The sequence below is a fragment of the Sorex araneus genome, chromosome 1 (assembly GCF_027595985.1).
Source record: "Sorex araneus isolate mSorAra2 chromosome 1, mSorAra2.pri, whole genome shotgun sequence".
NCBI lineage: Eukaryota > Metazoa > Chordata > Mammalia > Eulipotyphla > Soricidae > Sorex > Sorex araneus.
In genome coordinates, this window is record NC_073302.1 from 33,342,932 (window position 1) to 33,586,724 (window position 243,793).

At 41.8% G+C, this 243,793-nt stretch overlaps 2 protein-coding genes, 1 non-coding gene and 1 pseudogene across 3 annotated transcripts; 1 reads left to right on the plus strand and 3 right to left on the minus strand.

The window, feature by feature from the left end:
• The first annotated feature begins 102,053 nt into the window (after positions 1-102,053).
• LOC101539380 (AP-1 complex subunit sigma-1A-like) lies at positions 102,054-102,560 on the plus strand (annotated as a pseudogene).
• Positions 102,561-124,564: 22,004 nt separating this feature from the next.
• LOC129401504 (small nucleolar RNA SNORA72) lies at positions 124,565-124,700 on the minus strand. Its single transcript, XR_008628391.1, has one exon. It is a non-coding gene; the product is annotated as a small nucleolar RNA SNORA72 (small nucleolar RNA).
• Positions 124,701-133,129: 8,429 nt separating this feature from the next.
• CAVIN4 (caveolae associated protein 4) lies at positions 133,130-142,542 on the minus strand. Its single transcript, XM_055123569.1, has 2 exons — positions 141,983-142,542; positions 133,130-134,821 (listed from the first exon to the last, which is right to left on the minus strand). The coding sequence occupies exons 1-2, from the start codon at positions 142,388-142,390 to the stop codon at positions 134,054-134,056; spliced, it is 1,176 nt and encodes a 391-aa protein (XP_054979544.1). The 5' UTR covers positions 142,391-142,542; the 3' UTR covers positions 133,130-134,053.
• Positions 142,543-142,888: 346 nt separating this feature from the next.
• TMEFF1 (transmembrane protein with EGF like and two follistatin like domains 1) lies at positions 142,889-241,248 on the minus strand. The gene is made up of 10 exons (XM_055123570.1): positions 240,897-241,248; positions 213,393-213,502; positions 204,909-205,038; positions 198,953-198,979; positions 196,053-196,149; positions 173,209-173,357; positions 171,142-171,207; positions 160,949-161,072; positions 148,021-148,179; positions 142,889-144,004 (listed from the first exon to the last, which is right to left on the minus strand). The coding sequence occupies exons 1-10, from the start codon at positions 241,099-241,101 to the stop codon at positions 143,920-143,922; spliced, it is 1,152 nt and encodes a 383-aa protein (XP_054979545.1). The 5' UTR covers positions 241,102-241,248; the 3' UTR covers positions 142,889-143,919.
• Positions 241,249-243,793: the final 2,545 nt, after the last annotated feature.

The window sequence follows — 243,793 nt, forward strand, 5'->3', positions numbered from 1 at the left end:
AAATGATGCATTTTTTTTTAAAAAAGCAAACATTTGTCATTAATAAAAAGTCAAAATAACAACATGAATAAGTTGGAGGGTTTTAACACTTTAGTTAAAAGTGTTAGATATAGAGAAAATATCGAGAGATTAGAATAAAATAGAAGACTTTTAAAAATGTGCTCATCATCACTATCAAGAAATGAAGACTTAAACAACAATTAGATATCATCTCACATCAGTGAGAACAGCGTATATTAAAAAGACTGTAAACAACCAATATTGGCAAGGATGTGGTGAAAAATGAACCCTCATTCACAGTTGATAAAAATACTCTCTCGCAAAACCTCTGTGGAAAGCAGCATGGCAATGTCTCAAGAAAAGAGAAAAAGAAAGTAAAAATAGAGCATCCATATGACCACTTATTGGCACCTATCTCCAAAACATAAAACATTCATTTGAAAAGATGCATCCACATCTATGTTCATTGCAGTGCTTAGTATAAAAGCCAGTATATGAAAACAGACCCAAATATCCAAATACAGATGAATAGATAAAGAAATGATGGTATATAAATCAATGGAATATTATACACTCGTAGATTCGAGAAAATTATGTTAAAGATTAGCCAACTTGGGTGGAACTGAAGAATATATTATTAAGTGAGATAAGTCATAGGGAGACAGATAAACACTGGATTATTTCACCCCATGAGATATGCATGGAATATAGAGAGACAAAACAAGGAAATAGACAGCACTCAACAATGACAAACTTTGGACTTGAATCACAAAACCAAGCAGGGAGGAAAGGGGGGTGGGAGAATAAAGATTGAGAAGGCATTTATATTCCTATTGTTCTTTGTAGTACTATTCAAAATAGTGCTGATTGTTGGAAACAACCCAAGTGTCAAAGAACAGATATGTGACTAAAGAAACTGAGCTATGTAAACACAATGAAATACTATTCAGACATAAGAAAATAGGAAACTAGCAGTTCAGTGCAAAATGGATGGAACTAGGAGGTATAAAGCTATGAAGACAAAAGGAAACAGATACAAAATAATTTCTATTTTATGTGAAATATAAAGAAGCCTAGGAAATAACAAATAGCCAAGGCATTTTGTTATAGAAATCAGAATTAAAGGTTACCTTTTGCAAATGTTACCTGTTGCAAAACAATAGAGTTGGCCTACAGAACTGAGTGTGCTAAGAGGATGGGTTGAGGAATGGGTGGGACCTTGGTCATAGGTAGGGAGATGTGGTATTGGAGCACTGTACTCATGAAGCTCTAATATTAACAGTATTGAAAATCTGTAGCACTGTAGCACTGTCCTCCCATTGTTCATCGATTTGCTCCAGCGGGCACTAGTAACGTCTCCATTGTGAGACTTGTTACTGTTTTTGACATATCGAATATGCCACAGGGAGCTTGCCAGGCTCTGCCGTGCGGGCGGAATACTCTCGGTAGCTTGCTGGGCTCTCCGAGAGGGATGGAGGAATCGAACTTGGGTCAGCCACATGCAAGGCAAATGTCCTACCCGCTGTGCTATCACTCCAGCCCATTGCAAATCAGGGTGCTTAAATAAAAATTAAAATAATAAAATAGAAACAGTACAAAGGTATACTAGAAAACTCTTAAGGATTATGGATATGTTATCTTGGCTGGTTTTATGATTAGAATGTTTATATCTAAGTGTATAAAAAACTTTATCAGTGGGGCTGGAGCAATAGCACAGCGGGTAGGGCGTGTGTCTTGCACACGGCCGACCCAGGTTCGATTCCCAGCATCCCATATGGTCCCCTGAGCACCGCCAGGGGTAATTCCTGAGTGCAGAGCCAGGAATAACCCCTGTGCATCGCCGGGTGTGATCCAAAAAGAAAAAAAAAAAAAAAAAAAACTTTTATCAGTCTGTACAAATGAAACACTGCAATTGCAATTGTATGTCAGTGATATTTCAGTAAAGCTGTTTTTTTTTTTAAGGATAGGTCAAAGATACCATTTTTGTCTTGATTCAGATAAGACTTCATTTTTCTTCCTTCTTTCTTCCTTCCTTCCTTCAATACTTCCTTCCTTTCTTTCTTTCTTTCTTTCTTTCTTTCTTTCTTTCTTTCTTTCTTTCTTTCTCTTTCTCTTTTTTCTTCTAATGACCCTAAGCACACCTTAAATAATACAGTCTTGTCTACCGCATGCTATAATGAGAAAATTACTGGGTTAGAATTCAGAATTAAATATTACCTTTGCACTAAAAATTCATGTAACTGTACACATTTCTTAGATCAAGGACTTTTTTTTTGTCCCCCAAATGGAGGGTGCGTTGAATAATCTTAAATTTCTTCAGCATCTATGATTTCCTATGAATCAGTTTAAAGAAAGACTCCTGCCCCAAAAACGGATTCCAGAGTAGCAGCAGGACTTGCATCTGGGCACAATTAAATCTCTCATTATTTAAATGGATACAGAGGCAATGAAGGCAGGAGATTTGGCAATCCATAACTTTCCATCTGCCATACGTTCAAAGATTCTCCGGAAAGGGAATGGGCTAACTTATGCATGAGACATCAACTCAGGGTAGCTGATAAGGTGACAATAGCAGAGAAGGCAGCTCTGTCCTGTTGTCCTGGATTGAAACTGACTCCACCCCTTTGGGTTGGCACACAGAGCCCATTTTGAATCACAAATGAGAGCTTTGGATTAAACGGTCTGTGAAGGCCCTCCTCCTTGCTCCAACATTCTGTGATTTGCATTTTTATTGTAGAATGAGAAATAAAATGGGAACAGATGAACATTTTTCACACCCAGTCCCAGATTTATGTGAAATGTTTCTGCACAAAAATGTTTAATTGCTTTACAGAAGTCACAAAGATGATTTAATGCCTCTTTCCCCTCCAAATGTGTATACAATTAACTATGCTTATACAACATGATACTTTTGAATAATTTGGCAATGAACATGGGAAATATTCTCTGAAATAGTTTTCAGACATCGAAGTCAGCAGGTGCTTGCTTAATCTTGCTGCTATGTACATTTATTTGGCCTTAGTCTTTAGGAATATTTGTATGTTTTTGCAATGCAGGCAAAAATAAAAAAGACATACTACTGTTTGGGAGAAAACATCTGCATACAGTAGATCATATAAAGGTCTAATATTCAAGATCTATAAAGTACTCACAAAACTCAACAACAACAATAAAAAAGTAGCACCACCAAACAAAATAGGAAGAATGAGCAGACATTTTCCCCTAAGGGGATATACACAAATCAGTAGGCATATGAAAAAGTACCCATCATCACTAATTAATAAAGGAATGCAATCAAATCAAGAATGAGATATTTCATACCAGTGGAAATGGAATATATAACAAAGACTAGAAACCGCCAGTTGTTGGTGGGGAATATAATGAAACCCTTATTCACTATTGGGAATGCTCACTGATGCAGTCCACTGTTGAAAAGAGTACAGAGAATTCTCAAAAAAGAATAGAGCTTCCATCTGACCCAGTGATTCTACTGTTGGCATCTACCTCAATAACACAAAAATACTTTTTAAAATGTGTCAGAGAGATAGTACAGAGGATAAAATCACTTTCTTTTTAGGCAGCTGACCTAGATTTTATTATTGGCACCCTACGTGGTCATCCAAGTCTTCCAGGAGTGATCTCTGAGCATAGATCCAAAGGTAAACCCTGAGTACAACTAGGTGCTGCCCCCAATTAATATATATATACTATATATATGTATATATATCTACACACATGTAAACACACATACATATATACATATACATATGATACAGATTTATGTATTTTCTTGCAGTGCTTAGTACAATAGCCAGGATATAGAAACAATCCAAATGTAAAGCAGATGAATGTAAAAAGTTTTGTTATACTATGCAGCTATGAAAAAGGATAAAATCATACAGTTGGCTGCATCTCAGATGGAACTGGGTTTCACCTTAACTGAAATAACTAAGAGGAATAAAAACAAATCCTGGGTGATCTTACCTCTCTGTAATTCGTAGAAAAACAAAACAAGAAAATAGACAGTAGCTAATGATAAAAATCCTTGGCCTTTAATAAGAACCGAGAATAATAAGTGGTGGGGTGGCCACAGGAGTGGGGGGAAGTCTGTGTTGGCAGGTAGTAATAAATAAAGGAAATGGGGATGTGTAGTAGAAGTGGTAGAGGGTACTGAAAACCTCAGTGGTGATGAGATATAGTAACTGCATATGAAACCCATAAACTGAGGGCTGGAGAGATGGTATAGCAGGTGGGGCATTTGCTTTGCATGTGGCCACCCCGTGCTTAATCACCAGGACCACATATGGTCCTCCAAACCCTACCAGAAGTGGTCCCAAGTGAAGAGCCAGAAGTAAGCCTGAGCACAGCTAAGTTTGGGAAAAAAAAGAAAGAAAAAGAAAAAAAACACATAAGCATTAACACTATTATAAACATGTGGTATAATCTGTAATAATTAAAAACACATTTTTGAAATATTTTAAAATAATATTTTTAGCTATACTAAAATGTAAAAATAAAATCATCTTTAGTGTTGGGCCATACTAAAGAAGAAAAACAAAATGCAGCAAACCTGATTTGACTTGAAACCACATTTACTTATGGTTCTTTATTTATGCTATTTACTATGGTCCTTATTTATGTTCCCTTTCCCTGGATGTTTCAAACACCTGATCATATCTTATCACTTGTATCACTTGTAGTCCCATTGATCATCGATTTACTCGAGCGGGCACCAGTAACGTCTCCATTTGTCCCTGTCGCATGCCAGTGCAGTCCAATGATATCTGGAACATTGCTCCAGTAACAGGAAGAGCCTCAAATCATTCATTCAGGGATTTGATGAAAAAATCTGACCATTTTTTTGGTCAGCAGCCACAAGGTCTTCTGACATCCCGTGGAATCCAGTTGGTAACAGCTCTAGTGCAGCGGTCGTCTCTGAATCACATTACATGACCGGCCCATCTTATTTTTGATGCCTTGGCAAACGAGACAGCATCCTGATTTTTGACCATCAACGGAGGTCAGAACTTCTTCTCTCACTTGAGTGAGACATGATATTCCCAGCATCGCTCTTTCGATTCCTCTTTGGGATACCCTAATAGTGGTCTCATCCTGTTTGCGTAGGGCCCAGGTCTCTGAGGCATATGTTAGTGCAGGAAGAACGGTGGATCAAAAAGATGTGCCCGGAGTCAGAGGTTCTTTGTTCTCTTAACCACTTCTTCGATGCTCTTGAATGCATTCCACGCTGCTTTCTTCTTCCTGCGCAGTTCTGGCGCCAAGTCATTCCTCATGTTGATTTCTCAACCCAGGTACACATAGCTGCTGCATTCAGAGATGTTCATTCCATTGACAGCAAATGGAGCTTCAGGGACCAGTTCTTTTTTCATGAATATCGTCTTGTTGAGTGAGATTCAGCTGCAATCCGACCTTTCCACACTTGTGGTCGAAGACGGCCAGCATTTGTGCCGCTTGGCTAATGTTTGGTGTTATGAGAATGATGTCATCAGCGAAGCAAAGGTGGCGCAATTGCCGACTATCTATCTTCACTCCCATTCCTTCCCATTCCAGTCATCGCATGATGTTCTCGAGGGTGGCACTGAAGATTTTCGGTGAAATGGTATCACCTTGCCGCACCCCTCTCTTTACATCAATGATCACTTCCTTGTAGAATGGTGAGATCCTGGTGGTGAATCCACAACACAGCTCTCGGAGGATTTTGATATACTGAGTTTGAACACCCTGTTTGGCCAGGGCTTTGATGACCACCTCAGTCTCAACAGAATCGAAGGCCTTCTTTAAGTCGATGAACATTAGACAGAGTGGCATCTTGAACTCTCTCGAAACTTCAATGAGTTTGGTCACTGTGTGGATATGGTCGATTGTGCTGAATCACCTTCGGAACCCGGCTTGCTCGCATAGTTGTCCTTTGTCTAGTGTTCTGCCTATTCTATTCAGGATGACTCGAGTGAACAACTTGTAGACAACAGACAGCAGGCAGATTGGGCGATAGTTGCCGTTGTTGTGGATGTCTCCCTTCTTGTACAACAGAATGGTCCTACTGGTTTTCCACTGAGACGGAACCTTGCATTCAGACAGGAAGCATTCAGACAGGAAGAGCGAGCCAGTGTATTGATGAGTACTGGCGGCAGATTCTTCAGGTGTTTGGGTCTGACCTTGTCCGGACCAGGTGCTATTCTCGTCTTTACCAATGAAATGGCGTGTTGTATTTCAGAAGGGAGAATGTTGGGAATGACATATCCATCCTGCGGAATTTGGTATGTGGGCAGGTGGACATGGTTGTCAAAGAGATCAAGCAAATTAGAACCCTCATAGCCTCATGGTTTTTCCTGTATATTCTTTTGAATGCAGTGGTTAGCAGAATCTCCAATATTCACTGCTTTACAAATTAGTGACTCTAGATTTCTAAATTCCTGCTCTTGTTTCTATGAAGGAATCAACATTTCATGAATACATTTGACCTAAAATCACACTCCCACTGACAAATGACAATCCCCATGGAAGCTGCCTCCATGGCACTGGGGCACACCTCATTCATCCTGTGCTCATCCCTGTTATCTTTCCCCAGAGGTGGCTCAGCAGCCACTGTTTTTCTCATGTCATACAGCACCCTGGCAGATTAACAAAGAAAAGCATTCTTTGGTTGGTACATGATATAAAATGTCTTTCCTGAGTTGAGTCTGGCCATAAGAAATTTTCAGAGCATTCTCTTTCATACAGAAGTTAATGGAGCATGAAGTTATTAAAAATAATACTAATAGTATTAAAAGGAAAAAATCGCTTGCTTCAGCATTACTGGCAAAACGTATAAGACAACATCATATAGAGGTTGTAAAAAATGATGGTTCTTGCTATTCTACGGCTTAGAAACATAACCTCAAAAATGACTTGGTCGTTTTTTACAAAGGATTTTCATTAAGATTATCTCCCATGTACATTCCATATTGATAAATCACATGAATTGTCTCTTTATGATCAAATATTTTCTGATCCCTTCATTTCGCTTGCCAGAAAGAGAAGCCAGTACATTATGAAAGCCTTAGGCAGCTGTGGCCCACCCACTTCTGTCCCATTCACTCTGAGTTATTATCCTTTCTGTGACTGCCGCCCTTCTTCGAGGACTGGAGCTCTGCCCACATTTCCATTACTTTTGGCTGGAATTCGATTAAGCAAAGGTGACTCTGATTTCTGGGCTCAGTGAGATTTGGTAATGGCAAGTCAGTATAGATATTGAAGGCTTAACTGAGAACATTCAAAAATAGTAAGACACTATTCGAAATTTTTTTTTTGCTTTTGGGGTCACACCCAGTGATGCTCATGGGTTACTCCTGGCTCTGCATTCAAGAATTACTCCTGGTGATGCTTGGAGGACCATATAGGACGCCAGGAGTTGAACCCACATCGGCCGCGTGCAAGGCAAATGCCCTACCCACTGTGCTATTGCTCCAGTCCCATATGCAAAATTCTTTATAGCTTTCGTGTCTTACTTTATCTTAGTCCTTGGTTCTCTAAGGTGCCAAGACTATGACCACAAATTAGGTGCCATTATTACTATCTAGTAACCTAAAAAACAAACAAACACCTCTAACACTTGAGGAGTTAAGACACCTGTTCGAAGTCATACTTTGAAGGCTGGAGGGGCTTTTATGTCCTGGATTGTAGCTCTTCTCAGCCTCTTCCACTAGACTCTGAATTTTTTCCATTTTCTCCATACAGATATAGGAGGATTTCAAAAAACAATGATCACTTGGTTGTACATAACCTGCTTTGATTTTGGATTATTTAGAGCCATGCCCACCTCTCCCAGAATTAACTTGCAGCTATTAACACAGGAGAGGTACATGATCCAAGCCAGGTCTCTATCACTGGATAATATATTTTCAGCTCCTATCCTGTGTCCTAGGGAACAGATCCCACACCCTGTGTATGAAGCCAGTATTTCTGGATATGAGGTGTATCCAAATCCTGTCTATTCAAGTCATATTACTTTAATGTAAATCTTTTTTTTAATTTTTTATTAGTGAATCACCATGAGGTACAGTTACAGACTTGCAAACTTTTGTGCTTGCATTTCAGTCATACAGTGGTCGAGTGCCCATCCCTCCACCAGTGCCCATTTTCCACTACCAGTGGTCCCAGCATCCCTCCCACCATCCCCAACCTGTCCTCCCCTCACCCCACCCCATCTCTGTGGCAAGGCATTCCCTTTTGCTCTCTCTCTCTTCTTTTGGGTGCTGCAGTTTGCAGTACAGGTATTAAGTGACCATCATGTTCAGTCTAGAGTCTACTTTCAGCCCACATCTCCCATCCTGAACAGCCCTCCTAGCACCCTTTACTTGGTGGTCCCTTCTCTATCTGAGCTGCCTTTCCCCCAGCATGCAAGGCCTGCTTCTAAGCTGTGAGGTACTCCTCCTGGTACTTATCTCTACTCTTCTTGGGTGTTAGTCTCCCATTCTGTTGCTTTATATTCCACAAATGAGTGCAATCTTTCTATGTCTATCCCTCTCTTTCTGACTCATTTCACTTAACATGATACTTTCCATGTTGCTCTACCTATATGAAAATTTCATTACTTCATCTTTTCTAACAACTGTATAGTATTCCATTGTGTAGATGTACCAAAGTTTTTAAACATTCAACGATAATATAAATCTTTGAATGTTTAATCCTCTCCATGAGAAAAGGGCATTGTCCCACTTTAAATAAAGTAAATTTTATGATTTAAACTTAGGTGATTAAGTTGGAGCATTTCAATGAAATTTTTACTGAAGCAATATTGATTTACAAGAGTTCTAATATTTATAATTTTTAGTGGTACAATGTGCCCATACCATGCCTAGCAAGGTGCTAATATCTCTCCATCACTGTTAATTGGACCCTTTGGCCCACACCCCACTATAGCCCTTGATGACCCCAATTCTGTGGTCTCAGTATAAAGCTTCATTTTCATAGGATAATATTTGTTCCCTTGTTTTGTTTAGTTATTCATCACATTAGAGTGAGATCATCTGGTACTTCTCCATCTAAATTATTTAGCTTATCTTGGCCCCCTTTGATTTCATTTTATTACAGCAAAAGGCAATATTTCATCTATTCTTACAGCTGAATTGTATGCCAGTGTATGCCACAACTTCCTTATTCACTCATGTTGCTGAGTAGTTGACTTTTTTAAATCCTGGTTACTGCAAAGAGTGCTAACAATAACCTTAGGCAAGCATGTATCTTTTTAAATTAACGCATTCTATGGATAGATACCAATGAGTGGAATTTCTAGATCATATTAACATTATCTTTAAATTTTGGGGGGCATCTCCATACTCTTTTCCACAGGTATTGAACCAAATTACATTCCCACCAATAAGATTCCTTTTACTCCACATCCCTGTCAGCACTTGTTGTGTCTAGCCCTGTACATAGGCTATTCTCTCTTGGTGTAAGGTAATATTTCATGGTTATTTTTATTTGTGTTTCCCCATTAATTAGTGATGATGAACATTTTCTTGTGTGTCTGTTGATATCAGTATGTCTTCTTTTGGAAAGCATACTTTCAGCACTTCTCCCCATTTTTCATGGGGTTGTTCATTTTGTTATGCACTTTTATGAGTTCTTTAAAAGTCATACGGCCTTTGGTTGTATGTATTTTCCACACATATTTTCTCCAACTCAATAGGATTTTTAAGTGATCATTTATTTTATAGAAGAGGCTTATTAGTTTGATACAGTATCTTAATTGATAAAATATCAATATCAAAAATATATTAATGACTCATAAAGCTCAACAATAGAATCCATCATCATATCCCAAAACTGGGGTGAAGAAATGAATAAACACTTCCCCAAAGGAAATAGTAGGCATGTGAAAAGTGTTCATCGTTTATTTTCAGTGAAATACAAAACAAAACAATAAGCACACCAGTCACTATGGCATATATAACAAAACCTGGGGGGAGGAAGAAAAACTGGAAACAACCAGTATTGGCAGGGATGTTGTGAAAGATGATCGCTATTTCACAGTCGATAAAAATGTCATTTGGTTCAACTTTTATGAAAAATAATATGGATATTTCTCAAAAAAATAAAAAGAGTGCCTCCAAATGACCTAGAAATTTTACTTCTTTGTCTCCTCAAGAACACAAAAACATTGACTTGAAAAGACATATGCTTACCTATGTTCAATGTAGTACTAAGTATAACAGCCAGGATATAAGAACAACAACACATATTTCCAATGACAGATGAAAGAATAAAGAAATTATGATATACATACACAACAAAATATTACACATTTATAAGAAAAATGACGGGCTGGAGCAATAACACAGCGGGTAGGGCGTTTGCCTTGCACTCAGCCAACCCAGGTTTGATTCTCAGCATCCCATATGGTCCTCTAAGCACCACCAGAAGTGATTCCTGAGTGCAGAGCCAGGAGTAACCCCTGAGCATCACCGGGTGTGACCCAAAAAAGAAAAAAAAAAAAGAAATTTTGTAGCTTGGTACAACTTGGATGGAACTGGAGTATGTCATGTTAAGTGAAATTAGTCACAAAGAGAAAGGCAAATACTAGATAGTCTCATTCATTTGTATCATACAGATAAATAAAACATGGCAATAGAAAATATTGACAATAATGACAAAGCTCTGGTCTTTGATATCAGAACTAAAATTACCAAGCACTCAGTAAAAGGAAGAGGAAGACTAAAAAGAATTTAAAGGCACTGGCACTGTCTTTGACACATAGTGGTGGTGAAAGTACAGTAATTTAGTATATCAAAACCATAAAATCAACACTATTGTAACTATATTATCTAAACTATAATTTTTTTTAAATCATTGCCCTTTCTTTCTCTCCTCTCTCTGGAATCCCTAAGATGCAAATATGAATCTATTTAGTGTTATCCCATCTCTTGCATTTTCATTATCTTCTTAAAATTTTTATTATGGTTTCCTCTACCTTATCCTCAAACTTGCTGATTCAATCTCTACCTTCTGCTATTCTTCTATTACGCCTCTGTATCGTGCTTTTAGTTTAACTTCAGCTCAATGATTTGTTTATATTTCACTTTTTACTATCTCTTTCCTCATAAGAGTTCACTCCCATTTATCTCATTTCAATGATCTTCATTAGAGTTATTGCTTTGAAGTCTTTATCAGGGAGATTAAAATAATTGATATACTCAGGATCCTTCTCAGGCTTTCGTCTGCATCCTTCACTGCAGGTGAATTCTTACTTTTTCATTATTCCTGGTGTTAAGACTGGAGATAAGGGTCCAGGTTTAAGCAGGCCTAGGTGGTGATTGGAGATTCACAACCATAAATTGGAGGTTCACAACCACAAATTCCAGTGACTGTGGCCCTGAGTTTGTGTTGACATGAATTACCATATTTATGGTGATGAGTGTCCTGCAGCAGTTATAATACCAAAGGCTAGCAGGCATTAACTGCAGTCAGATTGTACAGGGCTATTTATGACTATGTTGTCAAAGTTCAGGAGGCCTGGGCAGCTAGTGAGGGTTGTGGCCATAAGTGTCCAGTAGTTTAGTACTTAGAAGGCTGCCAGAGCTAACAGGGTATTTTCATTGGTCAGTGTCTGCCAGTAATTGTGGTGTCAAGGTCAAATGAACTTGAATATCATCTGATGGTGGAATATTGCCTGTGTTTGGAAAAGTCTGTGGCATCAAGTTTGAGCAGACCTGGACTCCTAAAAATTTTCAAACTCACAGATTCTTTGGTACCCTTGTGCATTATATTTGAACAGAGATGGATGATGACCACAGATGCAGAGTCACAGTTGTCCAGTGGTAGATATGTGCCATGTTCAGATAGCTCTGTGGTAGTAACCTGAAATAAATGTTTTCAAATGCCTGGGTCACTAGTGCACCAAATTCCAAGGATGCATACAATGAAAACTGGGAATTCAGGCTGATAAATTCCCAAAGGCACTTGCATAAAGTCTTGGGAGATTTCTTGAAGGGGGTGATGATATGTACAAAGGCATACATAAAGTTATTTGTTATGAATTTAAATTATTTTATTTTATTTCATCCCAGAATAGAAATTTTGATGAACTTCTAGTAAATTTATAGCTACGACAACTGTGAGAGCTTTGATTTATATCCTATAATTTATATCTAAATATGTATCAAATACTGAGATAATTGAAGATGATTTCAATGTCTTTTCACCCATTTTATGGCACCACTATGTAGCATAGTATCTACTACTGTCATTTCACACCCAGATCTGCACACATAGAACTAATTTCTGTTCTTATGAAAATTATCAATCCGTGGATCTTACTATTTCAATTCTATTCCCTATTTTCAACCAAAAACTAAAGCTTGATATATTTCAACTATAAATGCCTCAAATAAGTGCCTATTTAAATATATATACATATTTATACCTACATTTATATGTATACATACGTATATTTTCTCAAAGAAAGAAATCATTGTGTCACAAAACTGAGAAGACAGAGATTAGTAGAAAGAACAAAGAGGATCAAGGAAAAGGACATCAAATGAGCCCAGAAGCCCAAAAGATTGGACAGTTTGACAAGTAGCCAAAGGATATGGCAGGTACAGATGCTTGCAATGGACAGGAGAAAATAATCAGTACCTGCTCTCCACCCAGATGAGATCCGGAGCAGCCGAACGTGCGAAACCGGCCACTCTGCTCCTTAAAGACTATGATCCGGGAGATCTACTAACCCATTTTGGCACCCAGTGGCTTCTTATTGAAATTCATCTAGACTGTGAACTGAGCTAAAATATCAGAAATCCAAAACCGCGCACTCGAGCTCATATTATCTTCATTCTCAGCAATGGAAAACAAATTATCAAATGATGCCTTTTCAGCAGGTTTGATTGTTGGGGGAAAATTCCAAATAATAATAGTGAGTTCTCTGTTGAAATATTGAAAGCATTCAAAGTATAGAGAGAATAAATTGAATATTATTAGCCACTCAGGTGGGGGGGTGTGGGGGAGGGAGGGTATATTGGGGTTCTTGGTGGTGGAACATGTGCACTGGAGAAGGGATGGGGGTTTGATCATTATATGACTGAGACTTAAACCAGAAAGCTTTATCACTTTTTTCACGGTGATTCAGTAAAATAAAAAATTTTTTAAAAAGGAAAAAAAATAATCAGTACCCATGGATTCAGGTGGCAGCTAATGGTAATGGACAAGAGAAAGTAACCAGGCAGGTGGCTGACAACACAAGCTCAGGTATTGGAAGTTAGGACAAGATACACACATATACACTCATACATATACATAAACATGAATATAAATATATGAATGTATGTATTTGTATGGTTGTTGAACTTTAACCAGGTTGTGAAAGCCTTTGTTTATAACTCTTGACCAATGAAAATATTAACATGAACACAAGATACAATTTTAATCAAACAGATACACATAATTAGTTTTGAAAAATAACAGAGATGCAGAAAATAGGTCAAAAGATAGAACCAAGGTAAGGCACTTGCCTTGCAAGTGGCTAGACCCAGTTGCAGTCCCTGGCAATGCATACAGTCCCCTGAGCACATACCAGGCATCACTCTGAGCACCAATTTGACTGACATGTCGGTACAGTCACTAGGTATGACCCAACCTCTACTCCATCTACATCAAATATAAGAAGTACTCCATTAGGGGCTAGAGCAATAGCACAGCAGATAGGGCGTTTGCCTTGCACGCGGCTGACCCGGGTTTGATTCCCAGCATCCCATATGGTCCCCTGAGCACTGCCAGGGGTAATTCCTGAGTGCAGAGCCAGGAATAACCCCTGTGCATTGCCAGGTATGACCCAAAAAGGAAAAAAAAAAAAGAAGTACTCCATTAGGTGACATCGTTTTGCTTACAAAATCTAAGACTTTTCATGGACTGATAATGTCACCACCTAAAACACATCTGAGTGCATGGTCACCAAGATTACATTAAAATTATGCCACAAGCCTGATTGACAAGTTTCTAGAAGCACATTAGCACTATTGTGACCAAAATATCCCATACAACTTAAGTCTTTTTAGTCATCCTTATTTCCTTGTAGAAACAATTCAGATGTGATTTTTCATCATTATATTAAATGATCATTCAGCAGCATAAAGTAAAAGACCTCTTATACTGATGAGAAACAAACACTCAGATTGATTAACCTATTTGTTGTCCTCATTTCACAGAGTATGTATATAAAACTACCATGGTGCACATTTTAAATGTTTTATTATATACAATGTTTTTATTACTCCTCAGAGATCAAAAGTAAAGGAGAAAAAATCAAACATACAATTTGGTACATTGTATGTACTCAGAAATCTCAATATTCTCCATAGTACAGTAGGATAGCAAATGGATCTTACAGAATTGTAAGAATCATATATCTGTGAAGTGTTTTTATTAACTTTCTATCACTGTATAATTGAATGTTGTTATTGGTAACAACATGCCTATAGACCTTAATGTATAGCTAATGTTACAAAGTATTAAATAACAAAATGATTTTCCTTATCTCCTAATTACAGTGCATAAAAATAGTAAATGATTAAGACATTAATCCAAAAACTGACATTTTAACAGATAAAATTTGTAGTCCGATGAGAAAGCTAAAAATATTCATAAAATTATACACATTCAATTCAGCGACTACATAAATATAGACAGAAACTTTTATCCTTTCATTGTGAATAACAAAATATAGTAAACTAGGCTGCCAATAAGATTCGAAACAGATGTGTTTCATCAAATCAGTAACATTGTATGAATGGTAAGATACTGAACACCAGAGAATCCAAAAGTCATCAATTTTATTGTTACATTCTTGGTGTAATACTGTATGGACATTATTTAAAAAAAAATTCTAAAACTATTCATTACAGCTTGAAAAAGTACCAAAGCTATACTGTTCCAGAAACAAATTTTACTAAAGAATTCGTTTATCCAAAAGAAATAGATTTTTGTTTTCACCTCTGTCTATAATACTTTACCTCTATCCTCAAGAAAAAAAAAGACATGACTTTTTGGCTCAACGTAACTGAAAATTCCTTAACTCATAATAGAATTATGATGAATTATGATAATACTGGTTGCAATAAACAAAGTAAGTGCAAACTCCCATGTTTTACAGGAATATACATTTTTGAATCAGTTTTTAAAAATTGTATGTTGTCAATGAAGTCAGCTCTGGTTTTTTTTTTAGTGCATCAGGAAAAATAATTTCCTGAAAGAAAAATTCTGCTCCAGGTATAAGTATATATAGATGGAAACTTTAGCACTGTCTGTCATCTCGTTGTTCATTGATTTGCTCAAGAGGGCACCAATAACGTCTCCATTGTGAGACTTGTTACTGCTTTTGGCATACTGAATACGCCATGGGTAGTTTGCCAGGCTCTGCCATGCGGGCGGGATGCTCTTGGTAGCTTGCTGGGCTCTCCGAGAGGGATGGAGGAATCGAACCCGGGTCATCTGTGTGCAAGGCAATCACCCTACCCATTTGCCTTTCCACCCAGATGGAAACTTTGTTAGGAAAAATTAAAACTAAGAGACACATTGGGAAAGACACAGGTTCTTAGTAGTGATCTGCAAATATAGACCTATTTTGCTCACAGTGCTAAATGCCTTCAGGAATTTCCAGACATTTTCTTTTGGAAATGCCCTGGTATGATAACATATGCTGAGTGGGATGGCCATTAACAAGGAAGTTTGGGCCCAGAACAAGAATCAATCCTATCTGTCATCTCATGTGATCATAAGGAATTTTTAAGATCTGAGCATTTTTTTTTATTTTGGTGTTACAGCAACTGAGCTCATTTTTCAGAAGCAGCAAGTGCATGCTATGGATTTACGCCCCCCTCCCCGAACACTTAGAAGGAAAACAGAGGGACATATTTCTCAAGAATTGCAGACTCGGCTTGCCTGCATCATAGATCATCTTAAGGAGGCCAATGAGTCCAGATTTAAGATTTGTTAATCCAGCTGATGGATTTGGATCCACGCGATTTGGTTACTAACTTCACCAAAAATAGGATCTGGGTTCCATGTAAGAACTAAATTATGAAGCCTTAAAATAATTACATTACAATAAACTACCAAACTCCTAAAGGATTCTGCAAGGAAAAAAATGCATTCAACTGAATTAGGTGTATAACTGTTACTCTTTTATTACAATGATTTAACAGTCCTGCAAATGTCATGATATTAGCATTTTATACAAAGCTATAAAAATGGTAACAAGGAAAAAAACCTGTCTTTAAGTCAGCACTTTTGGACTATGTTTATGAGACTTCATGGTGACTTCGTGATATTGAAGTGACAACATCATGAGATAAATACTGCATACTGGCCAGTTTTATTTTGGGCAAAAGGCCAAAAAAGGAATAAAGCTGCAGAATTCATCTTTCACTTGGATGGGCTTCAACAACGCATTTATGCTGGCTAATTCAATTTAAGATGACTCTAAGCAGAAGAGCAGCTTCCAGGAGTATTTCCTCAAGAAATTAATGAATTATTATTGGAGGAGAAGGGCTTGGCCACTCGGTGGTACTCAGGGGCTAGCCCTGATTCTGTGATCAAGAACGTCTGACATTGCCCAAGGAATCGTATGTGGTGCCAGTATTCAAACTGGGATCGACTTTATGCAAGGTAATTAATTATTTTTATCATTCCTAAACTGCTCATTTGAGAGCAATCTAAAAATGTATCTGCTGGCAGGTGATAGTTAGACATGAATAACAAAACCTTAATAAATGACTGACTTCCAGAGAACAGATACAGATACTAACTCTGTTGACAAGTCATCCTGATCAACAAAATCTCTAAACATTAGATGCTCAGTAGAATATGATGAACTATATTAAAACTTTTCACTGTTTTTATTCAAAACTATTCTTTAAATTTTTCATAATAATAGGCAACATGGACTGGAGAGATAGCACAGAGGGTAGGGCATTTGCCTTGCATGCGGAAGACCCGGGTTTGATTCCTCCATGTCTCGAGGAGAGCCTGGCAAGCTACCCGTGGTGTATTCGATATGCCAAAAACAGTAACAAGTCTCACAATGAAGACATTACTGGTGCCCGCTTGAGCAAATCGATGAGCAATGGGAACATAGTGCTACAGTGCAGTGTTAATAGGCAACACACTTAGGCAGGAGAGTAACCAACCAAGTTCACAAGATTGAAATTTGTATTATTTTTTTGTTTCTGGAGGCCATGTGGTACTCAAGGTTTACTTCTGGCCCAGTGATCATGTATCACTCTTGGTAAGGGATCACATATGATGCCAGTTAACAAACCCAAGTTGGTCACATAAAACGCTTGTGCCCTACCTACTATAATATTGTCCTAGCTCAAGACTGAAAGTATACTTAGATATTTGTCTACTGTTAAGCTTGAATGGTAATAAGTGCCTAGTGATGGGATTTTATTCCTTTTCAATAATTAACATTTCATTCATCTTAAAATGTTCTACATCCAGATATTTTTATGTGCATAAAGATTTTACTGCAATATTATACCTATTAATGCAGATGCATAAGCATTATCTACAATATTTTCTGACATAAATTCAATGTTCCCTTTTAAGGATAAAGCATGATTTTATACTTTTTTTTTAGTTTTATTGAATCACTGTGATATAGTTACAAGCTTTCATGTTTGGGTTACAATCACACAATGATCAAACACCCATCCCTCCACCAGTGCACATTCCCCACTCCAATTATCCCCGGTATACCTCCCCTTTCCCATCCTCCCTCTGCCTCCATGCTTTTATACTTTTTTAAGCCTATTCATATTTTTCCCTTAAATTTTTCATAATTCTCCTCACTCTTACTAAATTGTATATGTGTAGGATTTACCTAGATTATGTACATTTCAAATGTATTAGCAAAGCACTATGCTATCAATTTTAAATCATGTTATCAATTTTTTAAATCTGCAAGCCTATAAAAATAGAAAGTGTTGGGGCAAAATGTTTTTAATCAACTTATTGATTTACAAATTAGTGAAATTTAAGGATGTTAGCTTTATTTATATGCATGTGTTTAGGTGTCATCACCTCCACAATAAGTTTTCTAAATAAATAAAGCTTTAGATTTTATCATTTTGAATACTTTATAATATTTAAGTGGCCTAAAGTCCTTGATGAGATTAGTAAACAAAAGTAAATGGAAATAAGTTAAGTCTACTCTTTTTTGTGTTATTGGCTTTATTGGATATTAGCTGGGCTATTCTTTGACACATATATTCAATAACTGCAATCAAAGGAGGTCACATGATACAGTGGGAAAGCACATAAGAAAAATTTTGAAACAAAAAAAAATTTTTTAATAATTTGTCACATAAAAGCCTGAGTAGAAACTCTGTTTTGAAGTCTAAAAAATTAAATAGTTCATATTGAGAATAGGGAGGATGGAATGGATATCTAAGGTGGTAGATAATATGAGCAAATAAATCATTCTCTTACCACATAAGAAAGAGAGGCCTTGGGGCCGGAGCGATAGCACAGCGGGTAGGGCGTTTGCCTTGCACGCGGCCGACCCGGGTTCGATCCCCGGCATCCCATATGGTCCCCCAAGCTCTGCCAGGAGTAATTCCTGAGTGCAAAGCCAGGAGTAACCCCTGAGCATCACTGGGTGTGACCCATAAAGCAAAAAAAAAAAAAAAGAGAGGCCTTTTGTTGCTTCCCTGTAGGATTACATAGCTTCAGGTAGTTTAGGTTTATTGGGTTGCTCCTGTCACAGTGCTCCCATTCCTCTGTGTTTATTTGTACCTTCTTTCTTAGTATTCTGTTAACTTGTAAATAATGTTTTTCTCTTCTCCTTGAATCCTTTGCATAGTTTATTCAGAGCAAGTCCTTTTTGTATGGACAAAGAAAGACATTTAATTGGCCTTGAATATTATTAATTCCCGGGCATCTGCTTTCTTGACTGTAGCCTCAGTTGCCCTAACTTCCTAGCATCCCCAAAGCAGGGTCCCGACGTGGGACAAGACGGACCCAGGGCAAGCGGTAAGTTATGTGCTACCCTGGCATCGAGATGGGCCTGGCCAAAGTGCCTCATTCTTAACTGTAAATTAAGAGTCTGATCATGGACAAGTGCTGTCATGATCTTAAAGTAATGATGAGACTAGGACCCTGCTAGGGATAGGAAAGACTAATCTGGCCTGGGCACTGTAGTCTGAGATTGAGATGACCCCAGGAGAGCAATTCTAAAAGTTTAATACGTCTCTTGCTATGCCCATGCAAAACTCATATGTTTGTTGGACAAGGAGAAGAGAAACACAACCATGGGATTTCATCATTGATGGGTCCTGCTGAAAGCTTGAATTGTTACATTGTAGATTCCAGGCTCTGGCCCAGCCTAGTCTTTGGGATGTAGATTTCAGGTGCTGCCTAGTTTGTAACTGACAATGTAGATTTCATGTGGCAGCCCAGCCCAGTCTTTGGTGTGTAAATCCAAGTGCTTTTCAGCCCAAGGAAGGCTTAGGTTTTGGTTTTATATCTTCTTTCCGGAGGCCTAGATTACTGGCCTGCAGATACAAGAGAATAATGTCGCCTCAGTGTTCTTCTTGTAAGATCTTTTAGTTCCTTTGGTGACTGTCAATGTATTGCACCATGAGCAAAAAGGGGTTCCGAGAGACAGACATGGGGAAGGAGAGATTAGAGAAAGGAGCGGAGTAGATCCAGAGAGGCTGGAGCTGGGAGTGCGGGAGAAATTTAAAGATTGCATAAACAGAAACAAATCAGCAACCAGCTGGGTCCTCGTCCTTTTGACCACAGCGAGGCAAGCCTTTAGTTTTTTCCACTTCCCCGACAATTGTCAAGAACATGCAAAATTGGGGCCAGAGGGACAGTACAGCAGATAGGGTGTTTACCTTGGACTTCGACAACAGAACTGAGGTTACCAAGGTAGAGCAGAAGACTGGGCAATGCTGAAGCAAGTAGGGGACTAGAAATGACTCAAGGACAGTGGTGGAGAGTCTTGGGCACTTTGGTGACAGTGGAAGTGCTGTAATTTTGTACACCAAAATCATCAAACACTAATATAATTGCAATAATGCTACTTCAATAACCAAAAAAGTAATAATTTGGTTTGGGGACGCACTCAGCCTTCCTCTGGGGCTATTCCTGGCTCTGTGTTCATAACGCCTCCTCGTGGTATGCTGGAGACCACGTGTTGTGCCAGGGATCTGAATCAATGTCAGCAGGATGCAAGGCAAGCACCTTAGGATTTTTAGTGTAAAGCCAGAACACTGTGTGCACTGATTCTCAAATTATAGTTTTGTAAATTGCTAAAGAAGCCTGTTGGGATTGATGCACTCAGGTTAACACACAGTGTGTGACCCCAGTAAACAGCTCAGTTTCAGGCTCAAAACCAGATGGTTTGACTTCCAGCTCCATCGCTTTGCAGTGGTTCCCTTGATTATGTTCCTAAAATCCTCTAGGCTTCAATGTTCTCATTCAAAGGGCCAGAGAGATAGGGCAAAGTGATATAAGGCTTGTTTTGAATACAGAAGGGTCTAATTTCAATCCCCACATTGCCACAACTGCCATAGCAGTGCTGATACAGTCCTGGTGGCCACCAGAGCATCTTTGGGGGGCCTCCCCTCAAAAAAAAAACTCCATCTCATCTATAAAACAAGAAAGAGAAGGATACAATAGTACCTAATTGAGAATTTGTAACGCTAGGCTGTTGCAATACTGATAGCCAAAAAACACTCAGTAAAAGTTGTTCTTGGTTTTGTTTTTGTTTTATTTCTTTTGCTATAGTTAGTATAATTAAAACAATAGAGACCAACTAAAGGTTTCCCAGAATTGGACATAGCTCCCAGAATTCAATGAATAAAAGGAGAACCTAGAAAAGGATGTGAAAAAAATTTAAAGGAAGAGAAAATTGAGCAAAATCTTAAAAAGCAATGTATTTAAATTTTAAAATTTTAAATTTAAACTTTAAATTTTAATTTTAAAAATTCTGGGTGAAATAATTAATGAGCTTGGGGCCTTCCAAAATCTGGATAATGGTGTCAACAGTTGCCCAAATCACCTGGAATTGTTTGGGGATTTGAATATGTTCTTTAAATGCCCTATAAACATCTTTAACCTTTTTCCAAATCTTGATCTCTAAAATACCCTTATTGGGAAACCAAAGATTTAGTTTGTAGACAATCTTAAGATAAGACTAGAGTTAGTCTGGGAAATGTGATCTCCAGTTTCACATGAGAAATGGTCAATTAAGTCAATAAAGGGCTTGGCGTGTTCAGACCACAGTACTGATTCTGTCCCATTTTAACAGCAAGGAATATGGCTGAGATTCTAAGTCCTCAGTACCCCCAGAAAATCTGTTATTCCGCTCATCTCCTTGAGTGTGTGGCAAAGGAAAAGAAACAGAAGATGAAGGAGGAGGAAGAAAAGAAAGAGGAAGAGCAAAAAGAGGAGGAGGAAGAGATCTTAAAAATCTTTCATTTTCAAAAATAATTCTGGAGCTGGAGCAATAGTGCAGAGAGTAGGGCATTTGCCTTGCACATGGTTGATCCAGGTTCGATTCCCAGCATCCCATATGGTTCCCCAAGCACCGCCAGGAGTAATTCCTGAATGCAAAGCCAGGAGTAATCCCTGTGCATAGCCAGGTGTGACCCAAAAAGCAAAAAAAAAAAAAAAAAATTCTGTGAGGGCCAGAGTGATAGAACAGCAGGCAGGACTTTTGACTTGCATGCAGCCAACCAGGGCTTGATCCCCAGCATCCCACCCAGCATCCCATATGGTCACCCAAGCACAGCCAATAGTAATTCCTGAGGGCAGAGCCAGAAGTAACCCCTGAGCATCACTGGGTATAATTAAGAAAACAATAAATTAAATAATTAACTTTTTAATCCTTTATTTTCCAAATAAAGAATTTACATTATATATCCTTAATTCAATGGCTTCTTAAATAGTTTTTCAATTTACTGAATATAAATCAGTCAATTTTTCAATAAAGAATCATGAGCTTTTTTGAAAGCAAGCGTGAGCCCAGGCACAAGGTCAGGAACATGACACTAAGCACAAACAGTTTGCTCAACTCCTTCCGTGTATAATACTAAGACGTGAACAGTTGTCCATGAGAAGAAAGTTTCTTTCCTTTTGGAAGCTACCACATCCATTTATTGCTCATAATCCCGGGTTATGGGGGCCTCATTTTATGCTCCCTTCCGGGAGAAGCAGCCATGAGTTCTAAAGGGTGGCCGGTGAGGAGATTATCTGGAGCCTGCAGGAGGTGGCTTAGGGGTGTGACCCCTGGGTGGCTGGAGATTGGGGGAAGCCCAGGCAGAGGATCTCTGCTCCCGGGTCCCATTGAGCCCAGAGTACAAGATCACAAAGTTTCGCATTACCTGGCTTCCGTGGGACTTCACTCATGCGTGACACTCGTCTCGAGCATGTAGAAAGCGGCCTTGAGCATATACTCTGGAAGGGAGCATAAAATGAGGCCCTCATAACCATGCCACTGGAATCCGAATCAGAGGTGCCCCAGAGGGGGGCAATTGAGAGCCCTCCCTGGCCCAAGGGACCCAGCCCCAGCAGCCGACCTCTACTACCCACTGCCGCCATGCTCCAGGCCAGTTTCCACACACCACTTTCCACATATATATATGTACATATACATATGTACATATATATGTACATATACATATACCTCTCGGAGAGCCCGGCAAGCTACCGCAAGTATCCTGCCTGAATGGCAGAGCTTGGCAAGCTCCCCGTGGTGTATTCGATATGCCAAATACAGTAACAATAGTAAGTCTCATTCCCCTGACCCTGAAAGAGCCTCCAATCATTGGAAAAAATGAGTAAGGAGAGGCTGCTAAAATCTCAGGGCTGGGACGAATGGAAATGTTGCTGGCGCCTACTCAAGTAAATCAATGAACAATGGGATGACAGTGATACAGTGATTCCCAGGTTGAGGCCATTGCTTTGAAAAGGCAACCAAATCCACTGTTTCTGTACACTGTACCCAGAATTATGTAATCAGCAACAAATTAAATTTAATAAATGTCAATAGTTGAGCTGGATAATTTAATATAAAATTTATTTGACTTTATATGTACCTAAGTAACTTCATTAAATTTGTAATTTAGTGGATGATGAAAACAACATAGTGCACAGGGAATAAAAGGCACTCTTAGTTCTCTTCTCAAACCTCTGCGTGTATGAATTCTTAGAAATTCACAAATGGGACCAGAGTTATAGAACAGCAGGGAGGGTGTTTGCCTTGTATGCGCCCACTTTGGTTTAATTCCCAAGATCCCAAGATACCCAGGAATATGGTCCTCAGAGTACTTCCAGAAGTAATTCCTGAATGTAGAGCCAGAAGTAATCAGTGAGCATTGCTGGGTGGCCCAAAACCAAATAAAAATAAAAGCAATTCACTAATAGTTGCATCTTTCCGCTAGGAAACAGAAGCCTCAAACAACTCTATACTCAGAATGGAACTATCTCCAAGCTGATTTTCCAGTGTCTATTAATTTCTCAGTTGATTTAGAATACTTCAACTTTTCTTTCTCTATCTGGAAAAATAATATTAAAGTAATGTGTGGGGTAGTTCCTTTTTAGTTTCTTTCACTCAAATGAAGTCTTAAAATTGTCTTAACTATAACAGACCAGTTCCTGAGTAACACACTTTGCTCAAGTGTGAAAACACATTATTTTTATAGAGGCTATCCTTGTCTTATAGTCAGGGCTGCTATACTTATAATTCACAAACTAAATGTAGATAATGGCACTGTGTCAATGAGAAGTCAGTAGCTCTGGCAAGAGTAATTATCTGTGTTCGTTATAAAGATGGTCATTACAGTAAAAGGGCCAAAAATATATCCTACAGCCGATGCTGATTATACATGCAATTGACCTGGGCTTGATCTCTGGCACCACAGTAAGCCCTGCTAGGGGTGATCCCTGAGCACAGAGCCAGGAGTAAGCCCTGAGCACTGCTGGGTATGGCCAAATGTCCCCACAAACCACCCCAAAAAAGTCATTACAATAAATAGATTTGCCTTCAGAGAACTAAAGCAGAAAGGTGGTAATTTATCTGTAAATTATATTATATCACGTCCACTGAGTAATTACTATAATGAAAATACTGCACTGATAGAATCTGTAGTAGTTGGTGAACCAGGAATGTCCTTGCTCCCTACCACTCTCTGGTTTTGTCAGCAGGGAATAAAATGACCAACTTTATCCTTACTCCACTAATTTGATTCCTGTTAATGCCCCAAAGGGAGCTATCAGCATGTCTCTTCCAATTGCCTCCCAGGGAACAAGAGAGAAATATTTGGCCTATTAAAAACAATGGACACATTCACTTTGTACTAGCCTGATGGGGAGCCTGTGCTTCTATTTACCACTGCAGTTTCACTCAGCTCTTTGATTACTGTCTATCAGCTTGGTCACAATCAATTTATGCCGATACAAGGGGACAATTAAATCCACTAAAACAGAAGCAGTTTTTATGATCATACCTGTCTAATGTTCCCTAGACTATTTTTAGCAAGAATAACTAACAGTGTACTGCACCAACAATTTAAACTTCCTGCAACATAGTTTCTGGAAACATAGTTTGACAATAAGAACTCTGTTGATGGCCTTGGAATAAACCAGGACCTGGTTAGAATTTCAACTGACACTGTATGACTTTTGGTACATCTAATTTGGTACATTTGTATGACTTTTGGTACATTTAGTCTCTAAGTCTCTATTTCACTAACTATACAAAAAAAACTGTTTTATTTTATAAATCATGCTACCTCATGAGAACATTAACATAGAGTATAATACGTATCAGGTAATGAGTATTAGTTCATTTATGAAGCTTACTCAACTGTATACTAAAATAGCTAGAGCTTTGATCACATGAACTTAAAGAATGGAAATTAAAGCCAGACAATAATGAATTCAGGATTGTTGGAATTTAATTTTACACAAATTAACTTGTCCAATAAGTTCAAATGCAATCAGTTACAACAAATTGATTCCCATTAAATATAAAATGCCTTATAAAGAAAGCACTTAAAATAATCAAACTCACAGAAGTAGACATGGTGGTTGAGGGATGGAGGAAGTGGAGGAAATGAGATGCTATTAAACAGGGCAAAAGCTAAATTATACAAGATTTTAAAACCCTAGTGACCTGCTCTATAACACAATTTCTACAAAGTAACAATTGTCCTTAAAAATAAAGGGTTTGAGGGGGCTGGAGCGATAGCACAGCGGGTAGGGTGTTTGCCTTGCACGCAGCAGACCCGGGTTTGAATCCCAGCATCCCATATGGTCCCCTGAGCACCGCCAGGAGTAATTCCTGAGTGTAGAACCAGGAGTAAGCCCTGTGCATCGCCAGGTGTGACCCAAAAAGCAAAATAAATAAATAAATAAAAATAAAGGGTTTGAGAGCTATAATACAGCAAGTGGAGAGTTTGCTTTGCATGCAACAGACCTGGGTTCAATTCCTGGAGCCCCATACAATATCCTAGACCCCACCAGGAATAATCCCTTAGTACAGAGCCAGGAATAAGTCCTGAGCACCACCAGGTTTGGTCCCAAAATCAAAAATTTACAATTAAAAAATTTAAATGAAGTGGGATTGGGGATGAGACTCAGTGGTAAAATACATGCCCTTCCCTTCCCCATTCTCTATTTTACTCTTCCAGATTCAGCATGGATATCTCCAGGAAATGAGCACTCTGGTGCCCTCCTTGACATGCTGTTCCTACCACCAACTCATATCTCTAAGGTTTCTCTTAAAATTTGTTATTGTTTAACTCTCTTACTAAGATCAGATCTTACCTATCTTTGTATACCCAAACATAGTAGCTGGGATTAATCCCAATCCTGAGAGAATAAGCACTGACCTCAGAGCCAGGGAAATGGAATCAAGTTCTAACTTTACCAATGACCTCTTTGTATATTCTAATACTTAATTCTTCTATACATCTCCATAAATCATGCCCCCCAAAGAATAAACAGGATGATGAAATAATCCCAAGAAAGACAGGAACTATATTTGCTTTTGTGTGGACAGTGACTATTGTGGAAGCACTGTTCTTGAAGGTCACTGCTTTTTTGATCAGCACTTTGAACTAGATGCTTGTTCTTCAAAGAATCATTTGAGTAGTCTCTCTTATATAGAATCAGCATGCACCTGGGTAGAACTGTGCAACAGAAACATCAGGCCTCCACGGCTTAGAAGCCAATCTCATGTGCTGGGGGAAAAGGCAGGTGGGATGGAGAAGAGACCACTAAGCAAATGATGGCTGGAGGGATCACTCAGGGTGGTACATGTGTACCGAGAGTAGGATATAGACCAAACATGATGGCTGCTAAGTTCCTATGTTGCAAAAAATAACACCAAAAAAGGAGAGAGAGAGTAAGAGGGAATGTGTCTGCCATAGAGGCAGGGGATGGGAAGGGGTGGAAGTGGCGGGAGGGACACTGGGAACATTAATGGTGGAGAATGGGCACTGGTGGAGGGATGGGTACTTGAATATTGTTTGATTGAAATGTAATCACAAAGCTGGGGGGAAAGGCAGCACAGATAGAGAAGGGAACAGCAAATAAAGGATGTTGGGAGGACCTATTCAGGTTGGACGATGTGAACTGAAAGTAGACTATAGACCAAACATGAAGGCCACTCAATACCTCTATTGCAAACTACAACACCTAAAAGGAGAGAGAACAAAAGGGAATGTCCTGCCAAAAAGGCAGGGTGGGGTGGTGGGGGGTGAGGTGGGGGTGGCAAGAGGGATACTGGGATCATTGGTGGAGGTGAATAGCCACTAGTGGAGGGATGGGTAAACGATCACTGTATGAGTGAAATGCAAACACAAAAGTTCATAAGTTTGTAACTGTACATCACAGTGATTCTCTAATAAAAAATTTTTAAATAAAAATAAATAAATAAATAAAATTTGTAAGCCTATAACTGTATCTCACAATGATTCATTAAAATAAATTTTTTTAAAAAGAAAGAAACATACAGGCCTTTACAAGTCAGGACCCTCATAATACCCCATTGGCAAATAGGGCTGGTTTCTGTAAAGAAGACGAACTTCTCTGTATGGTCCAAGACAAAAGGGTCTTCCCTCCAAAGCATGATCCCTAATTCAATGTTAATGAGACCCATGAGGTGGTTCACATAAGGTCCATATGTGAAAGATGAGAAATCCAAGTGCAAGGAAAAGGATTACTGTGGAATTCCACAGGTTAGAAACTGAGATCAATTTGATGTTTGGAAGTTATGACTGGTAATAGCACATTATGGCATTAAAAAAGGCTCAGAACCATGCTGTCCTAGGAAAACACTGTTTGCATGTGAAGCAATGAAACAATGACTATGGGGCACAACTGTGAGGTATGTATAAGAAGAGTGGTTTATACTTCTGGGAATATATCCCAGAGAAACAGAAAAGTATAGTCAAAATGACATCTGCACTTATATGTTCATCTAGACACTGTTTACAATAGCCAGAATCTGGAAAAAATTCTAGTGCCCGAGAACAGATGACTGGTTAAAGAAACTTTGGTATATCTATACAATGGAATACTATGCAGCTGTTAGAAAAGATGAAGTCATGAACTTTGCATATAAGTGGATTAACATGGAAAGTATCATGCTAAGTGAAATGAGCCAGAAAGAAAGGGACAGGCATAGAAAGATTGCACTCATCTGTGGAATATAAAACAACAGAGTAGGAGACTAATACCCAAGAAAAGTAGTATATAATACCAGGAGGTTGGCTCCATAGCTTGGAAGCTGGCTGGCCTCACACACTGGGGGAAAGTCATCCCAGATAGAGAAGGGAGCACCAAGTAAAATGTGATTGGAGATACTGCGCGGGGAGGGAGATGCGTGTTGAAAGTAGACTAGAGACTGAACATGATGGCCACTCAGTGCCCCTATTGCAAACCACAACACGCAAAAGGAGAGAGAGAGAACAAATTGGAATGCCCCGCCACAGAGGCGGGGTGGGGGTGGGGGGTTGGATGGGGGGGCGGGTGGGAGGGATACTGGGTTCATTGGTGGTGGAGAATGGACACTGGTGGAGGGATGGGCTCTTGAACATTGCATGAGGGAAAAACAAGCACGAAAAGGTGTGAATCTGTAACTGTATCCTCACTGTGACTCACTACAAAAAAGTAAAAAAAAAAAAAAAAATTTAAAAAGAGTAGTTTATAACAAGAACCTGGACCACTATCGCACTGCACAGAACAATAGCACCCACTCAGCTTCCACAGCAGTGAGTACCATGAGTTAATCTGAAGCAAGACCAGCCTTCTCATTTCCCTCAGATTCTATCTTCAGAAGGAGAAATAAACTTTCCCTCAGTTTAAACAAAGTAGCAAGCCTTTTTGGGGGTTCTTATAATTTTTTTTTTGCTTTTTGGGTCACACCCAGCGATGCTCAGAGGAACCTGGCTCTGCACCCAGGAATTACTCCTGGCAGTGCTTGGGGGACCATATGGGACACCAGAAATCGAACCCAGGTTGGCCACATGCAACGCAAACGCCCTACCTGCTGTACTATTGCTTTGGCCCCTCTTATAAATTTTTAAGTGGGTAAAGGTGCATAAATAATTCAACATAAATACTGAACATCTTCTTACTAGAGCATGTGGAGTCTTAAACAATTAATACAACAAAATGAAGGTTATACAATTATTGTTTTATCCTGAAGTTTTGGGTAGGGTTGAGGTTAACAACTGGTGGTTTTTAGATATTACTCCAAATTATGTTCTTGAGGATCACTCTTGGCAATGCTCAGAGCACCATGCTGCCTAAGGATTGAATCCAAACCTCCTGCATGCAAAGCATGTGCTCAGTATTTTGAGCTATCAAACTAGCCCCAGTACCCTGAAATAACAAGGTAAATTGTTGGTTATAATTTATTTGTATTATTGGTTACACTGATATTGGTTGCACTGGTAATACTGATATAAAAGCAGGATGCACACAGCCCAAACTGGGAACAAGATATGACAGAAAAAAGATATCCAGGTACACTGACGGTGAGAATGAAAGTTGTGCAGTCATTATGGGAAAGAATATGAAAATACCATTTTTAAAAAATGCCATCTGCTCCAGCTATACACTCCTAGGCAATTATCCAAACTACATCAAAATACACACACAAAAGGATATTTTCCCCTATGTTCCTAGTAGTATTATTCACTATTCAGAGTCAAACATGGTACAACTTAAATGCTCATCCAGAGATGCCTGCAAAAGGTAGCCATGATACGCATGCTCGGTGGAGCAGCGCTCTTCCCTGAAAAAGATGAAACTATGCCTTTGTGGACAATAATGGAAGGAACTTGAGGTGATTGAGCAAAGTAAAATATATAAAGAAATGAAAGGCAATTATTAGAGTGTTTCACTCACAAGTGGAAAGTGTATTCCTGGAGCAAACAACTAACAAGAAACAACACAATAACCCTGAGATTCAGTGGAAAGTGGAGGCCAGAGGGAAGGAGGAGGGAAGCTGTGAGCAATGCTCATAGGGGTTTTCTTTACTCTGGAAATTTAGCCTTAAGAGCGGCCACACCCCAAGCCAGGCTGTCTTCACCGGGGCAACTCGGAGGGAAGCGGGTTGAGTTTCCCTCCCAACTCCAGCATATCCCCAGCAGCCGAAAACCTCCAGAACTCAACTGCAGTCATGCTCAAGGCCACTGTCCACAGGCCTGGACGAGCCTCACCCATAAGGGAACCTACATAAAAACCCAGGTATTCAGGACCCATGACTGAAATCTTCAATTTGCTGGGAGCAAGACTGGGCTTCCTTCCCCCAGCTCCCTAGTTTTCCAGTAGCTTGGCAGTTACACCCACAAACTGCCCCGAGTGCCATGTAATTTCATCAACGGCCAAGATCCAGAGACTCTGAAATAAAGCTCCCAGAAGAGAACAATATTTGCCTTGCCCATGAGTGAATCTGCTCTATAATCATATTCTAAATTTCAGAATTATTGTAGCTCTCATACTCTAGCCTTCTGATGAACCAAAAGTAGCACACATTTGTTTGGTTTAACATACAATCTTGTAATCTCTTATACAAAGGCTTAAATGGCTCCAGGACAAAACACAACAATCTTCCCACACTTTGCTCTTATGGTGGTGGAAAGGTACATGGTGGTGGGATTGGTCTTTGAATATTAAATGCAATGATTTATTGTTAACAATTTCATAAAAAATAAAGCTAAATCTGAAAAAAGGACTGGAACGATAACAAGCGGATAGGGCATTGCCTTGCATGCAGCCGACCCAGATTCGATTCCTCAGTTTCTCTCAGAGAGCACAGCAAGCTACCAAGAGTATCCCGCCTGCACGGCAGAGCCTGGCAAGCTCCCCTTGGCGTATTCGATATGCCCAAAACAGTAACAAGTCTCATAATGGAGACGTTACTGGTGCCCGCTTAAGCAGATCAATGAACAACAGGAGGACAGTGCAGATCAATGAACAACGGGAGGACAGTGCTAAAGTGCTACAAATCTGAAAAAAAAGAAGGAGTGGTCACAGTTACACACACACACAGGATGAAGCTAAATACCTGAAATACTGTAACATTTTAACTAATGATAAACAGTTTCAATGGTTTGTTTCTTCCCTCCTATGGGTTCCAGATGGTGGCACTGTCAAGATCACCACAGTTTATACAGGTAACACTGTAGTTTTGACTTGAGACACTGCCAGACAAGCTCCTTAATCCGCAAAACCATCTTCCAAACCCTCTTTACGAATAATTGTTTTAATTTTTTATTCTATGTGCATTCTCTGAACCAACACAAAGTAATTAATATTTAACTTTTTCAATGATACAAATGAACTGGCTTCCCCTTTAACTGATTTAGTCTATGTTGGACAACAAATGAATGTGTTTGTGCGTGTGCGTGTGTGTGTGTGTGTGTGTGTGTGTGTGTATAAAAATCTATGCTTGGGGCTGGACAGATAGTACAGTAGGTGGGGTACTTGCCTTGCACATAAATAACCTGGGTTTAATCCCCAGGATCCCGTATGTCCCCCTGAGTTCTCCATGAGCCGAGTCTGGAGTAAGGCTGGGTGCAAAGCAAGTAGTAAGCCCTGAGCACCACCAGGTATGACCTAAAAACTAAGAGAAAGAAACCAAACCTTCTCTGTTTTCACAGAAAGTTTCCAGGGGGTTGTTGATGGAAACAAAAACAGAGTTTCAAGCACTTTCAGCAAACTCCGGGCATTCCTATCCAATTCACAGCAAACCAAGGGAAGCAAACAATTGTTTTTGCTTTCCAGATCAAGAAAGAGGCTTAATAAAGTAGTCAAGTGACTTGCCAGCCAAGTCAAAAGGGCATGAATGAAGTAGAAAGCAATTTCAGTGAGACTTTAAAACTTGATGTCTATGAAATTAATCTGCCAGATGGACTCAAAGCTGGCAATAAGCAATTATTTTGAGCCACATAGTTTGTTATGGCCATAGCCAAAGTTGGTAGTTGGAGTGGGATTTATTTTTGCCTCCTGAATGTACCTAGCTCAGGATGTGAGTTGTTTAGGGAAAGATGTGACCTCAATAGATTGAAACAGACTTTAAGCTCCAAGGAGTCTTCTACTTTTGTCCTTTTCTTTAACTTTTTTATTGAATCAATGTGAGACAGACCCTTACAAAGCTGTTCATGGTTGGATTTTAGTCATACAGTATTCCAAAGCCCATCCCTCCACCAGTGTACATTGTACACTACTTTTGTTCTTTTGTCTTTCAAATCAAAGCCAGGAGGTATTAGACCGTGGTCCCAATATTGCCCCTATATTAGAATGAACAGATCAGTTCTTAAATAGCACTAATGCCCAGACCAACTGTCACTGTCACTGTCATCCCGTTGCTCATCAATTTGCTCGAGCGGGCACCAATAACGTCTCCATTGTGAGACTTGCTGTTACTGTTTTTGGCATATCGAATATGCCACGGGTAGCTTGCCAGGCTCTGCTATTCAGGCAAGATACTCTTGGTAGCTTGCTGGGCTCTCCAAGAGGGGTGGAGGAACCTAACCCGGGTCAGCCGAGTACAAGGCAAACGGCCTACCCGCTGTGCTATCACTCCAGCCCACCCAGACCAACATAGCAGAATATATAAGTATAGCTAAAACTGACAAGCATAGGATGTAGCCACAACTTTCAGTAAAAACCCACAAAAATGTGTGTCTATATCTGCTAAGACAAAAAAGACCCTTTTTCCACCACTACTAAGGATTTCTCCTGACCAAAGCTCCTGAGATTAAGAGGCCAGAGGAAATTAATTTAAAAAGCAAAGGACACACGGATAGTTCATAAAATGGAACATCTGTAAGCAAAGGAAGGCAATACAGGAAACTCCAAAAACACCACTACAGTCAAAGATTCAAATCTACAGAAATTCAAATCTAACATGGAAATTGGTTAAATTCTCCACAGGTTTCATTTCTTCCATTCAACTCTTTCAGCTGCTTTTGACTTTTCTTTTTCCTTCCTAGATGTGATCCCCATGGATTGTACCAAGCAAGCATATTCTGATTGATTCACAGCAATTAAGATACTTTCTAAGATTACTGCGCTGCAGTGGAATGTTTTTTTCAGAAGGTTTTCAGTCTGTTAGGGATAGCAAACCAATAAGGTGTTGAAGTATATTATCAAGTGGCTGCTGTAACATTACAGTTAATAAAACATCCTCCTCCTGAGCGTGGACGGTACAGATGCAAGCCCAGAATAGATCAGGATATTACTGAATTTGATTTCAGCTGGGTGCCAGTGCTGGTTCACCTGGGTAATTCCTTTTTCTTCTAAAAATAAATGTGCATCCTCAGTTCACTTGAAGGATAGAACATAAGAAATCAATTATCCAGGCGGGACCGTTAAAGGGCGTTTTTGCCCTGTACACAACTGACCTGGCTTCACATTCTGGCACCCGCACTTGGTTCCCCAAGCACAGAGCCAGAAGTAAGTTCTTACACCACTAGGTGTGCTCCCCCTCCCCCTCCCCCGCCAAAAGAGAAATCAATTCTAATCTGAGCTCTATTTTCTCATGGAAGAGGAAGGAAAAGAAAATTAGCTAGCACATAGGAGAGATAATACAGATGGCAAGCATTTGCTTTGCATGTGGCCAACCCCAGCTTCATCCCTAGTGCCACACCAAGAGTGACGCTTGAGTAAAACTAATTTTACTTTTATTTTACTTTTAATTTTGAGTAAAAATAATTTTATTTTATTTTTACAATGTTGTTCACAATATTTGATTACATTTAATATTCAAACACCAACCCCACCACCATTAAGCCTTCCCACCACCATATTTCAGATGTTTCCATCCTGAACCCCAAACCCTGCCCCCAAAGCAGAACCGAAATAATTTATTTTGTGTTGCTTGTTATGAATAATCCGCTAAAAATGATCCAAGAAATGTTTCTTAGAGGAAAGTGTGTGAAGATTGTTGTATTTCACCCAGGAGCTATTAACCCCTTAAGCCCTTCTGTAAAAGATTAGTAACATGTTGTTAAAGGTTTAGCCTTGTGTGTGTGTGTGTGTGTGTGTGTGTGTGTGTGTGTGTGTGTGAATCACTGTCATCCCATTGCTCATCGATTTGCTCGAGCGGGCACCAGTAACATCTCCACTGTGAGACTTGTTACTGTTTTTGGCATATCAAATACTCCACGGGTAGCTTGCCAGGCTCTACCTTGTGTGCGAGATTCTCTCAGTAGCTTGCCAGGCTCTCCGAGAGGGACAGAGGAATCGAACTCTGGTCGGCCGTGTGCAAGGCAAGGCAAATATATTACCCCCTAAAATTGGTTGCCTTCCCAATCAAATGTGGTGTGCTACTCTTGGTATATTAGTGTAAAATATGAGTTGTCCAGAAATAGGTTCCCTCATGGGTGAGGCTCAGCCAAAGCGTGTGGAGAGTGGCTGTGAGCATGGTGGCGGTTGAGTTCTAGAGGTTTTCAGCCATTGGAGCTTGCTCCCTTGGAGCGGGGAGGGGTCTCACCGCCACCCCCGCCCCCCACCGCCAGGTTGCCCTAAATGGAACAGTCTGGCACAGGGTCTGGAGGCATGTCTATGGCGTATTCTCCAAAATAATTTTAAAAGTTGACTAGCAATAGATAAGCTGCTATGAGAAGTATTTGTCGAACCTAAACCAACAGTCAGAGTGACACTATTTACACTTGAAGTCATACCAGGTGAGGTCTCCATTGTGAGTAATTCAGTCCTATACTTAGTTCCTCCCCGTGCAGGGAGTTTCTTTCCCTTTCCCCTATATTTTCCAAAAAAAAAAAAAAAAAATTTCACTTTAAAAAAAATCCTAGTTCCCAGTATCTGGGAATGTGACTTTAGTTGGGAATAGGATGTTTGCAAAGGATCAAGTTAAACTAAAATCATTAGGTAAAGCCTTAACCCAATACAATACAAAGAGTATCTTTTAGAAAGAGAGTGGGGGAAGACTTTGGGCAAAGAAACAGGCATTAACAAGGGGAAGATTCTATCATCATCACAATGAGAATTCCACCCAAGGGATGCTTAAGACTCCAGAGCTGGAGGACCAGCAAAAATAATAAAATATACTCCTCAGTACACCTCTACTAACATCTTGATTTATGACTTCTAGCCTCTAGAATTATGAGATAACTATTTTTTCATTTTGTTTTGTTTTGGTTTTTTGGTTGGTTCGCTGGGTCTTATTTTAGTGCTTTACCCACTGAACTGAACATACAGGATATCAGTAAAGTGTCCAAAGAAGTGGTTTAAAATCAGATGGCCTGCTGAAAACCAGACCACAAATTCAGTGGCCTGGGTAAAATTAGGCATTCAATAATACAATGTAAAAAAAAAGTAGGCACCAGACAGAGTTGATTTTCTACCAAAAGGGGTGGACAAAACAAGACCATGAAGAAGCTCAAAACTGAAGAGATTAGGTTCAGTTTATGAATAGAGATTTGCAGCATGAGGGGCCAAGCATGGGATGCTACACATACAAAAGCAAGTCCCAGATCCTGCCCCCAGGAGTTACATGTCATCTGTCCCACTAGACTTCTCTCAAAGCACAGGGTGCTTTATCAACAAAGAGATAGGAGGTGAGGTCACAGCAACCTCAAGACTTTGGGAAGAGCTCCTGAAGAGTAGGACATGTAAACTTAATCCTTTAGATGAGATTAGAAACACAAAAGGATGAGAAAGGAACACAAACGATCAAAGACATTCGTTTTCATCACTGTCACTGTCATCCCATTGTTCATCAATTTGTTCAAGCGGGCACCAATAATGTCTACATTGTGAGACTTGTTACTGTTTTTGGCATATCGAATATGCCACAGGTAGCTTGCCAGGCTCTGCCATGCGGGCAAGATACTCTCGGTATCTTACTCTGAGAGGGGTGGAGGAATTGAACCTGGGTCAGTACAAGGCAAACACCCTACCCGCTGTGCTATCGATCCATTAAAAAAAAAACAGGGGGGTGGGGGGCTTTTGGTCAAAATACTAAGTCAAATATTAAATATTAGGTATTAATTATCAGGTATATTCCATATGCCTATGGAATTTGATTTTTCTTAAAGGAAATAGACATTAACTGCACTCACACACACCATAAATTTGGCACCTCCAAAGATGAAAGGCACCACAAAAAAATAACTAATACAAGCAGTAGTCACGTTACAGAGCAAAGGAACTATGACTAGTGGGAGTAAATTACTCCAACACTTGAGGACATGAAAGAAAAGGGGAATAAAACTGCACATATACTCTGGAATTAGTTGTATGTGTTCATGATCCCTGTGAAAGCACATAACCGCCTCTGAGAAATAACCAAGAAGCCTAAAGGACTTTCTAGAGGCTGAAGACACCAAGGGAAAGCAAAATTAGGACAACCAATACAAAAATTAAATTTTTTTCTATTTTTAGGGGAAGGACCCACACCTCGTGGGGCTCAGGGAACCGTGACTCCCCAACTGTAGAGCATGCATCTCAGTCTCCTGAGCCAGCTCCCAGCCCCTCTCCATATGCTTTCATTCATATTTATTTTTCATTATCACTTTCATAGGTTTTTTGTTTTTTTGTTTTTTTTCTTTTGGGGTCATATCCAGCGTTGCACAGGCATTACTCCTGGGTCATGCACTCAGGAATTACTCCTGGCGGTATTCGGGGAACCAAATGGGATGCTGGGATTCGAACCCGGGTTGGCTGCGTGCAAGGCAAATGCCCTCTCCCTGCTGTGCTATCACTTCAGCCCCTCACTTTCACAGTTTAACAATGTCTTAGGTTTCCTTTTTCATAAATATCTTGTTATTTACGGTAGCATGTTTATAATAGTGTCAATGATTATACTTTTGACATACAAAGTCACTAAAACTCACCACCACCAGGTGTCAAAAACCCTCCACCATTGTCCTTAAATTATTTCTAATCTATTGCTGCTCCTTCCTCGTCCCCTTCCCCTTCCCCACTCTTCACCTGGTGACCTCAGTTCTTAATGTCAAAGTCCAAGCGTTTGGTTAGTGGTGTCTGTCCATTCCCTTGCTTTATTTCTTTATATTCCACATACCAAGAAATAGTAAAACCACTAGGATAGCATAGGGTTGACGTGAGAAGCAAAGATAAAAGAAACAGTTCTACAAAGCAGCTAGATTACACCACCCCCACGCCGTCTATCAGTGTCTGGTCTAATCTGTGTTTGAGTTTACTTTATCACCTTGTGTTAATTTGTCATCATTATCACTTATGGGTATTCATGCCTTGAAAGCAACCTATTCTGGAGTACTGGCTTCAGACCACAAATGAGGCTGAGCTAATGACTCCAGTCAGTAGCCATCTAATGGGGCTCGCAGTGGCGGCAAGCTTGAGCAGACAGACGTGGCATGGACCTCCTTCCTGCTGCAACACTTGTTAATTGGGCCTCAGGGAGGAGTTGGAGGTATTCTCCTTCTGTTCTCCAAATGATATTAATGTCTTCATGAGGTTAATGGAACCATTAGCAGGGGCCAACTGCGCATAACATGAAACCACCTATCTGAGTCTTACACAAACACTAGTGATCACTACTGCTGTGGTAGCTCTGTTAGCTATTGTGTATAAAGGAGTTGGGCTTCTTCTTTTCCTCTAGGGATTGAATCAGGACCACCAAGGACCTGATCAGATTCAGAGATTCCATGACAGGGATAGTGATTAACCATGTAGCTCTGGTTAAGTCACATCCTTTATGGTCTCTACTGCCCCTTGCTGGTCAGAAGAGGAAGTAGCAGACCTATAACATGCGCCCCTCCCCCTCCCCACCACCACCACCACCATCCATCCCTACTTCTCTTGGGAAATAGAATGCAGCAGAAGGAATGAAAACAGTTATTATTTACCATCACTTATTTATTATTCCCTTGAGGTAAGTCTTTTTATTTCCATTTAACAGATGAAAAGACCTAGATCCAAGTTATTTAAGGAAAGAGAGCTTGTAAGAGATTCAGAAGAAGGAATAAGTCTGACTCACAACTATTGTTACCCTCCCACGGGGGCAGAGAGGAGAGGAGGGGAGGCAAGTAGGTGTCATATAGAGATATTTTTGTGTATAAAACCAAATAAATTCGTCTTAAAAAGAGCAGTGTAACCTAAAATAAGATTCTGAACCTATTTAAATTTGCCAAGCTCCATTTCTGCAGCTATAGAATATAAATCATTATAGTTCGCTTGCAGAATTGTTCGAAAGATCAATAATAAAGCAAGCAAAGCACAGGGTCTAGAGTTCAGTGACTGCCCAATTAGATGGTAGGTGCCATCTGGAAAAGGAATCTGCCTAAATGTGGCTCAAGACTTGTTTCATTCAGAAACAATTACCAGATGTCTTCACTCACATCTGAAATATAAAGAGCTAGACGAAACTGACAAACTCCTAGACTTGGTAGAAACTCAAGTGGCTTCCTGAGGAAGGGAAAATGGGTAGAGGAATAGGTTGAGGGGTCATTTTGGTGGTGGGTTGGTGCTGCTGACACTGAGTCTCATGTATATAGAACGAGAGACATTAAGCCACAGCTCTAAAATTCTGTAATGGGTTAACTAATTATATAATTTTTAAAAAGTTATTAGGAAAGAATTACTTTAGTAAAAATTTCCAAAAGGCTTATAACTGAACATTCAAGCTTGAAAAAAACACTGAAGTGCCTAAATGATTATGACACTACATCTGAATAGATACTTAAAACACACACATACGTGTTCCTTTGGTCTTCGCAATCTGTACATAAAAATATAAAAACAAATTTACAATCAATGAAAAAGCAATATGCCTGTATTACATTAAGCACATACAATACATAAATTTCATCTTCACAGAAACCATAGGCTAAAAACCTGTTATAGTAACAGACTAACCCAATCAATCATAGGGTTATATAATGGATGAGGAGAAAAATCGCAAAAATAATCTTACTTTGGGGGCGGAGAGAGGACCATATTCGCAGTGCTCAGGGCTTACTCCTGGTTCTTTCCTTACTTGTGGTAGGCTTAGAGGACCATATGAGGTGTCAGGGATGGAACTTGGGTCAGCCCAGGGGAAGGCAAGAACACTACCTCTGTACTATCTCCCTGGTCCCTAAAATCTTTACTTTTAAAAACAAATTTATTTAAGATTTATTAGTAGTAAAAAATTAATTTTAGATTACATAAAAATTTTCTCAGGTGAAAGATACAAGGAATGGGAAAGGTGTAAGAAGCCTGGTCTAGCTGAGGAAACTGAGGAATGACACTATGCGGGTTGGCAGAGCTAAAACCTGAGCAGTGACCCATCGAACCATGGCATTTGTTTCTCTCACCAGATGGCTATAATGCCATTTCAGAATAGGCAGAACTCAGGTAAGATGTGTTCACTATGGGGGTATGGGGCCGCCAGCAGATAAACGTATACCTGTGGGGTCTGGCCAAAAAATTAAACGGCCAAAAGTTAGGTATGTGGGAGACACATCCACAAACCACCTCCGGCTCAGCTATATAAGCTCATTTATTGGCCTTATTTCAGAGACCCATAAATCTTGGAAGAGATCAAAAGATGCAGTTAAGGCTGTTAGTGCAGAGGTAGGTGGGAACCCATGACTGAGAGCTCCAGGCTCGCTTGGATTGCGACTGGGCCTTCTCCCCACAGGTCCCCAGTTTTCCAGTAGCTTGGCAGTCACAACCACAAACTGCCCCTGGCGCCATGTAATCTCATCAATGGCCAAGACCCAGAGACTATAAACTAAAGCTCCCAGAAGAGAGTGCCGCAGAATGGCCTGACCCAGCACCAGGCTGTCTTCAATGGGACACCTCTGAGGGGAAGCAGGTTGAGTTTCCCTCCCTGCCCCAAGCAGAACCCTGGCAGCCGAAAACCTGCAGAACCCAACCACTGCCATGCCACTTCTTCTCATGCTCAGACGAGCCTCACCCAAGACGAGATGAACCTCACCAGAGAGCGGACCGGCAGGAAAACCCAGATAAGCTGGAACCTGTGACTGAGATCTCCAAGCCCACTTGAATCAGGACTGGGCCTCCTCCCCACAGGTCCCTAGTTTTCCAGCTTGGCAGTCACACCCACAAATTGCCCCTGGAGCCATGTAATTTCATCAATGACCAAGACCCAAAGACTACAAAAAAAAAAAAAAAAGCTCCTGGAAGAGAATGACACAGAATTTTCTGGACATTATATTCTATCCATAACAAGCAATACAAAACAAATCATCTAGCATTGCCTTTTTGGCAGGTTTGAGTAGTGGTAAGACTGGTGTCAAACTATTGAATGTAACCAAAGTATAGAGAGAGCATGGGGGAAATTGTCTGCCACACAGGCAGGGGAAGGGTTGGAACGGGGGTGGGGGGAATACTGGGGATTTTGGTGGTGGGAAATGTGCACTGGTGAAGGAATGGGTGTTTGATGATTGTATTACCGAAGCTCAAACATGAAAGCATTGTAACTGTATCTCACAGTGAATAAAATAAAGGGAGGAAATAATAAAATAATAAAATAAAATTTACATTCAGAATAAAATTTTTAAAAAGTAATGTGGAGTTCATGCCCAATTCAATCAGCTTGGTCAATGGTTGAATAAAAAGCAGTACTCCTACATTATTTTTAAAAAAAGAAAAAAAAGATGTTTTCATTATAAACGCGAGGGTATTGATTCATATAAGGGTCAATCACTTGCTCAAAGACTCACAAGTTGTATTTGGCAAAATTAGACTTTAAAGGTCACCAGAGGTGTTGGAATTATGTGCATAAAAATCATCAACGTTAATTTTAATGTCAAAAATATAAAATTGGAAATTAAAAAATTAAAATAAGGGTCATCAAAAGATATTTTGGTGACTACAACCAAGGAGCAAATTATTTGCTTCTGACATCATAGTGAGATAAATTATCACCTTCCAGATAAATATAGATGATATTTACAAGTCAAATTCCCTTTAAGTTTCATTTTGAACCTTTGATTCTATCATTTCATTGCTACTATAAATGAATTCAAAGTTTTAGGACCAGAATAATTTTTAATTAAGGTAAATAGGAAATATTTTAATTAAGATAAATAAAAAGCAACAATGGCCAAAAACCCAGGTGTCTAGGTTTTCAGTGTGACAGCTGGAGAAGAACCATGAAACTAATCACTGTCCAAAAGTATTAACATCCAAAGATAAATTAATAATAAAGGGAAAACCCAATTATTCATTGAAATTGGAACAAGGTAAGAAAAAATATTATCTCTTTGCAAGTCTGGCCCAGCACTTTCATCATAAATTAAAATCTATGATAAATCACAAGTAAATTGGATGGACATCTGCAGCAGAAATTGAATTACCAAAGAAAAACTGCACAATTGGGGACTTTCATGAACATGGAAACCAATAAGAGAGATAGCTTTCCTTAGAGACTGTTTAGTGGATTGATTGCTCATTTAAAATCTTTTAAAGACAACAGCAATGCCTCCACTCATTAGTTCCTTTTGAATATTTTTTTTCTAAGAACTGGATTTATGTCTCATGCAATCTCACATATCTTAAGCAATCAGTTCAGAATATATCCTTATGTATGATCACATAATAAGCATATTGCCAAGAGGAAGATAAAAATGTATAATTCTAATGTGCAACTATGGTCAAGTTGTGTATAAATGCTGAAACTTGTAACCATGGAGCATTAACAACTTGCAGTTTAATTAGGAAAATCACCAAATCAGAATGGAAGTCCTTTAAAATTTGAACTTTCTTATCCATAAAGACAACTTAGGTTTTATATATTTCAGTATCTTCATATATAAATTAAAGTATTTTTATGTTGTTGAAAATGTCCATGCTTAAAACAAACCTATGGTTTGTCTTTTAAAGTGAAAAAATAATTTACTGATCCTGTGTATCTGTTTTGTTCTGTTTGTTTTGTCTTGTTTTTTTTTGCAGCCATACCCAGCAGTGCTCAGGGGTTACTCCTGGCTCTGGACTCAGGAATTACTCCTAGTGGTGCTCAGAAGGCCATATGAGGTGCCAGAGATATAACCTGGTTTCACCACGTGCAAGGCAAGAGCCTTACCTTCTGTAACTATCTCTCCAGTCCCCTATGTTTTTAATTTATATTTTCCTTCTTATTGCAAATACTTGCATTTCTTCAATCTGATCTTTCAGAAGTGAAAAGGAGCACTACTTAAGTAAAATGTCTTAACCACAGATTCACCTGCTTTGCAAGGACAGTTTCCCTTTATCTGTGACCAGAGTTTGAAATAGACATACTTAACATTCAACAACGCTGGATCAAGATATGGACTGCATCTCACAAACCATTCTAGGTTGCACCACAAACAGACAGGGCAGAGAGACATCAAATATCTAGAAGCTAAAAAGAAAAATTTCCATCTATTGTCAGATACTTTTCTTGTAGGGGGTAATCTTGATGATGGACATTCCTTAACTCCCAGCCTCTGTTCTCCAAACCTCTGAGCATTCTTCAACCATTTGAGAGTCATGATTTTATTCTCCACACCATAATTTCTTCACAGATTATTTTTTCTATCTTCTTCTACTGATTGCATGATATGTAAAAGACTTTGCTCTATCCACAACAGTAAGTCTCTTAATAAAGAAGCAAATGTGCTATTTTTTTTTCAATTTTTGTTTTCTTTTCCGACATACAGAAGAAGCCTGGATTTAGAAAAAAATTTTCCTTGGAAGAACCAAAAGAGACCCATGCTCTGTCCACAGATTAGGTCCATGAGCTCTGGAACAGGCAACTCTACCTAGAGTGTCCACAGATCAGAGCCAAGCCAAAGCTACGAGCAAAGACAATGATCAGAACTCAAGCCAAAGAAAAAAGTTCCGTTTCAATCTTTTCCACTGGGGAGAATAATTTTGGCATTTCTATATATACTTCTTTCTGGATGAATAAACACCTTTCTTCTAGAAAGAAAAGACAGGGGTGACATTTTTATTTTCAGAATCCTTACGGGATAAAATCAACTCAGGCAGACTGGAGTGGAAAAATATCAATAAATCAGGCACAGAGCTAATAATTCACGTCACAGGGACCCAGAGCTGGGAGGAAGCAGGGCAAAGATTCCCCGCCCCCTCCCTGGTCTCAGGCGAGAATATCACTGACGCTAAAACTTTGATCCATGCGGGACACTTCAGGACACTTTGCTCTCTGCATCCTCAGACAGAAAGTCTATACCAGGAAGCAAGAGACATCGTCCTGGGGCACCTTCTTGACCTGCCGTTTATAAAATGGAGTTGACGCATATCTTCCTAGCACATTGTGGATAAATATTAATGAGTATTATCATCTAGAATCAGTGCAGGAAAACTTGAAAGGGAAATGTGCTAAAACGTTATGATGTCCTGAAGAAAGATCAGATCTATATTCGGAAGACCTGAGCTCTAACACAGCCTTGCACTCCCACACTCAAGACATCCCCACCCCTCTCCATTATTTATTGTAAAATACTCTGTTTGCAAGGATGATAAACTGGCAGCCTCTGGGCTGACTGGTCTGTTTCTTGAAAAGCTTAGTCACCTTTAAAGGGAGCATGTACTCCCCAGAATTACCATTGCAGGAGGGTTTTAGACACTAAGCTGGAGGTGAAATGCAGTAACTTTACATTAAAACTTTAAGTGACATGTTAAAAATAATTTTTTAATTAGTTCACCAAAGAGGTTGGAGAGTTAAAAGCATGCTGTGAAACGTTGGTGAAAGAATGCCAATATTGGTGGTAAGTTTGGGGCTTGGGGTTGGAAATTTGTTTGATTAAAACCATTATGACAATATTATAAATCACAGTCTAAATAAAAATTGAGGGTAAAATATAAGTTGGTGTAGATAAAGGACACCTAATGCTGGTTGCACATTTGACTCACTGGAGAATTTTAAAGGGCTGATTACCAAGACTCACACCTAGAGTTTTATTAATTGGGAGGGGAAGAAGCAGGGAAGGAACAGATAAGGTGTTTTTTTAAAGCACAAAATCAAAGACTCTACTCGGAAATTGTGTCAACTATACCAATGGGAGATCCAACCATCGTTGACATGAAAGGTCATCAAATGTATTTAAATCCATTTCCTTCACACTTTCAAGCCCCCATATCTGAAACAAGGTTTGGAAGACATTCCCAAACATTTCGTGTCACTCTTCTTTAAATTGGTTTTATTTGGGCCGTGTATAGATTTTTCCCTGAGAAAGCATAGGATTATTTCTTAGAACAATTTCAAACCTCTATTTAGGAATTTTGTATTGTCATGCATTCCCATGACGTGTCATGTTATTTCATGGGAACAAATGCCAATTCTCAAAATAAATTTTTTCATGAGATGATTCTCACACCTTATAAAGATTGCTTGTGATTATTTAAGAGGCATACATATATCAAGTCTTTGACTGTACAACATTTTCCAGAATGATTGATTCCAACCTGACAAAGGAGTCAGCTTCCTGTGCATTTTTTCTATTTCTCCTCTCTCTCTTTCTCTCTCTCTCTCTTTCCTCTGTGTGTCTCTCCTCTCTCTCTCTCTCTCTCTCTCTCTCTCTCTCTCTCTCTCTCTCTCTCTCTCTCTCTCTCTCTCTCTCTCTCTCTCTCTCTCCCTCCCTCTCTCTCTCTCTCTCTCTCCTGCTTGCATGTACCTCAGGGCATTTGTTTGTTTTATTGCTTGTTTGTTTTAAGAATGAATATTTACTGAGCATTCCTATGAGCCAGGCATTTTGCCAAGAACTTTACAAATAAATTAGTATTTATTGCCATTTTACTAATGAGGAAACTGCAAAGTGGAAAAATAACTTGCTCAAGGACTTGGGGTTCTAAGAAGCGCAGAGATTTGAATCCAAGTCTGTATGGCTCATAACTACACCTACACACAACCCACACCCCCGGACTCTGATCTTCCACTTTGAGTTCTCTGAAGGTCAGTGAAGAGGTAAAATGACAGTAGCACAATTTTAACACACTGGAGCCATCCCCCTCTCTCTGCTGCTTGGAGGGCGCCCTCTGCTGTTCAATAACAAGGGAGCAGGAAAGTCGTGGAGTGCCTCAGGTCTGAACTGAGAGCTAATACTCAATTAAACGTGTCCCTCATTATTAAACAATATCATCTCCAATATTCAGAAGACACCCCTACTCCCTAAGTCAATCCAAAAGATGCTTAAAGCATAAATAAAGAGGCACTGTCTATTTTCAAAAGGATGTTCTGTTTTAGCCACAGAAGCATCATGAGTGACCTAGAAATTAGTCTCCATGCCTAAGTAGATGTCGCTATTTTCCTGTACTTTTGGAGTTCATGTGGAACTGAAGCTTTGTCTTTGCTGGCTCTCGTCTTCTTTTAGAGGTGCGAGTGTGGAAGGGAGAAATGTCTCCTACCGTGGCTAGTAGGAAGACGCTGAACTGGCTGCTGAGAGCCCACAGCCCCGGATGCTTTCTCTACCCAGAAATGATAAAACATTTAGAGACCCCTGGGGCAAGTTCATCATAAAATATTCAGCAACATCTGTGCCATATAACTTACTGACAGACAAGACCTAGGAAATATGGCGCCTGTATTCCAGACTGCCTGCTGATCACAAGGGCCATTAGATACTGGCTGGAATACGCTGATTTTCCATCCCTTAGTCCCTGGCTTCCATGCACCTTGTTTTGTATATGGTGGTGCCTCAGGGTGAGGAAGATGTTAACGGGGTAGGGCAAACTAAAACCCAGGGCACTGTGCATGCTAAGAAGGTGCTCAACCTCTAATTCACAGCCCTCTACCTTCTTTTCAGAGCATTTCTCCCCAGAATTCCTGCCTTATGAGGCTACCAGCCCCAACAAAACTAGGTTTGTGCAGAGACCCTGCAAGCACAAATTGTCAACAAAATTGTTTGTTCCCTGAGAACTCACACAGGTGAACCAGAGAGATAAGGTCACACACAGCCCAAGGCAGGGAGCCTAGAGGATGGGGAGGATGGACCCTATCTTGGATTCTGAACGTGTGCACACTCAAGTTATACAAAGGCCCTGGGAAGCTTCTCATGCCCTTGCCTCAGAAACTGGCAATTCACAAAGGAAGGCTAACAGACTGGAAGCTAATACTTATGAGTTCTGTCAGTCAGTAAATGCAGTCAGCTCCTTCTCTGTGCCAGGCACAGTGCTGGCTTCTTCTTAGTGGGTTCCAGTCCTGCCTCTGTCACCAGTGCTTCGAAAACTTCTGAGATCTTCAGTGTGGTTTCCAGACAGATGAATGGAAGGATGGATGGATGGATGGATGGATGGATGGATGGATGGATGGATGGATGGATGGATGGATGGATGGATGGATGGATGGATGGATGGATGGACGGACGGACGGGTGGGTGGGTGGATGGATGGATGGATGGATGGATGGATGGATGGATAGAAGATGGGTGGATGGATGAAAGAATAGATGGATGGATCGATGGAAGGATGGATGGATAGATAGACAGATGGGTGGATGGATGGGGAAGGAGTTAAGCAAACAAGGGAGCTGTTGCAGACTGTAGTCCTTCCCTGTCATTCTGTCGTTGTGAACAATTTGCCCTTCGACCCACTCCCTGTATTCTAATTGCATTTTTATTTTGGAAAAAGTGTAGATGCTACTGGGTTAAATTAATTTTTATTATTTCATTAGTATTGAGGGGCAAAGGTGTTGGGCCACAGTCCAGGTGCCAGGATCCAGCCAGAGTTGGTGGAATGTAAGGAAAGAGCCTTGCTTTCTGCACTGCCTCTCTCTCCCTGGATTAGACAAGAAAGGAACTATGTGCCAAGTTTGTTTGCTGTCGTTCCAGTATTGCCCGAGTCTCATAGGAGCACCAACCACTTGCACCCTTTAAAGTGTTCCAAGTTGGATTGTGAGTTAAATGGTCACCCTATTTCAGTGAGTGTGCAGGTGGAGGGAGCATACCTTTGAGGTACTCAAGGGCTTACTCCTGGCGCTGTGCTCAGAGCTCACTCCTGTAGGTGCTCTGGGAAGCATATGTAATGTCAGGGAACAAACCCAGGTAAGCACCTTAACTGAGCCCTGTGCTGTGGAGACAGCGCCTACATCAGTGACTCTAAACTGCGGGACCTAGTCTGCAGAAATGTCTAGCCTGTATGTAAAAATGTTATTGCCATTTAACCCAGGGATTAAATTTTCATTTCATAATATTAGATTTTAAAAACTAATGAGCAAAATGCTATTCTACACAATAGGGTTTTTTTTAATTTCTGCCTGGGCAGACTGCAAAATATTTCACCATCTTCTCCAATGCACCTGCATAGCAAGATTGAAAATGACTGTGCTATAGAAGCCCCCGACCCCCACACACTCGCCCAAAATTTCAGGATTTCTTGAGTCTTCCACAAAGAAACCTCCCCAACAGTTTTGACACCGCCCTGTTGGGATGTCTCAAGACATCACAGACGTGATGCAGCAGTTTCCATTTTCCCTTCTCTCTGTTTGTGCCTCCCCACTGGATCTCCAGGAGAAACTGCATGACCCTTTGCCAGGACTCTTGACAGTTCCCTGAAGGAACTGCTGCTAGCACAGGTTGCCCTGGCAACCCAAACTACCGGCTCCCCCGTTCTGCCTATTGGCCATGCACCTGCTGGTGCCTCACTCAGGCAGGAGGCCTGGGAAGCAAGAGGAAGGCCCACACCCAGCATCTCTCAAGGGTCTTTCTCCCACATCACCTGTGCTCACTGCTTATTCGTACTTTACAGAGATTATAGAATCACAGCCTAGCAGCTAACTTAGGATACAGATGTGTCGCTTTAGGCCCATGTTTTGTTTCTGCGTCCAACCAACATTTTAACACTCCATTCCTCAAGCAAAACGTGCTAAAGAATCACTGACGAGGGCTGAACTTTTAATTTCTAATAATTTTGCAAGCAGTTGTTAAAACCGGCTATTACTAAAATATAAATTATATTAACATACACCTAAATAACATTAAAGATAAAGGTAATAATTAGATTGCAAACTAGAATTCGTTGAACTTAAAAAGTGTGAAGGATGAATTTACGGCATGCCAATTTTCTCAATAAAGTTGTTAAAATTTTTTAATTAAAGGTATTACTCCAAGCTCATCCCTTCTTAATTGTATTTTATCAATTATTACAATCTGTGCTTCTGGGGCTATTACATCTACACATGGAAGATGGAAATATTATCTAATGAAATATTGTTGCACTTTTTTTTGTTGTGGGGTCCACACCCAGATGCTCTGAAGGGTGAATGGCAAAGGTGGGAGGGGGTCCTTGCAGTGCTAGGGAATGAATTCAAGGCTTCACACATGCAAGGCATGTGTCACTAACAGTCCATATCCCTACTCCCTCCTCTTGCACATCTTTTCCTAACCCCAAATTCTGTGATTTTCCTTGATAATAGGAAATAAGCCACGCTGAGGTCACTTAATATCACGGAAATAAGCAAATATTGCCATCAGTACCAGGTTCATTGTTTCTGAAATGTCTAGACTTAAGAAAGTAACAGAGAAATAGTTAATTCATACCAAACTTTAAAGTATGTTTGCCTGTAGTCTTTGTGAACAACACCAACATTCAAGGAAAATCAATGTTTGTCTTTTGGACCACACCCAGCAGTACTTAGGGGTTTGATTTTTTTTTCAGCCAATGAAATTATGGCCCCTAGGCATGACATTATATAGTCAAACTTATTCTCTCCTAGCAACAAGAGTAAAGCAATTTCAAAGAGGTTCCAAACTACCAGCCCTTTTCTATATTCCTCTAAACTCATTCTCCTATTTGTGAACGTAGAAGTTTGGTAATCACAGGCCAACATTGTTGGGAGAGAAGAAATAGAAATGTATTAAATGTGAGTATAACTAAATTTTAAAACAAACTTTAAAACAGTGTCTGAGGGATAGTACATGGGTTAAGGTGCTTATTTGGCACCAGGCCAACCCCATTTCAATCCCTAGAACATGTGGTCCCCTGAGAACCTCCAGGAGTGATCTCTGAGCACAGAGCCAGGAGTCAGCCCAGTCAAATCTCAGTCCCTAAATATAGGTAGAACCTAGCGCCACTGACACCTTTTAAAAACTCCCCAGGTGAATCTAATATGCAACCAGTTGTCTGCACATTAGAGAATTACTAACAATAGCCTAAATGTCAATGACAAAGTGTTAAGGAAGAGCGAAATGTTAATGAGCCAATACATAATTATCTGTGAAAGACACAAATGATGAAAGTGTTTTTATAAAGACATTTCTTATAGTGGAACAGAGGATGTGACAAAACACAATTTTAAAACATCCAGCTTTACTGGGGGAGGGTAGCTTGAAGCAAGCAGGAAGAAATAGACTATCAAAATTTGCTTTCCTGCTTCATTTTCTGGTTTTACATGGAGATGTCTCAGCAACAGCAACTGCCAAGACCTGCCTCCTAGTTTCAACCTTGCTGAAACCAGCTGTGGTTTGAGTAAATCCATGGACCCTGTGCTTCCCTGACCATAAAATATAGGATTTGGCAGCTAACCTTTCCCCACTATAAAAGCGAAGCTGTGGCCCTATGGAGAAAACATTTCTTAACACTGACAAGTGGAGTGTGACAAAATACCATCTCTCACGCTCTGTTTAACAGCAGAAACTCTCTCTGTCTCTGTCTCTCTGTCTCTCGTCTCTCTGTCTCTATCTCTGTCTCTATCTGTCTCTGTCTCACTATCTCTCTCTCTCGCTCTCGGCCTTATATCTTCAAAAATAGTGGAAAGAATCAAACATCTGTTTTTAAGGAGAAAAAGCACAGAAAACATATCAATATTACCACCCTGTTTGTCCTAAGATATCCTGGTTTTCTTTAAGACCTTTCATCCACTTCTTGGTTTTTAAAAAAATAGGCAAGACAGAAGTTTCAAGCCCCTGCTTGGGGCTGGAGCAATAGCACAGCGGGTAGGGCATTTGCCTTGCACACGGCCAACCTGGGTTCGATTCCCAGTATCCTGTATGGTCCCCCTGCACTGCCAGGAGTAATCCCTGAATGCAAAGCCAGGAAGTAACCCTTGTGCATTGCCAGGTGTGACCCAATAAGCAAAATAAATAAATAAATAAATAAAAATTTTAAAAAAGAATCTGTATAAAACAATTCTCTGAAACAGGGAGACAGGAAAGTAAAGCTCAGCCTTGCTCTCATCTTCCTTGCGCTCAGGTCTACAGCAAGAGCCTATCTTTCCCTCTCTAGCCAATGCCATGGTGACAGTGCTTGATTCTCTTACTTACCAGGCAGTGGGCCTTAGTTTAACTTCAAATATTTTTGTTTTTTGATTTTCAGTTTGGGAATCATGAGCTTTCATAAATATTTCAAGATTTTTCTGTTTGGCAGAAGCAGTGGGAACTGTGTCAATAGAATCCAGACAAGAGTAAAGGTGGCTAATTATGATAAACAATATATAATAAAGACAAATATGGTTCCCTCCAAGTCTGGGTAATATCCAAACAGAGGCAGGAGGCTGTTGAGTGAAATCCAAAACTCACCAAGGAGGACTAGCCCTGGGCACGTTCACAGTCCAAGCTTTGTAGACCTATTTGCTGGGGGTGAGGGAATAAAATCATGCTAATAAGTCAAAAACTAACTAGATTTGAACTTCAGTTACTCCATGACAACACTCCACCAATCAGAACTGCACTAAGAGGAGCCCCATTTTAATGACCTAAGCTAGGGGCTGGAGAGACAGCACAGGGCGTTATGCCCTAGGTTAGGGCATTTGCCTTGCACTCGGCCAACCCAGGTTCGATTCCCAGCATCCCATATGGTCCGCCCCCCCACCCAGCACCGCCAGGAGTAATTCCTGAGTGCAGAGCCAGGAGTAACCCCTGAGCATCGCCAGGTGTGACCCAAAGAAGATAAATAAATAAATAACCTAAAGTCACTGCCCTTTTGACCCAGATGAGCGTTTTCCTGCTGGGATAGTTTCAGCACACAGGTCAAGTCCTCTTGAAGTTGAATCTTCCAAAGTACAGTTCTGGAGCCCCAGTAAAAATCCAGCTCTATTACTTTTATTGCAAGGCTTGATGAAACTTGACCAAACTTTCTCTGTCAACCTATATGTAATTCTTTATTTTCATATTATAGCAAATCCTCAGGTCTGGTGCAGCAGGTAAGGCGTTCGCCTTGCTCCTGGCCAACCTGGGTTCGATTCCTCCGCCCCTCTCAGAAAGCCCGGAAAGCTACCGAGAGTACGGCAGAGCCTGGCAAGCTACCCGTGGCGTGTTCAATATGCCAAAAACAGTAACAAGTCTCACAATGGAGACGTTACTGGTGCCCTGCTCGAGCAAATCGATGAGCAATGGGATGACAGTGACAGCGATACAGCAAATCCTCAGAAACCATGCAGTTTGCCCAATTGGTGGATCACCACAAAAAACAAACTTACGGACAAGGTCATTACCAGGTGGGGACTTCAGGTGCTATGCCAAGCTCTCGAGTTTGTCAGAAATCTGACATAAGATGATGAGAATGGATATTCTCAACTATGGACAAAGAATAAAAACAAATTCCTAGCATAAAGGATGCTTTATTCTTGGAATAAGCAAGAACAGAACAGTTCCAGGAGAAATCAAATATCTCATCATTAGTATAAGCCTGCCTGTCAAATGAGAAATGACAATTGCTACTATAGTATAAGAGGGAATAGGGACTCTCCTGTGAACCACGGGAAAATAGATTAGAAAGAGAACAATAAGCCTAAATGACTCTCTGCATCCATATTTCAGGTTTAACTTACTAAAATATGGTGGAAATTCCCTTAGAAAGACAAATAAATTCAGAATAATGATATCAGTTATAATTCTTTGGGAACAAAGGGTCCCTTATCACTTAGCAGACAGATTTTGGACACTAGGAGTTATCATTTCTATATGGGTCTTTAGGGAAAACATTTTTAAGCTTACTATTTGCTATTTGTACAGAATTATTGTTTTCTTACATTTTTTTTAACATTCCATGATCCCACGGAATTTTTTTCCAGTTATACATTGATCCTTTACAATTCTAATCACAAATAAGAAATTCATTAAATGTAGTATAGAAGCAAGTGGAATAATCATGACTGGCAAACTGCTAATTTGATCTTTTATCAATAAAGTGAGTTAGTATAAGCTAAGTCAATCTTTCTTTCCTAGAAGTTTTGCATATACTCACAAAGTAGATCACTTACACCAACCCATCTTTCCCCTTGAGAAATTCCATCAACAATTCTACCCTCTTGCTCTTCTGAGGAGAGGAACAAGTAATCTGGTTCTTCAAATTGGGGTAAAATGTATAATTCACACATGTCTGAATTTCCAAGAATCAAAATGAAACTAAAATCTGAAAAGGTATGGATTTGAATATATTATTACTAACCATTCCCATTACTAAGATGGCAGGGAGGAAATTTGGGGAAAGTGCACGCTTTCAAGCTCAGAGACCATTTCTTTCTTAACCTTTGTTGAGAATTTTTTATATTGTATTTTAGGTAACACAATTGCAGAAGTGATAACTTTTGTGGTTTTGTTATACAAGATTATTACATCTTTACCATCACCGAAGTGCCCATGTCTTCACCACCATTATTACGTTACTTCTAATTTACCTCTTCCTTTTCTCTCCGTCCCCTGGTTCTGTGCTCAATAACCAAGACTTTGTCAAAAATAATATTCAATTTTTAATAAAAAATTTATTGTTTGAAGAAAACAGGCGCATGACATGCTTAATTCCCTGATTTGTGTTTTCATTTTTCTTTTAAATCTGAAATGGGACAATACCTCATGATTAGTCCCCAAATAGTTATTTTTCACATAGCAATGCATTTTGGGATTTCCCCAAATTTGGTATATGTAAATTTGAATGTAAATTTTGGAATAACAATTTGTAGTAAAATTATTGAAGTTTATCCAAGTATTTCCCTACCAATGTTCATTCAGATTGTTTCCAACATATTGGTTTACCACTACAGCTTTCAATAACATTCCTATTCATAATGTTTTAAATATTTGTCTTTTTGTTCCATTATGAAGATTACACATAGGAGATTATAGAATTAAATGTGGAATATTTTAAACCTTGATAGATATTTACCCCAAACCTTTTAGCAACTCAAAATTCCTATCATAATGCCTGGCTGCCCATTTTCCATTGTCATCAACTGCATTTCTAAAATTTCCTATTTTTACTACACTAATGTAATTTTATTTACCTGGATACTAGTTAAATTGAGTATGCAGTTATTAACTTTGGCTCGGAGAGCCCAGAAAGCTATCAAGAGTATCTCGCCCGCACAGTAGAGCCTGGCAAACTACCCATGGCATATTCGATATGCCAGAAACAGTAACAACAAGTCTCACAATGGAGACGTTATTGGTGCCCGCTCAAGCAAATCGATGAGCAACAGGATGACAGTGTTACAGTGCTACAGTGCTACATATTACAAATATACACATATGCACAGAGGTGGGGATGTATATGTAATACATATGATATAACTCTAGGTGATATAGATATAATTCCAAGATCAAAGAGAGATACAGTGGGAAAGGTCCTTGCCTTGCATGTGGCCAACCCAGGTTCAATTTCCAGCATCCTATATGGACCACTGAACCCATCAAGAGGAGTGACCCCTAAATATAGAGTCAGGAGTAATCTCTGAAGACCACCAGATATAAATCAACAACATACAAGGAAAAACATTTTTCTTTTTTTTACAGTACAGTTTATGGGCCATGAAGGGGGTGGAATACATGCTTTCATGCTCACTTGTATCACTTGTCATCCCCTTGATCTTCGATTTGCTCAAGCAGGCACCAGTAACGTTTCCATTTGTCCCTGTCACGTGCTAGTGTAGCCCAATGATATATGCTCGAGCCAGGAACAGGAAGAGCCTCAAATCATTCATTCAGGGTTCAGACGAAGAAGTCTGACCATCTCATTGGTGGGCGGACACGAGGTCTTCTGATGTCCTGTGGAATCCAATCGGTAATAGCTCTAGTCCAGCGGTCGTCTCTGAATCGCATTACGTGTCCAGCCCATCTGATTTTTGATGCCTTGGCAAATGAGACAGCGTCCCTGATTCTTGACCATTGACGGAGGTCAGAACTCTGGATTCCTTCTCTCATTTGAGTGAGACATGATACTCCAAGCATAGCTCTTTCGATTCCTCTTTGGGATACCGGAATAGCATTTTCATCTTGTTTTCATAGGGCCCAGGTCTCTGAGGCTTATGTTAGTGCAGGAAGAATGGTGGAGTCAAAAAGACGTGCCTGGAGCTGGAAGTTCTTCATCCTCTTAATCACTTATTCGACACTCTTGAAGGCGTTCCATACTGCTCTCTTTCTCCTGTGCAGTTCTGGTGCCAAGTCGTTCCTCATGTTGAGTTCTCGACCCAGGTACATATAGCTGCTGTATTCAGAGATGTTTGCTCCGTTGAGAGCAAATGGAATGTCAGGGATTTGTTTGCTTTTCTTGAACATCATTTTGCTGAGATTCAGCTGCAGTCCGACCTTTCCACACCCACGATCGAAGTCAGCCAGCATTTGTGCCTCTTGGCTAATGTATGGTGTTATGAGAACAATGTCATCAGTGAAGTGAAGGTGATGTAGTTGCCGACGTCTATCTTCACTCCCATTCCTTCCCATTCCAGTCATCACGAGTTCTCAAGGGTGGCACTGAAGAGTTTTAGTGAAATGATATCACCCTGCCAAATCCCCCTCTTTACGTCAATGATCACTTCCTTGTAGAATGGTGAGATCCAGATGGTGAATCCGTAATAGAGCTCATGGAAGATCTTGATGTACTGAGTTTGAACACCCTGTTTGACTAGGGCTTCAATGACCGCTTCAGTCTCAACAGAATCGAAGGCTTTCTTTAAATCAATGAACATTAGACAGAGTGGCATCTTGAATCCTCACGAAACTTCAATGTGCTTGGTCACTGTGTGGATATGGTCAATTGTGCAGAATCCTCTTCAGAACTCGGCTTGCTCACATGTTTGTCCTTCGTCTAGTGTTCTGCATATTCTATTCAGGATAACTCAAGTGAACAACTTGTAGATGACAGAAAACAGGCAGCTCAGACAATAGTTGCCGATGTCGTGGATGTCTCCCTTCTTGTACAACAGAACGGTCCTACTGGTTTTCCACTGAGATGAAAACTTGCATTCAGACAGGTAGCATGTGAAGAACCGAGCCAGTGTATTGATGAGTACTGGTGGCAGATTCTTCAGGTGTTCGCGTCTGACCTTGTCTGAACCGGGTGCTGTATGTGTCTTTACCAATGAAATGGTGTGTTGGATTTTGGAAGGAAGAACATTGGGAATGACATATCCATCCTGCAGAATTTGGTATGTGGGCAGGTGGGCGTGGCTGTCGAAGAGTAGAAGTCATGAATAATCCTCTCCATTCCCCTTCTGGAAGATGTGATAGGTCCATCAGGACGTCAGAGGGCAGTCATCTTGGTCTTGTAGTTGGCGAAAGAGAGGCGAGCATTGCGAATACTTTTCCCGGCTTCTGCCGAATTGGCCAATACTGCTGCTCTTCTCTCTTTGAGGTCTTCCTTTATCGCATCTCTGCACAGCTTTGTGAGCTCAGACGTTAGCTTGTGGTTGCCTGAGGCTCGTGCCAAACCACGTTGGCGAATGAGCTCGAGAGTTTCCGAAGACAGGCATCAGTTTGTGGCTTTCCCACTCTTTTCCTACCGAAGCCAGATAAATACCTCACCAGCAGACCTCCACTACCTCCACTACCCAGCCACCACCATGCTCCTGGCCACTTTCCGGACACTCCGGCCAAACCTCATGCATGAGTGAAGACCACAGAACCAGGTAAAGCAGAACTTTGCTTTCATACTCAGTTGTCCTAATTCAAATTCCAGCAGTACATGGTCCCCAAACCTCCCTGGAAAAGTACCCCCCCACTTCAAAAAAGTGTAACTTGCTCCTTTTACCCATTAATTTGCTAATAGCCAATAAAAATGAAAGTTATGAGTATTATAGTAATTTTTTGAAGTTTCTATACAAGTAGCATTTGTTGCATTAGTTCTAAGAAAACAATTTTAAGAGTTGAAAAAAGAGACTCAAAACCCTCTCTAAAGAAAAAACAACCTGCTCTGTATTTAGGCCATATGTTTCTTCCCAATCAACTTCATAAAATATCTGTATTTCAGTCAATTACTTCTCTTTTCCTTGGCAGTGATATGTAAATTCCTGGAGAATCTATAATTATGGTCTTTCCTCAAGTACATCTATTATTTTCTTCCTAGCTCTGGTAAGAATATGTTGTGTCAAAAACCAAGAAAAAAATAATAGCAGATCAGCAGCATTGCCACAGAGTCAAACAGGAAAGAAAAAGAAAAACAACGAGCCACATCCCTGTCCCTTCTTTTGTCTCTTTCTGTCGACGCTACCTAAAGGAAAAATTGCTCACTTGATCCAAATTTGGGGAGCACAACCTTTTTTCCTCAAAATTCTGCAAATGTCGTTTTATTGCAGAAAAACTCTGAGGCCAGTGTTTTGCTTTCTTTCTTTGTTCTGTCTTCTCTTTCTTTATGAATCCTTGAGGCAACATTTGAGAATTCATTTTTCTTCAATTCCAAAACTGTTGTTGGTATCTATTTAAGTACAGATTTAATTTTAGTTCCTGTCTGAAATACTAAAACTCTTTTTATTTACAAAGACATTTTTATAGAAGAGAAACATTATTACCAATTATACCATTTATAATGGTGTCTGCAGAATCTCCTGCCCCCTTGCCAGGCTGTCTTCATTGGGGGCCCCTTAAGAGGGGACAGGTTGAATTTCCCTCCCCGCCCCAAGCAGAGCCCTGGCAGCTGAAAACCTCCAGAACCCAGCCACTGCCATGCTCAAGGCCACTCTCCACAAAAAGTCTCCATCACTCGAGGAGAGCCCAGCAAGCTACCAAGGATATCCCACCCACATGGCAGAGCCTGGCAAGCTACCTATGGCGTATTCGATATGCCAAAAACAGTAAGAATAATGGACCTCATTCCCCTGACCCTGAAGGAGTCTCCAATATGGCAGCATTGGGAAGAACAGGGATGAGTGGAGTCCTTACTGGCACCCGCTTGAACAAATTGATGAACAAAGGGAGGACAAGTGATAATTGTGTCTGTTCTATTTGTTTCCCCTCAATAGGTCTAAATGACTCTCTGCATCCATATTTCAGGTTTAACTCACTAAAAAATGGTCCAAATTCTTCCCTCTAAGAACAACCATGTTGTTGTAATAACAGGATTGCATCTCTTAAAAAAAAAAGTCTGAAGGGAATGGATAGATCATATAGGGCCAGCCTTCACTTGATCCCTATTAAATCCCCAGCACCACAAATGGTCCCCTGAGCACTGCCAGGAGAGATCCCTGAAATCAGGGCAGATGTAAACCCTGGACAATCGTGGATGTGCCTCCATTCTAACCTCCTTATCACATGCCTCCCAGGAAATAAACAAAAGAAGTCCGGGTGGCATTCCATTGCATATTTGTTACAAATTTTTTTCTCCTGTTTTCTATTCTTTCCTCTTTATTTCTTTAATCTCTTCCCTCTTTTCTCTATATTCTCAGTGTTCCTAACTTTATCATCTCATACCTATTTTAATTTTTAATAGTATTGGGGCTGGAGTGATAGCAAAGTGGGTAGGGCATTTGCCTTGCAAGCAGCTAACCCAGGTTCGATTCCCAGCATCCTGTATGGTCCCCTGAGCACTGCCAGGAGTAATTCCTGAGTGCAGAGCCAGGAGTAACCCCTAAGCATTGCCAGATATGACCCAAAAAGCAAAAAAAAAAGTGTCACAGTACCTTTGCTCTACACTCACAGTGCTCCTTTGTGGCATTCTTTGATAGGTTCACTGGCCATTGATCACTTATTATTGGTTTAGGACATTATGGGTTAGATAAAGTAATATTATAGTCTAATGTTAGCAGGCAGAGTCTCTTGCCCCTGCGCCTGGCTGCCTTCACTGGGGCCCCCTCCAAGGGGGATGGGTTGAGTTTCTCTCCCCACCCCAAGCAGAGCCCTGGCAGCCGAAGACCTCCTGAACCCAGCCACAACCATGTTCAAGGCCACTCTCCACATGCTCAGGTGAACATCACGCGTGAAAGAACTGGCAGAGGAACCCAGGTGTACGGGACCCGGGGCTGAGATCTCCAAACCTGCTCGCATCGAGACTGGGCCTCCTCCACCCAGATCCCCTTTTCCAGTAACTAGGCAGTCACACCCACAAACTGCCCTTGGCGCCGTGTAATTCCATCAATGGCTAAGATCCAGAGACTATAAAACAAAGCTCCTGGAAGAGAGAGACGCAGAGTGTCCTACCTCCACGCCAGGCTGTTTTCACCAGGCTCCTCGGAGGGAGGCGGATTGAGTTTCCCTCCCTGCCCTGAGCAGGGCCACAACAGCCAAAGACCTCCAGAACCCAACCACAACCATGCTCAAGACCACTCTCCACACACTCAGATGAGCCTCAAGCATGAAGGAATCAGCAGAGGAACCCAGGTGTGCAGGATTCAGGGCTGAGATCTCCAAGCCTGCTCAGATCAGGACTAGGCCTCCTCCACCCAGATCCCCCATTTTCCAGTAGCTAGGCAGTCACAGCCACAAACTACTCCCAGCACCGTGTAATCCTATCAACGGCCAATATCCAGAGACTATAAAACAAAGTTCCTGGAAGCAAGCGGCCACATTTGCTGCCGTGCAACCTCTTATTGTCTAGTTCTTCCTCTTGGAGAACCCAGCAAGCTACTGAAAGCATCCTGCCCATACAGCAAACCCTGGCAAGCTTTCCGTGGCATATTCAATATGCTGAAAACAGTAACAATAATGGGTCTCATTCCCCTCACCCTGAAAGAGCCTCCAATTGCGGCGCCATTGGGAAGGACGAATAAAGAGAGGCTGCTAAAATCTCAGGGCTAGGATGAATGGAGACGTTACTGGAGCCTGCTCGAGCAAATCGATAAACAATGGGATGACAGTGATACAGTGATACAGTATTAATTCTACTTTAATTTTTACCAGGCAGATTATGCCACTAGTTTTGAGCATTGCCTCTGAACCTTCTCAATTCAAACTTTGGACTCTTGACTTAACCAACTCTGTGAACTTGGGTGAATTCTGAGCTCCTCATACTTTAGTTTCTGAACTGTAAAATACAATATAATAATCTATACTATTTTATAAAAATAAATCTATGATTTGATATATAAAGCACATAGCAAACATTCAGAAATAATTAGCTTATCAGTAATGCCAATGCATTTTATCTTTTAATTAAAGCTCTTTTCCTCTATTTTATTTTCTTCAACTCAGTCTATTCTCTCATTATTACTTATTTTGATTCACAAGTCAACTATAAATTCTTAAATTTAACAGAATTTATAAAATAACAACTTAAAATCTCAACACTTAGGTATTTCATTTTCTGACCTGTGTTCATCTTCCAAGTCTTCAAGATAGTATTTACATTTTTATTTTATAGTTTTTCCTAAATGTCCCGTGTTGACCTTTGAACTTTTATCTTTAAATGTAGTGAGATTTTATCAGTGAAATATTAGACTTAAATTACGTGTGTGTTTCCCTTAGGCATTCTTACTTGTATAAGATCTTTCATATTTAAATGTACAGTTGGTATAGATAAGATTGCTGGTCAGCAAACATAATAACCTCTCAGTATCTGTATTGCAAACCACAATGCCCAAATGTAGAGAGAGAGTATGGGGAATATTGTCTGCCATGGAGGCAGGGGGAGGGGGGAAGGGTGGGTATACCAGGGATATTGGTGGTGGAGAGTGTGCATTGGTGGAGGGATGGGTGTTTAATTATTGTGTGATTGTAACCCAAACATGAAAGCTTGTAACTATTTCATGGTGATTCAATAAAATTTAAAAAAAAAAGATTGCTGGTCAGTGGTAAGTAACATCATCTTAAACCTGGATTCTAATAGATAGCCCTATTATTCTGAGGGAGGCATTTTCCTTTCCTTCCTTCCTGGGTCTCTGACATACTAAACCAATCCAATGAACGAAAAACCACTTCCCACTTGCATTACAAGAAGCGTCTATCTTTCAGTCTCATCCCCTAACCATAATGCTTCATAAAAGACTTTAGATAGGGATGTCAACAACCACCATCTTGAACTCCAATTACATACCAACACCTTATTAGACAACTTAAATCTCAAAGTCATGCAAGATAATTGTTACTGTCTCCATATTACATGAGTAATATATAATATTTTTCTGAGCAAACCGAGGCTCAGGAAAAAAAAAAAACTTCCCCTGAGCATTGCAGTTATTAAGTGAAATAATAATGCTAAGCCAGATCCATCTGTTCATAGTTTCCTCTACCAGGCAATGTGCCTCTGCCATTTAAGTATATTTTAATATAAAAACGATAAGGTGGTAGATTTGTCTTCTTATAAATCTTAAAAATCATCAGTTGTTAAGGAAGACCAGAGTCACTAGAGCAGGCTGATGGTGAGTGGGAGAAACCGTAGTATTTCTGTCTTTTATTTTTCTCAAGTGGGATTTGTTTCACAAAATAAAGCTTGGGTGTACCTTAAAGGGAAAATAAGGAAGTACTTCTTTTTTTTTCTTTTTGGGTCACACCCAGCGATGCACAGGGGTTACTCCTGGCTCTGCACTCAGGAATTACCCCTGGAGGTGCTCAGGGGACCATATGGGATGCTGGAAATCGAACCCGGGTCGGCCGAGTGCAAGGCAAATGCCCTACCTGCTGTACTATGGCTCCAGCCCAGAAGTACTTCTTAATCCACCTTCTATCAATAAATTCATTTGGTTTTATTTTCCTTGGTCTTCTGGTGGTGGAATGCAATATTATATTTTCTTGGCACCATCAAAGACATTTTCAAGCAGAATTGGGAGAGGAAATGTCAGATACTGATAATCTAACGCTATTTGAACCACTGCAATTTGCTGTCATTAGGCCTAATGAGGCCTTCATGAGAGCCAGTAAGCTAAATGGCACATTCTGCCCTTCCCAACCCTCTCCTGCAATTGCACCAAATCTACGCAATTATAGACACGCTAACCCTAGAGCTCACCAAGGTCAAATTGGAAATCATGGTTATGAGCACTCAGTCACAATTTTGAAAATAATCCGTGCATTAGTTCGAGCTAAATTAAAGCCTCTAACTGGAAAGAATAAACAGGGTGACATTCAGAGCATGTCATTCAAGGTGACAGAGTTGACCGAGTGGTCATTTAGTTCTTTCCATAGTTGGTGGTTTTAATTATTTTTAATTTATTTTATAACTTTCTATTTGAATCAAAAAATTTTGAAAAATAGGGGCTGGAGAGATAGCACAGTGGGTAGGGCGTTTGCCTTGCATGCGGCCGACCCGGGTTCAAATCCCAGCATCCCATATGGTCCCCCGAGCACCACCAGGGGTAATTCCTGAGTGCAGAGCCAGGAGTAACCCCTGTGCATTGCCGGGTGTGACCCAAAAATTTAAAAAAATTTTGAAAAATAACTAGTATCCATATTGAGTATTCCTTGTTTATATGTCAAAGATCCCTGGATACTTTCCCTAAAGAAAACTATTCATTTAATAAAAAGGAATGCTGATAGAGCAGGATATGATCTGGATATGATCTGTAAAAAAAAAAAAAAAAAGCTCCTACTATTAGGTGATGAGGATAGTAGTGAGCTAACTGCAATTGACAAAATCACGCATTATTACTTCCAAAGTCAGTAATATATTAAAATTTAAGTATGACTGAGCAGGGCGAGGGTGGGGGAGTTGAGGAGAATACCATCCCAAAATTTTGACTTGGTTCTTCAAAAACCACTGCACACAATTCAATTTTGTACTTGCATCTGTATGTTATTGAAAATGCTGAAATTCTATGCCCAGAAATCTGCTGTTGGTTTTTGAAATCACCCATCATCCCTATGTTGTTGTTCGTGTGCATGTTCTGCTGAGGAGCAGTAACCGTTGGGTGCCAAATTTGGCAGGTGCTGTCCTCATATTCCAAATCTAAAAAGCTCTCTAAAAATATCTCTCTTTTTTTTTTGTTACACAAGCACCATATTATTCTGGGAATGAATGCATTGCTACCAATAATAGAGTGTGCGCATGTGAGTGTTCGTTTATCTTTTGTACCATTCCTGATTCCAGGACAATATCTGGGTGAAGCCCAAAGCCTGATGCCTGGGGCACAGTGCTCAGCAGACGCTGAAGGAATGCATGACTCAGCAAAGCAGCTAGGCATCTCTTTCCAGGGAATTTGTACATTATAAAACGTACAAAGCTCAAAGCAAATAGTTTATTTTTAAATGTCAGCACATTTCTATTTGTCTTCATAGTTCTAACCCTTATCTAGATACTTGGCAGTAGTTGTGAAAGTCCAACTCTGTCAAGACAGCCCTTCAGCTTCTGTCTTTCTGAGCTTTTCCTGACATACCTCCTTGCAGGACAGCAGGTAGGGCGTTTGCCTTGCACGCGCATCCGACCCAGGTTCGATTCCTCCATCCCTCTTGGAGAGCCTGGCAAGCTACCAAGAGTATCCTGCCTGCATGGCAGAGCCTGGCAAGCTACCGGTGGCGTATTCAATAGCCAAAAACAGTAACAAGAAGACTCAATGAGAGACATTACTGGTGCCCGCTCGAGCAAATCGATGAACAATGGGATGACAGTGCTACAGAGCAGTGCTACCTCCTTGCGGTCCTTCTCACAATCTTTGCTCACACCATTCCCTCCTCCTTAGATGACCTCATTATCCTTTTACAACAATATGAATCATTTAAATCTGAACTCAAAAGTCCCTCTTGTGAGAACCTTTCTCCAGCCTGCAGTTCCTTCCTCTGTCTATACTTCAGCATACAAAGTCTGTACTAGGTGCCCTGATATTCCCAGCCTCTGATCCTTATAGTTGTTCTCAAAGTACTTTCAGTGCACACATATTTTATCTCTCCTTCACTGCCAATTACTTCAGGGAGCCCTTGTCTTTAATCCACTTACTTCTACTTCCTCATAAGTCTGGTATCTCTGGGTCAGATGTATTCAAAACTCAATGAATGCTTTACTTCTTAAGATCACACTTCACATTGTATCAGTTAAAACACATTTCTTTATGAGCAATCTATGCTCTGATTTTCAACCATTACATCTGGCACTTCATACACACCAAGGAACACTTGATATTATATTTCAAACATGGAACGTCAGGCTCTTCAAGGAAAAGGTGTAACTTCACAACTCATCTTTTCTCTGCACACAAACCTTTGTGTTTTATTCTTGTACAGAGAAGAAAGTTAGCCTGCTCCAGGTTCTCCAGAGGTAATGCTACAAGAGTTCAATTCAGTGAGATCTTTTTGTAAGGTAGGTTGGAGTGCTGCAATTTTCTTCAGGTGCCTGGGAGGCTGCTGGAATGCTTTAGGCAGGTGGGACTTGCTCAAAAATTACTTAAGTTGCAGTGTGGAGAGCAGAGGGCACCTAGACCATATCAACCATGTTATTGTAAAATCTCTGTAAAAAAATATTGGTAGGAAGAGCCACGGAGATGGCTCAAAGGGCTGGAGCATATGCTTTGCAGGGTTCCTGGCACTGTATAGGTTACTGAGTGATCACCAGGAGTGAATTTGCTGCGCCAAACCAAAAGTAGCCCATGAACACTGCCAATGTGTCTGTCCTGAAATAAAACAAGATAAAGAGAGATAATAACAAATAGGAAGTCAGGTGTATCTTTTGTTAATGCAGGGTTGAGAAAAGATAATAAAAATGGAATTAATTTTAAAAATCTGAGGCTGTTCCTGATTGCTTCTGGATGAGAAAGTTGAGAGATATGCATGAAGATCTAAGAGAGAAAGTAAGAGTGTCATGCTGTGCCCTGATTTTTGTCATACGCCTTTGCATGGGGTTCAGGTAAATTCCTATATGGAACAAAGCACTGTCACACTGCTGTCCCATTGTTCATCAATTTGCTCGAGCAGGCACCAGTAACATCTTCATTGTGAGACTTGTTGTTACTGTTTTTGGCATATAGAATACGCCACAGGTAGCTTCCAGGCTCTGCTGTGCAGACGGGATACTCTCAGTAGCTTGCCGGGCTCTCCGAGAGGGATGGAGGAATCGAACCCGGGTTGGTCGCATACAAGACAAACACCCTACCTGCTATGCTATTGCTCCAGTCCAAATTCCCATATACTGGGAAAAACTACTGAGGAGCACTCCTGACTGTATGTCAAGATTTCCCTGTGAGCTATGCCAAGCTGAGAAGGCTAATTAAAATCTACCTAAGATATTTTCATCTCAATCACCTGTTTGCTGCCCATCCTAAAACCACAGAAGCTGAGCATTTGGAAGGAGAAGTTCATCTGTGGCCATGAAAGTGGACTCTCAGCCATCTTTAGCCTCCAATTAACTGCCCAGGATTTAAATCACTATCTGTGTAAAATCTATTTTACAAAAGTAGGGCTTAGTAAGTAATATCTATTGATTCTGTGAAGCACAGTTATTTTATATTCTATATTAATTCTGTTCAGTTTTTGAAATCAGGCCAGCAAGATAACCCTAACCATGCCTATTTTATAGAAAAGAAAACAGTAACTCAGAAAAGACAGAGGCACATACTGGTGAGTGGCAAAGCCTAGATTTGATTGCAAAGCTTACATTTTAAGAAAGACAAATACAGAGGTTTAGAGTGCCTTTTTTGCAAGTATATGGTCATGAGTTTAAATCCCTGGTGTCACAGGATTTGCTGAGCATGATCTTGGAGACTTTGCTATTCGGATCTTCCAACTCTGCTACCTGCAACGCCAGCATCACAGGCAAATTCAAGCTGCACCACAGCCAGGAATATGTGAACACTACAATAGGTATGCAAACCCTAGCAATAGACCACCCCACGACCACCGAAACAAAATATTTGTACTAAAGGTAGACATTATTCAAGTCTTATACTCATGTTGTCATATGTTACTCGAGAGAAAAAAATACAGCTCAAACTCAGAATCGTTAGCTTAAAAAAACTAATTTTTCCTCCAATAATTTTCTCCAAGAACAGTTAGAGAATATGGACAATCAATATTGTTTCCTTGGTAAAAACAAGAGCTTGGTAAAAACAAGAGCTTGGTAGCTGGAGTTGATTTTAGAGATCACTAAAAGCAACTATCTCATTTTACAGATGCAAATCCAGAGTGAAGTGGTTTTTCAGAGGGCACAGGGTTTATCCATGAGACTCATCCACGTGGTTCAGCCCTTGCTTTGCTAACTCAGGGCTCTTACCACATATTTTAAAGATGACACCAGAAAGCTGTGTGTTGTTAAAATTAATTGGGATGGGGGGAAGTCTTTATAAAGTGCAGGTCAATGCTAAGTCACTGTTCTTATGCAAAACAGACCTCATTATTTCCAGACCAAAGTTGCATTCTACTCCTCATGAACTGTCCTGAACTTCCACTTGAAGAAAATAATGATAAATTTCACTGAGGGGTAAAAAGTAAAATAAGACTCCAAATTCTTAATAAGTGGCAGAAGAAATCACAGATTGATAAATGGCCTTTTGAGTCTTTTGGGTCTTTCCAGTGGGAAATTCTTTTGAGTATTTCCAGTGGGAAATTGTCAGTGGTACAATAAATTTGGGACTGTTCCAGTACATAGCCCACCCGGGTTCGATTCCTCTGCCCCTATTGGAGAGGCTGCCAAGCTACCAAGAGTATCTAGCCTGCACGGCAGAGCCTGGCAAGCTACCCATGTCGTATTCCATATGCCAAAACTAGTAACAAGTCTCACAATGGAGATGTTACTCACAATGGTGCCCACTCAAGCAAATCAATGAGCAAGGGGATGACAGTGACAGTGACAATGACCAGGACACAGTGCAATGTGCAAGTGTTTGGTGTTGAAGGGGAAAGGGCTATAGCAAAGAAATCTCCCATTTCTGAGGATGATGCAGACTATGGCTCTCTCCTCTGGGGATGAAGTTTGCACTCCTTTGATGAGACAGTTTGAGTTGCAGTCAACCTTTTGACACATCAGATTATTTAGTGGGAATGTGCACCCAAAAATGCCTGAAAAATATGTAAGTATCTAAGTCTACCTGAGAACATTGGAAAGGTTTCCTAGAAGTTGAGGTCTTCCTAAATAACTGGGAATAGATCATCCTACTTGAAAATGATAGCATTGCTATATATTATGCAGAAGCTAGAGTCCCATTTTATACAGCTTTCATTTCTTTGATAGATATTTTGATAGTGCTATTTTAAATAAGCAGCTCAGTAAGGTTTCTTCAATGCGTTTTTATTTAAAAATGGACAACTGACTTTGTGTTCTTTTAATTTTTTTACTTTTCTAAGGTAATTCATAATATTTGGTTCGAACACCATCATTACATCTTCGCATCACAATATTTTGGATGTTTCCATCTATACCCCAACCCCTGCCCCAAAACAGAACTGAAATAATTTATTTTGTATTGTTTGTTATGAATAAACCACTGAAAATACTCCAAAAAACTCTACTTAGAGGAGATTGTGTAAATATTGTTGTATTTCACCGAGGGGTCATTAAGCCCTTCTATAAGAGATTATTAATATGTTGTTAAGGATGGAGCCTTGTGTGCATACATATATATGCATGTAAAGATATATTTCCCTCTAAAAATATCTTCTACTTTAAATCCCATCAAATATGATGTGTTACTCGGTGTATGAGTGGTGTGAGGTATGAAATGTCATGTGGCCCCATTCGGTCCAGGGATAGGTTTACTTGTGGATGAGGCTCAGCCTGACCACGTGGAGAGTGGCTGTGAGCATGGAATTGGTTGAGTTCTGGAGGTTTTAGGCTGCTAGGGCTATGTCCTTTGGGGCAGGGAGCGGCCTCACCTGGCCCCCTCCGGGGTGCACCGAATGAAACAGTCTGGCAAGGGGTCCTGCAGTTTGACTGTGGCAGTGTCATTTTATGCTCTCCTCCAAGAGAGGACAATGAGTCTCTGGAGAGAGTCCATTGATGAGATTATCTGGTACCAGCCAGAGGTGGCTTGTGGGTGTGACTGCCAAGTTGCCGGAAACAAAAGGACATGGTGTAAGGTCACCCATGCCTGGTTCCATTGAACCTGGAGTTTTCAGTCACAAGTCCCGCATACCTGGGTTTTGTGTGGATTCACTCGTGGATGAGGCTTGTTTCGGGTGGAAGTTTAATTCTGGAAGGCAGCTGACTTTGTAAGTGACTAACTTTTAAGCAAAAGAAATTCTTTTTGATTCGAACATTTTCTTCTAATATATCCAAAAGTGACACCCATTTTTTATAGCTTTATCAAATCTATTGCCATCATATTAATGTTCTTAGCTAATAGAGATGTGTCCAAAGTAAGAAATCAAGCTCATCTACAAATATAAAAGAATCACTGTGTCTGGGAGCATTTAGCACAAACTGGGGTTACAAAACCAAATAAGACACTGGCTGAACCCCGATTAGGCACACCTGTAGTAATTCCAATTATCTTGTCCAATGCTGTTTTTCTTTTTCTTCTTTTAATAGAACCTCTTCTTTCAAGTTCTAATTATGGAAATGAAACTGAAGCACCCTGCTTCTGTACACAATGACAGGCTTCAGAATTAGCATGTGACCCAACTACAGTTAATCGAAGACCACAGTTTAGGGGCTGAAATACATACACTGAGAATCATTATCTCCCCTCACAAGCTCTGACACTAAGAACCAAACATGACAATGGAGTAGCTATATATGAGCACCAGGCCACAAGCTTCCTTCCTGTTATAAAAATATGCTGCAGGCTGGAGTGATAGCACAACAGGTAGGGTGTGCTTGCCTTGCACACGGCCGACCGAGTTTGATTCCCAGGATTCCATATGGTCCCCTGAGCACTGCCAGGAGTAATTTCTGCGTGCAGAGCCAAGAGTAACCCCTGTGCATCGCTGGGTGTGACCCCCAAAAATATATATATCGGAAGCTTGTTTTTCAACTCTAAATAAAGCTGACAGAGATGGTCACCTCAATTACAATAGCTGATGTGAGAATGCCCAGTGTGCCATGGAGTGCTCACAGGTTCCCTTACCTGAGTGCCAGGTATGATTTTTCTCGAGATCACCATTGGGAATGGGCTATATCTGATCGGCTCTCTAAAAGGGTATGATTGGGGTTGGAGAGATGGTACAGCAGGTAGGGTATTTGCCTTCTACATGACTAACCTGGGTTCAATCCCCTGCATCCCATATGATCCCCCAGAGAACTGCCAGAAGTAGTTCCTGGGTACAGAGCCAGGAGTAATCCCTACACATTGCCAGGTGTGACCCAAAGGCCAAATAAATAAATAAAAGGGTGATATTTCTTTTTGTCTTATCAACTTATTCACAGATTTACTGCACATTACACTCTGGTTTAACGTTTATTCAATAATCAAACACTTTCTCCTATCTTTGTACAAGAATAGGATTTTCTTGGTTTGGAGAAGATTTGGGTTATAATTATAGTTGCATACTAGTATAAAGAAGCCCCCCAAAATTCTGGATCTATACTTGATATTTATTTTGATGTTTTCTTCCAAGTTTTTTTTCAATTATTTTGAGTATAGGCATTTAAACCATCTTAAAGTTTTGCAGTTGTGAAGCTGTTCCACCCATCACCCCACCAGTGTTTCAAGGTCTCTTCACCACTGTCCCAAAGTCCCTCCCCCCCACCCCTCAGCCTCCTCAGTCCCCAGTTCTACTGATCATGTCTCAGAATTTGTCTTCATTGTGATTGTCTAATACCTTGCTTTGTTCTATACTTCACATATGAGAGCATCTGATAATTCTTTCTGATTCCTTTCACTTAGCACTCAGCATGACACCTTCCAATTTTATCCAAGTAACAACAAACTGGAGAATTTCATTCTTTGTCATAGTTACTATTCCAATTTTTCACATGCATTTAAATCCAGTTCCATATTTTTACATATATTGAGCCATATAGAGAATACAGGGATTGCAGCACTTGTGTTGAATGCAGACCTCAAGCTTTGTATATGGCCCCAAGTGTGGCCAGGGCTCACTCCACACAGAGCCATAGTAGCACCTCAGCACCTTCAAGTGTGGCCCAGCACCCTTGGAAAGATGGGAACAATTTTTAAATACATTATTTCCTAAGAGTAATAGGGGGAGTCCTGGGAGCAGCTAAGTAATAAGTAAAGTATAATGCTTTGATGTGTGAAGTTCTGGATTAAATCCCCAGCACAGTCCCCATCCCGCCCCCCCCACACACACACAGACACACATACAGATACACACACAGACACACATAAACAAACACACATCAGCATTTGTCTTCCACACATGCTTAGTCTGCTTACTGTGTAACACAGCCCAGTAATATGCAAGAAAAACAGAACAGAGAGAAAGGTCACTGGGCTGAGCACATGCATTGCCTGAGGTGGCTTGGGTTCATTTCTGGCACCCCATGATGCCACTGGGAGTGACTCCTAAGCACAGAGACAAGAGTAGCCCTCAAGTCCCACAGGATGTGAACTGCCTCCCCAAAAGAGATACATCAGAAAATTGACATTTAAAAAAAAGCAAGTAAACCCAAATCTGAGAGAAGATAGTAACCACAGATAAGGCCCAGGTGTGGATCATGGGGTGCTATTCACTAACAAACAAACCCAGGCATTTCATTCTAAAGATCTAAGCAGGGGGTATGGTGCCGCCAGCAGGTCAACCTGTACCTGCGGGGCAAGTGCATCAGCAGTCTGATGGTGCCTTCAGGCTTCCTGATATCCCAAAATTGTCACTGTGCCTTTGGCTGGACCCCAACAACTTGGGACCAAGTTTTCCAAGAAATTAAATAGCCAAAAGTTAGGTATATGGGAGCCACGCCTACAAATCACCTCCGGCTCAGCTATACAAGCTCACTTATAGGCCTTATTTCAAAGACCTATAGATAAATCTCGAAAGATCAAAAGCCAAGTAAATCTTGAACTCATACATGGCTGAACAGACTGGGGTAAATCAGAGGGAAGGCAGCTTGGCCTGGAGGCCCACCCAAGCAGAGCTCCTATCAGCTGCTTGCTTCCACAATCCAAAATCACTGCCATATCCCTGGCCTGACTTCACCGTCTCATGTGCTGAAAATTCTAGTATGTGGGTTTTGTGACTGAAACCTCTAGGCTTTCTCAGAGTTAGGGTGGGCTACCTCACCCCATTTCCCAATACACATGGAAGCACTGGCAGTCACCCCATGAACCAATTCCAGTGCCACCCTGTAAACTCTGCTGCCAGCCTTTCAGAGACCCCTAAAATAAATCTCCAAAGAGATCAAAAGCCACAAAAAATCTCAGACCCATGCATGGCTGAACAGACTGGGGTAAATTGAAGGGGGTGGTTTGACCTTTGCCTGTCCAAGCAGAGCCCCCAACAGCCAAAGGGGATTTGCTTCCACAATCCAAAACCGCTACCACAACCGAGACTGACTCCACTGTCTTAGGATGGACCTCACCAAGATATAATCTGCTGAAAAATTTGTAATGTAGATCTTAGCACACCAACAACCCTGACCCAGAGACACAGCAGCAAGTCCTGGAAGACACCAAAGTGCCAAAGATCACTGAAGGCCCCATACTGAGCCAGTTTCACTGGGACACCCTAGATGGAGCAGGTGTGCACTTTCTACCTACTCCAGATAGAATCCCAGTGACCAAGAGCTTTCACAAGCAAGGCCCAGGTACGCGGGTTCCAGGACTGAATCTCCAGGCAGTATGGTGGCAAAGGACCTGGGCTGTCCCTCCCCGGGTCCCCACCCACCCAGCAGACTGGTTGTCATGCCCAAAATTTGCCTTCAGGTGCTATCTTAGCGCACCAATAGCCCTGGACCAGTGACTCCCAATTGAATTCCAAAATGGATTAGTACCATACAGAGATGTCTCTGGAATCCAACCATTTACAATCTAGAAATTTACATTTACAATCACAGCTATCCAAGCTCTCATGATATTCAAAATGAGCAATGGAAACTAAATTATCTAGTGTCTGCCCCTGGCACATAAGCTTGAATGGTGGTGGGAAATTTTGAGCAAAACATAATGCCCAAAATTAAAGTATTGGGGAAATTGTCTGCAATAGAGGCAGAGTGAGGACTGGGATGTGAGTGGTGGAAAATGTGCACTAGTGGAGAGATGGGTGTTTCATCATTGTATGGCTGACTATCAAATGTGAAAGCTTTGTTACTCTACCTCACAGTGATACAATTTAAAAAAGAAAAAGTAATGTGGAGTTCATGCCCAATTCAATCAGCTTAATCAATGGTTGACAAAATAGTAGTACTCCTACATTATTAAAAAATAAATAAATAGAGTGAAGAATCCGGGCCGGTGGGCACCGCAAGCCAGAGAATGCTCCAGATCTGAGACGGGGCCAACAACACCGGGTTGCCAGACAGAGAAGGTGCAGCCAACCTGCCTTCTCCAGACGGAGTCCTGGCTACACTGAGCTTCTACTAACAAGGCTCTGGTATGTGGGACTGGGATATCTCTCCAAATCGCGCGGCCACTTACTGATATACAAAAATAAATAAATTAATTAAAACGCTCAGGAACAGCTCCACCACCCCTGAGTGGCCACTATCCCGGAGGCACAGGAACCAATCTTGGAATGCAGCAGCTGCTGGCAGATATACTCATGGACTGTGAACTAAGCTACGGCCCCGTGCAGCTCCGGGAGGGGAAGGGTTTCCGTCCCTCGGCCTTTCCTCTTTGTGGCAGCATGGCAACTGCCACCATTCAGAACCAACTGGACAGATAGGAGCTTGCAGTGATGCGACGCATGGGGAATCTCACAATGTGGGGACGGGGGCAGAACCGGCCCTGCCTCCTGTCCGAATGAGACCCCGAGTGGTCGCCCACGAACAGCTCCTCTGCTACTGAACAGCCATGATCCCAGAGGCACACAAACCAATCTCAGAATGCAGCGGCTGCTGGCAGAAATACCTCTGGACCTAATATCAGAATCCCAAAAGTGGGTGGCCACTTTCGGGACCATGCAACATCATATGCTCTTTGTTATCGACAACAGAAAACATACGATCTAATGACGCCATTCCGACAGGTCTGACTGTTGGGAGAAAAACTCCAAATAATGATAGTGAGTTTTCTGCCGAAAATTGAATGTAATCAAAGTAAGGAGAGAGTAAAGTGAAAATCATCTGCCACACAGACAGAGGGGGAGTGGGAGGGGGTGTATGCTGGAGTTCTCGGTAGTGGAACATGTGCACTGGTGAAGGGATGGGTGTTTGATCATAGTATGACTGAGACTTGATCCTAAAAGCCCTGTAACTATTCTCACGGTGACTCAATTAAAAAATAAATGAATTATTAAAAATAAATAAATAAATAAATAAATGAGATATCATCTCACACCACAGTGATTGACCCACATCCAAAAGAACAAAAGAAAACAGTGTTGGTGTGGATGCGGGGAGAAAATGTCCTTCAAAAAGCACAGTAGAAATGACATTTATACCTGTATGTTCATTGCAGCACTATTCACAAGAACCAGAATCTGGAAACAACCCAAGTGCCCTAGAACAGATGACTGGTTAAAGAAACTTTGGTACATCTACACAGTGGAATACTATGCAGCTTTTAGGAAAGATGAAGTCGTGAACTTTGCTTATAGATGGATAGACATGGAGAGCACTATGCTAAGTGAAATGAGTCATAAAGAGAGGGACAGACATTGAAAGGTTGCACTCATTTGTGAAATGCAAAGTAACAGAATGAGAGACTAACATACTTAACTTAGAGATAAGTACCAGGAGGTTTGCTCCACGGCTTGGAAGCCAGCTTTACATGCTGGGGGAAAAGGCAGCTCAGATAGAGAAGGGACAACCAAGTAAAAGGTGTTTAGAGGGCCGCTCAGGGATGGGAGATGCGTGCTGAAAGTAGACTGTAGACCAAACATGATGGCCATTCAATACTTGCATTGCAGACCACAACACCCTAAAGGAGAGAGAGAGTAAAAGGGAATGCACCTGCCACAGAGGCAAAGGAAGGAAGGGAAGGGGCATGGGGGGATGAGAGGAATAGTAGGAACATTGGTGGTGGAGAATAGGCACTGGTGGAGGAATGGGTTCTCGATCATTGTATGACTGAAGCATAGGCACAAAAGTTTGTAAGTCTGTAACTGTACCTCACGGTGATTGATTAAAAATAAAAAATTTAAAAATAAATAAATAATAATTTTTTAAAAAAAGATTTAAGCAAACAAAATTAGAATGAGTGCAGCCTCTCTGGGAAGATGAGTCCTGCCTTTTTGCCTTTTTCCTTCTGCCAAACATCGTGAGCAACAGGGACAGAGCCATTTTCATAAATGTTTCATTCCCCCTCCTCCAGGCAGAGCATCCCTGGAGCATGAATTATGAGTGAGCTGCTGGTGAGTCTCTTGCAGCGAATACATCCTTTTTCATTTGCTGTATTTTCTCTGGTACCTCCCCACGAGACATCAACTGGGTGAAAAGAGTTCAATGTCAGAAAATCCCAGTTTGTCTGTGCTGCTGACCAATCCCTTTGCCTGAGACTACCAGGCAATTTCCGTCAGTTCTTTGCTTACAGCCAAGATTAATATGGTTTTCTTTCCTTCTGCTTGGTTGCAAACAGAGAGGTCTCCTCCTTCTCACCAATCCCATCAAGTACTCTCTGTCTGCCACACTTCTCAAGAAATTAGTGTTAAGCCATTTATAAATGGAGAATACCTCCTGTGGTTGGTGAGTGATGACATCTCCATAATGGTTGCCACGTAGGAGAATCTGTTTGTGGGCATTTCCTATTGTAGCTGTAACCACACCACAGCAGGAGAAGGGGACATTCAAGAAGAAAAGAGCATGATGTAGCCCCAAATAGAGCATCTGACAACCTCCTTCATCTTTGGGAATTTCTCTCCCTTGTATATTCATACTTGGTGACCTAAAATCATCCAAAGAAGTCACTTAACTGACCAAAAGGAACTCATAAAACAATTCCATCATACAGAGGAAGGGAGAGATTGCTGCTTTGGGGAGATGGAGTCATCTTTAAAAGAGGAAGCCCTCAGTGTGAGGTGTGAGCAAAATGCATGAACCCTGCAAGTATTGCACTTTGGAGCATTCTGCTTCTTCCCCCTGGGTCTTCTCTCAGTGAGGACTCCTTCACCCACTGAGTCAGCCGCCTCTAAACCTTCCACTTTCTTAATTCCCATCATAAATCCTGGAGAAAGCTCTGTTTTTGTGAATTTCTTCTCCCCACTTTGTGCAGTGTTTATCCTTAATATCAATGTTGCCTTTGTCCCATACCCTATTCCTGACCCTAGAGTCCATCTCTACCATTCCAACCATCCTTATTTCTTTATATTTGAGTTCTTAAGGTTCTCAAGTGAGATTCAAGACCAGTAATGTCCACGACACATTGAGAAATGTTTGGAAATACACTATCCCAGGCTCCACCCCAGACCCTCTGCATCATACATGGGGTAAGTTCCAAGAGTGCGCTTTTTTCTAATGACTTTTCTGAATGATTTGAATGTCTATCTATATGAGAACAAAAACTTCATTATGAGAGCTTCATTATTGATGTCCCTGTCTCCTGTCTTCTCTTCTCAACTAATGAATCTGTCTCCTATTGATATTCCTGAATGCAAATATGTTTATTTCCTTTCTTTGCTAAAAGCTCATCAGTGAGCATTCAAGAGATAGTACAATAGAAAAGGCACTCTTTTTTTGCACATGACTGACCCAGATTCCATCCCCAGCACTACATATGGTTCCCTAAGTACTGCCAAGAGTGATTGCTGAGCACTGAGTCCAGAGAGATCCCCAAACCCAGTCAGGAGTGATCCCTGAGCACAGGGTCAGGAATAAGCCCTGAGCACCTCCAGGTATGGTCCCTCCCCCCCCAAAAAAAAAGTGCTTATCTGTGGTTCCCTCTTGTACATAAAATCCTGACTCTTAAAGGAACATACAAAAAGTCTTAGAAAACCACAATTAACACTGTTTCCCCCACCCCTTGCAGCTGCTGCCCCAAGAGCTCTATGATGCAGTTATACCAGACAGCTGCCTAGAAAGTGCCTGTCAAAATGCCTGCTGCCAACTTAGCTAGGGGAGGGGTGAATGGTGGGGGCGGGGGGTCAGTGCAGTGGTCATGAGAGTTTCTCAGAGGGAAAGTTCTTTTTCTGACTCTTCTAAGAAATGAGATGAAGCCACTCTTGGTCCTGGTAGGTACAAAGGTCACTGAGGCACTCTTGGGCAGAGATGCGTATCTACTACTGCAGCATCCAATAACTTGTGGGATCTGCAACCAGAGATGCCCTTGCAGGAACCAAAGCTCCTGTCAACTGCCACTCTTGGCTCACAGGTGACCTGGTGCCAATATACTAATGCTATGGATATTCTCCACAAACCATTGCTAGTGATCCCTATATGACACCATGAAAGCAAAGACAGACTATGTTTATTAAAAGTCTCTTGAGTGCCTAGAAACCATACAAAGCATGATTGTTTTTCAGGAGATTTTTAAGGGACAATTGTGGCTAAGAAATGGGGTAATGCACCATTAATAGCTTGTCAACACCAGATATTATTGCCAATTAGGGCAATGAGTAACCACACTCTGGGATTGAGGACACAGCTTGGGGGTCAGAGGTGCAGCTTTTCATGTCCAAAGCTGTGGGTTTGATGCCCAGCAGCAACTGATACCACCCCAGCCCCCAAGAACAAGTCGATGTAGGCCTGATAGCCTTCTGCACCACTAAGTCTGAGCCCTAACTCAATGGGCCTGGTTGGCTGAGTCACTCCAGTAGCTCTAAACCCCCTGAGAACTGCATGAGAGCCTCCCAGCCCCCAAAATTCACTCCTATGCAAACAGCAAATGTTAAGAACAAATGCTAGTACTGTAGCAATTTTGAATTTCTCCCAAGATCTCCAAATTAATGCTATTCACAAGAAGGAGGCATTGGGAACCTTGAGGGAAGGAGATGGTATACTGGTGATGGATGTGGCATTGTAATGAGGGAAACCATCATTGACAGGATTGTAAATCACAGCATCTCAATCCCCAAAAAGCATTAAAATAAATAATGCCAGGGGTATCGAAATAAAAACTGGTCTGCAGAACCACTAACAGAATAGAGTTGACTATCCAGACAGAGACCCTCAAATATGGGATCATTTAATCTTTGATAAAAGAGCAAGAAATATTAAGTAGAGCAAGGAAAGCCTCAACAAGTGGTCCTGGGAAAACTGGACAGTTATATTCAAAAATAAATAAAAAATAAACTCAGACCTCTTTCTAACACCATGGACAAAAATCAGATAAAAATGGATTTAAAAAAAGAATCCAGTTTTTGTATATTATTATTGCAGCACTAATAAACTTATATACAATAAAGAATCTTACTTTTCCCTTCTAGACTTTATATATATTATATTAAATATAATATATTACCATGGGATAATGGGAGAATATCAGGATCATGCTAATTTTGCTATAATTATAAAAAATGGATTAAAGACTTCAATATCAGACCTAAATCCATAACATATATAGAGTAAAATGGGGCCATAACTTTCCATGACACTGAAGCATCTCCAAGGACATACACCAGTGACCAAGCAAGTGGAAGAAATAAACAAATGGGACTACATTAAACTTAGATGCTTCTGCACATCAAAAGAAATGATGACAGGGACTGGAACGATAGCACAGCAGGTAGGGCGTTTGCCTTGCATGCGGCCAACACGGGTTCGATTCCCAGCATCCCATATGGTCCCCCAAGCACCGTCAGGAGTAATTCCTGAGTGCATTAGCCAGGAATAACCCCTGTGCATCACTGGGTGTGACCCAAAAAGCAAAAAAAAAATGATAACAAGGACATAAAGACAGCCCACGGAATGAAAAAAAATTATATACCCAACACCTGTCTGATAAGTGCTTAATATCAAAGATAGTATCTTGCCTGCATGGCAGAGCCTGGCAAGCTACCCGTGGTGTATTCGATATGCCAAAAACAGTAACAATAAGTCTCACAATGAGAGACATTACGGTACCCACTCGAACAAATCGATGAGCAACAGGGTGACAGTGACAGTGATATAAGGCACTGGTAGAACTTTACAAGAAAAAGATCCAATCTCATTGGAATAAAAATGGGGAGGAGAAATGAATAGAAACCTCCTCAAAAGATAAATACAAAGGCCAAAGGCACACAAAAAATGTTCTACATCATTAATCATCAGGGAAATTCAAATCAAAGCAATAGTAAGATATCATCTCATGCCACAGATACTGGCACACATCAAAAAGAACAATAACAACCAGTGCTGACATGGATGCGGGGAGAAAGGGACTCATTCATTGCTTGTGGGAATGCCAACTGGTCCAGCCTTTTTGGAAAATAATATTGGAACTCCTCACAAAACTAGAAATTGAGTTTCCATATGACCCAGCAACACTGCTCCTAGGAATATATCCTAAGGTCCCAATAACACAATGCAGAAAAACCATCTGTCCTTCTATGTTCATTGCAGCACTGGTCACAATAGCCAGAATCTGGAAACAACCCAAGTGCCCAAGAATAGACGACTGGATAAAAAAAAATAATGATACATCAACACAGTGAAATACTATGCAGCCACTAGGAAAAGTTGAGCTATAACATTCACTCATATGTGGATGAACAAGGAGAGTATCATGCTGAGTGAAATAAGTCAGAGGGAGAGCAACACACCTAGATTTATTGCACACATTTTTGGGATATTAAAAAACAAACATAGGATGAGACTAATACTCAAAGACATTTAGAAGTGAGGGCCAGGAGGACAGGTCCATAGTTGGAAGCTTGCCACAAGTGGGGAGGGGAATGCAATTAGAACAGAGAAGGGACCACTGTGATAATGACAGTCGAAAAGATCACTCTGGACGAGAACTGAGTGTTGAAAGGGTGTAAAGTGATATACATGATAACCTCTCAGTATGTGTTGCAAACAACAATGCCTAAAATGAGAGAGAGGGGTGGAGAGAGAGAGAGAGAAGAGAGAGAAGTGCCTGCTATAGAGGCATGGAGGGACAGCAGGGCAGGAGTGACCAGAGAGAAGCTGGCAACATTGATGGGAACTGTGCTCTGGTGAAGTGTTGGGTGTTGGGACATGAAAAATTTTGTAACTGTGTATCTCAAGATGATTCAATAAAATAGTAAATAATAATAATGTTGATAATGCCATTCATTCCATTGAGTTTGGAATCTTACAATCTATGACTTGATGATTATGAGATCCAGATAAAGGAAACTGAATTAGAATCACTAATACACATAGCTGGTGCCATCTACAGGAGAAGTCTTTATTGCTTATTGTGGCACTTTCACCCTCGAGTCCCCACTATGACGGGGATGAGACGCACAAGCAAGGAGCTTTAAATGCACTGCAAGGAATCTGGTTCTTGAAAGCAGTTCTTATGGCACATAGGCTCAAAGGCAAGCTCAAGCAAGCATTAATCTTCAATGTTAAGGCAATATAAAGGTCCGAGCATTTCGGGAATAGGTCCATTCTCTTGTTCTCATAACTATAAAGAAACATGTAGTTACTGGGCTGACTGGCAGTTTTCCAATCAAATAAGATTTCCACTTAACTCTTTCCTTGTGGCTCTTTTAGTTTCTACTCAGACACAAGAGATTATGACATAAAAGCAATTTTGTCACCTCATCTCATTGACTACTTTAGGAGACTGAGATGTCCAACTACTTAGACCTTATCATCTCAGAAACTGAAATTATTTATTATACATTTTCATTTTAGTCCTAAATGACTCAAATAACACTTTTGGCTTCTTGGAGTGGTTTCCATAAATGAACAAAGCAAAAACGTTAGTTATAGCTGAAGGGGGTTAGTTCTGAATGAAGGAATTCATACAACTTCTCTGTGCCAGGACAGCTAACATTTGTGGAATGCTGCATCTATTCTCGATACAATGATGGATACTGTGGACTAAAAAAAAGACCTCAACTTGATCTTATTTTTAAACCATAGTTTAAAAATAACTCCCTTACTCTGAAAATATTTCAGGGCCACTTTTTTTTAATTCTATTGAATCACCATGAGATAGTAACAGGCATTCATGTTTGGGTTACAATCACACAATGATCAAACACCCATCCCTCCACCAGTGCACATTCCCCACCACCAATATCCCCATATACCCCCCTTTCCCACCCTCCCCCTGCCTCCGTGGCAGACAATATTCCCCATACTCTATCTCTACTTTTGGGCATTATGGCTTGCAACACAGACACTGAGAGGTCATCATGTTTGGCCCATTATCTACTTTCGGCACACATCTCCCATCCCGACTGATTCCTCCAGCAATCATTTTCTTAGTGATCCATTCTCTATTCCATCTGCCTTCTCTCATCTGCTCATGAAGCAGGCTTCCAGCTATGGGGCAATCCTCCTGGCCCTTGTATCTATCTACTGTCCTTGGGTGTCAACCTCATGTGATGTTATTCTATACTCCACAAGTAAATGCAGTCCTTCTATGTCTGTCCCTCTCTTTTTTAATCATTTCACTTAGCATGATTCTCTCCATGTTTATCCATTTATAAGCAAATTTCATGATTTTATCTCTCCTAACAGCTGCATAGTATTCCCATTGTGTAGATGTACCAAAGTTTCTTTAACCAGTCATCTGTTCTAGGGCACTTGGGTTGTTTCCAGATTTTGGCTATTGTGAACAGTGCTGCAATGAACATATCGGTACAGATGTCATTTCTACTGTGCTTTTTTGAATCCTTGGGATATATTCCCAGAAGTGGTATTGTGGAGTCCTATGGAAGCTCAATTTTTAGTTTTTGAAGGACTGTCCATATTGTTTTCCAGAACGGGTGGACCTGTTGTCATTCTTAGGGCCATTTTTAAGGCTAGAGTTAGCAAAGTATAAGTTTCTATTTACTGTGAGGAAACCCTGAGGCTAAAAGCAAGAAAACATTAGGAGTGTCCTCTTTATTCATTGCAGTACTACATACAGTAGTCAAGATCTGAAAACAATCCACATCTCCAATAACTGACAAGTGCATGGAGATGTGGAATTTATGCACAGTGGAACACAACTCAGCTAAAGGAAAGATAAATTCATGGATTGGGGAGATAGCTCAACGGGCGGGAGTGCATATCTGACTTGCAGAAGCTCTGGGTTTGAGTCCCAAAATTGCTTGTCTTTGCAACATGAGATCAAATATCATCACCCTGGAGTTCCAGAACACTGCTTGGGAAACCTCCAGAAATTATAGAAGAAAAATGAGGTCTTGACTTTTGCTACAAGATGGATAAACTTAAGAGTGTTATGTTAGTTGAAATAAGTCAGAAGGAGGGGCTGGAAAGATAGAACAACAGGTAGGGCATTTGCCCCACACACAATTAACCCAGGTTAAATTCTCAGCAACCTGTCTGGTTCCCCAAGCACTGCCATGAGAAATTCCTGAGTGCAGAGTGGGGAGTAATCAACCTGAGCATCACCAAGTGTGGCCCCAAAACCCCCTTATTTAAATAAATAAGTCAGAATGGAAATGACAAATACTCTAAAGAAATAGAGTAAGGGAATTAATAGTGCCCATTGAAGAAAAGCCCTTAGATCTGGATCACAGAACAGAGGTTATGGAAGGTGGAAAGGGCTGAAAAGATCCTATCAACTTTGGAGGAGAATGTTTAGCACTTTGGTGGTGGATGCAATGAAACATGGTATCCCTAAAATATACAAATACTTATACTCTGACAAAACCAATGTGGTATCCATTTTTAAAATATAGAAAACAAGAACCAGAGAGATGATACAGTGGGTGAGGCACTCCATAGTCGACCTGGGTTCAATCCCCAGTACTACATATGGCCCCACAAACCCCGCCAGGAGTGATACCTGGGCCCAGAACCAGGAGTCAGCCCTGATCATAGCTGAGTGTAGTTGGTGGTGGAAGATGGAAGAAACAGAGACAACAAAAGAAAAATAAGAAGTCTCTGTGCCAAGATGCAATCCAGGTGGCCACACACATGTGCGGCCACTCCACTGCTGATCAACCACAATCCAGAGGCCAGCTAGACTACTTTTGGTACCAGCAGCTTCTTTCAGAAATGTCTCTAGACTGTGAACTAAGCCATAGCCCCATGCTGCCCCAGGAATGGAAGTGATGCAATTTCTAATATAAATCTCTCTGGACTTAGTTACTAAAATACTAAAATACAGAAATCCCAAACCACACCTGACCATGATAGCAGCCACGCGAGTCCATATCTCTTCATTCTCAACAATGGAAAACTAATTATCAAATGCTTCCTTTTCAGCAGGGCTGTTTTTTGGGGGGAAACTCCAACAACAATAGTGAGTTTTGTGTTGAAATATGGAATGTAATCAAGGTAAAGAGAAAGTGAAGTAAAATTTATCAGCTACACAGGCAGGGGTTGGGGAATGGGGCATGGGAGGTATACTGGGGTTTTTGGTGGTGGAATATGGGCACTGGTGAAGGGACGGGTGTTCGTGCATTGTATAACTGAGACATAAGCCTGAAAGCTTCGTAACTTTCCACGTGGTGATTCAATAAAAAAATTAATTCAAAAAACAGAAGCAAAGTGAGTTATAGAAGTAAATAATTCAAAATTATATATTAAGAAAATAGTGTTAGCATAAAAATATAATTGTTTACTATAATTTTCTTTATCTTTCTTCGTTGTTTAAAGTAATGAAATGTTACTTTTTGAATTAGTTTCAATGGATCTTGCAATTTAACCTTATACTCACATTAAAAAAAAGAAAAATAAGAAGACAAAAAACCTGGGAACATCTATATTCCAATTCAGCCTTGGCGTGCTCAAGAATTGCAGGAATTGCTGCTATACACAGGGCTCTCCTGGCTGTTGAGATCTTCTCTGAAAAAAGTGATCTGAGCAGCGTTCAGTTCTTTTTTTTTCTCTTTTGGGTCACACCTGCCAATGCACAGGGGTCACTCCTGGCTCTGCACTCAGGAGTTACCCCTGGCCGCTGCTCAAGGGAGCATATGGGATGCTGGGAATCGAACCTGGGTCGGCCGTGTGCAAGGCAAACACCCTACCTGCTGTGGTATATATAGCTCCAGCCCCAGCGTTGAGTTCTTACATTTCCTGCAGACAAATAGTTCTGGCTGATCTTTGCAAGATCAAAGGGTCACTTTGAAGTTATGAACTGTCCTACTTTTCATCATAACCAAGAATGCTAGAAATCACTCCCCGCTAGGCCAGCATTTCTCAACTGAGGTATTCCAAATACTTCAAATACCCCAATATCCTCAAGAAGGATATTTCAAAGGGTCCATAATGGAAAATTTCAAACATGTGGGACCATGGCATGAAAATAGGGGCCAAGCTGATAGAATGGGTTGCCCCACAGAAGGAAATAAGGTTGCAAGGGAGACACATCAGAAAAAAGTTGAGAAAAACTGCTCTAGTTAACTGCAAATGTTAAAAATTAAACTGTCATCTTCTTCTCAACAATTTTGTCTTGTTTGTTTGTGAACTACTCCCAGGTGTGTTAAGGGCTTACCCCTGACTCTGTGCTCAGAGATCACTCCTGACGGTACTCAGGGGGTCACTTATGTTGCCAGGGATCCAACCCAAAGGAACTTCATGCAAGGAAAGTTGCCTTATCTGCTCTATTATCTCTTCGTCCTATGCCATTCTCTCTGTGCATGTCATTTACCTATATGAACTGAGACCAAATCTCTGTAGTGAGGTACCTGTCACTCAGAAAAATCTGATAACAATCTTCATGGCTCTGAATAACTTCTTTAATCAACTTTTTAATTAAAATTTGTACTCACTTAACCAAGGTAATTACTTCACTCAACTATTTGATAGATTCTCTCTTCTAATCTTTATAGGAAACCAACAAGGAAACTATTATAAACATTAGCACTGTACAAGGAGGAAAGTGATTGCGGTGGCTTTCAATCTTTTACATCACAAGCTACAGTGGGTCCTCAGACCAGTGGTTAACCACTGGAGAGTTTCAATTGCTTAAGGTGCAACAGCCAGTCAGCGTAGGCTTAACACTGAACAGCATCATTCTTAGAGCTCATGAACTCTTGAAACCCATGTTCTAAAGCCCAGTACTCTACCTTACCAAGAGGGGTTCTGAACAATATCTAATCTATCCATCTTTCTCTCCTGTTTTTAAGTTGCTAAGGAAATCTTTAGGTCTGTGTAGAAAAAAAAAAGCCACTTAGTAGAGATGAGCACTAATCTGTAATCTACATGCCAGTATCTCAGCTCCTCCAAGTGTGACTTGAATGTGGACCAGTGAATTCAAACTTTAGAGCTGTTTTCTTTTTCTATTTTTTCTTTATAGGATCACCGTGAGATAAAGTTACAAACTTACATGATTATGTTTCAGTCATACAATGCTCGAGCACCCACCCCTCCACCAGTGCACATTTTCCACCACCATTGATCCCCGTGTCCCTCCCAGAGCTGTGTTTTCTTATCTAGGAAATAGAACAGATTCCTAGTTAGGGGGATTCTGAGAATGAATTGATGAATATTCAAATTAGTACATTCTAAATCTCTTACTGTGTTTATTCAGTGATTCATCATTTGGACATTATCCTATCTGGCATATAGAAAAAGTTCTGAAGAGCTGTACACAACTACACTTTTTTAAAAAAAAAATTGTTTATTGAATCACCGTGAGAGCAGTTACAAAGCTTTTGGGTTTAAGACTCGGTCATACAATGATGAAACACTCATCCCTTCACCAGTGCACATTTTCCACCTCCAAAAACCCCAGTATACTCCCCATCTCACACTTCCCCCTACCTGTGTGGCAGATGATGTCCACATTACTCTCTCTCTCTACTTTGACTACATTCAATATTTCGACACTGGCCCCACTATTGTTATTTGAGATTTTCCCTCAACACTTAGATCTGCCGAAAAGGCAACATTAGACACTTTGTTTTCTATTGCTGATTATGAATAGCATATGATGTCACCCAGCCACTCTCATTCGACATCATATGCTATTTTGGAATTCTAGAATTCTGGAATTTTAATAATTAAATCTGGAGGGATTTCTGCCAAGAGACGCTGGGTTCCGAGATTTGTTTCTGAGTCTCTGGGATCATGGCTATTCAGCAACTTGGTCAGGAACCAGAGAGGCTGTCCGTGGGCAATGACTCCGAGTCTCGTTCAAGCGGAGGGGAGGAAAGGGTCAGCCCCATCCCCACCCCATGAGGGTCCAAGTGCCTCCTCACTACGGGCCCAAACCTGTCTGTCCATTGGCCTCTGGAAGATGGCAGCCCCTGAGTCTCCAGAGAGAAAAGGCAGTGGATAGGCACCTTTTCCCACCTGGAGGCCCAGGGCCAAAAACCTAATTCAAAGTCTGGATTCATTTCTGCCAAAAGCCGCTGGGTTCCGAGATTTGTTTCTGAGTCTCTGGGATCATGGCCATTCAGCAACTCGATCAGGAGCCAGAGAGCACAATTATACTTTTTTTCTGCAACATTTTAAAGTTAGCATTGTAGGTCTGGTAACATGTTTACAATTGTGTTAATGTTGATGGTTTCATTTGTTTTTAATTTTATGGCTGGAGCAATAGCACAGCAGGTAGGGCATTTGTCTTGAATGCGGCCGACCCGGGTTCGATTCCCCCACCCCTCTCGGAGAACCTGGCAAACTACTGAGAGTATTTCACCTGCACAGCAGAGACTGGCAAGCTACCCATGGCATATTCAAGATGCAAAAAATACTAACAAGTCTCACAGTGGAGATGTTACTGGTGCCCACTCGAGCAAATCGATGAGCAATGGGATTACAGTGATTTTTATAAAGTTATTCACAATAATTACATTTAATATTCCAACACTAATCCCACCACCATTATACCTTTCCACCATCATATCTCGAATGTGTCCATCCCAATCCCAAAAGCCTACCCCCAAAGCAGAAACTAGATAATTTATTTTGTATTGCTTGTTATGAATAGCACTGAGCACTGTCATCCCGTTGTTCATCAATTTGCTCAAGCATGCATCAGTAATGTCTCCATTGTGAGATTTTTTTTTTTGCTTTTTTGGGGGGTCACACCCAGTGATGCTCAGGAGTTATTCCTGGCTCTGCACTCAGGAATTACTCCTGGTGGTGCTCGGGGGACCATCTGGAATGCTGGGAATCAAACCCAGGTTGGCCTCGAGCAAGGCAAACACCCTCCCTGCTGTGTTATCACTCCAGCCCCATGTGAGACTTGTTACTGTTTTGTTACAGGACTCACCTGCCCACTCCAGGTTGCCCTGGATGAGATAGCCTGGCTTGGCGTCTGGAGGCATGTCTGCAGCTTGTCGTTCATGCTTATGGTTTTAATGTACAAAGTAACCACACCTCATCACCAACAAAATGTCCAAGACTTTCCACCAATGTCCTTATGTTACAAGGCAGGATATTTTATAAGCAGAAGGGAACAGGACAAGGAAGTTGTACTAGACAAAATGCAGAGTGGTTATCTCAAGATCACTAAAGATGGCAGGGCTCAGATTACTGATACTGATTAAGTGATTTCTGGTTGACTAGTTTAAGATTCCATTTCTGAAAAAGCCAAACTGTAATTAAGTCTCTGGTGACATGGAGCGAGGGACGTAAATTAAATGCAAACATGAAAGTTCATAAGTATGTAACTGTACCTCATGGTGATTCATAAATTTAAAAAATGAGGAAAAAATAAAAATAAAAATAAACAACAACTCCATTTAGGGCCTCTTGTCTTGATTTTAATAGTTGTTGGTGATACATTTGATGAGAATCATTGTTTCATAATGTGTTTGTCTGATTTTATATATTTGTCTACATGCAAGCACATGCACACACACACAGGGTCACCATGTAAAATGTATGCTACTGTGAACTGATTGGGCGATTGGAGGCTGCCCTAAAATCCTCCATCCCTCTCAGAGAGCCCTACAAGCTACCGAGAGTACCCCGCCCGCATGGAAGAGCCTGGAAAGCTACCCATGGCGTATTCGATATGCCAAAAAACAGTAACAACAATGGGCCTCATTTGCCTGACACCGAAAGAGCCCCCAATACAGCAGCGTTAAGAAGGATGAGCAAGGAAAGGCTCGGGATGAACTAAACTGCCAAAACAAAGAAAGACTAAATGACTGTACTTTCAGCACACATATACTGGCATCAGAAGCATCCATCAAGGACCTGATGGTGCAAGCGCAGAAGATCAAGTACGACATCATCGGTCTGACCTAAACGAGAAGGCATCAATAACATCATGCCATTTTCGACACTGGAGAAGAACTGTTCCTCAGAACATGCAACAACAGAGGCATTGGTGGCATCGGTGTCCTTGTCAACACGAACTTGGCCATGAGCATTGATTGATTCATTCGAATGCCTAACAACCTGAATCAGACGATTACACTTGAATAGATGTGGCTCACTGCCTGCAGTTTCTATCTTCATCGTCTATGCACCAACATCCAACTACAATGAAGAAGAAATGGACAAGTTCTACATGGCGCTGGAGAAGTTCTATAAAGAAGACCACACCTTCTACAAGATCATTGTTGGTGATTTTAATGCCAAGATAGGACCAAGAAGGTCACCCAAAGAACTCCACATTGGGTCCCATGTCCTAGAATGGAACAATCAGGGTGAGAGACTGAGTTCATCGTGTTGACCAAGACCATCTATGGTAACTCACAGTTCCAGAAGGCTGAATCTAAACGTTGGACATGGGTGTCTCCCGGTGCACTGTTTTACAACAAAATTGACCACATCATGTTCAATCGAAGGTTTTGCCTGACTGATGTCACTGTTATCCAAAAATTCCAAACGGAATCAGACCACCATCTCCTTCATGCAAAATTCTACTTCACAGTCAGGGGAGAAAGGACTGCAAAGTTTAAGTTTAAGAAGAGAACTCCCAGAATGCCCGCCAACTGGGAGCTCTTTGGCACTATTGTGGCAACATGCGTGGGAAGATGCCGTCGTTGACAACATTGATGAGGAATACTATCGGCTGGTTCAGCACCTCCATGATTGTGCGAAAAATGCCGAGAGTGGGAAAGCCATAAACAGACGCCTGTCTTCGGAAACTCTCAAACTCATTTGCCAACGTGATTGGCACTAGCCTCAGGCAACCACAAGCTAATGTCCAAGCTCACAAAACTGTGCAGAGAAGCAATAAAGGAAGGCCTCAAAGAGAGAAGAGCAGCAGTGTTGGCCGATGCGGCAGAAGCCAGGAGAAGTATTCGCAACATCGCCTGTCCTTCGCCAACTACAAGACCAAGATGACTGCCCTCTGACATCCTGATGGATCTATCACATCTTCCAGAAGGGCAATGGAGAGGATTATTCACAACTTCTACTCGGATCTCTTCGACAGCCATGTCCACCTGCCCACATACTAAATTCCGCAGGATGGATATGTCATTTCCAACGTCCTCCCTTCCGAAATCTGACATGCCATTTCATCTGTAAAGAAGCGTACAGCACCCAGTCCTGACAAGGTCAGACCCGAACACCTGAAGAATCTGCCGCCAGTACTCATCAATACCCTGACTCAGCTCTTCACATGCTCCCTGTCTGAATGCAAGGTTCTGTCCCAATGGAAAACCAGCAGGACCGTTATGTTGTACAAGAAGGGAGACATCCACGACATCGGCAACTATCGCCCAATCTGCTGTTATCCGTCGTCTACAAGTTGTTCACTCGAGTCATCCTGAATAGAATATGCAGAACACTAGACAACAGACAACCATGCGAGCAAGCCGGGTTCTGAAAAGGATTCAGCACCATCAACTATATCCACACAGTGACCAAACTCATTGAAGTTTCTTGAGAGTTCAAGATGCCGCTCTGTCTAATGTTCATCGATTTAAAGAAGGCCTTCGATTCTGTTGAGACTGAAGCAGTCATTGAAGCCCTGGCCTGCAGAATTGCATTATGTGTCCAGCCCATTTGATTTTTGATGCCTTGGCAAGCAAAACAGCATCCCTAATGATACCATTTCATCTAAACTCTTCAGTGCCACCCTCGAGAATGTCATGCGACAACTGAAATGGGAAGGAATGGGAGTGAAGATAGATGGTCGGCAACTACACTACCTCCGCTTCGCTGATTACATCATTCTCATAACACCAAACATTAGCCAAGCGCATAAATGCTGGCCAACTTTGACCATGAGTGTGGAAATGTCGGACTGCAGTTGAATCTCAGCAAAATGATGTCCATGAAAAACAAACTAGTCCCTGATGTTCCATTTGCTCTCAATGGAACGAACATCTTCGAATGCAGCAGCTATGTGTACCTGGGTCAAGAACTCAACATGAGGAATGACTTGGCACCAGAACTGCACAGGAGGAAAAGAGCAGTGTGGAACATATTCAAGAGTGTTGAAGAAGTGGTTAAGAGGACGAAGAAATTCTGACTCTGGGCACATCTTTTCGACTCCACTGTTCTTCCTGCACTAACATATGCCTCAGAGACCTGGGCCCTACGCAAACAGGATGAGAACGCTATTTGGGTATCCCAAAAAGGAATCGAAAGAGCCATGCTAGGAGTATCACGTTTCACTCAAGTGAGAGAAGGAATCCGGAGTCCCGATCTCCATCAATGGTCAAGAATTAGGGGCGCTGTCTCGTTTGCCAAGGCGTCAAAAATCAAATGGGCTGGACACATAATGCAATTCAGAGAGGACCGCTGGACTAGAGCTGTTACTGACTGGATTCCGTGGAATGTCAAAAGACTGCGTGGCCGCCCACCAACGAGATGGTCAGACTTCTTCATCAAAACCCTGAATGAATGATTTGATGCTCTTCCTGTTCCTGGAGCAAGCAGATATTATTGGGCTACACTAGCACGCGACAGGGACAAATGGAGACGTTACTGGTGCCCACTCGAGCAAATTGAAGATCAACGGGATGACAAGTGATACAAGTGATACTGTGAACTGAAGCCAAAGTTTAAAAGTTGCGGCTCTAACCTTTATTTTCAACTTTTTTTTTTGAGGTCTGTTCCACCTTCTTTTAGATTTTTTTTTTAATTTTTGGGTCACACTTGGGAGATGCACAGGGGTCACTTCTGGCTCTGCACTCATGAATTATTCCTGGTGGTGCTCAGGGGACCATATGGGATGCTGGGAATCGAACCTGGGTCGGCCACATGCAAGGCAAACGCCCTGCCCTACCCACTGTGCTATCAATCCAGCCTCCTCCACCTCTTTTTTTTTAACCTCTTGCAATAAGAGAGATCCTCTTTGTCTCAATATTTGGGCCTTCTGACAAAGACATTGTCAGATATGCCTTCTGACAAAGACATAACTTCCTTACAAGAAAATATTGCTTTTCTTTCCTGGCCCTTTATGTCTTTGAGAAAAGAATCAAAACCTTTTTACTTTGGGACTGGAGTGATAATACAGCAGGTAGACTGTTTGCCTTGCACGCGGCCGACCTGTGTTCAATTCCCAGCATCCCATATGGTCCCCCAAGCACTGCCAGGAGTAACTCCTGAGTGCAGAGCCAGGAGTAACCCATGAGCATCACCAGGTATGACCTAAAAAAAATAAAAAACAAAAAGCCAAAACCTTTTTAATTTCAAAGTTAAAAATTTAAGTATCAAAAATGTAGCCTGTTTCTCAATGGCTGTCTCAAATATACCTCAAGATATAAAAGAAAGATCCACACAGTTCTACCAAACAATTTACTGAATACAAATTCAAGAGTTGTAAGGTGAGTTTTTCTGATGATTTGAATGAGTTACTGTCCTATTTCTATGTTGCTGTCCTTGTGCCCATGTGGAGAAAGCCCATTCTCCAAATCCAATCTTGCTTATTTTATCATCCCCTCAAATTCATCTCTTCTTCCTTCTGGTCAAATAACATATTCGAATGCAAAAATGCTAATGTACATGTATTTTTAATGACAACTATCCAAAACCAATATCCTTGAGTCAATTTGAATTAGCACAACACTTCAGTAATTAAATGGTCATCAAAACAGTCCGGTTTTGTAGCAATTGCTTTGAATTTCCATCTGTCGTTAATTCCATCATCAGGATAATTAAGTTTGCTTTAAGTTTCCTGAGTACAAGCAGCACAAGCACACAGTGAGTTATAGAACTGACCTTTAAGTTGCTAAACAGGCAGCCTGATGATAGGAGAGCCATACATTCAGAAGGCATTGTCCTAAAAGCAAACAGCACCATCCACAACCCAAAACACTGACACAGACGTTCCAGCCAGTGGCAACATTCTGAACACAAAACAAAATGAATGTTAGGTGCAGTACTGAAACCAAGCAGAATCCCTACCAGTGCAGGATGAAAAGACTCCTGATTTACTGTGAATGCCAGACACAATTATCATCCTGAGAGGGAGAGTTACTTTTCTTTGCTGAAGACTATGAGGGAATGTTTCAATAATGTTAGCGGGGGTTTTTACTGTTGCCATAATAATTATTATTGACAGATTCATTTGGAATAAGAAATGGTCTTTCAGAAAAGCACTGAGGGATTACAGCAGAGCCTGGGGTCTGGGAGCAGATGTGCATTACAAAGCAATATATGGCATAATGAGAAAAGCATTCTTCCCTATCTTTTAATTGTTGGCACTACCTAATAATCAAGAATTCCTGACCCCATCCCACCCTTCAGCTAGCAGATATTTGTGTATTGTAATGCATCACAACCCAAACACAGGTTCAACTCTATGTAATGTTGAGGGCCAGCATTGCAGTAACATTAATCTAAATTCTGCCCATTCTCTCTGCATTGCCTAGAACACAATATGTAAATAATACACCTATTCTAGTAAGTGAATACTTGAGTAAATGATACAATGCAACTGACGAACCATTGTGCAGAATTTTCCATCGATATTATGAATATGATTTTAAAATATAGAAAATTCTTGGAGAGGTTAATTTAGAAAAGCAGTATACAAAACTGCTAGAATGTTAATATTACAGATGTAAAACTGCAGTTGGGTGTAGAGAAGAGTAGAAGAGGCAAGCTGTTGTATTGACAAGGAAAATGATAAGCAATTTCTTTGTTTTCATTAGAAAATCACCTTTAATCTTCCTATGGTATTCTTATAACACACATTATTTTTAAAATCAGAATCGGCTCTAAGAAAAAGTTCGTTATACCTTAGCATGAAATCTACAGAATAAAAACCTGCATGTCATAGGATGAAGCCCTTTTTCAGGTTAAAAATAAGTGTTGGAATCTGCCAAGGAATTGTCTCACATTATTCAATGTCAGGCACATTTACACTCATATGTATTAGTAATTCCTTTGGTTGACTTTTCTTTGTCGTTGTCATAGCAACCGTTTCCACTGTCATTAGTACCTCTAGGGCCCAGCCTCATTCACATATTTTTAGACCATTTCTTTTCTAACAAAGCAATTAAGACGACTTGTGGCATATCTGTATGGAAACCCTGGTGACCTGTTCTATCTCTCAGAACTGCTGAGCATTTGGTTTCCTTCCTTTTTGCTTTGATATGCTTCAGTCTCTTTTCTTAGTGACTTTCTTTTCACTAACTCTTATAACCTCTTAACTGTTTCTAATTGTGTCCTATTTGGATTATTTCGGGCTTCTTTTCTTCCACACATATTCCATGTTTCCCTTTCAAGTGGCCCTCTCTCCATATTAAATTAGTAAATGTTCATTAGTGATCATGGTAGGTCACCATAATAAAAACAACTCAAAATACCTTAGAAATAATCATGACTTGAGTCATTTTAGATTGATAATCATATGGTTACATAGTCTGCACATACAGGCACAAGTACTTAGAAAAAGCACGAGGACTCAAAAGCACAACCAGAGGTGATTGAAAAGTCCATTCTATCTAATGAAGATTAAGGATATTGACCAATTTTTTCACACATCAAATTAATATTTTATAGTAATGGCCAATGTGGTAAGGTTATTATGGACTTATACTGCTGACTAGAGCATGACCTTATATATTTTTGTTAAGTAATCACTACTATAAAGATCTTTTAAAATGTTTATTTTTAAAGTTGGAATTTTTGATTCTACAATTTTTGTAGGAATCTTTTCTAAGTTAGGAATTTAAGATGTAAGACAAAAATATTGTTTATTGCAAAGTTGTTTATAATAGCAAAACATTGCGATCCATTTAAATGTCTAGCAATAGAAAAAGTATTTGGTGTGCAAAAGGTAAGATATTATACAAATGAAGCATCTATAATGGTATTAAAAGTACATAAGATGTAATAGTCATTTAAAGTGTTAATTTTAAAGTGATATGTGACTATAATGTAATCACAATTTTGTATGTAATACAATTTTATAATGTAATAAAAAAGAAAGAGAAAATAAATTGAACAATGAGTCCTCATAAGAACAGTAATCATGTTTGTCTTATTCATCTGGTACATAATGAGGCTCTCATAGTATCTGTAAATAGTTATTGTATAACTGAGTGAATGGATAGATGAATGTGGATGTCAAACTTAACAGAAAGGATGCCAGAGAGAAAATTCAGTGGGAGGGCACTTGCCTTGCATATAGTTAACCCGGGTTCGGTCCCAGAATGTCCCATATGGTCCACAGAGCCTACCAGGATTGATCCCAGAGTGCAGAACCAGGAGTAAGCAGTCCAGGTGTAGCTTAAACACCAAAAAAAGTAATAATAACAGAAAGGAGTACCTCAAAACTTTAAGGATGTAGTCTGTGAGATAACTCTTAGTGTTTTCTAGGAGCTAATTAATTATATTTTTCTTTAATTAATTGTGTTTGACATCTGATTGACTTTTAAAGACCTTCTGGAGGAGTTAAATTAATTTTTCTAAGTCTATGCCTTTCTTGTGGGAACAATACAGAGCAAAATTATACCATTTCATTTTAGAACACTTCAAGTAGATGGGTCAGTTTCAGTAATTTCAAACAGACTCTTTATGACAAAATTCCCAATCCAATATGGAAATTACGTATTTCCTTCTATAGTATCAAATATTTTTAAAGTAGACAAGATCTTTAAATTCTAGAACTCTATACAAATATGAGAGTTCTGTAAATTAAAATTACTATTATTATGTTGTAAATGTTCTTGCCAATCAGATCATTTCCATCTTCCATCTTTAAAAAAAAAAAGCCTGACTAAATAAAATTTAACTCCTTAGTCTGGAATCCAAGGTCTTCCAAAATTTGGTTTCAAAATATATCTTCAATTCCACATCCCAACACAAGGTTACCAAAACCTGTGCACTAGTCTCACCACATTATTTGCCATTTATTGCCTTTCTTCCTATGCTCACCCCATGCTCTTAGTTTAAAATGCTTTTTACCCTCCCCACCTGTCAAAATTCTTTAATACAAACTTAAATACCACCTTCACTGAGCCACTTAAACATTATCAGTGATGAAAATAAGACTGTAGATGGCTGAAGATCTCATATTGCCAAACAGTCTGGCATTTTAGTTTCTGATATCAAATCAATTGAAAACCAAGGTATGTTTTATTCATTCACCTTATTAATCATCTAATTAAGATATACTGTGAGCAAGTCTCATTAACAAGAGACAGCCTTTTTACTTAAAATGCTCTCAAATTTCTCCTGACAAGAAAATTTGTATGTGTTAGAGAGACAGACAGAGACAAAGACATGGTGGTGTAGATTCAGAATTAATGTAATCGTAAAGCTTCTGCTCACAAACTTAAAGAAACACATTGATGTAAACACAATAGTAGTGGGAGATTTCAACACACCATTTTCCCTACTAGACAGATCAACTGGACGGAATATCAGTAAAGAGCTGTGAGAGCCCTAAACGAGGAGCTGAAGAACTGGGGTTTTGAATATATATAAGGGCTCTACATCCAAAAATAATTAATATAATCAGTACTCTCTGACATGTGTCCATGTAGAGAGGACCAGAAGAGTAACACATACTGATTGGAAGAAATTTCTAGGAGAGTATTCTGACTGCAAGGCAGAGCCTGGCAAGCTCCCCATGGCATATTCGATATGCCAAAAACAGTAACAACATGTCTCACATTGGAGACACTGCTGGTGCCCGCTCAAGCAAATTGATGAACAACGGGATGACAGTGCTACAGTGCAGTGGAACTATTTGATAACATTTTATAAGTTCCAAAACCAAAACTTGGATTTCTGGTGGTGACGGATGAAGAAGTTACACTGTTTAAGCTAGGCAGATGGGCCAAGAACAGCGTTGTGAAAGGAAAAAATGAATTTCAAAGGACATTTGTTTCCACCTTTTAAAGCATACTTGGAAAATTCACCAGAGAGTGACATTTTTAAGTGTTTCTTTTTTATAAGGTTGCCCAATACCAGCCATTACCCTGCCAATGAGCACACACAGGAGATAAAACCACCAACCCAGAAAAACACCAACTGTCAGAAAAGGCTGACACATGGCAACCTCAGCTAACTTAGGCACAGAAACGCCTCTACTGCAGTGCACACTCTCTTCTCCCATTTGCTGTGTGTGGATGACACTTCACAGCTAAACTCTGTCCTCTTGCCTGACAATCCTATTCTGGCAGTCCTTTAGCGTATTTATTAGAATTCCATTTTTTGCTAAGCATTCAAATTTTCTTTTTTTTTAATTAATGAATCACTGTGAGGATACAGATACAGATTTACATATTCTAGTGCTTGTGTTTCAGTCATACACAGCTTGAGTACCCATCCTTCCACCAGTGCAGGCATTCAAATTTTCACGCTCCTCCATGAAGACTACAGATAACAGTCTCTCAATTTATAGAAAAATTTGCTCACTCACTGCATTGTTTCCCAAAAGAAGCAGAGTGCACTTTTTCTCACTTTTTATTTCACTAATTCCCTCCATAAGCTATAAGTGAATTACACCTATATTTCTTCTCTCAATGCCTTCTCCCACTAATTCATTGGAGGATTGCCAGTTCAAACTCTTTTAAGGGTTCAACTCATTGATTGATGCTGACTGGTGTTACTCCATCTCTCCAGAACAAAAGAGAAATGGAATTAAATCACTTCTGAGAGAAAATTCTGAGACAGGGGAAAGCATCTTCAGCATATAAATCAAACATTACAAAGAATTCTATGAAAGTTATAAAACACACATATCAGAGTTCCTTTAAAAAATAATAAAAAGAACAATCTTCACACACTTTCCTCTAAGGACACTTTTTTGGATTATTTTTAGTGGATTATTTATAACAAGCAATACAAAAATAAATTAGTTAGGTTCTGCTTTGGGGGCAGGGCTTGGGTGTTGGGGTGAAAAAATTTGAAATATGGTGGTGGGAAGATGTAATGGTGGTAGGATTGGTGTTGGAATATTGAATGTAATAAATTATTGTGAGCAACTTTATAAAAATAAAATTTTTTAAATAAATAAAATTTAAAAATAAAGAGTAGCCCCATTTGTTTATTTTTTATTCTGCTGCCTTTGCCAGTGACATTATATCACTGAGTATGTCTTTGAGGTCCAAACCTTAGAGTGTTCTGCTTATATTTTATCAATGTACTTTATTGTTTCCATCTGGAACCCAAGGTCTTTGACCTACTTTAAATTAATTTTTATGTAAGATGTGGATCCAGCTTTGTTTTTTTACACATAATTATCTAGTTTTCTTAACACCATTTGTTTATGAAGCTATCTTTACTCCATTTCATGGTCTCAGTTTCTGAAAATTAGCTGTTCATAAATATGGAGTTTTGTCCTCGGATATTCAATTCTAACCCACTGATGAGAGAGCCTGTCTTTATTTCAGTACCATGCCATTTTGCTCACTATATCTTTATAGTACAGGCTGGGGGGTGAAGATAGAGGGAACATGGGAACACTGACAGAGGGAAGTTGATAGTGGTGGGGACATTAGTGTTAAAACATTATATGCCTAAAACTTAACTATCGAATAACTTGTAAATTACGGTTCTTTGAATAAAAAAAATTTAGGACTGGAGCGATATCACAGCAGATAGGGGGTTTGCCTTGCACGAGGCCAACCCAGGTTCAATTCCTCCGTCCCTCTCAGAGAGCCCGGCAAGCTACCGAGAGTATCCCACCCACAGGGCAGAGCCTGGCAAGCTACCCGTGGCGTATTCAATATGCCAAAAACAGTAACAACAAGTCTCACATTGGAGATGTGACTGGTACCTGCTCAAACAAATTGATAAACAATGGCATGACAGTGCTACAGTGCTAGTAAAAATAAAAAGAGTTAAGACTACTTTAAAAGCCCTAACCTCCTTGGAAGAAGTCATGTTCAATAAAAGACCTCTTGATGCCTTTTCCTTCACAAAAAATCTCATGACCAACAGATATTTCAGCAACAGACACTGTTGACTGCCAACCCTAGAGATGTTCTTTCCCCTTCCAGGCTAAAAATTCCTAATGAACTGATAAGAATGGCCATAACACACTGGTCATGAAGATGCAAGCAGAAATGATTTGGAGAAACTTTTCAGAAAGAAACCAATTTTGGCATGTTTCATTTACCCTTTGCCCTTTGCCCTTTACCCTTTTCATTATTACTAAAAGACAAACTCAAAATCCAGAAATGCAACTTTAAATTTTCTAGTAAATGTAGAAAATATAAGAAGCCACATGTCCAGTACAATGGAGAAGGAAGACAGAAACACCCAACATGGCAAAAATTCTATATTTTGTTACAGGAGAAACACAAATTACTTTTTTATTTAAACCATGTAACAGAGTTTTTATTATTGAACTAAACCATAGAATTAATGATATAATTACCCTTTTTTGAGGTGTTCTGAATCAAATCTAGGGCCCCATAGAAGCAAGGCAAGTACTCAACCATGATTAACATCCCCAGCCCTATATTTCTTTTTTTCTTCAAACTGACTGTCTTTGGCTAGTCTAACACTAAGTTCTCCCACTTTTCTTCCTTTCTCACTAGACTCACCTTCATCTCCTTTGGTACATCTTCTCTGTTGAGCCTTCTATGAACACTGAGCCTAGCCCGCAGGGTGCAGTCTCGGTCCAATAATAGCAGAATAACAGCCCCAGAAGTTGTTAAGAACCTCGTCCACAAAACATGTGGATATTTTATCTTTATAAATAGGAATATAAATGTTTACACTTTATCTGCGAAATGTATTTTGCAGGTATGACTAGGGATCTTAAGATGGGAAGACTATCCTGAATTCTTATAATGAAAAGACAATCAGTTAAGAAAAGTTGTAACATTAGAAAGTGGCGGGAATAGTGTACTTTAAACATGGGGGAAAAGGCCACAACGCAATGAAAGCAGGTAGCCTAGAATCTAGAAAAAGTGAAGAAACACAGTCACCATAGAGAGCTTCTTTGATCTTGATCTCCTTGATCTCCTTCCCATGATCTTGTTATCAGCTTTGTGAAATTGTTTGCAAGTTTTCTATAATTACAAAATTATAAGTTTGTGTTGTTTTAAATGACTGTGTTTGTAATAACTTGCTTCATTTGAAATAAGACACAAATACAAGTCTCTTTTCTTTCCTTATATATCATTCTCGAGGGAACTCAAGGCATCCTGTGACTTTTTTTTGCTATTTTTAAATTAATTTATTTTTAATTAGTGAATCACCGTGAGGGTACAGTTACAGATTTATACATTTTTGTCTCATGTTTCCCTCATACAAAGTTCGAGAACCCATCCCTTCACCAGTGCCCATTCTCCACCACCAGTAAACCCAGCATCCCTCCCATCTCCCCAGTCCCATCTCCCCCAACCCCACCCTGCCACTGTGGCAGGGTATTCCCTTTTGTTCTCTCTAATTAGGTGTTGTGGTTTGCAGTAAAGGTGTTGAGTGGCCATTGTGTTCAGTCTCTAGTCTACATTTGGCAAGCATCACCCTTCCCCCACATGGCCTCCAACCACATTTTACTTGGTGTTCCCTTCTCTGAGTTGCCCTCTCCCCAGAATGTGAGGCCAGCCTCCAAGCCATGGAGCCAACCTCCTGGTACTTATTTCTACCATTCTTGGGTGTTAGTCTCCTACTCTGTTATTCTATATTCCACAGATGAGTGCAATCTTTCTATGTCTGTCTCTCTCTTTCTGACTCATTTCACTTAGCATGATACTTTCCATGCTGATCCACTTATATGCAAAATTCATGACCTCATTTTTCCTAACAGCTGCATAGTATTCCATTGTATAGATGTACCAAAGTTTCTTCAACCAGTCATCTGTTCTCGGGCACTCAGGTTTTTTCCAGATTCTGGCTATTGTAAACAGTGCTGCGATGAACATATAAGTGCAGATGTCATTTCTACTATACTCTTTTGCTTCTCTGGGATATATTCCCAGAAGTGGCATTGCTGGGTCAAATGGGAGCTCAACTTCTAATTTCTTGAGAATCGTCCATATTGTTTTCCAAAAGGGCCGAACCAGTCGGCATTCCCACCAGCAGTGTAGAAGGGTCCCTTTCTCCCCACATCCTCTCCAGCAGTGGTTGCTTTTGTTCTTTTGGATGTGTGCTAGTCTCTGTGGTGTGAGGTGGCATCCTGTGACTTTTAAAACCATCTCTGTTGAAAGACTACCCAAACTTCTCAAATCCTCAAATTCTCTCCCTCAAGATTTCATATTTGTACATACAAATTACCACTTTCGGACCTTTCCGCTGCTGCTGCTGCTGCATGAGCATGATCACGAAGGCCAAATGAACTACTTTGGACACCAGCAGCCCACAGAAATGCCTCCAGACTGTGAACTGAGTCTCTACACTATGCAGTGGGGCAGGGTATTTCTCTTTCTTTCTCAACCCTTCTCTCCTGAGCACAGCATGGCAACCACCGCTTTTTGAGCACAAAATGGAGGTACCAGCCCAGCTGCTGCGGGACGCGCGAGAGATCCCAGGGGACGGGGGGTACTTAAGCCCTCTGCCGATACTTAAGCCCAGCAGACACATGTGCGCGACCTTTCCACTGCTGCTGCTGCACGAGCATGATTGAGGAGGCTAAATGATCTACTTTGGACACCAGCAGCCCACAGAAATGCCTCCAGACTGTGAACTGAGCCTCTACCCTGTGCGGCGACAGCAGGGAAGGGATTCTCTCTTCAGGTTTTTACATCTTATGAGCACCACAAAAGGGAAGTAAAAGCTTGCAGTGATGCAATTTCTGGCAGAATTTTCCCTGGACTTTATACAGAAATTCAATGCCTAATTGTTAGCAATGTGAAATGGTTCCTTTTTAGCAGGTTGGACTTTGGGGGGAAACTCCAAACAATAATGGTGAGTTTTTTGTTGAAATATTGAAGGTAATCAAAGTAGCAGCCATTTCTCTAGACTGTGAACTAAGCCATAGCCCCACGCCGGCCGAGGAGAGGAAATATCCTTCTTTCTTGGTTCTCTCCTTTTTCAGGGAGAAATGCGGCGTGGCATCAGCCATATTATGATGTCTATTTAGCAGGCACAAACTTGGTGGCACGGGAACGGGAAAAAAGGGAAAAAAAAGTTATGTACTTGGAACAGCGGGACACTTGAGCAGTCTCGGGCTGGGGCCGATACCAGCGCACGCTACACCAAAATTCCACCCGGACAGCCACACTTTTGTATGGTCACTTAGCTGCCGATCTACCAGAATCTGGAAAACAACTAGACTACTTTTGGTCCCAGAAACTGCTTGCAGACATGTTGCTAGACTATCAACTAAGCCATAGCCCCACGCTGGCTGAGGACAGGAAATATCCCTCTTTTTTGGTTTTTTTTTCCTTTGTCTGGCGGCATGGCGTCAGTCATATTATGAGGATTATTAAGCAGGCACGAACTTGGTGGCACGGAAAGGAGGGGTAAAAAAAGTTATGTATTTGTAACAGCGGGACTTAATATCTCTTCACTCTCAGCAATGGAAAACTAATTATCAAATGCTTCCTTGGCAGAAAGTAGGCCTTTCTTTTTTGGGGGGAAACTCCAACAACAATAGTGAGTTTTATGTTGAAATATGGAATGTAATCAAGGTAAAGAGAAAATGAAGTGAAATTTATCAGTTATGCAGGCGGGAGCAGGGTGGTGGGGGGAACGGGGGGTGGTATACTGGGGTTTTTGGTGGTGGAATATGGGCACTGGTGAAGGGATGGATGTTTGAGTATTGTATAACTGAGACATAAGCCTGAGAACTTTGTAACCTTCCACATGGTGATTCAATAAAATAAATTTAAAAAAAAGAAAATGAATAAAGGTATATTTTGAATAGAAAAAAAAATTACCACTTTCATGTCAGTTGGGGGGTGGGTTTGGGAGACAGCAAAGTATCTACAAAATGCAAATTTATGTAAGTGAAATTGAAGGGGGGACACATCCAGCAACACTCAGGAGTTACTGCTGACTCTGCACTTGGGAATTAGTCCTGACTGTGATTGGGGGACAATATGGGGTGCTGGGGATATACCATCAGTCAGACACAAGCAAGGCAATGCCCAACTTGCTTTACTACTGCTCTGGCCCGTCTAAGTCAAATCTTTGTCAGAATGTGTTAACTATTAGTCTACATCTTTCTGCTTTCCTTACATGAGATGAGACAGCATCTGACATTAATAAAATGATGATAGAGCAAGACACCATCCATTTCATTAATTCTTTCATCTAAATACATTTATTGGGCTTTCTCCTCTCTGGAGAAGCTCCTGTTCTCTCTTAAACTCATTTCTATCTTTCTCTCCCTTCATATTTATCTAAGTAAATTTCTTTCTCTATTTCTTTCTTCTTTTTATTCTTTCTTTTATTCTCTCTTGCTTGCTGGCCCTACACACTTAGGGCTAATTCTTGGCTCTGAGTTCAGGGATCCCACTTGGCAGGCTCAGGGGATCAGATGTGTTGCCCAGGGGATTGAATCCGGGATGGCTACATGCAAGGCAAATGCCCTGCCAGATGTACTATCCAGTCTCCATCTTTAAATAAAACTATTTTGCTTTCCTAAAAAATAAATACATTTATTGATCCAATCTAGAATCTGTCAGTTACTCTGTAGTTCCAAACATGGAAAAAACAAGTCCTATTTTATTCATATAACTGAAACTCTCAAGCTTATTCGCCAAGGTGGTCTGGCGCAAACCTCAGGCAATCACAAGCTAACGTCCAAGCTCGCAAAGCTGTGCAGAGAAGCGATGAAGGAAGACTTCAAAGAGAGAAGAGCAGCAGTGGTGGCTGATGTGGCAGAAGCTGGGAAAAGTATTTACAATACCTGCCTGTCCTTCACCAACTATAAGACCAAGATGACTACCCTCTGATGTCCTGATGGATCTATCACATCTTCCAGAAGGGCAATAAAAAAGGTTATCCATGACTTCTACTCGGATCTCTTTGATAGCTATGTCTACCTGCCCACATACCAAATTCCGAAGGATGGATATGTTGTTCCCAGCATTCTCCCTCTCGAAATCTGACACGCAGTTTCGTAGGTAAAGACGTGTACAGCACCCGGTCCAGACAAGGTCAGACCCGAACACCTGAAGAATCTGCCACCAGTACTCATCAATACACTGGCTCGGCTCTTCACACACTTCCTGTCTGAATGCAAGTTTCCATCCCAGTGGAAAACCAGCAGGACCGTTCTGTTGTACAAGAAGGGAGACATCCACGACATCAGCAACTATTGCCTGATTTGCCTGTTATCCATTGTCTACAAGTTGTTCACTCAAGTTATCCTGAGTAGAATAGACAGAACATAAGATGAAAGACAAGCTGGGTTCTGAAAAAGATTCAGCACAACCGACCATATCCACACGGTGACCAAGCTCATTGAGGTTTCTTGAGAGTTCAAGATGCCACTCTGTCTAATATTCATCGATTTAAAGAAGGCCTTTGATTCTGTTGAGACTGGGGTGGTCATCGAAGCCCTAGCCAAACAGGGTGATCAAGCTCAGTACATCAGGATCCTCCGTGAGCTGTATAACGGATTCACCACCAGGATCTCACCATTCCACAAAGAAGTAATAATCAACATAAAGAGAGGGGTTCGGCAGGGTGATACCATCTCACCGGAACTCTTCAGTGCCACCCTCGAGAACATCATGTGATGACTGGAATGAGAAGGAATGGGAGTGAAGATAGACGATCAGCAACTAAACCACCTCTGCTTCACTTATGACATCATTCTAATAACACCAAATATTAGCCAAGCAGCACAAATGCTGGCCAACTTCAACCATGAGTGTGGAAATGTCAGACTGCAGCCTAATCTCACGAAGACAATATTCATGAGAAATGGACTAGTTCCTGATGTTCCATTTTCCCTCAATGGAATGAACATCTCTGAATGCAGCAGTTACGTGCACCTAAGTCGAGACTCAACATGACAAACGACCTGGCACCTGAACTGCATAGAAGGAAGAGAGCGGTGCAGAATGCCTTCAAGAGTGTCGAAGAAATGGTTAAGAGGAGGAAGAACCTCCGGTTCTATGCACATCTTTTTGACTCCTCCGTTTTTCCTGCACTAACATAAGCCTCAGAGACCCGGGCCCTACAAAAACAGAATGAGAACGCTATTTGGGTCTCCCAAAGAGAAATCGAAAGAGCTATGCTTGGAGTATCACATTTCACTCAAGTGAGAGAAGGAATCCAGAGTTCCAACCTCCATCGACGATCAAGAACCAAAAGGAGGAGAGGGACGCGCCGGGCCAGAGGCTGCAGGATGATGCGATTTATGCTGCTGTTCAGCCGCCAGGGGAAACTGAGGCTGCAGAAGTGGTACCTGGCCACATCAGACAAGGAGCACAAGAAGATGGTTCGAGAACTGATACAGGTGGTTCTGGCTTGCAAGCCCAAGATGTGCAGCTTCCTGGAGTGGAGGGACCTCAAAGTGGTCTATAAGAGGTATGCCAGCCTCTACTTCTGCTGCACCATTGAGGGCCAAGACAATGAGCTCATCACGCTGGAGCTGATCCAACAATACGTGGAACTCCTGGACAAATACTTTGGCAACGTGTGTGAGCTGGACATCATTTTTAACTTCGAGAAGGCCTACTTCATCCTGAATGAGTTTCTGTTGGGGGGGGGCCAACGTGCAGGACACCTCCAAGAAGAGTGTGCTGAAGGCCATCAAGCAGGCTGACCTTCTGCAGGAGGAGGATGAATCCCCCCGCAGTGTATTGGAGGAGATGGGTCTGGCCTAGCCCCCGGCCCCGTGTAAAGTCGGGGAGGCCCCCAGCAGGGGTGGCCCCGTCTTGGAAGGGACTCTTTCCAGCACCCAATCTTCCTCTGGAGTTAGCTGGGGACTCAGCACCCTCGAAGTTGATTCCCTCCCACCACCCTGTCGTGTCCTCCTGCCCACCTGTCTGTGTCCAAGCTCAGGGGGAGGGAGATGAGACCAAGACGGGGGTGCCTTTGAGGAACTAGTTCCCCCACCCTACCCCGTCTGTAAATATATAAATATGTCAGGTTGAAAGAAGTAGGTTTTCTGGGCCATGCTTGCTGCCCACCCACCCTTCCTACAGCCTGCCCTAGAGGGGCCCCCATGGAGCCAGGGAGGCCTTTCCCCCCTGCAGTACCCTCCCCGTAGGGCCAGGGTTGGACCGAGTTAGTTTTTGTCTAACCTCTCTACTTGGAGGGGAGGGAGGGCTGGGGCCAAGTGGACATGTTGGGGCTAGTCCCTGCCCCTTCACTCCCCGTGGGGCGAGGCGGGCACCTGGGGGGGGGGGGGCAGGGTTGGAAGCGTCTACCCTGGTGTCTTTCCCTGTGAAATAAAAGGGAAAGCATTTCTGGACTTCGCCAGAAAAAAAAAAAAGAGAACCAAAAGGAAAGAGAACAAAAGGGAACATTCTGCCGCAGAGGCAGGGTGGGGTGGTGGGGGTGGGGTGGGGGTGATGAGAGGAATACTGGGATCATTGGTGGAGGAGAATGGGCATTGGTGGCGGGATGGGTAAATGATTACTGTATGAGTGAAATGCAAACACAAAAGTTCATAAGTTTGTAACTGTACATCACCGTGATTCTCTAATAAAAAGCTAAAAAAAAAAAGAAGAATCAGGAAGGCCTTGCAGATGGCACAGTGGAGAGGGCACTTGCCTTGCACACTGCAGACTCAGGTTTGATCCCTGGTGTCCAATATAGTCCTCTGAGCACTACCAGGAATGACCCTTGGGTGCAAAGCCAGGTGTAACTCCCGAGCACTGCCTAGTGTGGCCCCCATACCAAAAAACTTTTCCGGAGGCCAGTTAGACTACTTTTGGTACCAGCAACTGCTTCCAGCAGTGTCTCTAGACTGTGAAATAAGCCATAGCCCCATGCTGCCCCAGGAAGGGAAATGATGCAATTTCTAACATAAATCTCCCTGGACTTAATTACTAAAATACTAAAATACAGAAATCCTAAACTGCGCGGCCACAATAGCTGGGGCAATAGCACAGCGGGTAGGGCTTGCATGCGCCGACCATGGTTCAATTCCCAGTGTCCCATATGGTTCCCCCAAGCACCACCAGGAGTAATTCCTGCGTGCAGAGCCAGGAGTAACGCCTGTGCATCGCTGGGTGTGATCCAAAAAGCAAACAAAAAAAATTTTAAATGAATGTGGGGCCACACCTGGTAATGCTCAAGGCTTATTCCTGGCTTTGCATTCAGAGATCACTCCTATTATACTCAGGGGACCATATAAAGTGCTGAGAATCAAACCCATGTCAGCAGCGTGCAAAAAAAAAAAAAACAGTATCTCTATTTTAACTTTAAAGCCAGAGAACAGAGAGATAGTAGTGTGGTTAAGGTGACTGTTTTTCTTACAGCTCACCCAGGTTTGATCCTGGCTCTGTATATAGTCCCCAAAACTCTGCCAAGAGTGGCCCCTGAACAGAGAGCCCGGAAGTCCCTGAGTACCACAGGCTGTGGCCCGACCTTCTCCCCTCTAAAATAACCAACTGCTTTTCCACACAGCAGATAAACTTCCAAATGGGGAGCCACTTAGCTGTAAGAAAATGAAGGCGCTAACCAGAGTAGATGCAGAGCCATTCACAATTCTCAAAAATAATGTCTGTCCTATCTTCTTGGTGCACAAGACATTGTTCATACCCCAAAAGAATTATTAGGGTTTCGTGGCATGGCAGCTGCTCACTGCCGTCATCAGCCATTTTCCCTCTCAGTCCAGCAGGAGTGTAATTAAAGACAATAGCCCTAGCAGCTGTGGAGAAGGAAAGAGTCATTTGTCTTCCCCACCCCCAGTCCCCAATTCCCGCTCCCGGAGCTCAGCATCAGCTCCCTTGGCTAGGCGTCTTCAAGAGGCAGAGTGACAGCATCGACCCAGTCGCCTCTGTGGATTGTGAAGGTTGAAGAAATGCTTTGCTCTCCTCTTGCTGTTACATGATAGAAAATACAAGTCATTTAGGCCTGTAAACACAGAAGCTTCTGAGGGGGGGCCAAGTTTTTAGAGAACAAGAAAAATTATCTTTAGGGATGGAGCTGTGCAAAGTGGCTTATCCTTAGCAGTGTTCTCGAAGATGTTCAACTGGTCTGAGTCGTTCAGACATTTTTCTGGTTGAAATCCCTGATTTCTACCATTTCTTGTTTCTGAAGTGTAGCTACTCCCCCTGGCTGATTTTGAGCTCCCAGTGTGACATCTTTGGGAAGAGACTCATGGGTGAATGTTGGTATTGGGAAAGTCTTGGGCGAAAGAAGCAGCACCTCATCATATTATTACTGTTGTGCTTCTTTGTTTGTTTGTAATATTCCTTGTGTTTTGTCGAGATCAGCAGTGACAATTGTACAGTGTTTGCTGCCTTTTCTTTGAATGCAATTTACTGAACTTGTATATATTTAAATTTCTTATAGTGGCACACCCAATGGTGCTGAGGACCTGGGGTCACTCCAAGTGATGCTTAGCTTCACCATGAGGGATTTGTTACTTGGATTCAGCAATGTGGTGCTGCTCAAATGGTGCTGGAGGCTCTAATACCCAGTGGTGCTGAGAAAGCCAGGCAGAGGCAGGGATCAAAGTTAGAGTCTCCAACATACAGGATGCAGGCTTCCTGCTGAGCTTTCTCCCCAGCCCCTAAAGTTTAACTTTTAACAGTGACTGTGTTTATCACAACTGCCAAGTTCCTGTAAAGTTTTTATCTTTTGCAAAGCAATCATCTTTCAGAAACAATCTTTTACAAAACAATCACCCATAAACCAATACAGGGTTGACTTCAGTCTACCACTATACTATATATGTTTGTGTATGTGTGCACGTGCACATGTATATACATACACACACACATATATACACACTATACTCTGACACCGTACTAGAAGTAAAAATAGCCCTCTGTTTATAAGAGGGAGAAAATGCGTAATAATCTTTTTTCCCAATGATTGAAAAAAAAGTGGTCACTTTTTAAGTAATTTTCCCAAGACCAACCGTTCCAGTATGTTCTCCCTGTACTCCCCCCGAAAAAGGTGATTAAATAATATATGGGTTGCAACACGGACACTGATATATGTGTGTTGCTGCTTTTAGGAGAAATAAAGTAATGAAATTTGCTTATAAATGGATAGGCATGGAGAGTGTCATGCTAAGTGAAATGAGTCAGAAAGGGAGGAACAGATATAGAAGGACTGCACTCATTTGTGGAGTATAGAATAACATAACATGAGGCTGACACCCAAGGACAATAGATAGATACAAGGGCCAGGAGGATTGTCCCATAGCTAGAAGCCTGCTTCATTAGTGGACGGGAGAGGGCAGATGGAATAGAGAAGGGATAACTAAGAAAATGGTGACTGGAGGAATCAGTTGGGATGGGAGATGTGTGTCGAAAGTAGATAATGGACCAAACATGATTACCTCTCAGTGTCTGTGTTGCAACCCATAATGCCCAACAGTAGAGAGTAGGGGGAATATTGTTTGTCATGGAGGCAGGGGGAGGGTGGGAAAGAGGAGGGCATACCAGGGATATTGGTGGTAGGGAATGTGCACTGGTGGAGGGATGGGTGTTTGATCATTGTATGATTATAACCCAAACATGAAAGGTTGTAACAATCTCACGGTGATTCAATAAAATTTTTAAAAATGATATATGTGTGATTACTAAAAAATGAAAACCCAGGCACCATTCATAATCATAATTGTTTGAAAATGCATTATGATATCCTCTTCATACCCATGGCACTAAAGGCTAATAGGAAAATTTGTCCAAAGCACCAAGATAATGACACATTTTAAGTAGAGTGAAAAGCACTGCTGAGAGCTTACAGAAGAAGTGATAAGAATAGTTTAATAGAGTTCCTATGAGAAGAGGGAGCTGACATCTTTTTTCCCATGCTTCTTAGCATAGCTAAAACCCCTGGACATAAGAGAAAATAAATGAAAGAAGACTGAAAAACAGAGAAAACCACACTGACATTATTCCTAGCTTTTCTTTGTGCTGTATGATTCTCAGAAGCTAATTATCCTGAAAAACCAGTGGGTGCAAATTGAAAAAAAAAAACCCTGCTCTTTCTCACCACAGGACCTCATGAGGATGCAGCTTTTTTGGTACCCTGACTTACTATGTCAGTACCCTGGTAATGCTACGACTCCGTAGCTCTATAGAATGTCACCACTGGGAAAATTGATGGAGAGCACATGGGATCTTACTGTTATTTTACATAAACTGTTATTTCACAATAATAGTAATTCATGTGAATTATAACAGTGTTCAAATAAAATGTTGATTTAAAGATAAATAATATAGGGTGCTGGAGTGATAGCATAGTAGGAAGTACTATCTTGCACGTGGCCGACCCAGGTTCATTCCCTGACATCCTATATGGTCGCCCAAGCACAGCCAGGAGTAATTCCTGAGTTGCAGAGCCAGGAGTTAACCCTAAGCATCACTGGGTGTGTCCCCCCCAAAAATTAATTAAATAAGATAAATAACATGGGGTTGGATTGGAAGCAGGGAGGGCGATTCCTTGCACACAGCCCACCCACATTTGATTCCGGCATTCCATATGGTTCCAAAGCCCACCAAGACTTAATTCCTGAGTGCAGAGCCAGGACTAACCCCCGAGCACTGTCAGGTATACCCCCCAAAAAAATTTAATGTAAAAAATAAGTAACATGTCTCCCACTCCCTTTACTCTGTCAGGACATAAAATATCAGAAGTCAGAGATCAGGAAATTGTGGAGAAAGTGGTTGGTGGGCCAAGGAGTTCTGACCTTCTTCCCAAGGTGGGAAATATCCCAAAGAGGAGCTCCAGCATCCCCACAACCAAACTAGATGGACTTTAGGAAGAACACTTTGGCTTTTGGCCTCTAGAGAGAACAAACTCTTCCCACCTGAAAAGTCTAATGGGCAAGAAACTGGCTAGTTAGCAGCTTAGATAGGAAGCAAAGGAGAGACAGCTGCTTGGAGAAGTCTACATTACTGGTATTTATTGAGACATAGGATATGTAACTATATATGCACAAGAGACCTAGCATAGAGTCACCTGGAAGGCAAGAAAGACCTCTTCAGGATACTTCTGAGCACCTAAAGGATGAGGGAGAAGTCCTAAGCTGCCAATCAAGATTTAAATGCCCACTTTGCTTCAGAAGAGTCAAAACACAAATCAGCAACACAGGAGGATGAGCGAAAGCCCTAGAGGGAAAAAGAACCCGCAGCTGCCAATGCTGTGTAATGTTCGCACATGGAGTTTTCTCCTGTTGCCACAAGATGGCAAACATTCATTACTGGTTCTCAAACGGAACATTACTGAGGACTTCTGCAAACGGGAGCTAATAGATAATTTCATTTTTAATCATCACATAAACAGGTCGGGGTGTTCATTGCTGAAATCTGCCTTGATATGGCTTTTTAATTAACATAATTACAATATAAACAGCAGGAGTAAATTCATTAAAATTAAACTCTTCGACAGAATCATTTTTTCCCCTAAACATCGTCTCTGATCTCGCAGTCTTCCATAGGGAGACAGCCTCTTCCAGGCTTTCTTTACATAGTTTACCCTCTTTCACCAATGCCTGAACCCCATCCCACCCCATTCTCCTCCCTCAAGTTACAACTGAAATTTCCAGAGCAAAGACAGGCAAGGCACCGAAAGTTACCCCTCTAAGTGTGTTGTCTCTTTTCTTTCTCTTTGGTTATGGGATGCTGCAGGAATGAGTTAAACCGCTTCCTGGCCAGGTACTCTCTCTCGGGATAACACATGGATCTCAAACAATTGGAAAGAGAAACAAAGGGAGGGGAATGAAAATGACCATTGCATAATTGCTCGTTTCTCATCTTTTTCAGTTCATCCTTTTTTAAAAGCATTTCAAAATACGTTTTAATTTTTTGAAGATTCCATAATGCAAGATTATTGAATTTATCAGTCTGGTACTTGTTTCCAGTGACTTTTCTTCAGGTGGATAGTTCCCTGTGTGTTTTGTATTTTCAGATGAAGAGGTCATGTTTTAGAGGAGCTATGAGTACGTTTGTGTGTTTCTTCTTTCTAATGCCTCAGGGCTCATTTTAAATCCTACAGAAGGAAGTTGAGGGGCAAAAGGAGATGGGTAACCTGTGGTGGTTGTATCAGGGGAGCCAGATGGCTACAGTGAAACTCACTGAGATGCTGGAACCCACCAGAATCACATGTTTTTATTAGGATGAAGGAATCCGGATTTTTACAAAGGGCCAAAACATTAGAATATGCCACTGGTGGTTCTGGAGGACAAAGTTCTGGGAAAAAAAGTGTATACTTGGAGAATTAAAAAAATTCAGAAGGGGGATGGAGCGATAGCACAGCGCGAAGGGTGTTTGCCTTGCACACGGCCGACCTGGGTTCGATTCCCAGCATCCCATATGGTCCCCCAAGCACTGCCAGGTGTAATTCCTGAGTGCATGAGCCAGAAATAACCCCTGTGCATCACCGGGTGTGACCCAAAAAGAAAAAATAATTCAGAAGATTTATTAAATTGGAAATGTGAGAAGTTAGAGACAGTAAGAGTTTGTGGAATGAGCTTCCTGAATGGTAGGTTTAAGTTGTTATATTTACATTTTAATAGATTAGGTTATGTGATTTTAAAATCTCATTTCAACTGTTTATTCCACAGTTTGTTATCAATAAAAAGTTCTGGAGAACTTGACTGCAGAGAAAACTACTGCATATACTCTCTAGTATTGCTTTCTTAAAAATTCCCCTAAATAAATTTAGAGCTGTCCCTGGATTTAGTTAGCGATTCATGCATTGGGTAGCAGAAAGGCTGTGCAAGGGCTGGCGCAGAATGGAAGAATTTTATAGTGAGAAAGGGGGTGAAACAAAGCTACACGCAGAAGTAAAGGATATTTTAGGGCTGAAGATTTAACTCAGAGTTTCCCAGCAACTCCTGCTGAGCACTGTCCAGAGGAAACCTCAAATACAGAACAGAGAGTAGCCCATGAACATCATAGGATATGGAAAAGAAAGGAAGAGAAAAGGAGGGATGAAGTGAGTGAACATAAAAGAGAGTAATCCCTGAGCACTGCAGCGTGTGGACCCCAAACAAAAGCAAACTAAAAACTAAAACAGTAAACCAATAAAGTAGTAGGTTAAAAATTCAATACACAGGGGCTCGAGCGATAGCACAGCGGGTAGGGAGTTTGCCTTACCCGTGGCTGACCCAGGTTCGATTCCCAGCATCCCATATGGTCCCCTGAGCACCGCCAGGAACAATTCCTGAGTGAAGAGCCAGGAGTAATCCCTGTGCAATGCCAGGTGTGACCCAAAAAGAAAAAAAAGTACACAAAAATTTATTACATTACTATTTGCAAACAATTAGAAGAGCATTTTTTTAAATAAAAATTTTATTTTATTAAATCAAAATGTGGAAGATTACAATGCTTTCAGGCTTAGGTCTCAGTTATACAATGCAGAAACAACCATCCCTTCACCAGCACCCATATACCACCACCAAAAAAAGAAAAAACCACAGTACACCTCCCATCCCGCCCCCCACCCCCCGCCTTGTAACTGATAAATTTCATTTTACTTTCTGTTTACTTTGGCTAAATTCAATATTTCAACACAAACAACACTATTGTTGTTAGGAGTACCCCACTAGATTCAGACCTACTGTGAAGACAAAAGAGGTTTTGAATTTCCGTACTTTAACAACTAAGTCCAGGGAGATTTCTTCCAGATATTGGATCATTGCAGGCTTGAAAATCCAATCTGTGGTCGTCATAATATGGCGGACACCGCGCCCTTCATACCCAGAGAGAAAGAGGGAGAGAGAGAGAAATACCTTTCCCCTCCTGGGCGGGCACGGGGCTGAGGCTTAGTTCTCAGGCTGGAGACATTCTGCGAGGAGTTGCCCAGAGCATCCATTTTTTAAAACATTTTAAATTGTATCCTAAAATATCAAGTACCTAGCACCTAGGAATCAACAAAACATAAAAAAACTAGTTAGCAGATTAGATTGAAAGCAAAGGAGAGAGAGCTGCTTGGATAAGTCTACATTACTGGTATTTGTTGGGACATAGGATATGTAACATATGGACATAGGCTATGCACGAGAGACCTAGCATAGTCACCAGGAAGGAAATAAAGATCCTCTGCAGGATACTTCTGAGCATTTAGTGTATACCAGTCATAATGCAACTGCAACAGAGTTCCTAGCCTCAAGCATAAGGGTGAGTGAGAAAAAAATTCTTAAACTCATTCTCTGAGTGCAGAGCCAGGAATGACCCCTGTGCATTGTCGGGTGTGACCGAAAAAGAAAAGAAAAGAAAAGAAAAGAAAAGAAAAGAAAAGAAAAGAAAAGAAAAGAAAAGAAAAGAAAAGAAAAGAAAAGAAAAGAAAAGAAAAGAAAAGAAAAGAAAAGAAAAGAAAAGAAAAGAAAAGAAAAGAAAAGAAAAGAAAAGAAAAGAAGGAAAAAAAGCTATTACTTAGGGTGAGAGCAATGGCCAAGTGTTTAAGGCATTGGATTTAAGATCCAATGGATATATGTCTGCGTGGGTTCAAATCCCACTCCCAGTACTTAACACTCCACGGCTCATTTGGACTGGAGCAATAGCACAGCAGGTGGGGAGCCAAGAAGAAAAAAAAATAATATGTCCCAATTTTAATAAATAGAAGAGGACATAGGGAAATGGAAAAATATTACACATTCATGATTTAGAATTAATATTAAATTAAATATTAAATGTTAAAATGACCAACCTACCCCAACTGCTATACATATTCATTATAATCCCTACCAAAATTCCAATGACATGCTGAGTGAAATGAGTCAGGAAAGGGACAAACATAGAATGATTGCACTCATTTGCGGGATATGAAAAGAACATAGTATGAGACTAATACCCAAGGACACTAGAAACAAGGGGCGAGAAAGTTGGTACACAGTTGGAAGGCTGCCTCAAGTTAAGTGAGGAGGGAGAAGGCAGTTAGGCTAGAGAAGGGACCACTACGACAATGATAGTTGGAAATGATCACTCTGGATAAGAACTGTGTGCTGAAAGGAGATAAAGGAGCAACTATTATAACCTCTCAGTACCTGTATTGAAAACCATAATGTCCAAAAGGAGAGAAAAAGAAAAAAAAAGAACAGTGCCTGCCATAAAGGGGGTGAGAGGCCCAGGAGGGGATGGCAGGAGGGAAACTGGGGGGGGGGGACATTGGTGGTGGGAAATGTATACTTGCGGAGGGATGGGTGTTGGAGCACTGTATGACTGAAACCCAACTATGAACAGCTTCCTAACTATATCTCATAGTGATTCAATAAGAATACATGTTTTTCCAATGACACTTCAAGGTCATAGCCAATCATTATTAAAATTTGTATGAGCCCCTAAAATTCCCTGAATAATCAAAGCAATTCTGAGAACAAAGAAGAAATCAGCATAATGAAGTATAAAACAACATTCAGATTTCTAAAAAGAGGACCCGGGATGGCTCAGTGGTGGAGCAGAGGCCCGCCGGCATGAGGCCTGAGAGGCCTGAGGCTAGCGTCACCTTCAGCACCACCCACAGCCCCTGCAATCCCCAGGCTGACTTCTGAGCTGTGTGTGCTCCCCCTCCTCCCCACAGTGTGTGATCTCTGGCTTACCACAACCAACCCAATGGGGGGCATCCCTGCACCTTGAAAAAATAAAGAGAAGGTGCCTTTTTCCCCCAGCAGATGAAGCCTCAGATAGAGAAGAGAGCACCATGTGAAGGGTGCTTGGAGGGCCCGCTCGGGATGGAGATGCGAGCTGAAAGTAGACTATAGACCAAACATGATGGACACTCAATACCTCTATTGCAAACCACAACACCCAAAAGGAGAGAGAGAGCAAAAGGGAATGTCCTGCCACAGAGGTGGGGTGGGGATGGTGGGAGGGATACTGGGCTCATTGGTGGTGGAGAATGGGCACTGGATGGGTCCTCAATCAGTGTATGACTGAAACGTAAGCACGAAAGTTTGTAGTCTGTAACTGTACCTCATGGTGATTCATGTAAAATTTTTTTTAAAAATTTAAAATAGTAATTTTTAAAAACAAATAAATAAAAGAAAGAGAGAAAGGAAAAAAATAAAGAGAAGGGAAGGAGGGAGAAGGTAACAATAAACTCCTTTTCTAATGTCCTCATCACAAAAAAATCAATGTTTTTAATCAAGACTCTAAAATCTAGGGGGTTACCTCTGGGGTCAAAAGCACATGCTTTACACACACAGCAATGTGACCAAGTTTCAACCCTGGCACCAAGGGGTGGTCCCAGCACCACGAAGAGCAGCCCTGGTGTCTCCAAGCACTGCCAGGTTCAAGCTCTGAACAGTGCAGTCGGGTTGGCCAAATATTGCTGGGAGTGGCTCCTGGACCCGCTGAGCTCCCGCTGAAAATCCCCACTCTCACCCCTAAAGAAAGAAAGTGAAAAGAACTCTAGGTACCTGGTTTTGAATTTGCCCGAATACGGCCGACCCGGGTTCGATTCCTTCGTCCCTCTTGGAGAGCCTGACAAACTACCGAGAGTATCCCGCCTGCACAGCAGAGCCTGGCAAGCTATCCTTGGTGTATTCGATATGCCAAAAACAGTAACAACAAGTCTCACAATGGAGCCTTTACTGGTGCCCGCTTGAGTAAATCAATGAACAACGGGATGACAGGGACAGTGCTACAGTGCTACAAATAATTGTGGCTAGAAGTTGCAAGTAGGAAAAAGATGTTGTGGTTTTATTTGGGGACCATACCCAGCAGAGCCCAGGGCTTATTCCTGGCTATGTACTCAGGGATCACTCCTGGCAGGCATGAGGAACTGTACAGGCTGCCAAGGACCAAACCCGGGTGGGCTGCAGGCAAAATAAAGCATCCTCTCCGCTGTACTATCACTCTAGCCCCTAAACAACATCTGTTTTTAAACTATTTCCACAACTAGAGTCTGGAAAAGAAGTGCAAAGGATATAGACACAAGCAATAACTTACAGGTCCCCACAACTCAGCCCATTTAGGCAGATAGAAAATCCTGCTTCCTCGTGACATTGGAATGGAACAGATTTCCCCTCACCCCCCGCAACATGTCTGAAAAACTTTCCACAAAAACAGGTACATTTGAAAGAGGAGTGGACAACCTATCTGTTCTGTTCTCCACCAGTGCTCAGAAGCCAAGAATCCTTTCCTAACAGTTTCTTTTTACAGAGCATGAACACCTGGCCACAGTCATCACGGGCCTGAACTAACACAAACACAGGACTTAACTGGCCAGCTAATTATCTCCTGCCTGTGTCTGTGCAAGATCAACTAGCTCAGTGCTGATTACCTCTTGTGGTAAGTGTAACAAGCACGAAGGGTGGGCTTGAGACACAGCTCAGGAGGCTGAATCCATGCTTTTCAGGGAGGAGGCCCCAGATTCTATCCTGGCACCACCTGGTTCCCTGAGCACCGCTAGGAGCAACCTCAAAGACCAGAAGTGGGGGTAGTTCCTGAACTACTAGCAAGTCCAGCCCTTTAATCAAAGATAAACACTAAGGAACTGACTTTATCCAAACTCTGTGTTTTCAATAGATTTTAGTGTTTAAAACTTGCAGAATGAAGTCATATGATGCAGCAGCGTTGGGTTATGTTCCAAAATCTTGCTTAAATAAAAGTAAATAGCTGCAAGGCCTCTGGTTGGCTTATTGACCCATGAAATCATCAGAATCGTCAAGACTTACTAGTCCTGCTGTGGAAAGCGTACTAAGAAAGCACAAGGAATTTACATCACATATGCCCATATTTTCTGCTTACAAAAAGCAAAGCTATAGCACACTTAAATGTGTATTTCCTGGAGTGGTATGAGACGTGGGTCATATGGCAGAACGTGGGCTTGTATGTGAAAGGACCTGAGTTTGTTATCTGGCACCACATAATCTCTTGCCACCTCACTAGGTGAGGCCCTGGTGATTCCCGGAACTTCAGACCCTAGCACTGAACTGCTGGACCAAATAGCCAAGAATCCCTGGGAAAGGACTTGGGGTTCCCTGAGCACTGCTTGGGAGGCAAAAAAATGTGAGGAAAGAGGAAATACATTTTCTAATTATTCTTACCCTTACATCCTCTTTCCCACGTTAAATCAGAGCTCAGAGTTCTTGTGTGGTCCCTAGAATCAGCTTCAAAATTGTACAAGAATGTCTCTCAGGCGAGCAGAAGACAATCTCCCCTTTGTCCGGCTTGTTAGTATTCTAGATCATTCCTCAGTCAGACAAGAAGTGATGCTACAGAGGATGTTTTCAGAGAAACCAGCTGTAATAGGAGGTTCAATCTCTACAAAAGGATCCTCTCTGGGCTCAGAGAAAAGCATTTTAACCTGAAGCATCATGTCTTTCTCACAGGAAAGCCATTGAGCATCTTTGCCTGCCACCTTGTGGCAAACTGGAGTATGAACAGGAAGCTCCACCACGCCTGGGACCAGAGCAGCACCTGCTCCCTCAAAGGCTGGGGGGGGCGGGGGGGGCCCTGGGTCAACGAAAAAAGCCAAAAGCCCAGGCCCCTGCTCTCAGACTTCCAACTGGGAGAAAGATTGTCATCCCCTAAATTACACACACAGATCATAGTAGAGCCCCAAAAGCTAGTCTCAAGGAGATCTTCTTAGTACTCAGAAAAGCACAGCAGGTAGGGCATTTGCCTTGCACACAGCCGACCCGGGTTCGATTCCTCCATCCCTCTCGGAGAGCCTGACAAGCTACCGAGAGTATCCCTCCCGCACGGCAGAGCCTGGCAAGCTATCTGTGGCATATTGGATATACCAAAAACAGTAACAAGTCTCACAATGGAGACATTACTGGTGCCCGCTCGAGCTAATCAATGAATAGGACAACAGTGCTACAATGCTACTCAGAGAATAAAAAGATCTGACCTAAGATGAAGCAGTGATGAAAATGCTCTTAAAGATGAGATGACTCAACTAGGCCTAGAGGTGAGGGAGGACTTAGCAGGTGAGAGAGAGAGAGAGAGAGGGAGAGAGGAAACTGTTTCAAAGTCTGCCACAGGAGGAAAGCAGGAGGCACTGTGTTGAGAGATGAAGTCAGGAATGAAGATATGCCAGATTGTACCCCTCTTCAGAATCCAGGGTGACCAGCGGGGGTCCTTTGTCTGACAAGTAGAATAGAGCTGTAAACCAGAAGAGCTCAGATTTACATTTCAAAAAGATCATGCTGTGTTTCAGCCAGTATCCAAATGGGGCCAGAGTGGCTCTCCAAGTTGTGCACAGGCCTGTGGGTTCAGAGGGTTCCTAGAAGGAATCCCTCACTCTTTGTCAGGAGACTGCAGCCATGATGGGCTTGGCTGTGAGAGAATTCCACAGGCTGCAGAGGATAGAAGGAAGCTCCACTAGCCGTGGGAAGCAGCGGCTCTCAGAGCTGCAGGTCAGCCACAGAATGAGCTGCAGAGCTGAGATAGAGAAGGGACCACCAAGCAAAGGATGCGTGGAGGCCTTGCTGGGGATGGGAGATGCGTGCTGAAAGTAGACTATGGACCGAACACGATGGCCACCTATTACCTGAATTGCAAACCATAACACCCAAAAGAAGAGAGAGAGAGAGTAAAAGGGAATGTGCCTACCACAGAGGCAGGGGTGGGGTGGGGTGGGGTGGGGATGGTGGGAGGGATGCTGGGAACATTGGGGGTGGAGAATGGGCACTGATGTAGGGGCGGGTACTCGACTATTTTATGACTGAAATGTAATCCTGAAAATGTATGTCTGTAATTCTATCTCACGGTGTTTCATTTAAAACAATTTTTTTAATTAAAGCTTAAAAAAAAAGAAGAATTAGCTGCAGAGGGACCTGCCGAGGTTCTCACAGAGAGTAGAGAAGTCAACAGGGTGAGATTTGCTGGACACCCCTGTCTAGGGTTCCAGAGGAGAGCTGCTCGCAGGGAGGTGATTGGGGAGCTGGAAAGATAGCGCAGAGGGCTGGAGAGCAAACCTGGCTTGTGCAGGGTCCCAGGTTCTAGCCCAGCACTGTGCAGCCTCCTAGATATGGCCAGGGTAGCCCTGACGGTCCCCCAGCACCACTGGGAATACCCTATAGCTGTGTTGTAAACTTTGTTTTCTAACAGAGGTAACACTTGAAAGGCACTCCCCTCGGGAGCCACCCATTGATGTCGGTGGGCCCCACGGGTGGCTCATGTGAAGTGGGGAGAAGAAAGACAGTCACTTTCTCCCGAACTGCCTCTGCCACTTGGAACCCAGGGTTACTGGGTTCTTCTCTCACCTCATAGAAAAGAATTTCAGGAGTAGATGAACAGTGAAAGTACAGTTTTTATTTGGAGGTTTGAAGGGAAGGAGGGAGAGAAAATGGGAGAGTGGAGAGCAATGTGCTCAAGAGAGAACTCGGGCTTCTCCAAAGGTGCAGAGAGCCTGTACACATATGCCAGCATTAGACACGAAAGCATGAAAGTCCAATATGCCAAGAGGGGAGAGGCTGGTGACACATGTGCTGCGTCAACACATAAGGTCAGGCAGCATATACGCACATTTCCTTTGTTCAAGGTAGCCTTTATAGGGCTTCTCCAACCTGCCCCAACATGGGGCTTCTACTTAGGTCAAAGTCTGTTGCTGGGGCTGGAGGGATAGCACAGCGGGTAGGCCGTTTGCCTTGCATGCGGCGGACCCAGGTCTGATTCCCAACATCCCATATGGTCCTCCAAGCACCGCCAGGAGTAATCCTGCGTGCAAATCCAGGAGTAACCCCTGTGCATCGCCAGGAGTGACCCAAAAAGAAAAAAAAAAATCCCTTGCTAAGGAAGTCGCCTAGGGGGTAGGGTTGGGAGTGGTGATGGTCTTCTTTGAAATTTCTTTTCTGGCATTTTATCCTGCTGGAACTTTTCTGTTGGAGGGGGGTACACCTCCTCAGGGCCCATTGCTGAAGCCAGGTGAGGGTCTTATCAGGCCTTAGTGCCTGTTTTCTGCAAGGCTGGCCTTTTGCAACTTCAGAGCTGTTACTTCCTAAGTTACTGCCATCGCCTGGAGAGGGGCCTTCCCAATCTGCCTGCCTGCCTACATCACCATGAAAGGCACCGAAGGGAATGAGTACTGCCGAGTGCTCTGGCTGTGGTGCATGGGGCTGGGCTCGGCACTGTGAAAGAGGAAGCCTCAGTTTACCCCTGCAGCTGTTGGAAGCAATCCCATTTTTGTGTTGCCTATCCTCCTTTTTTTTTTTTATCACCTCCTGCAAATTTCTGGGCTTTTCTTATAAACAGGGAGTTAATAATTGTCCATCATAAAATTCTGTCCTAGAGCTTAGGCTCACAGGGAGATTAAAATAATGGACACTACCTGAGGCAGATGGCTAGGAAGATTCAAACCAGCCAAACTACCCTGCTAATTCCCGGTATTCTCTGTAATACTTGTCAACTGATGCGAAATGCAAAGGGTCTTTGAGAAGACCGACACAAAACTTTTACTCTTACTTTTATTGTTTTCATTTTTGTTTAATTTTTTTAGTTTTTTATTTTTTTTTTTACTCTTACTTTTAGTAACAGTCCTATCCTAAGTTCCTCCCCACATGCGGAGCTCCTTTTCCTTTCTCTTCTACTTAACAATAAACTTTTTACTTTCCAATCACTCTGAGTCTGAGCATATTTATTACTCAATATTTTCATTTTTAAAAATGTTGAAGACATCTTGCTGCACTCAGCAGTGAAGAAAGCCGGCGGGCACCACAACACTAGAGAATTCTCCAGGCTCCACACCGAGCTGATATCTCTGGGACGCCCCAGATGGAGCAGGTACAGTCCTTTCTCCCTGCTCCCCCCAGCCCCGAGCCTTCTCCAGGTGAAATCCCGGCGACCATGAGCTTCTACAAGCATGGCTCTGGTATGTGGGAACCAGGACTATTTCTCTGACCTTTCCTATATACAAAGTGAACAATGAAAAAGAAGTGATCTACCGTCTGCCCCTGCCCAAAACTAGAGAGAGAGCGGCGATACACGGGGCCTCTCAGGATGGAGGGTGGAACCAGCTCCACTCCCCGCCCCTACGAGGCCTGGAGTTGCCACCCACGAATGGCTCCTGGCTCCTGAACGGCCATGATCCCAGAGACACACAGACCAACTTTGGAACCCAGCGGCTTCTGGCAGAAATGCATCTGGACTGAGCACTAAACTACGGCGCTGTGCCACCCCAGGAGAGGGGAAGATGTTTGTCCCTTCCTCCTTTTCCCCCCAGTGGCACGGTGGCTGCCACCTTTTCAGAGTCTATTGCACAGCCAGGTATGAGACTGCAGTGACGTGACACGCTGGGCCTCACTGGATGGGGGGTGGAACCGGCCTCTTTCCCCGCCCCAATGAGGCCCGGAGTTGCCACCCACAAGCAGCTCCTGGCTCCTGAATGGCCATGATCTCAGAGGCACATAAACCAATCTTGAAACCCAGCAGCTTTTGGCAGAAATCTCTCCAGAGTTATTACTAAAATATTAGAAATTCTGGGGGCTGAAGCAATAGCACAGCAGGTAGGGCATTTGCCTTGCACGAGGCCGACCCAGGTTCGATTCCCAGCATCCCATATGGTCCCCTGAACACTGCCAGGGGTGATTTCTGAGTGCAGAGCCAGGAGTAACTCCTGTGCATCACCAGGTGTGACCCAAAAAGCAATATATATATATATATATATATATGCAATAGAAAACAAATTATCTAATGATGACTTTTTGGCAGGTCTGATTGTTGGGGAAAATTCCAAATAATGGTGGATCTTTTGTCGAAATCTTGAATGTGATCAAAGTGGAGAGAGAGTAAGGTGGAAATCATCTACCACATAGGTGGGGGGAAGGGTGGGATAGGAGGTTTACTGGGGTTCTTGGTGGTGGAGGTTGTGCACTGGTGAGGGGATGGGCGTTTGATTATTGTATGTCCAAGAATTAGACTGGAAAGCTTTGTAACTGTTCTGTGATTCAATAAAAAAAAATTTAAATATCGAAGACAATGGAGGTTGTGAACAGAGACCTGCCATCAGTCCTCCAGCATCACCTGCATCCACTAGAAAAGCCTTGCCCACATTAGGAGCTGGGAGAGGAATTCCCTTCTTGTCCAGGGACCCGCAGAGCTTTCTATGGACCAAGCACAGCATCTCACAGGGGGCATGGAAAAGTGCTCAATGTATCCATGGGAGGACTCAGAGATAGCACAGAGAGTAAGGCACTTGCCTTGCATGCTGCCAACCTAGCTTTGATCCCCAGCACCCCAGAGGGCCTCCCAGCACCACCAGAAGAGATCCCTGAGCACAGAGCCAGAATTAGACCTGAGCATCACTGGGTGTGGGGTCCCCAAACAGAAAAACGGGAAGGGGAAAAAAAAGAACCCATGGAGCAGGGAATGCACAGGCAGATCTAAGGTGAGAGCCCAGAAAGTGTTGCTGAGTGGCATCCCCTGGCCAGTCAGTGGAGAGAATGGAGCTGGACAGCTGGATCGGCCAGGAGCGTTAGCAACCAGGAGAGGAGACAAGGAAGAGCCCCGAGCTTCGGGGGGTGGGGGGGCAACTAGTAGGTTGGTGAAAGAATTCATCGGGGGCCTGAGTAATAGGAACAGCGGGAGGGCACTTGCCAGGTTTAATTCCCAGCACCCCATATGGTGCCCTCAGCACCGCCAAGAGCGATCCCTGAGTGCAGAGCCAGGGGTAAGTCCTGGGCACAGCCAGGTGTGATCCCCAAAGATGTAATAATAATAAATGATTACAGGAGGAGGAAGAGTCTAACTTATGACAAACCATCATTCTTCCTTTTAAAACTCAAATGAATGTCCTTTTAAAAAGAAAAATCATGTAAGCCTGGCTTCCTGGTGAAATGCTCTGTCTTCAGTTGACACGCTCTGTCCAGAACATCAGGGAACAGAGCCCTTCCACAGGAGGAGGAATCACCCCCAATTTCTCCAAACTATTATTATCAGGACAGCAGTAAACTAACCTTACCGAGGGCCAGGGATGTGGTCAGGGCTAGAGCAGGTGTCTCACAGGTGGGAAGACCCCAGGCTCAATCCCCATCACTACAAATATTAATGTCAATAAATACATTACCTAACCAGAAAAGTAAAGAACAATGGTTCCCCCACTGCAGCGGGCCAGAGAATAGGGACAGCAGGGGGCAGGCAACCAGGGTATTTAGACTAAGCCCTTGGACACACTGGTGATTTAAAAAGCATCGAGTAAAAGTGGAGACTTGCTTCCCGGCAGGAAGAGAACATTGTTCCAACACCACAGCACTGGACTGGAAATCTAAACACAGGTTTGGGGGAATTGAAGGGTACCCAAGAAATTTTTTTCCTTGGAAAGTGACAAGAGAATATGCCTTACAGGGGAAGAAGGGTTTCCTGCCATTGGCACCCATTCAAATCAGCCTCTGAACAGAGACAGCAGCACCCCCAGGAAAAGCACTGGGGTCGAACCACCTTAAATCGACCTTGGCTTGTTCACTGAGCTGAGACTGGGACAAGTCTCAACCTCCGGGTAACTCTGATGCCCCTGACAGAATGAGAAATGTTGATTCCATCGAGGTTTCGTTGGCTTCTTCCAGGTGGGTCTAGATGGTGCTACAGCTTCCAAATGGTTCTTTGGAAGATATGAATCCGTTTTCAAAGAAACGACGTAGGTAGTGTGTGTGTATGTGTGTGTGTGTATGTGGTGGGGGGAGGGGGTGAAGCAGGGTGTTGACAAAGCAGAGAGCTTGGTTACTTTGCACTGTGGAGATGCACCATCCGGCCCATACACGGTGAGCGGGGTAAGAATAGAAACATCAGGTGAGATGAAGAATTTTAATCACAACTTGTTCAAAACTAATTCAACCCATGTGTACCGTGTTTTAATTGAATAGGCAATTCAAGCATACTGCTAGTTCAACTCTTAAACAGAAAAGACCTCAAAAAAAAAGGGGAGGGGCCGGAGCAATAGCACAGCGGGTAGGGCGTTTACCTTGCACTCGGCCGACCCGGGTTCGATCCCCGGATCCCCGGCATCCCATATGGTCCCCAAGCACCGCCAGGAGTAATTCCTGAGTGCAGAGCCAGGAGTAACCCCTGAGCATCGCTGGGTGTGACCCAAAAAGCAAAAAAAAAAAAGAAAGAAAGAAAAAGAAAAAAATGCACTTTAAATTTCTGATTGCCATGGGTGGGGTTGCAGAAATACCCCACGTTATGAACATACCTACATTTGACTTAAAGAAGCCTGGTTAGTTGATGGTTACTTTGCAAACTATTTCTTCCCTTAAATAAAAGTGTTTTAAATCACATCATGGTAGGGCCGGAGAGAGAGTACAGCGGGTATGGGTTGGCCTTCCACGAAGCCATATGGTCCCTCAAGCCCGCCAAGAGTGATTCCTGAGTGCAGAGCCAGGGATAACCCCTGAGCACTGCCAGATGTGATCCAAGAACCAATAAAAAAGGGGGAGGTGGGAGAGAAATCACATGGGACTAAATCATTAAATCACATGGGACTATAGTCCAGCATCGGCCTGAGATTCTAAGGGTCTGAGGAAAGGGAACCAGGATCCGGTAGGATCCAGCACCAGCCCTCCGGAGCTCACTTGTCATCAGCCCAAGTGCAATGCATGCTGAGTCAGCACTTTCCCCACCACCTTCCGAAGTGCTATTAGCCTCCTAGGGATTCAGAGTCATCACACGGAGTCCTGAGGAAATGGTCTCAAGGTGATGCAGGGGCAGTCTGTAGAATCGCCATGGTGTGCACTCTGCCTGTCTGATCTGAAGTTTGTGCTCACCTGCCTTACGTGGGTGCTCCGGAGGGAGGGACCTATCAGAGTCAGACTCTGTCTCCATCACATCTCCTGTATCAGACAGGTGGACATTCGACTTGGACAGTTCAAGAGAGTGCCGAAAGAATAACTTGTGTGTAATAAAAGGGTGCAAGAAATATCAGCTGATTACGGTCAGTCGCTTTCACTCCTGGTTGATCTTCCTCATTGTATAAACATTGGCAGGTTGTGTGCACATATGTGGGGGAGGGAGTCCAACTCATAAAGAACAGATTGGTGTCTAGCAATAAAAACAAGTTTCTGATATTTCAAGAGCAGATGATTGTAGCTATTGAGACTTGCCCACATGGCTACACATCTTCCCTCTGCCATCAGGAGGAGTTTGGCTCCGCCTCTTCAGGATTCATCCTGTGTACTCTGTCACTGTGCATTGGCCCGAGACAACTGTCACTCCTGGAGCCTCCACTTATCCTCCCCTCACGAGCCACTCCTTAGCCAGCTACCCCAGCATTTATACACAAGCATCCTTTTCTGTCTCTCTCTCCCTACCGAGGGCCCTTTCTTATGGAAACCACAAACGCAGATCACATCATCTTGGGCTCCAGCAGGTTCTGCCCACTCCACTAATGGCCGTGTCATTCAGGCCAAGGATTGTTTACCTGTGCTGCTTAGTTAATAGCAGTGGCTCTCTTCTGTGGTCCTGCTGTCCTACTTGTTGGCCCCTACTTAGTGCTGTGGCCCCTTTGGACAGTCCCGCATTGAGCAGTGCTCCTGCAGCATCTGACACAGATAGAAGCCTGGGAGCTCTTTAAAAACTCTTCCACGCCCTGCTCTGACAGCTCTCTCCCACGAATGTGACTTCTTTCTCCGCTCCCCTCTGTCAGCATCCTTTGCAACATGTCGACTTTAGCTCTCTATCTCTCTCCCTCTCCCTATCTCTCTCCCTCTCTCCCTCCCTATCTCTCTCCCTCTCTTCCTCCCTCTCTCTCTCTCTTTCTCTCTTTCTCTCCTCCACCCCCTCTCTCTCCCTCCTTCCCTCCCCTCCGTTCATCTCCACGGATTACAGCATGGGTGACTCTACCTCTACACTTGACTGATGCTGAGTGCTTGCTAAAAGCTATCAGGGTAAGTGCTTTGCATTAATCACATGACTTAAAACATCTTGATGGATTGGGTACTATTAATATACTGAGGTGGAATGCAAGTTGTCCAGGTTCTGGAAGCCAGTAAATGACAGGATAAGATGTGATGATGCCAGCTGTCCAATTATAAGACTAAAATATATTCACGCTACCCTGAGGTATCTAACACTTTGGGAAGCCAACAAACTTATCTGACTCCAAGTCACACTGCCTTGAACTTCCCATCACACCTACTCCAGAGATCAACCTCTTTTTGTAAATCAGAGCCTGATTCAAAACCAAGTTTGGAATTCGTGCCTTTAGGTACCATACCACAAACCAGGGGCTAGATTTCGAAATCTCCTCCCTAGAACCAGAGCATTTTCTCCTGCTGGATCCCATCTGTCTTTTTTTAATTTAATTTTATAAAGTCATTCACAATAATTCATTACATTTAATATTTGAACAATCCTACCACCATTGCACCTTCCCACCAAATTTCGAATGTTTTGACCTCAAATCTCAAACTGTGGCCCCCCAAAGCAGAACTGAAACAATTAATTTGGTATTGCTTGTTATAAATAATCTGCTAAAATGGTCCAATAAAGTTTCATTAGAGAAAAGTGTAAAGATTGTTGTATTTTGTATTTTATCCTGGAGATTATTATCATATTTGTTAAACCCCATCAAATGTTGTGTGTTATGCTTGGTATAACAGTGATGTAGACTATGAGAGGTCGCACGGCCATAAAGGGACCATGCACTCCAGGAATTCTAAAATTTAGAATATGAGCCTGTTTTTTTTGTTTGTTTTTTTCTAGAAAATAAAACACAATAATTTTACATGTAGTGGCAACCGGTTAACACTCAAATTGGCGGCGGTTATCTCCAAAAGCATTCTAATCGTTGTGCCAGATACCCACAGTTCCCAGACTTGATTTATCACCAGCATTTCTAAGACCAGACTGAGGTAGGTAAAGAACCAGGCCTGGGGACACATGCATGGTCTTATTATAGCAAATGTTTAGCCTATCTTGATTACTACAAAATCAGAACAGTGAGAATATTCGCAGTATGAGCCTGTTTTATTCTCAATCCAGTCCATGATTTTGATGTCCCCAATTTCCAGTGAAACCCCACCCGTTTTAATGGAAAACTTACCTAAATATGAGCTACAGAACGAGACCAACACGCTTAATATCCAATTACAATTATTTTACCGCCCTATTTTCCTATTTAAACTTTCCCTTATTTCTAATCAAGAGTGAGATGTTCCTGGGGCTGGAGCAATAACACAGCGGGTAGAGCGTTTGCCTTGCATGAGGCCGTTGCAGGTTCGATTACCAGTATCCCATATGGTCCCCTGAGCACCGCCAGGAGTGATTCCTGAGTGCAGAGCCAGGAGTAACCCCTGTGCATCGCCGGGTGTGACCCAAAACAGCAAAAAAAAAAAAAAAAAGTGAGATGTTCCATGGCAGTTTATCAACAATTATGAAAAGTGTCCACAGGATGTCAGCCTTGAGCTATCATAGGGTTTCTTGCACCGTTTCTTACCTTAAGGAAAGCTTGAAATGGGAAGAAAACATTCTGACCTCGGATCATTTCCTTTAGTGGAAATGAAGATAAAACCTATACTAAGCTTTCTGGATGGAGACTGTGATCTGGCTTTATAATGAATGTACATTATTCCATCAGTGTAGATGACCTCAAACCTCTGCTCAACAACACACAAGGCCGAACGTTCTGACACTCCAGCTCTTCCCAGCCACACCCCACCTCCAGCCAAACTGTCCTCCGAATGCACCTGAAGTATATTCCCAGAAATATTTGTCTTGTGAACTCTCATTAGATTTAGGATATTATGGCCACCTTGTCAGAGAGGCTCTCCTGGGCTGTAAGTGGCACCCAACCTCCACGCCACCCAAAATACCCTTCCCACTTTACCCTGACACTTGTTTCACAGCCACATGCGCAGTTCTCAGGGGCTACTCCTGGCTCTACACTTAGGGACCACTCCTGGCAGTACTCAGGGGATAATATGGGATGCCAAGGATTGAAGCCACGTCAGCCACATGCAAGGCCAATGCCCTGCCCACTGTACTATTGCTCTGACCGGTCTTATCTTGATAGTACTAATCACCACCTGGCATACTTGTTGACAGTGTCCATGTGTCTCTTATAGCAGACAGTTTGTCTTGCTGACTGGTAGGTTTATACCAGGTTTATAGGAGGGGCCTAATAAGTAGCAAATCGACCACTTGAATTAAGACACTGATAAATTAGAGTTCAAAGAGCCATTTGTTTCCATTCAGTAAATATTATAAATAGCTACTATTCAGAAAATACCTATTATAAAGCAAGTATTGAATTATAGAAGGTTACACATCCTGCAACTGTAAGAAATACAGTAAGCCCCTTGCACTTAACTCATAGAATCTCAAAGGGGATGCACACAAATATTATTAAAAGTTTTACAAAACGAACTATATGAACACCACCAGTGAGGCAACCAATAGTGAAAATCTTGTCTATGGGCACTTCTTTTGCTACCATACCTCCAAAGAAGAATTTGCTGATTCTTAAATCCTCTGGAAAGGGGTCTTCCTCAGAGAAGGAAACTTTTTCTTTTTTGTTTTTTAATTAATGAATTACCATGAGGGTACAGATACAGATTTACACATTCTCATGCTTGTGTTTCAGTCATACACAGCTTGAGTACCCATCCCTCCACCAGTGTCCGTTCTCCACTGATGACCCCATCACCCCCACCCCATTCCCCCACCCCGTCTCTGGGGCAGGGCATTCCCCCCGTTCTCTCTCTCCTTTTGGGTGTTGTGGTAAGCAGTGGAGTTATTGGGTGGCCATCGTGTTCAGTCTATACTCTGCTTTGAGCACACCTCTCCCATCTCGAGCAGGTCCTCCCACCACATTTTACTTGGTGTTCAGAGAAAGAAACTTTTTTTTTTTAGCACAGGGGTCACTCCTGGCTCTGCACTCAGGAATTACCCCTGGCGGTGCTCAGGGTACCATATGGGATGCTGGGAATCAAACCCGGGTCGGCCGAGTGCAAGGCAAACTCCCTACCCGCTGTGCTATTGCTCCAGCCCCGAAAGAAACTTTCTTGCTGGATAATTCAGCCCTGTCCTCTATATTTGAAATCTATCACCTTTTGCTTTATTCACAATGAGAAGAGACATCCAGTTCCCTTTTTCAGGGTCTTCAGTATGCGCTACTTTAAGGTGTCCCTGGCTTTGATCTTTAATTCCATTTTTCCCTAGAATGCTCATGGCTGTTTTATGACTTCCATGTCCATTTGCCCTATCCCTATAACCATATTACCCCCAGGCAGAATGACACAGTAACTATCATCCTTTCAACATTAGATTTCAAAGTCAAAATGTTAACCAGATATGCAAAACTAAAGTTTCATACTTCTCTGGATCCTAACCAACTATTCAGCCTCTTCTCAATCATTCTAGCCCAAAAGGTGCTGTCATTCTGGAGATGAGAATCGATTGAAAATGATGCTTAAGATTACTACTGTGTGTGTTGCGGGGGGTGGGGGAATGGAGGGTGAGGTGCGAGGGCGGGCGCCGGAGTAGGGTGTTTGCCTTGCACACAGTGGACCCCATCCCCAGCATCCCATATGGTCCTCCCCGCCCAGCACCGCCAGGAGTAATTCCTGAATGCAGAGCCAGGACTATCCCTGAGCATCAAAGGGTGTGACTCCCCCACCCCTCAAAAAACCTGCCCACATCCGGTGTGGCTCCAGTGGTGCAATAGGTTAGCGAGGTACTTATAAGATTACCACTGGTGGGCCAGAGAAACAGTAGTGTGTAAGGCACTTCCTTGCATGTCGTCAATCTGGGCACTGCCAGAAGTGATCCCTGAGCACAAAAGCCAAGAGTAAGCCTCGAGCACAGCTCTGCGTGGCCAAAAAATAAAAATAATTACCACTGAAACATAAATTTTAGTATGCAAATGGCTAACAGATTTCAGCACGCTCCACCACAGGCTCAGCTGTATGCTAATGATTTTATAAAACATGACTGAATTCCAAATAGAAAACATTCTAGTACACTTTCCTCCTGGATCTGCAAGGTAGAGATTATTTGGACAGTTTCTCTTCTAGAGAAAAAAACACAGCATGCATAATTCTGATCTTTCCTTATGGAAACAGCCTAAATAAATCTGACTCATTTAAGTGACTAATATAAGTGTAAATTCATTTCAATTAAATTTAAACCAATATATCTACATAACCAAATCTGTTGAGAAATTAAAGCTTATTCATATGAAGACCAATAAGACTGCCAAGCTACATATATGAGCCCATGAAATTATCAGGATAAATCAGGTGCTTTATATTATGCTGTGGCCAAACTTCAGTCAGGAGTAATACTAAATTCACAGCAAACTCTCCAGACTGTGGCGATCACTGCAACCACATTTCAGGTTAGAACAAGTGTTTCTCTGGTATATTCACTCTAAGAATTCATCTTAGAGTGAATTCTACCAAGGAGATTTGAAGTTTATTTTTTTCTTTTTGGGTCACACCCGGCGATGCACAGGGGTCACTCCTGGCTCTGCACTCAGGAATTACCCCTGGTGGTGCTCAGGGGACCATATGGGATGCTGGGAACCGAACCCGGGTCAGCCACGTGCAAGGCAAACGCCCTACCCACTATGCTATTGCTCCAGCCCCAGTTTGAGGTTTATTTTGCAGTGTCAAAAAAAGTGCTGATATATGGGGGGAGGTTCACTGTGGTTCTTGGTGGTGGAATATATGCACTGGTGAAGGGATGGGTGTTCGAGCATTATGTAACTGAGACTTAAGCCTGAAAACTTTGTAACTTTCCACATGGTGATTCAATAAAAAATAAATTAGGAAAAAAAAAGTGCTGATAGGCACAGCCACATTAGAAAATGCTCGGATTAAGAGTTGTTCAGAAGTTTAATTTAGAAATCATCCTACCTTTTCAGGGGAGATGGGTACATCCAATGGTACAAGGGAAACTATCCAGTCCTGGGAACTGAACCCAGTTCGTGGTGCAAAGCCTGTGTCCCAGTCCACTGGGCTACCTCTGAACATGCTCCATTCACTCCTTTCTTGGTCAAGCCTGCATTTTCTCACACAGGCAATGAGAATTCCCTCATCTGTGCTATCCAACAAGTGCATTTTTTATGGTCCTTTCCTCTGGGCCGTGCTACCCAACATTCAACCGGTCAGGTCCTACTGGAGATCAGCTCCTTAGTACATTATGCTCTTCTCTCCCTGTCAGCCTCAACACCACAAACCAGGCCGTGGCTTCACACTCAGGGAGGGTGGGTGCTCTAGCGCACAGGCCCAGCTTCTCTGCCTCCCATCTCCTTGCTCCCTGTTCACTTGAGCTGGTTTAATTGGAAGGGAAGCTCTGCATTCAACGAGGAATTATTCTCCCAAAGCTATTACTCTACAGGTCTGTCTAGACCTGTGGTTCTCACCCATCGAAGAAAAACCTAATTGAAGAAATCCTTCTTGGCCCTAGCAAGTGACCTACTCTCTCCATGGCACTAACAAAGTCCTTGAGAAGCAAAATTGCCTTTCAGGTCTAAAGGCATTGTGAGTACTTCTCTCTCATCTTTATCTCTGCTCAAGGCCAGATTTTGCTTGCTTGCTCGTTGTGTGATCAGATTCTTAAAAGTGGATTATTTTTAAGGTGCTATATTCCAACAGCCTGGAGCACAACATGCTCTACATGCAGGAGGCCTGGGTAAAAGTTAGACCCTGGCATCACATGGTCCTCCAGCACTGGCAGGATTAACTGCTGGGGCAGCCCCACCCAAAAAAAACAAAAATAATAAGGTGCACATACATTGAATAGAAAGACTAACTTAATCATGCCCTTTTGAGGGGGGGTGGAAGGTGGCCAAGGAAAGCTAAAAAAAGGAAACTAACATTATCACTGTACTTGAAGTCATCCCTTTCAATTATAAAAGGGAGCATAGTGAACAAAAGCAGTAAGTGACAGACTCATCTAGGGAGACCCATTATAGGAAAACTGATTTTTAGGAAGATGCCCAAAGTCCCAAATCCAAGAATGTTCTGCTACTGAAATCTATGTTCCTGGGGACATGTGAGTGTCTTGAAAGACTCCACGAGAAGGTAATTATCCTCGATCTCCTACCCACTTAGGAAACACAATGAAGGATGGCTATCTGGTAAGGATATGTAGCTCAGAGGTGCCTTTTAGAAGAAAGACAAAATGTCAGCACTGAGGGCCAGGGAGTCAGCTCAAAGGGCTAGTACACATGCACTGCTTTGCATGCAGGAGGCACAGTGTTCCCTAAGTCACATGGCAGGAGAAGCCCTGAGCATGGCTCCCTTACCTCCAAGTTAGCACTGGAGCTGCTATGTTTTTCATTCATTACAGACCAGGCACTAGCATTACACATATTCAAATAGAATGAAGGATAAAATCACATAAAAGTCACTCCCCCAATCAATCCAAATATACAGCTTCATTTATTTAGCAATATTAATCCATGCATTTGTATGGAGAGTATCAAGCTAAGCGAAACGAGTCAGAAGAAGAGAGACAGATATAGAATGTGACTGCATTCATTTGTGGGATATAAAAAAAATAGTATGAAACTAATATCCAAGACAAGGAGGAACAGGCCAGGAGGACTAGTCAATGGTTGGAAATTACAAGAGTGTGGGGTTGGAAAGTAGTTACAATAGAGGAGGGTCCATTATGACAACATTAGTGGAAATGATCACTTTGGACAGGAACTGAGTGTTGAAAGTAGGTAAAGGGATTTACATAGTAACCTTTCAGCATTTGTATTGCAAACTATAATGACTGAAATGAGAAAGAGAGAGAGAGAGAGAGAGAGAGAGAGAGAGAGAGGAGAGGTACCTGCCATAGAGGCAGGCTGGGGTGGGGGGTGGTTTAGTGGGGTGGGAGGGAAACTGCAGACAATGGTTCTGGGAAATTAAACTGGTGGAGGAATGGAAGTTGGAAAATTGTGTGACTGAAACCCAATCATGAACAGCTTTGTAATGTTCTAGCTCATGGTGATTCAGATAAAAATAAAAAAAATTAAAATACATGCATTTAAAAAGCAGGTTAACAATAAAAAGCAGTTATAGAAGCATGTTTTAAAAATCAGTAATTTCATGTAACAAACCTGCACAGTGATATGAATATTTCATGTAACATGAACTACACTTTTTAGCTGATAGAATCCCATGGAGCTGTGGACCTTGATCCAAAATAGACTCTTAAATGTGCATAAGAAGCAAAGAATGAAGTCAAATGAAAGTACTTTAATTTGTGAAAACTTGTTCCAGTGAGTTTGACATACCATAAATATACTCAGCAAGCTAAGTTCTCATGTGTCTCCTACTGTATCTTTGTAGTTGACCCGTTTCTCTGACTGACAGATCAGAGTCAGGCCACCACAAACTCTAAGGCCCCTGACGAATCTGTTCAGGACCTGGGGCAGCTCTTCCCCGTCTTCTCTGCCTTCTCTGGAAGAGCAGAGTGGGTGCCATGACCTCATTCTCCATGGAAGGCTGCACCGTCATTCTGTCTCGGAGAGGAAAGGGAACAGGGCCATTAATGATTTTCTTTGAACAATTTATTAAAATCTGACATGTATCATTTCAAAAACACAGAGGAAAATAAGCACAATATCTGTTCCAGTTGCTTGAAAGGACTGATGATTCATCTATTTCTTTTTTTTTTCTTTTTTTTTTTCTTTTTGGGTCACACCCGGCGATGCACAGGGGTCACTCCTGGCTCATGCACTCAGGAATCACCCCTGGCGGTGCTCAGGGGACCATATGGGATGCTGGGATTCGAACCCAGGTTGGCCGCGTGCAAGGCAAACGCCCTACCCGCTGTGCTATCACTCCAGCCCCTGATTCATCTATTTCTTGCATTAAATGGGGATGAATGATTTTGCTGCCTTCTTTTGGGGGGGGAACAAAGGGGAGGGGAAGGATCCATGCCCAACTGTGTTCAGGGCTTACTCCTGGCTCTGTGCTCAGAGGACCACATGAGGTACTGGGGATCGAACATGGGTCAGCTCTGTGCAATGCAAGAGCACTGTACTATCTCGTTGACCCCAAAGAAAGCTATTTCTTACATCAAGAAAAGGGGGTGAAAATATTTCTTAAAATATGAATGTAAAAAGGAGGAAACCATAGATATAGGAAGAAATGTCAAGGGACAGAAGCAATATGGTGAAAAATAACCTAGTATTAAAGAAAATCCTTTAATTAACTTCTGGGAACATGGAAGAGTTGACAAGTTTGATGAGAAGTCTTTCCTCATCAAAATTCTGTATGAGAAATGTTACATATTTGTCTTATTAATGAACGATACAATAATTCCTTGGCAGTAATATTTGCAGAAAAATATTGTAGCCCAATTGATATTTACTCTGACTAGGGCTAGACAGAAAGAAAACATTACTTCTTTACAGTCTTTTAACCTAGAAATATCCCTATTAACAAAAAAGACCACTAGATCAAATTCATGTTATTGGCGATTTATTGCAGTAATAATTCTTAGGAATAGGACACTGACATCAAGCTTCGTAATGTCTTTTTAATTCAAATTTATTATAGCATTAAAGAAATATCTGATTTGGCATCCAAACTCTTTCTAAACTATATTTTTAATTCTTCTTTTCAGAGTATTGATCAATGCTGTGTTCACTTTCATCTTCCGTGCAAAAAAGTCAATAAGATGAACAATTTATGATTCTATGTACTCATGCAGAATAAAGAGGAAATGGTACTGAATTAAAATCATAAATCTAAATATGAGTAACTAAATTCAGTATTTTAAAACCAGAATGCATATGTCTGTGTGTGCAAGTTACTGTCCTTTCCAGTGGCAAGACGATCCAAAACTGATCTGAAAGCTATTGTTCAAATGTTTAAATTCTCCAATTCCATCATTTCTTACAAACCCGAAGATTGAAACATAGCAGAAGTACAGAATCGGTATAATCTTTCCTTTCTTTCCTTACTAACAATAATTACTTCCAGATTGGCTAGATCTACAGCTAACAGATAAGTGGAACCTGGCTTTGTCCCAAAGGAGCAATGATGAACTCTTCTGAACACTGTTCTGAACAGTGGGGACCTGAGGGAATCGTTCTGGGAAAGAGAAATCTGAGATCATTTCCAACCCCACTGCACCAGGGCTGCCTTTTAGAAAGGCATCTTGAAGACAAGAGTTTTATGCTCCATGTTGTTCAAACAATGTAGTTATAGTCCACCGCATATCTGAACAAAAATTAGGAAAGGATTTTCCAGGAAACATTCTAAGACCTAAATCAAATCCAAGGTCTGGTTTGCTCTTTGACCAAAAAAAGGAAGAGGAGGAAGAGGAAAGAAGGGGAGGAGGAAGAAGGAGGGAGGAGAAGGAGGAGGAAGGGGGGGGAGTGGAAGGAGGAGGAAGAGGGAGAGGCAAAGGAGGGGTGGAGAAGAGAGAGGGAGGGGAAGGTGGAGGAGGAGGAGGAGGAGGAGGAGGAGGAGGAGGAGGAGGAGGAGGAGGAGGAGGAGGAGGAGGAGGAGGAGGAGGAGGAGGAGGAGGAGGAGGAGGAGGAGAGAAAAGTCACCCAAGAATTTAATTTGCTTTTCTGATTCTGAGAAAAGGTTTCTAAAAGCCAATTTTAGTTTCTGTTTAACAGTGGTCCTCACTGCTTGGCATTCAGGGCTTTTGCAGAAGGGACAATTCTGCTTTTTGAGGAAACAGTAGGACTTATTTCTTACTATGTGCTTCCTATTCCCCAGAAGGTAAAAAGCTTTCTCAGATCTTCACAAAAGTCTTCTGAGTTAGGCAGAGCAGGAGGACACTCTCTGTTTTACTGGTGACTTTGCCAGCAGGTGACATGCTATGTAGCTCCCCACAGGTAAAGCTTCGGTCCACTGTTCACATAAAAACATCTGAAGGGACGTGACCACTAGTGTACTAAATGGAAATGTTCCTTCATTTTTGTAATGGACAGATTCTATAATCCACGTGAATTAGTCTCATTAATCTAGACCAAAATGGATTTCACATATACATGAAGGCATGTATTTGCTCTTCATTTGTGTTAGACTAGTATATTCCTCATGGGCCCTTTCTAGGAATCATTGTCCTAGTGGGTCAGAAAAAGGAATTCAAAAACCCACAAGTGACATAGTAACATATATATTAAAATATTTTTTAAAAAAGTTAGCAAGCTACTAGAGCACTAAAAACCCAGGGAAGGAGAAAAAAAATTCCCAAGGAAGCACAACAGAATGTTTCTGTTTGTGAAGTCACTAGACCATTTATGTTTTCCTATTGGCATATAAATGTACATGTCCATGCTACGGAACCTTGAACTACAATAGTTAAGGAGCCCTTGTGGTTATATCATTATACTCAATGCTTCTCTATGACGACTGCTTTAAATCTAGCAAAAGAGATTCGTCATCCTCTACTTGCACCTGAGGCTTGAAAGTCACTTTTAAGGGCTCTGGGGTGGGGATTTCCCCTCCTTCCTGGCGGGGGCGCTCTGCCCCGGTCTCCTCTCCACCTGTCTCCCCGTCTGTCTCCCTGAGCTGCTGCTCCTTGGGGAAGTCACCCATGGGGCCCAGAGACTCGCCCCCGCCCATGATGTCCACACCCATCTCCCCGACCTCCACCGGCCCTTCTGCCACTGTGTGCTCTTTAGCTTTTCGACGGCTGCGCATCTTAAAGGTGTCCCTTGAGGGAGCCGCACTGGAAATAGACTTCTTAAACCTTTCGCCCGACTGCTTCAGCCTCTCCCCGGACTGCTTCAGCCTCTGCCCCGACTGCTTCAGCCTCTCCTCCCCAGACTGCCTCAGCCGCTCCCCGGACTGGCGCAGCCTCTCCCCGGACTGGCGCAGCCGCTCCCGCCTCTCTGGGGTCACTATTCTAGTTCTGATCCGGCTCACTCTCTTGTCGAAATCCTGCCGTGTCTTTTGCATGCTTTCCTTGGAAAATGCCTTTTTGATATTGTCGATGTGCTCCTTGCCTGACTTTCTAAGCTTGTCAGATCTGCTTTCCTCAACATAATATTCTTCATCTGAAGACAGCTCTATTGGAGGCACATAGATCTCCTCCTCCTCCTCCTCGTGCTCTTCAGCAGCGCTTCTATCTTTTACAACAGACAAGGATGTCGGGCATGGGATCTTCTCCTGAAGGAAGAGCAAGAAAGCATGTTAGAGACCCGTTTTTCACTTTCTGCCCGGGTCTTTTAACCACGCCCCCCTCCACCACTACCCATGGGCTATTTATTTTCTGCCTGCTTCTTAGATGTTGGTATAACTCAGAACTTTACTCTTTGGCCTTTTTTCTCCCCTTCTTCAACTCCACTCCTAAGCCTTTGGATTAAACTTTAAATGTATTAAATTTAAGGGCTGTGTATCTACATATGTTTCATCATCATCATCATCATCATCATCATCATCATCATCATCATCATCCCGTTGATCATCAAATTTCTCGAGCAGTCTCAGTAACATCCCCATTCGTCCTAACCCTGAGATTTTAGAAGCCTCTTTTTACTTCTACATATGTTTAAGTACATATATTTTATTCCCACATATTTTATCTCCAATCCCTTCTCCTACAATGAAAAGACACATTTCTAAATGACAACAGACTTATCCAACTCGGCATAATGTAGGCATCTCAAACCCAAACCCAAGGTCCATCCATAATTCTCTCCACTGCTCCTTCTTTTCCTGGACCCTTTCCTAAGCACCTCTAAGTATTCAGGCACCAATCAGACAGAAACCTCAGAAGGACACATCCAAATAGCTCCTTCTCCTCTTCATCCCATTACCAACTGGTTATTCATGTTGTCAATAATACTTGTTCCTTTTCTTTCCTCCTTGTCACCTCAGGCCTGAATTTATGTAATAGTGCTACCTCCAATCAGCACCTAATAAGTGATAACTGCTGATAAGTGTTTTTAAAGTAAAGTGCTGTCCACAACCTTGATTTATTTCCAGACTTTTAGATGTTCATCGCTACTAAAAGGTTAGAGTTCAAATTTATTAATATGATTAGGAGGCCCTTCAATTTGAGTTAAACCTACTTTCCCTTTCCTCCAGCCCCACAAAACAAGCCACCACCCTCCTCAGTTCCTTTAATACAGTAAGATTTTGTCCCTCCTGCTTTTGGCAAATGGAATTCCTGCTCTCTAAAATATCCCTCCGCCTCTTTTCATCCATGATCAAAATTCTTCAGGAGGGAATTCAAATATCCTCAACTTTGCTGAGAGATGGCTTTGGTCTCCAGTTTATAGCAAAACGGCTCTCACCTCTCTTAACATTTACCATTTTATGAATTGAATGAAAACTCTACCTATTTATATGTCTCCCCGGAGCTTTTCCTAGATGACAGGTTGCATGATAACAGAGATGTCTCACTTCTTGTGTCTTACATCCGCATCTATCAGCGTGAGCTGTACATAAGCCAGTGACTATTGGATCAAGTAAGAGGCATATGTTTTCTCTCAGCAGAGTTACTAAGCACCTACCAGGCCTCAGCCAATGTTCTAGGAACTGAGACTCTCCTGCGAAGAAAAATGAGTAAAGGAACTTATGTCCTTAGAGATAAACGAGTTAAATATATACCATGTTCAAGGATGATAAGTGCCAGGTTGAAAAAAAGGTGTGTGGGGGGAATATACTGCATCTGGGAAGGGAAGACACTTGGGAAGGCTTCACTAATAGGTAAAACCCTAGTGTAGACTACTCATCTGGAAGAGAAACAAAACTAGTGGGAGGGCGAGGTTAGCATGGCCATCGAGAGTGATCACAGGAGAATGAGAAGGAGCAGAAGGGCCAAATGTCATAGGGTTCTGGATCCATGAATTAGGGTAGTGGTTCTTATTAAGTGTGATAGGAAGTCTTTTAAATAGTTTTGGCCCAATGACATGATTTGATCATTGTAAAAGGAGCACTGCTGCAAAGAAGAGATATATGAAAGCAACTGGATACCACAGAGAAAGCTAGCAGAGTGCAGGATTGAGGTGCCACAAAGGAAGTGGTGAGAGTCACCCAATTACTGAGCCACTCTGGAGAGCCAATAAGATTCTTCTGCTAAGAGTCGGGACTGAGCTCTTAGAAAGGATCAAAGACCAAAGATCCCCAAGCACAGGATTTGAGCAGTGAAGGATAGATTTCCCATTACCTGGGGCAGGAAAGAAAGCATGACGACAACGAGCCTGGAAAAGAATGGAATCCAAACATAATAGCATTGAGGTGCCCACTGGTCAATCAAGTGGAGAAATCAAATATCTTTGAGTCTAAGCTTGGAATTGATGAATGGAAATCTAGACTAGAGAAACTTTCTGGTGCTATCAATGTAACGGTGAAACTGAAAATAACGAAGCTTAGCTAGTACAGTTTGCTTTTTATGCATCTGACCCAGCTTTGATCATTAGTACCATACATGGTCGCCCAACCATTAAAGGAATGATCCCTGAGCACAGAGCCAAGGGCACTGCCAGGTGTGATCCAAACTTCCACACCCCAAAACATGAGCTTGCTTTGCACATTCAAACATAGCCTGATCCAGGTTTGATCCCCAGCACCACATAAGACGCCATGAGTAGCAACAGCAGTGACCCCTAAGCAGAGAGCCAGGAGTAGCCCTTGTGCACTGCTGGGTGTACCCCTCAACTCTTGCAAAGAGACAGATAGCTTCATGAGGCAAGATCAAAAAGTTCTGGGGGCAGAGCAATAGTGCAGCAGGTTGGACGTTTCCCTTGCACACAATCGACCGGGGTTCGATCCCCAGCATCCCACATGGTCTCCAGAGCACCACCAGGAGTAATTCCTGAGTGCAGAGGAAGGAGTAATCCCTGAGCATCATTGAGTTTGACTCAAAAAGAAAAAAAAAGATAAAAAAGATCTGCCAGGCACTCATAGGTCTACACTCCATTATTCAAATGCCTAGGGGTCAATGAGTATGTAAGAATTCGGATTATTTCAGATTTGGAAATAGCACTGGGAAGACATTCCCACGGAGATTTTGGGAAGTAGCATTTTTTTTGGGGGGGAGGGGGAAGCAGCTGAATCTTGACTCTAAGATGGGATAAGGACATGAACAACCTCATGCTATTTCAACACAGCTTTTGCCACTAAATGAGTTCAGATCAAGCCCAGGACTTGCATTTTGGTGCTATAAATTACTTTAAACCTACAGATAAGAAAGAAGAGGAGTCACAGAAATAGTGCAGGAGTAAGATGCTTGCCTTGGATCCCGCTGTCCCTGATTCCATCTATAGCAGTACAGATAGGTCTCACAAGCACCACCAGGAGTCACCCCTGAGCACAGGCCCTGAGCACAGCCAGCAGGTATGGCTCAAACTTTCCCACCTCCCCATCTCCCACCACCAAAAAAAAAAAAAAAAGAAAAAGAGATAAGAATCAAGAAGTATATTAGGGCTGGAGCAATAGCAGAGCGGGTAGGGCGTTTGTCTTGCACGCGGCTGACCCGGGTTGGATTCCCAGCATCCCATATGGCCCCCTGAGCACCGCCAGGAGTAACTCCTGAGTGCAAAGCCAGGAGGTAGCCCCTGTGCATTGCTGGGTGTGACCCACAAAGAAAAAAGAAAGAATCAAGAAGTATAAATATCTGCCAGAGAAGGATAAGGAAACCCACAGAGCAGTTTCTCCCCACCACAAAAGCCACGAGGGAAAGAAGTTTCAAGAGACACAGGAAACAATTATGCCAAATGCCAGAAAAATAAGGGTGAGAATTGGATTTGGTAACATGGCAAACATACTGGTTAGTGTCCCTGAGAACCAACCCAGAGACACAGCTACTAAAGGAACCAAACTGACTCCTGACAAGTGCTAAAACTAAAAAACAAAACAAAACAAAACAAAAAAGAACGAATAAAGATCATGATAAACTGAGCCTGTAAATTAAAATTTTTCAAAGAAACCATGCTTCTATATAATAAAACAATATAGTAACATGCAAGAAATACATTGATAAATATATTTTATCAATGTTTTCTGGGAGCCTGATTCCTTTGCACTTAAAGTTAAATCTGGTTACCGAATCAGAGAAGAAGCTGGAAAGCTGGGTGGGAGTCTCATAGCTTGCTGATGAATCAGAAGCAACATTATTCCTCTCCCTTCCTGCCACCTGCTACAGGCAGCAGCTTCACGACACCACATGGGTTGGTATGGCTTGGGAAGGTATAATTAGAAAGGAGAGAGTCAAACAACAATCACTGCTTGGTGGTGGTGTGTGCATGTGCATGGGGGAGCCGGTGGGTAAGGCAGAACAGGACCCTCACAATCCTGCTCTGAAGAGACCAGGGATCGCTTCACTGAGAATCATAAAGTCTTCTTTATGATTGCCAGGTGTGACCCAAAAAGCAAAAAAAAAAAGGGGGGGCCCTGATCGGATAGCAAAACAATACAATTAAGAAAATTTGGAATATAGGCAAGACAGGGACACATCATTAGGGAATCTCATCTGGTAGTCACAGGCCAGTAGTGGAAGTAGTAAGCAAAACTGCTAGAAGATTGGATCAGACCCCTGGCTTGCATGATGAGAAGGTCATCCAGAAGCAAGTCCATGTAGCGAGAAATCTCAACAAGGAGAGGAGAAAGCGCAAAGGGTTGGGGTGCAGGCTTTGCATGCTGAAAGCCTGGGCTGATCCCCAGCCCTGGCATCACATGATCCCCCCAAGCACCACCAAGAGTGACCCCAAGCATGCAGCTCTGAATAGCTCCTGAGCTATTCACTGCCAGGTTTGTGCCAGTCCGCACAAAACTGAGAAGTATGTGAAGCAGCAAATAATTTTCTCATGCCAGTGTCCAAGACGAGGTGAAAGTTCAGACACATGCAACTGTAGAAGATGAAGATACCAATGAAGATTGCCACCCAAATATACAACTTGGGGAAAAAGATACCCAAGTAGAAATAAAATGTATGGTTGTTGGACTGCTCGGTTTTAAGTTACTTTTAGATGGAACAATTCTCAACATGACCACTTCTGCATATTAAGTAGAAGAGTGAATTTTATTTGATCCAATTTTAATTGTTAAGATATTTTAGTACTGTATACGGTGTTGCAACATCTAAGAAATCATCGAACCCATTGGCATTTTCTTTCCTCTTTTCTCTATAGGTTCTCCTAGTATAAAAAATTGGAACTGAATATGGGCAAAATGCTGTTAGGTTTTGAACAACTACAGAATCTTTGTAGCAGTACATCCTACAAGAAAAAAAAGAGACATGGCTCAAATAAGTGTCTCCCAATTGCTTTTGCAGACTATCTCCTATTCACCCAAGGGACTCAAAGAAAGGAGAAAAAAAACATCAAGTTTCAGGGAATAACAGGTGAACACAAAATATTGTAACTTTTTAAAAAATGTCACAGGCTGGAGTGATAGTACAGTGGGTAGGGTGTTTGCCTTGCACGCGGCCAACCCGGGTTCGATTCCCAGCATCACATATGCACCCCCCGCCCCCCGCCGAATACTACCGCCAGGAGTAATTCCTGAGTGCATAAGCCAGGAGTAAACCCTGACCATTGCCGAGAGTGACCCAAAAAAGAAAAAAAAAATGTCAGCAGACAAACAAATCAATTCTAACTTTCAGGCTGAATTCCAAAGATCCATCCTTTTAAAATTCTAATTGATGCCTGAGTGCCCACTACACAGAGGTTCTCAGATGAAGTGCCGGATACCACAAATGATTTTTAATATGCCCCATGCACCACTGTTAATGCCCCTGGAGAGTGAATTAAAAAAAAAATAGATACTACATTCTCCAATACCAAAACTAGATCCCCATTACATCTACTAATACTGGAACTGAGCTCTGATTTCTCTCTCTCCTCTCTGTCTCTGTCTCTGTCTCTGTCTCTCTCTCTCTCTCTCTCAATCCGCAGAAGGCAGAAGGGCCTCTAGGCATCGGAACAGAAAGGGAAAGGATAAAGACTTCAAATGGCATATAGTTCATTTCACCTAACCTTTGAAGTAAACAACTCTTCTCATTCCCTTCATTTTATCCTAAATGAACAAAAAGATCTTAAAACAGATCCAAAATGCCTCTCTGCAGTCCCAGTACAACTTTATCAGTCAACAAGCCACTGAGAGCTGAATAACATGTGAAGAATGTTATGGGAGTATCAACCCACATCCCAACTAGCTTACAAATATCTGCCCACATAATCCAACTGTGTTCTTATTTCATTTCGCTTTTATTTGGGCAGGTTCTCTCTCTATGCATATGGACATCCATTCTTTTTAAAAATAAAGTGTATTCTTTTAAAAAATAAATATGACACTGAACATTCTTGAACACATTCCTAATTTTATGCTTAAATTCTCTGGGCATGAAATTTCACAGTCCAAAGGTTTATGCAGTTTCAAGATTCCTAATATGTACTGCCAAGACTACCCTCCCAAGATACATTATCTGCTAGCCAAATATCAAAATGGTTTCTTCCTACCTAAAAATACTTATTTTAAAAACTTCAATATGTATAGAATTCTTTGCTGAGTGAAATATTTAATGACTTTCATGTTTTCTATGACAGGAAGAGTTTAATTTGTTCCTCTTGATTTTCTAAGAGTTTTAAAACCTAATTATAGATACCATACTTGTGCCATGGATATATTCATACAAAAAGTATGTGTCAAATGTGGAGTAATACTAATACACAAAGCCATACCAAAAAATGAGTATACTAAATCATTAAAAGACTATAATCAAATATGCAATCATTTATGATTCCTACATCCATAACTATAATACAAATAAAAATTATTCCCTGATTATCTATTAGGAAATGTAAATTTTTTTCTTATTATGATATAACCTACATATTATTACCTGTAAAAATTCTAACAATTTATTATATTTTTCCTGTTTAGATCTCTTCCAGAGAAAATCACATTGTTGAGCTACTGTTCCCCAATTTCTATTTTTATAAACCAAGAACTATTTTAATGAAAATTCTTAGATCTCTTCTGATGCTCATATTCGCAGTCTATGAAAGACCATCATACTAATATGACTAATATGCTGAGAGAACCTGACTGATAAAAAGTGTCAAAGACAAAACATAGTCTTCCCTATGATCCACAGTTCCCATTTCATGACATGGTGGAGAAGTTCAGAATAATGACATAATAGCAAATTAATTATGTAGAAATGATTTCATCATGAGATTCAGCTGGTACAGAGCTTCACTAAATGAATCTACACAACAGTGACCAAATGACACTGGATCTCTCTGGCAGGACTTGTTGGAAACGAGAGGATGCCAGAGAGATTGCAATAATGGAGCAATACACACGCAAGCATAAGTTTACCTGGAATATGACCACACGGAATTTGTTTTTCTTCATTATTTCCTCTTGCCTCGTCTCAACTTTTTTCACATGAATTTGCTGCTTCTCCACCCGGGCCCTCACGTCTCTAATGTGAGCGCTGATTTTTCTGGTTTTTTCGAACAATTTGTTGACAACATAGCTTGTATTGCTGTGGGACTGTGAGAACTTCAACAGGTCAATCTGGACAGATTTGATGGCGTTTCCCATTTCCCTGTGTCTCTCTTCAATTCTCTTCTGGCTGGCCTGCACACTGTCCACAATGGCGGCCACCCTGTCCAGGACAGTCACGATGGTGAGGGCAGCGTCTTGGTCTTCATCTTCTGAAGCACCTGACAGGCGATTCTGGTGCGTTTTAGCGGCACTTGAGGCAGATGCATTGTGTGCCATTGTATTTATTTCTCAGCAGAAGATGGTCCTACCACAGTCAACTCCAGCGCTTAGGACAAAAAGTTAGCTGGGTAACAGGCTACAACAGCGTTGTTTAAAGGGCTGGAGGAACCTCACCCCTGGAGACTGGTCAAGTATTTCTAACTATAAATACCCATAAGTGACTGTTCTGCAACATGAACCCTTGCAAAGCACTGGGTACTGTTCCAAACATGCTTGCTGACTGACTAAGGGACTCAAATAAGATTGCGTGGTAGTAGAGAAAAGCTTTATTAGAAAATGTTCACAAAAGCTACCTTGTTACTAATATTAAACCAAATAACCTTGGATCAGGCTCCTAATATTGGGTGAAACTTTTGCCTTTAGATCATTTTAAGCCTTTATAAAATCACAGAGGAGTTCAGAATGGAAGGATTTGTCTATTAATTTCATATATTAAGTATACTGAGAGATCAACACCAAAGAAGGTAGTAAATAAACACACAAAACCAGAGGGCATATAGTGAAAACATTATATTATAGCATGCTTTTGCAAACCAAATATTAAAATTAATATTTAATTTTGAACATATTCTTAATTCTACATGCATACTTCTGAATATCTAAACTACATGTTAAATAGCTGAATACATTCTACTCACACTTCTGATCTTTAAACACCAACAGTCTATTAATATAGCTATTACTACAGAACAAATTTGGATAGAGATTTCAGCTAGTTTTTAAAGCTCACTTTAAGAGTACCAATCATTAACTATTTTTTGCATTTATTCACAAACACTGATACAATTTGTTATTTATGTTAAAACAAACATTTTCTTTAAAAATGAATGTGTATTAAAGTAGTTTAACTTATATAGTAGGCTTTCTTCCTATCTGTTTCTTAGACAGACTATTTTCACAATATCTAAATCTACTTTCCAATGATTTGTTCCATCATTGCTGCCAGAAATTTTTTCAAATTATCAGAATTATTTTTTCAGTGAAATAATCAAATTTCAGTCCATACATCTTATAAATACTTTATATCTAACACACACAGCTTTACAGTTCATGCGATAGGCAGTGTCTAAAAAATCAGTTACTAAATCTCAAAAACATTTAAATGTCTATTTAAACACAGTGTCTTCTAGATTTTTTTTTGTAAGAAAAGTAATCTGTAAACATCTTTACCTTTAGTTCATGCTTTGCCATTTGCTGTGTTCATTGTGAGAGAAGAGAGTATGACTTTATAACCATTTGTGAAGTGGTCCATCTTTGCAAAAATATTACATTCCATGGGTAAAGAACAAGTCTTATAATTACCATGTGGTACAAATTTGTGGAAACAAATTTCTGTATTTAAAAACATAAAACAAAGACTACTAAACAGTCCAAAACTGTTGTAGCTGAATATTCGAAATACGAGCCAACAGTACTACACTAAAAATGTCCAAAAATAAGGCCTCTGAAATAAATATTTCCATTCTTTAAAAAAAGACATAATAAATGTACATCACATGGTCTGTGTACATATAAAAGTCATCAGTTTAAACCATTCTTGATGATGTATCTGAAGTAAAATGACCTAGGTTTTGCTTCTGTCGTCGGCCTCTATTGTTTTTAGGGCATTTTCTGTTGAATTTAAACAAAAGAAGAAGAATGTCATTTTGTTTGGGATCTTTTCACTGGTTCCAAGTAAACACACATTTCACATGTAAAGCCATATTGCACGTGATCACACAAAAGGGGGAAGGGATGATATATGCTGCAAGATAAGGGAAGGGACCAGCCCATCAGATGCTATCTTCCCTACAAAGCTCTGAGGGGTAAGCTGGGCAGATACACAGCGAGGTATGGACATGAACTAAACCATTCCTGGGGTCTATACTGTTGCCACAAGCAGTCCTAGGAAGAATCCCTGACCTTGCTTTGACCTGACCCCATTATGTTCACAATGACAAATATAACATATAAGCCCCTCACAGCCCAAAAGGTTCTGGCCTACATCATTTCCCAGAGCCTTATGACACCCCAAAATGATAAAATTAGATGAAGGGAGAAATCGGGAAGTGGTGATTCTTAAGCTCAGGTATGAAGCCAGAAAAAAGACTTAGAAATGTTTAGGCAACTACTTACAAGAAGTTCTTGCATACCTTGCTTGGACGAACCACGAGACCACATACCAGAGGACTGCCCTGCTGGGGATTGGCCTTGACTCTGCTTGCATGTTACTGCTCGTCCTTGTGATCGCAGTGCAAACCTCACCACTGTAACTGCTCTTGTGCCTGGCACAAATTTAGGAGCTCTTACAATGCACAAGAATGAATTCTGGGGGCTGGAGTGATAGCACAGTGGGTAGGGCGTTTGCCTTGCACATGGCCAACCTGGGTTCGATTCCCAGCATCCCATTCGGTCCCCTGAGCACCACCAGGAGTAATTCCTGAGTGCAGAACCCAGGAGTATCCCTTGTGCATCACCAGGTGTTACCCCCCCCCGAAAAAAAAAAAGAGAGAATAGATTCTGACCATTCTGATAATTACTAGCTATGCAATTTCTGCTCGAGGTAAAATATTAAATTAAGAATTGAACTGACCTCAAACATCTCAGCCAGTAAAGAATGTACAATCTAATGGCAAGTCTTATGACAAAAAGTATTCCTGCTGTGGAGGTCTGTGTTTTTCTTCAAAGAGCACCGCTTTGTGCTGACTTAAAAAGCCTTGATAACACTTCTCTCATAGAAACTTCACAGATTTTTATCTCACCAATCCTCATGCAAACACTTTGAAGTAAACAGAGCTGGAATCATTTCCATTCCATAAGCGAGGAAACTGCGGGAGAGGCCAAATAACCCTCTTTCACTATCACTAACTCGCCATGACCCTTGGGAAAGTTCCAACTTTTTTTCTTCATTTAGGGAGAAGGTTAGAAGATGCTGCCCCATGAACCTCAAATTCTATGTATCTAGACAAAAACAAAACTCATTCCACCTATAAAAGGAGAAAATGTCACTCATGCAGCTTTGATAAGCAGGTGAGTAGGAGCAGCCTTTTACAGAAATTCCTACCATGTGCAGACACCAAGGGATAAGTGAACAGCTGTCCCACAACGAGCTGTGTGGGAGAGATGCTCCTGAAGAATTCTATGATGATAAATGCAAGGACATAATTATAAAATTCTAAATCCACCACAGCAAGATAAGCTAGGAGGGGAGAAAATGCCACAAGTGAAAAAAAAAAAAGTCTCAAGGAGACAGCTGTACTAACTCAATGAGAAGACGTGCATCGTGGGCAGTGAAGACTTTAAAACAGTTTAGAAAATGAAATGTGATGGGGCTGGAGAGAGTTCAGGCAGCAAGGCACTTGCTTTGCATGCTGTGAACCCGTTCAATCCCCAGATGGTCCCCAGAGAGCTGGGTAGAAATAGTCCCTCTGAGCATAGAGTCAGAAAACTCCCTTAAGCAGTTTCAGGTCTGGTCTAATCCCCTCTCTAGCTCTCTTGAAAAACAATATGAATGAGTGTCTAAGAAAAATAATTTAAGTGTCTGTGAAGGCAACACATGGATTTGGGGTAAGAAGTGAGATACTAACTTGAAAATTACCCGGCAGGTCATTTTAATTTAGTAACAGAATTAGAGCATGCTCAGAACCCAAGACTTGGGCTGGATAAAAGCTCAGAAAGGGCACATCTATCTCTGACCTTGGGCAAAGCACTTCCCATCTCAGGATTTATTTCTCGGCATCTTTACAGAGACAGTACTAGACCCAAAGCTGTATCCAGCTGACTCTGGCACTCTTTGAGCTCAAAGATCACTGTGACCAGAAAAAACTTCCCTTGCATTACTTATTTCCTCCCTTTCCTTTTCCTGCTATACTCTAATAATGTCCAAATGCTCTCTCCCTCACATATACCAGTGACTTCCCCATTAATATATATTTTTTTAAAAAAGTAATTTACACCAAGTGTCTCTGTATCCCCAAACCCTGAATTTTCACAAAATCAAGTTGGAACTTAGGTCCCTTGGGCTCACTATACTTGGCAAATGGATTTACTAAGATGGCATAAAGACCCTTCTTTTGACAGTTCCGGGGAAAGAGAAATGTATGACTTTGGAATCAGGCATTTGTAAATCCAAATTTAGGTACTCTACATATTAGCGGGCTGACCACAGGTAAATAACTTACCTTTGGGCCTATAGTAAGTAGCCACAGGCAGCCCTGCTGCTGCATGCTTTCGTCTACCTTCTCTTTCTGCTGTCACTTATTTTTATATCACTATGTCCCCTGCGTTCATATACTGCCCGATTTTATACTCACTAGTCTTACCTAAGGGTAGATCATCTGTTGCATGAAATAAAGTCCACTCATTTTAGCGCCAGATTATGAAAAGTACCTGTTACTCAGAGAACATTCTTCTATCATTTCTAGATTTATCATTTCAGCTCCAGATGGCAGAGACTACTAAAAGTTTGGCTTTCATCCAAACCTTAGATAGAAGAGCCGTAAATCCATTATGGCCTGCCAATAGCTATACTTGATATGACCTAATCCTCTGCTCAGAAACATGCAGGAAAGTGCAGGGATGGTGTTTCTGGGATTTCTGGAATAAACCTTACAGGAGGTAGAAAGACCAGCAAGAGCATAGACTGGGAAGCCAAAAAAAGAGTAATGGACTGGATTGGCATTGACTTTTCTCAGATCTAGTTCAGTTCAGTTTCCACTCTTGAAATGAAGTTTGAAAAAACAACCACTGATACCATTCACACTCTGAATATGTCCTTTAATTTATAACAAATGGTTTTAGCTATGTTAAAGGTTTTTTTCTGGTTCCAGGGACAAATCTGAGGCTTCACACATTTCCGGTATGCCTTCTACCACTGAGCCATGTCCCATTGAGATGTTGAATCTTATTACTTACCAGAATAATATTAGAAAAATATTAGGATGATATCAAAAAGCAGTCATCTTTAACCCAATGAATTTCTTCCTTTCTTGTCATACTTACTATAATAAAGAATCTTCTTGTGGGGGTGCGGGGTGGAGCTATACTGGGATTCTTGGTGGTGGAATATGTGCACTGGTGAAGGGATGGGTATTCGAGCATTGTATAACTGAGATTTAAACCTGAAAACTTTGTAACTTTCCACATGGTGACTCAATAAAAAAATTTAAAAAAAAAAAGAATCTTCTTAGGGCTTAAAAATATGACAGTTGGGCAGGGTTTAAGATATATCTACATGGCACATGGCTCTTCTGTATATGTGCAAACATCTAAAATGTTATTTTTATTATCACCCCTGAATACATCAAGCTTACAAACGGAGCACAGTTCTAAGATCTCTAAATTCATGTATGTACTAAATTCTCATGCTCCCTCTACCTGCTTCCCTTGATAGATCTGTGACCCCAGGAATGAGCTTTTGCCCATATTTTAAAGACACATGCAAGAGATATCCACATAAAAACCTGGAGTTCTCAGATCATTTACACGTGCGCGTGTGCACGCACACACACACACACACACACACACACACATACACACACACACACTGCAACACTTACAGCTCCTATCATTTTTAGTCTGGCGCCAGGTTTTTCTCTCATCTGACAGATAATCCACCCCTAATTTAGGGTCAGCACATCATGACCTACCTTGTAATGCACATGACAATTGCTACTATGATGGCAATCTGCACTGCTCCAATAATTGCTGCAATAAGAACATGAGTGAGCTTTTGCCTACTTGGCACTACATAGAGAATACTAAAGTCTGTCTTTTCACAGTGCTGTCCAGTGTAACCAGATTCACATCTGAAAAAAGGGGGGAAAAAGACATATTCCTATGAGTATTATAAATTTTAACAATTTTCAAATTAAAACACACAAAAGAATGATAGAATTTAAATAGGAGTAGAAAATCAGGCACTCTCCCAACATCTGAGAAAAAATTATCTTTTGTGTATTTCCTAATGCTCCTTTAGATTTCACATAGTTCTTGCCTTTCACTTATGGCGAGGTCATGATAATATATACATATTTTAAATGTTTTATTATTGAGATAATAGTTACAATAGTATTAATGCTTATGTTTTACACTAATTTTAAGTTAATTGTAGTCTATTACCTTCACTGAAAAATAAATATACAACATTCTACTCAAACTTTAATATAATATATATTCCTTGTTCCATTTAGCAGATTTCCATTTTTCATAATTATGAATTAGGTGTGATGAATATCATGGTGGATGTGAACTTTTCTACATTAATGTTAATCCATACACTTGACATTTGCAAATGGAATTATTGAATAAATATACATAAACATTACAGTTTTTTTTAACATAGGACCAAATTATATCCTAGACACTTTTCAGTGTACATAAAATAATCATTTAAGATGCAGGGGGAAGATAAAAATAAGTTATTAATGACAGAAACAGGGGAGTCAGGCAGTCGAGTAAGTGCTAAGCTTAGAAATTAGCCTTATTCCAATTAAAAGTAAATTGAAAAAGCAAGAACATCAGCTGATGATAATAATTTGATGGGGGAGGCACTTGAGATATTTAACAGAAAATTCACATTGTTTTAACTGACAGAAAGGAAATGTATAAATTAACTTCAGCTGCAGGTATTAACAAAACATCCAAAGTATAAGGATGATGTATATATTAATGTTTCCACATTTCATTATTAAAAAGTTTTAATAACACACACATAACAACAACACAACAACAACAGAGAACACCTGGGAGCAGGGAAACAGGGAAGCCAGGGGTGATGTGGGTCCACCAATCCCATCCCTGAGGTTCCTAGACACCTGCCAGTAGGTTTCACATTGGGTTCTAAGCTTCCTAGCAGACAAAAAAACAAGGTAGTAAGGTAGATACACAGATCATGGAAATGAATTGAGAGCCCAGAAGTAAACCCACATACCTATATCTAATTGACTTTTACAACAATGCTGACAATCCAATGGAAAAGAAAAGTCTACAACAAATGATGCTGAGACAAGTAGACAACCACATGCTAAAGAATGAAGCTGGACCTCTTCTGGACAAACACAATAACTAACTCAAAAAAGACCGTAGATCGAAACATAAGAGCTAAAACTACAAAAGAGGTACAGAGGGGAAAAAAGAGTAAATGTTCATGACCTCAGATTAGACAAAGATTTCTTAGACATGATATCAAAAGCACAACATTCGACACAACAAAGTGGACCAAATGAAAATTAAAATATCTTGTGATTAATAAACTATGCAAAAGCAAAAGAATAAAAGACAGGAGACCATTGTTGCAAATTATGTGTCTGGTAACAGACATCAATATAGAATATATAAAGACCCACTGCAACTCATTAACAAAAAGACACTCTCCCCATTGAAAAATGGGCAAAAGATCGAAACAGACATTTCTCCAAACAAGATATACAAGTTGAAGAACAAGCACATGGAAAGACACTCAGCATCATTAGTCATTGTGAAAATGCAAATCAAAACCATAATAAGATGTTACTTTCACACCCACAAGGATGGCCAGAAACAAAAAAAAAACAGATGCTGGGAGGCTACTACAGAGAATTTTAAATACAGACACTTTGAAAACAAATTTGGAATTCCCTTAAAAAGCATAACACAGAATTACTATTTGGCCCAGAAGTTTCCTAGGCATTTACCGAAGTGAATTAAAAATATGTCTAAACAAAAATACAAACAATATGCATATTCATAAATTGGAATACAATCCAAATATATTCAACAACTTATAAGTGGTTGAAAATGTGATGATGAACGAATAGCCGTTCAACTATTTAGTCATAAAACAGATGCACGCTACAACAGAAAAAGACCCTGGAAACATGCTAACTGAAAGAAGTTAGAGATGACCACAAACTTTATGATTTCATGTAAATGAACTGTCCACAATAAGTCAATCTGTGGAGATAAACAGACTAGTGGAAGTCAAGGGCTGAGGAGCATGGTGAGACTCAGAAGAGCTAAAGAAAAGGGAATCTGATCTTAGGTGATTAAGTATTTTAAAACTGGGGTACTGGGGCTGGAGCGATAGCACAGCAGGTAAGGCATTTGCCTTGCATGCGGCCGACCTGGGTTTGATTCCCAGCATCCCATATGGTCCCCGGAGCACCGCCAGGAGAAATTCCTGAGAAATTCCTGAGAGCAGAACCAGGCGTAACCCCTGAGCATCACACCAGGTGTGACCCAAAAATAAATAAATAAATAAAAACTGGGGTGCCAAGCTGGAGCAATAGCACAGCAGGGATGGCGTTTGCCTTGCACACGGCCGGCCCGAGTTCGATCCCCAGCATCCCATATGGTCCCCCGAGCACCACCAGGAGTAATTCCTGAGTGCATGAGCCAGGAGTAACCCCTGTACATTGCTGGGTGTGACCCAAAAAGCAAAAAAAAAAAAACCCAAAAACCTAGGCTGCTGATCACACAATTCTAAATAGATGAAAAACTATTAATTTTTTAATGCAAATGAAAGTGGTTAAGACCAAAATACAAAGTTGTTTAGTGGCCTGGAGGGATAGTCCAAGGGATTAAGGTGCTTGCTCGCCTTCTATGCAGCCAACCTGAGTTCAATCACCAGGACGACAGAGAGTCCCCCTCCTAGGAACTCCAGAAATGAATCCTGAGCAGAGTGCCAGGAGTGAGTCCCACTCCATCCCCAAACACTGTCTCCTGTCTTGGGACCAGTGAGATGGTACGGTAAGACTTACAGAAGGTAAGACCTCATGTTCAGGGGTCAGAGAGACAGTATGGCAGGTAAGGCATTTGGTCTCTGGTAACTCATGTGATACCCTGAACCCACCAGGAATGATCCTTGGCACAGAGCCAGGAATAAGGCCTTGCAAGGTACAGCACGATATGGTCCAAAGACAAATGAAAAGATCTTGTGTAGAGCCCACCCAGTAAGATCTTGTGTAGAGCCCACCCAGTGCAGTCTTTGACACCATATGGCATCTCCCCCCCCTCCCGCCCCGCAACCGCCCTCAACTCTCCAGGCATCTCCAGAGCTGAACTCCAAGCACAGAGCCAGGAAAGTTCCCCAAGCACTGCTGGGTATGACTCAAGCTCCACACCATCTAAAATATTAATTAAATTAAGTTTTGGGGGACCTGGGATATAGCTCAAAGAACTAGTATGCAAGCTATTTGGGGGGAAGGGGGATGTGTGGGGCAATCACACAGGGCAATACTCTCAGGGTTCACTCCTGGCTCTGTGCTCAGAAATTATTCCTGGTAGTGTTAGGGGGGATCATATGGGATGCTGGGGATCAAATCCAGGTGAGCTGCATGCAGGGCAAGCACCCTACCTGTTATGTTAATGTGCAAGCTCTTGACCCCTGGCAGGATATAGTCCTATGTAGGATTACATAGCTTCAGGTAGTTTAGGTTTATTGGGTTACTCCCGTTACAGTGCTCCTATTCCTCTTTGTTTATTTGTAGCTTCTTTCTTAGTGTTCTGTTGACTTGTAAATAATGTTTTTCTCTTCTCCTTGAGTCCTTTGCATAGTTTATTCATAGCAAGTCCTTTTTGTATGGACACAGGAAGACTTAACAAATGTTATGCTTTTGCAACCTGGGAGTCATTTGACTCTACATGATATTTTCCTCCAGGGCATCTGTTCTCTTGACCTAAGCCTCAGCTGCCCTTACTTCCTAGCACCCCCAAAGCAGGGCCCCGACGACGTAGGATGAGAAGGACCCAGGGCAAGCGGTGAGTTGTGTGCTACCCTGGCACCGAGATAAGCACTGCTGAGAGCAGCCTCACTCCACACCCCAAGTACTGAGCTGGGAGCAGCCTCTGAGTAGTGCCATAGGGAATGAACCAAAAGCCAAAAGAAATAAAGCATTTAGAAGCACCATGGTTACTATTGTTTTGGGTCACACCCGGTGATGCACAGGGGTTACTCCTGGCTCATGCACTCAGAAGTAACTCCTGGCAGTGCTCGGGGGACCTATGGAATGCTGGGAATCGAACCCGGGTCGGTCGCGTGCAAGGCAAATGCCCTACCTGCTGTGCTATCGCTCCAGCCCCACTATTGTTATTTTCAAGAAAACTTTATAAACCCTCCCTCCTTTTCTTTTTTGCTTTTGGGCCACACCCAGCGATGTTCAGGGCTTAGTCCTGGCTCTGTGCTCAGGGCTCACCTCTTCCCACAGTACTATTGCTCCACACCCCCCCTACTCCCCATCCTGATCTAAGGATGGCATTTTTGTCATACAGATAACATCTTCAATAATACAACTATAATAAATTCAATAATACATGAAACAAATCTCATGGATTTTAAATAATGTCTTTTATGGTAGGCTATTGGCCAAGAATCAAAGATCTGTAAAATAAAATTAAAAAAAAAAACAGTTCCACGGGAGCTATAACCATGTCCTAGATATGCAGCTCTCTGATGGTTAAACTTAATCCAAAGATAAAAATCGGAATATTAAAAAGAATATATAGGCCATAAATTGTTCAGGCAACCTACCCTGAATATTTTTTTCAACTGGCTTTTGGGTTATTCTCGCCAGATATCTGGAATATTAATTTCTAGGTTATCACTTCTCCTATTGTTGATTAAAGAGCCAAGCTGTGTTCTTTCATCCTACACATCCCTCCATAGTAATCTCATTCATGCTCATAGCCCCCGAGGCTGATTTATTCTCTCATCTACCTAACACGTTTACTGAGTCTATATGCCAAGTATTAAGGAGGGCATTTGTGATGCCTCACTGAGCAAAAGAGATTCCTGGTCTGTTCACTTTCTAAGGGAGGGAGAAGTGGTCGATAAATATAATATGTAAATTATGCTAGAAGGTGAAACTGGGAAAAGACTTACGGCAAATTACCAGGTATGGGTCAGAAGGGAGTTCTGTAATTTTATTTCTTTATTATGATTATTTGGTGGGAGAGTCACACCTAATTCTGTGCTCAGGGGCCACTCCCAGTGGTGGTAGGAGTCTATGTGCAATGCTAAAATAGAGTAGACAAAGAAAGGGATACAAGGAAGGAGATGTGAAGGGCAAATGGACAAGACAGAAGCGCCACTGAAGGGTTTCAGCAGAGAAATGAGTGAACGGACTTTCAGTTTGAAGGGTTTTCCTCGGTGCTTTGCGGAAATAAGGACTCCTGTACTGCAGTGATGCCAGGGGGCAAGCATGGTGGCATGGACTAAATACAGCAGTGGCAAAGGTGGAAAAGTAATACAATTCTGGACATATTCTGAGTTTGATTAAAGTAACAGTACTTCACAACCGACTAGATACGGGGTATGAGACAGAAAAGTCAAAGATGTATGAAAAGTGCCTTTTTTAAGCAACTGAAAAGACAGCTGGCATCAAATGAAATGGAGAGGGTGACAGACTGAGTAAGATCAGAGAGGGGAGATCAGTTTAGGTTATGACTGGGCTTGAGGTGTCAGGCACCTTACGTGAAGATAAAAGAGAGCCAGAGAAGTAGGACAGCGGGTAAGGTGCTTGAACCCAGGTTTAATCCCTGGCAGCATAATGTGGGTCCCTCAAACAGAAGGAAGGATAGATCCCTAAGCACAGAAGTAGGATTAAGCCCTGAACATGAGAAGGAAGGGAGGGAGGGAGGGAGGGAGGGAGGGAGGGAGGGAGGGAGGGAGGAAGGAAGGAAGGAAGGAAGGAAGGAAGGAAGGAAGGAAGGAAGGAAGGAAGGAAGGAAGGAAGGAAGGAAGGAAGGAAGGAAGGAAGGAAGGAAGGAGGCTGGGGAGGGGAGGGAGGGGGAAGAAAAAAAAGGAAAATGGTGATAAGGAAGAAATTTGAGACTCAACTTAAGGAGAAAAGTCTGTAATTTAAGTACATTAGGTATTGTCAGTATATGTAAAGTACTGGATGGACGCTCACTAAGGAAGAGGACCAAGACTGGACCCCTGTGCATGCCAACAGAGAGGTCAAAGAACAAACGAGTAACCAGCAAAGACAACCAAAAGGAATAAACAGTAGAACCAGTGGGGGGAGAGAGAGGATCAAAAAGGAGCGTGATCACAAAACCAAGTGAAAACTACTCTCCACACTGGGAGTGAGAAACCGAGTCCAAGACTAAAGACGGGCCATAAGAAAAGACAAGTGAATTTAGCCACGAGAGACTCCGTGGAGATCTGGGGGCAAAGATGATCAGAACAGATTCAAGAGAGAAAGGCGGTAAAAACTAGGAAACAGTCAAGAGACAACTACCCAAGAAATGGGGATGCAGCTAGTAGGAGAATGGCTTTTTTTCCCAAGAGAAGAAATATATGTATATTAAATATTTATATATGTAAATATTTATACATGTATATATATTTAATGAGAGAACAAAACACAAAGAAACACCGGAACAGAGGAAAGGAAGAACAGCTTGTAGGTGACTAGAAAAGTGTGAAGCCACACTTTCCATGTTGCTTCAGAGTTTCTCAGTTAAACTTGGAAACAAAATCGTCTGCCCAGAGTAAAGATGGAAGAGACTTTGACACTCTGAAGAGGTAGCAGGCTTAGGGAGAAAGAGAACAAATGAAATAGAATTTCAGAACGACAGTCTGGCTGCATGAAGAGTCTTCTTTGAGATTCATAAGTATAAATTTATAGGCAAGACAAGTACTTTTCAATATTGGTCACGTTCAGCTGTATGGGTGTCGAGGTAGTTTTGTCAGCTAGTTTTGTCAAGCTACGAGGGAACTACACTGTCAGAACTACACTGTAAGCCGAGTAAGGCGGGGATGAGGACATTCAGGGTGTGAGAACCCTCAAAAGCAAATAGAATCAATAAACTGGAAGTCTGGTGCTCTGAAGGGGCTCTGGAGTCCATCTAGACTAGGAAGATTATGCGAGAGAATGATTCTCAGTCGGGTCTTCAATCTGAATAAGTCTTAGGAATTCTAAAACTAAAACATATGTAGTAGTCTGACAGATATCCACAGTTATCTGAACCTAGGTTCATTAAATAGAAATCCCCCCCTAAATCTCTTCCTTCTTCCCGTTTGTATTTCCCCATTTAACTTTGCCTTGAGCTAGAGCGACAGCACAGCGGGTAGACTGTTTGCCTTGCATGCAGACGACCCGGGTTTGATTCCTCCATCCCTCTCAGAGAGCCCGACAAGCTACCGAGAGTATCCCGCCCGCACGGCAAAGCCTGGCAAGCCACCCATGGCATATTCGATATGCCAAAAATAGAAACAAGTCTCACAATGGAGACGTTACTGGTGCCCACTCGAGTAAATCGATGACCAAAGGGACGACAGTGCAACAGTGCTACAGTGCACTACAATTCTGCCTTAGCCAGAAACCCTAGACACTATCTTGCAGTTCCTTCCAACTACCCTCTGCCAACCCTCACATTCCTACCCTCAGACCCAACTGGGTGCCAGGGGTCAAAGAGATAATACAATGCCAATGATAAGGGGAAATGTGGGTGCTGAAAGGAGGTGAAACAATAAGCATGGAAACCACAGACAGTATCTAAAAGGGGAAAAAGAAAAGAAAAAGTAAAAACTGCCTGCCATAGAGGCAGGCTGCAGTCTCAGGAAGGAAACTGGGAGAAGAAAACAGACACTGGGAAAGGAATTAATGTTGAAACATTAAATGCCTGAAACTCAATCATGAATAACTTTGTAATTCATGGTGACTAGATTTTTTAATTTTTTTTTTTTTTTTGCTTTTTGGGTCACACCCAGTAATGCTCAGAGGTTACTTCTGGCTCTGCACTCAGGAATCATTCCTGGGGGTGCTCAGGGAACCATCTGGGATGCTGGGAATCGAACCCGGGTCGGCTGCGTGCAAGGCAAATGCCCTACCCGCTGTGCTATCGCTCCAGCCCCAATATCTTTTTAATTTTTAATAAAATATAAATAAAGTGGCCAGAGAAATGGTGCAGTAGGTGTGTGCTTGCCTTGCACATAGCCAACCCAGGTTTGATCCCCAGCATCCCATAAGATCCCCTTACCCTTAAGCACTACCAGGAGTGATTCCTGAGTACAGAGCCAGGAATAACCCCTGAGCATCACCAGCTGTGGCCCCCAAACCAAAATAATAATAATAATAATAATAATAATAATAATAATAAGTTAAATAATTAAAAGAAATGGCATGGTTAAAGTGAGAAAGAGAAAGATGGTATAGCAGGTGATCTCTAAGCACAGAGCCAGGAGTAAGCCATGAAAACAGCTGGGTGTGGCCCCAAAACAACAAAACAAATTTTCCAACAAAACTAGATTCCAAATCCTATTAATTTGACCAAATCCTATTAATTGAGCATGGCTGTCTTCACCAGGGCCCCTCGGAGGGGGTGGGTTGAGTTTCCCTCCCCGGCCCGAGCAGAAGCCTTCGGCTGAGAACCTCCAGAACCCAGCCATAGCCATGCTCAAGGCCCCTCACCCCTCTCCACACATTTGGATGAGCCTCACACATGAAGGAACCGGCAGAAGAACCCAGGTGTGTGGGACCCGAGATCTCCAATCTGCTCCGATTGAGACTGGGCCTCTTCCGCCCAGATCCCCCATTTTCCAGTAGGTAGGCGGTCACACCCAGAAACTGCCCCCCCGGCGCGTGTAATCCCACCAAGGGCCAACATCCAGAGACTATAAGACCAAGCTCCAGGAAGCGCAAAGAATGGCCATGCGACATTTTATAGCCTGATTCTCCCCTTTGGAGAACCTAGTAAGCTACCAAGAGTTTCCTGCCTGCATGGGAGAGCCTGGCAAGCTCCCCATGGCATATTCATATGCCAAAACCAGTAACAATGATGGGTTTCATTCCCTGGCCCTGAAAGAGCCTCCTTGCGGCACTGTTGGGACGAGTAAAAAGAGGCTTCTAAAATCTCAGGGCTGGGACGAATGGAGATGGTACTGAGACCGCTCAAGAAAATCAATGATCAACAGGATGATGATGATGATTAATTTGATCACCTTCCTTTCTCTCTGCCATTCTTCTGCTTATCTCAGAACCACTGTTAATTCCTTTACTTTGCTCAGGCTCATATTTAATAATATAGTCACATGAATTTCAATCTTTTAATCTCTTTTCCACAAAGCCAGAACATCAGCTTTCAGAACTGATCAGACTTTTCTTTCTTTATTCTTTTCTGGGGCACGGGGGAGGGGGAGGAACAGAACCAATGGTGTTCAGAGAACTATGCAATGCCAGAGATTAAATCCACAGACCTCACATACAAAGCGTGTGCTCTATTGCTTTGAGCTACCCCCTTGCCCTGACCACACTCTACAGTTTCCTGTCCTTACTTAAACCCTTAAATGATTTCACACTGCCTTCAGAAAGGGGGAAAAATATCTCCTGGATATTTGAATATGGCCCCAAACCCTAAAATCCTAACCAATTAAAGTACATGAAAGACCAGTTCCCAGGATGGTGTAAATGTTCCTCCTCCAACCAATGTCCCCACCATCCCTTCAGGCTAAAATGCCTTGTCTTCAGGCTGGAGCGAGAGTGCAGTAAGAAGGGCTCTTGTCTTGCACATAGCTGGTCCATATTTGATCCCCAGCATCCCATATGGTCTCCAGAGCCCCACCCCCACCCCACCCCAATCCCTGCCAGGACTGATCCCTGGATTAAGTCCCAACATTAAGTCCCAGATCCAGGACAGTCCCAGCTTCTCCAGTTCTGGTCCCAAAACAAAAACAAAACAAAAAAATGGGAAAAATAATAAATAAATAAATAAATAAAATGCCTTAAGTTCCGAATCAACTCATGCCTGTGTAAGTGTACTTTTCATATTTTTAAGTGCTTACTATTTATCAGCATCCTCCAGAAGATAGTAAGGATTTTTTTTTGGAAGGCAAGATCCCTAGATCCTGTGCCATGATTAAATTGGAGATCCCAGTGCCAGGTAGAACAAACAAAAAGAGACTGGGGGTAAGCAAATGCTAGAAGGCCAATCTGATCATAGGACTGTGACTAACAGGAGTTCACTCCTGCTTCTTACCACTACCAAACAAGCCAGCCACCAGTGAAAATGCATGGATGCAGTGGCCTGGTTTTTGTAGGGCATACCACCACCAAAAACTTAAAAAAAAAAAAATCCATTCTTTAGGAGTTCTGAGTATGCAGAAAAGAATTACTTTAATATTTTTAAAAATGAGGTTGGAGCAACAGTACAGTGGGTAAGGCATTTGCCTTGCATGCAGCTAACCCAGGTTCTATCCCCAGCATCCCATATGGTTCCCTGAGAACCGCCAGAGGTAATTCCTGAGTAGGGAGCCAGGAGTAACCTGAGCATCTTCAGGTGGACCCAAAAAGCAACATATATACTATATATACATAGATATATCATACACATATATATATGTATATATATCTTTTAATTGGGGGTGGGGGGTGGATAGATAGTTCAACAGGTAGGGCATTTGCCTTGCACACGACTGACCTGGGTTCGATTCCTGGCATCCCACCAGGAGTGATTCTTGAGTGCAGAGCCAGGAATAACCCCTGAGTATAGCTGGATGTGACCCCAAAGGCAAAAAAAAAAACCCACCTTTTTTTTAATTAAAAAAATAAAATTAAAATTAGAAAATAATTTCTAAGGACTAGGGAGAACATTCAAAGAAAGGACTGGAACACAAGCCTTGCATGCTAAGGTCCCAAATTCAATCTCTAGTACAGGATTGAGTCCATGGCCCCCCACCCCCATCCCAACTGTAGCACTACATCACCAGGTCCAAACACCGTACCATCCGGCCAAGTAGAATATTACCCACGGAGGCACCAGGACCCATCCTGAGCACTGCTTGGGAGGTTCCCCCAGCATACACACGGAAAGAGGAAAGACACAGCTCTGTTCCAGAGATGACACAGGGCTCAAATAATAAAGGTGTAGCAAAATACTTAACTACTGGGGCGGTTCCTACAGCAGATAGAGGTTAATAAAACACAGTCCATAACCCAATGGTGTTTACTGTCTAACAATGACAGCAACTATCTATTAAAATACATACTGTATAGGTACCAGATGTTATACTCAGCACTTGACATATGTATCATGTAATTTTAACATTAGGAGATAGGCACTACTATTATACTTTGAGAAATGAGGAAAAGGAGGCTTAGCTATTTTAAGCAACTTCAAAGGGCTTTCAATAATTAGTCTGTCTGATTATCAGATCTGAGAGCCTTTAACACCACCTTAATATCTTGCAACCTTCTACTGGCCACTGGCAAAATACAACAAAGTGACCTGGCATTACTGCATTATCATGACATCAGCCTCTCTCGCATCATCTCTCACACAGGCACATGGAAGATACACTCAGCATCCTGAGAGAACAAACTAAATCTCTATCAAAGAGACATACTGTGAAACTAATATAGGAAACCTACGATTGTGTGTTCCTCGGCAGGGAGCTAGTTCAACATGCCATGAGCTCATGCTTCCTGATCCCTGGGTTCAATTCTCAGCACTGCAAGGTTCCCTTAGCGCTGAATTGGTAGTAGCCGCCAAGCACCACCAGGCATGGTGCAAAAGCAAACAAAACCTAGCCTGTTCTTTTTTTGTACTGCATTTGCAAATGCACACCAAGGGAGAGAACAGTAGCCTGCCCTTTCAGAAAACAAGGATGACCTTAAATCCTGTGTGAAAAAAAAAATCAAGTTCAAACCAAGGATGTATCTCAAGTGAGAACGGACATGCCTTGCATGTATTGCGGCCCCAAATATAATAACCAGCACCCCATGCTCCTCAAGGAATATCCCCCCCCAGCCACCATCACTATACATGATTCTGTTGGCCCCTACAACAACAAAAATATGGAGCATAGAGAGATGAAGGAGTACCACTTCCAGTATTTTTTCACTTCTTGAAGGAAAAAACTGGGGGCTTCTAGGTCGACAGAATGAAAGAAGGTATAATATTCCTCTTTGTTTTGACAAAGAAAGGAAAAGGATTCTGGCCAAACTGCAGGAGGCAAGAATGAAAGATATCCCCCCCACTTGTCTGTGGAAAGATTAGGGTCAACTTCAGCAACATAAGGGTAGAGAATGAGCTGTGGGCTGCAGCCAAAGTAAACAGACAGACATGAAACAGCGAAATGCACTAAGATCATTGGGTTGGGTACCAGGAAATCTGAGCCTGAGCTAGGTTCTTACTCCACCTCTAACTTGCAGCTGACTTCAAACAAGTCACTTCACCTCTCTGGAGTAAGCACTGAGGTATTACATCCTTTCCATCTTTACCTCACACCAGCTACGACATCCCCAGATGCAGGTCTTTTGAATTTATAGTTCTATATACTTCATTTGCGTTACATGGTCTATAATCTTGATGAATATTTTAATCTTTCAACCACTGTGTGACAGAGATGATTTCATAAGCAAGATAGTGTTAGAATGTCACATTTATTCTTAATTAAAAAATGTAACAAATTGAATGCTCAGCCCATAATTTTTAAGATATTAAAATCAATGTTTCTGTGTGTTACCCACCCCATTTTTCCAAATAATGCCAATTTTTTTTAAATTAGCTACAAATAAACATGGCCTTTTGATCATATTTTAACCTTTAACTGTAGCCACTAATGAAAAAAATTTCTCACCTCTGATCTCGACTTACCTACAAGAAGCCTTTTGAGTAGAATAGATGAATTCACATTTTCCATGAATGCAGTAACCATTAAGGTTTTCCGGGCAAGGCATATGGTTTCCCATATAAACATCCTCTCCTTGATCACTGGCATCTTAAAAGATCACAAAACCAGATCAGGAAGTAGTCAAAAGAAATATGAAAAATATGAAGTTTTCAAAAGTTCTGAGATAGCAAATAATTTGATCCTTACTAGGTACTGTGGAGAGAAAAAGTGTTGGATATAGGATGAATAAGAACCAAAGTCTCAAATGCCATTTATATAGGTAGGTAGAATGCTTAGGTTCAAAACATTTAAAAAGATTTGCATAATGTGTGGCCACTATGAGCTACCACGGATTTACTTTCTTAAAAAAAAGACCGCTAAAGAAAACTGAATATTTTTACTAAAGAAGTGTTATTCTTAGAAGAAAGCTCATCTCTATGAAAAAGGGCTACTGTGTGTGTAGAAAAAAAGCTCATCTCTATGAAAAAGAGCCACTGTTTGTGTGTGTGTGTGTGTGTGTGTGTGTGTGTTACTCTATTCATCTACATGGGAGCTACAAAATCAGGGTGAAAGAACACTGGTAAAGAGCAAGTTAAGAGGGGCTAGACCAATAGACCAAATAACCCTCATGGGTTATTTGCCTTGCACACAGCCGACCCAGGTTCAATCCCAGGCATCCCATATCGTCCCCCCAGCAACACCAGGAGTGATTTCTGAGTGCAGAGCCAGAAGTAAGTCCTAAGCATCATCGGGCATGAACCAAAAAAAGAACAAGTTAAGAAATTCTGAAATTTAGGGCTGGAGCGATAGTACAGCGGGTAGGGCGTTTGCCTTGCATGTGGCTGACCCGAATTCGATTCCCAGCATCCCATATGGTCCCCTGAGCACCGCCAGGGGTAATTCCTGAGTGCAGAGCCAGGAGTAATCCCTGTGCATCGTCAGGTATGACCCAAAAAGCAACAACAAAAAAAAAATTCTGAAATTTTGTGAGCTTTTTGTTTTTGTTTTTGTTTTTTTTTGAGGTCTCCTCCGGGCAGTGCTCAAGGGACCACGCAATGCTGGGAACTGAACTCAGCATTCAGATGCAAAACCTAAACACTAAGCCTTTGAACTCTCTCACAGGCCAGGAATTCTGAAATTTTAACAGGAAAGACTTATTTGAAAGAAGAAAATTATTGTGAATTTTGATTTCTTTTTTTCTTTTTTGGGTCACATCCAGCGATGCTCATGGGTTATTCCTGACTCGGGACACACGAATCACTCTTGGCTGTGTTCCGGGGACCATATGGGATGCTGGGAATTGAACTTGGGTCACCATGTGCAAGACAACTGTCCTATCACTGTGCTATCGCTCCAGTCCTCCGAATATTAATTTTTTAATAAAAATGACTCTAGTTCTCTCACATATTTTCCTTATGTTATTGTTTTAAATTTTCAAATAACATAGAACAAATAAAAACTGTAGGGGCCAGAGAGATAGCTCAGCAAGGTAAGTGCAAGGAAGGTATGTGGGAGGCCCATGTTCTAGCACCACAGCCTGGAAGGCCCCTCGCACCTCTAGGTGTAATCTAAAAACTTTAAAAAAAATTAAATTGACCAGAACTATAATGAATAATAGACTAAGAAAATCAAAGAAAAGACAGAAAGGGTCAGAAAAGATGAAAACATGGGGGAAATGTGATAATCCAGTCTTCAAATTCAGTCCTAATTCTCTTGCATCCTCCTCTCCTCTCTGTCGTCCCTGTCTTTCCTCTCTCTCTCCCTCACCCTTTCATTCTCTTTCAAACACTCACATATGCACCTTCACATACCACATGCAGCCAAGCCCAGTTCGAATCCCAGCTCTATACATGATCCCTAGTAGCTCCAAGAGTGATCTGAGTACAAAACCAGAAATAAGCCTGAGCACAACTGAAAGTGCACTAAAATAAAAACAAAAAAGAAAACATCGCCTATCCTATAAAGCCCTATAAGATCTCCTCCAGTTCCTAAACTATCATTCTGCCATGATAAAAGAAATTTAGTCCTCCTATCATTTGGTTGCCATAGTCCTGAATCCTGAGCACTGAATTCCCCAATTACAATACTCACAGTATTGTCTTCTAACTGATGACTTTTTTAAATCAGCCTCTAAGGTAAAAGCATCTCTAAGAATGAAACACCACTGACCAAACAAGTGGAAACAAACATAAACAAATGGGACTACATTAAACTAAGAAGATTCTGTACCTCAAAAGAAACAGTGACCAAAATACAGAGAGCCCATGGAATGGGAAAGAATATTTACCCAATACCCATCTAATAAGGGATTAATATCCAGGATATACAAGACACTAGTAGAATTGTATAAGGGAAAAAAACCTCCAATCCCATCAAAAAATGGGGGATAAAAAATGAACAGAAGCTTCCTCAAAAAAGAAATACAAATGGCCAAAAAGCACATGAAAAAATGCTCCACACGCTAGTCATCAGGGAGATGAAAATCAAAACAACAATGAGATATCATCTCACACCACAGAGACTGGCACACATCAAAAAGAACAAGAACATCCGGTGCTGGCGCGGATGTGGGGAGAAAGGGACTCTCTTTCATTGTTGGTGGGAATGCTGACTGGTTCAGCGTTTTTGGAAAACAATATGGGCATTCCTTCAAAAACTAAAAATTGAGCTTCCATATGACCCATAATACCACTTCTGGGAATATATCCCGAGGGTGCAAAATAGCACAGTAGAAATGACACCTGCACCTGTATGTTCATTGCAGCACTGTTCACAATAGCCAGAATCTGGAAACAACCTGAGTGCCTGACAACAGACGAATGGTCAAAGAAGTTTTAGCACATCTACACAATGGAAATCCATGCAGCTGTTAGGAAAGATGAAGTCATGAAATTTGTTTATAAGTGGATGGTCATGAAGAGTATCATGCTAAGTGAAATGAGTCAGAAAGAGAGAGACAGACATAGAATGACTCCACTCATTTGCAGAATATATAATAACATAATATGAGACTGACACCCCAGGACAGTAGACACAAGGGCCAGGAATATTGTTCCATAGTTGGAAGCCTGCCTCATAAGCTGGGGGATAAGGCAGCTGGGATAGAGAAGGGATCACTAAGTCAATGATGGTTGGAGGAATCGTTCAGGATGTGAGATGTGTACTGAAAGTAGATAAAGGACCAAACTAGATAGCCTCTCGGTATCTATATTGCAAACCATAATGCCCCAAAGTAGAGAAAGTATGGGAGAAATTGCCTTCCATATAGAAAAGGGGAGGGCTGGGGGAGATACTGGGGATATTGGTGGTGGAAAATGTGCACTATTGGAGGGATGAATGTTCAATCATTGTATGACTGAAACTCAAACATAAAAGCTTTGTAACTGTTTCTCATGGTGATTCAATAAAACACACACACACACATACACACACAAAATCAGCCTCTAACACAAATGATGAGCTACCCAAGAATCTAGATGTTTGTGTTAATTTCTGTATAAATCCTAATACTTAGGACATAGTACTTTTCCAGGGCTATGGTTTCAAATTAAAAATGCTATTCTGCAATCATAATTAAGCCATAAGGAACTTAGAGAATACAACTGTCTCCCATAGCAACCAAATATGTGAAACAAGTGCTTAGAGAAAAATCAACACTAGAAAATAAAAATGAAGGTTCGCCAAGGCAATAACTGAAGAGCGGGTAAAATATTCTGAAGAATATAAAGCAATGAAAGGAGAGATGCAGAACAGAATTCTGAGAACAGCTGTGATACATGAGAAAGAACACCAGGGGTTAGAGCAAAAAATTCTAGTCCTGGGCTAGAGAGATAGCCCAGTGGGCTGCAAGCATGCCTTGTAAATAAGAGGCTCAGGTTCAATTCCTGGCACAGAATGTTCTCTACAGCACCTCTGGGAACAACCCCTAGTCCTGAATAGTCCTCAAGCAGGGTGCGGCCTAAAAACCAAACACCAAACAAAAAAACTTCTAGTCCTTGTTCTGCCATTCTACATGAGTCACAAACTTCCAGTTTCAGATTGTTCATTTGCTAAATGAGAATACCCCGCAGTGAGGACTTCAAACACAGCTAGCTCCTCACAATGAAAACAAAAAAACAAAGGTATTGCCAATCGCCATAACAACGTGCATAATGAATTCAGCAGCACAGCGGTTAATGATCAGTCATCACAGGTGATGGATTCCACTACCCTCAATTCATAACTGCGGCCCACTGTACTATAATTTCACTAAGTGACCGGGCAGATGCAATAGAAAAATAGCAAAATGAAATGTCCAAGCACCTGCCGTTTAGACCAAGTAAATTAAATAACCTCAAGACAGGAAAGATTTTTTTAAAAAAGAAAGAAAGAAAAAGGCTTTTAAGGATGCTAGAAGAAAGTACAGTTTCAGAAACCACAGAAGAGACATAGGCCCGGACAGCAAAACTGGGCAGAGCCTAGTCCTGTGTAAACAAGTCCCACAGACAAGTGGTGACAGGCGCCAGGCACAGCAGCTGCAGCCGCTCTCAACAATGTTGGTGTGTGTGTGTGGTACAAGTGGGGCTGGTCACCCAGGGGCCCCTTCCCCCATAGCAGCACTCAGAAACAAATGCACTACCAGCAGCAGGGTCTTCAAAGACAAAAGAGATTACGGTTCTAACCCAGGGCCACGTGGTTTATCCGCAAAGGCATGTGCCTGCAAAGGCATCTTGGCTCTCTGTCCTGATTCTCCGGTAAGGAACTCAAAGCAGGGGTTGTATTACCAGTCCTGCAGCTGGAGGGTCCTCTCTGAGGTCACAACAATTGTATCAATACTGCATCAGTAGCTCTTGGGTTCATTTCTTTCTTTCTTTTATTGTTGTTGTGTTGTTTTGTTTGTTTGGGGGCCACACCAGCAAAGGTCAGGACTTATTCCTGGCTCTACGCTCAGGGATCATTTCTAATAGAGTCTCTGGGACCATATGGGAAGTCAAGGATTGAACCCAGGTCAGCCAAATGCAAGGCAATACCTTACCCTGTACTATCTCTCAGACCCCCAAAGATTCATTATTTCTACATATCTCTATCGTTGAAAATATCAATCTCTTGCTTCCCCTAATCTACCCTGTGCCCCAAACTGTATCAATAGTACATATCTCCATATCTACATCTCTTCCCTAACCCCAATCTCCTCAGAGACTAGAGCACATGCTTTGCCCACAGGAGGTCTGGGTTCAATCCCCAGCATCTCAATGTGGTCCTCTCAGCATCTCCACGAACAAACCCTGAGTCCTTGACTCTGGAGGAGCCCCCTGAACACAGCAGGGTTTGAACCCAAAAACAAAACACCATTTCTAAGCACCATTATTCTCCAAACAAACTTGACCCTCTCTTCTAAGCCGTCCACACCGCCCAGTAAAATCCTTTTTCTAACATAAAGAAACATCCAATTCTTCAGCTATTTCTTTTTCTTTTTTTTTTTTCTTTTGCTTTTTGGGTCACACCCGGTGATGCACAGGGGTTACTTCTGGCTCTGCACTTAGGAACCCTGGTGCGCTCGGGGACCATGGGATGCTGGGAATGGAACCCAGGTCAGCGGCGTGCAAGGCAAATGCCCTACCCACTGTACTATTGCTCCAGCCCTCTTCAGCTATTTCTTAGAAAACACACCCTTCATCTCAGTAAAGTACCAAGACCACATCACTTACCATCAGCTTTCCTTCTTCTTCCCCTTTTTTCTGCTGGGTTAACCACTGTTGCCTCCAGATCAGAATTCTAGTCTCACCTCCCAATGAACTACCTAGTATAAGGTCTGGATCATCCATCTGCACACTTTCAACCTCCCTCTTCATGACTTAGTATCAAGCTCCACATTCTCAAACTTCCTTAAACCCAATTCACATCTTACTCTTTTATGTGGCTGATTTATTAGAGACCACATTTAAGTCATATCAAAAGAACTGCATTAAAATATTTAAACAAGGGTCACCAAATAATAGGCACATCACTCTCAACAGTCCATTATCTCTGTACTCCAGCCAGCAGGACAGAATGACAGTGTAGTAAGCAAATGAGGTCAAAGATGGGATGAGTTCAGATGATAGGAACCTAAGAATGATGTGAGAAGATCTATGTAATAAAAAGAAATAGTGGGGGCTGGAGTAATAGCACAGTGGATAGGGCATTTGCCTTGCACGAGGCCGCCCGGGTTCAATTCCCAGCATCCCATATGGTCCCCCGAGCACCGCCAGGAGTAATTCCTGAGTGCAGAGCCAGGAGTAACCTCTGAGTATCGCCGGTGTCATCCAAAAAGCAAAATAAATAAATAAATAAATAAATAAATAAATAAATAAATAAATAAATAAAAAAGAAATAGTGGTTAGATTTCAGGTTATATACCACCTTTGGGCAAAATGCTTGCTTTGAAATGCCCTGTAAAACAAAACAACTTCCTGGATAGATGGGAATATTGTTTGTGAAAAGCTATGATGCACATGGGGTGCGTCCATTTGTCCAACTGGAGATCTAGCATTTATGCATGTTGGTGTAAATAAATTGCACCTGGAAAAAAATAACCTGGATAAAAAGCTTGGAAATAAATCTGGGCAGAGGTATATTTACTGCCACTGTCACAGGCAGCATTATTAAGAAATTCAAGCTTTCAGGGCCAGAGAAATAGAACACTGGGTAAGGAGCTTGCTCTGTATGCAACCAACCTGGGTTGTATGCAACCATTCAGCACCAGAGACCACCAGGAGAGATCCTTGAGCACAGAGCCAGGAGTACAACCTGAGCACTGCCAGGTATGGCCCTTTTCATTTTACTTAATGTAATAACCTCATTTAGACATTAAGTGGGTAAGGTACTTGTCTTGCATGTAGCTGACCCGGAGTGATCCCTGAGTGCAGAGCCAGGAATAAGCCCTGAGCATCTCTGAATGCAGCCCCCAAACAAACAAAACTTATTCTCATAATTATCTCCTCCATATTCCAGGAATAATTCATAAATCATCTGGATAAGCCAAAAACTCAAATTCAAAAATGAAATTAATCACCTCCACTACACTCCCTCAAACACATTTTCCCTCCCCACATCTTTAGTTCTATAATCAGAATCAATCCATCACCCAAGCCATCTGAGCTTGTATTCTAGCCCTCCTAATCAAACAGATGCCTATTCCTTTTATGTCTACTTAACTGATCCCTCTGCCACCAGATATACATACAGGATAAACAGAAGATTCCTACCAGACATTATTCATTCAACTGCTTAACTTTGTAGCCTTATTTTTTTTCAAATATATTAATGATTTTCACTACCTATGAATAAAGTTCAAATTTCCCACGATGATAATGCCTTCAGGACATTACACAATATCAAGGTTCCATTTATCTTTCTAGTCTACCTTCCAGTTAATCCTCTAATACCCCCAACTGTCAGTCAAAAAAGGATCCCTGGAACTCAATGCAGTGGGAAGCATGCTTTGTATACAGGAACTCTGGCACCGATGATAACCGGAGCACCACCAGGAGTGAACACTGAGCACTACCTGGTATGACTCCAAACAAAATAAAAACAAAAAAAAAATTCCTTACTATTTGTCTATACATTCTGTCATGTCTGCATCCACTCCTCTACTCACACTCTTTCATTCTCTTCTGACCCCTATTCAATTTTAATTATCCTTTTCAAGGTTAAGCCAAAGTCTTCCCATTCTCATAAATTTTCTCAGTTCCTCACTAAACAATCTCTTCTGAATTCCTACTGAACTTGGGTGTGGGGAAGAAATTAAGGGGGCTGGCCCACATGCCATGGTACTCAGTGGCTACTCCCAACTGGGGTTACTTTGGACTCTGCTCAGGGAATCCACGTGGTACTATGGATGCAGACCAAGGCTGGACACAAGCTTTGCACCTTAACCCCTGTATTATCTCTCCAGACCCCCACTGAACATTTTCTTTTTATTAAGACACCATGATTAACAAAGTTATCCTTAGATGAGTTGTAGTCATATTATGTCCCACTTAACTTTTTAAGCTCATTTATAACAACTAAAATTTCCATTTTGTTAAAAGTAAGTTATATTCAATTCTTATATCACAAGTTCTTTAAAACAAAATTCTACAAATATATATATAATATATACATCTACAATATACATATATATGTAAAATATATATACATATATACACACATATATATATGGGCTGGAGCAATAGCACAGTGGGTAGGATGTTTGCCTTGCATGCAGCCGACCCAGATTTGATTCCTCCATCTCTCTCAGAGAGCCCAGCAAGCTACCGAGAGTATCCCGCCTGCACAGCAAAGCCTGGCAAGCTCCCTGTGGCGTATTCGATATGCCAAAAATAGTAACAAGTCTCACAATGGAGATGTCACTGGTGCCCACTCGAGCAAATCAATGAGCAATGGGATGACAGTGATACAATGATATATATGCATATCTCAAATATTTTTCAATCCACCAACAGTGTCTGCTCTGGAGAACTCTGGAATGATTCAGTGGGGCAGGGGCAGTTTTAGCCTTGGGTACAATTCGGGTGGGGTGCTCTGTATGTCTATTGAAGGCAGATTTTCTGTGGGGCACCACGTGATATTCTTTTACTGAATAGGAGGGTAGGTCAAATAAGATTTGGATTCTCTGCATTAGATTATCCCTGAGACTTCATCAATGGCTAACAAGTACTTTTGCAACACAATTCTTCAAATTACCTACGTAACAATTTCAACCTACTGAAAAACAGCCTTCCTATTCTAATTATGTAATATCAAAATCTGGGGCTGATTTATATTTATCTCCTGTGGGAATAACAAGACACTGCCTATTTTAAATGCAACACTTTGTATCAACATAGGAAACATTTCAGGAGCTTCATGCATTATAATTGATTGAAGTTTGATAGGATTCAAATGAGAGAAGTTAACAAGTTGTTCAATGTTTATATTCAACTACCTCTTATTGAGCAATTATGAGAATATCAGACACTGTCCTGAGCAGTGACATAAATAAATTCATTTTCATGCTACTCAACGAGATAATTTCTATTTTTATTCTTATTGTATATCTTTTTAAGAAATTAAATATATAAGGCAGGTAATACATCTGGAAAATAATTATCCATTAGTGTGACAAAGCAAATGGGTAAGTGATTTGTGATAGAGCAATGATATACAGGGACCGACTAATCTAGTCATGTAAAGATCTAGATCTGCTTTATTTAACTAGATAAATGTTCACGCAGCCTCGATGTTACCATTAGTCCTCACCCTTTGGAACAGTCAAATGAAATAAGGAATATGAAAACAAGAACTGAAGGAGCGTTGTTATTTTGGGTGAAGTAATATAGAATCAAATCTCTGCTCTGCTCCATATTCCAAGTAAGACTGTAAAAATCCTCTCTGAGCTGCAATCACTCTTTGGACAAGCACAGAGTATAGAGTGCCTATACATGTGCGAGACATTCTACTATGTGTGGAGGAGCTAAAAGTGGAAATGACAGATGTCATATCCCATCCTTATAGAATGCATAGCCCAAAAGGAGTATAAAAAGTCACTGACAGCAGGCTAAATGCATGAATAGAGACATATACAAGTTAGAAAAGCACCTAATCTAGATTTAATGGTCACAATACATTCCAAAAGGGAATGATTTCTAAGCTGAGATTGTCAACAGTTCTAATGAGAGGGGTTAAGGTTCAAAGTCCTGAGCACTGACAGCAACTAGAGATTCAAAAGATTTAAACACACAAATACGGGAGAGTTTACTTTATTTTTGGTTTTATTAGTTATACCTGGTGATGCTCAGGGTTACTCCTGGCTCTGCACTCAGGAATTACTCGTGGCAATTCTCAGGGGACCACATAGGATGCCAGGTATCGAACCTGGGTCGGCCACCTGCAAGGCAAATGCCCTACCCACTGTATTATCGCTTGGCTCCCCAATTTTAATCTATAATTATTTTTATAAAATTTAAATACCAAAGGAGTATATATGAGAACTTTGTAAATTGAAAAGCATCTTAGTCACTTTGGTTATAATTAATAACAATCAAGTGAATAATGTATGCTGCTACAGAGAGCAAAGTCGGAAGGGTTGTTACAATGGAAATATAACTGCTAAGGACAGTTAGTGACCATATTTCAATAGCTGGCCAAAATTTGGAAAATCATGATTCAGTACCTTTCACATCTGGTCGATACTGCAGTCCATCATCTTTCTTTCCCAATAAGCTATTGTCATCTGTGTCTAGAAGAGAAAAGTTTTCAAATAAAGATAAAGATGATGTTTAAGTCATGAACCTCCCAAATATTCCAAACGATTCAAGTCCTTTCCAACTCTCTGTCCACTTCCTGCTCACATTTTTCTTCATTCTTCTGATCTACTTTGTCATTCCTATCTCAAGCCTTAAGGCACCCCGATGCAGACGTGCTTCTGCATGATGAACAGTCATATTTCATTTAGACTTCAGCTCAAATGTCATCGTAAAAAGTCTTTCCCAGGCAAACTAAAATAACACATACTCTGAAAAGATTAGCCCTTTCTCCAAAGTAAAACACTATCAAAATTTATCTTCTCCTACAGTGTTTACCTGCAACATATCAAATTAAAATAAATGTGGAATCTCAGCTCTGTTATTAAGCAAAATTTACTATAAAAATTAACTTTGGCTGGGGCTGGAGTGATAATACAGCGGGTAGGGTTTTTGCCTTGCACATGGTCCACCTGGGTTCTATCCCCAGCACCCAACATGGTCCCCCAAGCACAACCAGGAGTAATTCCTGAGTGCAGAGCCAGAAGTAAACCCTGGGCTTCATTGGGTGTGACCCAAAAGGGAAAAAATAAAAATAACCCTGGCTTATTAGCTGTATTGGGATTGAAAGATTATGAATGCATAAATATCTTTTGGGAAGCAAAGCTTCCCAATATATAACAGGGGAGCAAAGGGAAGATACTGTTAGGTGTAGATGTTAATATTACAAGGGACCAAGATAAAAGGTAAGGACCAAGCACTTTAAAAAGATCCTAAATCTGCATGAATTTCAATTAACAAAATACTATGTTTGGTCAACCACACTGAATTTCAAAGTCCAGGCAGTACCACTACATCATTCATCTGTTCCTCAGACAAGGCATTTTTCTTTAGACTACTTTTTCTAACTGTGGCTTTAAATGCCATCCAGTTAAGAAAATATCCTTCTACAAAATCAAAAATGAATGAATGACTGACAAAGAACAATATAAAATTCCTTTAGTCTGCCCTCCCCCCATAAAGGGGAAGGAGAGATATGAAAAAATAAAAGCTAGACTTAGTAAGCAGTTAAGATGTACAACATTAGCGCAAGAGAATGTGCCAAATCCTTGTATATTCTTGACGCCAAGAACGTGTGCGCGTGTGCGTGTGTGCGTGTGTGCATGTGTGTGTGTGTGTGTGTGTGTGTGTGTTTCCTTACTAGCAAGGAAAAAAGGTTAAGACTCTCAACACTCAATGACTAGATATTTCCAGTAGGGGCAGTAAACAAAATTCATTCTTCATTGGTATTACTTCTAAACAAAAAGCAAGAAAAGCAAAAATAATTTTAAACTGAAGGTAGCTATTTTCAAAACTTCACATCAAAGTCTCCCACATTATGTACAATAAAACTACAAAGAGAGTACAAAAACAAAGTTAATTATTATACCCCAGAAAAAGAAAAAACATAATGCATTATATATTATTTTATTATGAGAATAAGCTGCTAGTTGTTAAGAAACTATCACCATTATAATTTTGAGCCAACCCTCGAAAATCATAAATGTATTTAAGCATTCATTACAGAATCCTCTTGTTTTCTAAATAAACAAGCAAGAAATGGCTGTGTCTTGAGAAGACAAAAACTAAAGGAAACAAACTAAATTATTAACAAATAAAAGGAAATTTTAATGTAATGAAGAAAAATTTTTAATTCCTCATTTTAAAAAATTGGAATTGGAACCTGAGCGATGGTGCAGCAGAGAGAGTGTAGGCCTTGCATAAGGCCAACCCAAGTTCGATCCCCGGCATCCTACGTTGTCCCCTGAACGCCACCAGGAGTGATTCCTGAGTGCAGGGTCAGGAGTAATCCCTGAGCATCGCCAGGTGTGACTCCAAAATCATAATAAATAAATACAATCTTTTTTTAAAATTGGAATTATTACCCAATGTGGACAAGTAAGTTTACAGATATTCAATATTAGAGATAGGTTATGGATAATTATAATGAATTTTACCTTTGCAGTTACCAAGATGCCTTATGTCAATTTGTTCTTGCTTTATACAAGATGCTTCTCGTACAAAACAAGGGTTATTATAGGAGCTCCCATCAGAAGCACAGACAGGGTTTAAACTGTAGCCACTGCAATCTATATTACATACACACCTGTTGGAAAAGATAAAAATTATCTTTAACAACAAAAAATATTTCACAATACTGCACCAGCAAAAGCCTTTCTTATTACTTCTGCTTTCAATGGAAGATAATACATCTGAAAGTCATGATAAAAGTTTTAACAATGTGAAACGCTAAACTAATAGCTTCTTTCAGCTATGACTGTAGAGATAATTCCACACAGGTATTACTAATCCAGCGGTCACTCTAGAATTTTCACATCTAGAGAAAATATTCAGGAGATGTCATTGTCAACAACAGCAACTTAACAGAAACAAAGTATAAGGCAAAGGAATCAAAACTATGGTTCAAAAAGCCATGAATCACCTGATGATGCCTTCAGACTTCCTGATACTCCAAAATTGCTGCTGTGCCTTTAGCCAGACCCCAACAACTTGGGGCCAAGTTTATCAAGAAATTGAGTGGCCAAAAATTAGATATGTGGGAGACATACCCACAAACCACCTCCGGCTCTGCTATATAAGCTCATTTACTGGCCTTATTTCAGAGACCCATAAATATAGAAAGAGATCAAAAGATGCAGTTAGGGCCTGTAACACGGATGTAGACGGGAACCCATGACTGAGAGCTCCAGGCTCACTTGGATTGGGACTGAGCCTCCTCCCCCTACATTCCCAGTTTTCCAGAAGCTTGGCAGTCACACCCACAAAGTACACCCCCGCCCCCGTAATCTCATCAACAGCCAAGATCCAGAGACTATAAATGAAAGCTCCCAGAACAGAGTACCACAGAGCTGCAAGCCATAATGACCAAAAGTAGAGAGTATGGGGAATGTTGTCTGCCATGGAGGCAGGGGGAGGGTGGGAAAGGTGGGGGTATACCAGGGATATTGGTGGTGGGGAATGTGCATTGGTTGAGGGATGGGTGTTTGGTCATTGTGAGATTGTAACCCAAACATGAAAGCTTGTAACTATCTCACAGTAATTCAATAAAATTTTTTTAAAAATTAAAAAAAAAAGAAAGAGAACACCACAGAATATCCTGACCCCGCACCAGGCTGTCTTCACTGGTGCACCTCAGAGGTTGAGTTTCCCTCCCTCCCCAAACAAACCCACACAGCCGAAAACCTCCAGAACCCAACCACCACCATGCCCGAGGCCACTCTCCACACATCCTGGCGAGTCTCACCCAAGACGTGATGAACCTCACCCGAGAGCAGACCAGGAGGAAAAACCAGAAACGTGGGAACCCATGACTGAGATCTCCAAGCCCGCTTGAATCGGGACTGGGTCTCCTCCCCACAGGTCCCCAGTTTCCAGCAGCTTGGCAGTCACACCACAAACTGCGCCCCCTACTCCCCAGCAAAGTAATCTCATCAAAGGCCAAGCCCCAGAGACTATAAACTAAAGCTCCCAGAAGAGAACGACACAGAATTCCTGGACATTATATTCTATCCATAACAAGCAATACAAAACTAATTGTCGAGCATTGCCTTTTCGGCATGTTTGAGTGGTGGTAGGACTGTAATGTAACCAAAGTAGAGAGAGAGTAGGGGGAAATGGCCACACAGGCAGGGGAAGGGTTGGAACGGGGCTGGGAAGGGAATACTGGGGATTTGGGTGGTGGAAAATGTGCACTGGTGAAGGAATGGGTGTTTGATGATTATATGACTGAAGCTCAAACATGAAAGCTTTGTAACTGTATCTCGCGGTGAATCAATAAAAGGGGAGCGGGGATTTGTAAATGTGAAAAAAAATAAAAGTTAAGGGTCTTATTTCCAGCAACATGGACGTCTAGAAACCTGGATTAATTGTGTTTCTGGTGGGGGAAGGGGGAGAGGGAGGGAGTGGACAAAAAAACTGTTCTAGGTCTGGAGCAATAACCCAGCGGGTAGGGCGTTTGCCTTGCACACGGCTGACCCGGGTTCGATTCCCAGCATCCCATATGGTTCCCTGAGTACCACCAGGAGTGATTCCTGAGTGCAAAGCCAGGAGTAACCACTGTGCATCATCGGTGTGACCCAAAAAGCAAAAAAAAAAAAAAAAAAAAGAAAGAAAGAAAAGAAAAAATTGTTCTAAACATTTTCTTAAATACATCCATAAGTTGGCAAGAAAATAAGGAATAAGCAAGACCAACAGTAAATAAGCGCAAGAACAGAAAAAGGTCAATTGAATTAGGTAAAGTTGATGCTCATCTTAAAGATATTTACCAAACTAGGTAAATTTAATTATTGCCCTTTTTGGTTTTGTAGACAGACCCTAGGGCAAAAGAGACAAAGATCAGGGAATAATCTACCTATGATAGGGATAGCTGGAGACCCTAAAGAAAGCTGGTACCTTAAACACCTACAATCTTCAGCATGAGCTGAACTAGAGAAGAGCTGTCATATTCCAAGGGGCTGTTTAAAGATGTATAAAGAGCTTCCTTAAATCATGGCAAAGAAAAAACTGAAGAAAAAAAATTTTTTATTAGAAGTAAAACCACAAGTCATTCTTCACATGATTAATTACTACCTAAAATACTACGTGTGTGTCCTGAATATTCGCAAGCCCAGAATTAAATTTGTCATAACTGGAAGGAACTCTAGGCAAATGACAGAAGAAAACACAGTCTCCTCTAGAGAAACCCACTTTTATTATCCTAGTACTCCCACATCTCCAAGATACAGTCAAAAAAGCCATGTAACTCATACTCTCTAACTCACAGATCCACAACCAACAATTAACTAAAACATTAAATACAAAGCAAGCAAATTTTTAAAAAGAGCCTAACAGGGGACCAGAGAATATAGAAGATAAGGCGCTTGCTTGCCTTCCAAGTGGCAACTGGATTCAATCCCCAGTACTGCATGTGGTCGCCCAGCACTGGCAGGAGTGATCCCTGAGCAGAGGGGCAGGAGTAAGCCCTGAGCACTCCCAGATGGGGGCCTAAATCAAAACACAACAAAACAAAAAACAGCAAACAAAAAAAGGGCCAAAAGTACCGGAAAAATTGTATGGCAGCAAAGACAACTGTCTGTGTGTGGCCAACCTAACGTCAAAATGAAGATTCTCTAACATCAACTGACTAACACCTAAACTAACTCTCTCTCTCTTTCTCTCTCTCTCTCTCTCTCTCTCTCTCTCTCTCTCACACACACACACACACACGAGAACACATTATTAGAAATAAAAAAATCTCAATAAAAAAAGTAACAGTAGCTTTAATAAGCTAACAGAGGATTGATGATGAACAGGTCCAAAGAAAAAGAATCAAAGAGAAAATATACATGGGAAAAACGAATTAAGAGATATGTCAGTCAGAAGATTTAATAAAAATCTGATTGGGGTCCCAGAAATTAAAGGAACGAGGCAAGGGCAACAGTCTCAGTGATTTCTCTTTAGAATCTCTAAAACTAAAAATGATGTTCATCTAAATACTTAAGTCTGATAAAACCAAAGCAGAGTTACTATTGGGAAGGAGCGTTCCCAAGCTGTGTTCAGGGGACCATAAGGGCCCTCCTGGGAATTCTCAGTCAACGAGACTATAATGTTCTATGAAAGGGCCTGCAGATGCCCTGCTGATCAAGCACTGGTGTCCGCCTGGGACCAGGCCACCAGGTGGAGCTAGGGGAGGGGTTTCCAGGGCAGTACCCAGCAATGCTCAGGGGTCTGTGGTGCCGAGGATCAAAGTAGGGTCTTGCAGGTACCCTAACCCTTGTACTACCAGCACCAAAGTGGGATCGTTAATAAGGATCTATCTGGACACTAATATTTCACAGTGGTACTGTTCATAACAACAACAAAAACAACAACAACAACAAAATAATGTTTTTTAAACTTCCAAGTACAGAAAGATTGTCCTCAAAGAACCCAGAATAAGAGGGAGAATCTTCAGAAGCGATACCGAAGCCACGCTGCTTATCTATAGACAAAAGACAGTGAAATAACACTTGCAATGTGCTAAGACAAAACAGAATTTTATATAGAGAAATATTTTCAAAAATGAGGAGAAAATAAAAGTCATTTGGGGGTGGGGGGCTGGAGTGATAGCAAAGCAGGTAGGGCATTTGCCTTGCGACCAACCCAGGTTCAATTCCCAGCATCCCATATGGTCCCCTGAGCACCGCCAGGAGTTAATTCCTGAGTGCATGAGCCAGGAGAAAGCCCTGTGCATCACCAGGTGTGACCCAAAAAGCAAAAAAAAGTCACTTGGATAAAGTAAAACCTTGCCACCTGCTGTCAGTAAAGGCAATGAAAATATGATCCTCTATAAGGAAGGTCTGAGATATAAGTGCAATTGAAGAACAAATATGTAAATAGGCAATATTAACAAAATGCTAAGTACTTAAGGTAACAACAATGCTCTGGGTAGGTAAATTCTTTAAAAACAAGAAATAAAAATATAATATTATTAAAAATTCCCTGAAGCCCCCATTCCTTGTAGTTAGTAGGAATGCACTGTAAGACACTTCCTAAAAAAAAGATGGGGGGAGAAAAATAGGTAAAACAAAATTGACTTTGCATGCTAGTTCAAGCTGTGTGCTAGGTCATCCTCTTTTTCTATGTTTGGACATTACCTTAATTCCTGGTGAATTAATGACCTAAACGTATAAAAGCAAAATTACAGAAGACCTAGAATTATAAGGTCAAATGCTAGAAACACATAAATTTGGGGCCAAGAGATAGTACCCCAGGGGTTAAAGCACTTGTCCTGCATGCAGCAACCCATATCCCCAACACCAAATACAGAAACCAAGCACCATTAGGGTGAGATACAAATATATGATAACATTAAGAATTCTCTGAAGTTTGTATCCCCTGAGCACAAAGCCAGGTGTAGTCCCTGAGAACTGCCAGGTGTGGTCAAACCCCAACTCTCGATAAATAAATAAGATTATTTTTCACTGTCACTGTAATCCCGTTGCTCATCGATTTATTCGAGTGGGCACCAGTAACATCTCTCATTGAGAGACTTATTGTTACTGTTTTTGGCATATCCAATACGCACAAGTAACTTGCCAGGCTCTGCCGTCCAGGCTCCATACTCTCAGTAGCTTGCCAGGCTCTCCAAGAGGGCGGAGGAATCGAACACGGGTTGGTTGCATGAAAGGCAAAAAGCCCATCAAAAATATTCTATTTAGGGGTCTGGAGCAATAGCACAGCGGGTAGGGCATTTGCCTTGCACGCGGCTGACCCAGGTTCGATTCCCAGCATCCCATATGGTCCCCTGAGCACCACCAGGGGTAATTTCTGAGTGCAGAGCCAGGAGTAACCCCTGTGCATCACCAGATGTGACCCAAAAAGAAAAAAAAATATATATATATATATATATTCTATTTAAATTTTTTTTAAGATACAAAGAACCTACAGTCCATTAAAAGCAATATACAAGTGATATCTAGGATACAGTCTACATAACAATTTATTGTACAAGGCTGGACAGATAGTCCAGAGAGAGCAGGGTGCTTGACTTGCATGCAGTTAACATGGATTTGAACCCCTGACATGTCATATGGTCCCCAAGCTTCACCACAGTGATCCCGGAGCACAGAGCCAAGAATGAGAAATGACCCTAGATCAGTGTGGCCCAAACATGAAACAAACAAACAAACAATAACAAAAAAAAAACACCAATTTTACAAAAAGGTACGTAACTCAGTGGGGAAAATATTCAGTAATGATACCATATTTCACTAAATAGGCCAAAACTGAGGATAAGAAAAATACCAATTATTGGCAAGGAGGAGAAAAGGGAATTAGCTTCTGCTAATGAGAGAGCTTTACTGGTATGACCAGTTTGGAAAAGAGGCATTGTCATGAAGAGTAAGAATTGAACATGTCCAACAATTTCACTAGGAGGCAAGGCCCTTGAAAATTTCTTATACATGAGTAATAACAGATATAAGTAGTGATATTCACAGCAGGACTATTCATGAGAACAGAAGATTGGAAACAATCCAAATGCCCATCAACAGTAAAACGGAGCATAAATGGATGTGGGGTAGCCAGGCAATAAATTCAACAAGCAGTAAAATTGAATGAACTACAGCTATGTACATTAATATGAATGAATCTGGAAAATATAATGGTGAGCAAAATCAAGTACACACAGTATGATTCCATTTGTACAAAATTCAAAATCAATCAAAAGCCAAATACATTACTAAGGGATTTCTCGTATGCAGTGAGAATGATACAGCAAGCAAAGGACTGACGTCCACAAACACAGCACAGCAAGCGGGCAAAAGAAAGAGGCCAGTAATATATCCAAAACACAGACTCAACGGAACTGCAAATATGAGCTCTAAGCTGCAACTACTGAAATTCTGTAATGTGTCTGTCAAGTTGACAGGTGGCTACAAGGTTTGGGTTGGGGTACGGAGGGAATATGGGAACCTGGTAGAGGGAGGTTCACACAGGTGGTGTTGAAATATTACATGCCCAAAGATGCAACTACAAATAACTTGGTAAATCACAGTTATTTAATTGAAAAAAATGTTTAAAAAGGAAGTAGCCAGTGGAGAGGGACTTGGGAACAATTATGAAGCCTAGTTGCCTTGCATGCGGTTGGCCCAAGTTCGATTTCTCCATCTCTCATGGAGAGCCAAGAAAGCTACCGAGAGTAACCCACCTGCACGGCAGAGCCTGACAATACTGTGGTGTATTCAACATGCCAAAAACAGTAACAACAGGTCTCACAATGGAGACGTTACTGGTGCCCACTCAAGCAAATCAATGAACAACGGGACGACAGTACTACAGTGCTAGTTACTATCTACTTTTGAACTGGGAAGGAGGAATCATCAAACTTTAGTTTTATGCATTTACAGTGTTTCCTATACTTTGATCTATCCTTAACTTAATAATTTACAAATTAAAGTACCAAGATAAAATACATATTCATAAGAATATTTAGTCATGGGGGCAAATAGAGATGTAAGATACTTGCCTTGCCAACCCCAGTTCCTGAGTACAGAGTCAGTAATAGCCCTTGTACATCAAGTGTGGCCCCAAAACCAAAAACAATAATAACACTTAGCAAGACTATTTTCTTACTTTTTTTTTTAAAAAAATGAGAATCACATCTGGTGGTGCTCCAGGGTTAATCCTGACTCTGAATCCAGGTGGTGGTGTTTAGGGGACCATTTGGGATGCCGGGGATCAAACTCAGGCCAGACGCATTTAAGGCAAGTGCCTTCCCATTGTACTATCCTCTGGCGGTTTTTACCTTCTTACGGGGACAGTGGGAGGGAAGTCAAATTGAGAGGAAAATATGGGACAGGCCAAATCCAGATGAGAAAATAGGCCTCCTACAACAAAATATTATGGAAACAAAACAAATTTCTAGAAATTAAAAATTATGGTAGGGGTGGGAGCGATAGTTCAGCGGGTAGGGTGTTTGCCTCGCACACAACCTACCCTCGTTTGATTCCCAGCATCCCATATGGTCCCTTAAGCATAGCCAGGAGTGATTCCTGAGTGCAGAGCCAGGAATAACCCCTGGGCATCGCCAGGTGTGACCCACAAAGAAAAAAAAATTACAGTAGTAAACAAAAAAGACTGGAAGGAAAGGCTTGCAGAAATCTCAGATAGCATAGCATAATAAATCAGAAAAAAAAAAACAGCAAAGATGGCAATGGGGTGGGGAAAAGCAGAGAGATAGCTCAATGAACTGAATGGAGGCTTTGCATGTAGAAGGCCCAGGTTCAATCCAGCACCACACTGTCCCTTGAGCACCACAGGAGTGAGCCCTCAGCACTGCCAGGCATTGCTCCACCCCACCAAAAAACCCAAAATATTGTTGGAGGGTGGGTTGGTGGTTGAGGTGAGAAGAAGCAGACTAGAAGTGACCTCGCATGGCAGTGGTGGAGACTTGGGCACTTTGGTAATAAAAATACAGTCACTTGTTATGTACAATCAAAACCATAAACATTGGGGCTGGAGCGGTAGCACAGTGGGTAAGGCATTTGCCTTGCAAGTGGCCAACCGAAGTTCAATTCCCAGCATCCCATATGGTCCTATGAGCACCGCCAGGGGTGATTCCTGAGTGCAGAGCCAGGAGTAACCCAAAAAGCAAAAAAAAAAAAAAAAACCATAAACAATGCCGTGAAATCATGTTACCTAAACTACAATAATTTTTAATTGTTTAAATTTTAAAATTAAAACCATACTGAGTAGAGCTAGTCTGAAGAGAATAGACACGGAATGATCTCTCTCACATGCAGGTTATAAAGAAGCTTACTCAGGGAGTCACAAGTGCCCAAAAGGCAGCAGAAGCCAAGACCTTGAGAATTGGTCTTCAACTGGAAGCTTAACATGGAAGCAGGAGTTGGGGTGGGGGTGGAATAAGGACAGGAGGGAGATACTGGGACAACGGTGGAGGGGAACGGCCACTCTAGAGCAGGAGAAAGGTGGTACAGTGTTATGCATGAAACCCTACCAGTAACAGTACCGTAAAACACAGTGCCTTAAGGGTAAGCGAAAGTGCCTGTCATAGAGGTAGGCTGGTGTGTGGGGTTATGCATGAAACCCTACCAGTAACAGTCCTGTAAAACACTGTGCCTTAAAGGTAGGCGAAAGTGCCTGTCATAGTGGGAGGTGGGTGGGAGGGACATAAGGCAAGGAAGGGATATGGACACCGTGAAGGGATTGGTTTTGGAAAACTATGCCTCAAAGACAATCACGAATAACTTCGTCATTTATGGTGCCTCAATAAAAACTTAAAAAACAGTAAAGATAAACCTAATGGAATATGGCCAGAGACATTACAGGGGTAAGGCCCACAGCCCACCCCAGTTCAATTCCCAGCATACATGGCATACAGTACTCCAGTACTCCGAGCACTGCCAAGAGTGACCCCTGAACCCAGGAGTAAGCCCTGTGCACAGCTAGATGTGGTCCAAAATCCAAATTAAAGGAACAGTCTCGGATGTCCAACATAAAAATAACAGAATTACCAGAAACATTTTTAAAAGGAAATCAAAGAATTAAAATTTTCTCTAGTCACAAGTCTGCATGTTTCTCGGAAAGGGCATAATGTGAAATTTCATTATACTGGCACCAAGGGAAGATACCACATGCCTCAAGGGAGAGAACAAATCACACACAAAGGATCAGGCAGCAAGAATGGCTCCAGGCTTCAGCAGCAACCCGGGGAACCGGCAACCACCAGAGCAATGCTCTCACAAGTCTGCAAGAAACTCTCTCCCACCTAGAATTACATGCTCACCAAGTTATAAATCAAACTAGTAAGCGCTGGATAAAAACACTTTCAAATTCAGGTCTTCGGGGTTTTTATTCTTTTCATATCATGTTCACTTTCTCAATAATTACAGAAAAGACATATAAAAACGGGAGAGCGGGGCCAAAGAGATAGAGGTGAAGGTGATTGCCTCAAATTCCCCCTTCCTGCTTAGAATCCCCAGCACCCCATAAGGTTCCCCGGGTGTCACCAGGAGCCATTCCTGAGCAGAATCAAGAACAGTCCCAGAGCACCACCAGGTACAGTCCAAAATCAAAAGGGGGCCCAAGAGATAGTACAGCAGGGAAGGCACTTGCCTTGCAAGTGGCCTACATAGGTTCGATCTCCAGCACCACATACGGTCCCCAGAGCACCGCCAAGATTGACCCCTGAGCACAGAGTCAGAAGTAAGTCCTCAGCAGTCTCTTCTGGCCCAAAAAAGGAGAAGAAAATAAAAACGTGAAACCAGAAGGCATGGGGGTCTTCAAGTTCTTGGAATACATACATGTACTGGGGCAATGGGGTACCTGACTCAGAGGACAGAAGCCCTGCACTCAGACCCTTCCAGACCACCTCCCCTTTTCACATCTTCATCTGATGACTGATTATTTGCATCCTTTATGTAAGTAAAGAGAACAATTTTCGAGTTCCATGAGTCTTTTTAGTAAGTGGTGGAGTATAAGGATCACTGTATCACTGTATCATTGTCATCCCGTTGTTCACTGATTTGCTCGAGCGGGCACCAGTAACGCCTCCATTGTGAGACTTGTTACTGTTTTTTGGCATATCAAATACGCTACGGGTAGCTTGCCAGGCTCTGTTCGAGCATTGTATAACTGAGACTTAAACCTGAAAGCTTTGTAACTTTCCACATGGTGATTCAATAAAAAAAAAGAAAGAAGATCCTCAGAAGATAGTCAAATACCGTAAGTTGTGAGCAACAGGGCACATAACTAGCTTTACTCTGCTGTCATGCTGACGGCTGCCACTCACAAGAGTTGTCAGCTGTCGGTGAGTCCTCCTACTAACCCGAGGACACAGAGGGAAGCCTCATCTAGATTCTAATCTAGACTTGCCTTGTCTTCCAAGAGGGAGCCCTCCAGGTTTTATTTCCTAAGGCCAATGATCACATTTAGTTCACTGGCCAACTCCTGAGTGCTGAAGGGAGAGGAGTGGGAAGCACAGAGCAGTCTGCTTTCTCCTCAATTCTAAAAGTGATCTAACAGGTCTGCGGAGACTAGAATTCTGCCTGCTGGCTCACCTGTAAGGAAGCCTGATGCCCTCCATGATTGACTCAGTCAAGAGTCTTGTGCAATGACTTCCCCAGAAGGGAACCCTGGAAGTGCTCTGAAATGTCAAAAGTCAGATTCTGACCCAGAGACTGTTCACTGTGTCTTCTTCCTAAGCCTTCATGACACAGTGGGGCAACTACCCTGTTCTGCCCCGGCTGATTTAGTACTCAGTAGTTGCTGCTATGGCAATATTCTATCTTGTGTCTTGCATGTGACAGTTTTCAAATTGCATGAGTATGTTTTAAACACTTCTGTATGCAAGGTACATTTTACAAAGACTAAATGAAGGTGGAGCAGTGTGTGAAGTGTGCTGCCAACTGTTTAGGGGGTTCTGTTGGTTTTTGTTTGTTTGTTTGTTTTTGCTTTTTGGGTCACACCCGGCGATGCACAGGGGTTACTCCTGGCTCTTCACTCAGGAATTACTCCTGGCGGTGCTCAGAGAGGACCATATGGGATGCTGGAATTCGAACCCGGGTTGGCCACATGCAAGGCAAATGCCCTACCTGTTGTGCTATCACTCCAGCCCCAGTTCTGTTGGTTTTTCAGGGTTTTTTTTGACGAGAGCCAGAGGTGCTCAGGGCTTACTCCTGACTCTGCAAAGCATGTGCCCTCACCACTGTACCGTCGCTACGCCTCCTGCATTCATTTTTTTTAGAACAGGAAAGAGAAGGCATGTATGTATTTGCTCATACATGCATTGAAAAACATCCCTGGGAGGTTAAGTAAGAAACATCACAGTGACTGCCTCTAGCAAAGACAACACGGTGACGGGGGAGCAGGGGTAGGAAACAGACCTTAGTACTATAAAGGCTTTTGAAAGCCTTTGAATCTCTAACATTGTAAATTTCAAAGACATGAATGCATACATAAATAAGCAAATGAATAAATTCAATGACTCTTATGATTTAAGCAATTCACAACCCTAAATCTTTAAAGTGGGGATAAAACCTCCTAGCAATAGTGAGAGAATCTAAGCTTTTGTACACAGCCCTTTCAAATCATCAAATGTTACGTACATCTAAAAGGTGTTATTATTACTGAATAATACCTATACTTTCCCCTTCTTTTGTTCAGTCCTCACTCTACATAGAAAGTGTCATTTTCTTCTCACTGTGGTATGGTTATCTAGCAGCCAGTAAAACACTGACTTAGACTAATTCACATAGTTAGATTTAACAAGCACCCAGTAAGGCCTTTAAAAAGCTGACTTACAATACTAATCTTTTACATAAGTATTAAATCTTCACAAGAACCCACACTTGGCTCTCAGAGAATAATAGAACCTTAGAATGAACTCAACAAAGACAAAATTGAGGAATCCTAGGTTACCCAACCTTAAAGAACGTTCATCCAATATAGAAATCAGCAAGACAACGTCCATGTCCTCAGAGAGACCACAAGTTACAAGGGATCCCAATGGCATGACCACTAAGCAGGGGTTGTTCCTCAAGACCACGAAAGAACACAGCATAAGATCACCTAGCACACAGGTGGATGACGAACTAACTCCCCCTCCAGGAGTTATCCCTGAAGGCAGAGCCACAAGTAAGCTCTGAGCACTGCTGGGTGAGGCCCACAAACAATAACTAAATGGAATTTTAAAAAAACACAAAACTTCAGATGGCCACCATAACCATGCCACCAGACCCGAGCAAGGTTGTTTCACTCAGGGCACCCCTGAGGAGGGCGGGAAACACCCCCTCCCTTCCCCAAGGGACCCAGCCCCGGCAGTCAAAAACCTCCAGAATTTACTATGGCCAGGTTCATGGCCAAGTCCCACCCACAAGTGAATCTATTCCTGGACCGCACATGGCCCCGAATAACACTTCGTAGGACACACCCAACCCATACTCCAAGAACACTGCATCACATTTGATGAGGTTCAAAGTAAGAGGCACCAATCTTAGAGGAAAATATTTTCTTTACAGATCTTTAGAAGGCTGGCTTAATGGCCTCTGGGTGAAATACAACAATTTTCACACTCTTTTCTCTAAGGATACATTTTTGTAGCATTTTCAGCAGTTTTTCATAACAAACAATACAAGATATATTATTTCAGTTCTGCTGTGTGGGGCAGGGATTTGGGTTCAGGATGGAAGCATCCAAAATATGGTGGTGGGAAGATGTAATGGTGGTGGGATTGGTGTTTGAATATTAAATGTAAGCAAATATTGTGAATTACTCTATAAAAACTTCAGCCATAACTTAATTACTAAAATACAGAAATCCTAAACCGCGCAGCTGCAGTAGTTTAGGATTCATATCTCTTCATTCTCATCAATCAAAAACTATCAAATGCTTTCTTGTCAGTAGGGCCGTATTTTTGGGGAGGGTAAACTCCAATAACAATAGTGAGTTCTGTGTTGAAACTCCAACAACAATGGTTAGTTTTGTGTTGAAATATGGAATGTAATCAAGGTAAAGAAAAAATGAAGTGAAATTTATCAGTTATGCAGGCGGGGGTGGAGGGGTGGTGGGTGGGAGGTATACTGGGGTTTTTTGGTGGTGGAATATGGACACTAGTGAAAGAACGGGTGTTTGAGCATTGTATAACTGAGACATAAGCCTGAGAACTTTGTAACTTTCCACATGGTGATTCAATAAAATAAATAAAAAAAAAGAAACTTCAGCCATAACCTTAAAAAAAACAAACGAACAAAAAATATATGTAGGGGCTGGAGTTACTCTGCCAGTAGCACAGCGGATAGGGCATTTACCTTGCACGTGGCTGACCCGGGTTTGATTCCCAGCATCCCATATGGTCCCCCAAGCACTGCCAGGAGTAATTCCTGAGTGCAGAGCCAGGAGTAACCCCTGAGCATTGCAGGGTGTGACCCCCCCAAAAAAAAAGCAAAAAGAATATATATATATATATATATATATACATACATATATATATATAGCTCCCATAAAGAAGGACATAATGGAACATGCAGATGAATTGTATCACATGCTGCTTAAGCAAGGGGGTATTATTATGACACCTTCTGGGAAAAAGACTCATCAGATTGTGATACTGACCAACCATCTATGTCTAAAGAGAAAATAGCTCCACAAATGAGAAAACTGTCTAGCACGTGGATCTGCTGTTCATCAACGTCATACTGCACATCTACATGATTCTCTGAACAGCTCTGAGATCTTTTATCAGTCCTGGAGGAAATATGGAAAGTGCATCTCCAAAGAGATTGGCATCAAAGACGCAGAAGAGCAGGGATGTTTCCCATTAAGTGTCACCAAGTTCAAAAGGAATAATCTGAGGGTTTCTACAACTCATTTGTATTGACATCATATCTGATGCTTCTGCAGACTACCCATAGAGGGATTTAGGTCAGGTTTTTTTAAAAAGGCACTGGGGAAAAGGAATTTTCCATAGCTCGATTATCCAGTGTTGGATGGCTGTCTCACCACAGTAACCAGTCTTGGACAGATCAGAAATACTGTTCAGGAAAAGGGTGTGGCTGAGATGTGGTTCATGGGTAAAAGAAAATGATTTGCTCTCAAATAAGTTTTAGTGTTATTGCTCTTTTACTATGCCACTATAAGTATCAGTATATTTTCTGATTCCTTGTCATTTACAAGAATCAGTGCCCAGGGCCTTTGGGGGATGCTAAGGGCTCCTGTTGCCTTCCTGCAACTCAGCCTATAAGACAAGATGCCAAACCAGAGCGCACACTCCACGTAGACCCAACCGAGCCAGTTCTTACGGTGTCATTTTGAACCGTGTTGTCTGAATCAACAGTGGTCTTGATTTTTCCCTTTTGAATGTTACTGTTCTTTTTGATTTAGAGAAATAAAACTGGCTTTTTACTAAAAAATGTAGTCACTGTGAAATTATACTTTTTCATGACTGGGTTTCAGACACGAAGTATTTTAACACTGATCCCTTCACCAGTGTCCACTTCCCTCCACCAATGACCCCCATGGCCCCGTTTGCCTCCCACCCACCAGTCTGCCTCTATGAGAGGCACTGTTTTGTCTTTTATAAGTTTTTGCACTGTGGTTTACAGTACTGCTGCTGATACACAACACTTTACTACCTTTCACACCACCTCCTCTTCCTGGTTGAGCAGTTGTTGCACCCTCCCTGTCCTATTTCTCTGTCCCCCCACCAAGGGGTCTCTTTCCTACTGAATACCAGTTCCCACGTTCTTTGTTTTCATTGTCTTTGCGTATTTGTTATTCCACCACTATGTTTCTTTATGTCCCACATATGAGAGAGATCATTCTCTGTGTTAAAACCAGCTTTTAAGTCCAGCTCTGTCACAGAATTCTTTCCACAGCAGGTGCTCTATGGAAACTTTCCCACTGACAAGAGCTACTATCTCCAAATTTTAGGAGTAAGTAAAAAATCTATACACTGTACTTCACTACAGTCACAGTGGAACTATTAAATGCAATGTACTCTAAGATTTCCTACCCTATTTAGTCTTCAAGAATTGTTTAATGGGCTGGTAATAATCCTCTAAACTGATTTTATAATCCACTGGCAATATTGATGTACAGTTTGAAATATATTTAATTGAAAAGTGGCTTACCTGGGAGTTACATCTGTTGTAATTTCAGCTACCCAGTTCTTGGTATGAATTTAAAAGGTATGCATTTGAAAAGATAACCATCATGGTTTTCTGTGATAGTTAATATCATATGTGGACCCAGGAAAATTTCACAATGTCAGTGGAAACTAGTGTGTTAGGAAGGAAAGGAATAAGCTTTTCAGAAGCAAAAAAAAAAAGTTATAAATTAGCCACTAAGCAAGTAAGAGAGATAAAATATATATAATAAATAAAGTTCATTTGCATCATGTAGAAATGATTTATTCTCAATTTTACTTCTGGAATTTATTCCCACATTTTAGGAATAGGTACATGAAAACTAGACCATAGTGACTGGACAGTGAGTTGGCGCTTGCCTTGCACACGATGGACCTGGTCTCAATCCCCAGCCTCCTGTATGATTCCCCCAGTGTACCACCAGCTGTGCACTGCCAGAAGTAATTCCTGATAAGAGGTAATTCCCAAGTGCAGAGCCAGGAGTAACCCTGAGCACTGCCAGGTATGGGGCCCCCCATTCCCACATACAATAGGGGCCATGTACTATCATGTTCATTGATGAGGAGTACGGACAACACTTGAGAGCATCACTAATTGCCTAAGATAGGAGGAAAAAAAGGTTTTGAAAAATAGGTCCAATACAAAAACAGAATAGAGCCTTAAATGTCAGTTCAGACGCTGGAGTCTATCAACAGCCTCTGAGAATATCATAGTATCTATCTTATTGCTAGATGTCAAACTGTAGGTCATAATTAATAGTAAATCACTGTCAATTAATGGTTCACTGGCAGCATTTAAAAAAAAACAGAAAACGAGAGCACATAGTACTTAATAAAGGTAAGTAATATTTCATAGAATTTTCTTTTTATTTAATGTGCACTAATACTATGTGTATATACACACATGTTGTGAAACTATAATATACACAACGTACACAAGTGTTTCATACTGCAAATATTCATTCTTCCATCCCAGGGTGGGATGGAGTATAGTGTGTTGGGCCTCACCTGGCTGCACCCAGGGGCTGTACCTCGCTTTGAGCTCAGGAATGAACCCTGGGAGTTCGCAGAGCTTCTAACTGGGGTCATGGAACGTAAGGCCAAATGTGCCTTAACTCCTGTACTGCCTCAACAACCCATAAATATGTTATTTCTTATATGGAATTAGTCAAAAAGTCTGAAAATCACTGATTAAAAAAATCGATAACTAGGAATATGGTGTTCAAGATAGATTAGTCAGTTTTGTTTTTTTTTTCGTCAGTTTTAGAAAAGAAAAGAGAAAAGGAAAGAGAAGAAAAGAAAAGAAAAGAAAAGAAAAAGACTTTATGGGCAGTCAGCACTCAGCATCACCAGGATGTAAGGAGGGAAATCACAGCTGATAATTAAAAAGAAAAAAAAGGCATCTCACAGTGACTCAATAAAAAAATTAAAAATTATAAAAGAAGAAAAGTGCTGGCAAGCCTGTGGAGAAAAGTAAGCCCTTAAATACCATTAGCAGAAACTCAAACTGGCCCCATCACCATGAAAAGCAGTATAAAAAGTGCTCAAGAAACTATGCGCTGGAGTGATAGTACATGGGTATGGCATTTACCTTGCACACAGCCAATCTGGATTCAATCCCTGGCACCCCACGTAGTCCCCTGGGCCCACCAGGAGTAATTCCTGAGTGCACAGCCAAAAGTAAGACCTGAGTACAGCAGAGTATGGCCCAAAAACAAAGAAAGAAGAGAAATACCATGTGATCCAACTTTTAGGTATTTATCAGAAAAGCTGCAAAAGCACTATTTTGAAAAGATATGCACACCTCTATATTTATTACTTTCAATAGCCAAGATTTAGAGGCAACCAAGTGTCCATCAACTAATGCTGAGATAAAGAAGATGGGTATAGATACAAAATGAAAACTAAGCTCTATATTCTAGAGAAAGAAGGAATCTTGCCCTTCACAATATGATGGACCTAGAGGGCATTATGCTAAGTGAAACAGGTAAGATAAAGAAAATATAATTTAGCTCACAAGTGGAAGAAAAAAAAGAAATGAAAGGAACTAAACAAAAACAAACTCAGATTCTAAGAACAATATAGTATTGATCAAAAAGGCAGGAAGATGGGCAAATCAGGTCAAAAGAGCCAACTATATGGTCACCATACAGTTGGCCAACTAATTTTATTTATATATTTTAATATAAATTTAAAAATATGTATGTAAAAACCTGAGAGTCTCTTGCCCCCATGCCTGGCTGTCTTCCCCAGGGCCCCTCGGAGGGGTTGGGCTTTGTTTTCCCTCCCCACCCCGAGCAGAGCTCCCCAGGCCGAAGACCTCCAGAGCCTAGCCACAGCCATGCTCAAGGCCCCTCTCCACATGTTCGGACGAGCCTCACGCATGAAGGAACTGGCAGAGAAACCCAGGTGTGTGGGACCCGGGGCTGAAACCTCCAAACCTGCTCAGACTGGGACTGGGCCTCTTCCATCCAGATTCCCCATTTTCCAGTAGCTAGGCAGTCACACCCAGGGACTGCCCCCGGCCAAGATCCAGAGACTATAAAACCAAGCTCCTGGAAGCTGATGGCCTAGTTCTCCCTCTGGGAGAGCCAGGCAAGCTACCGAGAGTTTCCTACCCACATGGGAGAGCCTCGAAAACTCCCCATGGCGTATTCATATGCCAAAACCAGTAACAATGATGGGTCTCATTCCCCTGACCCTGAAAGAGCCTCCAATGCAGCACCATTGGAAAGGACAAGTAAAGAGAGGCTTCTAAAATCTCAGGGCTAGGATGAATGGAGACGTTACTGAGACCGCTAAAGAAATTCGATGATCAACGGGATGATGGTTGCATTTTTATTTAACTCATCAAGCAAGAGACTAGATATACTTTAGATACTTGTTTTATATTTTATTAACTTTCGCATTATATATGGTTCTCTGAGCACAACCAAGAGATACTCCTGAGAAGAGGCAGAATAACCAGAGCACCACCAACTGTGACACAACCCCCTCCCCCCCCAAAAAAATATCATCAAGCAAGAGTTCCTGAAATAGGAAGAATAAATAAGGAGTTTCTGAAGTAAGCGGAATAAATTAGGCAGAGGGTCAGAAGAATACTATAAATTTAGAAGAATCTGTCCCATAAAACCCTAACCTTGACTCATTTTTCTCATCGATAAAGTGAGAGACCTAGAGTATTAAGAATCTTCTCAAAACTCTTTAATTCTGATAATTAATAACTAAGTCATGAGTACTTGGTTTATAACTTTATTAAATAAAATTTTAGGGTTGGGAAAATATTACAGTACGTAGGGTGCTTGCCTTACATGTGTCTGGCCCAAGTTCAATCCCCAGCATCCCACAAGAACCCCTGAGCACCTCCAGGAGTCGTCCCTGAGCACAGAGCCAGGAGTAACCCTGGAGCATTGCTGGGCATAGCCCAAAAACCAAAGAAAAACTTTCATCTTTCAATTTGACTATTGTAGGAAATATCAATTCTTTATAGAGAATAAAAATGTAATTGCTATATTATATAGTAGTATATCTCAGTTTTCCAAATCTGAAAGATGTAGCTGCCTGGGTCAAAATTACCCTAAGACAAATAAGTTAAAATCTATCTGGTTGGACCATTGACAAGCACCTAGAATGAGGCTTATAACATCCATGCAATTACTTGTTGCCACAGCCATTTAAAAGTTTAGAAAATTATAACAACCACTGAGATACATATAAACTGTTCAACTCTATGGGAATCAGTAATTCTTATTTTACAGACTGAAAATTCTAAGTGTTCGTAAAATTTCCTTTGTCTCCTTCCTATAGTATGATAAAACATTTCACTTAATCACTTATTTTCTAGGTAAAGGTAGCAATTGTTTCCTTAATGCTTTCCTATTATTGCATCAATTTTAGACTTGGATGCCTTTCCCAGAGAAAGGGAATTCTTAGCCCGCATGCCCCATACTATTAAGAAACCCTTCCTTGATATGTGGTCACATTTTTTTTAATTGAATCACCATGAGATAAACCATTACAATGTTCCAACCCCCTCCCCTCCACCAGTGTACATTTCCACCACCAATGTCCCCAGTTTCCCTCCTGCCACCCCACCTCCCATTCCAACCTGCCTCTATGGAGACACTTTCCTTCTTTCTCTCTCTCCTTTTGAGCACTGTTGTTTGCAAAATGGGTATTGAGAAGTTACCATGTTTGTTCCTTTTCCTACTTTCAGCATGTGGATCTTGTCCAGAGTGATTATTTCTACCTATCATTGTCCTAGTGGTCCCTTCTCTATTCCAGCTGTCTTCTCCCTCAGCACTCTTATGATTAGAATTTATGTCTATATGGGGCTGGAGTGATAGCACAGTGGGGAGGGCGTTTGCCTTGCACGCAGCCAACCCGGGTTCGATTCCCAGCATCCCATATGGTCCCCTGAGCACCACCAGGAGTAATTTCTGAGTGCAAAGCCAGGAGTAACCCCTGTGCATCGCCAGCTATTACCCCGAAAGCCAAAAAAAAAAAAGAGAGCCAGGAAATGGCTATTATAGAATTTATGTCTATAAAAAGAGTGGTTCTAAATTCTCAAATTAATAGATAAATACAAAATAAAATTGAAATATATCACAGAATTTCTTTAACTAGGCAGACTGTACATAATCACATTATTACAATACTGTTATGTACATTATTGTTATATCACAAGAAGGTATTTTAAGTGGTTATTTGCCATAAACATGATATATTTGGGGTTACCTTTATTAGGGAGAATCCGTTTTACTTGCAAGCAAAAGAACTCTTTTTCAATTTCAAAAGATCTCTTTTTCAATTTCAAAATGTGAAACAATAACAACAAAATATATAAAATGTTAAATACACTATGAAAAAAACTATAAGACTGTAAGACCAAGTCAATCATATATGGTATTTTGATTCTGAACATGATTCTAGAATAGTATTGAGCACTGAAACAAATATCCACAAAAATATACACACAGAGAATTGTTTCATTATTTATCATGGGATATCATTAGTAAAAAGCTCGAAGAGATTGTGTACAATGTTTTATCTGTGCTCTCTATAATTTTTTAATTGCTTATCATTTCTCTGGGTTCTAAAAATCAGTACGTTTTAGAAAAGCAATTTTTTCTTTTTTTCTGTTTCTTTTTGGTTTTTTTTTAATTTATTTTATTGAATCACCATGTGGAAAGTTACAAAGTTCTCAGGCTTATGTCTCAGTTATACAATGCTCAAACACCCATCCCTTCACCAGTGCCCATATTCCACCACCAAAAAAAAAAGAAAAGAAAAAACCAGTACACATCCCACCCCCCACCCCACCCCTCCTGCATAACTGATAAAATTCACTTCATTTTCTCTTTACCTTGATTACATTCCATATTTCAACTTAAAGCTCACTATTGTTGTTGGTTTTTCAAGTGGCGTACACCGCGCCACTTCCCCCAGAGAGGAGAGAACCAAGGAGGAAGGATATTTCCCCCCTTAGCCGACTTGGGGCAAAAGCTTCGTTCACGGTCTGGGGACATGGTTGGGAGCACTTGCTGGGTTCAGAAGTCATCTAGCTGGCTCTGTATGTTGGGCGTTCATCAGCAGAGCGGCCGTGCAAACGCATGGCCACCCGGTTCGAATCCCGGCGGAGCGCAAACCGGAGCCGGTACCAGCCCCAGCTGGAAACTTCCCAAGCGCCCCGCTGTTCAAGGAAAACCAATTTTTTCTAACTAACCTCTCTAGTTCCAATGATGGGCACATGTCAATATAAGTGACCACCACAGAGAAATAGAATAAGTTTAAGTTTTGATAAATCCATCCTTTACTGAACTTAGTGTCATTAGCAAATTTTCACCTACTTTGAAACATATACCAAGTAAAATATCAGACATGTAATTTTACTAAGTGCTAAATAGCTGATTTTGAATCATAATACTAAAATTGGGGCGATCCAGATTTGAGAAACTCACTTCAGGCATTCATGCTAATTACGAAGAATCACTAACTATTTAGCAAAAGATTTGAATATGCATCGAAGGACTAAATAAAACATGGAACTGGAAAACCCGCAGTGAAAATAATTATGGGTAAGAAAGAAAACAGAATCTTTACAAAGTGTTTTAAAATATGCACTATGGGGAAATGAGGAAGTGAAGATGATCCATTTGTGCTATGGGGAAAATGGGGAAGTGAAGATGATCCATTTGTGGTATCACGGTCTTAAAGTCAGCATAAAGCTTTTAGATATAAAGCAAACATCTCAAGGAAATGAACGAAGGCTGTGACTAGGAATAAACAGGAAATTGATGAAAGGAAGAAGCCAAAATGACTATGTGATTGAAGTCTGTATTGTTACTATTTTTACTAAACAAAGACTTTTCTTATTGAATGAACAGAAAATTAAATATGCAATGCCTCCTGCCCCCTTATTAAAATCAATCTTAGTGAAGGCGGAACATGAGTGAGAAGTTAAAACAGAATTATATCAGGAAATCTAGAAACAATTTTTTACTTATCACACAATAATTACTTATTGTAATTATTGTGTGAACTTGAAAGCATTTTATTTAAGGACGTTTGAGCATATGAAAAGTTTCCGTGTGAAAATTCAAGAAATGGAAACCTAGGCCAAAGAGACAGTACAATGGGCATGGCGCTTGCCTTTGTATGCAGCTGAACCAGATTCAATCCCTGGTGATGGCATATGGTTCCCCCAAGCAGACAGGAAGAAGCCCTGAGCACAGCCAGGTGTGCCAAAACACACACACACACACACACACACACACACATACACACATACACACATACACACACACACACACACAGAGGAAACTATTATAGATGCATACTGAAAGTATAGTTACAGGATACTTTAGGATAAAATTTCTGACCAATAAAATTAACATTTGGTATAAAATAATCCAATTCTACAGTGGGAGAAGGTAGAGGTAAATTCAATACACACATACACACACACACACATGCATGCACGCACACATGCATGCGCACAAACATACAATCATACGGAAAAAAAAAACACACTATGAAAGAACTTATTCTGAAATCTAACACTTGGTCTAGGAAGGAGAAAGCTCAAAGGATCAGCACTCTTGTGTAGCCCCAGGCTTGATTCTTGGTTCCTCCAGGGACTGCTGTCACGAGTCCTGGTCACCCCCAGAACCACTTGGGAAACCTATAGAACCCCAACTAAATAAAACATTCAAATTGGCTTACATAGCTATGTTAATAATATGAACTTAAGAAAAAAATCAGTAGGGGGTGACGGAAATATAGCTCAGTGAACAGGAGCACAGGCGTTACATGTACAAGACCCGAGTCCAAGCTTCTGTAACACAAGACCCCATAAGCACCGCCCTCTAGTCCTGAGAGTCTCAAATATCTCTGGGGTGGCTCTGGTGGTCCTCGGCGCCTCGGGACCTAAGCAGGTTCCCATCCTTGTGTCCTAGCACCAAACTTTGCAAAGCCAAGTATCAACCTAGAACTCCTTTGCATTGCTTGGGATGTCTCCCCCAAAGTCAATATTATAACACTGAACAAAAAGTATAGGAGACACAAAACAGAAGCAAATTGAATAATACTTTTTTACAATATCGTATTGCTGATAAATGACCTCCAGGTAGGTTTGTCCCTTTCCCTCCATCAACTCACCCAACATTTTCTGCATCTTCATCACACTCAGCTTTATATTTGCAAGGTCCACACTTGGAATGTTTTCTGTGAACTTCTGCCCCTGAACCTTCCTCTTCTGTTTAAAAAGAAAAATTAAAGTTTCAATTAAAAAGTGGGCTTCTTTCCAGATACACTTCATCTTTTCAGCAGATGTTATACTATTTCTGGGGGAAGTGATTCCAAGCTCTTGAGAAAAGTGAGTTCCAAAAATGTCCAATGCTTGAGTTCCGAAATGCAGTCAATAGCATGTCCAGCATTATTCTGTGATATAAACAAGCATTGATGCTAGCAAAATAATCCTTGAAACTGTGTACAGGGAACAACAGTCAGTTTTGATAACTAATTGCTTTTAAAAGAATCACCACAGAATACTAAACAGGAGGTGGGGGTCAGTAAGCAACAAATTTAGCCTTGAGTCTACCTACTGAAGCAGCTTGTGCAAAACTGGTTAGGCAAGTGACTAAACATGACAGAGTATAGCAGGTGCTTGTATAACAACTTATTCAACATCATTTCTTCATAAGTGATGGAGAGAAAGGATTCTAGCTGATATGGAGGGAGTTATATTATCTGGGTAGCTGCTTCCATTAGAAGTCTTTGTGCATATGAGTTTCCAAGATATTCTGAACGACACTGAGAATTTACTATATAACCGTTACCTTCCTCTCATCAATTTTTCACCTGTATTTCTGACTATGTGAGACAAAAAAATAAAAAGTAAATTCCCAAGAGGTACAACTCAATTCACAGCCCTATTTAAGGAGACCCTACATTTGTGGGTCTCTTTTTTTTCTTTTTGGGTCACATCCAACAATGCAAAGGGGTTACTCCTGGCTCTGCACTCAGGAATTACTCATGGAAGTGCTCCGGGGACCATATGGGATGCTGGGAATTGAACCCAGGTCTGTCGCGCACAAGGCAAATGCCCTACCCACTGTGTTATCGCTCCAGCCCCTGTGGGTTTTGACTAGAGTAGAGCTCACCCCACTAATCATAAACTAAGCAGGGAGACTGATTCTAAGGCCAACTGAGGGATGTTTGCACAAGCATTTCCCATTTTGATTTGGAAAAGAGCAGCTTATCTGGGCAGTGACAATCAGTAAAGGTGTTAAAAGTAAAGTACAAAGATCTAATATGCTGGTCTGGTAATACACCCAAACTTCCAGTATGGGGTATGGACCTACAGTATAAGCAAGAATCCTCCCTCAAATTCTCACAAATACTCCAAAATAGATTTTCAGGGCCATAATCCTTCTTAAGCATTTCCAGGGCCGCAGAAACATTATCAAATTTAGAAATCATTCAGCCTCCAAGAGTTCACTGAAATTTGTCTATAAATCTGAGCAAACCACTAACGCTTTATAACTTATGTGCCCTAAAAGAAAGTAAACCCACACAGTTAGGAAGCTATCTAGCACTTGTTCCGTAAGAGCAAATCCTGATGTCAACTTCCACTTCCTTTCAGAGGAGCAATGATGATTTCCTAAGTATTTGATTATATGGGCTAGATTACATGTCCCTTGTAATCCTTCCCAGCTCTAAGGTCTAGAATTAATGTGCTGCCCTTCATATGTGGTCATAAAACTTTTAACTGAAAATGTTCTTTCATCAAATTCTATTGTTGGACAGCTTTAATTTTTCTTTTTAAAGCTAAAATCCATCATTCCTAAATCTTCCCCATGACTATTCTATTCTCCAGGTGATCATTAAAGATTCTTCCAAATCTGAAATTTGGGGAATATATGAAATGTAAAGGTCTGGATAACATTTCCAAGCACTGAAAGAGTCTTCCAACTATTTTTCATTGTGTAAGTATGACATTTACTGGAATAAATTTTCTTTTACAGGGGCTGGAGTGATAGTGCAGAGGATATGTCATCTGCCTTGCACGCATTCAACCCAGCTTCGAGACCCTTATGGTCTCCCAAGCATTGCCAGGAGTTATTCTTGAATGCAAGAGCCAGGAGTAACCCCTGAGCATCGCCAGGTGTGACCCCAAAAGCAAAAATAAATAAAATTTTTAATTAAAAAAAACTTCTTTTACAGTATTCCTGTAGTACCTCAAACATTATTCTGCATGTAGTGGATACTCAACTAAGAATTATAGCCCCATTAGACTATATAATAGACTTATCATTCTCATTTCCAAGAATGATAAGTCTCAAGTTTATACCAAGCTTAAAATTTTAATGGGTTTAAGCTTGAGATTCCTCTCATTATTCTCAAGTCTTCTCTTTGCTGTGCGTGATTCTAAAAATATTTCATCCTGTATATTGGAGGCTGGAGTGATAGCACAGCGGGTAGGGCGTTTGCCTTGCACGCGGCTGACCCGGGTTCCATTCCCAGCATCCCATATGGTCCCCCAAGCATCGCCAAGAGTAATTCCTGAGTTCATGACCAGGATTAACCCCTGTGCATTGCCAGGTGTGACCCAAAAAGCAAAAAAAAAAAATCCTGTATATTGAAAATACTCTAGGAGTAAAAATATGTAAGCAGCGGGGAGAAAGTTACAAATGCTCTGGTCGAGATAAAACCAAAAGGGATAATACTAAGGCACTTTGATACAATTTCACTATTATAAGCACTATATCACTTCTACTTTATAGGTTCATAGGCAATGAACCCATAATCAAAAATAACTGCATGAAAGAAGCCCTGGGATTAACGGGGATTAGAAGTTGGGGTGATGGCTAAGAGTAGCACAGAGTTTCTGGGGTAATGACTGATAGTATATTCACAGATGTGTAAATTCAATAAAAGATGGTGAATTGGACATTTTAGACACATAAATGAAATACTATACCAGTTCTACCTCAATAGGGCTGTTTTTAAAACAATTTAGAGAACAGAACTTTCCTTAAGAGGTACTTGAAACTTACCTCCATCTCCAGATCCAGAGCCATTATCTGAGAAGAAAAATAAAGAATGAATATGAAACATTTTTCCTGGAAACATCATTTATCAAATAGCAAACTTTTCTATCAAAACTCAAACTGTAGGGTAAGAGATAGTACAGCAGGCAGGGCACTTGCCTTGCTTGCGACTAAATTTCAGTCGCCAGCACCTCATATGGTCCGCACAAATCCTACAAGGAGGGATCCCTGAGCACAGAGCGAAGAGTAAGCCCTGAGCAAGAATTAAAAAAAAAAAAAAAAAAAAAACTGGGCCAGAGCAATAGTACAGCTGGTAGGGCGTTGGCCTTGCATACAGCCAAGCCAGGTTCAATCCCCAGCATCCCATGTGGTCCCCTGAGCACCGCCAGGAGTAATTCCTGAGCGCAGAGCCAGGAGTAACCCCAGAGCATTGCTGGGTGTGACCCAAAAAGAAAAAAAAATTGTAAACTTTTATAAACTGTGAAAAATATTCTCATTTAGCTCTTTCCTCTTAAAAAAAAAAACAACCTCAACAATTTCATTTCTTTATTTGTTTTTCGGTTTTTATTTTGTTTTGGGTTTGGGTTTGGGTTTTGGGTTTTTGCTGGTTTTTTTTTTAATTCTTTTTTTTTTTTGGCCACACTCTGGAGTGGTCAAGGTCATTCCCAACAAGGCGCTTGGGAGTCTCTCCCTGCCATGCTGGGGCAGGAGGTGGTGGCAGGGAGTCAGGAGGCCAACCATATGGTGTCATGGATAGAACCCAGGGGTCCTGTAAGTAAAACATTCACTTCCAGTCCTCTGAGCCATCCCCTCGCCCTGAGCAGTTAATTCTTCAGTACTTATTTTGTATTTTCTTCAAATATAAATTCCCTGGACACATAATCTTTCAAACCTCATGTATCTTTGTAGCCCATTCAGGAAATATCCAGATGCCTTGTACAGAATAACGACCAATAAATACCATAAAGTCAATGACTAAAAAAATCATTTTGACTAACACATTTAAAAGGTAGAAGAAACTTTTAATTTTGTTAAAGCTTGAGAGGAATAATGAATAAGTGACTTTTATTAGAAATGGAGGAAGAGAACTTTGGGTCCTGCTCAAAAAAACAATGAAATCTGAAAAGCCAAAAGGTAAGAAAGGTCCCCAAGGTTTGGAAGTTAAGATTTTTCATATTCCTGATGAAATTAACTACAAGAAATCCAAAGTATAGACTAGAAATTGTAAGAAGTGAATATTAAATCCTCTCCCTCCTCAAAGTTACCAGCAAGAAGGCAGTCTAAATTATTATCAATACAAAACAATTATCTAGTGCTAAAAAGACACAGAGCACAAGGCATGAGGCAAAGAGAACATATGCCTTAATAGCATCAGCCCAGAGCTGTAAAAGACAAGAGAGACAAGTAAACGTTTGCCACTTTCTCCAGAACTTTCCAAGGAAGAAGACAGCTTAGAGAGCACATTCTAGTTCTTCAAAGAGGTATCTTGAGAGGGAGATAACACCCAAAACAGACTTATATCCATCCATTCAAGTCCATTCAAATCTTAATCACGTTCTCAGATACAGCAGAAACGGGGGAAAACTTAAGTACATATTTGATGCAGAACCCCTAGCAAAATCTTCAACTTTTTAAAATAAGGAATATTCCACGGGGCTGGAGCAGTAGCACAGCGGGTAGAACGTTTGCCTTGCACTCGGCTGACCCAGGTTCAATTCCCAGCATCCCATATGGTCCCCCAAGCACCGCTAGGGAGTAATTCCTGAGTGCATGAGCCAGGAGTAATCCCTGTGTATCGCCGGGTATGACCCGAAAAGAAAAAAAAAAAAATCCACTGCATTCCATTTTGATGTATCAGGTCAAGAAAATTACCTTCTCTGGGGCTGGAGCAATAGCACAGCGGGTAGGGCATTTGCCTTGCACGCGGCCGACCCAGGTTCATTTCCCAGCATCCCATATGGTCCCCCGAGCACCACCAGGATAATTCCTGAGTGCAAAGCCAGGAGTAACCCCTGAGCATCACTGAGTGTGACCCAAAAAGCAAAAAAAAAAGAAAGAAAGAAAGAAAATTACCTTCTCTAAGTAAGGAAAGAAAAAAAGAAAGAGTGTAAGAGCAGAAAAAAGAGAAGTGGGGCTGGAGTGATAGCACAGCAGGTAGGGCGTTTGCCTTGCACGAGGCCGACCCGGGTTCTAATCGCAGCATCCCATATGGTCCCCTGAGCACTGCCAGGGGTAATTCCTGAGTGAAGAGCCAGGAGTAACCCCTGTGCATCGCCGGGCATGACCCAAAAACCAAAAAAAAAAAAAAGAAAGAAAGAAAAAAAAAAGAGAAGTAATAGGGCTAAGGAAACAGCTCACGGGGATGGAGTGCATGCCATGCACACAGGAGGCTCAAATTCCGTCTCTAGCATCATGTACTGCCAGAACTGGCTCCCGAGCACTGAACTTGGGAGTAGCCCCTGAATAACACCATGTGTGACTCCCAGTCAAAATAAAAGAGGGTGAAAAAAGAAAATACGGGAACTCAAAAACATTCCTTTTAGTGGGGTGCGGGGGAGATGGGATTGAGGGGTGAGAAGGATACTGGGTTTATTGGTGGTGGAGAATGGGCTCTGGTGGAGGATGTGTTTGCGAACATTGTATGAGGGAAAAACAAGCTCGAAAATGTGTGAATCTGTATCTGTACCCCCATGGTGATTCACTAATTAAAGAATAAAATTTTAAAAATTAAAATAAATAAATTTTTTTAAAATTCCTTTTATTTTAACACTTAGAAAAATACTCCCTCTTTCCATCTAGTCTATATACATTGATTGGATGCATATGATGTGCTAAACAATATGGCAAATACTAAAAACAGATTGAGATATACAGCCCCAATGCACGAGATACTCCTTTTCAACCCACATACAACTTTAATAAATATAATGCTTCACACCATCCTTTCATTTCAATTAAAATTCCTAAATAAATGATGTGACTAATAATGAGGTAACCTCTTCTTTAGATTATATTTTCACAGTACCCACATCTTTCCCAGCCCACAGAACCCCTGCCAGCTTGGGGCTGAATATACCTCCTTTGGCAGGACGCCCTGCCTTCCTGCTGAGAAATGACTGATCTGACTACAGACAGATGTGTCATATAAAATACAATATGATATACACATAGAGATAAGCACAAGGTGTGAACCACCTCTGCCAGGAGATGCCATGGAAGAAAAAAACTCACAAAAGATAAAAGGCTAAAAGTCACTCTTAAAAGTTTAACAAAGGAGTTTTCAAGTAAGCAAAAAAGAAACGTTATTTCTAGCACACGAAATAGGACCAACTGACATGAAAAACACTGGCCACGCAGCAAATACTAAAAATCAAAGTAGCTTAGCTTTCATAACGTCCTCATCTAATAACTAAGCTCAGGAGATGAGTTCCCTCCAACAATTTAGGAAATTAGGGCTAAGAGAAGCTAAATGACTTGTCCAAAACCATATAGGAAATAAGAGCTGGAGTTACTTAAAGCCAGTGCTTTTAACCCCGCTGTGGGGCTCTTTCTGATCTACCACTCAGACCCTAATGCTTCACGTTCAATCCTGTGCAGAGCAGTTGATGCCTTAAACACAAGTCCTCATAAATGATGCATAATTTAATTTTAAGGAGTAAAAAATCTCCATATTCCTTTTTAGTTTCTAAATCAATTCTGTGAAGTGCAATACATTTAAAGGCTAGGAAAGTAGCTCAAAGGGTTATAGAACATACTTTGATGTGAGAGGACCAGGTTTGAGCCCAGAGCACTGCTGCATAGAGACCTCTACTTTCCCCCCACAAAAGAACATCATGGGCTGGAGTGATTGTACAGCGGGTAGGGCGTTTGCCTTGCACATGGCCAACCCGGGTTCGATCCCCAGCATCCCAGATGATCCCCCAAGCACCGCTAGGAGTAATTCCTGAGCGGAAAGCCAGGAGTAACCCCTGAGCATCGCTGGGTGTGACCCAAAAAGCAAAAAATAAAAAGAACATCAAATGCTAGTCTATTGGCTAAAGCCATAACTGCACCAAGCACCTAATTAGAGCAGTCCAGGCCCAGTTTCGGCTCTGCCTCATGTCTGGGAGGCTATCAATTTCACATCTGATGGAAGTTTCTTATTTTATTTTTATTTGTTTTTTAATTGTTTGGCTCTTTGGTTCACACCCAGCGATGCTCAGCGGTTACTCCTGGCTTTGCATTCAGGAATTACTCCTGGCGGTGCTCAGGGGACCATCTGGGATGCTGGGAATCGAACCTGGATTGGCCGTGTGCAAGGCAAATGCCCTACCAGCTGCACAATCGCTCCAGCCCCAGCTTTCTTATTTTAGAAAGGTGCAGACCACTGTAGGAGGTGTCTGCCTTGAGCACCTGGAGTTTAAGCAAAAACCATATGGACAAATCAATCAATCAATTGTGCTTCTATAACTGAGCCCCATGAAGACTGAATTCAGGCCTGAGCACACTCCCTGGTAATAATAGTCCATGTTACTACTATGTTTCCGTCAGGAGGAGTATGCTCGTATGACTCCACAGAGAGGTAACAACCATAAGCTCCATGTCTAGATCCTCCCAGGCTGCCCTGTGCATCTCTTCATTTGTAAACTCCCCCTGTAATAAATCATAACCATGGACATCTAATTGCTTTCTGGAGTTCTATGAGTCATCCTAGCAAATTACTGAACTTGAAGGTGATTAAGAGGAAACTCCTAAACTTATAATTAGTGTCAAAGTGAGGACAGTTTGGAGGCTGTGCTTTGTAAGTTTGTAGCTAGCCTGCTAAAATCTTCACTTTCGTAAAACCAAATTTTCTGAGCACTATAATAGAAAAATAAAGGAAATAAAGTAGATCACATTAGTATAACTTCCACATTTACCACTAACTGTCACACTATAATTACAATGCTTCACCTGCATCCCTGCCCTGAAATGCAAAGGCAAGTATGTAACAAACATTAATGCCTTCCAAAATCAACCACTGCCAATCAGGAAGGGGAAAAGAAAAAGTAAATTAAAATTACTGGAAGTGGATAGCAGGGGTTGAAAAATTGAAAAGGAAAGCCATAAAAGCAAAGAGCTATGGCTAAACATATAGCAGCAGGTAAGGCACCGTCATACCATACGGTTCCCCAAGAACCACCAGGAATGATCACTGAGTGCAGAGCCAGGAATAACCCCTGATCACTGTTGGCATGGCTCAAAATCCAAAAGAAAGGTGTATGTATAAAGCAAAGATCTTTAATCAACATTTTGTGAAATGCTCCTAATAGATTTCTATACATAGAATGGACCATCATCCTCCTATCATCTCCCACCCCATTATCTTTCTCTGTAGAGGATAGAGGGGGTCATGCCACACCCAGGAATGAGCAATTTTCTGCCAGTTTCTGGCTGTGCTCAGAACTGACCCCTGTAAATGCTTGGGATGGCAGGGATTTAAATCAGGCTGTCATATGCAAGGAAAGCAACTTACCTCCTGCATTCTTTCTACAGCCCTCTCAACCCAATCTTTTTTTTTTGCTTTCTTTTGGGGGGAGGGGGGTCACACCCGGCGATGCACAGGGGTTATTCCTGGCTCTGCACTCAGGAATTACCTTTGGCAGTGCTCAGGGTACCATATGGGATGCTGGGATAAGAACCCAGGTTGGCCTTTTAAGGCAAACGCCCTACCCGCTGTGCTATTGCTCCAGCCCCCTCAACCCAATCTTATTCCACCGAATAGTCAAGCTATTAGGCAAAAGATGCTCTACTAAGAAGGCATTAAATATTAAAACTCTGCTGAGAAGTAACACAATCAGTAGAAACCACTTGGGGTTGAAAAAAAAAGTCAAATGAGAGAAAAATAAGTTTCCCACTTTCCTTGCAATTACCACTGATCCTATCCTTTTAGAAGAGAGGGTGGAAACATTTCTAACATCTATTCAGAAGAATAGCTACGTACCAGAGTAGCATGGTCCTCTTGCAACTACTGTTATCTCTTTCTGGTGCTTACAAGCAGCCCTTCGGAGAAAGCATTCATTTTGATAAGTGTCCCCGTTTGATCCACAGACGGGAATGTAATTTGTATGGCACTGCAAAAGAAACAAAAATAAATTCTCAGAACTAGGCATGAATATTAATAGTTCATTTCATATGCATGAATGTAACATCATATTATTATGACACACTTCTACTATACAATAGTTTGCTCTCTTATTTGGTTTAAAATACAAATTATGCTACTTTCTCATACTTTTTTCACATCCATAATGAAAGTGACTATCAACTATCCATAAAATGAAAGTGAAAATCCCTATCCTATTTAATTCATTTGCTTGCTATAAAGATCCATGAGACAAAAAATGTAAAGGAAATTCTTGGCAATGTTTGTAAAGCCTATATTTCATTTTATTATTGTCAAAATTCATTATCAATATAATGATATATATCTCTAGTATGCAAAGTCCCAATGTGCTAAATAAAAGACAAAAAATACATGGTTATCTGTATTGACAGTCATATAAACAAGGGCTGGAAAAATAGTAGAATGGGCAGGGCATCTTCCATGCGAGTGACCAGATGGGCTGATTCCTGGCACCAGATATGGTCCCATGAGCACTTCCAGGAGTGATTTCGGAGAACAGCTGGATGAGGAAGGTGGGAAGGCGGGAAGGCAGGAAGGCAGGCGGGAAGGCAAGCAGGAAGGCAGGCAGGCAGGAAGAAAGGAAGGAAGGAAGGAAGGAAGGAAGGAAGGAAGGAAGGAAGGAAGGAAGGAAGGAAGGAAGGAAGGAAGGAAGGAAGGAAGGAAGGAAGGAGGGAGAGAGGGAGGGAGGGAGGAAAGAAGGAAGGAAGGAAGGAAGGAAGGAAGGAAGGAAGGAAGGAAGGAAGGAAGGAAGGAAGGAAGGAAGGAAGGAAGGAAGGAAGGAGGGAGGGAGGGAGGGAGGGAGGGAGGGAGAGGGAGGGAGGGAGAGAGAGAGGACAGGTGGGCAAAAAATAAAGAAAGCAAGAAAGCAAGAAAGAATATTTCTAGATACCACTATGGCTATTTACCTTTTTCTCTCCCCTAGTCCCACAATCAAAAAAGCTTAAAATATAACCCCTACCACTTCCTGACCAAATCTTATTTTTAATAATCAAACCGTAAGGTAAAGAGATGCAAAGTTCCCCCAAAGGCATGAACTCTATATACATACATAGCTATATATCACTATTAACAATAATCATATACTACATAGCATATATAATAACTTAGACATATGTCATAACTTATACATATACAAGAATGTATTCATTCTGCTGAATGAAAACTCCGAGGTGGCCTCAGGAGGGAGGTGAGCTGAGTCCCCTCCCTACTGTCGCCACAGCAGCCGCACCCACACCGCATAGCTGCTGCCGTGCCAACCGCCCAACTACACTGCTTTACAGCCAACCTCTACAGAGACACCAAGGCACAAAAATTCCAAGTACACCAGTTTCCAGAATGAAAAGTCCGGGGTCTTCTCAGAGTGTGGGCAGGCAGCCTCTGCCAAGGTCCCCTTCCTTTCAGAATCCCCGGCAGCCATGTCCACACCCGACAGCTTCTGCTCCGTCAACTCATCAGCCGCCTCTACAGATCCTGACGTTTCTAGACCGACCATGAGGCAATGGATCTGGACATCTCCAAATTCCACAACGTTGACATCCCAGTAGGGACACACCAAATTTGATGGGAAAGGAACAGAGACGTCAACTAGGGGCTGGAGAGATAGCACAGCGGGTAGGGCGTTTGCCTTGCACACGGCCGACCCCGGTTCTAATCCCAGCATCCCATATGGTCCCCTGAGCACCGCCAGGGGTAATTCCTGAGTGAAGAGCCAGGAGTAACCCCTGTGCATCGCCAGGTGTGACCCAAAAAAAAAAAAAAAAAAAAACCAGAGACGTCAACTATACTCCACTAACAATAACACAGAAGCTCAACTAGCAACCAACAGCTTCGTAAACCCTCAGGACTCGATGACCCCACGGTGAGATATAACCATTTTCACAAATTTTATTCCACTTAAGTATTTTTTGGGAAAATGTCACTAGCCATTTAGTTGTAACAAGCAATAGGAAATAAATTATTTTGTGTCTGCTAAGGGAGTAGGCCTGGGGGGTGGTTGGGAAAAATGGGGACAATGGTAGAGGAAAGGTCACAGTGGTGGTAAGACTGGTGTTGGAACATTAAATGTAACAAATATAAATATTAAATGTAACAAATATACAAATATAAATATAAACAACTTTGCAAACCACAATGCTTAAATAAAGGGAAAAGTAATTTTTTTTAATTTTACTTTAGAAACTCTTTGCTATGTTTCTCCAATTTCTCATACATCACATTCCTTCTCAATCCCTTAGTTGTACATAGTAACTTGTATGACGTCTGTTACTTTGCAATTCTACAGTACATAATCTAAAAAAGAGAGCAGGGTTCCAAGCTATGTGCTAAATCAATGGACATGTCAGTCCAAGTCCATACTCAACAAACGCTTTTTCTAAAGTTGAGCTCCAAACATGCCACTATCGCCCCCTAGGGATGGGAGGCTGTTCTGCTGTCATTTAGCAGATGGATTCTTTTGTGTGTTATGGGAAGGTGGTTTCTTTGTTTGTTTGGGGGCTACACTCAGCAGTGCTCAGGGCTTATTCCTGGCTTTATGCTCAGGGATCACTCCTGGAGGGAGTCGGAGAACTCTATGGGATGACGGGAAATCAAAACCAGGTTGACTGTTTACAAAGCAAGCACCCTACCCACTAGACTATCTCTCCAACCATTCTAAGGAGTAGGTATGTATTACACTAGAAAAGATGGTTCCACAAAACAGAGTAGGTCCCTGGGACCTCATACGACGCCCCCCCACCCCGAGCTCTGCCAGGAGTGATCTGAGTGCAGAGCCCTGTGAACACAGTCAGGTGTGGCTCAAAAACAAAACTTTAAAAATTAATTAATAAGCCCCCTCATTTAGAGTTAAGAGGCCTAAAGTCAACTGCTTCAGTTCAAAGCCTAGCTCCACTATCTATGTGACAATAGAATGATGGGCTGGCACCAGAGGCCTTAGTATTCCTCACATCTGTGGAGTGGTGATAATGGTATCTACCTAATAAAACTGCCACAACGATTAAGTAACAGAAATTCAATTTTGACATTCATATCAGGGTTATGAGAAATCCTCAAAATCTGGCTGCTTACTATCATTCCTGAGTCTCCAGTGACTTAGCACTTTGGCTGGTCATAGCTAATAATAACTAGAAGACCTATGACCCCTTACAAACGCTCAGATTTTACACCAAATAATTGGTGGCAGTGAGTAAATAGTGTAAGCTATCTGAAATTTAATCAAGCAATCACATACCACAGAGACAGCATGAGATGGGAGGAGTGTCTGCTCCTGCTGCTTCGTCTGTTTCCAGGGCAATTTTAACAAATTATTTCTAACTAAGGCACTAATTAACCTAAGGTTAGGACCTTCGGTTACTGCCACTATTTCTGGGGGAAAAGACTTCTCCCTGAACGCCCTCGCCTTAGTTAGAAGAAGGTGATTTGAAACAGATTAGAAAAGTGCAGTAGTGTACAACTCTGAAACCACACTCATTCAAGCATTTAATGTGTACCTTTCATGTGTCAGAAACTGTGCTGAACACAGCAAAGAAGAAAATACGACAATATTGGGATGGTTAATTTTATGTGACAAGCTGGAAGGGCCCCTAAGATGCTGAGATGACACATAATTTCCGGGTCTCTATGAAAGTGGTTCTGGATGAGATTAACATTTGAATTACTGGATTGTCCAATGTGGGTGGCCACCATTCAATCCACTGTGTGCCTAAATTGGACAGAAAGGAAAAAAAGGGAAATTCACTGTGTTGAGCCAGGGCATTGGTCTTGTGGCTCTTTAGCCACCAGACACAGACTGGGACTTACACAAACTCCCCTATTTCCAGGCCTTCAAACTAGGACTGGATCTATACTGGTACCTTCCCTAGGCCTCCAGCTTTCAGGATCTGATCATAGAATTTCCCTGTCTCCATAATCAAGTAAGCCGATTTCTGTGATACGTCTCTTTTCCCCTCTCTTTCTTTATTCTTACTTACACCCTACTGGATGGCACCTCACAATAGTAACCACTATTAAATTCAAGAACAAAGATACACAGTGCACAGAATTACAATGAGAACAAAGTGGGGGGAGTCGGAGACACCCATTTTTTTATCACCCAAATCATAACGGGAAGATGCAATATTAGTCCTTTTTCTTCATGTGAAACTCATAAGAGTAGCTAAATGTACGTAGTAAAAATATAGTTCTTTCCAGCAAATTGAAGAAAGCAATCTTAGACTTTATTTAAATCCTGTTGTGTTTAAATTATGCCCCAGAAGCTTGTATTAGCACTGAAAGGATACTGAATTGTGTAAGTCAGTTTTTTCTAATGAAGGATATGGCTAAAGCATCCAGAAGTATTTAGTGGGCAATGCAGTTACTGTTCAACTGGCAAGAACCTCAATGAAACCTGAAGACATTTACTAGCATATTAGAAGGCAGAGTAGTGAAAGAAAGGTTTACTCAGCAACAGGAGCAAATCATGCTGTATGCCTTTAGGCAATTTGCTCCTACAAGGCAAGCAACTTATCTTCAAACCTTTTTATAGCCAGTGTAGAGCCTACCTCCTAACATAGAGCAAGCACTGGATAAATGCCTACTGATCTCAACTTCTAATTTTTATTTCTCTTTTCTGCTTTGCTACAAGATAAAAATGCAAAGGACAAATCATGAGAAGATTTTCTAGCTGTTTAAGTTTAAAAAATAAGGTAAGCAAGTGAAAACAGATAAACAAATGGGACTACTTTAAACTAAGAAGCTTCTGCACCTCAAAAGAAACAGTGACCAAAATACAGTCTACATAATGGGAAAGGATATTCACCCAATACACATCTGATAAGGGGTTGATATCAAGGATATACAAGGCACTGGTTGAACTCTACAAGAAGAAAACTCCCAACCCCACCAAAAAATGGAGGATGGAAATGAACAGAAATTTTCTCAAAGAAGAAATTCAAATGGCTAAAAGACACATGAGAAAATGCTCTATGTCACTAATCATCAGGGAGATGCAGATTAAAACAACAGTGAGATATCATTTCACATCACAGAGACTGGCCCACATCTAAAAGAACAAAAGCAACCACTGTTGGCATGGATGTGGGGAGAAAGGGACTCTCCTTCACTGCTGGTGGGAATGCCAACTGGTTCAGCCCTTTCGGAAAACAATATGGACGATTCTCAAAAAATTAGAAATTGAGCTTCCATTTGACCCAGCAATAACACTCCTGGGAATATATCCCAGAGAGTCAAAAAGGTATAGTAGAAATGACATCTGCATTTCTATGTTCATTGCAGCACTGTTTACAATAGCCACAATCTGGAAAAAACCAGAGTGCCCAAAAATAGATGACTCGTTATAGAAACTCTGGTACATCTACACAGTGGAATACTATGCAGCTGTTAGAAAAGATAAAGTCATGAAATTTGTATGTAAGTGGATCTACATGGAAAGTATCATGTTAAGTGAAATGAGTCAGAAAGAGAGGGACAGACAGAGAAAGATTGCACTCATCTGTGGAATATAAATTAACATAGTGGGAGACTAACACCCAAGAGTTGTAGAGATAAGGATTAGGAGGTCTCCCCCACAGCTTGGAAACTAGCCTCACATGCTGGGGGAAAAGGCAGGTCAGATAGAGAAGGGAACACCAAGTAGAGGATGTCAGGAGGACCCATTCGGGTTGGAAGATGTGGGCTGAAAGTAGACTATAGACGAAACATGATGGTCACTCAATACCTCTACTGCAAACTACAACACCCAAAAGGAGAGAGAACAAAGGGGAATGCCCTGCCACAGAGGCAGGGTGGGGTGGTGGGGGATGGGGTGGAGATGGTGAGAGGGATACTGGGATCACTGGTGGAGGTGAATGGGCACTGGTGGAGGGATGGGTAAACGATCACTGTATGAGTAAAATGCAAACACAAAAGTTCATAAGTTTGTAACTGTACATCACAGAGTTCAGGACAACTAGAAACAAGGAAGGCAGTCTGCAGTTTGAATTCAGCCAATTTAACTGCTTTTCAAATGACAACATTCTTCAGTAGAAGAATACACAATTCAAATACTCTAATATGCATTCACAAAGAGTAGGGTGAATTCAAATCCCTGGAAAGAGAGAAAGCACAGAGTTGGCGTGCAGCATGCTTTGCATGTGGGGACCCTGGATTCAGTCCTCGGCACGGTCCCTGATCACCATCAAGTGTGGTCTGCCCCCTTAAAAAAATTTACAAAATTTACTGTAATATGAAACAGGCCCCCGGCACCGTGTAATCCCACCAACAACCAACATCCAGAGACTTAAAACCAAGTTCCCGGAAGCGAAGCCATCACTCGACATCTTATAGCCTACTTCTCCCTCTGGGAGAACCTGGCAAGCTACCGGGAGTTTCCTGCCCACGTGGGAGAGCCTTGAAAACTCCCCATGGTGTATTCATATGCCAAAACCAGTAACAATGCTAGGTCTCATTCCCCTGACCCTGAAAGAGTCTCCAATGTGGCATCATTGGGAAGGACAAGTAAGGAGAAGCTTCTAAAATATCAGGGCTAGGACGAGTGGAGACGTTACTGAGACCACTCGAGAAATTCGAAGATCAACGGAATGATGATGATAATGATGATGATGATGGTGATGAAATAGGAAGACACAGTCTTTTATCAAGTAGAAGGAGTGTCTTTTATCAAGTAGAAGGACAATCAACAGAGATGATCGTTGAGATGCTGAAATTAGCAAACAGTTAAGCAACAATACCATGATTTACTGCTTTAAGGACAGGTATGTGTTCTGTCATTACATTCTTGTATGTTTTTGTTGTATATTAAATGACATATATATTCCTGAACACAAGAAATACATTCTCGTATATTTTTTCTTGTGCAAACTTATGAAGTATAATTACACAAACAGAGATGGCATACAGCCTTCTACACACCACCATTACATATGTGGTGTGTTTTTTTCTTTCTTTTTGGGTCACACCCGGCGATGCACAGGGGTTACTCCTGGCTTTGCACTCAGGAATTATTCCTGGCGGTGCTCAGGGGACCATATGGGATGCTGGGATTCGAACCCGAGTTGGCCGCATGCAAGGCAAACGCCCTACCCGCTATGCTATCGCTCCAGCCCCTGTGGTGTGTTATTTATTAGTCAAAACATCGTTAAGCAGCAAATGATGGCAATATCTCTGACCGAGAAAAACATGCTTGTAATCAGAGAACATTTATGAGATCTCAGCAGATGCATAGAAACTACAATTCTAGAAAGGTCTCCAATTTAAAACTCACTGAAGGGGTCCGGAGCGATTGTACAGCAGGTAGGGCACTCGGCCGACCCAGGTTCGAACCCCGGCATCCCATAGGGTCCCTCAAGCACCACCAGGAGTAATTCCTGAGTGCAAAGCCAGGAGTAACCCCTGAGCATCACCGGGTGTGACCCAAAAAGCAAAAAAACTAAATAAATAAAAATTTAAAAAATTTAAACTCACTGAATAGACAGAATGGAGATAACAGAAGGTTTACTGAATCTGTAAGTCAGCAAAAAAAAATTACTTAGTGTAAAAATGGAAAATCAGGGCCAGATAGATGGTTTAACAGGCTGAGGGAACAAACGCTTTGCTTGCAGGGGGCCCAGCTCCCACTCCCCTGAATTGCATGGCTTCCCTGAGCATCACCAGAAGCAATCTCTGAGCACCAATCTGAAAGTAGCCCAAGCACACTGCAAGTATATCCCCAAAGCAAAAAAAAAAAAGGAAAGTTAAGTTAAAAAAAAAAAGTGAAAGCTTTACATACACCATATACACCGAAACTTTCTTTTAAAGAAGCAAGCCCACTTTCTATGTGATTCCTTTTTAAATGGTTTAGGGAGTTGAGGGGCTTTCCCAGACTTCCCTCTTCATTCAAGGAAAGAAGGAAAGTACAAATAATAATATCCTATATCTGTCACTGTCACTGTCATCCCATTGTTCATCGATTTGCTCGAGTGGCCACCAGTAACGTCTCCATTGTGAGACTAGTTGGTACTGTTTTTGGCATATCGAGCTTGCCAGGCTCTGCCATGCGGGCAGGATACTCTCGGTAGCTTGCCGGGGCTCTCTGAGGGGGCAGAGGAATCGAACCCAGGTCGGCCACATGCAAGGCAAACGCCCTACCCGCTGTGTTATCCTATATCAAAGTGCAATATCCTATATCAAAGAAAATAAATCATAAAGTTGTGCCATAAACCCAACTCCCTTGAGGGACTCCAAGTGTCTTAAGCTTTCCAATGTGAAGACACAGACTTAAAACTAGAAAAAAAGTCGGTTTTTTTCCATGTAGGTTTGGTTTTTCCTCACCTGAAACTGGCAGGCACATTTCAAACCATCTCCATCTTCTTTACAGATTCCTCCATATTTACAAGATGCTTCATCACAGCCTCTCACATCAGAGTCCCTCACGTTTAATTCTGTAAAAGAGGATGTACAGATATATATATAACGTATGTTAGCCTTTTTTAAAATCCAGACATACATATAAATGAAAGGGGAAAAATCCTTAAAATGTGATAAGCATTTCATTTATAAGTATAAGACCTAAAATACAAAAAGTAAGTTCGTAAAACCTGGTTTTGATCTGATCCGCAGCACTCCCACCCTATACATACATAATATAAACAAGTTGAGCCACAAAAAGCTAGTTCTTTAAAACACAAAACCTTCAGTATTCCCCAAAGAAAATTTCACAGAACAATATGTCTAAAAGTAATTCAAAACCAAAATGAAATTCAAATTATCAGGATTTTATACTATACTTAAATTCAAATCTATTGAATTTTTCTATTTTGGCCAGCTTAACATAATCTTCTTACTACTATCTTCCTATTCCAAATTATTTTTCTAATGATTTACTTTTGAGAATAACGTAATAATTAAAGGGAACGATAACTCTTGGTTTCCATAATAAGTTTTGGGTGATCATTCACACTAGACTATTTTAATTACAAGGAATTATAAGGGTAACCTAAATTTCATAAAAATAAATGTATACGGTACTTTTTTTACACAGAATTATATTCAAAGTCTTACTAGAATTAAAACTGCAAAATGGGGCCAGAGAGAAAGCACAATAGGTATCTACTGTCACATGACCAACCCGGGTTTGATCCCAGATCCTTGTGGTTTCTGAGCAACACCAGGAATAACCCCTAAGCACAAAGCAAGGAGTAAGCCCCCAGTACAGTTGAATATGGCCCCAAAATAAAATAAACAGTTAAATGACTTCCCTAGAAGCAGAATCCATCAACAAAACTAGCATTCTGTGGCCATTTTAATCTTGCTCCGAAAACATCAAAGTAAGCTTCATAGGAAACCTTATAAATAGCCAATTATGTAGATTAAATAAACCATTATAAATTAATTTTCATATTCTCCTTATTGGTATAAGAGATACACTGATTAATTTATGAGGTGCAAGCCCTAACACAGCCAGGTATGGCTCAAAATCCCCCACCCACCAAAAAAAAAAAATGTAGGGGTTGAAGAGATGTACAATGGGTAGGGTGCCTGCCTTCCACATGGCTCACACAGGTTTGATCCCCTGCATCCCATATGGTCCCCTGAGCACTACCAGGAGTAATTCCTGGGTACAGACCCAGGAATAAGCCTGAAGGACCATTGGGCGTGGCCCCAAAACAAAAACAAAATGAAAAAAAAATTCAACTTACCCCAGTTAATGGTAAACACAAGAGTCTAGAAGCAGGAAGGTCTAAATTAGCTCCTGAAACTCAGTATCTGTGAGCCCCTGGGAAGATCTCAAGATCTCCTACAGCTTTTAGATCAAGGTGAGATACTGAAAACAGATCTCAGGAAGTAGCTTGTAGCAATCCCTCATCCCTGGCTGTTTTTCTATGCCCAGATTTCAAAGCAGAACACAGCAGACTGAGTCAAGTAAGTGCTATAACCAGACAGTCCCAGTGACATCACATTGCCTCCTTTAATCCCGTTCCGCCATGCTATCTGAGGCCCTACTCCTAGATGACCCTTCTGAGGAGCAGGCAGTCAAATCCCCAAGTCCCCATGCAGATGATAATCACCAGTACCTGAGTTAGTAACTAAAGTTACTTTGTGTTCTTACTGTTTCATGGGCACAGATAAGCATCCTTGAGTTCCTTTCAACCTTTGCTATGAAGGCCTCATGTTCTTAGTTCATATCTCCTAATACTGGTTCATTCCTCTTACTCCCTTGACCATTTGCATTTGCTCTTGAGGTTCAATTCGAAGTATAGGATTTGGGCTTTTTTCTTCCTGTTCTCTACCTGGATACCATAAAGCGGTCCAGATCCAATTAGGTAACCTACATCCTGAAACTCAAAAATAACAACATACTAACAAAGATTGCTAAAGAGGGTCAGGGTGATAGCTTAATAGGCTAAAGCATATGCGGGAGACCCAGGTTCAATCTCCAAGCACCAAGCCAGGAGTAGTCCCTGAGCACTACCTTGTGTGATTCAAAAACACACTGTCACTGTCACTGTCATCCCGTTGTTCATCAATTTGCTCCAGCGGACACCAGTAACGTCTCCATCGTGAGACTTGTTGTTACTGTTTTTGGCATATCGAATATGCCACGGGTAGCTTGCCAGGCTCTGCTGTGCAGGCGAAATACTCTCAGTAGCTTGCCGGGCTCTCCAAGAGGGGTGGAGGAATCAAACCCAGGTTGGCCGAGTGCAAGACAAATGACCTACCTGCTGCGCTATCACTCCAGCCCCCAAAAACACACACAAAAAAATGTTGAGAAAAAGAATGCACCATTTTGTTTATCTACAAGCTTAACCAACCTTAAGGACCTTGGAAATAAGTAAGAATTATACAATTTAAGAAATAAAACATTGTGTCTGAGAGGTGGTTTAAGAGAGTGATTAAGGTGTGTGTCCTGTATGCAGCTGACCCCAGATGGTCCTTTGAGTACAGCTGGATGCAGCCTTAGAGGTTCCTGAGCACCGGAGATCTCTGAGTACCGCTGTTTGCTTTGGCTTTAGTTTGGAGCCACATCCTGTGGTGCTCTAGACTTATTCCTAGCTCTGTGCTCAAGCTTACTTCTGGCAGATTCAGAGGACCATATGTGGCACCGGAGATCAAAGCTGGGTCAGACACATGCAAGACAAGCACCCAAACCACTGCACTCTTTTTCTGGCCCAAGTTATATCTTAACTATTCTATTTTTAAAGTTTAGTGAGATAGGGCAGGAGAGAGAGAACTCGGCAGGAGTAGCATGCGTTTTGCATGTGGGAGACCTAGATTTCATCTTCAACACTGCGTGGTCTTTCAAGCACCACTGGTAGCAATTCTCAGGCACTGAGCTGAGAGTAGGCCCTGAGCACCACCAGAAGTGAAACAAGGAAAAAAAAAAGGACAACAGGATAGTAATCTAGACACTAAGCATCTAGGCCACATATGTCTGGAGACAGAGTTTTATTCAGACATCTATTTGTATGAGGGATTAAGGAACACTTTGGGAGAACAATTATCCTTACTAAACAGGCAAATAAGCTTAGTCCAATAAAGCTTGAACAGGAGGAATATCCTGAGCACGGAGCAATATCAATCACCTGCTGTAGTACTTCCCCAGCCCAGCATCATGACCCCCTCATGCTACAAAAGGGCTACAAAGAGAAGCTGGAGAACAGCTTTCACTAAAACTCCAAATGAAGCAAGAAGCCTTAACGACCTCTGCCCACATAACAAGATATAACACGAGGCGGGAGAGGCTGGGACCCCTCAATTTGTTCCCTTGCAGGACAAATAACGCAAGGCTAAGGAGACTGCAGTGTCCAGCACAGAAGTACCAATTCACAAGCACGAGAATGAGGAATACAAGAAAAGACACGTCACGTGGGGGTGACCAGAACACCCAGGTGAGCCCACATCAAACCCCATGTGTTGACACACCAATTATAAATGAGGGAAAAATATAGGGGGAGCATCATGGGGAAGAGAAAGGTCCAAAGTTTAACTGGCATGAAGAGAAGTTATGAAATTCTGATCACACGGGTTATTAGTCATGTTTTATTTCATGCCTATCTTGCTACCACATCTGTACTGCTTTCATGTACATTAATGTGTTATACACATTATATTAACATGCTTAGCCAGTTCAGGAAGGAATTAACTACTATAGCTAATACTAGGTTTAACACATTGATATGCTAAAAACTATGATCTTGCTAACACTGATAAATCCAGTAGGACCAATAGTTTTAGAACGTATTATACATGTTATGGCTGCTCCAGGAGTTTCAAAAAATAGACTATAAAGTGGAGTTGAAGCAAAGAGTGAAGTTTCAAAAAGATCTGATTTGGGGCCAGAGCAATAGTACAGCGGGTAGGGCATTTGCTTTGCACGCAGCCCCACCTGGGTTCAATCACCAGCATCCCATATGGTCCCCCAAGCACCACCAGGAGTGATTCCTGAGTGCAGAGCCAGGAGTAACTCTTGGGCACAGCTGGATATGACAACCCTCCCCCACAAAAAAGCCATAAAAAGATTTGTATTGACTTCGAAAAATTAGTAAAACTTTTCCATCATGGGGGCTGGAGCGATAGCACAGCGGGTAGGGCGTTTGCCTTGCATGCAGCCGACCCTGGTTCGATTCCCAGCATCCCATATGGTCCCCCAAGCATTGCCAGGAGTAATTCCTGAGTGCGTGATCTACAAGTAACCCCTGTGCAATGCTGGGTGTGACCCCCAAAAAAAAAACCACCAACCAACTTTTCCATCATATACTAATGAAAGATAATAAAAATTTAGAAGAGATGGACTGGAGAGTTGGCCCAGAAGGTACAACACTTTCTTGCACGCAGCAGACTCAGGCTCAACACCCAGCCTGCCAGGAGTGATCCCTGAGCAGGGTCAGGAATAAGTTCTGAGCACCACTGGTGTGCCCCCCTGCAAAAAAGAAAATTCATCGGAAAATGTTATAATTGCTCACAAAAAGGAATATTAAAAGAGAGAAGGCAAGGTTTTCACCTAGGAAAACTGAGGCTAGACAATTATATCTTAAACCATTACACGATACATTATAAATTATATTATTCTAAGTTGTATAATATAAGTGGCTCCTAAATTACCTTCTATAGGGATACTGGTATCCGTAAGGTGTGCCTTTCTTAAAATCAAATGAAACATTTATTTCCAGGGACTCAAGACAGTGCAACAGCAAAACATCACCTGCCTGGCAAGCGTGAGGCTCCGAATTCAACCCCTGGTGCCGCCTGCATCCTTTCATGGAGCACAATCCCTACAGCTCTGCTCACTGGTACCCTCAGTGCCTCCACAGAGAACGGAGGCTCCAGCACACAGCCAGATGTGTGGCAATACTGCAAGCACAGCGTCTGATCTCCAAAGCCCACAACCACAAGATGTACAAGGGCTAGGGATAAAGTCAACTGAGACTTTTTCCTCTTTTTGGTTATATTTCTCAACTAGGGCCCAAATGGTCCCGTGTGAGCACCCAGAATATTACAAGGGACCCTCAGGCAAAAATCAGGCGTAAACTGGAGAGTTTGGGGTGGGGGAAGAGCAGCCGGCCGGACATTGGGACCACCGGAAGGAAACAAAGCTGGAAGGGGACCATGATCAGGAAAAGATTGAGAAATACTGCCTGCACCTTCTAAATTATTTAAGAGTATTTCCTTGCTGGCTAACAACAACAACAGAAAAAAAAATAATGGAGGACTAGAGAGATGGTGCAAAGAGCAGGAGCACATGAGCCCCAGGACAAGATCCCAAAAGCACTGCAAGAAGCAACCCCAAGCACTGAACTGGGAGTAGCCTTGGAGCATCACCAGATGTGGCCCCAACACAACTGAAACGGAGTTTTAGGAGAAAAATTCGAGTGCTCTTGTGAAGAACACAAGACCTTAAATGTCACAAGCTCATCACTGTACATTTTAGATGGTTTTATGGTGTTAATCACAATACATCACATCTGTTCTCCTTTCTTCCTCGGGTCTGTTCTCTTCTTGCTGAGTAAGGGAGCCACAACTGTGCTCAGGGAAACAAGGTATTCAGCTAACCCATCTCTATTCCGCAGTCTTCCTTGCCCTGTGCCACCACTTATACACAAGAACTGTCCTTTCTTCCCGCTCTTCCATTCTGTCCCCGCACAGAGAACATACACCTTAGCTAATGTGGCAGCGGCCATCTTATAGATGTGAAAAATGAGAAAGACACCAGTTAAAAGTGGGAGAGCAGGAACATGAGGAGCAAGAGTGCAGAAAGAGGAATCACCACATGATCCTTAAATCCCATCCTCCCAAACTTACTATTTCAAGAAATAAACACATAAATAATGCCTTGACTGAAGACACTATTGGTCATGTGTCATATGATTGCATGTCAAGTTAAAATGAATATTTGGGGAGAGAAGATTAGTTTCTTTTGGGAGGGGGTTCTCACCCAACCGTGCTCAGGTCTCACTCCTGGTTCTGCACTCGGGGTCACTCCAGGGAACTACGCAAAGTGCAGGAGATCGAACCCACATTAGCAGCATGCAAGGCAAGCACCTTACCCACAGTATTATCTTTCCAATTCTAAAATAAATATTTTAAAGCAAAGGCCTTAAATAAGTAATTCTGTTCTACATCAGTCCATATGATAAAATTAATTTATTAAGAAGATGATTAGTCCTGATGCACAATTTTTTTTTAAAACTTTACCCAAGCTCAAGCTCAGTGCAAAAGAAATTCTATTTTGAGATCATCTTCTGGATACTATTTCTTTTCAAGTATTCTGTATAGAACCAGGCATCAAGAGGGCACCTGTCAATGATGAGGATGATTACACACCTGCCTTCCTGAGCCCAAAATGGAAATTCAGCAAAATGACGAGCCACTATGAAGGTCCTCAAAAATCAATTATCGCAACAGAAATACTTTACATAAAGCACTCAGAGACTAGTCTAAAACAGAAATATTTTGCTCTGGTTACAAATCTGCCCATTATACAATTCTTCAAGAATAAAGCTTCAGACCAGAGAGATAGCACAGAAGGTAAAGCACTTGGCCTTTGCACGACCCAGTTCAAACCCTCAGCTCACATCTCCGACACTGCCTATGCTCCCCTGGGCATTGCCAGGGGTCACACCTAACCAGAGAGCCAAGAATTGCCCCTAATCATTGCTGGGGAAAGTCCATTCCCCCTCCCCAAAACAAAATAAAATAAAATAAAATTTGCTAGGGCCCAGGGAATGAACCAGGCTCTATCCCTGGTACCACGTGGCCTCCCAAAGCATCATCAGCTATGGCCCTAGAGGTCCGCAAGCACGGCCAGCCTGGCCCGGCAGCCCCTGGCACCACCAGGCCTGAGCAGCACAAAACAAGCACAATCTTCAGGCAACAGCCCTGAAACACCAGCCTGGTCAACCAAGTACCACTGAGAGTGGTCCCTAGGCTCTCTGAGTACCTGCTGGCACAGCAGTACTGCGCCCTGTCCCTCAAAAATCAAAATTTGTCTTAATTTTTAAGGCACATTAAAATTAAATGTGCCTTTAATTTTTAAGGGAGTGTTGGAACTACACCTTGTGGTACTCAGGGCTGCTCCTGGCTCTGTGCTCAGTAGACTATCTGCACTAAATGGATCACAATATTTGCTTTGTTTGGGGGGTCACACCTTGCAGTGCTCAGGGCTTATTCCTGGCTCTCTGCTCAGGAATCACTCCTGGCAAGCTTAGGGAACCAAATGACGTTCTGGGATCGAAGCCAGGTTTGTGGCCTGCGAGGCAAGCGCCTTGCCCACTTTAAAAACTGTTCTTCATTAACTACGAGAATCTGAAGGCATCAGGATGTAGCCAGGAATAGACCCTAAGCACTGTTGGGGAAGTCCCAAAATTCCCCCCAAAAATAAAATAAAATTTGCTAGGGCCTAGGACACAGTACAGGGCCCAGGGACTAAACCAGGCTGCATCCCTGGTACCATGTGTGGCCTCCCAAAACATAGGCTCCTACTAGGTATAAAATTGTTCTCGCCTCAGCACTCAGCATGCCCCGGGTCAAGGTGTCTCTCGTTGGCATTATCCCTCGGAGCCTGCCACCACTTCAAGTCTTCAAACCTGGTGTTCCCAACCAAATTAAAGTCACCTCATGCTTTTGCCAGTGCTGTGTGCCCAGGCTTCAGAGCACTGCTACGAATAGTCCTATGATGTTCTCTAAGTACTTGTCACGCTGTGCTCTACTGGGAACCCTTATGGATTCACCACTGGACACATTCAAACTTTTTTACCTTGTAAGAAGGCAATTTCAGTGGGTTTATTAAATTATCTAGTTGTTAAAAGCATTTGGGAAAAGCCAACTTGAAAAGTAAAGAAGGAACACATCAAAGGAAGTCCCCACTGGACCACATTTCGCTGACGAACAAGTCAAGTTTGTTCCTCACCCTGTTATCTGTGTCTGACACAGCCCAACAATCTTCAGAGTAAAACCAGTGGAAACACTTAAAACACTTAAGCATTCAAAATATCCCACAGCAGAAAATGTTATGGTACAATCAAGGAATACTATACGGCTGTTTTAAAGGCATTATAGTTTGTGGTAATATAAAAATGTACTGGGAGGCAATGGAGAAATAGTACAGGGGGTAGGATGCTTGCCTTGCATGCAACTGATTCGAGTCAATTTCCACACCACATGTGGTCCCTGAGCACTATCAGGAGTGAACCCTGAGCACTACTGGGGATGGCCTCCAAAACAAAACAAAATAGTAGTCAAAAAAAATGGTGCAGGGGCTGGAGCAATAGCAGAGCGGGTAGGGCATTTGCCTTGCACATGGCCAACCCGGCTTTGAATCCCAGCATCCCATATGGTCCCCTAAGCACCGCCAGGAGTAATTCCTGAGTGCAGAGCCAGGAGTAACCCCTGTGCATCGCCAGGTATGACCCAAAAAGAAGAAAAAAAATGCTGCAATATAGGACAGATAGACAAAATAAAAGAACAGAAGACAAAATTACACATACTCATGCACTATGATTCTGTATGAAAAAAACACATACAAAAAAATAGTAACAGGGACTATGTTTATGCCAGTTGGACAATGGATTGTTTTTTCCTCTTTTCAAGTTTCTATGTAAGTTATATTTTATGGGAAGGGAAGATGAGATTTCAAACACAACCCTAGAGCAATCTGCTACATAGCAGATAATGCATGAGTTTTGGGGTCAAAAAGGATCCCAATGCAAGTTCTTCCACCTTTGAGGATAATAACATCTTCCAAAAATATAGTTATTAGGGAAACTTGCAGGGCCTATGATAAATAAATAACAAAGAATCGTTTCTTTTCAGGGGCCTGAAGCAATACTACAGTGGGTAAAGTGCTTGCCTTGAGGGCAGCCTTGCTGGGTTCAATATACAGCATGCACCCCATACGCCCCCTCGCCCCAGCCCACCTTGAGTGATTTCCAAGTGCAGAGACAGGAGTAAGTCCTGCGCATCACCAGGTGTGTGCCCGCCGCCCGCCTCCCCCGCCACCACCACGCAAAAAAAGAATCATTTCCTTTCAATCCATCTTAGGGACACTCTTAATGATACAAATGACTAGCTACTTCATGGTAAAAAATCAAACAATATATTTCATAAATGCTTATTTCAGTCCCAGCCAAGGAAATGAATTAGAAATTATATTCTCTTCAACTTGTTTAGTAAGCTAACCATAATACATTAGTCATCTCTACTATAAAAATATGAGAAAATGAACCATATTCATTATCTCATAATATAAAAACCACAAGCAGGTTATACTAATATTAAAAAGCATGAGCAGCACAGATGACTAGAACTTCTCTAGGCTATATTTAACAGAAGAAATTTCACATATACCACACAATTATCTGACTCCGATATTTTTCATCCCCCTCTGCATACTACTGCCAAGCTATCTTTGTTAAACACCACTTTGATCAAGTCAATCTTCCACCCCCACACCTCGGATCATTCCCGGCTGTGTCAGGCTGCTTCAGGCAAGGTGACAGGGAGGACATCTATTGCAGGATTAGCAAGAAGGGGAACATTCTGAGGTGTGTGTTAACGGTACCCACCCAACTTCCTGGCCCAACCAATCCAGTGCTCACTCCAACTGAGACCCTCCCCGCTTTCGGACACCCTCTCCCGCACCTCCCCCTTGCTGAAACCCCCCTCTCCTAGCCTGGCAACACACCAGTATGCTTCCCTCTCACAGGCTCATAAACAGAATCTGGTATGCTGCAGTTATTAAAAAATAATGATGAAAAATCTCCTAATTTTCTGACACGACATATGCAGAATGTGAATTCTGGCATGCTCAGGGCTTACCCTTGGCTCTGTGCTCAGGAATCATTCCTGGTGGTGCTGGGGGCTGGGTAGGGGGAGAGGGACCTGTGCAGTGCTAGGATCAAACCCAAATTGGTGGTATGCCAGGCAAGCACCTTGACCTAGACTACCTCTCTGGTCCCAGGCACATTACATTTTGAAGTCAGGGTTTTAAAGGTTACAACAGTTTATGTTTTAATGCCTGCTTTTCAAAAAAGCTGGAAAGCAAATACACCAAATTATGAACCACAGTTATCTCTTGGCAGAACTTGAACTTTATTCTGTATTTTTTTCTCGACCACTAGTTTTACAACTTCAATTACTTTTAAAATTAGAACAATTAGAAGCTGTAGCATATAGCATAGGGTTCTTTTAAAAAGAATATAGGTACAAATGGCCACATATTATATGCACCCCACATGCCCCCTCAGCCCACCATTATTATATGGTTACACTTAAATAAAATAAACAGAATAAGTAAACTTATAAACAAAATCTCTGGTTAGGGGGCCGGAGCGATAGCACAGCGGGTAGGGCGTTTGCCTTGCACTCGGCCGACCCGGGTTCAATCCCCGGCATCCCATATGGTCCCCCAAGCACCGCCAGGAGTAATTCCTGAGTGCAAAGCCAGGAGTAACCCCTGAGCATCACTGGGTGTGACCCAAAAAGAAAAAAAAAAATCTCTGGTTAGATAGGTAGAAAAGTAATTGGATTAAGCTGTTGATAGTATGGAAATTAGGGAGGCAGGTTTGATGGAAATGTTCTATAATTAGTAGACAGTGATAATGCCTATATTATCATTTAAATAATGAACTGTATACTCTTAAATGTTGAACTTTGGCTGTAGAGATAGTACGGGTAGGAAGCTTGCCATGCACATGGCTGACTCAGGCTCACTCCCCATCATTCCATATGGTGCCCCAAGCACTGCCAGGAGTAATTCCTGAGTGCAGAGCAAGGGATAACCCTTAAAGATCGTCAGATGTGGCCCCAAACAAACAATAAATAATAATAATTTTTCACATCAGATAAAGGGTCTGAAGAGATAGTAAAGGGAGTTAAGGCACTTGCCTTGCATGCAGCTGGTCCTATTAGATCCCTGGAAGCACATGGTCCCCTGTGCATACGGGGCGCATATTAGAGGCCTCCCCACCTCTCCACCCTGGCACTGCCAGGTGTAGCCCAGAAGGTCCCTGAGCACCACCAGCGGAACCCAGGTTTCCCCAGGCACCACATGGTCTAAGCAGTACTACATTTTCTGGCCTTGCACTGAACAGCCAACCTGGCTTGCTGAGAATTGCCAGGAGGGGCTCCTGGGTCTTCTTAGGGCCAGGGATATAGGCCTAGGGATAGAGCACAAGTGTACGAATCCCTGAGTTCAAAACCCACCACTGCCTGTTATTCCCAGAACCACGAGGTATGGGCCTGTTGGGACCCAAGCACTGCTGGATGAAGCCACCATCAAAATTAATACATAAGTATAGATAATCACATACTTAGATTTTGGAAAGTACTAAAAAAAAATTTAAAAAAAAAGAAACACGGGCATGCATTCTAATTTGGATTTAAGAGGCAAGCCTTAGAGAAGAGCACAAAGATGGCCTGATTCTGTCACAACCACTAAGTGACTTTAGTAATTCACTAGGCAGTACCGCCATTCCCTCATCTGCAGAAGGGGGACCAGAACTGCACTTCCCCTCAGAATGCTGACGGACAATTCAGTGAACATAACGCACTCTGGGCAGCACATTAATACATTTAAGTGCTATATTAAGCATTAGCCACTATTTCTTTCATTAGCAATTCTGGGACTGTGGGAAACTGAGCACTCAAACTGTGGGAAGGTTAACTGAACACAACCTTTCACAGGATGATGAGGAGTATATATGGAAGTTTTCACTGTTCCTCCTAGGACTTTTCTATACCTAAGAAATCAGAATAGACGGGGCTGGAGCGATAGCACAGCGGGTAGGGCGTTTGCCTTGCATGCGGCCGACCCGGGTTCGAATCCCAGCATCCCATATGGTCCCCTGAGCACCACCAGGGGCAATTCCTGAGTGCATGAGCCAGGAGTGACCCCTGTGCATCGCCGGGTGTGACCCAAAAAGCAAAAAAATAAAATAAAATAAAATAAATTAAAAAAAAAGAAATCAGAATAGGGCTAGGGAACAGAAAACATACAAAAATATGTATGTGGTAACACGGAAAGTATCATGCTAAGTGAAATGAGTCAGAAAGAGAGGGAGAGACAGAGAAAGATTGCACTCATCTGTGGAATATAAAGTAACAGAATGGGAGACTAATACCCAAGGATAGTAGAGATGAGGACGAGGAGGTTTGTTCCATGGCTTGGAAGCTGGCTGCACATGCTGGGGGAAAAGCAGTCCAAATAGAGAGAGAAACACCAAGTAGAGAGGGTCTGGAGGATCCGTTCGAGATGGGAGATGGGGGCTGAAAGTAGACTACAGACCGAACACAATGGCCGCTCAATACCTCTATTGCAAACCACAACACCCAAAAGGAGAGAGAGAGAGCAAAAGGGAATGCCCTGCCACAGAGGCGGGGTGGGGGGTGGATGGGGTGGGAGTGGTGGCAGGGATACTGGGATCATCGGTGGTGGAGAATGGGCACTGGTGGAGGGATGGGTACTCAATCATTGTATGACTGAAATGTAATCACAAAAGTTTATGTCTACAACTGTACCACACAGTGTTTCACTAATAAACATTTAAAAAATAATAATAAATAAATATATATACATATATATGCGGTAATATGAGATTAACATCCAAGGACAGCAGAGACAAGAGCCAGGAAGATTCCTCTGTGACTGGACACTTGTTTCATGAGCAGGGGGAGAAGGGAACTGGGATAGAGAAGGAATCACTAAGTCAATGATGGTTAGAGGAATCGCTCAGGATGGAAGATGTACACTGAAGTAGACAAAGGACCAAACATGATGGTCTCTCAGTATCTGTATTGCAACCGTAATGCCCAAAAGTAGAGAGAGAATAAGAGGGAAATTGTTTGCCATAGAGGCAGAGGGAGGGCTGAGACTGATGGGAAGGGGGCAGGTGGCAGTGGAGGGAGGGATACTGAGGACATTAGTATTAGTGGTGGAAAATGTACACTGGTGGAGAATAGGTGTTCGATCATTGTATGACTGAAACTCAAACACAAAAGCTTTGTGACTGCATCTCACAGTGATTTGAATATATATATTTGAACAGCTCTTGAAGTGATCCCTGAGTATAGTCATTGAGTGTAGCCCCCAAACTATATATATTTATATATATGCAAGATTTTAAACATGAGCATTTTTATAATAGTGAGGTGTAAAACAACCTAAGTAGCCATCTACTGGGAATAAATTAAATTATTAAAGAATACTATGTAGCCATTAAAACATGTGGTAGAAACACAGTGATGTGGAGAGGCCATAAACCAGTTATAAAACAATGAGTTATAATTTAATGTATATTTTATAGTTTCTTTACATATGTAATTTAAGATTTTGCAAATAATTCAACATAATCAAGAATTTTTTAATATTAAATAAACCTGAACATCGTCTGGTTCTACTTCTACCTGTATTTCTTTTTTTTTCTACCTGTATTTCTTAACGTCAATATTAAATGAATGAACTAGAAGGTAACCAGAACCCAGAGAAGTCATCCACAAAGGCAAAAATCTATAGAGCCTGTAAGATCACACTAGAAAGGCTGATACCAAATAATTTTCAAAGGGTTTTTTAAAAACTTCACAGGGCCCAGAGCAACAGGACAACAGGTATGGCACCTGCCTTGCACACAGCCTACCCGTGATCCTTGGCACCCAAAATGGTCCCTCAACTCCCATCAAGAATGACCCCAGAGTGCAGAGCCAGGAGTGAGCCTTGAGTACCACTGGGTGTGACCCCACCCAAAAGAAAAAAATGGACTTCACAAAAATAAATTAGAAAAAGTTTCAGACTTGGAATTCCAATTATTTTAAGTAACAAAATGATCTTGGCCAACCACTCAATTTTCTTTGAGAAACCCCAGCTCCCAAAAGTAAATCTATATATAATGTGTGTGTGTGTGTGTGTGTGTGTATATATATATATATATATATATAAAATAAGCACAGCTTGAACCCTGTTGTGTGAGCACCAGGACAGAACCATGGTGAACACTAACAGTGTGAACCCCCAGCAGAGTCACTACAAGGAGCGGACCCCCACGTCAGCACAGAGAGGGGCCAACTGTGAGCACGGGAACCTGCGTGTGTGCAACCATCCGCCATCACAACCTCAACAGGGGGAAGGAAGGAAAAGGGGCAGGGAAGACACAACACAACCTAAACCCCAGCAAATGAGTGTGAAATGATTAAAAATTAAAAACTAGTGGGGTGGGGGTGACTGGGAACACCGGTGGAAGGTAGTGGGCACTGGTGAAGGGATGGGTGTTGGAATACTGTACACCTGAAACTCAATCACGAAATTACTTTGTAACTCAGAGGTGATTCAATTTTTTTTTAACTTTTAAAGAATTAAAAGCAAAGACTAGGCTTGAGTTAAGAAGTGTTTATGGTCTAGTTAAAGAAAACAATGATAAGCACAACTGCATCTCATTTTAAAGAGAAAAATTTAAATAAGGGGCAGGAAAGATGACAAAGTGCCTGGTCCTCTGAGCATCACTGGATGCAGCCCTGGAGATGGCCTAGGTAAACCCAGGCATGACAGGGCCCAAACAGCACTGCATCTTCGGGCCCCTTACATTAAATCATCTGCCTCATGGCCCAGAATCACCGGGAAGGGCCCTTGGCTCTTTAACACTGCTTGGAAGACCTCACTCCCACTCCCCCAGCTAAAAAAAAGAACACAAGCCACTAAACAAAGGTTGAGCTAATTTGAACAATAAATAATCTGAATCTAAATAATCAATGAGGCTATAAAAAACACATCGACGCTATAGGAATATCATCAGTTGACTGGGTAAGATGGTATTAAATCAAAACTGACAAGGCAAAATAAACTTAAAAATCCTAAAAATAAGGATCAGAGCAATAGTACTGGGAGTAAAGCACTTGGCCACCAATTCAATTCCCTGGCACTACATGTGGTTCCCTGGGTACAGACAAGGGTCACTCCTGAGTACACAGCCAGGAGTAGCCTGATATCAATGCATGTGTGAGAGGGGGCAAAAAAATGAGGGCCAGAGAAATCATTTAAAAGGCTGAGCACATGCTGTGCATGAAGGAAGCTCAGCTCTGATCCCCAGCACCACATGGTCTCTTGAGTGCCACTGGGACACCCCCAAGCAAAGAGCCAGGAGTAGCCCCAGAGTACACTCGGGTAAGGCCCCCAAACAATACAAAACTCCTGAAAGGTGAGGGACTGAGAGAACTCAAAGGCAACAATATATGTTCAATCCCAGGCATCACCTGGACCCTCAAGCATTTTGAGAGGCAGGGATGAGCAATGAATAAGGAGTAACCCCTAAGCACAACTGGGAATGGCCCAAATAAAACAAACAAAAATATGTATGCCAGGAGGAGATCAAGCCTGTGAACAACAGTGCATCCAGGATAGAAAATGAGAAATGATGTACATCAGGAAACAGTTCAGAATTTTTCTGGTATAAAATAATTTCAGCATAAGCATAAAGGTATTACAGGGGGAAATGATAATAATCACAGACTTTATTTTTTATATTACTCAAATTTTATCATCAAATATCCATTTTATAACAAAGAAAAAGGTATGGGATTTCTCTCTTTCTAACCACGGAAAAGATTCTGAACAAAAATGAGAGAAATGAAGCTGTTACTAAAAACATAATACCTGCCAAAATTTTTAAAGACAGAAGAATATGTTAAGAACTTCAGAACCTAGAATGACTTTTCAAAAAATGATGAAACAACTGAGCCATAAAAAATATGACACCCATAAAAAATGGATTCAAGTAGCAAAAGATTAACAGCAAATCATCTAAAAAACTAAAAGCAAATGCTGAGAGAATTTTAAGTTTTAAACACAGAGTTTCAAAGTACAGCAGAAAAGAAGTATGTCAACTTCTAGATGCCTTGTTCTCCCAAGAGAGGAGCTAACAATGGAACTAATAGTAGGAATAATAATAATTTAAAAAAACAGTTCTGTTAAAACAATATTTCTAACAATGAAAAAAGGAAGGAGGAAAGAAGGGCTGACATTATCTCCCAACACAGGTTAAAAGAAAATGAGGATTTAAATGCTATGAAGAAACTACACATAAAGGGGAAATTAGAAATTTAAAAATAGAAATCTAAAAGACTATAGGTTATAATTTTTAACAATAGCCAGTGTTGGACAGAATATGAAAAAAATGGTCTTAATATATTGCCGGTAGAAATGAAAAATGGTGCAGTTGCTCTTGAGAATTCTGGCAGTTCCTCAAAATATAAAACCCTGATTTACCATGGAACCCAGCTAGTCAGTCCACTCCTGAGTACAAACCCAAATGGAAAACCTATGTCTACACAAAAATGTGTACATGAATACTATAACAACATGAATCATAACAGGCAAGAAAGTGGATGTACCCCAAATGCCCGTCAGTAGATGAGGCATAAAACATGGTACTAGTATGTGCATGTGTGGGTCCATGTGTCTCCATGTGTGTAGACAGACAACATAGACACATGTGTGTCTGGGCATATACAGTGTGTGTCTGGGCATATATACTGGGTGGGGACTAGCATATACACACAGTTCATTTCTCACTTGTGCCTATGGAAACAAGAGCCCAGTGTCACTAACACTATTTAGGACAGAAAAAAATCAGATTTTTAATCGTCAAAAACTAATTTTTTAGATTGTATACAGTAATTTCTTTCCACTGTTACCTTTAATCATGCTCCCAGTTTTTACTTTCACAGTATCATTCAAATCCTTTAAAAGTTTCCTATCTTCGGGGCTGGAGTGATAGCACAGTGGGTAGGGCATCTGCCTTGCACGCAGCCAACCCGGGTTCAAATCCCAGCATCCCATATGGTCCCCCGAGCACCACCAGGAGTAATTCCTGAGTGCATGAGCCAGAAGTGACCCCTGTGCATCACTGGGTGTGACCCAAAAAGCAAAAAAAAAAAAAGTTTCCTATCTTCAGTGCAAATGCCAACTCTTCAGCTTAACCTATAAGGCCTTCCATAAATGTGGTAGAGCAAGGCATGATTCATCTCCTACCTTAATCCCCAAATCCTAAAACAGTCCCTTCATTATCCTCTTCTTTTGCATTTTCAAATGCTACTTCCTTAGCCTAGAGTACCTATGCACTCTCCTTGGTTACCTAATTTCATTGCAGACCCTATCCTAAGGCACTGTGGATAGAAGGGGGGGACAATCCCTAACCATATGGATGTACATAGAGGAGACAGATAATAACTGACACATATCCAAGTAGATCACACTGGAAAAGGTATTTGGGAAGGGTGGGGGAGTGGTGGCATGAGCAGAAAAGAAGAAAGATAAGGGTGGGAAAGGAAAAGGAGTGATGGGAGGTAGAAAAGACCATAATAAAACAATCTGGACATTCCTCAAAAAACTAGATATTGAGCTCCCATTTGACGCAGCAATACCACTCCTGGGAATATATCCTGGGAATACAAAGACACAGAGTAGAAACATCATCTGCACTCCTATGTTCATTGCAGTACTATTCACAACAGTCAGAATCTGGAAACAACCTGAGTGCCCGAGAACGGACGAATGGATAAAGAAACTATGGTACATGGACACAATGGAATACGGTGAAGTTGTTAGGATAAATGAAGTTATAAAATTTGCTTTAAAATGGATTATATCATTATTATAAATAATAAATTATCAAGAGAAGGAGATATAGAATGACTGCATTCATTTCTAGCATATCAAATATATATAGCAGAATATTAATATCCAAGGCCAGGGAAAACAAGGGCAAGGACTGTTTAATGGTTGGAATCTACTACAAGTGTGTGTGAGGTGGAGGATTAGTAAGATATAGAAGGAACCAGCATGACAATGATAGTTGGAAATTATCACTCTGGACAAGAATGAAGTGCAAAAGTAGGTAAAGGGATATATACGACAACCTTTCAGAATCTGTATTGCAAACCACAATGCCCAAAAATGAAAGAGAGGAACCAAACCTTGGGGCTGGAGCAATAGCACAGCGGGTAGGGCATTTGCCTTGCACACAGCCGACCCAGGTTCAAATCCCAGCATCCCATATGGTCCCCTGAGCACTGCCATGAGTAATTCCTGAGTGCAAGCCAGGAGTAACCCCTGAGTATCGCCGGGTGTGACCTCAAATCCAAAAAAAAAATGTGAGAGAGGAGAGAGACAGACAGAGACAGACAGAGACAGAGAGAGAAGTACTTGCCATAGAGGCAGGCGGGGTGGGGGGGGGCGTGTCGGGAGAGAAACTGGGGACACTGGTGGTGGGAAATGAACACTGGTAGAGGGATGGGTGTTGGAACACTGAATGACTGAAACCTAATCATGAACAGCTTTGTAAAGGTCTATCTCACAGTGATTCAATAAAAAAAAACTTAGAAAATAAAATATTTTTAAAAAGAGGGAAAAAAAAGAAATAACCACATTATTAAGGCATCATTCAAACAGTGTAAGGTTAAGGACCCAAAGAACTTGAGGGGATAAGTAACTGGGACAAGAAAGTTCCAGACAAAAGGGACATCAAGCACACAGGCCTCAGGCAAAAGTGTGCTGAGTGTTTCAAGTGATAGTCTACTTGCCCGTAAAGCCCAGCTTACCCAAGAAACTAGTTTCTTGATTCCTGCACATCAGAATTATTCCCTCGACACCAAATCTGTCTTCCTGAAGGAATCCCAAGGAGTAAAAATTCAAGTTAAGAAAATTATTTTCTTTTTCTTTTTAATGTTTATAATTGAATCACTGTGAGATAGTTGTAAGCTTTCATGTTTGAGGAAATTATTTTCATGTAATATATATTTAAACATTCTTAACCTCAAACCTATAAATACGTACTTTTCCATGAAGTTTCAAGACCTTTTTTTTTTTTTCCACTCATGGTCTGTCAAATGCAGTTACCCTGTTTTCTTGGATAAACTATACCTAAAATCCACACCCATTATCCATAAGCTCCATTTCCTTTTCCTTTAAAGAAGACAGAGGTGCTGAAGAGATAGTACAGTGGGTAAGGTGCGTTCCTTGTACACAGTCGCAGCAGACCTGAGTTCGATCCCAGGCATCCTCTATGGTCCCCTGAGCAGCACCAGGAGTGATTCCTAAATGCAAAGCCAGACGTAACTTCTGAGCATCACCAGGTGTGGCCCAAAAGCAAAATAAATAAAATAGAACAGAGATGAGGCTAGAGAGTGTCCAGGGGTTAAGGAGCTTGCCTTGTATGTAAATACAGAAGACCCAGGTTTGATCCCCCATACTACATATTTCCCCGACCCAAGCACCGCTGGCTGTGACCTCCCAAACTCCCTCCTCCCCCGCCAAAAAAAAATGCTTGCTAACTTCTCTAGGAACAGAATCCTTCTGGAAATTTACAGGAATTCCCAAATCTGTTTGAGTTATCTTGACCACAATATAATTTGTTGAAAGGCAATTATTTCAGCTTCTTGCCTTTATCAATCCTTTGCTAAGTATTTTATAAAAACAATGTTTTGCAATCATATCTCATCAATTTTGGTAATATTTATCAATTATACTAGCAAATACCACTAGTATAAGTATGAGAATAAACACAACTGACTCTCTTAGAAGCAGAGAAATCAAATGATACAACAGGAAAACTACCAGTTTGAGCATGTGTGCTGTGGGAATTAGTATGGTTACTAAGTGAATGCTTAATCCAGGATGTTTAAAAATCAAGTACAGGGGGCTGGAGTGATAGCACAGCGGGTAGGGCATTTGCCTTGCACGCGGCCGACCTGAGTTCGAATCCCAGCATCCCATATGGTCCCCTGAGCACCGCCAGGGGTAATTCCTGAGTGCAGAGCCAGGAGTAACCCCTGTGCATCGCCAGGTGTGACCCAAAAAGCAAAAAAAAAAAAAAAAAAAAAAAAATCAAGTACAGAGTAGCTGGAGAGAGACCGTATAGTGGGCAGGGCTCTTGACTCACTGACAACCAACCCAGGCTTGATTCCCAACATCCCCTAAAATCCCCTGAGTTCAGCAGAAGTCATTCCTGAGCACAGAGCCTGAAATAGATCCTGAGCACCGCCAGGTGAAATCTCCCCCACCCCTGCCCCCACCTCCCCCCCCCAAAAAAAAATCAAATCCAGGGCTGTGGAGGTAGTACAGGGATAGGGGGGAGGAAGGAAGAGAAGGAGAGAATAGAGAGAGAACATGGAATGTAAGGGATTTCTCTGGGATTACATTGGGGAGTGATAAACAATATTTTGGAATTTAAAAGGCATGATATAATACAATTTTGTGAATATACTAAAAATCACTTAATTGTACACCTTGTAAAAGTTCCAGTGCTGTCACTATTCAACAAAAAGCTAATCATCCCTGTTGGAATGTAAGGATTTTGAAGACAAAGAAGACTTCTCATATATTTCTTTTAACATTTATTATATTAGACTATACTTAGCAGCATTCAATCAAAATTGACTAAGGATCTAAATGTACCATTACCAAGATTCCACTCTAATTAGGGAAAACTCACTTTTTACTTGAGCTCCCAACTAATAAGGCATTTCTATTAATCTGAAATTGTGTATATGTGGGGTGGGGGTTGCTGGGTACCGGGTTCCAGAGATCAAACCTAGGTCAGCTGCCTGCAAAGTAAGACATGGCACCCTACCCACTTGACTATCTCTAAAGCCATCTTTTCTGAAGTTTTTATAACATCCATTTGTACCATCCTTACCACTGTATCACAATCCAGGGACTTCTAACTTCCAAGACACTTTTTAAAATTAGATCAAAGGTTCTACCCTATGTCTATCACCAAATGTGACTTATTTTTCTCTCAGTATATTTTCTACCTCTTAACAACATTCCCTAATATAGAAATGTCTCACATATTCAGGCTCATTTGTGCTTCTCAAACACCCTCGCCAAAAAGGAATCCAAATTAACTTTCTTCATGTTACACATGCTTCATTCTTCGTGTCTAAAGTCACAAGAGTATATGGTCTCATGAATATTAAGTTCTTTTTTCACATAATCATGTATTTCAAAACTTTGTTGTTCTCTTTAGTTGAGCAGGAAACTTTTTTGTTGTTTTTGTTTTGTTTTGTTCCCTAAACAAAACTTTGTATTCCCAGGATACTCTCATGGCAGGGGGCGGTCTGGGGAGTGGGAGGGCCAGACCCTTTGGTAAACTCTGATAAAGGAGTTCATTTGAACTCAAGCTAAAGCTTAGAGCCACTTGGGTGCTTTTTGCATTTTTTAGGCTTCTATATGGTTTATTTCAAAGTAAAAAATATAAATAAAAAATAATTGGTATTTTAATGTTTTATTATTATATGAATATGCTAAAAATGAAAATTGTATATGTATTTATATAAAGTATCTGTAATTTTTACAAGTATAATACTTTTTAAAGTAATTAGCAGCATGGAAACCTGGCAGAGGAGAGTAGCACTGTAGCACTGCCGTCCCCTTATTCATCAATTTGCTCGAGCGGGCACCAGTAACGTCCCCATTGTGACACTCGTTGTTACTGTTTTTTGGCATATCGAATACACGGGTAGCTTGCCAGGCTCTGCCATGCGGGCGGGATACTCTCAGTAGATTGCCAGGCTCTCTGAGAGGGATGGAAGGGTCGGCTGCGTGCAAGGCAAAGGCTCTATCGCTGTGCTATCTCTCCAGTGGTAAATGGTTTGCCTTCTAGTATTTTTGGTTAAACAGAAAAGTTTTCCCTCCTTCCTTGAGGCAACAGAATTATGAATTGATGCTTTCCATCCGAATGTTATTCACTACCAGAAAATAATAGGCATGTAACCATAGAGTTGGATGTTGAAAACTTCCTACCAGCAAAATGACTAACTTTTTAACCAATTTATAATGTGATACGGGCTTATTTTCCTTACAATTCATACATAGTTTGTATTAAACATGCTGCGAGTAACTGTAATTCCCAAAAGGAGAGCAAGAGTAAGAGGGAATGTGCCTGCCACAGAGACAGGAGGTGGGAAGTAGTGGGGTGGCGGAAGGGATACTAGGAGCATTGGTGGTGGAGAATGGGCACTGATGGAGGGATGGGTACTTAAACACTGTATGACTGAAACATAATCACAAAAGTTTTTAAGTCTGTAACTGTAGCTCCCGGATGATTCATTAAAAAAAAAAAACCATGCTTCGAGGCCAACTTCGAGTACACCACCACTCAAACACTGTCATGAGTGCCAGGGAGGAAAACTTCAACTGCAAAGAATTAACATCTAAGTGGTACCAAGAGTGGACAGTGATGGAATACAGTTAGTTTTTTTTTTTTTCAATCTGCTGTCTGATCCAAACAAATCGCACTTGTGCAACTGGTAAAATATTCAGACATGCGTTTTAAATTATTACCGATTATCTAGGCTATTTCACAAGATGCCAGGAAACCAGGAATAAAAGAACACATTTTCAAAAAGGAAACAAGAGAAAAGATCAGCAGTGCAGTGCCGGGGCACATGCCTTGTGCGTATAAACCCTGGTGCAGTGTGGCTGCAACACTTTAAGCAACTCAGCAACAACACCCAAAACAGAAGGAATCTATAAGGAGTTCTGAGAAATTCTACAATGGGCAAATAAAGTTCATGAATACAGCAAAAAGAAAAAGGCCTCCTTGGACTTGACTTTAATAAGATTACTAAATGGGAAAAAAAGTTGATGATTCATATGCATAAATGATTCCATGGCATCTTTTAATGATGGATTGGTGAACCAATGAGAAATCTAAACAGCAGAAACTTGAAAATCAGTTCAATTCAAGCATGGAATATACCAGGTTGAACAATTCTGGTTGATTAACGTATCTGTATCATCTAGTTAGGAAGGAAGTCTCCAGTAAAATATCAAAGTTCCCATCTTTCCCATGTTCTAGTTCCAAGATCTAGACAACTTCCATGAACATAAAAGTCAAACTATTCATCATATTTGCAAGGCCCCCAAAGTATCTGGGGCCCAGTTCACACAGCTGATAAAAAATGATCCAAAACCAAAAATGAAAAATAACAGGTGTCAAGGTCCACATTTAGATTTTAAACCTTTAGAAGGTGCAAACCAGTTTATGTGGGAAATTCCTGGGTAATAAAAACTACTTAATCTGGCGTCACAGAGATACTCCAGGGTTAAGGCTCTTGCCTTGCACACAACCAACCCTGGCTTGATCCCTGCCACCACAAAGGGTCCCCAGGCACTGACAAAAGTGATCCCTGAGCAAAAGACCCAGGAGTAAGCCCTGAGCACCTATGGGAGTTGTGCAAAACAAAATTTTTAAAAACGACTTCGGGGCCAAAGTGATAGCATAAGCAGGTAGAATACTTGCCTTGAGTGCAGCTGATCGGGGTTCAATTCCATGGGACCCGCTGAGCACTGCTAGGAGTTATTCCTGAGTGCAGAGCCAGGAGTAACCCCTGAGCAACACTAGGTGTGGCAATAAATAAATAAATAAATAAATACTTTATCTACACAGAAGGTGAGGGAAATGGCTCAAAGGGTAGAAGCATAAGCTTTGCAAGTGGAACCCAGGCGTAAATCCCAGCATAAGGTACCCCACCCCCACCACCTCCACCTCCCCACCACCAGGAGTGCTCCAAAACAAACAAATACATTTACACACAATTTCACACAGATGCCCAGACTGGATAACCATAGCTCTCTAACAAATGTGATTTTTTTTCCCCCTTTTCCAGCTGGTTATCTCAAAAGTCACCAAAAAAGAATCTACAAATATCATTTTGTAAAATTCCAGCTTGAGATTCAGTTATTCAAGTGGATCTTAGCACTAGAAAATATGTTATTTGGTAAGCCTATTTTTTTTATCATGTGTCAAATTCACTGTCATTTGTTTCAATATACATCCTTGAAAGAAGGCTGATACTATTATACCCAGGCATCTCTTTAAACAGAGGAAACTAACAAATACTTAACTTGCCCCAAACTACACAGCTGCTTAGCAAAGAATCAGGATCCCTAAAACAGTCCCTCTTTGCACGCCATGGCAATTTCCAACCTCATGTCCTTTCCTGGGCCGTGCCCAGGGCTCACTCCTGGCACGGGGATGACTCCTGGCGGGGCTTGGTAGACCATATGGGCAGCTAGAGATGGAACTAGGGTCCAGCGGCTGCGTGCAAGACCAACACCCTGCCAGCTGTACAATCTCTCCAGCCCCCCTGATGTCCTTTCTTAAAGCTGGTATTATGCACTTAAGAGTTGGATAGTGTACCAGGAACGGCTGACAGAGCAGAGCGGCCATTTAAACGCGGTCAGAGATGCCACAGTGAAACACCCATTTTCCTATCTGCTTTCAACTGGGCCGAAGACCTTAGGACAACTGTCCCACACACTCAAAAGTCAACAGAAAGGTCCATCCAGATCATGAGGACTGATGACTGTGGCCTTTTACTGAAGAATAACACCAATAACTAGTTGTATACAGCAAAGAATAAGCTGATTAAAACTTTTGGTTGCATCTTAGTAATCTCCCAAATAAGGAACTAACGACTCCATGATGTGATACAATTTATTGGTCCACTGTTGGAAATCTGCCTCAAGTGCTGGGAGAGAAAGCAGCTGGGATAGAGACGGGATCACCGGGAAAATAAAAGTTAGAAAAGATCACTCTGGATAAGATCTGTGTGCTGAAAATAGGTAAAGGAACAAACATGATGACCTCTCAGTACCTGTACTGCAAACCACAATGCCCAAAAGAAGAGAGAAAGAAGAAAAGTATCTGCCAAAGAGGCTTATTCTTTGCTATATATAATGGTTATTGGTATTATTCTTCAGTAAAAGACCACAGTCCTCAGGGGGGTCTGGGGAGGTGGGAGGGAAACTGGGGACATTCGTGGTGGGAAATGTACACTGGTGGAGGGATAGGTGTTGGACACTGTATGATTGAAACTCAGTCATGAACAGCTTTGTAATAATGGTCTATCTCGTGATGGTTCGATAAATTGCTTTTAAAAAGAAGGATTTAGAATTTTAAATAATGGAACAAAAAACAGTTTTTTGTTGCTGATTGTTTGGGAGGGCCATACCCAGCAGTGTTCAGGACTTACACTTGGCTTTGTACTCCAGGGTCACTCCTGATGGTTCTGGGAATTGAACCTGGGTTGACCATGTATAATGCAAATGCCCTACCAGCCCAAACCAAATTTTTTTTCTTTTTTTCCGGTCACACCTGGCAATGCACAGGGGTCACTCCTGGCTCTGCACTCAGGAATTACCCCTGGCTGTGCTCAGGGGACCCATATGGGATGCTGGGAATCAAACCCGGGTCAGCCACATGCAAGGCAGCCTACTACCCACAGTCCTACCCACTGTGCTATCACTCCAGCCTCCCAAACCAATTTTTTAACCATTTACTTCAACTTTCTTTTTTCTCCCCACAAATGCCCTATCTCTGGACACATCTGGGGGAAGTATTTTAGGTTCTGCCTATATCTGTGTGCCTCTGCATTTACATTATTTGATAGCAAATAAATGCTTTTTTAATGGCCTCCCAACTTTTAGGTTGAGAATACACAAAAATACTCATGAAGACACACATTTTGCTAATGGGCAAATTAGCACAACAAGATCAAATAACCACAGCAGATTAGCCCATAAAATATTTTAACATGATGAGATCACATACAAGTTTCTGATACAAAATTCTGATATAAGTGGTTTTGATTCTTCGGTGTGATTATATATAAAGTATCTCATATTCCACTTAACATTAGAAAAATCAAGTAAAAACTATTACACTAATGGAAAAGCTTTTAATGGACATGCCCATTGTTTATTGTGCTCAAAACCCCTCCCCCACCATAAAACAGGCCATTAGGTAAATTATTAGACTTGAGACCTTCAAACCTAAACAGCAAGCCAAAGGTTTTCTTCCTTGGGGTCTTGGAAGAGTCTGTATTAGAAGCCCTCTGGCTCCTCTGCATACTCCCCAAAGCAAGGCTAAAAGGGTACAAAGGTGGCCAGTCAGGCCCCCTAGGACCCCAGTTGGCCTGACTTCCATGTTCAGTCTCCTCCTCCCATCCCTCCTCCCCCATCCCCCAGCCCCTTGGTTTAAAGAAGACAAGTGGAGAATTGATGAAAGGGGAAGTGGGCAAGGCAGGGGCTTACGATCACCAGCATCTGCTAGGCCGGCTCAGGAGGACCCGCCCCGTCGACAAGAGACCGGGATGCCGTCCTTGCCCCAGGGCTCCTCTGGGACCCCCCTTTGAAAGGAAGACAACTTTGCCGTCCAGGCCGCCCCTCCCCAGTCTCATCCATTACAGCCCCAGCAAGTTCTTTGTTTCCCTCGGCCGTGGGGGCGCAGGCGGCCTTGGAAAGGGGAGAGGTCACTCCCCCGCTCCCGCGGCAGCCCAGCTCGGCAAACACGCGCGCGGGGCCCTTCCCTCCAAAGGACCTCCGTGGCCTTGCAACCCCGGGGCACCCGCACTGCAAAAAGGCACTCTCTGAGCCCCAATTCCCTCTCCCTGGGCACTCAGAAACCCGACACTGAACGAACTCTCCGGCTCGCTCCCTCTGAACGCACACAAACTGGGTAAACTCCAGGATCCTCATCCTTCTTCCCGGGTGCAAACCCCGGGGTGGCTCCCTGAGCCCCACCCCCACCCCCCACCCCGCTTCAGCGTGCACACAGACACAGGAGCGAGCCAGAACACACACACACACACACACACACACACACACACACACACACACAAGCGCGGCTCTTCCAGTCTCTCCCCAGCCCCCACTTTCCTCTGGTCATGGCACAGACCCGGGGGAGGGGGCCCTCCAAGCTCTTAGTGGTCACCTCTGAACCCAAAAGACACATGCAGACACAGAGAGACATACACACACACACACACACACACACACACACACACACAGCACACACGACGTAGCCCATCGGGGACGTTGGGACACCCGCTTCCCTTTCCCTACCCGACCCGCGGGGCCCCCAGAGCCCGGTGCCCAGCACATGGTCACTCCCGTGGCCTTCCGTGTCGCGGACACACCAGCACACGCACCTGCCCGGGGCTGCCCCCCACCCACCCACCCCGCCCCGGAACCTTCACAACACAAACACGCGCTCCCGCGTGCACCTCGACCCACGAGCACACACCGGGCGCCCCGAGGCGGCCGGCCGGCTCCCCCCTCGCGGGGTCCCGCCTCTCCACCCACCTCCCCAGACGCCCGGGCCGCTTCCCGACGCCGCCACCCGTGGACACCCGGCACAGCCACGCCTCGGCGCTCGCTCCCTCTCGGGGTGCGCTCCCCAGGACCCCGCGCACACACACACGCACTCATCCCGCACGCCCGGGCCTTTCGGGGCCGCTGAGCGCCGGCGGGAGGGAGGGACCGCGGGGGCGAGCTCCGATCGGTCCTACCTGAGCAGTTGATGCTCTTGCCTTTGCCGCCGGGACAGTCCCCGCCGCCGCCGCCGCCGCCGCCGCCGCCGCCCTGGGGCGGGTTGGACGCGCGGCTCCCGGGCAGGGAGAAGGCGAAGAGCAGAAGCACCGACGTGTAGCAGCAGAAGGCGAGCGGGGGCGCGGCCGGCAGCCGGAGCGGCGCCTCAGCGGCCGCGGCGCCCATGGCGAGCGCCCCTGGACGGCGGGGAGAGCAGCGAGCCGCAGGCCCCGGGCATGCAGCAGCCGCGCGCCGGGCGCCTCCTAGCAGCCGCGCCGCCGCGCCCCGCAGCAGCCCCTCGGCATTGCCCGCCAGGCCCCGGCCCCGCCGCGCTCGGGACCGAGTCGGAGGGTCCGGGCGCGTGCAAGAGGGTCGCGGGCGCGCGGGGGGTGCGCGCGAGGGTGCGAGCCCGCGTGGGGGGAGACGGCGGCTGGGCGCGAGCGGGGGCGCGCGCGGGCGCGCGCGGCGGGCGGGGGTCGCGGCGCGGGGGGCAGGCCCGGCCCCCTCACTCGCCTGCTCGCCTTCCCTTTGTGTCCGCGGCCGTCGCCAGCGCGTCACAAAGACCCCGGCCCGCCCGGTGCGGGGCGCGTGACAAGAGGCGCCGGCGCGGGGGGCGGGGGGCTGCGACCCCGCCCCGCGCGCACGCACACTCACACACACACACACACTCACACACACAAACACACACACATTTACACACACCACCACCACCACCCGCGCCCGCAGCCCCGCCCCCGCCCGCGGCCCGCGCCGCCTCCGGGGCAGCTATTGTTCCTGCAGCTGGGCAAGGAGCACGGGGGCCAGGGGGCGCCCACACCCCAGTCCCGCCGCCCCGGGGGCTGCCCGGCGCCCGAGCGGCTCCGCGGGCACCACCCGCACAGACGTGCAGGCTGCCCTTTGTGAGCGGCTTTGCAGAGTGCCTGCTGCCCAGCCCGCCGGACCCGGGAAAGAGCGGGTGGTCCGGCTCCTAGACTGTTCTCTCGGTGGGGAAACTGAGCCACCGGAGGTGAAGGTGACTTGTCCAAGGTCACCACGTGAGAAATGGACCGGATCCGAATTGGACCCCCAAGTTCTTAACCCATCCTTGCAGCTCATAGATGATGCATGCTACGTTTCTACCATCCTGCACGCGCTCGCGCGCGCCCAGACATACACACACACACACACACACACACACACACACACACACACACACTTTGCCTTCCACTTATCCACATACCCCCCACTGCATTTAAAGGACTGTTTTTACAAAGAAGTTGACACTGGTGGTGGGGTTGATGCCAGAACATTTTATGTATAAAAAAAACTATGGATGAATTTGTAAATCACGGCTCCTTAATACAATTTTAAAATTTTAAATAAAGGACTGCTTTTCAAATTCAACAGTACCCTTTAGCTAACTTTAGAGTGAATTTTTATATACAAAACCTGTACGAACCTCTTAGCATTCTCGCCCCCTCCACGCCCCATACCCTTCAACAATCCTGCATCGCACTGTTGGTTCCCGTGCCCAATCTATAGATGGGGCAGTTGAGTCCCAGAAATTTGTCCAGTTTTATTCCCTACTCACAAGTGCAGTGTGCAGTGCTCTTCCTACTATCTGAGACTCAGCGAAGCGTTGGAACAAACCCCTACTTTTTTCATTCTATGGGGCTGCCGCTCACCTCAGAATGAATTTTATTTTTTTAATCTTGTTGAAAAAATAATAATGTTTGACTCATAAAATTTTTAAGTTGTGTGAAAACCACCACAAGCAAAGACACATTAGGGAAAAGATCTTCTGTGTAAATAAGAGACAATATATGTAATGTAAAGAAGGAATATAGAAGGGGACTGGGGTATCACTCAATAGGCAGGAGTGAAGGCTTTGCATGCAGAAGCATGAAGTCCCTAGCAACCAGTGGTCTCTTGAGTACCACTTGAAGAGAACTCTAAGAACAATGTGGTAGTAACCCTGAGTATCACCAGGTGTGCCCATGTGTGTGTGTGTGTGTGTGTGTGTGAGTGTATGTGTGTGTTATTAAAAGAAAGCTGACATAACAGAAAAACAGTAGGCAGACATTTTTATTCACAAAAACAAAACATGAAGAGATATTAGTGCGACCAGTAATGAATGACATATTCAAATCACATCTTTTTGGAGGGGCAGGGGATACCTCAATGGGCTGAGTGCACAGCTTTGAGCCCCAGCAGCACTGGTAACAACTCTTGAGCATAAAGCTGAGAATAGCCTCTGAGCAAGGCCATGACCCCAAAACCAGACAAATTAAAAATAGATATTAATTCCTTTAGATACTAGCAAGCATTAAAAGAATTGACCAGGGACTGGAAATGTAGCTCTGAGAGAGCACTTGCCTTGCAGTAGCTGTAAAGCACTGGGTTGGATCCCAACAATAACAAGAGAGGGAAAGAGAGAGAGAGAGAGAGAGAGAGAGAGAGAGAGAGAGAGAGAGAGAATCTAGCACTATTAATCTATACATTTAGGAAGGGCAATTTGACCAAGTATCAAAACCTTTAAAATATATTTAAATAAAACACATAGGGCTGGAGCAATAGCACAGTCGGTAGGGTGTTTGCCTTGGACATGGCAAACCCAGCATCCCATATGGACCCCCAAGCACCGCCAAGAATAATTTCTGAGTTCAGAGCCAGGAGTAACCCCTGAGCATCGCTGGGTGTGACCAAAAAAGCAAAAACAACAACAACAAAAACCATAAATAAATTCCTCCACTAGGGAGATAGTACAGGGGTTAAGGTGCTTGCATTGCATTCCATAGACCTTGGTTTGACTCCTCCAGAACCACAGGTGGACTCCCAGCAATCCCAGGGTCACACTAATGAGCATAGAGCCAGGAGTAGCTCCTGAGCATCACTGGGT

Bases quoted from the DNA above. Each gene is read 5' to 3' on its own strand.
- CAVIN4 (XM_055123569.1), bottom strand. From the start codon at position 142,390: ATGGCACACAATGCATCTGCCTCAAGTGCCGCTAAAACGCACCAGAAT. The intron at 134,822-141,982 runs GTAAACTTATGC...CTCTTCCTTCAG, and splicing joins TCCGTGTGGTCATATTCCAG to GAGAAGATCCCATGCCCGAC.
- TMEFF1 (XM_055123570.1), bottom strand. From the start codon at position 241,101: ATGGGCGCCGCGGCCGCTGAGGCGCCGCTCCGGCTGCCGGCCGCGCCC. The intron at 198,980-204,908 runs GTACGTAGCTAT...TTTTCTTCTCAG, and splicing joins AAGAGGACCATGCTACTCTG to ATAATGGCTCTGGATCTGGA. The intron at 144,005-148,020 runs GTAGGTCATGAT...TAAATTCAACAG, and splicing joins ATTGTCATGTGCATTACAAG to AAAATGCCCTAAAAACAATA.